The following is a 254,981-nucleotide window of genomic DNA, read 5'->3' as shown; positions in this document are numbered from 1 at the left end:
AAGAACCTTTATAATTTCGTGTTTAGCCCACTTTTAAAGTCTAAAATTTGGCCAGGACCCCTCTATTCATAACAAGGTTACAGGTATAGATAAAATATCGCTGTATACTGCATGCTGGATATCTTCAACAGAAAATACATCTCAGGCCAACCTTTCTGGAAAATCTGAGAGTAAATTAACATTCACCCTTAAATCCAACCCTGATTTTGTTTCCTATCCTCTGCTATGGACCAGTCCCAGGAACCACTGTGAGCAGGGACCATTGCCCTTTAGGATGCAAGTCACAGTTTACCCAAGACACCTGCTTATCTTAAATTGTTACGATTATTTATTTGCTTATCTTAAATTGTAACAAAAGTATATAAGTGCACCTGTCACATATTCTGGGCTTTCTGCCAAAAGCCAATAAAGTTAGAAACGTTGTATCATTTTCTGGCTGTTCAGTGCAGAAGATCGAGAAAGTCAGGATGTTTCACTTACAATTTGGAACTGCGAGTTGCGCTGTCAAAATCGGGACTGTCCCGCGAAAAACGGGACAGTTGGGAAGTATGAGTGCAATCTATGGTCCCATTCAGCAGGCCAGAGCTCTGAGGATGGCTTTGCCCCTGGATTGATGATCCATGCACATTTTTGGTCTCTTGTCATAGGCCTATAACACAGTAGGGGATGTATTGGAGGTGACAAGGAAACTACAGGTAGAACTACATTGACATTTTCGGTGCGATCCGACGCGTTGCACGCTGCATCTGCATCCAACAGTCGTGACGTGTCGGATCAACGATGCGGCTATATCCAACATTTCTATCTCTTACCGTATTTCTGTTGCAGGTGTTTTGTCGCAGCTCGTCCAATCGTGCCGAAAACATCCATGTAGTCCTACCCTTAAATACTAAAATGCAGACTGAATCAGTAATAATGACACCAAAAGTAAAACAAATATTTTGGTCATTAACATTTACATAAAATAAATCCATAAGGCATCTGTTTTTATAGGAATAGACATTATTAGAGATGCTTATGGTAAAGCTGGCCATAGACACAAAAATACTATCGTATAAAACGAAGGTTTGTATGATTTTCGGACCATGTGTGGTGGCCCGCCATTTTTCGTGCCATAGTGACCGGTTGTTTCGTCGATCGAAGAGTTTAAAAGATTTATATCGGCTAACGATAAGATCTCTGCATGTATTATCTATCTGACATTATCAATGAGAGACCGTCACTACTATTTGTTAGACTTAACCTTTGTACGATTGCTGTCTGTCAATTCATGGCCTGAGCATCATGTGATTTGTTCTCTTTACTACTTTATATTAATCTGAATGGTTAGTTGCAGGTCAGAAGATTGTTCAGATTGCACGTACGAGATAGGCTACAATCTGTACGTCTATGGCAATCTTAAGAATACAATATCCTAAAATTAAGGAGCATGTTAAATAATTACAATCTATTGGGCAACATGCATTGCAGATTGATTTTGTTTAAATTAATTAGAATTAACTGATTAAGTGAAGCCTTTCAGGCTGGATTTCCCCAGATTTGTCCCATATTTTTTCATATAATCAGGTACCCTGGCCGCTGCAAATTTCCTAGCCATTAATTTAAAAAGAAAGGGGAAATGTTGAATCGAAATCACTGTCACTGACATTTGTTAAGCCAGCAATACAGACCCTATATTGCTGCCAAGGGCTAGTGGTATGCACACACAGATGACTGCTGGGTAATATTTACAATGAAAGTCAGAATTACACAGCATCAAAATCAAACATGAGTAGCTATGTCAGACACACCAGGAACTATTTTTGCGTCTTATTCCAGAACTATTTCTTTCTGTTTTACTGTTTTCTGCAATGTCCTCTATGTTTGCAGTTTTATATGAAACCAGCTGAGACTGAGACTTGATTTTACATAGTTCAAGTATTTCCTCAGTTCTCTATAGCTATGGAATGGGGCAATCTCATTGGTCAGGTTATGAATTTGGGGTAAACAAATGGCTGCTTGAGTTTAGCTTTGTCCTTTGCCACAGTTTCCTGCTGTAACTCTCTGTGATACTATGGTAGACAGAGTCGTATTGTGGAAATAAGCAGGCATGCAATGAAAATTGAAGCTTAGCACCCTTGTCGGGTTATTTATTAAAGGATAACTATCGCCAAAATGAAAATTTCATATAATATATTCATATATTCCTCATAATGTAGTAAGAAACTTTCCAAATACAATTAAATAAAAATTCTGCATTGTTTCTGAAATCATCAAGTTTATGGTTACTATTTCTCTCTCAGCATCTTTTTCTCTTCATTCTTTCTTAATTTTTGGGTGCCGGATGAATGATCCAATATATCTTATAGGGGGGGGGCTTCCTTTCCTAGTATATATATATATATATATATATATATATATATATATATATATATATATATATATATATATATATATATATATTATTTTCATTCAAAAAACTGATTCCAGTACAAACAAATTCTAACAAAATAACTTTTTGCACAAATCCTGCATGTAGAGAGACAGGAATTCTGGTGATTTTAATAGAGTGAGCTCTAATACATAGGCAAAAGAGGCCCCACTATAAGATATATTGGACCATTCAGCTGACACCCAACTCCCGAATGAAAACTGAATGAAGAGAAACAGAAGCTCAGAGAGGAATAGTGAAGATAAACATGATTATTTCAGAAATGGTACATAATTTTTAATTGATTGTATTTAGAAAGTTTCTTATTTCAGTATGCTGAAGCTAATATTAAATTTTAGTTTTCACAGTAGTTCCCCTTTAAGGTTTGAGTTGTGTTTTCCAAGAAAATTCGAGTTTTTAAAAAAAAACAAGGTTTTAAAAAAACTAGAATTTTTCAAGATTTATTACACCCCTACCCTGGAAATAGCTAGAATACAAAAATACACCATCTAAAACCTGTCCCTTGAACCATTTGAGTTTTTTTCAGAGGGTTTTGCCTGAAAACTCTAATAATTCTAAATAATGCTAGTTTTTTCTTACGTAAGATACCAATCGAGTTACGAGTTAATTCGAGGCAAAAAAGCCTCTAACATTCAGACTTAGATAAATAACCCCCTAGATGTATGGTTTTGTTGCATTTGGTCATACTCTATGGAATGTCGAAATCTGATTTTTCAAATATACTTGGTGGGCTGTTGTAGTTAAGGGGACTGAAGAGTGAAGTCTTCATCTTGGGTGAGTGGATAGTCCCTGAAAAGGTTTGCTGCATTCCTTGTCCTAATGATTGCTATGTTGTAACATAAAAAAAACTGCAGGCATCCTATTGCATTAGGAACCCAATATGTACTGCTTGTTGAGCTAATCCTTGATAAATGGCCCATTCCTGTTCACCAGTTGTGTTTTGTAACTTCATATTGCATTTGCATAAATAACAAACAAAGGTACAAATAGACACCTTCGTCTTATACGTATATGCGTATATGATACTGAATAGAAAATAGTCCCCAAATCTACCACCAGATGGCGCACTGACACTAGGAATAGCCTTGGTCCCTGTTAGCATCCTGCCGCTGCTATTTCCTTGTTTTTTCATTTTCAGCTATATTTCCTCAATTTATAGAAAATGAAGCAACAACTTTTTTTTACCCTACTATAATGCTGATAGCTTTTAAATTCAACTTTTACTTTCCATCCTCCCAAATCTGCATATCTGTTTAAATCCCAGCATCAGATATCAAGGGAGTACTAGTAGAAATATAACATTTTTTCTTAATATTTATGATATAAATAAAATATATATGGTGTATTAACTTATATAGCATTTCCTCGAATGCATTGCTCAGTAGATGCTTAATAATGCAAGATGCATAGAGTACATTAATGATAACAGGAATAATTGCATTTGGGACATTAGACACATTTGCACAGATACTGCTTTCATTAGCAAGTATCATTACAACTAACATTAAAACGATTCTTTTGCAACTTTATGTTGTACAGTTTAAGTGTCAGTTGTTCCAGGGTTCTCCAGTGTCATTAGTGGAGAATTATGTATAATTTGCAAAAATTAACAGGCACTAATGATCCCTAAAAAGACCAATTGCAAACTGTATCAGAATAGCACTCTCTACATCTTACTAAAAGTTAATGTAAAGGTCAACTACCAATTATAAATGCTGTTTTTACCACCACAATGTCACAGCAGCTGTGAAAACACCCAAAATAGCTTGTCACCCTTTCCCATAGGAAATACTTTGCTTATGGTTGACAGGTGGGCACTAGGGATGAGCAAATTTTTCCGCCTTGTTTCGCCGCGAAAATGACGCCGCGTTGTGTGTCAATAAGAAAGATTTGCGTCAAAAAAATCTCGCCGCGCATCAGAAAATTTTGGACGCCCATAGCCTTTAATGGGCGTCTGTAACATTTTGCCGGCTGCAAATGTTTGCCAAAACAAAACGGGTCAAATTTGCCCATCCCTAGTGTACCATAGGGGAAGTTTCTCATAATGTGGTTAGAGAAGCAGTGACAGTAGTGTAAAATTATCAATGCACCCCCCCCCCCCTCAGAGCCCAGGAAGGGGAGATAAGGGAGGTAGCATCAGGACAGCTGTCTCATTTGGCATTGACCCCCAAAAAAGTCCCTGGGTGAAAAGCTATTTAAGAAAACACTCTTTTCTACAACTCACAGCAGTGTTCCAAATGCCCCATGTGCCAGATCACAGTGTGAAAACAGGACCCACTCTGTAGTGGCACAGACGGAGTAGCACATAAATCAGTGGTTGATACAGACTAACAGTCCATTTAAAGAAAATAATTCCATTCCAAATTTTTTTCTGTAATAAAACAGTAGCTTGTACTTGATGGTAACTAAGCTGCATGAATCCATATTGGTGGTAAAACAATTCTATTGGGTTTAGATGATGTTTAGAAGACTTAAAGGGCAACTGTTGGGCAAAAAAATTATCCAACACCAAAGGTATGGGCTAATAGAGCCTGCACTCCATTAGGTGATAACAGTAGTTTTTGTTTTTTTAATTGTCCCTGGCAGTGCTAGGACACATGTACCGGGAGGGATCTCCCCGTGAGAGCAGCCATGTTGTATATAGTGCATGTGTATAATGCGCTTCTGATGTCACGCACAGGCCCATAATAAACAAATTACGGCATTCGCTCAATATGCTGGTGTGTGCCCCATCATGGTTGCTTATACTAGGAGCTCCCTCCCGGTGCGAGTATCCTAGCACAGGCGGGGGGAAATTTAAAAAAAAACAAAACTACAGTTACCCCCAACCGGAGAGCGGGCTCTATTATATTATATTTTGTATTTGAGTAGTTCATTTTTTGCTAGCAGAATTAGCACAAATTTATTTTATTTTTGTAATCGAATTTCTCTTTGCTTTTGCAGGGAAAAAAGTTATTTAATGATTGTAAAACATTATTTTATATTTAAAAAATACAATGCCTTTGTGTACCAAAATATACAGTGTTCTATGCATATAATTTTATGGGGTTTTTTGTGACCAGTGAGCCATATTTTGCATACCTGTTCCATTGAATGCACATATATTTGCAGAGCAGATAATTTATTTTGGTTTTCTGTTCCACACCTGTCCTCATCCCCTATTAACAGGTGGATTGCTGAACCTCTCAAGCCCTCTGCCCTCATGTGTAGCAACAGCTTTTCCTGTTCATTCCGATTGACATCAACAGCTGCACGGATTAAAATAAACTCAGGCAAGCATTTTATGAATAGGAGAAGCTTAAGGGTTCACCCTGCCATCCTCTGCAGTTAGTTTTCCTGCTTTCCACCGAAAACCAGCCTGTATTTCCCTATAGTGTCGTACTCATACAGGCGCTTCCAAGTGCCGAACACAAGGTGGAGCGTTTGGATGAGCCTGTGTCTGTACTGCCTGATAGGAAAGAATAGGATGCATTTCATCTTGTGGTGGAACACAAGGAACTTAAAGGAACAGTAACATCAAAAAATTATATTGTTTTAAAGTAATACAAATATAATGCAGTGTTGCCCTGCACTGGTAAATCTGCTGTGCTTGCTTCAAAAACACTACTGTTTATATAAATAAGTTGTTTTGTATTAATGGGGGCAGCCAAGGCTCTGGTTACACAGTAGATAGCAGATAAGCTCTGTAGAACATAATGGTGTTATCAGTTACCCACTATGTAACCTGTGCCATATACTGTAGCCTTCTTTCAATTTCTGCCATTGCTACAGAGCAGCTTGTTTATATGATCTATAGTAGTGTTTCTGAAGCAAACACATCAGTTTTACCAGTGCAGGGCAACACTACATTTTATTTTCATTACTGTAAAACACTTTTTTGGTGCTACTGTTTCTTTATAAGACTCTTGGCAGTGGCATAATGTGCTCACTGTTACACCACCTGAATTGCACACAACTGAAGGGAAGGGTGTGTACAGGGCACCATCGAGGAGAGTAAGGGATACTCCAGTCATACAAAGGTGTCATTCACATATTACAAACTGGGCAGGGCTTGTGGTGAGTCAGGCTTGGGTAAATCCTGGACAGGCTTATGGTGCAATGGGCATGGCTGGGCATATTAGGGGCATGCCAATGCATGCACTTGTTTATATTTTCCATTAGCAGGGTCCACTGGGGCTAACCAAATTTAGGAAGGGATGCTTGAAAGAAGAGGTACATTGTGGAATTATAAAAATTGTGTGCAGCACTATTACCTAACCACTTAGGTCTCATACCTGCCAAGGTTTCTGAACTATTTGCCTTTCTAGACTGCTTCTCTAAAACCTAAAATGTGAAGTGCAGCAACCAGAGGCTAGTTATTCATTACTATTTTTAGCACTCATCTTTCTATAACTCTCTGGGGCAAATTTACTAAAGGGTGAATTGACTAACGCTGGGGAAAATTCACAGATTTACTAACGGGCGCTGGCGTAAATTCGCTAACAAAGGAGATAGACTGTAGCGCTACTTCGCACTCTAACGCCAGGCGAATTTTCGCTCTGGCGAATGGACGTAACTACACAAATTCACTAAGATGCGGATTTTAATGAGCGTTACCTCTTGCACCAGACTTGCCTTCGCTACCTCAGACCAGGCGAAGTGCAATAGAGTAGATAGGAGTTCCTCAAAAAAAATATGAACATTTTTCCCAAAAAACACTGGCGACTTTTTCAGGGTGATAGGCTGCAAAAGATCATAAATTTTTTTTAGGGTACGTGGCTTCCACCCTACATTTCCTTACATATGGCACATAAAGTATACAGTGGGCTCATGTGTAGGGCATTATAACAATTTTATTTTATTAAGGTTCCTTGGGCTTGTGTAGTGTAATGTATTTGCTGCAAAATATATGTCCCGCCGTATGTATATTAGCCAACGCTAGCGCAACTTTGCTTTGCTTGCCAAATTAACGCTAGCGCAACTTCGCCTTGGACACAACTTCGCATTTTAGTGAACTAGCGTTGTCCTGGCAAATTTTCGCTTGACGATGTGAGCGAAGCCGTCGTGGCGAATTTCCAGAGGTTAGTGAATTTGCCCCTCTGCGTTTATCTTCTAGCCTGCCAGTCAGCCTCTGTCTGGTTTCTGAGGTCTAGCAAGCAGATAATAGATGAAATTCCAAATGAAAGAGCTGTATATCAAGCAATTTTGTGCATCATTTTAAAAGTGAATTTCAAAGTAAACTCTTTTATATTTTGTAAATAAAGTCATATTGTGCTGCAGTCTGTGCATGTCATAAACTCATTTAAAAGTGAATTTCAAAGTAAACAATCTCAACTTTTATATTTATAAATTAAGTCAAATTGTGCTGCAGTCTATGCATGTCATAAGCTCTTTGGCACTACACGTCTCTATAAACACACATTAGAGAGCATGCAGCTGTCTCACTCTCACTTACAAATCACACAACCACCCTCAATAAACTGTAAGCTATTCTGCCAAGAGAAATGAGAAAATAGCAACTTGGCAGCAGAAAGGGTTGGAGACAATTACCCTACATATATCATGGCCATTTCTGCTTCAAATAGGCTTCAATTATCTGTTAAGGCATATAAAACAATCACCTTTGATTCTCCTCCAAGGTAAAATCTTCTAAAACCAAATCAGAAAAAATACTAGACTAGCCTAGCTATATTTTTATCCTTCTTTCCTCTTAAATAACATTGTCATCAAGCATCACTTTTAATGGCCAGGGTGGTAAAGCCAGCTAAATGAATAGTGGTCTATAAAATTACTAGCTGCATTGACTTCACTGGCATATTACAAGTAGCATCCAGGGGGTTTGTATTTGTTAAACATTAGCATGCAAAAATAATCCTACCAGGTAATGAAATTGCGCTATGTAACTCCGTCCATAATGGAATTAAAAAGAAAAATGTGAAATAAAAAATCCAACCGAGGCTTGTTCACCTTCCAAACACTTTTTTCAATTAGATTGTTCCCCAGAAATAAAGACTTTTTACAATTACTTTCCATTATTTATTTTTTACTGTTTGAATGTTGAATGTTCGTGTCTCTGGTGTTTGAGTCTGGCAGCTCGGTAATTCTAAACTGTTACAATTTTGCAACATTTAGTTCATACATTTCTCAACAGCATCTCTGGGGTATTAGCGACTATTGTATCAATTATAACAGCTGCCTGTAATGAAACCCAGAGATTCTGCAGCGTGATCTCTGGTGAGCCCAAGGGTGAGCGGACCCTGGTGCAATTACACCCCTGCTCCCCCGGTACTTATGCCATTGGAAACTAGACAGTTCATATAAGAACAAGCTAATGCCTAACCTATCTAAGGACCTTCTCTAACAGTACAAGAACCATCTGTAATGGGAAATTACCTGACAGGTCCAGTAAAGGGATAGAAACTAGTCAGTTCATATAAGAACAAGCTTATTCTAATTCCTATCCTGTCTAAGGACCTTCTCTAACAGTACAGAAACCATCTGTATTAGGCAAATACCTGACAGGTCCAGTAAAGGGATAGAAACTAGTCAGTTCATATAAGAACAAGCTAATTCCTATCCTGTCTAAGGACCTTCTCTAACAGTACAGGAACCATTTGTATTAGGCAAATAACTGACAGGTCCAGTAAAGCCATAGAAAGTATGGTAATTCTAGGTAATTCCTATCCTGTCTAAGGACCTTCTCTAACAGAGCCATTGACATACACCATAGGACTGCTCCTAGGTACCAGGGTTTAGCATTCTACTAAAATATCCAATTCCAGGTTCCCTCTGCCCAGTTATGACCTAAATCCTTGAAATTCTAAGTCTGTCAAGGTTTGTTTAGAGCTGCCAATGGATGAATACTGTGATTCACATTTCTTTAAGTTGCTCCAAGACACCAACCATAGGGTCCAGAGGCAGCCCTTTGGGGGTAACATAACATCCTGCCTATGATCTGGTGTTTTTATGTTGTTTCCATAAACGCTACTCTAAATGAGAAGATAGCTATGGTACTGGTTCACTTATATTGCTATTCCTGAATTTGCAAGTAGGTATGGCCTGTTTCCCCTGTACCTTACCTGGACAAAGGTGATCAGTGGAAGCCATTAGTCTGGCTATTTAATTTTTACATGCTTTTCTAGTAAACTTAAGGTATAAAGATCCAAATTACAGAAAGATCCATTATCCAGAAAATCGCAGGTCTCGAGCATTCTGGATATCAGGTCCCATACCTGTACTATCAACTAAGGCTGACCTTGACAAGTGTAACATTTTGCAGGGTCTATTTCAAGCCAAGTAGGTAAAGTTACCTTTAAACTTCTAAAAATTAACTGAAAAAGGTAATTTTATTTATAATTTTATTGAAAAATAAACATGTAGCAGGATCAGACAACAAATCTTTGACACAGTAGCATGGTATAATATAATATAGTAAGTTAGGCTGAAAAAAGACACACGTCCATCAAGTTCAACTTTTTAAGTCTATATATAACCTGCCTAACTGCCAGTTGATCCAGAGGAAGGCGAACCTTTTTGATCGAAGCCTATCAATTTGCCTCAGAGGGGAAAAAAATTCCTTCCTGACTCCAAAATGGCAATCGGACTAGTCCCTGGATCAACTTGTACTATGAGCTATTTCCCACACCCCTGTATTCCCTCACTTGCTAAAAAGCCATCCAACCCCTTCTTAAAGCTATCTAATCTATCAGCCTGTATAGCTGATTCAGGGAGAGAATTCCACATATTCACAGCTCTCACTGTAAAAACCCCTTCCGAATATTTAGCTGGAACCTCTTTCTTCTGTCAGCTGGAAAGACCTACTTATAAATCAAGCATTACAGAGACTATTATATGATCCCCTTATATATTTATACAGTACATAGTATCATATCACCCCTTAAAGCGATAGTGACAAGTTCCTATAAAAATCATAGGAACGTGTCAGTATCAAGTAGTTGCTGCACCTGGAATGTTCCCCTCATAGCAGACGACCCTCTGACACTACTTATGGATCTTCTGCCTTGCTTCCGTGATGCTGTGCTGGGGGCGGAGCGATCCTTCCATAGGCTGAAGTTCTGTTTTCATTTGTAATTAGCCTATGGAAGGATTGTGCTGCCCCCAGACCAGTGTCACTGAAACAGCTCAGAAGATCTTTTAGCAGTGTCATAGTCGGGTCAACGTAGGTTCGCGGGGCTGGCGGTGTCTTTGAGGGGAACTATTGCCGGTGCAGCACCTGATACTGACACGTTCCTATGATTTTGAAAGGATTGTTTCAGTATCGATTTAAGCGCCTCTTCTCCAGTGTGAACATCCCCAACTTGGCCAGTCTTTCCTCATAGCTAAGATTTTCCATACCTTTTACCAGCTTAGTTGACCTTCTCTGTACCCTCTCTAATGCAATAATGTTCTGTTTGTGTGCTGGAGACCAAAACTGTACGGCATATTCTAGATGGGGCCTTACAAGTGCTCTATACAGTGGAAGAATGACCCCCTCCTCCAGTGAATCTATGCCCCTTTTAATACAGCTCAAGACCTTAATTGCCCTTGATGCTGCAGATTTGCATTGTTTGCTACAGCCAAGTTTATTATATAAAAAGACGCCAAGCTCCGTCTCCATTATGGATTTGCCTAATGCAGTACCATTAAGGGTATAAGTGGATATTTTTACATCCCAGGTGCATGACTTTACATTTATCAACATTGAATCTCATTTGCCACTTAGCTGCCCAGATTGCCAGTTTGTCAAGATCATGTGGGCTGGATAGTTTGTGTCATCTGCAAACACTGATACATTACTTACAATACCCTCCCCTAAGTCATTAATGAACAAGTTAAATAAAAGTGGACCCAATACCGAGCCCTGATGGACCCCACTAAGAACCTTACTCCAAGTAGAGAATGTCCCATTAACAACCACCCTCTGTACCCTATCCTGTAGCCAGTTTCCTATCCATGTGGAAACAACTCCATTAAGCCCAACAGACCTTAGTTTAGAAATCATTAGTTTGTGGGGCACGGTATCAAATGCTTTGGCAAAATCCAAATAGTTGACATCTACTGCCCCCCCCACTGTCACGCATCTTACTAACCTCATCATAAAAAGCAATTAAATTTATCTGACATGACCTTTCCTTCATAAAGCCATGCTGATTGCTGCTAATAATGCCATTCACTAGGACATTTTGAACATGATCCCTTAACAAGCCTTCAAATAACCTGCATCTTTTTACTATTAATATACTTTTTGGGGTTAGTCTTAGCCTCAGCTGCAATGCTCTCTTCATTTCCTTTCTTTGCCTTCTGGATTTCTGTTTTATAACATTTATTATGGGACCTGTTATCCAGAATGCTTGGGACCTATTAACCAGAACAGGTATGGGAACTGTTATGCAAACTGCTCAGGACCTGGGGTTTACTGGATAATACATATTTCCGTAATTTGGATCTGCATATCTTAAGTCTACTAGAAAATCATGTAAACATTAAATAAAGCCAGTAGGCTGGTTTTGCTTCCAATAAGGATTAATTATATCTTAGTTTGGATAAAGTACAAGGTACTGTTTTATTACTACAGAGGAAAAGCAAATTATTTTTTAAAATTTGCATTATTTAAATAAAATGGAGTCTATTGGAGGTGTCCTTGCCGTAATTCAGAGCTTTCTGGATAACGGATTTCACGATAATGGATCCCACACCTGAATACATTTCTCTATGCATAATGGAAATTTAAAGATATCTTAAGGTTTGCTTGAAGGCACTTTCTCTGCTGTCTTATTTCGAGATTATCTCTGATGCCAACTAATGGGCTAGCAAGGGGTTATTCTCTTGTTACTATATTTTTCAGTATTTTTATTGGTTTTGCAACATATTAAGTTACAATCTTTTTGATGAAAGTGCATTAACATAAGAATTATCAGTGTAAGATGTTGCAGTCAGTTCAGTGTTGGCTAAAATAAATGGTTGTAATCTAAACAAAATAAAATGTAAGAAAATGAGTAAATCAAAATACCATAATAATGCTAACAGTAGGAAACTACAGGTATGGGAACTGTTATCCAGAATGCTCGGGGCCGGGGTTTTCTGGATAACTGATCTTTCCGTAATTTGGATCTTCAAACCTTAAAGGAGAAGGAAAGGCTGGAGACACTTGGGGGTGCCAAACGTTGGGCACCCCCAAGTGATTGTAGCGACTTACCAAAAACCCAGGGCCGGTGCTCCTATCGGGAGAAATCTGCACTGGCCCCGGGTTATAGGAGCGAGCACCATGGAGAGATCTACTTCCATCTTCGCGCAGCTGCACATGCGCATTAGAACTAAAAGCCGAACGTTCAAATTACCCCCCGATATAGCCATGCTGTTTAGTGGGAAAGATCCGCTCGTTTGGCGATGTCGCCAAACGAGCGGATCTTTGAGTCTATGGCCACCTTAAGGCCAGTCTTTGTTTGTGTGACTGCAGGGCTGTGATTGGCTAACTACTAATTGGATGTAAATATACTGGATGATGGGAAACAACCTATAGCAGAAACTTGTACAGGTATTGGATCCGTTATCCGGGAACCCATTATTCTGAAAGTTCCAAATTTCGGAATGACTTTCTCCCATAGGCTCCATTTTATCCAAATAATCCACATTTTTAAATATAATTTCCTTTTTCTCTGTAATAATAAAAATTACCTTGTACTTGATCCAAACAAAGATATAATGAATCCTTATTTGAACCAAAACCAGCCTAGGGTTTATTCAATGTTTACATGATTTTCTAGTAGACTTAAGGTATGTAGATCCAAATTACGGAAAGATCAATTATCAGGAAAACCCTAGGTCCCGGAGAGAAGAGACTGGAATATGCATAGGAGAGACCTGAATAGAAATAACTATAAATGTGTAGTCTTGCAGAGCATTTGTTTTTACGTGGGGTCAGTAAATCCATTTGAAAGTTGTAAAGGGTCAGAAGGCAAATAATTCAAAAACTATAAAAAAAATAAAGGCCTGTTGAAAAGTTGCTTAGAATAAGCAATTCTATAATATACTAAAAGTTAACTTAAAGGTTAACAACCCCTTTAAGGCAAACAAACCCAAATGGGATTCACAATCACTAGACTTACAAGACTTTGAAATACAAGGGCATACTTTGTTGCACAAAAAATTTCTCCATATCTGTGGCAGTTGTAGTTGGGTTTTATGGTGGGAACATTGCAAGAAGAGTATGACACACAGCTCTGACATGCATAGGGCAGGCAGAGTATGGCACACACAGGAGGCATAGAGCAGGCAGAGTATGGCACACACAGGGAGCATAGGGCATCCAGAGTATGGCACATACAGGAAGCATATGGAAGGCAGACTACAGCTGGAGACAGGAAGATTCTAATATGAGCATTTCACAGGCCCGGATTTGTGGAAAGGCCAGAAAGGCCTGGGCCTAGGGCAGCAGAATTTTAGAGGGGCGGCATGCCGTCCAACCACGCCCGCATTGGTTTGGAAGCACTGGGAATTTGCAGGAGATACAATAGTTTTTAAAATGCCATGTGCACCAATCACAAGTACTCCATACCCGATGCTGAAAATTTCCGCATGTACACAAAGGAAGAGGAGGGGATGGGGGTGATGAGCGGCAGTAGGCCCAGGGGCACCTGCACTATAAATCCAGCTCTGGCAGTTCATACTGTGCTACATACAGTGACACAATGCTGGTGCCCCTCCAGCAGTTTGCATTAGGTGTGAACAGTGTGGGCACTTTCAGTCTGAGATGTGAACAGTAAAGGGCTTTAGGGGTGTGAACAATAGAGGGGTTATAGGTGTGAACAGTGCAGGGGGATTAGAGGTGTGAACTATGCAGGATTTAACAACCTGTATTTGAAGTGTAATCTGTGCAGTGGCCAATTAATCTCAGTATTGATACATTTTAAAGCTTGCACCTGGTAAGCAGGTTTTAAATGATATATTATGGATAAAAAAGTGTTGGAATAGAAATAATGTTTCTCATGCTAGGGGTGATGTTACCAGTTCAGATACACAGCAGCCCTAATGCAGTAAAGGCCCATGTTTCCTTGTGAAGCTCCATATGTCTTATCTTGACCAGCCTTTTCCTTGGTTCCTTGGTGCCACCCGAGCTTCACATTCTCCACTTGTACAGGGCCGCTGGTGCTTTCTGGGAAACGTGTCAATCATGTGCATGAAGGCTTATGTCTTGAGTTGGGAGAGGGTCAGAGACTACTTTCTTGTCTTAAAATATAATAACATGTATTGAATATGTTTACTGAAACTCCGTTTCTGCATTTCAGAGCTTGGAGGACCATCACCTGGAGGTAGTATCCTTCTTTCATGAGAATAGTTTTCATGGACTAATTTCTCATGACTCTGAGTAAACCCTCTGTAACATCCCTTCATACTACAGCTCCCATGCCCTCAAACTCAGTTGGAATGGGAAGAATTTGACCACCAATCAGTTTCTAATGCAGGAAGTTGCCAAGCAGTTTGGCCTAAAAGATGAGCCACTTTCCAATTTTTGCAGCTCTCTTAGGTAAGTAGATGAAGTAGCAGCAGTGTGAAGAACACGTCTGGTAGTGCCCTAGACCACAAGCTTCCAAATTAAGTCAATGGGAAATTGCAACAAATTCTTCAGCCTTTCGATTAGCCTAAATAATGAAATATATCCTATACACATACTAAAGTATTCATCGATCGGGAGTCCACGTCTGATTACTGCCTTAGTTAAGCCAAAGGGACTCACCCCAGTTCACAGGCAATCATATACAAAAAATATATATCAAAAGATATCTGTCCCAAGGCTTTTTTCTTCAGTAAAAAAAAATATTTTATTTCAATTCACATAAAATACAGATACATACTGACCCACACATGGCCCACCTTATGCGTTTCGCACCCTCCAGCGCTTAGTCATAGGTGTCACCTATGACTAAGCGCCGGAGGGTGCGAAACGCGTAAAGACACTGGGATGACAGAACTTATCTTTAAAGGAACAGTAACACCAACATTTTTTAACACTCAATTCATCCTCAAATAGCTATAGTACTAGGTCAGGTTTACTCAATTTTTTTTTTTTTTTAAATCTTGAGCTTGAATCTGACTTCCAAAGTGCTCCATAGCAGAAAGGTGACGGCAGCTTGAATTCCTCTGCTATGCTGATCTTAAAGGAATTGTTCAGTATAAAAATAAAAACTGGGTAAATAGGCTGTGCAAAAAAACATGTTTCTAATATGTTAGCCAAAAATGTAACGTATAAAGACATTACATGCATATTTAACAGAACAGAAAACTACTTCCTGCTTTGAAGCTCACTTGGTTTCCACTGATTGGGTTGGGACAATCTGCTTACTAGAGGGGAAAATTCCTTCCTGACCCCTTAACGGCGATCGGATTTGTTCCCAGGATCAATGCGCCAAATTAAATCAAGGGAAGTAGGGTGAGGGAAACAGAAGGGAATATGGCAGCATACACATGAGCGCCTTTAAGCTACAAGGTGAACACTACTTTCCATTCTATTGCACCCCAGGCAGCCTGTAGATCCGGCTTCTGCAGACTGAGGGATGGAGTGGACAGGAATGCATGGTCTACCGAGTGACTTAAAGGTGCTCCTGTCTATGGAACCATATTTAGGGGGAAAGAAGGGACACTGTGGTTGGAATTGCTGTACCCCCTCAGTATTAGCAGCTGTCAGTGAGCTTTTGAGAGACACATAGGTACAGGGGTTTTTCTGCTCACAGTGAAAGCTGCAGGGGTCTGTTCTGAAGCACTCACTGAAGCACTTAGTTACTCATGTCCAGAGAGAGTCGCTGACTAAAGGTGGCCGTACACTATTAGAGGTCACCAAATGAGTGGATCTTAACCCGATATGCCCACTAACGGCTGGGCGATATCAGGTTAATCCGAACATTCGGCCCTGGGGCCAAATGATCAGATTACAATGCTGTCAATGGGTGCTGACGGGTCACAGGACCGCATCAACTATCTGATGTGGTCCTGGATCAAAGAAAAAATCAAACTTGCTCGATCTATATTTGCCTGATTTTTGGCCTGATATAGATTGGGGGGACCCGTTGGGAGCCCCCACACACGGGCAGATAAGCTGCTGAATCGGTCTAAAGGACCCATATCAGCATCTTTAATCTGGCCGTGTTTGGCCACCTTAACTCAGAGTTAGAGAGCTGAAAAGCAGGAAGTTGGGTTCTGTTCTATTCTGTTCGACATCCAATCACTCCAGCCTTTATACGTTACATTTTTGGCTAACTATATTGATTTTTTTTTTTTTATTTACCCAGTGTTTTAATTTTACACTAAACTGTTCCTTTAATATATATGCTCACAATATTACCCCCAAAGCTGTCTGAAGGAAAAGAAACAGACATTTGAACTGCAGATGCTTAAAAAAAAAAAAGCTTAGGTGCTTTAGGTCATCCACGTGAAGCTGACTTCTGGTTCAGCACACAGAGCAATTCAAGCAGCCGTCACCTTTTCACATTCTGTTATGAAGCACTTTGGAAGTCAGATTGAAGCTCAAGATTTAAAAAGAAAACCAAAGGGGAGAGTAAGCCTGATTTATATAGAAGTTTGGGGGGAATTAAGTGTAAGCTAACTTGGTGTTACTGGTCCTTTAAAAATGTTTAGGGGCAATGATCCTCTCCTTAAATAGAAGTCCCTCTCATGACCGTGTTCTATTACTTGACTGGGCGCTCACATTTTCCATCAGCTCATGAAGCACCAAGGCAACAGTTTCTATACAATTTATTGTTCCCAAGTTGTCCATTACATTATTCTCCATTAAGGGAGACTTTCAGTGCATATGGCAGAAAAAGAAAAGCTGTTTATGGTTAATGAATATAATATTATTATAGCTGGGTCAGTATGTCTTGCCTTTCATTTTTATCTTGCCATTGTTGCACCATAATTGTGCGAGAGTAATGGTAAAAAAAAAAGCCCAGCTCCAACAACAATCTGGTAGCTGCATTTGAGTGTCTATATATTGAATAGAGTCTAGCTGACATTAATTCACTGTGATCCCCCCTCACCCCATAGAAATTCAGAGGCAGTGATCCCTTCAATCATCCAGCGACACAATGAACTGCCCCAAAACCTAAGGTAGAGGTTGCAACCTGTACTAAACCTACAAATTGGCAAACCCAGGGATTAAGTTGCAGGTCCTCTCAAGAGTCGGCAGTCACCCACTAGAACCCATTACCACTTTCCCATTTTTAAATTTGCCCCTCACGAATAGGTAACCGCAGTGGAGCGGTCACATGGTAGGATCACATGACCGTGACGTCAGGTCCTTTCCTAGGATAGGAACTAGCCGCTACCCAGCAACAACACAAACTCCACAACCCAGGCTCATTCCAACAGGAGATGTTTTGATCACATGTTAATCTAGTGGAATCTGATTGGTTCCAAGTCTTATCAGTGACCGGAAGTCGGAAGCGCAGAAACAGCTGATGAGGTGGCGGAGAGTGCATCATGATCGGAGATTTACTTCTATTCGGGTGAGAATTGTTGGGTTTGCCTCAGACTGTTAGTAGTAAGGTTGTACGGATCTGTATTCTCTATAGCACGCGCCTATTTTTTTGTTTACGTCACGTCGCCTTGTGGAACCGCGCGTCATACGTACGCATTTTGCTCGGACATTCTGACGGTGAGGTGTGACAAGTTGGGCACGGTGGTGCTAGTAATGTTCTGTGGTGCTTGTATTAAAGTGGTACTTCACCTAAATGGCCTGTTTCTAGCAAATGTTTGGGTTTCATTTTTTAATAGTCTTATTTGCTTTCTTATTTTTTTCAATCAAGTGGGGGTCACTTACCGTCAAAATGACTTGCTCACTCTTGTTGCTGTTTATGACTTCTCTTTCTATTCAGGCCATGTCTTATTCGTCTTTCAGTCAAACCACTGACAGGTTGCTAGGCTAAATCGAACCCTAGCAACCAGATAGGTGATGCATTCCTACACTGGAGAGCTGCTGAACAAACTGCCAAAAAATTAAGAAGCAACAAAAAAAAAAAACAATAAAAATTTAAAAACCTATTGCAAATATTATCTGTGGTGTACACTGTGGAGCAAAAAGGTTTGCAGGCCATGTTTGTCCCTCACATTACTAAAATTCCTTCTTGGTGGACTGGATTTTTCCCCAACAACACCATAATAGAACTACTTAAATTTTCTAGCATAGTTAAGCTTGGTGCTTGGCAGTGAGTACTCCTGTAAGAAATGGAGACATTTTGGATTGGGATGCACCGAATCCACTATTTTGGATTTGACCGAACCCTCGAATCTTTCACGAAAGATTCAGATGAATGCCGATCCCAAATCCTAATTTACATATGGAAATTAAGGGTGGGAAAGTTTTTTACTGCCTTGTTTTGTGACAAAAAGTCACTCAATTTCCCTCCCAACCCCTAATTTGCATATGCAAATTCAGATTCGGTTTGGCCGGGCAAAAGGATTCTGGCGAATCCTGCTGAAAAAGGCTGAATCCTGGATTTGGTGCGTCCCTAATTTTGAATGCAACCTAAATCTTCTTTGCTTGAATATCTTGTGCTTAATGCGCTAGTGTTGTATATAGTTTGGGACAACAGTTTGTTCTTTTGATTCCAACTACATATAGTAACTACTGCAGATGCAAGTCTGCATTATGTGTATTTAAAGGGATCCTGTCATCAAAAAACATATTTTTTTCAAAGCGCACCAGTTAATAGTGCTACTCTGCAATGAAATCCATTTCTCAAAAGACCAAACAGATTTTTTTTATATTCAATTTTGAAATCTGACATGGGGCTAGACATTTTGTCAATATCCCAGCTGCCCCCAGTCATGTGACTTGTGCCTGCACTTAAGAAGAGAAATGCTTTCTGGCAGGCTGCTGTTTTTCCTTCTAAATGTAACTGAAGGAGTCTCAGTGGGACATGGCTTTTTCCTATTGAGTGTTGTTCTTAGATCTACCAGGCAGCTGTTATCTTGTGTTAGGGAGCTGTTATCTGGTTACCTTCCCATTGTTCTTTTGTTTGGCTGCTGGGGGGGGGGGGGAAGGGAGGGGGGTGATATCACTCTAACTTGCAGTACAGAAGTAAAGAGTGATTGAAGTTTATCAGAGCACAAGTCACATAACTTGGGGCAGCTGGGAAATTGACAATATGTCTAGCCCCATGTCAGATTTCAAAATTGAATATAAAAAATCTGTTTGCTCTTTTGAGAAATGGATTTCAGTGCAGAATTCTGCTGGCTCAGCACTATTAACTGATTCATTTTTTCAGTATCCCTTGTCACAAAACAAGGAAGTAAAAATAATGTTTTCCCCTTTCCACGCCTAATTTGCATATGCAAATTAGGCATGGAAAGGGGAAAACATTATTTTTACTTCCTTGTTTTGTGACAGTCACACAATTTCCCCACCCCTAATTTGCATATGCAAATTTGGTTTTCGGGCGAATCTGAATCCTGCTGAAAAAGGCCAAATCCTGGCTGAATCCCAAACTGAATCCTGGATTCGGTGCATCCCTAATTTAAAATAGTCATTTTGATGGCAATGAGGTGTTTTGTTGTAGGAAACCCAGAGTATGTGATGTAACTGGAGCATTGTTGGGTGTGTTGTTCTTAAAAGGAAATTGACAAACTTTTTTCTATTGTTTACCAATTTGTGTGCCCAAAAAAATAGACTTTTTTTTTTTTGTATATCTATGTCAAAAACGCTGAAGTTGTTTTATATGGCCAAGAGCTGTCAAACTGTAATAAGATATACAAGATACTCTATAATATACTCTAAGAGAGGAATGTAATATGAGGTTCAACATGTCACTGGGTTACTAACTGGGTTACTAACTGGGTTACAAATAATCTGCAGGTAGCATTTACTGGTCAGCAGTTTGAAAGCAAAAACATTGTTGCTATGGGGTTACTAGACTAATACTAGGTACTTTGTACTTGTTATTACATAATGCATAAGTCTCTTTGCTATGAATTCCAGCATGCATCCCTTCAATTATTGTGCTACAGATCACAACCATCATGTGACAGGCTGTCAAGAATTGTACTTCAGTAATAGCTGAAAAGCCATAAAGTGGGAAATCCCTGCTTGAAACTGTAACATGGAATCCTGCACTGACAGTCACAGGCTGTTTACGTTCTTAAGTTCCTATTGGTGATGTGAACAGCAAGGGCAGTTTCTTTGCTTGTGATCCATAAAATATAAAGAGGAAAGCATGCATACCTTGTAAAAATGCGAAGCTTTATTTGTGTAATAAAAGAGGGAACTCATACCTTGTAAACAAATCAAGCATTGCTGCCTCAATAAAATATTACATAACTGACTATAGTATAGGACTTCTCTAGCTGCATAAGGGTAATCCTATATTAGAGAAGCCTGTTTTTCTGCATTGGGTAGTGCCTTATTTGATCTGTTCTTAGGTTGTATGTACTATAAATTAACTTAGTGGAATAATTTGGTGTCCTCCCAAACCCACAGATAATTCTGTGACCTCTGCTCTACAATTGTAGTTTATTTGAATACAGCCATAACTGTATACTCCAATGACACATGGACATCAAAGCAGCTAATATATATTATCTCTCTCTTACTTTTGCACTGCCATGTGACAGTGATAGAGAGAAAACCGTTTTGTCCAACTGGTGCTGTGCTGGCCCTGTGAGGCCCTACCTACTATTGCATTTTCACTTTCAGGCTACAAACAGCTCTGTATGGCATTTTATAATTGGGCACAATAAAGGCTTTTACATACTGTGAAAAAGTTGTACAGCTCTGACATTTAGTACAATACTCCTTCTCAGATGATCTTTTATACCATAAAGGGGTGGTCACATTTACGTTATGTTAAAGAATGTCCTAATCATAGCAACTGAATTAAAATAGGTCAATTGCAGAAAACTAAAACCAATTGACATTTTAAATAAAATTCGAAGACACAGTGAAATGAGGGAGTCGTAGAATGCTAAGGCTCCCCCCCCCTAAAAAAAAATAACAAAACAAAATCTCCATAAAATTTATAATCAGTTTACACCCACAAGTAATTTTAATGATTTGCACACTTGAACTGAGGTATTGGTAAATTATATTTATACTGACGGATCATGTGACACTCATACCTCCCAACTGTTCAGTTTTTAGAGGGACAGTCCCTATTTTGACAGCTCAACCTGCAGTCCCTCATTTGTACTGGAAAGTGCCGTTTTTCTCTGCACTGAACAGCCAGAAAAAGAAACAAAGTTTCTAACTTAATTGGCTTTTGGCAGAGAGCCCAGAACAGCCACAGCTGAATATAAGATACTTTTGTAACAATTCCAAGATAAGCAAATAAGTAATTGTAACAATATAAGATAACAGGTCTATTGGGGAAACTGTGACTTACAGCTCAAAGGGCAATTCATTAGCAAAACTGTAATAACTGAAAAAAAAAACACAGAAATAGGTTCAAATTTTCACCTGCCAAATTTTGTAAAATGAAATTGGTAATTAGGGGGTGTGGTCACAGATATGGGAGTGGTCAAAACAAATTAACGCGGCAACTTTTTATTTCCAAAATGTTGGGAGGCATGGACACTTAGATTGCACACAGGTGGACTTTATGTCATTAATTATGTGACTTTTAAAGGTAATTGGTTGCACCAGGATTTTTTAGGGGCTTCATGGCAAATGGGGTGAATACATATGCACATGCCAATTTTCAGTTTTTTTTTATTTTTTTAAAATTTTTATATATAGTTGCCTCACCGAGGCAACTTTGGGCGACTATTGAAAACGCATCGCCGCGTGTGCATTAGCGCAGGCGATTTTGCGCTGTAGCCTATGGGGAAAAAACGCTGAGGCAGTTCGGGGAGATAGTCGCGCAAAAGACGTGGCGATAAGTCGCCAGGCAACAAAACCTCCCCGAATCTCCTCGTCTGGCCTTACCCTTAGAGCTTACAAGTTTATTATTATATTTTTTTTTATTCAGTCCCTCTCCTATTCATATTCCAGTCTTTCATTCAAACCACTGCCTGTCTGCTACGGTAAGGCCCTAGCAACCAGATAGCCGCTGAAATGCCAAACTGGAGACTTTTCAGCTGGTCTTCATTATTTATTTTGTGTTTTTTTTTTTTAATTATTAGTTTCTATTTCTGACTTTTTCCATTCTGAAGCTAGACTGGTTGTCTGGATCACTGAAGGTGGTACAGACCTGGTTTACAGTTTTAATAGTGCTTAGGTTCCATAAATAAATGTCGGCCTGACCATGTTTCCTATCTTCTACCATAGCCCCACTATACAATATCTGTTACAAGACTTAGCAAGGGTTGTGGCTTAGTTAGACATAGCTCATTGGGGGTTGTGGCCAACCTAAAATGGCTGGTTCTTGCCTATAGCCTACCTGTATTGTGTGGCAATGTTTCCTGTTCCTTAGCCCCCAATATATATCAACAATTAGGGATGCACCGAATCCAGGATTCGGTTCGGGATTTAGCCTTTTTTCAGCAGGATTCGGATTCGGCCGAATCCTTCTGTCCGACCTAACCGAACCCGAATCATAATTTGCATATGCAAATTAGGGGCAGAGAGGGAAATCGCGTGACTTTTTGTCACAAAACATGGAAGTAAAATATGTTTTCCCATCCCTAATTTGCATATGCAAATTAGGATTCGGTTCGGTATTCAGCCGAATCCTTCGTGAAGGATTCAGAGGTTCGGCCGAATACAAAATAGTAGATCCGTGCATACCTAGCAACAATTTAGACAATAATCCTAAGCAGCTTTACAGGATACATTCATTAAAATGTTTTGCAGATTTTAAATAGATTTTTAAATGTCATGGCATGTATGCAGCCTCTGTGAGGCAAATTAACTTACCTCCGAAATTGCGCCAGCGACTGCTTTGCTGATATCGCAACACTTCGCCAGGTGTAGATTCGCCAGGACAACGCTAATTCACGAAAATCAGAAGTTGCATCCAGGGCGATAATATGATAAGCAGTTTGAAGTTACGTTAGAGATGCCTAATTAGCATACGGCGTGAAGTTAAAGTACAATGGACGTATATGTTGCAGCAAATACATTACACTACACAAGGCCAGGGAACCTTAATAAAAGAAAATAGAGGTATAATATTGCCATACACATGTGCCCACTGTATATTTTAGGTGCCATATGTTAAGAAATGGGGGGGGGGGGAGGCAACCCAAAAAAACATTTACGATCTTTTTCAGCCTATCACCCTGTAAAAAGTAAAAGACGCCAGCGTTTTTTCTTTGTTTTTTTGAGGAAGTCCTATCTACTCTTGCACTTTGCCTGGTGGCGAAGGCAAGTCTGGTGCAAGAGGTAACATTCATTAAAATCCGCATCTTAGTGAATTTGCGTAGTTACGTCCATTCGCCAAATCTAAAATTCGCCTGGTGTTAGCGTGCGAAGTATCGCTATAGTCTTATGTCCTTCGCTAGCGAATTTACGCCAGCACCCGTTAGTAAATCGGCGAAGTTCTGAATTTTCGCCAGCGTTGCTCACTTCACCCTTTAGTAAATTTGCCCCTGTGTCTCTTAACATTCTTTCCTCTCCCTGACTACTTATACAGTTGTAACATTTTATCAGTAGACCATTAATAACAGTGCTACAAATTAAAATTATAGAAAACCCCAGATCCCAAGCATTTTTGATAATTTATCCTCTACCTGTATTATGTGTTGTAATTGTAACCCTACAATAAGGCAACATAATCCTATTTTGTTTTTTTAAATGTTTAAATGGTTTTTTTTTAGCAGACTTAAAGGAATAGTTCAGTGTGAAAATAAAAATTGTGTAAATAGATAGGCTGTGCAAAATAAAAAATGTTTCTAATATAATTAGTTAGCCAAAAATGTAATATATAAAGGCTGGAGTGAACAGATGTCTAATAAAATCCAATCCAACTTCCTGCTTTTCAGCTCTATAACTCTGAGTTAGTCAGTGACTTGAATGGGGGCCACATGGTACATTTCTGTTCAGTGAGTTTGCAATTGATCCTCAGTATTCAGCTCCGATTCAAAAGCAACAGATATGACCCATGTGGCCCCCCCCCTCAAGTCTCTGATTGGTTACTGCCTGGTAACCAGGACAACCAGTCAGTGTAAACCAAGAGAGCTGAAAAGTAGTGTTCTGACTGACATGTTATACATCAAATCACTCCAGCCTTTATACATTACATTTTTGGCTAACTAACTATATTAGAATTTTTATTTTATTTTGCACAGCCTATCTATTTACACAGTTTTTATTTTTACACTGAACAATTCCTTTAATGTATGGTAATAAAATTACTATACATTTATCATACACTCATCTGAAAACCCCCAGGTCCCAAGCATATACCTGTACAGGTACTAATGGACAGAATTATTTTGTAAGCATGACAGTGTAGCTTTGAGACTGTATCTTCCCTTCATCCTGAAGCTGTACCTCGAGACAATTTACCAGGCAGCAGTTTTAGCTTATTTTTGTTTGTTTTAAGATACCTCTGCTTTCACTGTTCCTTGAGCCTTTATGAATAATTCTAACTTTGTTTTGTTCCTTGATGTTTTGGGTGGAAGGCAGGGGGGTACTTGGCAATGCCATACAAACCATTGGCTATCCTATGTCATGAGCCAAAACAAACAGTATTCCTGAAAGGCTGTGGTGTTGCAAATAGGTTAAACTTGTCAAATGTATTATAAGCATGCACTGTTAACCTACATACTCATCCTCTTACTCTGCTTATTTTATGGTTTTGTGGCATTTGTATGTGTCATAGAATTAGGGTTGGCTTTATGTTGTGAATATAAAAATACATTTTAAACATTGTTCTGTTTATTTGCCTTAGGTTTTGTTTATTGAATCGCATTTCTTTCTTTGTTTACAGGACATTGCTTGTGAATGCTGGTGCAGTATTAAATTTCAAACTGTAAGTATATGGCTTAAAATGACCATAGAAGATACATTATCTCGTTACCTCCTTTATCTTGTTACCTCCATTAACAGCTGGCTGTACAGGGCAAACAACAAGAGTAACAAGAGTGAGTTTGTCATTTCATCCATACACGTTTGTATAGTACACAGTGAAACGAAACAACGTTCCTCTAGGACCATGGTGCTACACAACACAACATAGATGTGCGGACAACAGACAAAAAGTGCAAGTGCAAAAATATGCAACTCCTGCAAGACAAGACAGCATAGTGCAGGGACATGACAATACAGTGCACACTCAGCAGATGTAATATTTTAAAGGGATCCTGTCATCGGAAAACATGTTTTTTTTAAAAACACATCAGTTAATAGTGCTACTCCAGCAGAATTCTGCACTGAAGCCCACATGAGTTGGGGCAGCTGGGAAATTGACAATATGTCTAGCCCCATGTCAGATTTCAAAATTGAATATAAAAAAATCAGATTTCAGCGCAAAATTCTGCTGGAGCATGACATGACAGTAGCAAGAACATGATAAAGAACATGACAAAGTGCAGATAGTGCTCATAGGGAACAACTGTATCCAATGGCTATTCATCCATACAATGGCGTACAGCGGCTGTGTAACATTGTGGTATATAGTAAGATGGAGTGTGTGTGAGAGAGATCTGTCCGGTCCCTGAGTATTCAGGAGCCGTATGGCTTGGGGGAAGAAACTGTTACACAGTCTGGTAGTGAGGGCCCTAATGCTTTGGTACCTTTTTCCAGATAGCAGGAGTGTGAACAGTGAGTGTGAGGGGTGTGTTGGATCAGCCACAATGCTCGTGGCTTTACGGATGCAGCGAGTGGTGTAAATGTCCATGATGGAAGGTAGACAGACACCTATGATCTTCTCTGCTGTCTTCACTATCCTCTTTAGGGTCTTACGCTCCATGACAGTGCAGTTCCCAGCCCAGACAGTGATACAGCTGCTCAGGATGCTCTCGATAGTCCCTCTGTAGACGGTTTTGAGTATAGGATGGTGGGAGATGGGATTTCCTCAGCTTGTGCAGGAAGTAGAGGCGCTGTTGGGCTTTCTTGGCTAAGTAGCTGGTGTTGTGGGGCCAGGTGAGGTTCTCCGCCAGGTAGACACAAAGGAATTTGGTGCTTTTGACGATCTCCAGATTAGAGCCGTCGATGTACAGTGGCAGGTGGTCACATGGATGCTCTTTTCAGTGTCATATTAATAACTTATATGTATTGAGTCAAACATTAAGTCCATTTTATCTTATAACTAGTATAAGCTTCTGTCCTTTTAATGTATTACATCTCACACATCTCCATTCTTCCATGCATTCTTCCCTGTTACTTTCCCCCCTTTAGCAACTTTCTTTTAGCTCACTCACTCTTAATCTGTTCCTTTTCTTGCCTGTCTTGCCATCTTCCATTTCCTTCACCCCTTTTGAGTGACACTCCTTTTGCATCCCATTTCTGTTCCTCTCTTTCTTCTGCGCTAGTCTTTATACTTGGCCTTGTGCACATCCCTGGCTGCTTTATAGCAGTTCTGCTACTGGGCTGGAAACTTTTCTTCTGCTTGTTGTTTCCTTACATGAAAATAACATTTTATCTGCACCACTCTTCTCCTAACCCTAAGTGCCCCACCTGGAGAACCTTTGTCTTTTCTTGGGGATTTTCTTCAGTGACACGACTTCTTGCTTCTGTTGGGTACATTCATTCTTCAGTATGCTACACATGCTGTACCCTCCTATCATTTTGAAACCCCACCAGTTATATTTCTCAGATATTGTGTGCTTTCACCTTTTAAATACTAATGCATGTTTACATAGTTTCACACATAATGTTCCCCTTGTTACTTAAAGGGGTTGTTTAAATTTAAATTAACTTAATTATTTGTATTATGTAGAGGGTGATATTCTGAGACAATTTGTAATTGGCTTTCATTTATTAATTGTGATTTTTTAGTTATTTAATTTTTTATTCAGAAGCTCTCCAGTTTGGATACTTGCAACCAGATTGCTAAAATTGCAAAATACCCTAGCAACCATGGACTGATTTGAATAGTAGACTGAAATTTTTATAGGAGAGGGCCTTAATAGGAAGATGAGTAATAAAAAGTAGTAATAACAATATGTAGCCTCACAGTGATTTTTTTAGATGGAGTCAGTGACCCCCATTTGAAATCTGGAAAGAGTCAGCAGAAGAAGGCAAATAATTCAAAAACTACAAAAAAAGAAAAAAATCTATAACATACTAAAAGTTAACTTAAAGGTGAACCAACCCATTAATGATAAATAAATTATTTTTCTTTGCAATTTTAAAGCTTTTATGAAGCAATTTACTGCCCCAGCCTTTGTTCACTGTATGGAAACAGCCTGTTAGCGATACTTGTCTTATCTTTTGCACCTTGAAACATTTATCTTAACAGGAAGAAAAAGGAATCCCAGGGTTTTGGAGATGATTTGACAGAGGCCACTACAGGTAATCCCCACTTTCCCACTTCCAATTAATGTAAAAAGATGAGAAAATGAGAGAACAAGAGGTTATGCAGCTGGGATCATGCTTGTAAAGACAACCTCAGAAATGTGTATGCAACGTGTTGGCATTATAGCAATACCATATGGAAACAAATCAGCCTTTCTAATAGGGTTTAATGTCTTTTTTTCTGCTGACACATGCTCCCAGCAATGAGTCAGACAGCGATTTAAAGGTGCTTAGATTAATCCTACTGTTGAAATATCCCATATCGTCTTGACTGATAAAATACGCTCAAGAATGGTATTTGTGCTTTGTTTTTCTTTTTTCCATTCAAAGGGAATGTATTTATTTGTCTTAGATAATAAAATAAATAAATAAAAAAATAAAAAATATATATATATATCTATATCTATATCTATATCTATATATATATCTATATATATATATATATATATATATATATATATATATATATATATATATATATAAATATGAGATCATTGTAAAAATTGGTCCACCTGCAAATACATGAAGAGTAAGTCTCCTAGATAGCACTTCTGATGTCTTGGCTTCTTTTGATTGGCTGATTGCAAGACGATTTACTAACTGCTGAATTAATTTGACACAAGCTGTAAGGTAGGCCAATTTTGACTTTATTATCTGCATATATATTGCCATCATGGGGACAGTTATGACCCCATCCTATAATCCCATGAGAGACCAGCTGGTCTTTCCAGACAAAAAAAATCACAGATTTTAGTACATCACCTGAGCATATGGGTAGAGCATCATCATACCTGGAAGTGAGTGGGTATACAGCTGTATCTCTTATTTTTCAAGATTTGCTCTCTTTTTTTTTTTTTTTCCCCCATCAATCTGAACTATAAGGGTCACAATTTGGCTGACCTAATCTGCTATTATCTGGCCATTTGAATTACAAGTTCATCATTCAGGAAATGTAACAATGACTCTGTGTACAGCATAAAACATCTAGTCTTTAGCCACCCGAGGTAGATGACCCAATGTCACCGACACGTTCATAACACCTTGCACATACCATTCTTATAGCTGAAATAGCACCGCTTGTGAATTTTACAATTTGTGTATGGTAAAGACCTATGTATTCAAACATGAATACAGAGGTTGACCTGCTTCAGAAGCACAGCACAGAAAATATTTTGCATCGTGGAATTGCAGAAATTAGTGCCAGTTAGTATATGGTGTGTATGGTTGATTTGCATCAAAAGAGGTGCAACTAGCAAACTGGTGCACAGTACTAATATATATGACAAATATATGCAGTTGCATTCTGTATGGAATGTTTGTGTGCATTGGTGTGGGATTTTATTTTTACAAACAAATGCTTTCTCTTTTCTGCTTCTTAGGTGACAACATCAGGGAATTTTTACTCAGCCTGCGGTACTTTCGAATTTTCATAGCACTGTGGAACATTTTCATGATGTTTTGTATGGTTGTGTAAGTATAAATTATATCCCACAGATTTAAAAATATTAAGGAATATCAACTCTTGAGAAATATTTTCGTATGTGTTTATATTTTTTCCTATGTTCCTCCTGAATCACATAGTAAATACTTCACTCCTTTCCCCAAGGCCCCCTACACTATTCATTAGAAGACAGACACATAGGTGCTTAGCATTTTTTTTATACTTAAATACTGTTGCATATTACTGTGCTTTGTCAATCTTTAAACTGTGTAAGAAAAAAAATCCCTTTAAAAATGTTTACCTTTCTGCAGAAAGAAATGGCCAAGTTTATCAGTATTAAAATGCTATACAATGTCAATTAAAGGAATTGTTCAGTGTGAAAATAAAAACTGGCTAGGCAAGTCAGGCTGTGCAAAATAAAAAATGTATCTAATATAGTTAGTTAGCCAAAAATGTAATGTATAAAGGCTGGAGTGATTTGATGTATAACATGTCAGTCAGAACACTACTTTTCAGCTCTCTTGGTTTACACTGACTGGTTACCCTGGCTACCAGGCAGTAACCAATCAGAGACTTGAGGGGGGGCCACATGGGTCATATCTGTTGCTTTTGAATCTGAGCTGAATACTGAGGATCAATTGCAAACTCACTGAACAGAAATGTACCATGTGGCCCCCCTTCAAGTCGCTGACTAACTCAGAGTTATAGAGCTGAAAAGCAGGAAGTTGGATTCTGGCTGTTTTATTAGACATCCAGTCCCTCCAGCCTTTATATATTACATTTTTGGCTAACTAACTATATTAGAAATATTATTTTGCACAGCCTATCTATTTACCCAGTTTTTATTTTCACACTGAACTGTTCCTTTAATGTAAAGGAGGTGCATTTTACAAGGTGTAAAATGCTTTCTATCTCTGTGTGTATTACATGTGCACACACATGTAAATAAAGGTTATCAGATTTTTAAAGGGAAATCTGGGGAAACCTACTGAAGTGCAGGGCAGCTAGTCCTTTGCACATATTTTTATGTAGGCCACACTTGCAGAAAGTTCTATTAAATGAGCATGTCATACATTGTGACTGCTGTCAACAAAAACACAGTTTTCCAACAGGTGAATCATAGGGAAGGAAAGCCAAAAAGAGAGAACATTCTTAAGCCAGTAGCTGAAGACTGGGACACTTTTCCCTGGGGACCAAGGTCCAGAAGCAGGGACTGATGAGTGCCTAAATATAAATAGATCCCAATTTCGCAAACTTTTTTTTTTTTTTGCAGGCAAAATGCAAAATTATTTTTACAGTTAATAGTGAATTCTATGGAAACTGTTTTCATTATGAGAGAAAATGGCGACGTATACCCCCCTTTTTTTAGCATTTTTATTGATTAGTAAATTTTACCTAATATCTTTAGTTTGTGAATGATTGGACTCTCTCTGTCTCTTTCTCTGTCTCTCTCTCTGTCTTTCTCTCTCAAACCCCTTGTTTGTCAATACTATTTTATTGTTTTGCTGTACAGTGCTTTGCCCTCAAGGAGCGCTATACAAATAAAAATATACATGCATACATACATATCCTAATATGAAATGCTTTATGACCATAGCAAGCTTTTTTACTTGCCTGCAGATTATTTGGATCATGAATGTGGTTTACCGGATATCTTTGACTGTTTGAAAATTGAAAATGCTGGCTCTACACACCAGAAGAATTTTTCTCCCCCCCCCCTATTCTTTCAGAAGCCCTTCGTTCGAGGCAGAGCATCATCTCAGTTCATACATCATTCATACAGAACCAGTTTTCTGTTTGTAATTAATGAAAATTGCACACAAGCAAATATGCCAACATGACTGGACTAACATTATAGTTCATTAACTGAGGAATAAACTAAAATGCCTGGTTTCTAAAAGAATGTAGTAAACATTTTCTTTTAATTAAAAAGCTAGTGTCCAACTAGTAGCCTGCAACTTATCATAAAGATACTTTATGAATTGATCATAAGAAGTATCTAGAGATGAGAAATATACATTTAAAAATACATTTGGTTAATTTATATTTGGAAAAATCGGGTTTGGTGAAATACAAGACAGGCACTTACTATTGAATGTTACAAATGAAAAGAGGTGCTGTTTGTTATCCATCATGTTTTATGAGGCTCTATGATGCATTTGAAAACTGACAGGCAACAAAATACAAGAGGTTTGTAAGCAAAATGTTTTTTTTTAAGGTGAATGATCTGTTTTTTCACTTAGCTTCTTCTAGTGTTATGGAGAAATGCATCTGTTCTACCAAGAGAGAGAGAGAAAAACAACAGACATTCTTGAGCAAATGGTGTTGTGTTTAGGACTAAGGAGTTAAAGGGGCAATATGTCCAATATGTACCAAATACTGTATATATAGCCTGCATGGAAAATGTGCTCTGCCTATTTGTAATTTAAACAATAGAAAGTGAATAATGTACATCCTGTTGTAAAATATATGGTGATTGAAATACCCCTATTGTAAAATATAAGGATATTATAAGGTACCAAGGAGTTCCATGACCACATAAAAGCACAAGGCCAAAGGCCGAGTGTTTGTACACAGGTCATGGAACTCCAAGGTGACTTCTAATATCCTCATGTTTTGCAACAGGTGGTACTTTATTTATTATAATGCACAATGTGACATAAATGACATCACTAAGCACCACTTTATAAGGATAAAATTCTCAGCATATTCATGGCTTTTGTGCAAATTCTGGATTTGCTTTTGCTTTTACTCTTACTTCCCCCCCCCACGCTATTTAAGAGAAACTTGTGATAAACAAACTCTACCCTTTTTCTAACCTCATGTAGTCCAGCATCAACGGGGGCCCAAAGTTAAGAGAGAGAACTCCTTCCTTGCCTTTTTCCTTGATATGATTTTGGATTTTTTAGCCCAGCAACATCAGGGGAGAGAGGTTAAGAGAGAGGGCTCTTAACTGCCTCCTTTTTCTCTCTGGTTACATTATATACAGGTTTATTGGGGGGGGGGGAGGTTTGATTATATTCTCCTCCTTCCAAAATTGCTCCGAAAAATCAAGTATGTGGGATTAAATAAAATGAAAGTTTAGCACAAAAAAATGTATTTAGGCACATTGTATTTTAACATTCAAAGACAAATGTATACAAATGTATACTGCACCTTTAATATTCCAATTTACAGGCTTATTACCTGAACCGTAAGATGCGCATATCCTCGCCATCCTTGCCTACCTTTTGGCATAATGTGTTTACCTATCTCTGTTTAATAAATGTTTTCATAAACTTGTGTTTCCATTGATACTGTACCTTGCCTTTTTGCGTAATGCTGCTTTATTCAAATTGGAAGTTAAAAAAGTAAGAGTGTTCAGCCTTCAGGAAGATCTATATATGACATGGAATGCTAAATGCATCTTCCCTCAGCTATTAAAAGGAATGATCACTGTCACTTTTAGTATGTTGTCTATTCCAAACCTCTTTTTGTTTGTTCTTAGTTTTTTTGTTTTAATTAGCATTGCTATTTTGCCTGCAATTGAAAATTCTATTTGGTTGTCCATGAGTGTTCAGTTTTCTTCCCTCACCAATCTTTCATTCTGACTTCTAAGATTTCTGGTTGTTGAGGTATTTACAATTTGCCAATTTGCATTTTTTTCGAATACAGGTATGGGACCAGAAGGGCAGGGAGTTATGTCACACCAAGCTGATATCCTAAATAAACAGATAAAGCTTCTAGAGCAGTTTACTCAGGGTATGGTAAAGCATTCTGCAGAATAAATATAGTCTTATAGCTCGCACTATTGTGGCAAATCCATTAGCAATAAACTGCTGTGGTAGCTTTCATTTTACTTTAATGTTGTTCTGAAAGGTTTGCTTTACGGCAACAAGGGAATTGAGATGAAATGGACAAGAAAATTCCAACTACAGTAAAAATAAACCATTCCCCTCATGGTTGACTGTGTGTAATTCTATGCGATGTCACCTTTCCAGTTACCTATTATCTTACCTGACATGCTCCCATTTACAGAGGCTGCTGTATGCTTGATAAGGGTCTGTGTGCACTAGTTGGACAACACATTAAAATGAGTGGTATAGATATCATAGGGCTCAAAGATAATGAAGCCACTACTGTGATTTAGTTAACTGTATCTGTCAGATCAAGAAACTGCACCCCTCCTGCTGTAGCTTGAGCGTTGCAGGTTTGTGGTGACAATATAAAAGCAAAATTATGTAGCTGAGACATTGATGTCTACACTTGCTATAAATTACATTAAAAATCATGTATGAGTCTAAACTGCAAATGTTAAATGTGTAATACAGTAGAACCCCCCCCCATTTTATGTTTTGCATTTGCACAAATATTGCTACTACATGAATTTTTTTCACTGACTAGTTTTGTATTGGGTTTGATGAATTGGGGAGGTACAATAAGTTCTCCAATATGAATTGATGTAATTATGAGTTGTGATTTGGTGATTAATTGGTTTTTAAAATAATTTAGGAGACATTCAGTAATAGTCTATTTTAAAACATACATTTATGATTTATGTACTTTTTTTCAGGGGACCAGAAAATAATTATGTAAAATCCAGGCAAATGTAAAATCAGGGAAATGCATTATATATTCGCGGGACTACAAAAAATTGTGTAAAATAAGGGGAAACTTAAAATCAGGTTATGTAAAATTAAGGTTTCATTGTAACCGTTTTTCAGGTCCAAATGAAGAAGTCAGTGTGGACATCCTTATAGTTCACGTCACACATCTATATTTTTCATGACTCACTGTGCTGCAACCAGTTGGATTGAAGTCAAAATCAGTTCTATTTAGAACACTTATGTATTCCTGTGACAGTCCCATGAACCATGCAATCCAGCTGTCAGATGCAGGTGTAACATACAGCAAGATTGCTTGTATCCAACCAGTTGAACCAAATTTGCAGCCTTGTTCATTTATATTTGACTAGGCAAATCTGTTTTTTACATTGTAAATTATGTTTTATTTTAATAATTGGATGCAAACCACCACATGGTAATACATGAGTTAACAAAGCACATTTTTATATTCCAGTTGTGCCCAGGGTTGGACTGTCCCACGTGTATACCAGGGAAGGCAGAATAAACACCTTCTGTAAGGACTCCCACCATAGAAAACTAATGCTCTGTAAACTTTGCTTTTTGCACTCAACCCCCTCCACCAAATTTCAGTAAGCATTAGGCAGGAAAGACTTTCCCAGGCATCCACCAAATCCTAGACTGTCAATTGTGAAGATGATTCATCTCAGAAAACCCCATTTCCAGAGCTCTGGGGTCCAATGGTATAGAACATTGTATTGTGCATGGTGTTATCAGGCTTGTATGCAGCTACTCAGCAATGCTTCAAATAAATATTTTTTTATACAGAGGCAAAATGAAACTCGGTAGAGTATAGAAACTGTTGTGATGAGCTACTTTTGGCAATATGGTATGCATAAATCTCATTATATGAGGGTGTCATTTTATCCTCACATATTTATATAGGGTTTGGTGTACAAATTCCATTTCAGCTGATCTTCCAAGGACTTTTTCGACACTGGAATAGGATACGTTTATAACCTAAATGGGATTATGTGTGGAACAGCCACATAACAAATAACATATCTGTTTGACTAAGTTCTAGAGGGCTACATGAAATGTATGGATTGCATTGCATGGATTCAATCTTTGTCTCTGGTATAAGGTTACAAGACAAACTATAGGGAAAAAAAAGAACAATTCTAACATATGCATGTTACATGCTGGAATAATTGCAAATGGATGTAAACTAATCAATCAGTGGCGTAACTAGAGGAAGCAGACCTGCGGCTGCAGGGTGGCCCATGGGGAATAGGGGCCCCATGAGGTCCAAATTCATATACAATTTACATAAATATTGGTAAAACTGGTCAACCTGGGGGCCTGAAAAATAATCTGCTGTGGGGCCCAGTAATACCTAGTTAAGCCACTGAAATAAATTTAGCCCTTTTTTCTATAAATTATGAACTACAATTCTCCACAAAAAGTTGCTTAGCAGCAGTTCATAACGAGCTACAGGACAGGTCACTCAGTGTCCGTGTGGCAATGTATTTGCAGAAGCCCCTCCTCCCCAGCAGGGCTCGTGGTCTCCTGCACAAACGTTGAGGGCCAGATACCTGTATTTATTTAAAATGATGCATTTTGCCTAGTAACAGCTCTAGGGCCTAAAGACTATTAGGAGCACAAACTGCCAGCCTCTCCATGGATACTGAACGCGTATGACAGCTTTACGTCGTGTCTGACACTTCCTGCTGAGGGGAAAAATGAGAGACGTCCGTGCGTGACGTACGTGCTGTCTAGAGGGATAGTGACGCCAGGACGCCGCTACCGTCACGTCACAAAGCGTGCAGCGGCGGACTTCCCGGCGTGCTTCGGGACTCCCGGTCGCTCGACTCCATCGGGAGAGACGCGTCTGGGAGTCTCCGGCTTTCTCGGTTCTTCGCCGCTCTCCCTGCGCCTGGAAACTCGTGTTCCTTCCTCCCAGGGAACATGCCGCGCCGCCCTCCGCAGTGATCCCCGGACTGAGGCCATGACAGCGGCTCCGGTATCCCCGCGGGAGATCAGGGAGAGGCTGCTGCAGGCCATCGATAAGCAAAGCAACGTGAGTCATGGGGGACTGGGAGTGGAAAGAGCGCAACACTGGTTTTGGGTACTTGAAGCAACACTCTGAACCAGCAGTGGGACGCCAGACTAGGGGAACCCGGGAGAAGGCTGACTATGAGTGACTGGAGGCTACTGTGACCCTCTCCCGTGATTGTGGGGTGGTCGGTGAATAAGGTGTGAGGAAGTCAGAGGCGTCGCTAGTGTGGAAAGCACTTTTAGGATGCAGAGTTGGGTTATTAGAGGGTCACATGCGCCTGGGGAAGACCGTGTGAGTCCCCTAGAGCCAGAACGTGCAAGTGACTTGGGTTGCTGGAGTGAGTCGGTGGCACTGAGCATGCTGGCAGTTGAGGAGTGCTTAGTGGTGTTCCATGGCTAAGACACACACTATAAAGAAATACTTGTTCAGTTGCGTGATCCTTCTCTATAGGAAGGCGAGAGACGGGTATGGAGCCCGAGAGCTGAGCAGGAAGTGGGTAACAGGGGAAGGGAGGATTATGGGTCCCCGGCGTTTATCTGGCCTTACACTCTCTTTGCAGCGACAACCTGTGGCTCTTGTTTCATTGTTGTTTTCTGCCCTTTCGCTTTCCTGACCCGACTCTTGTGTATCTTCAAAGCAGTTTCCTGCACGTTCGTACTTACTTTCTAGGCGAGGCCGGGGATCGGGCCTAGTTGAGGCCTTAAATTAGCAGGCTGTCCTTGGAGACTGGCCACCGGCACATGTCACACTGATAAATGGGCTTGTGATGCCCCACACTGTGGCCTAGCAAAACGCTCTCATATGGCATATACACAAATGGTACTGGCAGTGCACGTGTGTGTGTATTTGTGGGGTCAGGGTACATTTGTCATGTTTTCAGGATTGCCATGGTGTGGCTACAATGGTTAAACTGGCAGATCTGTGCTAAAAAGAAACATGGTACGAAAAACCTCAGAATTGTATTTATTAAACATTGCCTTTAATTTAGTATTAGATATTTGTCACAGGTGCATTTGTGACTGATTTCTCTTCCACTGAAGTGTATGGCATTCTTAAATACTTTTTATACACCTGTTATATCTCAATTAGAAACATTCAAAGCTTCTAACTTAAAACACTTATTTGTGCAATTTATTCACAGCAGAAATTCATATTGGTACATTCAAAAACACGCCACAGTGCAGTGTCCGTCCACACCCCCCCCCCCTGTCTGCCTTCCTTGTGTTAGCCACTCCCTCCTGACGCATTTTACACTATTGGGTGTTTCATCAGAGCACCCAATTCCTCCTCTGATAAGTCACGCAATCGTGCGAAACGCGTTAGGAGGCAGTGACCAACATAAGGAAGGCAGACGGGGGGGGGGAGACACTGCACTGTGGTGTGTTTTTGAATGTACTAACACAAATTTCTGCTGTGCATAAAACTGCACAAAAAAAATGTTTTAAGTAATAAGCTGTGCATGTTTCTAATTCATATGTAGTATTCAGAAGTGGACCTGTGCTCAATTCTTGCTATAAAGATAGCTTATATCCCAGAACTCATTATTTACCTTCTGTTATATCCACTGTTCTTCTTGAGGACTAGTAAATCATTGGGATTAGATGCTAAATTATTTATGTCCAGAAATACCATTTATTGGCATTTCTCAACTTTCTGAAAGCTTTCACCACTACTGCTAGTATGGAATTAATGATTTTTCTTTATCTTCTCCCATGGCTTATTTCTGCACTGGCAGAGTATGCCTAGTTTTTTTAAGGATTGCACTTATGTTTATGTCAAGCAAAGTTAGGCATAACCATTATATGAAGTTTGTTTGAACCTTTTTTGGAAGTATTTAATACAACAGCAGTTCATTTCATAAAGTATGATCTCATAATCTGTTGCTGAAAACCTACTTTCAGTTGTTACAGCTTTTAATACATGTGCATTTCCTGTTTCACTGGTAGATATCCAGCTTGTAGATTCAGAAAGGGCTTGGGCCTGTTTGGGCTGCTTCTGGTGTTGAAGTTATTGGGGGGGTTGAAGTTATTGGGACGGAAGCATATGTACATACATTTGTGTCTTGAATGCTGACACATATGCTCTGAAAATGTATATTTGGTAGCTGCACTTCCCAAAGGCCTGTGCCTGCATGGGAATTTTGAGCAGTAGGTAAACAGTACCACATGTAAAAATAGAACATTGTGACATCTGTGATAAAAAGGATCATCGTTCCCTGAAAAAAGCAGAGCCTGATTGCTTTTCAGAGAGGTTGTGTGCACTTTGCTTTATAAAAATCAATTTTTTAAATATTTGACATGTATATTTATTACACTATAAAACACCTAGAGTACTGCTTGAAGATGCTGAGTAGTACAGAAGAAGCTACTACTTCTTGATAAATGCATTCATTGAAGGTACTTGCAAAGGGTTTTTTTTTTGCAGATTTAGGTTCTTTCAGTAACCACTTCTGGGAGTGTTGGTGGGATAAATAAAACGGTAGACCTTTGACTTTATGTATTGCAGTAGTCCTATTTGAGTCACACCACTTGCTAGCGTGGTGTGTGTTCAATGTTTGATCTTGGTGACCGATATAATCCTTTAATGTTTTTACAAATTCAAAACACAATTCACTCTGGAATCGGTTAAGATCTCATGTTTATTGTGTAGTGCGCAACATCTTTTCGATCAGCAGAGCAACATCAAGTAATAAATGAAAAATGTGTTGATACAGAAAAACTTTGTACACAAGAAAGTTTACAATGTCATTTAAATTGTACCCCCTAGAATAACAGATACAGTTGTGAGATTTCATGACAGACTTACTTGGCCATAGTCTCTGCACAGGTCACAGAAATCATTGCACAGTGATGCTATTACAGTAGAACCCAAATTTTATGTTTCCCAGGGGATCACGGTATAAATTCTGGGAAACCATGAAATCTGGTGTGTGTGGGGAGGGGGGGGGAATACACCACTTACATTTTTACATTTAAATTGGCTTACATTTTTTTCTTTATAGTTCATGAGGCTCCTGGGTGACTTGAGTACAGGTAATGCCGAGTAGTGTCACAAGGGGTTGTTCACCTTCCAAACACCTTTTTTTCAATTCAGATGTTTTTAGATGTTTCCCCAGATATACAGACCCTTTTCAGTTACTTTCCATTGTTTATTTTTTACTGGATTTCCAAAATCTAAGCTTAAAGTTGAATGTTCGTGTGTCTTGTATTTGTCTGGCAGCTCAGTAATTCAGGTGCAGATTCTGAACTGTTACAATTTTGCAACATTTAGTTGATACTTTTCTCAACCGCATCTCTGCAGTATTAACAACTATTGTATCAATTCTTAACAGCTGCCTTTAATGAAACCCAGAGATTCTGCTCAGCAGGGACAAAGATAAGAAATGTATCAACTAAATGTATCAATTTAGAACAGTTTACAGGGTCGGCGACCCCCCCCCTTCCCAGAGCTGCTTCAGAAGGTGAAAATGACACTTTATACTTCAGTATTAGAAATAGTCACACATAGAAAGTCATTGGGAAAAGTCGTTATTTCTGGTGATCTATCTGAAACCAACTAGTTGTTTGAAGTTGAACCACCCCTTTAAGAGAGTGCGTGTGTGTGTGTAGGACATTATCCTATTAGTGGCATATCAAACTATTTTAGAAATGCCAGTGGCTTGATAGAAAAATATATAGAATAAACTATAAGAAATCAGCAAAGAATAAACTACATGAGCAACTTTTTTGAATTGACAAGCTGGAAAATAGTCTCCTTAAACTGTTGCAAGCAAGGTGCAATTTAAAGTAATTTCAAAATAACATATAACATTGCTATTAAAAGTGTATGAATATTCCCATACTAAGTAATATCTTTATTCTATTGTCATTTTTTTACAAATAAAAAAAAAAACACAAGCTTCTGTAATGTACAACATTTTAAAGAGGATACTCACCTGTGTGAATGTGTCTCTGTGCTTTCCCTGTTGCCATAATAAGCTATTTGGCGACATATAAAATTGCTCCTTTTTCTTTTTATTGTCTTATAAAGCATTTGCTTACTTGATCCTCATGTTGACTTCTGTCAGTGCACTACTGTACTAAGGGTAAGCAAAGGACAGGGTATGCACAGTAGCACAATAATCTTGTGCTGGACTGATCTAGGTATTGGTCAGGCAAGGAAGAACTCCTAGACTGTTTACTTTCAAAGGAAATATAAAAACATGAGTTTAACTCTCAACAAATCCCTATGGCAAACATGTTTATTTTGGCTATTAAAGACTTTACAAACATTTGATTTATTCTTTTATTGCTGTTAAGAACAGTTGTCAAATCTCTGGTATGCAACTTAATTTTTTGCTTAAAATGTTATCTGTTATCTTGCATGTGCTTATGTTTATCTTTATAAGATGTTGTAACCAGTTTTGGTTCTGCTTATTGGAAAAAGCACTGTTTTTTTTTTTTTTTCTGAAGCAAAATAGACCACCGGTTATTATCAGTGTGCTAAACTGTGCTTCATAGTGATCTCCATCAAGCTGTCCTCAAGCACATTAGAACACTAAAAAAGTGGAGATTAGAGAACTGTTGATTGAGAATGGGGGCACTAACAAACAAATCAGAAAAATCATTGCCAGCTCTGCCGCCGCATTTAAGCAGCAAGTTTGCAGACAGTGAGTAGTTACTTGGACCAGTAAGCACCTGATCAAGCTGTGGTTGAAAGTTTTTTCTTTTTAAAGGAGAAGGAAAGGTTAAAACTAAGTAAGCCTTATCAGAAAGGTCCATCTAAATATACCAGTAAACCCCCAAAATAATGCTGCTCTGAGTCCCCTGTGAAAAGAAACACTGCATTTCTTTCCTTCTATTGTGTACACATGGGCTTCTGTATCAGACTTCCTGCCTTCATCTTAAACCTCATTGCCCTGGGCAAGAACATGCTCAGTTTGCTCCTCTCCCCCCACCCCTCCCTTCTCTACTGTAATCTGAGCCCAGAGCAGGGAGAGACTCATGCAGGAAGTGATGTCACACCATGTTAATACTGCAGCTCCTATCCTAAACAAACAGAGAGTTTCTAGAGCTTTTTACTCAGGTATGGTAAAACATTCTACAGAATAAATATAGCATTCTATCTTGCACTATTGCAGCTAATCTATTGGCGATAAAATGCCTCTGTAGCTTTCCTTCTCCTTTAACCATGGATGGCCAACTAGCAGAATTCAGTTTGTTTGGCTGTTGACCCAGAAAATCAGATAGATGAGGAGCTGTGGCTTCTCAGTTTGCTATTGCCTTAATCCATCTGCCAAGAAAGGGCTACATGATTGTTGAAGACATCATACCTATGCAGATATGTCAAAGTAAGGCTAAAATTATCTAGATTGCTTGACCAAATCTTGTATGGCTGTCTTAATCTTTAAGCCTCCTGTGCATTGAGAACTGCTTGTCTAATAGCACAGGGAAACCATTAAATGTATAGTATGCAGCCATGCATAGTAAAACTGACTGGATAGCTGTATCTGTACTGAAAGGTATATGAATACCCTGTGTATATAATGAGTCTTTCGCTATACATTTTATAAAGGGAGTGGACTACTGCAGTTATGAATGTAGTCTGGCAAAGATAGTTAACATTGTCAGAGTTGTTTAAAAGGGAAGGCATAATCATGGGGTAGGTAATTATTTTAGGCATTCCGCTGTTATAATCCCTTCGAGACCCTGACTGATGTTTGCAGAAAAATCGACAAGTTGGGTACTAATGTAGGAATGTCGTCCTCATCTCCCTCTTTGTGGATCCTCTGTATGGCTCTGATCTGGGTATGTGTGTGCAGCAGACGCTAAAGGCCAACATTATACTTTTGCTCTACTGGACACATACTACATTGGTTGCAAGGGATCTCCAAGAGACAGAAGAATATGGTTGCTTTGTCCCCCTTCACTAGTACCCTGGGCCAGTGTAGTTTTTAGCGGAGAGAAGAAATTTCCGTTTCTCCTTTAACTAGTTAGATACAATGAATTAACGTTTTTTCTTTCTTTTTGAGCCTTCCTGTATGCCCTTTTTGGGAAACAGGAGAGCTATGGATTATATGAACTGTGGTACATTGTGCAAAAAAGTGTCTGCTGCTGTGACTGTACAGTGATACATAAGGGATGCTATAGAAGTTAATTGTGTGCCTGCTAGTTCATTTTGATTATTATTCATGGTGTTAGGTCAATTGTACATGGAATATCTGCTTAACTGCTCCCAGAGAAAAGCAGATCCCTTCTCTTCCACATCTCTGTATTTGCACTGAAAAGTACAGCTGTGCAGAGCAAAAATCAGCCAGACAATGCCTGCTTTTTTTTTTTGTTTTTTGGGCTGATCTCTGCAGTATTTCTTTGTAAACACACAATGTATGGCAAAAAGTATTCTGACACCTGCCTGTGCAACATCTTAAACGTAATATAATTTTTTTGCGGCTGCTGTTATCATCCCACAACCGTTCAGTTGTGTTGAAGTCAGGGCACTGCAGAATAGTCTGTTCTTCCGGTCCCTTCTATGCAAACTCATTCAGTACAGATCTCGCTTTATGCATGGGGGCATTAGTGTGCTGAAATAGGGAGCAGTCCATGAAGCAAACCCTAAATTTTTGCCACAAAGTAGGAAACCGTCAAGAATGTCACTACGCCTCTACGCTATAGGCATAATTTTTGATTTCAATGGAACCAGAGATCCTAGCCGAAACATGGAAAACAAATTTTTTTTTCTCTCCTACACCAAATTTGCTGTCAGAATTCTGAATGAAGGTACTGTTCTCTTGGCATCTGCCAAAACAATTTTCACTCTTTTCAATCTCCTGAAGTTTTACACAGCCTCTGTATGGGGCTTGGTGGACCATATCTGACCATATCGGCACACTGAGATCCTAGAGGGAAAAAAATTAAATTTAAAAAAAAATAAAATTGGGCTCATAGGTGAAGATGCTGAGCAGGCCCAGGTGCCAGACTGTGGCTGCTTTGTCTTGAGGAAAATACATGACATTGTTCATATTTTACTTTTTGCAGCCCCTTACAGTCCCCAAACATGCATTGGTTTTTTTTTTGTTTTTTTTTAGATTATATTACAATAAAAAGTTGTCATGCACTAATTTACTGTTCTCTTGTCGTATGAAAAATGCTAGAGATCTGTAGTTTTGTGATTGACCACCACTAGACAGCAGTACAACACTTGTGTTCTCACCAGTGGCTGTGTGGGCCACCAATAATGATGTTTTAAATTTGTTTTATAGAACTTTAATTTCATTTTGTGACTTGCATTCAACATGCTGTACTTTCCATTTTCTGATTTGCTCTCTGGGGCCATCTGTTGGACTGTAATGTTGGATTATAGAAAATATAATACAATTAATATGTAAAATGTACATTTTTCTGAGAAGGCAAATGATTTAAAAATAACAATTAAAAAAAAAAAAAAACTATTAAAATGTAGCCATTCTATTACATACTAAAAGTTAACTTAAAGGTGAACCACCCCTTTAAAAACCACAAACAAAAATGAAAACCGATTGCAAATGGTCTCAGAATACTCTCTACATCATACTAAAATTTATTTCAAAGGTGAACAACCCCTTTAAAGTGTGTTTGTGCATAGCCCACCGTTAAATAGCACTTTTTGCATAAGCCATTGGGACTGTTCAGATGCGTAGTAAATAGGTTATTTATTAAAGGTCAAGTTGATTTTTACCCTAAAAATGCGAGTTTCCTGGGTATTTTTTAGTCAAAACTAAAAATTTTCTGGTAATTTTTTGTTAAGCCTTCATGATATTCGAGTTTTTTTCCGGTGGGCTTCGCTCAAGCTGGATCAATTAGATTTTTATTTATTTTTTTTTAAAATCAGAAACCAGTCGTGTTGAGTTTATTCGAGGTACAATAAACCTCTAAAAACTCTACCTTTGATAAATAATCACTTTAGTGTGTGGTCCTAAACTCCTTGTCTTAATAGGATTTATGATGTGCACCAAATGGCAATTTAAGTTTTTCTTTGTTACTATGTTAAATTACTCTGGTTACAAGGAACAAGTGGAAAATGTTCTAGTGGCAACATGGCAGAATATGTAAGATTAAAGATGTATTGCAGTGTTCATAATAGTATATTTTGATATAGAATGTTCATACGGTTTATTTCAAGTGGAACTTCTCTCAAATAAACTGGCCACTTCTCCTGCAGTCTATTTGCCTGCCATTTGAGTGGACTGTCTTGTGTTGACTAATGGGAGAATCCAGGTTCATGGCTGTCCAGATAGCTTTTGTAATGTATTGTAAAATTGTTTAGCTTCTGTCGAAAACATTTTGCATAAATAAAAACAAAAGTAAAAGTGGTTGGCAGGTTTTTTGTGTGTGTGATTGCAAACATTTTGTTTCCAGTTTTATTTACTGCATAGTAAGGAGTGCCCTCCATTGCCTTAAGGGCAATCAGACACATGGCGTTGCATGATGACAAAACGCCAGTAATTTGATGCTGTGAATGCTGAGAATCTGTGCAGGTAAAGCACTCCACTCGTGTTATTGCATGTAAACAAGTAAAGTATGGTTACATGATTTGAATGTTTTACCTGCACTGATTCTCAGTTCTTGCCTTCTGTCACTGCAAATAAACACCCTGACAATGTCATCAGAAACGCACTTCCTATGAGGGTCCACACAAAGAAACATGCAATCTTAGGGTAAGGCCACACGAGGGGATTCAGGGAGATTTTGTCGCCTGGTTGCAGCCTATGGGGAAAAACGCCGAGGCAGTTCGGGGAGATAGTCACGCAAAAGACGAGGCGATTAGTCGCCAGGCGACAATCTCCCTGAATTTCCTTGTGTGGACTAGCCCTTAAGGTGGTTCACCTTCAAACAACTAGTTGTTTTCAGATAGATAAGCAGAAATAATGACACTTTCGAATGAAAAATTGTGTTACCGTTTTTTCCTAACATTGAAGTGTCATTTTTCACCTTCTAAAGCTGCCCTTTTTAGGGGTTCGCCGACCCTGTAAGCTGTTGTAAATGGATACATTTCTTATCTTTGTCCCTGCTGAGCAGAATCTCTGGGTTTCAGACAGCTGTTAGAATTGATACAATAGTTGCTAATACTCCAGAGATGCTGCTGAGAAATGTATCGACTAAATGTTGCAAAATTTAACCATTTTGATGCTGCAATCCCCAACCAGTAGCTCGTGAGCATTGCTCTCCAACCCCTTGGATGTTGCTCCCAGTGGCCTCAAAAGCAGCAGTTTATTTTTGAATTTCTGGCTTGGGAGCAAGTTTTGGCTGCATAAAAACCAGGAGCATTGCCAAACAGAGCCTTAATGTATGTTGGCAATCCACATAGGGGCTACTAAATGGCCAATCACAGCCCTTATTTGGCACCCCCGGGGACAGTGTTGCTCCCCAACTGTTTTTTTCTTCTAAATGTTGCTCACGGGTTCTAAAGGTTGGGGATCCCTGTTAGAGTCAGCACCTGAATTACTGAGCTGCCAGACTCAAACACCAGAGACACAAACATTCAACTTGTCTATTTCTGAAGAACAATCTAAAAAATAAAAAATGGAATGTGAACAACCCCTTTAATAAATAGAATTTGTAACTGGTGGGGACTACTGCAGTTGTACCCCTCTGATGGCTTCTTTGGTTATCAGCAATGTTTGATTTTGTCGACCAGCTGTTTCTCTTTCCAAAGGACACCATTACTGGACAGTTATGCCCTTGTGCTCCAACTGGGCATCACAAGCTCTGATGCCGTGTCACTTGTCTGTGCTAATCAGTTATAACCTGATCACTTTCCTGACAAGCAGCCTATGAATAGAGCTGTGCTCACTATTTATAGTAGACTGATCAGGGACATGACAAGTCCGCAGACCTGAACTGTAAACACGGCACTCTGAAAGCTTAACCCACTTCTGCCATTGCAAATGTTTAATGCAGCCCCTTGCTAATAATTGCTCTTGTTGGATGCTTTCACTGAGGGTGTCCCTGAAATGATCACTAGTCCATGTTATGTATCCATATCTACATGTTACTTTATTAGGTCTGAGAAATTTAAGTAATATTGATGTTCCCCCCCCCCCCATCATTTTTTTTAATTAATTGTACTTAAAAAATAGCATATATTCTATTTATAATGTATGGGTATCTCTGTAACTGTTTTACTAAATATTTAGTTGGCCACATTTACTACTGGCATAGGATCGATTATGTTTAAAAATCATTTAAACCTTAAAAAATTCCAATGTGACCAATATGGATTGATGCAGCTTAGTTGCCGTCAAGTAACAAGGCATTGTTTTATTAATGCAGAGCAAAAGGAAATAATAATAAAAAAGAAATTAGCTTAAAATGGATTCTATGGGAGGTGGCCTTCCTGGAATTCAGAACTTTTCTTGATAACTGTTTCTAGATAAGGGAACCCCATACAAAAAAAATCCTCAGTCTGAGATTTTGCTGTGAAGGTATGATTCAATTAAAAAATGTAGCTTATACAGATTCCAGAATTTAGTTACCATATTAACTTAGATGTCTGACATTAATTATATATAATATAATTTTTTTTTTTTTTGCCAGAAACTACAGGTATGGGACCTGTTATCCAGAATGCTCGGGACCTGGGGTTTTCCAGATAATGGATCTTACTGTAATTTGGGTCTTCATGCCTTAAGTCTAATAGAAATTCATTTAAACATTAAATAAACCCAATAGGCTGGTTTTGCTTCCAATAAGGATTAATTATATCTTAGTTGGGATCAAGTACAAGCTGCTGTTTTATTATTACAGAGAAAAAGGAAATCATTTTTAAAAATTTGGATTATTTGGACAAAATGGAGTCTATGGGAGGCAGCCATTGCGTAATTCGGAGCTTTCTGGATATCGGGTTTCCAGATAAGGGCTCCTATACCTGTACTAGGAGAAAATAATGCAGTTAAGGCTGTTTTGCTAAATTTGTCAATTTTTAGGAAACATTTGCAATCAAAAATATATTATTATTTCTTTATGATCTCTTATTTCTATATATGATATTGGGGTGTTAAACCTAGTGTTTGAGTATCTAAAAATGTTTTCATATTTTTTTGCTTTTAGAATCTGAATTTAAAAAAAAAATCTATCTTTTTACTAGTGTTTGAATGTGGTACAGGTATGGGATCCGTTATCTGGAAAGCTCCGAATTACTGAAATTCTGTCTCCCGTAGACTCCATTTTATCCAAATTATCCAAATATTTTAAAATTATTTCCTGTTCCTGTGTAATAATAAAACTGTAGCCTGTACTTGATCCAAACCAATATATAATTCATCCTTAATGGAAGCAAAACCAGCTGCTTGTGGGGTTTTTTTTTTTTTAATGTTTAAATGATTTTCTAATAGACCTAAGATATGAAGATCAAAATTATGGAAAGCTCCATTAACTGGAAACCCTCCGCTCCCGAGCATTCTGGATAACCAGTACCATACCTGTACAAATTTACTCCTTTGCTCTTATACTGTTGAATTTTGTCTGTGTTCCCAAGAGTGTAGACGGGAGGAAGTGCTGTAAACACAACTTTTGTATAGGAATGTGAGTTTCTGTTTCCCACTTATTAACTAGCTTGTATTTAATTGAATTTAGTGTGGTGGAATGTAGGAACAGATTTTGTAATTTACTTATGTCAATGCAATCTTCTTGTCTGTTTGGAAATTCTTAATTGTAGAATCGGTTGGAATATATTGAGGGAATTCACTTTGCAGTCTTATAGCAGGGGATTTTACATGAGAAGCCATTAAATAGATTGTTCGCTTTTTCTTAAATTATTATTTTATACATATCTTTTTAGATTCAGAACATGGTTGCTGTGCTAGAAGTAATCTCCAGTCTGGAGAAGTATCCCATTACCAAAGAGGCATTGGAGGTGAGTGCTGAAATAGGGTTATATATGTTGTCATGCTAAACAAGGTAGTTACTGATAATGTGAAAAGTGATTATTATCTCAGAATCTATCAAAGTTGCACAAAAAGGAAGTTGCAAGAGCTTACAAAACAGGTGCCCAATTATTTATTCATCTTGTTGAATGTATCAATTTAAAAAAAAGTTTGGCTCTAGTCAGATTGTAGGATAGTCTGTGCTGTAATTTTATTTATTGAAGGAATAGTTAATTAAGCATAAACTGTCATTCAGATTAAAGAAATCACAAACTCCTACAAATAAATTTCATTAGATTGATATAAGGAGTTTTGTTTAGCTGCAGTTGTCAAGTCTTTCTAGCTGACAATACAGGTATGGGATCTGTTATCCAGAAAACTGTTAAACAAAAATCTCCAAATTACGGACAGGCTTGCCCCCCATAGACTCCATTTTAAATAAATAAAACTTTTTTTAAAATGATTCCCCTTTTCTCTGTACCAATAAAATACCTTGTATTTGCTCTAAACTAAGATATATAATTAATCCTTATTGGAAGCAAAACCGGCCTATTGGGTTTATTTAATGTTTACACAATTTTCAAGTAGACTTAATGTATGAAGATCCAAATTACTGAAAGATCCATTATCCGGAAAGCCCCAGGTCCCAAACATTTCCGGAAAGCCCCAGGTCCCAAACATTCTGGATAACAGGATATGGTTAATACCTGTATTAACTTGCTGAAGCTGTGTTTTTGCAAGTATTGTGTTTCATGTCCATTTAAAAGGACAGTAGCACTGAAGTATGAAATGCCTTATTTGGTTAAACATACATTCATATGTAAAAATGTATATGCTGTAGTAGCAATTATACCATGATTGGAGAAGGATTTACACAAGTCCAGTACAGTTCTTTATACAAATATTCACTATACATGCTCACTGACCCTGGGGCAACATGTACAAGAGCAGAGAAGATTGGTCTGGCAAAGTGAAATGTTAATAGAGATTTGGCCCCATTGTCTGCCCACTTAGCACCTAATACTCTATTTACGTGTACGTTTTCTTCCCTTCATCTTGCAAAGCTGGGCGCTTCACAGAGCAGACGGGGTTTTCTCTACATCTCTAACAAAAGGATGTGCCAACCATGCCTCTGACATCACAGATAGCAGGGAAAGGGAGCTCCTAGGGATGTTAATTAAAGCAACAACTGCAAGCATGATTATGACAGTAAAACAATCCCTTGAATTGATAGCAGCTTTAGGTTCTTGATATAAAAGGTATCTTTATTTAAAGAAGAAAAAGTTTCTTGCAGGTATTTACTGTACTGTATATTTGTTTTCCACCCACAGGAAACTCGACTTGGAAAACTGATTAATGATGTTCGGAAAAAGACCAGCAATGAGGATCTTGCCAAGCGTGCAAAGAAACTGCTGAGAAACTGGCAAAAGCTCATTGAGCCAGTGACCCAGAATGAACAGTTGGTCAGGGGCATCCCTAACTTACCAGGTTCTGCCAATGGGGGTGGCTCCCACAACTGCAAGGCAGATCCTGCACCAACTAATCTGCTTGCTGGGAAGCCCATACAAGAGCTGAAAGGCAGAAATGATATTCAAAAGGCACATTCTCCAAAAGCAGATAAGACACCAAAGAGGAAAAGAAAAGAACATCGGGATGGTGGCCAGGGTACCCCAGGACATCTATCCAAGCCCAACCATGAGCTTTTTCAAAACTCCTCACCCCCGCCCACCAATGGCATTGGGGGCAGCCCCCCTGATAACCTCCCTAGCCCGCTGGATGGAGGTTTGCAATCTAACAACAGACTGGAACCTGCTGAAAATGACAAGCATGGCAAAATACCAATAAATGCGGTCAGGCCTCATACCAACTCTCCTGGACTTGTAAAACACCCAAGCACTTCCTCTCTTCTAAAAGTAGTCGTCCTTCAACAGCACAGTGGGGGGCTGGATGATGCCCTCTCCCACCAGCCCAGAAGTCCCCGCTGTTCCTCCTTTAGTCCCCGTGGCACTCGTGCAGAATTGGCTACACGACAACACACCACATATGCACCAAAGGGTTCTGCTCCTAGTCCTTCCCAAAGGCTACCAGGTGTAGACTCTGCCCATCAGTCCCCTTTGCACCCTTCTACGCCCCCTGCTACAGCAAAAAGACTCGAGTCCCCTCGACAGGACAGGGTCTCCTCCCCACACAAACCAGTAGAACAGTTACCCTCCACTGATTGCCACCAGGTCTTACCTAGGACATCACAACAGCACATCCCTCGCAGTAGCCTTGTAGACTCACAAACGCCTCGTACTGGCTTTTCACCAGAGTCTTCAAAATTAGATAGTGACGATGCAGCATCTGGCTCAGACAACCTCAAGAGGAAAAAATCTAGACTTCGAATAGAGTGTGAGGGGCAATCTGCAGATGGGACTGGTAAACCAGCAAGGGTAAAAAAGGAACGCAGACTAACATTTGATGTTATAACAGGGCAGATTAAACCCTTAACACTGAAGGATCCGGCGCAAGTAGAGAGTTCAGCTCCTACCGAACAACACAGGACTGAGACTGACAAACAGGATCTAACGTTAAGCTTGCCAAGTCCCTTTCAACTGACGAACTGGAAAGAGCTGTCTGGAAATGAAATCATCCAGTCCTATCTCCACCGGCAGAGCAGCTTATTGTCTTCCTCTGGTATACAGACACAGAGTGCACATTATTACATGTCTGAATATTTAAAACAGGAGGAATGCACTAAGAGGGAATCAAGGAAAACTCATGTTTTAGTTCCAATTGTTCTTCCAAGTGATCTGCCTGGAAGAACCAGGGAAATCACTAGCAGTGACACAGACAGAATACAAAACCAACATTGGCCTGGTGTCAATGGCTGTCATGATACACAGGGCAACTGGTATGATTGGACGCAGTGCATCTCATTGGACCCTCATGGGGATGATGGTAGATTAAACATCTTGCCTTATGTCTGCTTAGACTGAGTGCGGGCCCCTGTTCCGCTTTCTTATATCCACGGTTTTCATTGCAAAACCCTGGGTCGCTCAGCGACCACCGCTCATCAAAGGAGATTTGTCGAGTGAGGAGCCCCCTTTCAGTGTTGGGGATGGTAGGTGAAGGGGCTGATGGAGCCAGAAGCAGAAAAGAGAAGTTTAGAGGGTAACTACTACATTCTGGTAATTAACAGCAGGCGTCTCAATTTCTGCTGCACCCATCCCTATGTGTAAAATGCTGCTACCAGTTTAATACTACAAATGAGAAAAAGAAATTCAGTGGAAGGATATATAGCAAGTAAGCTATAGTAAAAAGAAATTTAAAAGTGTTAAATCGAAGCCAACCCTAAAATCACAGGAGAGAGTTTTTGCTGGTACCTGCAGAAGGGCTGGAATAAAAATAAATATATATAAATATATGACAGGTACCAAAAGCTTATGTGAGATGATTTAAATAAGTTGAAGATGTTACCTTACCATAACAAAGTATGCATTTATTTATTTGAATTAATGTCCCCCCCCCCCCAGATTTTGTCTGTTGCCATTTAATTTGACAGAAATGTGTCTTAAATTGACGCGCTCAAAGTTTTTTGTGTTCCTAGCATCACAGCTGGTCCTTTAAATTTGTGAAGAGAGAGCAGAAAGTCTTTAAATCCATTACCTTGTCTTTCCTTTTTTCAATAAGAATTGTTTCTATTTGTTCAGTCTCTCAAACCGTTTTATCGACAGGCTTGAACATTCCAACCCCTCCTCCCTTGCCATCCTTATTTTCATTTGACACTTCAATTACCACCAAACTATTAAAAATGACTGGCTTCAGTAGATAAGTGAAATGCCACAATGTTTTCAAAATTTCTTTGTAGTAATCTCATTTCTAAAATGTGCTATACCCTGCCCATACCAAATGAAGTTTAGATCTTCACAGTTTACCTTTCTTAAATGTGATGGTTGGTGCTACCAGCATGTCAAGTGTTCAGCTACAGAAATATGAGAAGGGCCTGTTTGTATGCCGGGTAAAAAAAAAATAATAAAAATACTTGCTACCATTCCTTTAGACGTTATCTGCCTTATGGAATCTCCATCATTAAACGCGATTTTGTTTATTTTTTTTTTTTATTTTTTCTTGCTAAAAAAAACCAAGCCTTAGTTGAATGTACAGTAAGTCTTCTGTATTTCTGAGATGCAGAAGAGAGCAACTTTGCTAACTTTGGTCCAATCAATGGACAACTTGTGATATAAATGTGGAAACCATAATAAAAAAAAAAAAAATACAATTTGCATCACTTTGTCATGGTATTTCTAACACGTTCACTACCAGATCCTTGCAGTTTCCCCCCTCCTAATTTTCACACTGTTTTAGAACCGTGATAAAGTTGCAACCATGCCACTGGTCATTTAAAGAGTTTTGTGTTGCATTTTGACTAGTAGTTTAAGACTTAGCCGGGTGCCTCAAAAGATCTTATAAAGTCACTGGGGGAGGGGGGAACCCAACTGCAGCAGCATCCTGTCAAAGCCTGGGCATATAGTCTACTTGCTGGCTGCTATCAGGATGGCCCAGCATTTGTTCTCTGTGCTGCGGAGAGATGTGCCACTACGTAGAATAAGTGACTGAGTGAATATATTTGTATAGTTTCTAGTAAAATTGAATGTCATTTGTTCACTTGTCACTAGTGTGTGTTTGGTTCAGAAGCTTGCTGATGCAGGAGGGATGTCCAAACCTCATTCCACTAAATTGAAGGATAACCTACAGCCAGGAGCAGTAAAGGAAGAGCTGGCTTTGAGTGCTCCTTACTTTGTATGCCCTGACATAACATAATTAGTATTTGCTTCCAAGAGATGGGACATGAGGAAAGACGTCACGGGGCATACACAGTAGCATTTGTTCAACCTTGCCAATACTCTTCCTGGCTTTAGGCTGCCCAACTTTGCTTACCCAGTCACTGGGTTCATAAGTGAAACAATTGCTTTCAGTTAAGATATAATGAATAGGCAAACATTTTACCAAGTACGATGAAGTACTTTGGTTAGTTTGAAACTTGATTTATAATAAGCCTCCTGCCTTATAAAATATAACTCCTGAGGCAAAAATTAACTGCCGCTCCATTTTCCCCTTATGTACCCACTGAAATGATTATTGCCATGTTTTCGAACACCATGTCAGGAACTGTTTCTCACTTGTTATTTAAAAGCATGATGCAGAAAATTGTACATTGCGAACTCAGGGCCTTAAAGGAATTGTTCAGTGTAAAAACAAAAACTGGGTAAATAGGCTGTGCCAAATAAAACATGTTTCTAATAAAGTTAGTTAGCCATAAAATGTAATGTATAAAGGCTGGAGTGACTAGATGCGTAATGTAATAGTCAGAACACTACTTCCTGCTTTTCAGCTCTCTTGGTTTACACCGACTGGTTACCAGGCAGTAACCATTCAGAGACTTGAGGGGGGGGCACATGGGTCATATCTGTTGCTTTTGAATCTAAGCTGAATGCTAAGGATCAATTGCAAACTCGCTAAACAGATATGTCCCATGTGGCTCCCCTTCAAGTCGCTGACTAACTCAGAGTTATAGAGCTGAAAAGCAGGAAGTAGTGTTCTGGCTATTATGTTACACATCCAGTCACTCCAGCCTTTATACATTACATTTTTGGCTAACTAACTATATTAGAAACATTTTTAATTTTGCACAGCATGTCTATTTACACAGTTTTTTTATTTTCACACTGAACTGTTCCTTTAACTAGAGCTTGAGCAGAGGGGTAATGTGACATTGTCCCATGTTCTATGTATGCACCAGGAGGCTCGGGCAGAATGGAAGGAGCGACTGACTATGTAAACATAAGAAAATGGCTTGGTAAAAATTGATGTATGGCTCAATTTCAATATGTAATGATACAAGGTGGAGTGGGTTTGTACCTATCAAGGTTGCTGAATAGTGACGGGCGAATTTGACACGTTGAGCTTCACCAAAAATTTGAGAAACTGTGAAAATTTGCTGCAATGCATTCATCTCTATGGGCGACAATTCTTCTTTTTTTTTGATTAACATTTTTTCACCCATTAGTCTATGGGTGTCATTCCAAACTTGGCACAGCGCAATATCAAAGCCTGTTATAGGACTTGTAAGTAACATGCAAGCTGATTGGCTGCGGGTGTTGAATGAGGTTTTATTTCCAAAGGCTTTTAGCAGAATTTCTATTACTGTTCATGTCTATAGCTTGATTTAAGAATGTAAAATCACTTAAAATTATGGTTTCCCTTTAAGTCATCAGTACAGCTCATATATACCTATGTGCTGACATTTATTTTATTGGATTGAAACACTGTGCATAAATCGCCATGGTTTACATTTTGGCAATGAAATAGTACTTTAGACGGTTTAACTCCCGTCCGTCATTTCCTTTTAAGTTCTACACCATGAACTGATCATCAGCATTAAACAATAAGCCATATGACTGTTAATGTTCTAATGTCTAGATTAAGAATTGCTGCTATAAGCAGTAAATCTTTAAAGGGGAACTCCACAATAACCTAACATAAAGGAAAACTATACCCCCCCAAACAATGTAGGTCTAGGTATAAAAAGCTATTGCATAAAACAGCTCATTTGTAAAACCCTGCTTCATGTAAATAAACCATTTTCATAATATACTTTTCTAGTAGTATGTGCCTTTGGTTAATCATAAATAGAGAATTTCCATTTAAAAAAAAATATGGGCCGCCCCTGTACGATTCACTGTGCACACAAACATACCAACAAACCATACTTGTTTGGTCACATAAGACAATTAACAGACAGAGTTCTGTCTTTAGCTTCCACACTTCTTCCTGTTACAGTTAGAGCTGTAGTATTTCTGGTCAGGTGATCTCTGAGGCAGCACACAGACCATCACAAAATGGTGGCTCAAGGCAAGAGATGTAAAAGGGCAATATTTAATTAAATATATAGACCAGTTTGGTAAGATTCTTTAATATGCCACTTAATATGATCTAAACTATCTGTTGCTTAAGTATTTATTTTGGGGGTATGGTTTTCCTTTAAGCTTTTTGAAAAGTAAATGTAATTTCAGTCAACCTTGCAATATACATTATATTACATTAAAAGATATGCATGATTTTTAATGGTTTGGGACAGTTCCCTAAGCCTTGACCCCCTGCTCTCTTGCTGAGCTGGCTGACTACTGTTACTTTGTATCAGAAGCCATCTGTCCTTAGCCTGCATCCTCCAAACCCCACAATTTCCTGCACAAGTGATTTCAAGAAGGAAAGGAACATTGCAGTGCATTGTGGGTTATGTAGTTCCTGCATGCTGACTGTAACTGTGGAGTAGTTGTTACAATTTGTAACATCAGTGCTTAATACCTCCTTTCCTGCCAGGGTTTCAAATGATGCAGAAAGAACTGTTAAACAGCTGGATTTCAGCATAGAAAATGGCATTTATTCATACTTTTTGAAGAAACTGGTAACTGTGATAAGTATATTAGGGGTTTCTGTTTTATGTGGGCCTCTATCAAATTTTAGTTTGGAAGCCGGAGTCCCCCTTTAATTACATGATAAAGGTATTTAAATTGAGTTAAATTACCTTCCAACGGTGGTCTCGCACAAGTATGCAATTTCAACAATTCTCTTGGCTTGACTTAAATTGTGGGACGTGTCCTGAAATTTTGGACATTTTGTTAGGGGCAGGAAAACTGCCTGATGGCTAAAGAAAAAAAACCACTACGTTATGGCTTATGTATTTAGTGTTTCTGCATTATTAGTCATTTACATACCACCCTAATTACCATTCCTAGCAGGATTAGGTGGGCGGTATGCAATTCCTTTTCAACATAACTATAAGATGAAATCTGTTCTAAAACCTAGGGACTGCCAATTTATAAGATACCCTCCCCCATGATCCCAGTTATCAACAGGGATAAGCCCTGCCTTACACATTGGCACACCCAAGGTTTAAGATCAGACTTCACTTTTCAATGGATATCATTTATAAAATTAACATGAAACCGTGTTTTTTCAATAGATTTTGCTTATTACTCCTGTAGCAGACCTGATTTATTGTTAAAGGGCACGTATCATAGTAAGATCAAGCAATTTGCTATTTTAGGCAGAAAATGGTCCAAGTAAGCAATTAGAATAGGTAAAACATGCGCACACCCTTATGCAGATCAGCCTGGTGCACAGTCTTAGAGGCTCCAGCAGCCTCACATATGCTATGGAACAGAAAAAGATTGGCACAAAGGCATTCAAGTTGCAGGATATACCTGCTCGTTTATTGTGCGGAATGCAACATTTCGGGTTTAAGCCCCTTTGTCAAGCATGCTTGCCTAGTAAGCAATTAACCACCAGCACTTCGAAGGAGCTCCAGGTTCGGGCAGACATGTTGGGACGCTATGGGGCAGATTTATGATAATGTGAGGTTAGAACTCACCACAGAAAAACTCACTCACTTTCTATTCATTTCTATGGGATTTTTAGAATCATATTTATCAATGGAATTCACCATTTGATAAATATGCTTTTAAAAATCCATAGGAATGAATATAAAGTGAGTGAGTTTTATTCTGGTGAGTTCTAATCTCACATTTTGATAAATATGCAAATAACATGTGCCTCCGCTCACTCAGTATGCATTTTGCCACCAAACATGGCTCTGAGGCATGCCACCTAGCCCTCACTAGGAGCATTTTCTGGCCAAAATAGTATTGTATAGCCCTACTGCAGTGCCAGAAGCCCTGGAATTAGAGATACTGACACCAAAAAAAGAAAAAAAAAAATCTAATTTCAGGAAGACTATTCAAATGGCTCAACGGACCTCTGCCACTGACTTCTAAACTAACTCTGCATGTTTTAGGTCGAATTAGGACTGTTTCCACCATCGAGATGTGATAAATCTCGCATTCAAATTTACATTCGAATAGGGAGATTAAAATTCAAATGTGTTAAATTTGACACTCCGAATCTCCCCCTTTGTCTTTTAAAGTAGTAATCGTATAAAATGGGGATTGGTGCAATTTATCTACATGTCAGAAGCTGTATAATTCTTCGACATACCAAAATCTAATTTTGCTCATTGACTGCAGCGAAATACAACCCCATGTTGCCAAATACCCTCGTTTTACTGGACAGTAGGAATTTTTTTTTTTTTTCTTATTTAAAAATCCTTGCATTTAGGAGTGCAACAGGAGAGCTGTTTTCTGCGTAAACAAGGCTACACAGCCGAAATACACTTTTTGTAGTCAGCACTCACCCACTTATCCACCTCTTAGTTATTTAGGCGGTGCACGTGTCCAGTGGCCCACAGTCCAGCCGGTTTCACAAGTATTCCCATATGACACAGCTCCACTCAAGATGATAATTTAAAAAGCTTTTATTAGCACATGGCTTTTAGATCTGCAACAAACATAACGTTTCGGGCTCACCTGCAGCCCTTTTTCAAATTGAATTGAAAAAGGACTGCAGGTGAGCCCGAAACGTTATGTTTGTTGCAGATCTAAAAGATCTAAAAGCCATGTGCTAATAAAGGCTTTTTAAATTATCATCTTGAGTGGAGCTGTGTCATATATATAAGGCTACACAGCCATCATAGTATAGGCTGTGCAGTTTGAATTCAATCTAAAGCAGGAAAGTAACAAGAGGGAAAGACTTCCAGAGTTGTATAAATTTCCTGCATTCCACCTCCCCCGATGCAGGTGCTGCTCTGTTCAAGGCTAAACCAAACAATTTGCAAGTGTATTTGCTGCCTAGAAAAGCTATTTTAGGTTTCAAGGTCCCTTTCTCTGCTACATTTTCTTTTGAAATCCTACCTCAAGCTTTCAGCCATAACATTTTGTACTTTTTTTTTTTTATATAAATATATATTTACCAGTTAACACCTTTCTTTTGCAATACTTTCCTATTTTCTGTTTATTTTTTTGCTACACAGGTACTAAAGCACAAACACTATGAGCAAAGATAAAATTAGGTGTATGCATCAGATACCTTACACCTCTCAAGTTTACAAACGGTCTGCATACTTTCGGTGACTTCTTTAGTGGGACTGGAGCTCGGCATATTTCAAAACCTTTTATCACCATACACTCTTGTGTGCACATATGTTTAAACTGGTGTTACATTACCCTAGATTCAAGTGGAGGCTTTTGCAAAACAGCAGTGATTTCTTTAGCTACCCTTGGGCTCTGACCAGGTTACTATGAAAACAGTACTGATGGCAAATATCAGTCAATAGGACCATGCATAACTGCTTAAAACTGTGAAATGTTAAACTGGCCATACATGTACTAATAATATATTGTGTCTGGTGTCCTGCTGATTTTAACCATTATCCCTGCACTTTGGATATCATTTTCCAGTGAAGCACTGACCCCATACAGAAACCATATTATTTATACATGGTTATCTGTAAAAGGCTAAACACTCACTATTAAAGGACAAGTCAAATAAAATTCACTAGTCCGGCACCCACTTCTATTAAACACAAGTGTGGTACTCCTGTCCACACGAGCGTTTTTACCTGCGCTCCCCTGCATTCTGTTTTTCTGCGTTCAGCCGCAGGGGAGCGCAGGAATAGACGCATTATTTTTCCAATGGGGCTGTACTCAACCAGGCGCGTGTAGGCGCCGAACGCAGGTTGAGACGCAACATGCTGCATTTTTCCTGCGTTCGGCGCCTACACGCGCCTGTGTGAGTACAGCCCCAATGGAAAAAATGTAATGCGTCTATTCCTGCGCTCCCCTGCGGCTGAACGCATAAAAACAGAACTCAGGGGAGCGCAGGTAAAAACACTCGTCTGTAAGAGCCCTAAAAGGTGAACTATCTCAAAAAATAAAATTTAATATAAGCTTCAGCATACTGAAATAAGAAACATTCTAAATACAATCAATTAAATTCTGCACTGTTTCTGAAGTTTATCTTCACCATCCCTCTCTCAGTATCTGTTTTCTTCTCTGTCTTTATTTAGGAGTTGGATGTCATATTCATTGACCGTTATAATCAATATATCTTATAGGGGTGCTCCTTTTGCCTAGAAGATGTATTAGAGCTCACTATTTGTACAAAAGGGAGTTATTTTGTTTGTAAAATCAGTGATTTTCGTGAGCTCTAACTTATCTGTTAGGAAAGGAAGCCCCTTATAAGATATATTGAATCTAACTGTCAATGTATATCTGACACCCAACTGCTAATTGAAGACAGAATGAAAAGAAACAGGTGCAGAGGGGGGGGGTAGTGAACATAAGCTTAATTATTTCAGAAACGATGCAGAATATTTAATAGATTGTATTTATGAAGTTACTTATTTCAGTGTGCTGAAGCTTGTATGCACCGTAGTGTAGAGTAACCGGTAGAAGACACCCACCCCTCATTTCAACTTTGACATTGATTGTAGCAGATCTATATGTAGCTCCAATAAAGGGGCTATTTGTAAAGATTTTTTTAGCCCAAAGTAAAACTAGCTCCTTATATTATTAATTATTGACTACAATATTGGGGGTGGGTTCACTTATCCTATATGTCTCCTTTAAACTTAATTAACTTTAAACATGGATTCCGATTAGTAGTAATATGTTCGCTTTATTCACTATCTGTCAGGAGGAGAACATTCCCCTGAGAGCAAAACTCACATCACCATACAATTCTATGCTCATTATTCATTTAAAGATATAGCTTATTGGCCATGGACCTTGAGTTCTATCAAAATAATAGTGAGCAATGGACTGAAAGACTTTCATCTATGGAAAACAATATGTTGAAGACAACTGGGGAGATGATTGACACTGCTTGAACCTAAAATTAGTGAATTGTATTTTAAATACTGCACAAATGCACACTGCTGCCTAAACCTAAACTAGTTCCTATGCAGCCATACAACCTGAATGAATGGTGAAAAAGCGGGTGTCATCTGTACAATTCCCCCAGTGGCATGTTATACATAACTTATGCGATTTCTCTTTGAAATTCTGGCAACAGGGCAATATTTTCTATATAGCCATCTGAAGGCTTGTCTCTAGGGTGGCAGTTTAGGGAGCGGGATGGTATTGCCTTAATTGGTGTATATGCAGCAGAACCACCAGACCCAAATTCATGTGTCTGATACCCATATCATAGCCTCTGCATCATGCACACACATAATCAGCAATTGCTTTTCGGTCCACTGCTAGGTACACCCAGTGCAAAGTGTATAGGATATTGTTCAAATATTGCATGTGGGTAACACAAAAATTTAATAAATACGTCTCTCAAGAAAGGAAGCATTGGTTCCATCCATATGTGTTTTTTTAAAACATCATGGGATGCCAGGCCTCAGTGAAACACTAGGGGGCAGATTTATCAAGGGTCGAATTTCGAAGTGTAAAAAATTTCAAAATTCGACCATCAAATTACATCGATATTCGAAGTCGAAGTTTTTTTTGCCATATTCGGTCGAAGTAAAATCGTTCGATCGTACGATGAAATCCTTCGGATCGAACTATTTAACCGATTGAACGATTTTACTTTGACTTCTAAAAACTTAGCCAAATGTTGGCTATGGGTTCTAGGAGGTCACCATAGGCTAACATAGCAATTCGGCAGGTTGACGTGTCGAAGTCTAACTTTTTTAAAAAGACAGTACTTCGATTTTCGAAGTCGAACTTTTTTACTTCTAATCGAAGTCGAATTTAGGCCTATTCGATGGTCGAAGTACCCAAAAATTAGTTTGAAATTCTATGTTTTTGAATTCGAAAATTCACTTCGACCCTTAGAAAACTAATTTTTTAGTAAATGTGCCCCTAGGAGTAACTACGGTACTTGGTATAATTATCAGGTATGAAACTTCATTGTCAGTAGATGGTCTGTATAAATGTCTCTTCAGCTCTATAGAAGAGATTCATCATCATAATGGCATCTCTGCTTTAAAGAGGTGGTTCACCTTTAAGTTAACTTTTAGTATGTTATGGAATGGCCAATTCTAAGCAGTTTTTCAATTGGACTTAATGGTTTATCTTTTATAGTTTTTGAATTAATTGCCTTTTTTTCTGACGCTTTTTAACTTTGAAATGTAAGCACTGACCACATCTAAAAAAAACAGTCGCTATAAAGCTACAAATTTTTTTGCTACTTTTTAGTACTCCGATTTCTATCCAGGCCTCTCCTACTCATATTCCAGTCTCTTCTTCAAATCAATGCATGGTTGCTAGGGTAATTTGGACCCTGGCAACCAGATGGCTAACATGACAAATTGGAGAGCTGCTGAATAAGAAGCGAAATAACTCAAAAACCACAAATAATAAAACATGGAAACCAATTGCAAATTGTCTCAGAATATCACTCCAGTCTATATCATACTAAAAGTTAACTCAAAGGTGAGCAATCCCTTTAAGACGCCTACAGCGTTATTTCTTCATAGGTTGCCAGCGAAACCGGACGTCACGTGGTGAAATATGAAACTCTCCTATTTTTCTCCAGCGTAGATAAGAACACCTGAGCTTAGTTTGCGTCATTACATTGATTCCAAGTCACAGTCAATAATGCCCCACCTGGAGCGGATCCCATAGAAAGTACTGATTAACTTATGTCACTGCTCTCCTGATCGTTTTATTACGATCAATAATCACATATTGAATAAAAGGGGTAAAGTACTGTGAAACAATTTAAGGGTTATATTTAATTCCATGGGTAATTATTTTCGCTTTAATAAAAACCTGGCGGCAGCGGCCCTTGTTGTTGCAATGGGCCAGGCGCTATATTTTGTGCGAACTTCAGCTCCCCAGTCTTTTCATACCGTTTTGCAGGATTCCTATAACAACCAAGCGCAAGAAAGGCTCAGATTTCAATGGCTAACACTAAGCGGAAGTGACGCGTATATGAAAACACTTTAACCCTCCCTCCCATTCTCTTGACGTCCGCACTTCCACGTCTCTCTTGTGTGTCCCTGTCCGGTACTAGGCTTCCCCCCTAGAGGGGGAGTGGAGGTACCAGGGGGACAATGGCTGCAGTGTCAGGAGCAGGAGGTGGGGGATCCGGCCAGGGACCCGGTGTCCGTGATGGGGTACGCGTGGCCATGCTCTGCGTTCTCTGGTACTCGGTGAGCTCAGGAGGCAACGTGGTGAACAAGATCATTCTCAATGGGTTCCCTTATCCGGTCACCGTGTCACTGTTTCACATTCTTGCCATTTGCTGCTTCCTTCCCCCGCTGCTCCGAGCCTGGGGAGTCCCACACACTCAGTTGCCAGCCCGCTATTACCGCTGGTACATCATCCCTCTGGCCTTCGGCAAGTACTTCGCCTCGGTGTCTGCACATTTCAGCATTTGGAAGGTGCCCGTCTCCTACGCACATACAGGTGAGTCTGCAGGCCCTGGGATATGGGCTGGGACATTTGAGAAGCAATTGCGGCGGCAGGGGAATTGGAGACTATTATGCCGTTTTCTTTATGGCCGGTATGAAAGGGTTTGTTTAGTCGTGTGTCCTGGACTGCTCATTGTGTTAATACATAATCACGTGAGTCAGTGCTATATATATATATATATATATATATATATATATATATATATATTATATATTATATATATATATATATATATATATATATTATATATATATATATATATATTATATATATATATATATATATATTATATATTATATATTATATATTGAATTGAAAATGAAGTGGTAATGAATATAAGATTTCCGCATTAGCACACATGGTAATACCCAGCCATGGATGTCAGTGGGTTGTTAGTAGATGCCAGTAGTCTATACATATATTTATGATGTTATGGTCAGGTTGGAACAAGAGGCGCACCAGAGAGGGACTTGAAAATGTCTCCTGTTTGTTAACGGTTTGACTTAAAGTCAGACAGCGGCACTATGGGGCAGATTTATTTTAAGTGAGATTAGAACTCACCACAGAAATACTCACCCCACGCTCTGTTCATTCCTATGGGATTTTTAGAATCGTATTTATCAATGGAGGTCACCGTCTAATAAAAATATGGTTTTAAAAATCCCACAGGAATTAATAGGAAGTGGGTGAGTTTTTCTGTGGTGAGTTCTAATCTCACACTTTGATAAATCTGCCCCAAAGACTCAAAGTTATGACGCTTTACTGGATCGTTTAGCGGAAGGTGCAACTAGGACATAATAAAGTATTGCTGCGTAAAGTGCTGAGCGTACCTGTTGTGGATCGGGACTCCGAATATGCCCTGGCATTTCAAGTACACAGAGGCCCAAACAGCCCCCACCATCCCACTAAACATTAACTGTCTATGGCATCTTACAGCAGCCTCTCTGGTATTTGCCAGAACTCACAGATTTCCAGTCCGGGCCTGAAGCGGATACATGTTTTTGGGTATCACCAGTGTAGGGCTCCCCTGATCAGGTGCCCCCTTAAAAATACATGCAGCTGCGCCTACGTGCAGGCACGTGGTACAACATCGTTCACACAGGCACGCACCAGATCGGTGTTCACTAAGGTGCTCACAGGGAAACTGGGAGGGGGCCCCCGGTGACTGCCTGGAGGGGCCTTCATTTGGCAGTCCCGGTGAGCCCACATTATTCCATTCCGACCCTGGGTATCAAAGGCCTTTTCCCATCCTAATGAGGTTTTTGGCTGTTGGAGACAGACAGGGCTGCCATCAGAAATCTTGGGACCCCATACGAGTTATTTGTCTTTAAATACAATTGTGAAGTACCAACATTTTTGGCCATTACCCTTGTACGCGCTATGTAAATTAGGCAGGTTTTTCTTGGACATAAGGGTGAACTTGATGGATGTGGGTTATTTTTCAACCACAGCTATTATGCTACAAACTCCCAAATTATTTTATTAATGTGGGGGGTGTAAGTACGGAGTAAACCGATCGTTCAACTGTAGGAGGGGCCAAGGAACTATGGCGGCTGTAACTGATAAGCAGCTGCAATATTTATTCATGGAACATGTCTAGTGCTTGTCGTGCCGTGGGATGAATAACTAATCATACCAGTGCTTAAAGGTGATTGTTCATATAATTCAGTAAATAGGTTACAATATATACACCCTATAATAAGTAGTTCATATAAATAGTTCAATGAATTCATACGCTAATAGGTTAGATCATTTGGTGGTCAAAGTTTAAAGCCTGAGCTTGTTAAACTGCTTTGCATTGTCATTGCTTCATATGGAAGTTTCCACATAAGTTATGTAAGTTTTAACGTAAGTATTATCTAAGTATTCAATATCCAGCTCTCCTCCCCTTGGGTCAGCATTTACCAGGCCCAGAACAATTGTCCCCTCTGATGACAGCTCTACAGACAGGACAATGTGGTAACTATTAGATGGATATACCTGCTACTGTTTTAGTGTGTTCTACTTGCCTGTTGCATCAATCACATGTGTACTAGTCAAAAGAAGAGATGAAGACCATAAGGGGGGGGTGTTACACACATTGTATGAATGTATTCATTTATATAATCGTTGATATATACATGCTTTATATTTGTTAGGGGTGCATTGAATCCATAATAAAATTGGCCAAATACTGAATATGAACCCACATCTGAATATTGTAATTATAGGTAAAATCAGTTGTCACTGCTTTAAAGTAACATACATTATGGGGTTGGATTCAGTTTGGCTGAGCACTTATTCAGTCTCATTCAGTTATTGCAAAACTGTTAGGATTCCAAACATTCCAAACTGAATCATGAGTGTATCCCTAAAATATAAATAGATTTTTATATTAGTATGTGTGTGTATAGGTAGATGGGTCAGGTCCAGGTCATAGGTATTAGAAGAGGACTTTGGGGCTGGGTTGGTTGTGAGTTGGGAAGTAATGGTTTGGGTTTGAGTTGAAAAGTGTCTAATCTTCTCATCACAAAACTACACAGCTATTTGCGGTGGAGCCCTACAGTAGGTGTGTGTGCTTCCCCCTGAGATATTGTGTTATTCCTCTGAATAAACCCAGACAAGCAGCCTTTTATCCTCATTAGTAGTGAAAAAGGCCATAGTTTTCACTCTACTGCGTATGTGTCGGCCCAGATCCATTGAAGAATGGAGAAGTGCAAGAAGATCATCTTAATCTCATTCAGTTATTGCAAAACTGTTAGGATTCCAAACATTCCAAACTGAATCATGAGTGTATCCCTAAAATATAAATAGATTTTTATATTAGTATGTGTGTGTATAGGTAGATGGGTCAGGTCCTGGTCATAGGTATTAGAAGAGGACTTTGGGGCTGGGTTGGTTGTGAGTTGGGAAGTAATGGTTTGGGTTTGAGTTGAAAAGTGTCTAATCTTCTCATCACAAAACTACACAGCTATTTGCGGTGGAGCCCTACAGTAGGTGTGTGTGCTTCCCCCTGAGATATTGTGTTATTCCTCTGAATAAACCCAGACAAGCAGCCTTTTATCCTCATTAGTAGTGAAAAAGGCCATAGTTTTCACTCTACTGCGTATGTGTCGGCCCAGATCCATTGAAGAATGGAGAAGTGCAAGAAGATCATCTTACAGATCCCATACAGAAGTGCCCAGGGCTAGTACAGTGGAACCATAAAAGCATAACTTTTGAAAAGTAAACATAATTTCAAGCAACTTTGCAATATACATCATTTAAAAAATATGCAGACTTTTCATGATTTTTAATGGTTTCTGACAGTTCCCCAAGCCTAGCCCCCTGTTCTCCTGCTGATCTCTCTGACTACTTTGCTGAGCTGGCTGACTACTGTTACTTTGTATCATCAGCCATCTGTCCTCAGCCTGTATCCTCCAAGCCCCACAATTGCCTGCAAACATGATTTCAATAAGGAATGGAACATCTCAGTGCAATGCATTGTATATTATGTAGTTCCTGCATGTTGTTTGTAAGCTGTGGAGTAGTTGTTACAATTTGTAACATCAGTGTTTTAGTCCCTCCTTCCCTGCCAGGATTTCAAATGATGCAGAAAGAGAAGAACTGTTATACAGCTGGATTTCAGCATAGAAAATTGCATTTTTTCATACTTTTAGAAGAAACCGGTAACTGTGATGGGTATATTAGGGGCTTCTGTGTTATGTGGGCCTCTTTATCAAATTCTGGTTTGGAAGCCAGAGTTCCCCTTTAATCTCTTGGATGGTGACTAACATTTAGCAACCCTCTGTTATATTAATTTTACTTAATTCTCCTTTAAAAAGAAATCATACCTCCCAACATTTTCGATATAGAATGAGGCATAAAAAGAATTGGCGCTGGCGTGCGATGAACATTTTTGCTTGTGCCTGTTTTTGTGGTCACACCCTCTAATTATCATGTACATTTTACAAAATTTGGCAGGTTATGAAAGTTTTTACACATTTCTGTGGTTTTTATGTGTTATTACAGTTTTGCTAACTTTAAGCTGCAAGTCATAGTTTTCTTTAGAGACCTGTGACAATTGTTTCTTTGCTTATCTTAAATTGTTACAAAAAAGTGCATAAACAGTATCTGAATTACCAGATAAATATGAAGATATCATAAATGTAAAATGCAACCCACTGCTTCACTTTGTTTCAACGTAAAGGGTTAATTTCTGGGGCTTGAACTCCCTTTGCTTAGGTGGTGCACAAATTCTCAGGAAAGCGGTGGGACTTCAAGGGGCAGATTTATTATGTGGTGTAAAAAAACAGCCGGAAAATCCACCACACCTCACCAGGCTTCGCTGTGTTAAAAACAGAGTGAATTTTTATTTTCTTAGAGTGACTTCTGCCAGAACTTTCTTACAAAGGTCTAAAGCGATGCAAAATAATGGCGGCAAATCTGGCGTTCACATGGCGTAAAATCAAACACACCTTGATAAACTCGCCATTTATTTTACACAGCCTTTTACAATGTTTTTTTCAGCAAATATCATTTTACACAGCATAATAAATGTGCCCCTAGTCTCAGGATACACCACTTGTCTACCAGGGCTACCATTCCTGTGAGATTTAAGGGGGGTGGAGAACTGGCAAATGCACAGAAAGCTGACACAATAGCAATGGTTCCTTACAGTTGGTGGAATTGGGTATGTCTTCATAAAACATATATTTATTTCTGGACGTTCATGCAGTGGTAATGCAATGTAAGCCCAACTGAATACATTCATGTCCTTTAAAAGTGAAGCTGTTGTTTACAGTGAACCAGGACTTGTGCAATGGAAATAGCACCTGCACAAAGGAAGATGTTTGTGGAAAATTATGTGTGTGTATTTGCTATTGTGTGAGGTACACCTGCATCCAGGCAATCTGTGAGCTGATGACATTGCAGTATGCAATAAAAGAATAATGGGGGTAATATGTTGTTGCTGTTTAGGTGCCCTCCACCTTGATTTTCTGCTTTGTGACAAACTTGTTTCTTTTTATATTACAGTAAAGGCTACAATGCCAATATGGGTAGTGCTACTGTCCCGGATAATAATGAAGGAAAAGCAAACCACCAAGGTGAGAAGGAGCCATTTTTGTCTACAGGGTTTGGCAACATCAGCCATGAGTGGTCTTGGAAACCCATCACTACCAGCATTGAAATAGGTTGCTATCTGCTACAGGCCAGCAACTGCACACCTATATTAAATCAGCACTAGTGATGGGCAAATCTGATCCGTTTAGTTTCGCCAGAAATTCATGAAACAGTGAAGATTCGCTGAATTGCATGGTCGACAATTTTTTTGACCCATGACAAATTGAGCAATAATACTTTCACGCACAACAATTTTTTTTCACCGATTGGAGTCTATGGGTGTCATTTTCGTGGTGAAACTTGGCGAAAAAATTTTGCTCATTACTAAGTAGCACAATAGTCAGTACATCCACTAAAACCTTTGCATATGCTGCTTTCTCCCTTATGTCCCTTGTTATGTAACTAAATTAGCTGTGATGTGTAAAAGTTGAATTAAAGGGGACCCCTCACCCAAAAAAAAAACATTCCAAATCCTATTTTATCACATTAGTCAAGCAAAATGAACTTTAATTACACTATATAAATGATTTGAATCTTGTTTCCTTCAGTCTGGGAATTCATAATTATAGCAAGCAGGAAGCAGCCATTTTGTGGACAGTTTAATTAAGGCAAGTCTTGCATCATCTCAGAATCTTGTTTGTGCACCAGAATGGGGGACCTGATGTCCATTTCCTTGCCCTGGCTACACAATTAAGCGGTAAAGAGAACGGGGGAATGTGTGGAGAGCAGTGACATCTAGGAAGTGCTGAATGGAAAGTGAAAGTTATTGTCTGCCCCGCCTCTATGCCACAGGCATAGAGGAGGGGCAGACAATATTTGATTGACAGCTGAGAATTTTAAATGAGCTTACAAAAGCTATGAATGCTTTCATAAAAAATTGAAATTGTATTTCATGTTTAATTTGAAAAGGACTTTAATTATACAGATTTTTGTGTTTGGATGACAGGTCCACTTTAATACATCATTGTTTTTTTTATTCACATTTAAGTTGTCATTTCATTTTCCCTGTACAGTGTAACATGGGAAATATTAGACTACTTATTGTTTTACTTTACTCAAACTAGGATGCATGAACAGGTTTATCTTTGCAACCCTTATGAAATGGCTGCAAAGATATCTGACACATCAGCACTGTTGCAAGGCGGGGCCAAAGTGTAGATTTAGTTTTGTGGTCAGTGGAGAGATAACACGATCTAATCACAATCATTGCAATGCTAAAGGTTCCAAGCTGTATGTTTTGTTATAGACAGTCGGTTTTACCTGCATTTTCCTAAGATGGATCTTTCATGCATTCCAAAACAGGCCTGTTTTTCATATTGGCCTATGCTCATGGCACAGGCAGTTGTCGATTGCAGTTGACATGCAACTTTATATTTGCTATAATATCCTTTATTATCAACAATATTTGCTTACTTTAAATACACTTTTTAGATTTCATTTTGAAAACTGCTTCTCCGTAAGCATTATATATCGGTGCTTTTCAGACCGTTGTCCTTTGGATCAAATGTAAGTGCTCTGTTTCCATACAGCAGCAAAAAGTTTGGTTGGCTGCTGCTGATAGATCCATACAGTTTGTGCTACCAACTAAAGGTGGCCATACACGGGCCGATAAAAGCTGCCGTCAGACCGAGTCGGCAGCTTATTGGCCCGTGTATGGGGGCCCCCGACGGGCTTCCCCGATCGAGATCTGGCCGAAAGTCGGCCAGATCTCGATCGGATGGGGTTAAAAATCCCGTCGGATCGCGGCCGCATCTGTTCGTTGATGAGGTCCCGCGATCCGACCGCCCGTTTGCGAACGTGAAGGATCCGATCGTTGGGCCCTAGGGCCCACGATCGGATCAGCCCGATATTGCCCACCTCAAGGTGGGCATATCGGAGGGAGATCCGCTCGTTTGGCGACATCGCCAAACGAGCGGATCTATCCGTGTATGGCCACCTTAAGTGAGTTGTACTACTATGTCTGTATCTGGAAACCTGCACTGTTGGAGGATTTCAAGCAGAGGCCTGAATAACAGTGCTTTATACCAAGAGAGAGGTTGACTATTTAGGTGGAGGGAAAAGGTACAGGATATCTAAGGCTGACAATTTATATGGTGGGAATGAGGCAGTCATACTATTAGAGTGACAAGATTTTATACAGACTGTATTTACCAAGTATAAACACAGAGGAAGTATTCCAAAATATAAATGTGTTTGTGGTGGCTTGTGGTATGTTTAATGCTCTGGGTTGTGTCGGTATAATAATTCTCACATTATTAAATGTATATATTTTTTTGTCTCCGTTTTCCAGGTTTATATGTCTCTCATGCCTATTATTGGAGGTGTTCTGCTGGCAACAGTAACTGAGATCTCCTTTGACATGTGGGGTCTGATCAGTGCTTTGGCTGCCACCCTCTGCTTTTCTCTACAAAACATTTTCTCCAAAAAGGTTAGAATAGATGGTATTTAGAGCACTTAAATACTAAAAGGATATAGGTCTGTTTTTACAAGTAAGCTTTTTGCATTTTATTTGCATGTTTTAAAACATAGGTTGGAGCTGCCCTACTGTTATCCAAGCAAGCAGGTAAAATGCCTCTACTGACTCCAGTAAAGAAGTTTATAGGAAATAACATGTCTAATGCTCAAACAGTTCATGTTTAAAAGTAATTATATCTATGCCACATTTTATTTGTGCACCCATTGTTAGTCCCAAATTTTTCTATAATTCTCTGCATATTGGTGAGTTAAGTTGGGTTGAACAAATACCAAATCCTGTCAAGTTCATCCCGTCCAAACTATCCCCCCCCCTCTAGTTCACATATATATAGATAGATAGATAGATAGATAATTAGTAGTCAATACTGATCTTTTATCCATTTTAATCTAGGTCTTGCGGGACTCTAGGATTCACCATTTACGATTACTGAACCTACTGGGCTGTCATGCTATTTTCTTCATGATACCCACCTGGGTGCTACTAGACCTCTCATCCTTCTTGGTAGAAAGTGACTTGGTAAGAGTGCTTTCCAGCTCTGTAACATTTTGTGCAGTGTTTTTGCTTTTCTGCCTTGGAATCTGTAGATATCCTTGATTGTTATCCACTAATTTGGTCTCGGATCTATTATTTTCATTTGAGCTTTAGATAATGTTTTATTTCATTGCAATAACCAAAGAGTCGTAGCAAGTAAAATAAATAAACATATAAGTTTTAAACTATTTTCAGAATGTTGCAAACATTGTATACAAATGAATGCAGCATTTACCCTCTTGAGTTGCGATTTCCTTAATTATATCACACTCTAAGGGGCCGATTCACTAAGGGTCGAATTTCGAAGTTAAAAATACTTCGAAATTCGACCCTCGGATTGAAATCCTTCGACTTCGAATATCGAAGTCGAAGGATTTAGCGCTAATCCTGCGATCGATCGATCGAAGGATTTTCCGTTCGATTGAACGATTAAATCCTTCGAATCGAACGATTCGAAGGATTTTAATCCAACGATCGAAGGAAAATCCTTCGATCAAAAAATCACAGGCAAGCCTATGGGGACCTTCCCCATAGGCTAACATTGACTTCGGTAGCTTTTAGCTGCCGAAGTAGGGGGTCGAAGTTTTTTTTAAAGGGGAAGTACTTCGACTATCGAATGGTCGAATAGTCGAACGATTTTTCGTTCGATTTCGTTCGAATTCGAACGAATTTAACCAATTCGATGGTCGAAGTACCCAAAAAATACTTCGAAATTCGAAGTATTTTTCATTCGAATCCTTCACTCGAGCTTAGTGAATCAGCCCCTAAATGTTTTCAGTGATCCAGTTTAATTTATGTGAATTTTTTTAAAACTTGTTTTCCTCCTCCCTGCCTTCCCTGGGTGATATGTAACAAAACACTGCAAGTATATGGGACCTGTTATCCAGAATGCTTGGGACCTGGGGTTTTCTGGATAGCGCATCTTTCTGTAATTTGTATCTTCATACCTTAAGTCTAATAGAAAATCATGTAAACCTTAAATAAACCCACTAGGCTGGTTTTGCTTCCAATAAGGAGTTATTATATCTTAGTGTGGATCAAGTACAAGGTACAGTTTTATTATTGCAGAGAAAAAGGAAATCATTTTTAACATTTGGATTGTTTGGATAAAATGGAAATCTATGGGAGACGGGTTTTCTGAAATTCTAAACTTTGATAACAGATCACATACCTGTATATATAATAATGCCATTGGCTTTTTAGCAATTGCTGATTGCTGTAATTTGCTGCACAATGGCTGTTCATTTCAAGTGAAATAAACTCATCAGGTTTTAGTTGGTGATCTTTTAAGTTTTGTCAAAAACCCGCTTCTGGAAAAATAAAACTAGATGAAAATGTTATTATGCAGCAAAGCAATTGATTGCTGATGACTTTATTGGGGATCTCTCTAATGCACAACAAATGATTAAAATGTACAAGTTTGGGATCGATTATCCAGAAACCCATTACCTACAAAGTACGAAAGGCCGTCTCCAATAGACTCCATTATAATCAATTAATCAAATTTTTTTAAAATAATTTCCTTTTTCTCTGTAATAATTAAACCATGCTAGATCCCAACTAAGAAGTAATTAATCCTTACTGGAAGCAAAACCAGATTATTGGGTTTATTTAATGTTTACATTATTTTCTAGTAGACTTAAGGTATGAAGATCCAAATTACGTAAAGATCCATTATCTGGAAAACGCCAGTTCCCACGCATTCTGGCTAACAGGTCCCATATCTGTACACTCATGCAGTATGTCACTTGTGATATTCATTAACTTGTAGAGCTACAGCTTTGATGTGTCCACTGTTTAAAAATGACAATTGCTATCTAAACTGCTGGATAGTGCGCTATTAGTGTAGCTGTTCTCATAAGAATCTATAAAATATATTTTGAAATTGTGTTGCCTTTAAAATGCTATGCTACCAATGGCCAACATGGCTAAGGAAATTGCTATGTGTTTCTGTAATTACTATTATGAATACCAAGAAAAAAGGTTTTGTTATTATGTCTCTTTATCCTTAAAGACATGGCAAACAGGTCTAAACGGTCATGTAGATACATTTTAGCAGCACTTGAGGACAGGCTTTATGCTCCCGCTTTAAATTCCTGATATTACAAATAAGGAGTACAGTATGTTCTCTCATTATTCCTTCTATGCTTTTTCAGTGCTCTCAAAGGGCTCCATGTACTACTTATTTCTTTAGAATTTAGTCCTGGAATGGCTGTCTCTAGCTTTACTTTATCATTACCTAATTATTGTTATAATTTTTTGAGATCATTCTGACTTAATTTATGCATCCAAAAGGCAAGTGCTGTAGGAGGACTTGGTATATCTACTATAAGAAAACTAAACACATTTTTTATTCTATTTCTTAATCCTTTCATTTGTCACCTTTTTAAACTTTGTTTTCCCATAGAGTTCTGCTTCACAGTGGCCATGGACACTACTCCTTCTTGTGATCAGTGGCACTTGCAACTTTGCTCAAAACCTCATTGCCTTTAGCATCTTGAATTTGATTAGCCCTCTCAGTTACTCTGTAGCCAACGCCACTAAGAGGATAATGGTCATCACTGTTTCACTAATTATGCTTCGTAATCCAGTTACTGGCACCAACATCCTGGGCATGATGACTGCCATACTTGGTGTCTTCCTCTATAATAAGGTGAGTATCTGTCAGACTGAGATGGTCTCTTTCTTGTTACATCATTCTTGTGTGCATATAGAGGAATGAATCATTTTTTGAGTTTGAGTCATGTGATTACTTTAACTGCTGCATCACAGCAAGCATTAAGGGAAATTTGAATAGCTTCTTTAAAGCAACAATTTGGTCTTCCCCCAGGCAAAATACGACGCAAACCAAGAGGCAAAGAAACAGCTTCTTCCACTTACGTCTGGGGAGCTCCAGGACCATCACCGTGGACCTCCGGAGAAGCTGCAGAATGGCATGGCCAACTTCTCACCTGGAAGAGACTACCAATATGGTCGGACCAATGTACTTACTGACCACTTTCAGTACACTAGGCAGAGTCACCCAACAGCACACAACCGCTATGATATCTAAAGCCCACACCCACTTTTTACAAATCATTGTCTTTATCTCTCTTCACCCATTCCAGCTGATCCAAATAATGCCCATGGTCTAATTGGTCATGCCTCTGATCTCTGGCTAAGTTATAGCATGCTGGGAATTTCTACAATTTTAAGGAGCAAAGACAGCTAGGGAAGTAAAGCTCAAAAATGCACTCTTCTCGTTTACAAAATATGGCCCAACTATCTATTTGGAGACCAGTTCATATCTGCTCCTGGAATACCATATTTTGAACTGACTGATAACAGCAGGATGTGTGTTAATCACATCAGATTCATTCTCAGTACAGCTGTTTTCTCCTGGCTTTGCCTAGTTACCCTGGAATCATCGCTGTCTGCCAATGTCGCATGTGTTTTTAATGATGCCTACTCAGCCCTACTCTGCTTTCTCTTCTTAATCCTCTTATGGCCACCTCGCTGTTTTAGACTAACAAAATGATGGCCAAAAAGTGTCTTTTAATTTAAACCTGTACATACAAGGCCTCCGTATCCCTGTATAGTTGTGTTTGAAACAGCTATTAAATGGCTGCTAGGCCGTAATCACTGTTTTAGGACTACATAGAGCATTATCTTAGGAGCATTAGAATTTTTTTTTAATGAGAAATGTGTGGCATTATAGATCCATGCTGCGTGGTGGTTCTGCAAGTTGAGCAGAAATTGCTGTGGAAATTCTAGTGCAGTATTTGCGCCATGTCAAAGGGGGGGAAACATATTGTTATGATGTCTAAATCGGCCAACCTGACACTTAAGTCTTCAAAACAAATTATATATTATTTATACTGAAGAAAACTTGTATGAGGAACAAGAGCAAAAAAAGTACATGGATCCACTTGCGATCAAGAAAGTGTATTTTGGTGAAATTTTGGTGTCCTGCAGAATGACTTTAAATAAACAGATTTTTTTTTTTTTTTTTTTTTTTGATATACCGGTTGGTAAGTACCAGACTTTTCACATGTGCCCCATTTTTCTGTTTTTTTTTTTTTTTTAGTAGGCTTTTAGTGAGTTCAAAGAAGTCCTGCTCATAAGGTAAATCAAATAAAAGGAACCTCACAGACTCCCTTAAATGATTGAGGATTTCAGACCTGACCCCCACAAAGTGAGTCATGTCGCACAGTCTTGGCTCTTAGACCCCTGAACTAAGATATTTGTGCTCCCATTACCCATAGAGCTTGCACCAGGGTGTGTAACAATTGGGACAGCAGACCCAGTTATTCTTTGGAGGACAGAAGTTTAGACAGTACGACTCTATCCTGACTGATGAATAAAACTGATGGTTTGGTTTGGGGTAAATTGTAGGCCCACTAAGTTCCTGTTATACCACTTCCTCCTCCTAATAAAGCTCTGTTGAATTATATTGGCTGTTACACTGTGGTGCTCTCTGGCGGCAGGAGTGCATGTGTGTCATTTTAATGGAAACCGTCTAACTGGTTACAGTAGTTTCCATTAAAACAGATGCCAGGCACATCAGGCATGTTTGAGCACTGCTTAGTCACCTTACAAATGTCCATTAGCCTTAGTGCTGAGAGACCGTATTTATCATTTGCATTTTCTCCCATGATTTGCTGGGGGATAAGGGGGAAGGCAAATCTTTTCTGTAGACTGCAACGGGGTAAGGGCAGGCGACAAAGCGCTTCTTCGGACGACTAATCTCCCTGAAAAGATTAGTCGCTCTAAGAGTGATTTGTTTTCCGAAGTCGCCCATAGATGCCTCACGAGGCAACTTCGGAAAACAAAGTGCTCCGAGTGCCATCCCGCCAGAGATTGATTCTAGCCGACAGGAAGGCTTTTATCGGGGAGATTAGTCACCCGAAGTAGAGGCGATTTGTCACCGGGCGACTAAATCTCCCCGAATCTTAGTGTGTGCTCTTACCCTTACAGTGTTTGTGCTACAGAAAAAAATGGCAAAACCATATTTTAATCGGATGCAATTTTTTTTAACATCTAAAAGGATTCAATTGTATTTTGAAGCTAGCTGTGCTCATTTAGAAACTCACACTAGTGTTAACTTGTTTAATTTAGCTTGAGGGCAGACACTTCAAATTCCTGATCTAGGAGTGAAGAAGTAGTCAACAGTACACCGTTGCTATAGGGCAGAAAACCTAATGGCCTGCCTTTAAGAGACTCTGGTCTTTAATTTACCCTTTCTTTTCCCTTTCAAGTATGGCAGACTTCTACCATTTTTATTGTTATCTCCATACATCATTTTGTTATCCAAGAACTGTGCAAAGGTAGTGAGATCCTGTTCTGTGTTATATGGGGGGTAGCATACAGGGTATAGTAAACAAGGATGTGTTCTTATGCTGCTAGTGCCACCCGCCTTCCCTAGAATGTGGTGCAGGTATGTGACCTGTTATACAGAATGCTGGGGACCTGGAGTTTTCCGGATCTTTCTGTAATTAGGATCGTCATGCCTTAAGTCTACTAGAAAATCATGTAAACATTAAATAAACCCATTAGGCTGGTTTTGTTTCTAATAAGGATTAATTATATCTTAGTGTGGCTCAAGTATAATCTACTGTTTTATTATTACAGAGAACAAATAAATAATTTTTAATTTTTTTTTGGATTATTTGGATAAAATGGAGTCAATGGGAGATGACCTTTCTGTAATTTGGGGCTTTCTGGATAATGGGTTTCCAGATAACTGATCCCATACTAGTATCTTATACTTCTGAAGGATGTTCCTTTTTTAAATAAAGAAAGTTAAAACAGAGAAGAAAAGAAATATGCTATTTAAATTTTTTCTCATGTATCCACCCAAGGCACACTGGGAGTTGTAGTTTGGCAGCTAACAATTTCTAAGACATCTTTTTTGGTTGACTCGTAGTTGCAGAGCAGGATAAAAATGCTAATGTTATTTAGCTACTGTATATAATGATTTATATAATTTCCAACTTTATTATGGTGATGGCAAAATCACAACTCATTTCATATTGGTTACTTTGACATCTATGTGTAGCCCTGGGTTTGAAGGTGGGCTGTAATATTATCCCACTCTACCTTAAGTAATCTATTGGTTATGTTTGCCAGGCTTTCCCTCCCAGTATTTTAATATGCAAATAGATGAAAGCAATGCAGATTTTGCAACACAGATTTAAATGGCATTGAATGTCTCTTACTGGTACTGCAAGTTGTAGGCTTAAAAATAAATATTTCCTTTACCTTTAAATGTGGAAGAAGTAAACATTTGGAAACAGGTGCTGCAGAATATGTTGGTACTGTAATAATGGAGTTAATGTATGCTATTTTACAACCAAAAAATCACTGCTAATAATAATCAACTTTCTTTTTAGAAAATGAGCAAATTCTTCCAAGATTGGAGGATGTTTTGTTTATATAAGACATCACTGTTTGGCAGCTGAAGGCTTCCTTGTACAAGCGTGTGTCTGCATGTGCTTGGGTGTATATTTATTATCATCATTCTCCTTGCGATATATTTTCTAAAACACATATGGGGATGTTCACCTTGGGACAAATGTTCAAAAGTGTATAACCTGTGCCATTTAAAATCATTTTATAACACATCCTGCTTTTTAAAAGTGAAGCATTGACACTATATCTACTTTTGCAGATGGTTTTTGTCATTTCTGAAGTTTTCTCTTATTCCCTGCTTGGGACAGTGGACCATGCTCATCCAATTGGCTGAATTGTGCCATTCACTTGTATTCCAGACATACAAATAAATGAGAATGATTGGGCATGCACAAGTAGCCCTTTAGCTTTTTTGTCACTCAGCAGGGGTCAAGCAGAGAGGACTAAGCAAGACTGAAAATCTATCTTGTAAAGGCTTAACTTTTACAAACCAGGATCAATAAGAAAGTGTATTTAATGTCAGAGGCATTTCATAAGGCATTTTGTTAGCCAGAAGGAAAATATATGAAGGATAATAATCATATCCATAAAATAAAATTGATTTTTCTACCCAAACATAGAAAGCGATTACATATATTTCAGATATGGAAATCATTTATTTACACAATATTATGCTGTTTCCAGGCAAAACATCTGAAATGGCCCATTAATCGGCTGAAGATCTTTAGGCTGCTGCCACATGGTGCAGATTCTCATCCTGTCTTCATAAGCAGGCCAATCATCACTCCATTGTGGCAGTAGCCTTGCGTCATATTGATTTGATAAAAAAATACACTAGCCATAACACAGATTGCTTATGGTTGCACAGTTTGCACAGAACTATATTTATGATGTAATATAACTGTGAGTGATATACATCTGCTGTATTGTGTACTAGAATAGGGTGCCTTGGTCTTCCAGATGGAGAGGAGTCGTTCTTTTTCTTAACACTGTTTTTTCAGGAGGCTGGGTGTGAAAGGCAGTTTTGCAAATCTCTTTTGTCCTCTAGCCAATATGACGTGCTGGCGTATGCCCAGAAATTGATTTTGGCACCTTAGATTTTCCCTAGTGAAGTTTTGCCACTGGAGAATCCCTGCAGCTTTTAAAGGCAAATGGATACTGTGTGTGAATGGATACTGTGTGTGACCGCAAGCTTTATACACTCTAATTCATGAGATGTCGTTTCTACAACATAAAAGCTCAACAGTAGTCATCCATCTGTGGCTGCAATTAGCTTTTGCATAAAAGTTGTGTTCGGTTTTGTTTTACTTCATGCCTGCGTCTCTTTTATCTCACAATTCTTTGCTATGGGTAATATTTACAGCAATGAATATAATTATGTAATGATAAAGTAGTGCCTACCACATGATTATCCAGTTTGGTTAAACAATCAGATTGGGCATGGTTTGGCCAATTTGATGACCACGTTTCGTTGGTCCTTTAAGCCACGTGATCGCTTGAGAAACATGATCAATGTATGGCTGTTTTTTTCTCTGTTATGGCTGGTGGCTTTCTAAATGTTCTGTAACATTTAGAATCCTGGGAATGAATTTCAAACAAGCTCCAAGAAAATCACATTTACATTGGTTTATCCTATAGGCTAAAGCTCACCCACTGGGTTTTAAAGCAGAAGCCAGGATAATAGCTGATCAGATTCCCAACTACAGACCGGTTTCGCCTTTTGTAAATGGGATTTTTTTGGAGCTTGTTTGGAATTCATTCCCAGGTTTCCTTTTGTTTATTTAAATCTGTATGAGGCTTCTCAACCCTAATGACTTGTATGTAAATGTTCTGTAGTAACAGTCCATAGACAATGGTCTATTAGAATGGCCCAAATGTAATAGACAGGTTGTTTTTCTAAAGTGGTGACAGACTGGAGGCTGTCCCTGTTGCCTAATCCTACAGAGAATGCTCTCTTTTTCTGCAAATTCTTTTGAATTATAGGAAAGGAGCTGTGGATGGAAGGTGGTAGAAAATCAGCCAATCTTTTCATTTGGGTAGGCACTGCCCTGTTGCATAGCATATTTGTTGGGAGAATGGTTTATATACTCATCTGTTCATTCTCTGTGGTGCATGAGACTTGTATCGACTTGTTTGTCCAACTAATTACATAACTATGGGATTGGTAGTGACCCACAAAAGGGACAACATTATTCTCGCTACCTTTCAAGCCATACATCAGTGACCACCATTTGTTTTGCCTTAATGATTTATGCTTTTAGCAAATTTAAATAAATGTTATTGATATTTTTCAGTCAAGATTTTGTAGTGTATGCTAATCGGATTCAGGGTATGATGCACAGTTGTTACAGTAAACCATTATTTCACATTTATCCAGATGTGTAAATGTAAACTTTAAATTTGTGGTGCTCAGCTGCATTAAATGCAGCTCACATCTACCATCATTTAGCTGAGGATGCTGAGCGGTTTAGTTAATGACACCTAGAGCTAGGATGGGTTGCCTTCAGCCCTAATAAACTTTCAGGTCCAATTGCTAGGAAATGTTAGTATTCTATTAAGGGATGTCAAACTCCCTGGCACCAGTGGCTTATGTGTGAGTTTTTTCAACTTCCGTTATGTTTCTGGGCTTCCCACATTGCTCCCTCTTCTCAACCCACCAGCTAGAAATCCACATACTGTAGAGATGTGCTCTTCTTTATTTCTTCCCCTTAAAAACCTCAACTGTATATGTTAAAATTCTTAGCAGAAGATTGTTTTCTCGCACTTGTTACAGCAACAAATTAACCTATTTTGTATGAAGTTTTCTGGGGATTCTTTATAATTTATTTAAAAACTTTCTTTTAGTATATGGCAGGACAAAGATGAACATCTTGAATGAGGTCAAATTGTTGTAAACACTAGCACTTTGCTGCTAGCATACTTGAATAAAGATCTGTGTCTTTCACGTCAATGAAATAGGTCAAAGTAAACTTGAATTACCTCTGAAATAGGTAGAAATGAAGTTTTTATTTTTCTCTCTTTCGAAGTTGAGAAGTGGACATTTAATCAGTGGTTTCTTCCAGTAAGCTATTTAGTGGCATATATTCATATCTACAAACCATTGTTGGAGATGGAGGAATAAACAGAGGACTGTGCAATAAATAATACCAATAGAAGTATGGGACTCATTTGGGGTAATTTGTCATATTTTGTCTACTTAAATGTAATATTTTAATGTTTTTATGTTTTCAATTGTTTTAGCTGTATAATAGGAAAAATGTCTAAAACACAAAATATAAAAAGCAAGAGAGAAACTGTTTTAGTGATGGCGTAGGTGCAAAACTTGGGCTTCAATTATATCTTTAGTCTAAAAATTGTCTCCAAATCCCGTCTTTTTTTTTTTTTTTCTTTCAGTCTAGGTGCAATGCAAATAACCTTTTAGTGAACGAAATAAAATAATTTAATGTTACCTTTAAAAAACATTGTTAAATACTTCTTCTGTAGGGTGTCTTTGAGTTGGAAGTGCCCTAGATGTCTATTGGAACTTTCCTCATGCCCAGCTGTTTGAGAATGCTGGGAACAACACAGAGGTTGATGTGCTATCACAATATAAACCAGGATATCGGATCTTTTGAACAATTTCACATATTTAGAAAATTCAACAAGATGGGGACTGCACTTGATTGCATGTAATTGATTGCAATCAACGGTAATCGAGAGATATATATATATATATTTCCAAATCTTGTGATGTTAATATAGCTTTTATAATAGAAAACAGTCATCTTTTCATTATACAAATTAATTAATTCTAGAAGTGCTTGGAGTCAAAGGTATTCTCTTTACATTTTAATCTGTTTGCACATTAAAAATGTGATATATCAGTCCCAATTTTGCCTCAAAATGTTTCCCTTTCACAATAATAGGCTATATACAGAAAAGTATGGTGCGGTCAAAGTACTCATAGGAGTAAAGAATATGTGATGTTTGAATGTTCTCCTGGTGTTTGTGGGGGTTTTTCTGAGTGCTCTGGTTTCCTCCCCCAGCCATAAAGCAAAATGTAGGTTCCGTTGCCTCTTGGGTATATATGTATGTATGTATGTGTCGGTGAGATAAGATTGTTAGCTCCACTGGCGCAGGGACTGGTGTGAACATCTAAACATCCTCTGTACAGAGCTGAGTAATATGATGGCACATCATAAATAAGGGATAATATTCTAGTACACATGCTTGCTACCTTTCCTCTACATCTTTTTTTTTTTTCCTCTCCTGAATCCCTTGGTTTGATAAGACACTGGCTTTATATGTGGAATGGTTTTGTTTATTATAAGAGTGTATATAAATATTCACTGTACAATGTGTATGTATATATGGGCCTTAATCATGTCACAAAAGAAAATGTAGCTGTTTGGAGAATATTTTAGGGTTTTTGCAAGCAGATTCTTCTGTGTACTGTATAAAGGACTTTTTTTTTTTTCTCCCACAAAGGGGGGGTAGGTGTAAGAAAACTGTGAAATGTGTCTTTTAAATTGCTTGTGTTTGGGCTGTGTCCAGAAAGAATCAGAATAATAAAATAAGTTGCTTTATTTAATGCCTGCTGTGAATTCTGCACAAAAACATTGATTACTCTGAACAAGGAAACTCTGTTGTATGCATAATATCATGCTGATTTGCTGTTTTCCACATGTGAAAAACATATCTGTGTATAATGAAATAAATTCTTATTGGACCTGTATTGATGGGACCAAGTTGAAGAGCTAAACACGCTAGATGCTTGTGTGTTTTCTTTACTTCATAGTGGTCCCATTAGTACAGGCACAAAAGATAATAAGAATGGGCTATAGCAAGTCATGCACTCCCACAGAGGATCACAGAACAAAACTCCATGGAAAAGTCCTTAGGCTAGGGCCAGACAATCCTTACAAAAGCAGAGATGGAGAATCAGCTGCCCTGCTGTTCCCTTTGTCTTTCTAACTGCAGGGGGATATCGTTGAGAAATGCTACATGTAACGTTTCAGCGCCGAAATCTGCCTGCGCCCAAGCAGAAGCAATGCTTCCGGGAGCAAGAGTAGTGGGGCAATGGATTCTCGGCATGTAGAGAAACACAGACCAAGATCTGACAGTCTGGCCCTAGCCTTAGGATGAAAAAACTGGTATGGTGGGCAAATGCCCATGTTAAAGATTACAAGAGTATCAATTTAGTAGTTGTGGTGTACACAATTATAATCTATTGTAATCTATGACGAATGAGTAGCATGTTTTCAGTATTCTAAAATCAATACACACACCCCCCCCCCCCACACCATGTAAAGCAGTACCTGGGTGCAGGTGAAAGGGTTGTCTCTAAAAAGTGAAATTTTCTGGATATGGATTATGCAGCCTGGAAACCTTCTTGATATTGAAGGTCCCCTGAGCATGGACAGTATAATGTAAGTTGCATTCTGGGGTGATATGGGGACAGTGAAATATTAGATAATAGAATACAATTTTAGAAGAAAAACTTATATAATTTAGTAGAAAATGAGTAGAATAAATTATACAGAGGAAAAATATAAATTAGATTTTCAACAATAGGATATAATAAACTCATAAAATAAGATGGTAGAAACTGAAGATGCTTTTATAATAAAATAGGGATTTTATTAAAACATGTAAATAGAAAAAATAAGGTGGTAGAACATAATGGAAGAAGGAATAAATAATACAGTAGGAGATAAATTAATAGAATATAAATTACATTTTAAACAAGGATAGAATAATTAGGCAGTAGATAAGAGTAGAACATGGACAGGATGAATAAAATAATCTTTGCTCATGAAAAGATGATTCTACAATTTTACATTTAATTATTTAAATAGAATAGGGACCTGCTCGCAGAGTCTATCTTGACGTGGTGGCAGGCTTCATATCCTAATATGGCCAAATTATAAGTCATTAGATGTCTCATGGTTGCTTATAGATGTTCAAGCTGTGCTGGTAATGGCTGTGACCTACCCCCTGTAAATCCAACAGTTGATTTTCCTTTTGTTTCCTGTATCTGTTATTTGTGGCCAAATTATATAACCAAAGGACTTTTTAATCTAAATTATCAGACAGGTCAACATTATTATACAGAAGATCAGTTTGGTTAATTATCAAAAAATGCATTAAAATGTGAATAAAGATTTTAACTTTTATTTTTTTGAAAATAAACATTCCTCGCAGTTAAGTTACCCTGTGATTAGAATATTTTTGTGTGTGAAAGGTTGCTTTATGCCCAAAATGTATTTTACAGTTACTAATATTTTTGGCTATGGTTGCATACCTCAATAAGCTGGTGACTGCACAGAGAGTGTGGGGACCGCTAAGCAAGTGTTGCATGCGAATTAAGTGTTTAGCAGCAAAAAATACACTGGGACAACAAAAACCATGAATTTCAGAAAAGCTAATTTTAGTGCCTTGAGGGCTGCCCTGCAGAGCATAGATTGGGCAGTATGTTTTCTGCTAAAAACAGAACAGAAATGGTTGTCATTTAAAATTATATTAAATCATTACTGTTCTCAATTTATTCCCTTAAGAAGTAAATGTAGAAGCACCAAGAAACACCCTATGTGGCTTAATATAGAGGTAAAGAAGTTAATATGGAATGCATGTGCGAAATTTGTGGTTACAATCAAGACAGATTCCAAAAGTGTGTTGCTGGAAACTCAAAAAGTGGAGAATGTGGAAAAAAACAAGAAAAATATACAGTGTAGTATTTATTGTAGGTCCTTCCAGCTGACAAGAGGCCAACCATTCCGATGAGAGAAAAAAGGAGGTTACACCTAAATATTCTGAAGGGTTTTTTTTACAGTGAGAGCTGTGAAGATGTGGAATTCTCTCCCTGAATCAGTAGTACAGGCTGATACGTTAGATAGCTTTAAGAAGAGGTTGGATTGCTTTTTAGGAGTTAGTAAGGATTTTTTCCCCCTCTGAGGCAAATTGGATTGGCTTCTATGTTTTTTTTTTTCCTTCCTCTGAATCAATTAGCATTAAGGCAGATTATATATAGATTTAAGATGGCCATAGATGTTGAGATTTTTAAAAGATCCGATCGTCATTGTGAGACCACGATTTTCTCAGAACGATCGTACGAATTGTCCATCAACTAAAAAGACCAATTTGCCAGGAAAACAAAGGGGAGCTGCCTGCTTGGCCCTGCAAACAGATAGATTGCACTGGGACCGACAAAGATTTTTTGACCTGGCCGATCAATTGCCGGACAGATGTCGGCCGAAAAATCATAAGATGTATGATCGTTCGAATCCCACTAACCGCACGATAATTTCGAAGGATTGGTCGGACTTCCCTAAAATCGGTCGTTCTGCAAGAAGAATCATTGCGTCTATGGGGAGCTTTAAGGTTGAACTTGCCAACCTTTCAGGGGCATCCAGCCTATAAGAATACCTCCCAACTGTCCCTTTTTCGGAGGGACAGTCCCTCTTTTGACAGCTCAACCCGCAGTCCCTCATTTGTACTGGAAAGTCCCTCTTTTCTCTGCACTGAACAGCCAGAAAAAGAAACAAACTTTCTAACTTAATTGGCTTTTAGCAGAGAGCCCAGAACAGCTAATAGGTGCAAATAAGATACTTTGTAAAATTTTGAGACACAAAAACACAGTTTAGATAAGGAGAAATATTTTCAAACTTTCATAACCTGCCAAATTTTGTAAAACAAACATGGTAATTAGGGGTTGTGGCCACAGAAAGGGGTGTGGTCAAAAAATTGCTGCGCTACGTGCGGAAAAAAAAATTGTCCTTTTTACTTCCAAAATGTTGGGAGATATGCTATAAGTAACATAGCCACATACACATATGCCAGGCTGTGAATGAGCAAAAGAGAGAACGGTCACACAAAACAACTTTATTCATACACTTTATGTAAACGAATCTATTTACATATACATCTTCCCGAATTTCCACACTACAAAATACTGGATGTGAATCATTAGATGCCCATAGAAACTGAGGAACTGTTCCACTGGCCCGGTGTTTGGAGGCCACCCAAATGATAGGGATAGGGAACAATTATTCCTCCTGTCCCAGGCTGCAAGATTACAGTTGCCAATGGTTACTGATACCGATATCACATTCACAATACAGCCTTACGAGCTTCTAGAACTACCAAAATGGCCGCTTGGCCTTTTCCGGTGACGTCGCAGTAGATGGAGTCAGTGTGCGCCATTCACAGTGCACGCAGCATACCCTTCCCCGCTGCCCCGGTAGTGACTTTTGCGGTATTTTCATGGTGTTTTACGACACTTCCGTTACTGCTGTGTGTGGCGGTATCTAGGGAGAAGGCGCCCGGGTTTGATTCAAGCAGCGGTACTAAACATGGAGGTGCCTCTGCCTCCGGAAGGTAACACGAATCCACTATAATTGTCTGTTTCACGTAGGGAACAATAGATAAAGCCGAGCTCCTCCAGGTTCATTACAGGCTTCATCCTTGGATGTATCCTTCCTGTATTCCTACTCATTCCTTCCTTTCCCCTGGATCGCTTATTTATTCAGTAATGTCTCATTTTTCATTGGATGTTAGGTGCTGTATTTTGGTTTGTCTGATGCATGATTGTGTATTTTAAGTTGCCTCAAAAAGACAAGCTAATGTGTAAATGGATTGTTCATCTTTAAATTCACTTTTAGTATGACATAGATGTTTTGAGACTTTGCAGTTGGTTTACATTTTTTATTTTCAGTGATTTTTTTATTAATTATTTTGTTTTGTGTTCAGCAGCACTCTGGCTTGGAATTTAAGCTGCTGTCTGGTTGCTAGGGTCTGGTATTCCTTAGCAAAAACAAGGGTAAACAGCTGCCAAAAAAACAGTGTTGGCACAACCCCATTAAATGGAGTTTCAATAAGGCAAAAATAAATAAGAAAGGGAGGATATACTCGTAGTTCACCCCAGTCCATAGGTGCACATTCATGAGAAAAACCAAAACAATTGCGAGTCCCTTCAGTCAGGGACTGAATAGAAAGTTAAGGAATAAAAAGTAACCATAACAATAAAATGGTAAGGTTACAGAGCAATAATATTTCTGCTGCCAGCGACCCCCATTTGAAAGATGTAGAAGAGGAAAGCAAATAATTCAAAAACGATAAAAGAAAATTAAGACCAGTTGCAATGAATAGGCAATTGTATAAAATAATAAAAGTTAACAAATTTGAACTAGTACTAAAGGGATCTGAGACTGGTGCAGTGGGAGCTGTGTTTAACCTGGGGCTCTGTAGGGGTTGTTGAAATTTCGGAAACAGTGAAAATACATTAACATTGTATTAATTACTGTAACATAATAATTGATAGATACCAGTAAGTAACCTCTGTGCCACTAAGCATCCATTATATAAGCTGGTTCCTTGCTGCATATGTAAGCATTAAGCTTATTGACACTAAAAGCTGAGTATATACAGCTATGGTCTAGGCTCCCTTTTTTTGGTGGGGGACGAATCATCAAGCTTTACAGTATAAAGCAAATCCATATGTATGTTTCTAAGGGGGAATAAAGTAACTTTCAGTTATCTGAATCTAGAAATGAATGGGATAATTCTGACTACGATATAGTTGGTTTTAATTCTCTGGCCTGAGCACTTAACAAATGTGATCATTTAATGGATATATTTTCTCTGCTTAACAGACCAGGAGCTCCGAAATGTCATTGACAAATTGGCGCAGTTTGTGGCTAGAAATGGACCGGAATTTGAGAAGATGACCATGGAAAAGCAAAAAGACAACCATAAATTCTCCTTTCTCTTTGGAGGAGAGTTCTACAACTACTACAAATGTAAACTTGCAATGGAACAGCAGCAGTGTAAGTGCCTAATCATTTAACAGCTATTCATGTCGGCTGCCAGAGACGCATATATTAGCCCTCACTGCGTATTAATGGAACTGTAACACCAAAAAAATTAAGTGTTTTAAAGTAATGAAAATATCATGTACTGTTGCCCCTGTCCCAAAATAATAATGTAGCTGATGAAAAAATGAAAATATTGTTTTTTTTATGTGTTGCAATGGGGTTTGAATGAACCACAATAGGTTGTTTAATCTTTTGATACTATTTCCTTGCTGTATGAATTAACACTTTCACTTTCCTCAGTAGCTGTTGTTGTGCTATGGTAACTTGGCAAATATGGGCTGCAGCCTTTTGTATTTTTGTTTGTCAAATCATGCAACTTTTTATAATGGTCTGTTATTGATGCACTATGCTTTTAGAACAGTGAGTTGTATCTTGTGTCTGGCTAGATTAAATACACTTTGGTAGCACTTTTACTGACTAAAGTACTGGCTGCACAGAGCTGGTGTATATGCTTTTCATTTTTCACCAGATTTATAAAGTGTCAGTACTGCATCTTCCGTGTATGTCCTTCCACTGCTTTTGTGTTTCTCCACCTCTTTTTCTTGGTCTTCTTTGGAAAGTAGCTATTATTAGCACTCTATCTTCATTGTACAGTGAGATATTAAAGGAACAGTAACACCAAAAAAATTGAAGTGTTTTAAAGTAATGAAAATATCATGAACAGTTGCCCTCCACTGGTAAAACTGTTTGCTTCAGAAACACTACTATTGTTTATATAAACAAGCTGCTGTGTAGCAATGGTGAACATTGAAAAAAAAGGCTATATGGCACGGGAAATAGTGGATAACAGCACCATTATGTTCAATGGGGCTTATCTGCTGTGTAACCTGCTGGCTGCCCCATTGCTACACAGCAGCTTATTTATATAAACAATAGTATTGTTTCTGAAGCAAACACAGCAGTTTTACCAGAGCAGGGCAACACTGCATTATATTTTTATATTATTAAAACATTTTCAATTTTGGATATTCCTGTTCCTTTAAATATGAAAGTAGAATGGCCAATTCTAAGAAACTTTGCAATTAATCTTCATTATTTATTTTTTGTATAGTTTTATTTATTTGTTTTTTATTTGCTGACTTCTTTTGACTCTCTTTAGCTTTGAAATGGGGGTCAATGACCCTATCTAAAAAGCAAATGCTGTGTAAAGCTATACATTTATTGTTATTGCTACTTTTTATAACTAATCTTTCTATTCAGACCCTCTCCTATTCATATTACAATCTCTTATTCAAACTAATGCATGGTTGCTTGGGAAATTTGGACCCTAGCAGCCAGACTGCTGAAATTGCAAACTGTAGAGCTGCTTAATAAAAAAAACCAAAAAAAAAAACCCCACAAATAATTAAAGAAAATGAAAACCAGAATACCACACTGTATGTCATACTAAAAGTTAACTTAAAGGTGAACAATCCCTTTAAATAATGTTATTTCTTTTTGTGTCTCTTAGACATGTGTTTCTCTGACACAGTGCTTTGTAACCAAGCTCAAGACTTGGAACCCAAGGCTCAAATTCCCACAATCCCACCGCCTACTCTCCCTCTGCCTCCTACACTTGTACAACCACCTCAAGGCGCCCCACCAATTGAGGATCTGATTCAGCAAAGTCAGTGGAACTTTCAACAGCAGGAACAGCAGCTACTTTCACTGAGACAGGTATGGAAAATCTGATTGGCTGAACTGGTAACTGGATGTTCTATGACCAGCAAAATCAACAAATATGATAAATACAATGAAGGCACTAGTGTCACTGAACACTCTCTAACTTCATTTCTAGGAGCAGATAACTGCTGCTGTAGCACATGCTGTAGAGCAACAGATGCAGAAACTGCAGGAGGAGACCCAGCTGGATATGACTGAATTTGACAACTTACTGCAGCCAATAATTGACACCTGTACAAAGGATGCCATTTCTGTATGTAAACATTGCTTAGGCAGTCTGTTGCTCTTTATCAACTGATCTAACGTGTGTGTCCATTTTCCAAGCTTCTTGTACTTTCCTTTTCCACTTTGTAAATTGATTTGTGCATCATACTTTGGTAGAAATACAACACACATTATGCCTGCACTCCCTCCTAAAGTTTTCCTTGCTGTATTCTTGCTGTTAGTCTCTACCAGTCAGTCCAATTACAAAGCCAGTAATTAAAGAAGTTAAGTTCACTGGTGGAGGGGTGGTGCTGAATGTTCGGCACCCCCCAAGTGTTTTTAATAGCTTATTTGATTCCAGGGTCATGGCTCCTTATAGAAGAAAACTGCTGTTTTCTGCTAACGAGCACTGGCCCAGAATATCAGGTAAGTGATTATAATCACTGGGGTGCCTTTGGTTTAGCATATCCCTCCAGTAATTAGAACTTCTTCTTTAACTTTACTACTACTCCACATCAACTAGTTTGTACTGTTTTTTGCTTTAAAGAAACTGTTCATGGTAAAAATAAAAACTGGGTAAATAGGCTGTGCAAAATAAAAACAATCTAATATAGTTATTTAGACAAAAATGTAAACTATAAATGCTGGAGTGACTGGATGTCGAACAGAACACAACTTCCTGCTTTTCAGCACTCTAACTAGTCAACCACTTGAAGGGTGGCCACATGGGACATAACTGTTCAGTGAGTTTGCAATTGATCCTCCGCATTCAGCTCAGATTCAAAAGCAACAGTTATAACCCATGTGCCCCCCTCAAGTCACTGATAATCAGACAGTAACCAATCAGTCAAACCAAGTGCTATTATATTAGACATCCAGTCACTCCAGCCTTTATATATTACATTTTTGGCTAACTATATTAGAAATATTTTTTATTTTGCACAGCCTGTGTATTTTACCCAGTTTTTTTTATTTTTATACTGAACAATTCCTTTAATTAGTATTTTCTCTTTCCAGGCTGGCAAAAACTGGATGTTCAGTAATGCAAAATCTTCTCAACATTGCGAGCTAATGGCAGGACACCTACGCAACTGTATTACAGCTGAAGGGGCACACTTTGAATTGAGACTTCACCTCATATATTTAATCAATGATGTTTTACACCATTGGTAGGTAGTGGGGTACCCATGTATTATTCTGCCTTTAGAAGGTCAAATATTGGTTTGTTTTAAATGTTTGTTTGCAGAAGCCCATTTACCAAGATTTACTACTTAATATCTAGAGCTATTTACTCCCCATTGGTCACTATAAAAAAAAAACCTCTGGTAGCCACAGGTATTTTGAATATCAGTGGAAGTTAACCCCTGTTTTACCTCCTGTCTGTCTGGGCATAGCATAGATTGTTATATAGGAAAGGAGGCACTCTGTAACCAGAAATGTTTTTGAAAGATCAAGCAGCCAAAAGTGCTATAATTCTAACAGAAAAGAATGAAAGTCATTCCTGACTAGGGAATTGGTGGGGAAAATGCTGGAACAATAAAGCCCTTGGTGAAAGGGGAACTCTTAATATGTTTCCTCTAACCTTAAAGGAGAAGGAAAGCTACCAAGGCAGTTTATTGGCAACAGATTAGCCATAACAGTTCAAGCTAGAACACCATTTTTATTCTTTAAAATGCTTTTCCATACCCAAGTAATCGGCTCTAGACACTGTCTCTGTTTGTTTAGGATAGCAACTGCTATATTAGCTTGCTGTGACAACACTTCCTGCCTGAGTCTCTCCCTGCTAGCTCATAGCTCAGATTACAACAGGAAAGTTGAAAACAGGAAGTCTGATAAAGAAGCCTATGTGTACACAATAGAATGAAAGAAATGCTGTGTTTCTTTTGACAGAGAGCAGCACTACTTTGAGGGTTTACTAGTGTATTCATGTAGACCTTTCAGATAAAGCTTACTTAGTTTTAACCTTTCCTTCTCCTTTAAAGAAACTGTTTCAGTGTAAAAATAAAATTGGGTAAATAGACCAAAGTGCAAAATTCTGTAACGATCAATGCACAATTAGCTATTGCTTTTCCTCACAGCCAGCGCAAGCAAGCACGTGACCTGTTGGCTGCTCTTCAAAAAGTAGTTGTGCCGATCTACTGTACCAGCTTCCTAGCTGTTGAAGAGGACAAGCAGCAGAAAATTGCACGAGTGAGTATTTACTATGGTGTTTTTTTTTTTTTTTATTGCATAGTTCAGAAACCTGCAGACCATATTTTAGATTTTGTCTCATTGTGTCTTACCTCTCCTTTTTATGTAGCTGCTGCAGCTCTGGGAAAAGAATGGTTACTTTGATGAGGCTTCAATTCAGCAGCTACAGAGCCCAGCCCTGGGCTTAGGACAGCACCAGGTAACGTTGGAACTTTTGGGCAAATGTCATTTTTTGAAAGTTCTGGTTAGTTTTGCCAAAAAATAAATGCAATTTTAATTGTAATAAAAATGTGTAGCAAGAACTCTAGAAATCTGTTTTGTACATATTTTGTCACCGGAACTCAAGTGTTAAGCTGCTTGAACCAGCATTTTACAGCTCGGACCTTATTTTTGTTCTATTTTTTAAAATTCCTGATGCAGCAGGTGTTACAATCTGTTCAGTGCTCTCTTATGAGTTATTGAAGCACAACATATAGGTATTATGCCTTAAACATTAGGATACAACATCAGGTGTAATTAAGAAAATCTTCCTTCAAAAAGTCTCATCCCACAAATACATTGCAAAGAACAGACCTTAAGCTGACCATAGATGCAAAGATACAGTCGTACAAATCCTCAATTGTTTGGATTGTGTGTGGAGTGTCCTGACATTTTTTGTGCCATGACGATCGATCGTTTAGTCGATTTGGACAGGTTAGAAAATTTTTGTTGGCTAACAATCAGATCTCTGCATATGTATTGTCTGCCTGATGATAGTGGGTGATTGTCACTTTCCTACAATTGCTGCCAGTGACAGAACATCACCTGATTTGTTCTTTTATTACTTTATTTGATCTGGATGGTTTATGGTAGGTTGCACTGCACGATCGTTCGTTCAGTATTAAGTATACATCTGCACATCTATGGCCAGCTTTAGATATGTGTTCAGTTGCTTCCTTTGCTGCAGCGGCTGTGTTTGGTGTCTTCTTGCTTGTTCACTGTCCAAAAGTCCAACTGTAGTTAATTTGGTTTATTGGTGTGTTGTCCTTTCTTCTTTGTGATTCAAATTTTTTGTTCATACAAGAAATCTCCATAGTTAAGCCATCTTTATTTTGTCATCATTTTGCATTTGCAAGACCAGCTACTTGCAGGGGTTAATGATTCTTCAGTGGAAAGGTGTTGAAGGCCTAGGTTCTTGGCTGAATAGCTTCATTTTGCCCATATCGTTTTCTTTTGGATGGTAGGCACAACTCATTATTAAAGTAAAGATGCCTGGGTGCAAATGAATAGATAACTGTCCCAAAAAAGGCCATGCACTCACAGGTCTTATTGAAAAAAGAAAGTGGTGTTTATTCAGCAAATAAGTGACTGAATTTTTTTTTTTTTTATTAAAATGATGCCTAAACTGTTGAACTATTTATGAACATTTATGTAAAGCAACATTGGAAACCAAATATATATTGGAAGTTGCATATGCATACTTGTTTCACATTGTTTACATTTAATATTTGAAATATCTCAGGCCTGTACATTGTTCTTTCTAACTGTTTCACTTGGGCTCTCTGTAGGCCGCACTACTTACAGAATATTCCAGTATGGTGCAGCCTGTGCTTGTGGCATTCCAACAGCAACTACAGACACTGAAAACGCAACATGAAGAGTTTGTGACTGGTTTGAAACAGCAACAACAGCAAATTCAAATCCCAGTGATGGAACCCATCCCAGAAACGCCAGCTCCTGCACCAGCCCCAGTGCCAGTACCAGTGCCCCCGCCACCAGGTTGAGTGCACCTCATTCATTTTGCTTATTTAAGTTACAGAATCTTTTTTTACTATTGATATATACCTTTCAGATTAGCTGGAAATGTGAAAACTTGTTCTTGTATAGTTAGGGGAGGAGATTTGGTAAATGAAATGAAATCGGCATATGTTTAAACAAAAACTATACCCTCCAAATTAATATTAAAGCAACAGATATTGTATATTTATATCAAATGAAGTGTCATATTAAAGAATCTTACCAAACTGGTTTATATATTTAAAGGGGTTGTTCACCTTCCAAACACCTTTTTCAATTCAGTTGTTTTTAGGTTGTTCCCCAGAAATAAAGACTTTTTCCAATTACTTTCCATTATTTATTTTTTATGTTTTTTCCAAAATCTGAGTTTAAAGTTGAATGTTGGTGTCTCTGGTGTTTGAGTCTGGCAGCTCAGTAATTCAGGTGCAGACTCTGAACTGTTACAATTTTGCAACATTTAGTTGATACATTTCTCAGCAGCATCTCTGGAGTATTAGCAACTATTGTATCAATACTAACAGCTGCCTGTAATGAAACCCAGAGATTCTGTTCAGCAGGGACAAAGCTAAGAAATGTATCAACTAAATGTATCCATTTAGAACAGTTTACAGGATCGGCGACCCCCCCCCCTCCCAGAGCTGCTTCAGAAGGAGAGAAATGACAATTTACACTTCAATATTAGAAAAACCATCACACATAGAATAGAAAGTCATTGGAAAAAGTCGTTCTTTCTGGTGATCTATCTGAAACCAACTAGTTGTTTGAAGGTGAACAACCCCTTTAAGTAAATATTTCCCTTTTACTTCTCTTACCTTGGACCACCATTTCCTGATGGTCTGCGTGTTTCCTCAGAGATCACCTGACCAGACAACTCTAACTGTAACAGGAAGAAGTGTGGAAGCAAAAGACAGAACTCTGTTAATTGGCTCATGTGACCTAACATGTATGGTTTACTTGGTTTGTTTGTGTGCACCGTGAATCCTACGATCCCAGGGGGGTGACCCTTATTTTTTTAAAACGACAATTTTCTATGATTACCCATTGGCACATAATGCTAAAAAAGTATGTTATTATGAAAATGGTTTGTTTACATGAAACAGGGTTTAACATTTGAGCTGTTTTATGCAATATATTTTTATACAGACCTACATTGTTCGGGGTGTTATATTTTTCCTTAAATCTCTGTTAGGGGCACACTTTAAATGTAAAATTATTCATCAGTTCAAAAGTGTTTGAAGTATTGGGAAATCTAAGGTTGGTTTTCTCAACCTAATGTCTACATGCTCCAAGCTGATAGAATATTGGATTCAAGGTGGGTAGGTATGTTTGCGGAACTTATTGACTTGCCAATAATATGTTTCTATATAAATATTACTATTACTTATTATTCAGTTATGTTAATTGGGGAAAATTATCATGATGCCAATTTATGTCATCACTTTAAAAAAAAAAAAAAAAAACGAAAGCCTACATGTTGCAAAAAGTTACACATTGTTCTCACACACTGTTTCCCTACTGTACAGAGGAAGTAAAACCTGCAATGGCTATCCCCACCCCAGCAGAATTTGAGCCTCCTCCGGCCCCTGTCCCAGATCCGACTGCTGGGGGAGGCAGAGGGCCACCACCACACGAGCAGATTCCACATAACAAACCACCATGGTTTGATCAGCCACAGCCCATTGCACCATGGGGTCAACAGCAGGTAAAGACAAGAAAAATCTACTTCTCAATTCACTTATTTCATATTTTACAATGCTGTAACTGTATGCTGTTAAAAAATGTATATTAGCTGAAGGTTAAGAGTTAATAGTAAATAATTATCATATGAAATACAGTGTGTTCTGTATGTTTTAATACTTTGCATTCTGTTCTCCCATTACTTTGTGTTGACTTGCCTTAGACTAGTTGTCTGAGAAATGTGCTCTCTTCTATAATGTGCTTATATAACCAGAAACTAAAATGCTGCTGCTGAGTTACTTTTGACTCTGTTCTTTTACTCACTTCCCACATTCAAATACTTAATAAATCATGCTGCCTTTGTCTCAGGAACATTTCTCATATTCGACACTTCTTACAAGAAAAAGGGCCAAAATTCTCACCCATACCCTTGTAATATCCTTTATAGACTACAGTAACTCACTGTTCTGTGGACTCCACCTGTCTAAATTGACCACATTTCAATCCATCACAAACAATGCTGCCAGACTCCCCTCTCCTCCCTCTCCACAAGAGCTAGCCTTTTCTGCTAGCCCCTATACCCTGGCTACAAGTCATACACAAAATGCACTCAACACACTCAAGAAAGCACTTAATGTTGCATCACAATACATTACCTCTCTTATTACCAAGTACACCACAGGCGCATAACCTTTGGTTTGCACGTGACTTCCCTATCTCCTTTACACCTTTTACACATTATTCATCCCACATCCATGTGTTGCACCTATCCTCTGGAACTTCCATCCCCATCACATTAGAAGAGCTTCCACACTTTCAAGCATGCAATCTAAACCCTCACCAACTCCACCACCTTTATAACCCCCATTCTCTTTGCACACACTAACTACTGTTTTTCCATTCTTCACTATGCACTTATTACTATCTTAACCAATTCCTTCAGCCAACCTCTACAATCACACTGGTTATGCTAGGCTCACTTAGCCAATGTTGCAAGTTCTTACAGGTAGGGCCTTTACCCTATTGTTTCCTATAAATATGCACTTGCAACTATGCATCTGTTCTGGTAAAAAGCTTGCCTATATATGTAAACTGTTATGTCTTTTATATGTATTTTATATTCTAGTGTTATACAAATAATTATAATATTGGGAGTGCAAATGTTATGGTATAGAGTAGAGTAAAGTGTGATTTAATATTGAGCTGTGTGGTTGTCAAGGATGGGAGCCAAAATCCAACTTTCCACTGTTAATTAATTACTAATTTCTCCAGGTCTTTAGGGGGACACAGGGAACGATGTGGTTAAGCTCCATCCTCCAGGAGACAGGACACTTGAATAATTAATAAAGGGGGTGTGCCAGGTTAGGCTTAACCCCACACACTGTACACTGAATTCAGTTGTTCAAGCGTCCTACTGCCGGGAGGGGTGAAACCAAAAGCAGGACTACCTGTCTTTTATATGGTTAGCCCCCCTACGAGGCGAATCTCACCGGGGTCAAATCACTAGCCTGGGGGCTATAACGACCACCCAGACCTACGTCTAGTACAGAAGGTCTGGCCGGTGTGAGGGGGTAAGTGGAATTTTGCAATATGCCCCTCGTGGCTCAGTAATGCCTCCCCCTTACCCCCCCTCGCATCTCACCCTGATGGCGCTTTCTAGCCTACCACTGCCTGCTCTAATTGCCTATACCTTCATCTGGCTCTGGCCCCTGACAGCCATGCCGAAAGTGCCCGTTTGGTGGGGGTGGACAAGATGGTAGGGTGCGCACAGCAATTACCTCATGCGTTCCGGTCAGTCAGAATGCGCGGGAGTGCTGCTGGGACATAGATACAGTGTTCTCCGGGCAGCCATTTTGGTGCGCACTTTCGCGCGCGCCGTATGGAACGCATGTGCATTCCAGCGCCCATTTTGCGCACATTACCCCCGAAAGGCAGCAGAGTAAGGCAGGAAAAGCACGGACGGGTTTGGTTACCCCCTCACCGCTCGATTCTGATGGCAGAAGGTAGGCCTGGGGGATTATTCACCAGGGCAGGGCGGGGGAGAGTCCCCACAGGCTGCACAGGGGAAACATTTCGCTTGCACTAAATGCCTGTAAAAATTTCAGGGGACACAGGGCGAGTCGCTCTGCAGAACTTGTGCCATGGGGCAGGGGGCAGCACATGACTCTGGGGTTCAACCAGAGACACAAGATGAGGACTCAGCACAAGACATCCCTTAGGAGCCCACTCCAGGGCCTTCAACAGAACCACCTCCTCCTCTTTGGGCAGTCCAGTTGTCACAGTCACTGGCTTCACTACAAGGTCTTCCAGCCATTGCGAACAACTTGGGGAAGGCGTTAGCTAAGTTTCACCACAAACCCAGTGTCGAGCGCAAGCACTTGACTAAAAAAGGGGACTCTATCCCATACACTATCGGAAGAGTCAGCCCCTGAACAAATTTCGTCCCATTCGGAGGGAGAAATCCCCTCATCTGAAGCGTCATCTGATGATGATGATGAAGATCAGAGTGAGGCAAGGGAGAGGGACAGCCTTCATGATGTGGAAGGTATCATTAAGGGGGTACTGGAAATTCTCAATGTGTCACCAAAAACAATTATTATTTACAATTATTAACAAAATTATCCAAGAGGAGTGAGATTCCCCTGAACGGAAGTTCCAAACAACGTAAACATTTACAAAGTTCCCCAGTGGTGGATGCTCCCGTGTCCAGGCTCTCAAAATCCACTACCCTACCAGTCACAGTCACAGCATTTAAAGACCCATCAGATAGAAGAATAGAAGGCTTCTTAAGAGCAATTTATTCCTCAGCTGGATCAACACTACGACCTTGCCTAGCTTCAGCATGGGTCTCGAGAGCCATTCAGGCTTGGTCTGAATCACTCATCAAGGACATCCAGGAGGGTGTTCCTCAAGCAGATCTGATATCCTCTGCACAGTCTATAGCGGAGGCATCAAGCTTCCTCTGTGACACTTCCCTAGACACATCACAGCTTACCTCACGCACTTCTGCTCCGTCTATAGCAGCGCGGAGAACGCTATGGCTGAAAAATTGGTCGGCAGATCTTGGCTCTAAAAAATCATTATCCTCCCTCTCATTCAAGGGACAACGGTTATTTGGCGAGGAACTTGAAAAGATTATTTCTCAAGTAACAGGTGGTAAAAGCACCTTTCTCCCACAGGCAAAAACTAGAGCGTCTTCAGCCAACAAACGGGGAAGATTTTTTCGTGGCCAGAGTGGTCGGTTCTCACGGAGGGGCAGTACTCCGCAAAGATCCCACTTTCGTTCCAAGGCTAATGACCGACCATTGTAGAAGTCCAATAGGCCCCACAACAAACCATCAGCTGACAAGCCTGCGTCCGCATGACGGGGCACTCCCTCCGGAATTGTTGGAACGGATCGGAGGAAAATTGCTGGGAGGAATGGATCCGTCAATCTTCAGATGCCTGGGTAAAGGAGATAGTTTCAGACGGTTACCATCTCAATCTGGCTGCAAATCCACCCAGGAGGTTCATTATCTCCAGAGTGCCTTCCAATCCCACAAAAGAAAAACCCTTCCTAAAGTGCATAGGAAGGATGGAGAAATCCAGAGTGTTTGCACCAGTTCCACGGCTAGAGAGATTCTCCGGTTTTTATTCAAACTTATTTACAGTCCCAAAGAAGGACGGCACTGTCAGACCTAACTCGATCTGAAACACCTGAACAAGTTTATTCACCCAGTGAGGTTCAGCATGGATACCTTGAGATCAGTAATATGCAGCATGGAACAGGGACAACAAGGACGCATATCTCCATGTTCCAATATGGCCTCCTCACCACCGATACCTACGCTTTGCATTCACAAACAGACATTACCAATTTGTGGCACTACCGTTCGGCCTTTCATCGGCCCCCAGGGTATTTACCAAGCTAATGACATTCCTGGTCTGGAATTCAACACCCTTTTAGAGACTGTAAGCCTGCCTCAGGACAAACAGCTCAGAATCAAAGAACAAGTCCAGTCACTGTTAGCCAACCAAACAATAAAAATCCACAGAGCAATGCAGGTACTGGGAACAATGGTATCAGCCATTGAGGCTGTTCCATTTGCACAAATACATCTCCGTCCCCTTCAGACCAGTATCCTCTCCAAGTGGAAGGGTGGTCCGCTGACCCGCCCTCTCCGTTTGACGACAGCTACAAGGGAGGCCCTCCAGTGGTGGTTGATTCCGGAAAACCTAGCAGCCGGACAGTCATGGGCAACACCGGAATGGAAGGTGATTTCCACGGATGCCAGTCTCCAGGGCTGGGGCGCAACATGGGAAAACCATTCGGCACAAGGTTGTTGGTCTCCTGTTGAATCCAGACTACATTCTTGGACTGAGCGCAGTGAAGTTAGCACTCAACCAGTGGAACCACTTGCTTCACCATCAACCAGTACGCATTCAAAGCGACAATGTCACCACAGTGGCGTACATCAACCGACAAGGAGGAACTCGGAGTCAAGCAGCGCTGGCAGAAGCCAGAGAAATCCTGCATTGGGCAGAGAACAACTCTGTGAAGCTGTCAGCTGTTCACTTCCTCAGTCAAAATCATCTCGACCCAGGGTTGTGGGAACTACATCCAGAGACATTCAACCTGTTAGTGTCAAGCTGGGGACGACCAAGCATAGACCTTATGGCGTCCAGAATCAATTGCAAAGTCCCAACATTTTTTGCAAGATACCGACACCCCTTAGCAGCGGGGGTAGATGCCATGACTCGGCACTGGCAGTTCAAACTGGCATATCTCTTTCCCCATCTTCCAATCCTACCACGGGTGCTCAAAAAGATCAAACAGTCCAGATCCACAGTAATAGTTGTGGCTCCCTTCTGGCCGCGGAGGACTTGGTTCTCCAACCTTCAGGAGATGTCAGTGGCACCGCCAGTCCAGCTGGAATTCAGATCAGATCTTCTGCAGCAAGGACCAATAGTTCATCACAACCCGGTTCTGTACGCTTTGATAGGATGGCTGTTGAAGCATCCATCCATCAAGGACTAGCAGAAGAAGTTATTTCTACAATGCTCAAGGCTCGAAAACCGTCGTCATCCAAATCATATCAGAGTTTGGCATTCAGAGCTCCCATTCTTAGAACTCGACATTCCACGAACTTGTCATTTCTCCAGCGAGGCCTCCAATTAGGCCTTAAGCTCAGTTCTCTCAAGGGTCAAATGTCTGCCCTCTCCATTCTATTGCAAAGTAGGCTGGCGAATGAAGAGATAATACGCACTTTTCTTCAGGGAGTCACTCATATAGCTCCCCCATACCGAACACCTACGGCTGGATGGGATCTCAATATAGTGCTGGAAGCTCTTCTTGACCCCCCTTTCGAACCGCTGGGTTCTATTTCTGATACATGGATGACTTGGAAAGTAGTCTTTTTTTAGTAGAAATCTTCTTTACCAGAAGAGTTTCTCAACTTGGCGCTCTGTCATGCCAGCCCCCATACCTAAATTTTCACAGAGACAAGGCTATACTACGTACAGTTGCGACATTCCTACCCAAAGTCGTGTCTGAATTTCATGTTAATCAGGAAATTATAGTTCCTTCTCTCTGCTCGGTGCCTAAGAACGACAAGGAACGCCGACTCCACAGCCTTAATGTAGTCAGAGTGCTCCGTTGGTACGTAGAACGTTCAAAAGCGTTCAGAACTTCACAGTCATTGTTTGTTATTCCATCTGGATCTCGCAGAGGTCAATCCGCTTCAAAGACTACCATTGCTCACTGGATTAAAGAGACAATCAAGCAAGCATATACTGCAAAGGGGAGAGCGCCACCTGAAGGGATTCGGGCCCATTGCGGTGGGAGCATCCTGGGCATGGCGTAACTCTACCTCCCTGGAGTAAATCTGCAGGGGACTCTACCTGGTCATCCGTTCACACATTTACCAAATTTTACAATGTTGACACCTTTTTCTTCGGCCGAGGCCTCCCTCGGACATAAGATGTTGCAATCTGTCTTAAAACAAATAAGCAGCATCAGTCCAAGTCCAGTCCAACCCTGCTGTTTGGGACTGCTTTGGTAAGTCCCCATCGTTCCCTGTCCCCCCCCCCCCCTAAAAACCGGGTTTTTGTACTCACCATTATATATGTTTCTCTGTAGTTGAAAGGAGGACACATGCATTCCCGCCCAGCGATGAGCTATGGACCGCCTTTTGGTCTTCTGAATAGTTCCTTTGGTTTACCAGTTCTGCCTGTTGTAAGTTTTATATAGTTTCCGTTAGCGGCTTTGGAACAAACTGAATTCAGTGTACAGTGTGTGGGGTTAAGCCTAACCTGGCACGCCCCCTTTATTAATTATTCAAGTGTCCTGCCTCCTGGAGGATGGAGCTTAACCCCATCGTTCCCTGTATCCCCCTTTCGACTACAGAGAAACAGATTTAACGGTGAGTACAAAAATCCGGTTTTCTTTTGCTAAATGTAATTGATGTTGAAAGAGTATCTGTCACTTCTGGTATAGAAATGTATAGGGCATTGTGTAGCTATGCACATTTAATATTCAAATATTTTTTCTATTTATAGCCTTGTGAACAACCACCATTCCCTCACCACCCAGCACCTCCTCACTGTCCTCCATGGAGCAACAGTCATGAAGGCATGTGGAATGAACAACGTGACCCCAACTGGAACAATGAGCCAGAGCCAGCTTGGAACAATCAGAGAGAACCCCCATGGAACAATCAGTTTGATGCTCCTTGGAGCAACCAGCATGAGCAGCCTCCTTGGGGTGGAGGTGGGCAGAGGGACCCCCACTTCCGCATGCAACGGCCGCCACACTTCCGAGGACCCTTTCCACCTCATCAACAGCACCCCCCTCAATTCAACCAGCCTCCACACCCTCATAACTTCAATCGTTTCCCCCCACACTTCATGCAGGAAGAATTTCCACCGCGGCATCCGTTTGAAAGACCACCTTTTCCACATCGATTTGATTTTCCCCAGGGGGATTTCCCTGCAGGTAATTCCCAATGGTGCCATGTTTGAATATTATTTATGTCATATCCATATGCACCATTTAAAGCACATTTATTTTATTTATTGTTGTTCACCTTCCAAACACTTTTTTCTCCTTAGTCTGCTTGGGGGACACAGGAACAATTGGTATAGCATGCACCCCTAGGAGGCAGGACACAACAAAAAAGAAACAAACTGATCCCTCCTGCTATACCCCAGCTCCCAGGCCGAGCCAGCCCAGTTTTCGTTGTGTCCTCAGGAGGTTAGGACATAGAGCTGTTAGGAGTTAGTTTATTATTTATTTATTTAATTATTTATCTCAACTCAGCAGTAAGGTTGGACAGGGCATCCACACTGAGTGCCTTGCCTCACTTTCCACCTCCAGTTCGGACATCTCCAGGGTCTCTATTGTGCCTTACACTGACCACCCAGACTGATTTCCCTTCCCCTTCTGTTACAGGGGAAGGAATTGACTGGCCGGTAGACATGGGGATCACGGCAGCAGCAGCAGTCCCCACTCTCCCCTCTCTACCGGGTAAGAGCAGGGCCTGGCCATAGGGGAACACAGCCTGTTTAGACTGGTGCCATTACACACTCCCACTGCAGTAAGGATGGACTGGGCATCCACATTGAGTGCCTTGCCTCACTGTCCACCTTCCCCTTCTATTACAGAGGAAGGAATTGACTGGCCGGTAGACATGAGAGGATCTGAGCACGGAACAGGTAAGCAGTAGATACCTGTAATCCTATTGCCCTGCCTCTGCTGGTGCCTGGTATACAAGGGTGAGTGTCTTCACTCAGTATTACTCAGCTTGTTTTAGACTCTTTTCCCACTGCTTTTCTGGGGATCACGAAGGCAGCAGCAGCCCCCCCTCTCCCCTCTCTACCGGGTAAGAGCAGGGCCTGGCCATAGGGGAACACAGCCTGTTTAGACTGGCGCCATTACACTCTCCCACTGCAGTAAGTTTGGACTGGGCATCCACACTGAGTGCCTTGCCTCACTGTCCACCTTCCCCTTCTGTTACAGGGGAAGGAATTGACTGGCCAGTAGACACGAGAGGATCTGAGCACGGATCAGGTAAGCAGTAGATACCTGTAATCCTATTGCCCTGCCTCTGCTAGTGCCTGGTATACAAGGGTGAGTGTCTTCACTCAGTATTACTCAGCGCCCTGGATCTCGCGCGTCTCCTATGATGGGCGGAGCGGTCCTTTGCGCCTTTCTCCCTGCACTTCCTTCTCACCGCACGGACCTGATTGTGTTCAAGCTGCCTCCAGCCACTTTTGCAGCGTGGTTCCTTGGCCCTGGTTTATTTGCAACCCAGTGGGGGAATTCCACCAGTCCTATACACATGCGCTATCTCTCCCTTTAGCCACAGACAGTTCTGCTAAGGTGGACCAGGGGCATATTAGACAGTGGGTGTTGCGGCCCACCACTGCAGCAGGATTAGTATCTTAACTACTGAGGGCTATATTTTCCCTGCTATCCCCCTGCTCTCCAGCGGAACCAGATTTCAGTGGGGGAATTTTGTTTCTCTGATCAACATTCTGCTAAAAGATTTTGCTCTTTTTCCATTCTAGTAACCATGTCTGAGAGTTCCAGTGACAACCTTTTTCCAAGGACGGCAACTACTGCTACTGTAAGGTTTTAGCCTGTGCCAAATGCCACAAACATTTACCAATCCATAACAAGGAACCTTTCTGCTCCAAGTGCAAGCCACCTGAGCCTGTTCCGGAAACTCCAGTACCCAGGCCCCAGGTAAGCTTAGATACCCATGGGACTCCAGCATCCCAGGCCACACACCCACCATCCCTGGGTTCTCAATCACCTCCTCAGTGGGCTTCCCAAGCTGGCTGATTCCTTAGACAGACTCGTAGCCCGGCTAGATAATCCCAATCCCAAGCCACCCAAGCGCAGGGCTCCCTCTCCGTCTGCAGCAGACAGTTACGATGAGTCCATTGCTCTGTCTCCCCTCCCCTGGTGTCTGGGGACAAACAGTCTCTCTCTGACAGTGAACTGTCTCATAATTCGGACCAGGAGGAAGAGGATCCCCCTAAATTATCCTCTGAGACAATAGATTTATTTCCTTATTTCCTCTGTCTTAGAGAGCTTACACCTACAGGAACCCGGGACTAGCTCCAGTTCATCTTCGAGTCTCTTCAAGCGTAAGAGTTGTTCCTCCCCTTCCTTGGGGTGGGCTAATGACCACATCAACCAAACAGGCGCTTCCTCAAGCTATATCCTTTTCCATCGGATCTCATTGAGAAGTGGGACTCTCCTCCATTGGTGGATGCCCCAGTGTCACGCCTTTCTAAGAGCACAGGACTACTGGTTCCCAATGCAGCGTCTTTCAAGGATTCCATGGACAAGAAGCTGGAGGGTCTTCTGCGTTCCCTTTTTACTTGGCCTCAGCGTGGGTGAGTAGGGCTTTGCAGTCCTGGTCAGATACCCTATGCCGAGCTATTTCCTCCGGTATTCCCCGCCAGGAACTTTCCGAACTAGCTACCCATTTCAAGGAGGCTAGCGATTATTTATGCAAGGCATCCCTTGATGCAGCTCAGGTGTTTGGCCGATCCCCCGACGCTCGCTTTGGATGAAGCTTTGGACAGGACCTCTCCTTCAAGAAGTCCCTAACTTCAATTCCGTTCAAGGGATATAGCGCCTATTTGGATCCGATCTGGACAAGATCATAAGTCAGGCCACCGGAAGTAAAAGCACTTTTTTGCCCCAGCCCAAGATACGCCCTTCCTTTTGTAGGGGAAGATTTTTTCGTGGCTCTCAGAGCAAAACCTCAGTCATCCCCTCCCCGACATGCTTCTATCAGTAGAGGATGTTTTGGAGGTAAGACCAGACCCTCCTGGCAACCCCGTAAACCCTCATCTAAGCCGGCCAGCAAGCCCACTTCAGCATGACTGACTTCAGTGAAGTGACCGTAGGGGGAAGACTGTGGCACTTTGCGGACGTATGGATCGCCCTAACTCATGACTCTTGGGTACACAAGGTGGTGACTCGGGGCTACCACTTACGAGTTCTCTTCTCCCCCACCTCACCGTTTCTTTGTGTCAGGCTTCCTCAAGAACCGCTCAAGCGCTCCACGGCGCTATCGACAATTTTCTACAGTCAGACGTCATCATTCCGGGTTCCATCCAGAGAGAGATTCAAGAGCTATTACTCCAACCTGTTTGTAGTGCCCAAGAGGACTGGTCTGCCCGCCCAATCTTGGATCTGAAGGAGCTCAATATCTTCGTCCGGCCGAGGAAGTTCAAGATGGAGTCTCTCTGATCTGTCATAGCGGCGATGTCTCCAGGCCAATTTCTCACCTCCCTGGACATCAAGGACTAGTACCTTCATGTTCCCATTTTACCTCCCCATCAGATATTTTTACGCTTTGCTGTCCAAAATCAGCACTTCCAATTTACGGTTCTTCCCTTCGGACTCACCTCGGCCCTCAAAGTCTTCACGAAGATCATGGCATTAGCCACGGCACTGATCCGAACCTCTGGGGTATCCATTACTCCCTACCTAGACGATCTCCTGATCAAGGCCCCAACCTCCCTTGCAGCTCAACAAGCACTCCAGCTGACCATGGACCAGTTGCAGGAGTTGGGTTGGTACATCAACCGCGACAAGTCTTCCCTGACCCCAAGTCAATTTATGATCTTCCTGGGAATGCTCTTCAATACTAAGGCACAAACTGTGTCTCTCCCCCCCAGACAAGGTCCATCATCTACGGACCTTAGTGCGGTCTCTTGAAACCGAAACACACCGCCAAATTCTGCATGAAGGTCCTGGGAGTCATGGTGTCGACCATAGAGGCTGTTCCCTTCACACAATACCACCTCCGGGAGCTGCAATGGAACATTCTCTCAGCCTGGAAGCGCAGATCCCTACTTCAAGAGATTCGTATGTCGTACAGGACCAAAGCATCCCTTCACTGGTGGACCCATTCCATCCACCTGACCAAGGGCAGACCACTCGGGGATCCTCAGTGGCGCCTCCTCTCCACAGATGCCAGCCTATCCGGTTGGGGAGCGGTCCTGGAGGGACCTTCAGCACATGGCCTCTGGTCCCCAGCAGAGCAATGTCTACACATAAACCTTCTGGACATTCGGGCCATTCGTCTAGTCTTAGCCCACTGGCAGCATCTTCTAGCGGATCAGGCGATAAGAATCCAATCCGACAATGTCACAGCAGTAGCCTATGTCAATCACCAAGGCGGCAAAAGAAGCAGGAATGCACTAAACGAGATCGGACTCCTCTTTTGATGGGCAGAGACTTACCAAGCACACCTTTCAGCGATCTACATCCCAGGGCCCAGGAGAGTGGTCTCTAAATGACGACATTTTTCTTCAACTCACTCAAAGATGGGGGACTCCAGAGGTCGACCTCATGGCAACCCGTTACAATCGAAAGGTGCCTCTTTTCTTTGTGCGCTGCAGGGACCCTCTGGCTCTAGCAGCGGACGCCCTCACGGCTCCTTGGGACTTTGAGCTCTCCTACTCCTTCCCTCCTCTGCCTCTTCTTCCAAGAACGGTCAAGAAGTTGCAGAGGGAGCACACCACCCTCATCCTCATCGCCCCCAGCTGGCCTTGTCACACGTGGTTCTCGGACCTGGTAAGTCTATCCGTGGACGAACCATCGCCTCTTCCAGTTACTTCAGACCTTCTTTCTCAAGTACCAATTCGACATCCATGCCCAGCCAACCTCAGATTGACGGCGTGACTATTGAGACCGCGATCTTAAAGAAGAAGGGTTTCTCCAATGATGTGATCCTCACCATGAGGGCGGCTCATAAGCCAGTCTCTGCCAAAACCTACCACCGAGTCTGGTCTACCTATCACCAGTGGTGCCTGAGTCAAGGAGCCAATTTTCTCAGTTTTTCCATTGCCAATATCCCGGCCTTCCTGCAGGAGGGGCTTTCTATGGGGCTATCCTTGGGATCACTAAAATCCCAGATATCGGCCTTGTCTCTTCTGTTCCAGAGGTGCCTAGCCTTACATTCCGATGTCAGGACCTTCATTCAAGGGGTGGCTCATGTTAGGCCCCCTGTCCGGTCCCCCGTACCGACTTGGGATCTCTCCCTTGTACTACGATCCCTATAACAACCTCACTTCGAGCCCTTGTCTGCCATCTCTCTCCAATGGCTCACATGGAAGACCATTTTTCTGATGGCCATCGTGTTGGTTAGCAGGGTTTCGGAGATATCTGCTCTTTCCTGCAGATCTCCTTTCCTCATCTTTCACCAGGACAGGGTCGTTCTTGACACTATTTCATCCTTTCTCCCCAACTTGGTTTCCTCGTTCCACTAGAACCGAAAGATCACCATCCCTACCTTTTGTCCCTCTCCTTCCAACCCTAAGGAGGTGGCCCTTCACTCTCTGGATCCCATGCGACTCTCAAGTACTACCTGCATCGAGTCGGACTCCCTGTTCATCATTCCATCGGGGCTCCGCCAGGGCTCTCCTGCCACCAAGACAACCATTTCTCATTGGATTAAGCAGGCCATCCAAAGGTCTTACACAGCTCAGGGACGAAGCGCCCCAGCTAGACTCAAGGCTCATTCCACCAGGGGAATGAGCGCGTCTTGGGCTTTTCGGAATCAGGCTTCAGCTGAACAGTTATGTAAGGCTGCCACATGGACTTCCATCCATACCTTTGGAAAATTCTATCATTTTGATACCTTTGTGGCATCTGACACCCACTATGGCAGGAAGGTACTACAAGCCGTGGTGGCTAGTTCCACATAGGCCTCTACCTCCCGCCCGTATCTTTTGGGACAGTTTTGGTATGTCCCCATTGTTCCTGTGTCCCCCAAGCAGACTAAGGAGAAAAGGAGATTTTGTTATATTCACCGTTAAATCTCTTTCTCTCCAGTCGTTGGGGGATACAGGACTTCCCTCCCTGGTGAGGCCTTCACGTGGGTGCTAGACATGGGTGCTTTTCTTGTATATAGTTCTTAAGGCTTCATGTCTATTGGTTACCTCCTGTTACGTGCTTTGGTACGAACTAGGCTGGCTCCGCCTGGGAGCTGGGGTATAGCAGGAGGAGGAGGGATCAGTTTGTTTCTTTTTTGTTGTGTCCTGCCTCCTAGTGGTGCATGCTATACTCATTGTTCCTGTGTCCCCCAAGCGACTGGAGAGAAAGAGATTTAACGGTGAGTATCACAAAATCTCCTTTTTTTTTTTATTCAGGTTTCAGATTGTTCACCAGAAATAGATTTTTTTTCAATTGATTTCCATTTTTTATTTTTGACCATTTTTCGAAAATTGAAGATTAAAGTTTTTTGGTTTTTTTTCAAACATGTTTTTATTTATTTATTACACACATGAAATTTGTTTTCATTTTGCAGTTACGTGTATAGAAAGAACAAGCATTACGGTTTTTCCAACAGTTTTCAACAATGATTTTTCAGTGATATATAATTACATTTCAAAACATACAGCTCAAAATATAGTATATGATCCTATGTAGGACTCGATGGGTACATTGCCAATAGTCTGTTTATCTGATGACTCCTGGGGGGTGAGAAAACCAGTCTTTCCTGTACACATTGCCAGTTATTGAGGTATTGGGATGCCTCCACCACAAGTTGGTGTTCTCTAAGGGTTTCTTCGTCGTACCATGTTGTTTATCTTAATGTATAGACCGTAAGATATCTAGTATGGTGTGGGAGTGTATATATGTTATCCATGTATTAAAGAATTTTGTTGTGTTGTGCTCTTTTCTGGTTATTGCTTCCAACCAATACTTATGAAATAGGTGATGTCGTTTTTGTTTCGCTATCAATATAGACGGGGATTCCAGAGTCAACCATTGTTGTAATAACGTTTTTCTAGCTGCTGCAGCTAGTCTGCCAATCATGTTTTTCTCTGGTTTTGATAGTTGGGTATAATTTGTGGTGTAACTGAATAATGCCCATTCAATTTGTGATTGGATAGGTTTCCCAGTCATCTGTTCGCCATATGTGGCTACTTCTTGCCAAAAGGTCTGTAGTTTTGAACATGACCAAAGGTTGTGTATTTAATCGGCTCTTGGTGAGCGGCATCTTAGGCAGTTATCAGAGGAGAGATTTCCCATTTTATAACTTCTAATTGGGGTAAAATAGGAGTTATGCAATATTTGGTGAGACATCTCTTGATATCTACTCGCTGGGAGTAATTTCATTATTTTTGTGTGTTGTTTTAAAATATCTGATTTTGTTACTTCTGGAATATCTTTGATCCATTTAAAGGTTGAGTTTTCTTCATCTTCTAAATTTATTACTGTTCGTATAGTCTGATATAGTTGTGACGTTGTTTGTTTGGTGTCAGTGTTTTTCCATAATTTGTTTAATGGGCCATCTTTGTCTCTATCTGATAATTGGGTAATAGTATGGGCTGCAAAATGAATGAGTTGTAGTCTCAGAAATATATGTGGTGAAGTAAACGGGTATTTTTCTGTTAGTTGTGTTTGAGTGATTATTAAAATGATCATCATTTAGTAAGTCTTTAAGGATATAAAGTCCATTGTTACGCCATTGTAAAATTATTGGGTTTCGTATGCCTATTGGGAATTGTTTATTCCCTATCCAAGTTAAATATGGAGATATGTATGGTGATAGACCCTGTTTTTTCCTAGTTGAGTGCCATGCTTTATATGTGTCTGCAAATGAAGGGTTATCACGTATGTGTGATGGGGTTTCGGTTGGTGACATGTGTAAGAGTTTATTGAGGGAATCATTTTTGCTTAAATATTTTATTTAAATATTTGTAACGAGGGCCAGATTTGGTGAGGTGAAAATGTGTGGGGGCCGACCATTCAGCCCGACATTTTTTGAACCATTAACATTAAATTACAGGAATCGAGTAATCGTAGCAGTAATATTTGGGCACATTAGTTAAATGATCTGCCACTTGGTCTATACTGCTGCTTGTGTGCTGAAGGTATTAACAATAGACACGTACTGGAACGTAGTGACGACATAATTCTTTAGTTGACTGTACTGGCACGTCAGTACGTCTATTGACACCTTCAGCCATAAAGAAGTATGTGAGGTTGGCGCATCTACCTCCTATGTGCCTTAATATTACTGCTATGGGATTCCTGATCGCACTGTGCTGGGGGGCCTCATTATTATTATTAATTTCATGATGGAGGCTGAGGGCCGGTAAATTTGAAAATAGGGCCGCACTTTGGACATGCCTGCTCTGGTGTTTGTGTCTGTAAAAGTTCAGAATCTGCACCTGGAATACTGAGCTGCCAATTTGCAACATTTAGTTGATACATTTCTCCAGAGCTGGGGAGTATTAGCAACTATTGTATCAATTCTAAAAGCTGCCTTTAATGAGAGACAGGGATTCTGCTCAGCTGGGACAAAGATAAGAAATGTATCCACTAAATGTATCCATTTAGAACAGTTTACAGAGTCTGTGACTCAGCAGCTTCAAAAAAAAACATAAGAATGAAATTTTAACATTCAATATTAGAAAAACAGTCACAAATACAAAATATAAAGTAGTTTAAAACAAAATCTTCTGGTGAACAACAGAACTGAAAATAATGGTGCAAGGTGGACAACCCCTCTGAACATATTTAGCATGTAGACGTAACTAAAACCAAGTTTCTAGATAGCGCAAGTGCGCTGTTTAAATAAATGGTTGTAGGATTTTTTTCAGTTCTTGTCCACATTAAAGGTCTAAACTTTGCACAGGACCACAATTACTTTATGTGTTACAGGGACTTTATCACATAGATAAGTGGGTCATGCAAAATAGTCTAATACTTTTTAAACCTTAGATTCACTCACGAGTTCTTTCCTCCTGCCCTGTACCTCTCCTTCCACACCCACCTCAGGTTACCCCCTCCTTTACATTCTGTTTCATTTAATCAATATTTTAACACTTTTCAAAGTCTGTATATATAACCTGCCTAACTGCTAGTTGATCCAGAGGAAGGCAAAGCCTTGAAGCCTCCGAGGGGAAAAATTCCTTCCTGAGTCTAAGATGGCAATCGGACTAGTCCCTGGATCAACTTGTACTATGAGCTATCTTCCATAACCCTGTATTCCCTCATTTGCTTAAAAGCCATCCAACCCCTTTTTAAAGCTATCTAATGCATTAGCCAGCAAAAATGATTCAGTAAGAGAATTCTCTTTCAGCTTTCACTGTAAAAAAATCCCGTCTGAATATTTAGACAGAACCTCCTTTCTTCTAATTGGAATGGCTGACCTTGTGTCAGCTTGCAAGGATCTACTGGTAAATAAAGCATTAGAGAGATTATTATAAGATCCCCTTATATATTTATACATAATTATATCACCCCTTAAAAAAGAACTAAACCCTAAAATTGAGTGGCTAAAAATGCCATATTTTATATACTGAACTTATTTACCAGCCTAAAGTTTCAGCTTCTCAATAGCAGCAATGATCCAAGACTTCAAACTTGTTAAAGGGGGTCACCATCTTGGAAAGTGACACTCACATGCTCAGTGGGCTCTGAGCAGCTGTCAAGAAGCTAAGATTAGGGGTTGTCGCAAATTTGCAAGCAGAAAATGAGGGCCTGTAATATAAGGTGATGCTACAAGGCTGATTATTAAATTCTGATGCTAGTTGCACTGGTTTCTGTGCTGCCATGTAGTAATTATCTGTATTAATTACAGCCTTATATCGTGACATTTCTATTCTATGTGTACTGTATGGTCCCTATGCTCAGTAAGTGACAGCAGCACAGAGCATGTGCAGAGAATCAGCAGAAAAGAAGATGGGGAGCTACTGGGGCATCTTTGGAGGCACAGATCTTTACTGCTAAAGGGCTGTGGTTGCCTTGAGCTGGTACAGAAGCACAAAACATAATGTAAAACATTTCTACCTACTTCTTTAGTTAAGCTTTAGTTCTCCATTAAGCACCTCTTCTCCAGCGTGAACAACCCCAGCTTGGCCAGTCTTTCCTCATAGCTATGATTTTTCATACCTTTTACCAGCTTAGTTGTCCTCCAGTACAGTACACAGAATAAAATATATAAGCTTCCCCACAACACTAAGATTTATGTGTCGGTGTTCACCAAGGAGCTCCTTCTTCGATTATGTTCTAATATCCTCATGTAAGATCTGTCATGTTAAACCACCATTATATTATATTCATATCTGCTTCACATTATAGATAGACAATAAATATGAATGCACAACTGTCTGTTGCTGCTAAAGGGACCTTATATATAGTATTATTTTATCTTCTAGATATGGGCCCACCTCATCATCACCAAGGTCACAGAATGCCACATCCCAATATGAATGAACATCCTCCGTGGGGTGGACCACAACACCCAGACTTTGGCCCTCCACCTCATGGTTTTAATGGACAGCCTCCTCACATGCGGAGACAGGGCCCTCCCCACATTAACCACGATGACCCCAGTCTGGTCCCCAATGTACCATACTTTGACTTACCGGCTGGTCTGATGGCTCCTCTAGTTAAGGTGAGTGTTTCTCCTATCTGTATTGGCTTTGTAGCAGAATGGAAATTGGTTGCTGTGTTTGTGTTTTTTGATTTGTCCGTGGCACAGGAATATCTTCCTCCATTCATTGTGAATGGGTATTGCAATGTGCCTTAACCTGATGGGCATATTACTGAAAAATATGGGGCTGTGAGTTCTACACAGTTTGAGTGTTACACCATTGTCACCAGGCAGGACTTGTACATTATGGCGATTTCCATTTGCTTTGAATGTGGCAGACATCTAGAGTCTTGGTCCATTCCCATGTAGCAACAGCACACTACAAATCTTTTTTTGTGCCATTACCATGGACTGTTATGCATTGAGTTAATGCAGTAAAGGGCTGCAGCTCTTTGGGGAAAAGATATACTGAATAGCTGTAGCGGTACAAATAAGTGGAATGTCAATTGTTTTCTCTGAATGTTCCCTGTGCAACTCTGATGACTCTTGTTTTACAGTTGGAAGATCATGAATACAAACCCCTGGACCCTAAGGATATTAGGCTTCCTCCTCCAATGCCTCCAAGTGAGAGGCTTTTGGCTGCTGTTGAGGCATTTTACAGTCCTCCTTCACATGACAGACCCCGTAACAGGTGTGGAGTCAATTCTAGCAGTACTTGTTGGATGTTATATTATGCAATACAATCGCTACTGTCCATCGTAGTGACACTGTCGAGTGTTTGATTTGTTTATATTTTTGATTATCCACTAAATTCCTAAAAGATCACTAACAAGTGCTTAGAATATCCTGTCTATTTAATGAAGGAAGCTAAAATCACTGGGATGCCAAGTTGCTAGGCACCCGGGGATTGTAATTGTATATACCTTCTATCCAGGGCTGGTTTGCCTCTTCCTCAAAAAAAATAAATAAATCCATAATGAACTTGTGGGCTGTTTGCCGAACTCTGTGCCAACATATTGTTTATCTTCCCTCGAGGGCTTGGGTGAGTACATACCCTCCTTGCTCTGCTCAGAGAAAAACCCCAATATGATGAGACTGCATAAAATGTATTCCTTTTATGAGGATTTCTCCTAATATAAGTGTCTGAATGATTCTGCACAAACCCAAGTACAGATTTCACATGCTGCACCAGGGTGGCAAAAGTAAAGCATTCACATCCCAAGTGAAAATAAAAGCGTCCCAGACAAAGTATGATAACTTGGAATTGCTATAAGGTCAGGTCAAAAGATATTGTGTTCACTTATTTTCCTGCAATTGTCATGTAACAGTGACTTGTTAATTAAATGGAAAAAAATATTCATTAACAAATCCTATTCTTTTCCATTCTGAATTTATCAGTGATGTTTTAATGTGCTTTCCTTATTTAGTGAGGGTTGGGAGCAAAATGGCCTTTATGAATTTTTCCGAGCCAAGATGAGAGCTCGACGTAGGAAAGGACAAGACAAACGTAACAGGTATGTAACAGGGAAGGAGTTCATCTTAAAGCTAAAGAGAGATTTTGTAAATCTAAGAAGTGCATGCAAATGGAAACTAAACCTCTAATAGACATATGTTGCATAATATTTTATGGTTTTGACTGTAAATGTGTTCACATTGCTAGTAAACTCATTATGTGATAAACTTTTTCATCCTCCCACAATTGCTCTAAAGTACCAGCAAGTTGCAAAATGTCACTGACACTGATATTTCACAAGTCAGAGAGTATTTTAATTGAAATTCTGTTGACCAATATGGTATACAGCAATGTTTATATACAGTGCTATGTTTCTTAGCAGGCCCTCAAGATCTCAGAGCCGCTCAAAGAGTCCAGAACAATCATCTCCACGTTCCAACTCCAGATCTTCCTCCCGCTCTTATTCTAGATCTCGCTCTAGATCACGCTCCCGTTCCAGATCTTACTCCAGGTCAAGATCCAGGTGAAATATGACTCTCTGCTTCCCAAAAATGCTTTAACAAGTAGAACAAAAGCAGTGGTTGTTGCAGTCAAGTCATAATGTATAAGGACAAAACACTGATGATGTGATTCATTTTTATGCTTCTAATTTATAGCAAACTTTTATGGTATTTTAAATTAGCATAACAATGATTAAAATGTTAGTATTTTTGTGCCTTTCCTCTACTCTTGTTTTGCTTCTTGACTAAAATTATTCATTGTTTTGTTGGTCTTCCTGCTTTAGGAGCAGAAGCAGGTCTCAATCATCCAGAAGTCGCTCAAGGTCCCGTTCTCGGTCGAAATCTTTTTCACCGGAGAGAAGGCGGCGATCAAGATCTCGTAGTGCAACCCCACCGTACGTATGCTGTGCTTGCCTTAAATATTTAGTTACTGTTTTCTGCCCCCTGAATGCATAGCTTAGTAGTTGGTAGAATACAGATGATGCAGGTTTGCCTCCTTAGTTTGATCATTATTAATGAAATTGTTCATTCTTTGTCCAGTCACTGCATGGTATTAAGGTATTATCTTTTGGGAACACAAAAATCAGCCAGAATGGAAATTGTCTGCTGGTGTGGAGGGTGTTTATTTTTGTGTGTTCATGTGTATTTTGAAATACAGTTGATATATATCACTCTTATATCTGCAGTATCTTTTTTTTTTTTTCCACTGTATACTGTGGATTGTATTGCTGTTTAATAACTTGTGATCTGTTCCTATTTAGTTCCTCTTCAGGTTTAGGTTCTGGACCAGCAGGGCCTGTGCCCAATGTCCGTTTGGGAGAGGAAAACAAGGGTCATCAAATGTTAGTAAAAATGGGTAAGAAGTGATCAACACTTATATTTCTTATAACCAGCAATTAAAAAAAGTATGATATCCTATATAATAAAGTTGAAGTGTCTCTGCGTCCAGTCCCTGTGTCCGTGGGATTGCGCTACTGCGCATGTGCTCCATGGACCGTCTCTAGCGAATTTTTTTTAGACTAGAACAATTCTTTTTTTTTATAAATGTTTGACTACATATGTTCTAGCTCCCGTTTTAACGGGTTTAATGTCTTATAATAATAATATATATATATATATATATATAACGTTAAATTAACGTGTTTAATTATAGTGAGTGGGTGCTGGATGTTTGTTTGTTTTTGCTCCTGACGAAGATCCCTGTGGGGGATCGAAACGTTGAGGCTTTATAATAAAACATTTTTTGTTTTTTCACTAAAACCCTGTGAGTGCCGCAATCCTTTTTCACTGCTTATTTCCCATGCTGGCACCCAGGTATTAATTTTGTCTACGGAGTGCACCATTCCTTTGGATATATATATATTTGCCAGAGACGGTCCATGGGGCACATGCGCAGTAGCGCAATCCCACGGACACAGGGACTGGACGCATATCCCCTTTTGAACCATCTTTAGTTTGATTGGTTGTTTTTTCTCAGAAGTACACATAGGCCTTTGTAATAACACAGGTCCCACAAAGAGGAAGGCATCAGTCATGGTTTTGCTGCCTAATTTTGGTTCTTATCCAGCAGAATCACCATGTAGGCAGCTTGGATCCCTTTTTCAGTGCCTGCTAATGCAGACATAGTTTGCATACATATAGCCCCATGTGGTACTACTCTAATTGTATTTTTTCATCTGCTTAAACTGAATTTTTTTCATCTACTTTTCTGTCATAAAGTTAGACCAGTTAAGACTTCCCAGTGGCGGTGATTAGTGGCATTTCAGTAGCTCCATATGGTAGCTTGTCCATGTAGTGTCAGATATGTTATCCAAATGTTTTCAGTCCAACAATGGACCCACTACATTATCAGTGTTGAACAACTTAATTGAAAACATTCATGCTCCAAATATGCTAGAATAGATACCATTCTATGTAAGGAAAAACATAGCCATGCGCTGGATGGGGCCCCCAACCTCCAACAATCAAGACTTGGAAACGATTAGTTCACAAGGCGATCTTAAACTGACCTATGAAGCTAGAGGGACGCAGTCCAGATATGAAGAAATCTGGACCTATGTTGTGAGGCGTATCTAAACTAAAAATTCACTCTCTAGCTCTGTCAATTGCTCCTTATTGTACCGAAATACTGTCACTGTACATCTGTTACTGATGTATCGCTCACTATTTGCTTCCACTTGCTACACCCCCTAAACTGTAATAGTCTTGGCTGAATGCATGTTATTAATTATCACTAAAAAAGTTACCTTTAAAAAAAAAAAAAGCATGCATTCTGAGTATGATGTGAAAGTACATGTGTTAAAGAAGACTCTCACTGTGTGATTCAGTACTTAATGCATTGGTGCAATATGGCATAGGAAGTGACACTTTTAAAAGGAGTATCTTCATGAACATTCTTCTCTTCCTTATACCAGGATGGAGTGGGGCAGGTGGGCTTGGTGCCAATGAGCAGGGGATCCAGGACCCCATTAAAGGAGGAGACATTCGGGACAAATGGGACCAGTACAAGGGCGTTGGCGTCTCACTCGATGACCCATATGAAAATTACCGCAGGAACAAAAGCTACTCCTTCATTGCCCGTATGAAAGCCAGGGATGAAAGTGAGTGCTGCTATTGTGTAACATATACTATGAACACCGTATAACTCCGTTGTGCTCCCTGTGTTCTCTACTTATAACCGGCATCCAAGTATTAATATTGGCAAGTCCGTTTATTAGCCGATTAGTAGCCATTACCTGACCATGTGGCTATATGGGACTTACTTTACTGTTACACAATAGTGCAAGAGCTAATCGGGGCCTTTGGAGTGTTATCTATATTCATTCATTATTCATTTATCAACAGATTTTAAAGCAGGAGGACCCTTTCCCCCTGGTTCTGCACCTCAAGGTAAACTGTTTAAATGTATTTTGTATATTTAATATCTTTAACTGGGAAAGTATGAAATAAAAACATTATTTAAGCCTGCTTTAACTGAGCCCTTCCACTGCAGCCAAAAAGACTGTGCCACATGTTGCTGGAAAAAACAGGCTGCATTAAAGGCCAGTAAATGAAGGCTTTGTAGCTATTAATTGATGATAGGGCAACTTGCCAACCTTTTTTTGCCCCCTCTTCCTAGTTGGCATCTGTAAATTTCACCTTTGCTAATGTTACACACATTCATTTTATTAGTCTCCTAAATGAATCTGAAGAAAATAGCGCGCTCTGCATCTTGGGCAAAATTATCGTCAAAAGTAATTTTAATCTTTTTTTTTTTTTTCCTTTAGCGAAACGAGAGGGGCCCGATCCCCCAGAACAGGAATGAAGCCGAATACTCATTGTAGCCTGATTAAGTACCTGATACTTATGGGGGATAATGGGTACTTGGGAAATGCTACTGAACACCCCAATCCCACAGGACACAGAAAGATCATTTGATGAACTGTTGAACATTTAAATTTTGTAATTGTTGCTCTCTTTGAAAACATCAGTATTGTAAAACACCAGAGAAGATTTCCCATATCACATCATGCTAATTTAATAACCCTACAAGGTATTTAAAGTGTGGTAGTACTGTATAATCTCACAGTCTTGGCATTTTTGAAATGGTGTGGGGCAAGCACAAGATATCTACTGTGCCTCAGAACCCCTTCAATCCGAGTTGAGGAATATTGCATCTTGGGATTGCATTATGGGATTCGACTGAGAGAACAGGACAGACTGACTTCTCATGCTTAACCTTTTTTTGTGGCTGCAGTTTACCAGCAATTTCATCTCCTCTCTCTTTCCCAGCAGACTTTTTAAATCCACTTTTAGATTTTCTTTTCTTATTGGCCTTACTTAATCGTATGAGAAAGCAATACTGGCCCAAATCCGTTTAGAGAGGGTAAACAACTGCTTTATGAACTAGTTTTAAGAGACACTGCTGTTAATGATTCTGCCATTGTATCCCTTAATACTGATTTAGTATCACAGTTGAGCCTGGGTTTTCCGTGTTTTAGTAAAATTTGATATTGCACCTTCTGTTTATACAGTGTGTGCGTCTCATCATCTTTTGTAAAATAAAAAATTGTAGACTTGATTTTGCAATTTATTTAATGGCATTTATATCACAAAGCTTCTGTAGGGGTTTTCCATTAGCACACAGGAAAAAAGGTTATTGCACCTTTGAAGCTGTATTTCTGGCTGCTTCTGATTTAGAATCAGGGAAAAAGAGGCACTGTATCTGTCTTCTCTCCGTCCATTTTGTACAAGTAGTTATCCTTTGGGGCTGATCATATAATACCTCAGTAGGCCTATTTCATTGTTCAAAGACCAGTTCTGCTTAAATGTTTCCATACAAGTGCCGTCTCTCTCTAAGCACTGGCTTTTGTTCTTTCCTTCTCTCATACTTAAGGGGGACTCTTTAAACCCTACAGACTTAAGTAGAACCACATATACCCCTACGTCAAGCACTCAAGGTCCCAGGACTAGTGGGTGTTATTGCTACTTTTTATTACTCATTTTTCTATTCAGGTTCTCCTCCATTCATATGCCAGTCACTTATTCAAATCAATGGATGGTTGCTAGGGTCATTTGGACTCTAGCAAACGAGAGCTGCTGAATAAAAAGCTAAATAACTCAAAAGCCAAAAATAATAGAACATGAAAACCAATTCCAAATTATCTCAAATATCACTCTCTATATGAACAACACCTTTAAAATCATATTGCTAATGATTTTTGGACACTCATTCTGCTGTAAGAATGTGATGCAGTTAATTGATACCTATATTTTGTGTTCTTAGAGTGGCAGATGGATTGGAGTTTGCTGCAGGATGGAGTTTTTCTTGGGTAGGAGACAGTGGCTCAGTTTCGAGTTGTCCCACTGTTATAAATTTGTATTATGTGGGAATTGATAAACCACCAGGCAGTTTGACCAGTGTTGGCTGTACTGTATGTGTGACACCAACTGAGGCCAGTTTAGACACACAATCCTACAGATTGCAGGCAGTCTATCTAATCAGAGAATTCTACCTGCCAATGTTTTTATGTTGCCTGGGTTGGCAGATGTGGAAGTGGAGCTGTGACTGTAAAGGTGGCCATACACAGGGCAGATTGAAGCTGCCGATATCTGTCCATTTGACCAGGGGTGTCCAAACTTTTTGAAACGAGGGCCAGATTCGCTGAGGTGAAAATGTGTGGGGGGCCGACCATTCAGTTTAACATTAAATGCAAATTAACTATTTTATGAGATTAAACAAATAACTTGCCTCAGCCTGCACTAATGTGAAGGGTGATGCTGAGCTCTTGCTATAAACCTGTGTATGATTTAATCTGCCTTTAAAGGCACGTAGTATTACTTATGAATGATGGCAAGGGTACTAGCAAAGTACCTTGAGATTATATAAACACCAAAGAAAATCTGTCTTATGATACCTTCTGTTAGCAGCAGCTCTTTCATTCAAGGTTCTTTTATAAGCTATTTATATTTTGGTATCATTCACTTAAAATTGTTCCAGCACCAATATATTTTGTGATATAAGCTATCATTTTTGGAATAAGTTGTAATACGTGCAATTGTATTACAGACCTAGTTTAGTATATATTGTTTTTCTAAAGCAGAGGTAAACAGTATCTTAGCTGCATAGATCCCACATTGTAAATACAGTCACCCATCCATCAGACACTCACTGTAACTCTCGGATACACAGTAATACACTGCTAGATATAACCATATCTATATTAAAGCATACACTTTCTATCAGCTTTTAAAGAAAACCTGCAGACCACCACTGACTTCAAGCCTCCCCAGAGACAGGAAAATGTTTGTCATATGTATAAACTTTAGGCTCTTCATTACCACTGTAGACTCTACTACTGACTGGCAGTTCTGCGCCGATCTCACATACGCAGCTATACGTCTTGAGCACTGAAGGTGAATAGACGCAACTGACGTATTATTATTGAAGACTGTACTACTGGCACGTGACGCGCCGCTCTCTCGCTTACTTCTTTACTGAACTACTGGCACATCAGTTTGTCTATTCACCTCCAGCACTAAAGACGTGAAAGCGGCGCGTCAATGCCAAACCGTAGTACACTCTATTTGCTTGCACATTCAGCACCGCTGAGGCCTGTACAATACTACTGTTTTTGGACTCCAAAAGTCTAGATTCCTATATTTCGTATTCAGCACCGCGGGGGAATACTTCTACCTTAGACAGGCCGCATAAGTGTTAATTTCCTGAGAGATACTGCAGGCCGCAATGGCCCGCGCACCACACGTTGGACATGCCTGCTTTAGACTGATTCAGCAGCTTATCTGCCAGTGTATGGGGGCTTCCCTGATCGATATCAGGCCAAAAATTGGCTAGATATCGAACGCGCATATTAGATTTTTCCTGCAATCGAGGACCTCATCGGCTAGTTGATGCAGTCCTACGACCCGTCAGCGCCCATTCCCTTTGTATAATACGATCATTTGGGCCTAGGGCTAAATGTTTGGATTAACCTGAAATCGCCCTGTCAATGGTGGATATATCAGGGAAAGATACACCCGTTTGGGGAAACAAGGTTTCAAAACAAGTCTGGGAAAATCAGAGGCCCTTTGATTATTGCAGCCAAAGAATTAATCTTTTCCTGTCCTATAACAATCACATTGTCATAGGACAGGAAGTATCTCTCTTGTGAAGCCCTGTTCAATGTTTTTAAATGTAACCTGGAATAAAGCTTGTTGATTTAAAGGAACCGCTGCTTGGACACACTACTTAACTTTTCTTTGGCTGCATGAATATAATTGGCTGTATGGGAGACCAGCGTGTGGAGGAGTTAACAGCGGGAGGTGCGCCCTAAGTGAGGAATAGCGGATACGGACATGAGTTGTACTGGAATTAACCCTTTGATTATTGGATACCAACCCCACAGATTGGAATGTACCATTCCCCTTTAATAAAAACACAATCAGATATCAAATTTCAAGGAATCATATTGCCTCGGAACCATAAAGACTTATACAAGTTGAACATCAGACAGCACGCCATTGACCAAATAGCACAAGAAATAAATAAATGGCTAAAATTATACTTTTTCCCAAACTCCTCTACAAAAACTCAAATGTTACCATCCCGAATCTCACCACATCACTGCAAATGACTAATGAAAACAATAAGAACTTTTCACCTTCAACAAATCAAATCAAATGGGTCAATCTCCCAAATGTACCTGAATACAATGCAACAGCATTATTGCAATATGCAGGCGACTGGCTCCAACTGACGAACTACAATTGCCCCAAGAGGAGGCCTATCAATGAATTATCACCTACATGCCCCTAATAGGAACATCCCACAAGCTGTTCAAAATAACCCTCTATTTATTCACACTTATAAAGCATGGCAAATCACTGGTTGGGGATCACTTTCTAGAACCAGGGCACACTTGAGACGTTTACCTGCTGGCTTCCTGGTAGAATGGTCTCATTGTAATTGTAATCCTGGGCACAGATGAATTGTACTGCTCCTATCCTGGGAATTACTGGTCTACATGTAGACATCCAGAACTCCAGTGACAGAGCAAAATATGTGAGTTATAGACAAGATTTTTAATCACCAATTCTATGCAAATTTTATGCTATTTATTATACTGAATTTCACAAATTTTTACACTGGATGGCCAAAAATTTTTATTGCAGAATTATTTTTTTTTACACTGGATGGACTATTTCTATTACACTGGATTTTTATCACAATAGATGAACTATTTATTATTATAAAGAGCTTTTGAGGGATGAGTTTTGCACAAATTTTCATTGACCTTTTACTGAGACTACTGGGAATTGAGTCTCGTATTTGGGAGGTGGTGACTAATTGGTAAACCCTTCCCTGGATGTCTGCATAAACCTGGTGGCATAAACTTACTTTTTTTTTTGTAATTTACAAATTAATTTTGATTTGGTTTCATCCTCTTTAACAACCTTATCTTTATCAGAGAAATAAGCTTTTAATTTAAGCGATCTCATAAACTTGAAAAAATCAATAGTTAATTCAGAAGGGGGGTTAGTGTGAGTGGGTACAAAATTCAATGTGCACCCATCTATTAAGTTCACCTTAGAGTGTCATTTAAATAATATCCACTTTTTGGATGTAAATATACAATATGAGAACATGGGTTTTATCACTTCACTTTACACCAAACCCACTGATCGAAATAATTTACTAAAGCCTAATAGTTTTCGTCCGCCCAGTTTATTTAGAGGGTTACCGAGAAGTCAATTGCTCCGAGTCAGGACAATCACTTCCACTGACGAGCTATAGTCCCAGGAATCTGTTAAAATGATTGAAAAATTTCACACCAAAGGATATAATTATGAGAATCTACTCAAAACTAAAGATGAGGTTGGAAAAATTCCCATGGAGAAATTACTAACAAAAAATACAAATCTCAAAGAAAAATCGGAACGGGTACCATTTGTGTCTACTTACGATACTAATTCCACAGCTATTAAAAAAATCATACTAAAAAACTGGATGATACTGAAAAATGACCCTAAATTGGGGAATTTGTTTTCTGTCCCTCCTATTTTTTCGTATAAAAGGGGTAGAAATAAAGGGGATATGATCAGAAATACACACAAGAAACCCCTCTATACTAAGGCAACCCCAGGCACTTACCCTTGCCATAATTGTGGGCATTGTAATGTCATCACTAAGGGGGATACTGTCACACATCCCTGTAAAGGAACAAAACATCACACAAAAGGATTTCATACTTGTAACTCCTTTAATGTAATTTATTGCATTAAATGTCCATGCGGATTAGCCTACATAGGGCAAACAAGTAGACAGATCAAAACACGCTTAAACAAACATAAATCCATGATTCGCAACTTCCAGCCGGCAGAGGAGGATAAAAATTCTTCCAGCAAATCTAAAAAATATGAAACCACATTAGCCAAACATTTTAATGAAAATAAACACAAGACATCACAATTACGTTGGCAAATTTTAGAGAAAGTGGACAGAATGTAAAACAAAAATTGTTACAGGGTGAAAGCTACTGGATTTGTCTACTTCAAACACAAGTACCAAAGGGACTTAATGAAGACTTCAATTTAACTTGCTATTTATAATATAGTACTTTGTTGCCATGTACCTGAGCTGACAACAAGTATAGATACATTGTTTTTAGCAGTCCAGATATTTAACTTTATATCTCTCTACTTTGCAGATAACAGCTGAATTGAATTTTCTGCAGTAGGTAATAGCCTATAATTTTGTACCCTGTATGAATTGGTAATATTCTATACTATTGATAAAATTCCAAATGTAAGATATCAATTTTCATTCACCTTATTGGACTGTTTTTGTTGGTGAATTTGGGACTTGCGCAATTATCTAATTTTTGTATTTTCTGCCATTTTGTTTACACGGTGGGAGGGCCTAGCAGGCTATTTAAGGGTTGTATAGACTGTCTGCAACATCAACTGACGAAGGGGCGTGCCCCCGAAACGTTGTGCATCATTTGACGTAATAAACAAGTAAGGGGATTTCCCCAATTTGCTGTTCCTGGGTGCCGATTCCTCCTTTCGTTTCGTTCCATTGGATTTCGGGGAGCAGTGTCGGACTGGCCCGGCGGGACACCGGGAAAAAACCCGGTGGGCCCCGACCCTCGTGGGCCCCCGCCGGGCCAGACCCCCTCTACATATAAAAATTTTGGGGAAAAAAAGTTTTCGCCGATGCGCATCGCCACTCGCGCATGCGCATGAGAAGCACCGCATGCGCATGGCGGCGGTTGAGCGGCCGAACTCGGTGCGGCGCAGTGGGGGCGGGGGGCCCTGGACCAGCAGTCCCAGTGGGCCCCGGGCCCCCCAGTCCGACCCTGTCGGGGAGTGCCGTCTCCCTAGAGGACAGTGTACCAGGCTAACAAATAAAGGAAGGCTAGTGTGTGCGCTCACACTTTCTACGAATATGTACTACAGAAGAACCATGGAAGCAAATCACTAGTCTGGCCTGTTGGCTGAATTTAAAACCTTGACCCTTTTGCTTATATTTTGACATGTTTTTGGATATAACCCCCCCTCCTCATATATGTGGTTATATGTTTTTTATAGAACAAACCATAACTAATACCATTATTTGCATTCCCACTGTATACAGTGCACAAAAAAGTGAGCATAGCCCCAGGTGTTTTTCACAAAAGGTTTGGTTGAACGCCAGAAGCACTTTCACATGGTTTTTTTTGAGTAATGGCTGCTTTTGTGCAATGTCCCATAAAGGTCAGTCTTATGCAGAGCTGCTTTTATATTTGCCTTGTATTACAAGTCTCCTTATTGTTAACCAAGAGTTTTGATGACCTTTTCTGGGCATCATCCTGTTGGTTTGAAGTAATTTAGACTTTCTGACAACTGAACGATTTGAGCCCAATTGACTGTTGTTTTGTACCCTTTCCTCATTTATGCCATTTTACAACATTAGCTCTAACATCGTATGTATTTGGTAGCATTCATTTTTACAGCTGACCTTCAGATTGTAATCCTAAAAAATGATCCATTAATGGCAGCATTTTTATCCAGAAAATGTGGCGTTGTTTGTGATTTGACAGTGGAGGCCAGTAGAAAGTCAGTGTTTCTCATCTGTTCCAATGTAGAACTTCCATTGCATGGAATTCATTTTTATTATAATATTTTCTAACTCAAAACAGTCAAATTAGAAATGAAAGCATTACAGTCACAGTAAGATGTTATTCAGTAAAAGTATTCAGGGTCTAAATACTTTTGCAAGGCACTATCTACTATCCACTGTGCTCACCTTTAACTTCTCTCCTTATCGGCTATGGTCGGGGGAGATCAGGGGGGAGCACAGCAAGTGCACACAGTTTTTGGAGGGGTGCTGGTCTGGGTCGATGGGGCCTATGAGGGTTGGAGCCAATGTTCCTTCTAAGCTGTGCGCACAAATTTTTTCTTTTTGCGCACATAGCTGAGAAGGAATTAAAGGAAACATTTTTCAGAGCCCATTAGGTTTTTCCCAGTATCTCTCCAGCCCAGTCTGACCCTGGTAGGCCCTGATACTGGTTGATTGCAGCCCTAAAATAATTCTTGCTGGTAAGGGGTGTCTATATGCCCCTGACCTATGCATGTTCCATAGGTCATAATGTAGCAACGGTTAAAGTATAGCAGAGTTAAAGATTCCATTCTCTGCAGCTCCATACTGGGATTCAAAATAGGCCCTAGCATTTTAAGCACACAGAGGTCCAAACAGCCCCCCACCAGCCCACTGAACAGTGACTGTCTATGGCATCTTATAGCAGCCACATATGGCCAGTCCAGGTGGTAAATCCCCTGATCCTGCCCAGCTAAAGCAGCTTGTCCGTAATTGAAGTTGTCCCTGATCCTGTACATTCCGATTTGCATTCACAAATGCTACTATTGTGAATACTACCCCATCCAACTGAAAAAAGCATTAAAGCTGGCCCTATTCATTAAACCCCACATGTCTGGATGGGTCACCTAACAAACAGATCTGTCAAGTTGAACCGATCAGCTGATTAGCCCAGGGGCCAATAATATCATCATACTGAGCCCAGGGAGACTTTTCTGTATTTTCCTTTTTTTTCAACGTGCTTAACCATTTTTCTAAATTTGAGGTTTAAATGTTAATTTCCCTTTCTCTGACGCTTCACAACTCAGTTTAGGAATCCAGGTACAGACTGTGAACAGTTAAAATTTGCTACATTAGGGGGCAGATTTATCAAAGGTTGAGATGAATTTTTCGAATTGATAAATTTGAATTTCAAGCTATTTCTTTTGTACTTCGAAGAGGGAATAGTCCAAATTCGATTTGAATTTGAAAAAAATTAGAAAATTCGTATCTCAAATTTATCATGTACTGTCTCTTTAAAAATTCAACCATTCGCCATCTAAAACTTGCCGAATTGCTGTTTTAGCCTATGGGGGACCTCCTAGAACCTATTTGAAAACCTTCAAATCGAATGCGCTATGACTTCGATTCATACGATTAGAATTTTGCCAAATACAGACCTATTTGATCGAAAACAGATCTATTCGGCCAAAAAAACTTCAACTTCATTTTGAATTTCTCAGTTTTTCATATCTCCTGAGATATGTAAGTTTGTATAGAGGTATGGCCATGATGACTATCTCCCATTCTCTTAACACCAGCCCCCTGTATCTTTGCCAGAGAAACCGCTACTTTTGGCAGCCATGTTGTTTAGCTACACCTCACTTTCCCCTGTGTCTTTAACTGAATGTTCATGCACCACTCAAAGTGCTCAGAATAAGGACAAGCAGGGAACTTTGTTGAGCTGTCAAGTAATATACCTCAATTATCTGTACTGGGTCCTCTCATTTTCTCTTTTATAAACCAAAGATCCTGTATAAAATGTGTCAACAACTTGTCAGTATCTCCCCTGAATGGCAAGCAAATGTCTTAAAGGCATAGGAAAGGCTCAGCGGGGGTGCAAACATTTTACACACACACCCCCTCCAGTGAAATGAAGTTGAAAAAAAATTGCACCCACTATAGTATTACCACCACTGGGTGTGGGTATGTATATAGATTGTATATGATCACTGTTTTTGTGACTACAATGATTGTTTTATTAAAGTGGTCTGCAAACTCTGGGGCTGGCACCCCTACAGGGCTTAGAGCAATGGCAGAGGGGCTCAGTCTAAAGGCCAGTAAGGGTGATATTTGCTCTCCTAGATACATCTGAAAGCCCAACTTGAAGGTCAGTCACTGTAATATTTGGGGTGAAAACATATTTGCTGTCTTAGGTATTGACTGCTGCTGATATTTCAGTAATATTTTCCTATATCTGTGATTTTGTTATAATAACACGTTGCACCTCAGAAGGAGGCTTGTGCTATAGGGTGGGCTTAAATCAAGGTTGGCTCTCTGGGGGGATTAACTGAAAAAGTCTGACCAGACTTTGTTACTATTGTATCCTGAAGGAACTGGTGGTGCAAGTGTATGTCATTAAAATGATGATGCAAGGTGAAGAGGAGAGCAGTGTCAGGGTATAAGTGAACCCTCAACTGAATGCCTACTATACGGCAGGAATTACAGGGCACCTTGAAGCCTCACCACTCTCTAGCGACATGTCTGAATGACTTGCAACTACTACTTGCAATTGCTACAGTGTATTACAGGTTAAACCCATGTGCCACCTGCCTGCTGTTATACCTCTGCATTCCGAGTGAAGAGCAACCAGTGTAGAAAGGTGAATAAAAGCAAAAGGACAGGGCACTTTGTATTCATTTTTATCACTCTGCATTTTGCTTGCAGTTTAGTAAACAAGGCTTAACATTAAAACATTACCACCTTTCCTTTAAGGAATATAATAATAACAATATGCTTCTATACAATGTTTCCTTCTCATACACAGGGAAACAATAGGAGTCCAACATATTTATAATGCATATAAATGTGTAGCTTTCTTGAGGGAAAGTAAAGCAACTTACTGGTACTGATTTTAGAATGAACGGAACAGAAAGCACAAATATGTTCCATGTTTTTGTCACAGATGATTTTTATTCCATTCACTTTTGTTCTTGCAGTGAGAGTTCAGTAAATTCTACCTTGTTTCTCAGTTTTCCCGCGCTTATTAAGGCATAGTCGCACTTCAGTAGTAGCTAATAATTTCTAAGCAATTGCCCAACAATATAAATAAGGTTACCAGATCATGTGACAAACCAGACATTCAGATCTCTGCTTACACATTACAGATTTTGATAAAACCTTATTTTACCAGGAAATAAGCTTCTCATTCACAATGACGGGCTACATACAGAAATATATGGTGGAGTTTAGTGAAAGTAGCACATATGATCATAGTAACATTGGATTGCTCCTACAAAAACTAAACGTGCTAGACCCAAACCACTTCAACCTTGGCATACTGCTCATACAAAAGCACCCCAAAGACATGCACGTGCACTTGAGCGTCGCTGGCACAAATCCCACTCAGAATCAGACTTTTGGAGCTACAAATCTGCCCTGCGCTCCTATAACTCCAGCCTCTTCCAAGCCAAACAAACAAAAATACTTTACTTCACACATTAACTCCCTTTCTAAAAAACCAGCACAACTTTTCTCCACCTTTAACACTCTCCATTCCCCTTCTCCACCCCCTCCATGCACATCTGTCTCTGCTCAAGATATTGCTGAGCACTTCAAAAACAAAATTGACACTATCAGAAGGGACATTACACTACTCAACCCCCCTAGACTTCCACCACCCTCCCTCCACACTCCCCAGTCCCTCCTGTGCTCCTTCACCCCTGTCACTGATGAGGAAGTCTCAAAGCTTCTGGCCTCTTCTCACCTTACCACCTGCCCGCTTGATCCAATTTCCTCAAAACTTCTCCGCAATACCAATCCTTGTCTAATCAAAGCCTTAACTCACCTATTTAATCTCTTGCTCTCAACTGGACTGTTCCCTTCTCAAATAAAACATGCTCTTGTCACCCCCATTCTGAAAAAACCCTCTCTTGATCCCTGCAATCTTGACAACCTCCGACCTATCTCTCTGCTACCTTTCATCTCTAAACTACTTGAGCACCTAGTCTATAACCGACTAACCACATTCCTCTCTGACAATAACCTGCTGGACCCCCTACAGTCTGGCCACAACACTCCCTTGAAACTGCCCTGACTCAACTAACTAATGACCTTTTAACCACTAAAGCCAACAATCATTTCTAACTACTAATACTGCTTGATCTCTCAGCTGCATTTGACACTGTAGATCACCCTCTCCTCCTCCAGTCCTTCCATTTGCTTGACCTTCGTGACACAGCCCTGTCCTGGTTCTCTTCTTACATCACCAATCGTTCCTTCAGTGTCTCCTACAACGGAGTAGCATCTTCTCCCCAACCTCTTTCTATTGGGGTTCCTCAAGGCTCTGTCCTGGGACCATTACTATTCTCCCTCTATACTTCCTCCCTCTGCAAATTAATCAACTTGTATGGTTTCCACTACCACCTCTATGCTGACGATACTCAGATCTATCTCTCATCTCCTGATCTCAACCCAGAACTCCTAACTCGCTTCTCCTCCTGCCTGTCCGCTATCTCTACCTGGATGTCGCAAAGCTACTTTAAATTAAACCTCTCTAAAACTGAAATGGTTCTCTTTCCTCCAACTAACACCAGTAACATCCCGGAAGTATCCATCATAGCTGACAATTCCACTATCACCCCTCCCGGTGCCTTGGGGTTATCCTAGATTTTGTCCAAAATGATAGATAGACAGGAGCCGTAATAACCACGGGTAGTGTTAAGATAAAAAAATGTCTTTATTTCCAAGCATCTTTAAAAACACAAACAGGCATGCTCCTGGAACTGTTTAGCTAAACCATGATGTGTCTAGTCACCTGACGCGTTTCGTGCCTCTCTTTGGCACTTCATCATCAGTGCCAAAGAGAGGCACGAAACGTCAGGTGACTAGACACGTCATGGTTTAGCTAAACAGTTCCAGGAGCATGCCTGTTTGTGTTTTTAAAGATGCTTGGAAATAAAGACATTATATTTATCTTAACACTACCCATGGTTATTACGGCTCCTGTCTATCTATCATTTTGGACGTTGTCAGTGTGCCAGGAGCGGAGTCCGGCTGACAGAGGGCCACCACGAGGGTAGACGCGGACCGGTCGCATGTGAGTAATCTGTATGCGTATATTATCCTAGATTCTGCCCTGTCATTCACTCCTCATATCCAGTCACTTATTAAATCATGTCACTTCCACCTAAGGAACATATCCAAAATACGATCATTCAACACCCAAGATGCTGCCAAAATTCTTATTCACTCTCTCATCATATCACGGCAAGACTACTGTAACTCTCTTTTAATTGGCCTTCCCCTCCAGAGACTGTCACCTTTCCAGTCCATAATGAACACTGCTACGAGATCTGAAAACAAAGATTGTTCAATATCATGGTTTAAGGGAAGGCTACAAAAAACTCTCAATGTAATCAGGAAATGGAAGGCCACAGGCACAGTTGCTGTAAAACCCAGGTCTGGCAGGCCAAGAAAAATACAGGAGCGGCATATGCGGAGGATTGTGAGAACCATTACAGACAACCCAAAGATCACCTCCAAAGACCTGCAAGAATATATTGCTGCAGATGGTGTATCTGTACATCGTTCACTCACACTTCTCTTTGATATTTTTAATACTAGTTTCACAAGTATTATTTGCAATAACTTGAAAACAACAACCCTTGAATCATTTTGAATGTAAAAATAATACTTGTGAAGAAAAAGGGAAGTAAAGAGACTCAAAAGTGAAAGAAGAAACCCCTTCCTGGTATAAATAGTGTGATAGTGTATAAATAAACAGCAGTCCAGAGATACACAGGCAACCATTTATCTAATGCAGTTAAGGAAATATTTTTCAGTATCAGTAATGTGAAGCAAGTTCAACGTCCAAATAAAGTAGCAAAGCTTACTTTGTCAATTAATTAATTGTAGCAAAATAGACGGTAAAACTGCAACATAAAGTGTAACATTTATCTTTTATCTTACCCTACACGGAGGGGAGGGAGAATGGAAATATTGTCTATCCCTGTAGAAAATTCATGTAGCCTGGTTATCTGAAAAGAGTGGATAAAAGCGTTAGTTAAATATGTTCACAAATAGCATGACATATTAAAACCCTCATTTAACCCTCTCTGGTGCCTGGATTGTAGCAACCAAATCCAGTAGCATTCACGTTGCAATAATGATTTTTATATCATAATCTAGCTTGTGTGTGACTTTTTCAAGTATTCGCCATCTTAATTGTGATACTCAATATCCTTGATTAAAAAAAATGTTTTACCAACAATGTCACCTTTTGAGTTTTTTCATTTTTAGTTTTTTCCCAGTACCTTCACAGTGCCCTTTTGGTCTATTTGTATATGAGAAGCTGCTGGATGGTAGTTATGTATAGTAGATTTGTGCTTATTTAGTCTCACTTTCATAAACATTGCACTAATCTGCAAATAAACACACATGGTTTCGTCCCTGCTAGCACCAGCCTTTGAATGCCAGTGAATCTTTTTGCATTGACTTATCTATAACAGCTGAGGTGGTTGAAATGGCTATTCAGACTCTCCCATCTAATAAAAGCTTGAGCTAGATGGGCTCCCCCTGGACAGGTACAAGTCACAGGCCCAAACAGTAGTCCCCCGCCTTCTAGAAACCTTCCAAGCAGCCCGGGACTCCCAAACACTGCCTCCATCCTTTGCTGAAGACTTCATAGTGGGCACCCTAAAGGCAGGCTGAGAGCCAACTCTCTGTAGCTCATACTGCCCTAAATTCCTTATAAATACAGACGCTAAAATATTAGCTAAAATCCTGTCTACAAGGCTCACAGGGCCATAGAAGACCAAATTGACCCAGACTAATCCAGCTTCATGCCTTACAGGGCGATGAACTTCAACTTCGTCGTCTCTTCACTAATCTCCAACTCCCACAAAAGAGCCAAGGCTCCAGAATAGTGGCCTCACTGGACTCCGAGACTTGGTAGAGTGGGACTACCTCTGGGAAGTACTACATAGATTTGGCCTGGGCAACAAATGTATCTAGTGGGTCAAACTACTGTACAAGTCCCCCAGTTGCCAAGGTCAGGGTTAATAACTTCATCTCCCCTCCATCCAACTTTGTATGGGGACCAGGCAGGGACATTACAGGGAAAGTGTCCCTCTTTGCAGCTGATATCTTAATATACCTAGTCGACCCCTTAGAATCTCTCTCCACTTTATTAACCATGGTCCAGGACGTATAGGGAAAATACTTGGACTCAGTATCAATTGGGAGAAATCACAGCTATTTAGCATTGACACTCCCCCACCTCTTCCCCCACAGACACAGTTAAAATGGGTTGCATCATTTAAGTACCTAGGTTCACCCAGACCGCTAGCTCTTCATACAACTCAGTCTAGACCCTACAACTGAATCTTTGTCTCAAACACTTAAAAACTGGGCCGAACTACCACTTACACTATGGGGAAGTGTGAACATGGTCACAACGTTATCTATGTATTTCACAACTCTCCGTTCACTATCCCTCTATCCTTCTTTAAAAATCTAAATACAATCATAACTCCCTTCATCAAGGCTAACAGTACCCCTCACATTTCCTGGGAAAGACTAACAGCGGCCACGGGAAAAGGGGGCTTGGCAACCCCTACATTTCTACTTTAACTACCTAGCCTCCCTACATACACTGGTGCTTCTCTCCCAACCCCTATAAACCCAATACTGCACTCCAAGCTTCCATTCTCCATTCCATAGAGGGCCTAGGTGCCTATCCCTAAAGGCACCATTCAGCTATGTCCAACCTGCCAGACACCCTACAGACTCCACACAAAGCCTAGACTACAGCCCTGAAAGTCCCGAAGCACCCATGGTCGCTTCTATCAACCCACCTTCCACTTTGGGCTAATTCTCTGCTTCTCCATCTATACAAACTACAAGACTTCACCTATTGGCCAAGGCTGGGTCTTAAAAAAAAACTCTCTGACCTAATGCCTGGAGAGTCCCAGTTCCTGACACACCAAGATTTGCAAGGGAAAGCTCCCAGCCAGCAGATACAGCTTTATAGATACCTCCAACTCAGGCACGCCTTTCAAGCACAATTCCACACCCTTTCTCCTAAAATGACCACAATAGCCCTAGACTAGAAGATACCCTCTACTCCCCTCCCCAGCCAAACTTTTATCTTAACTATATAGAGATATCCTGGGAACAATCAAACCAACCTTTGACCGAGCTTACCACCTTTGGGTACAGGCCATTCCAGGACTCGCTATGCACAATGGGAGGAAACTACAGATAACACATACAATTTCTTAATCTCTGTAAAAGACTCTTACAATACAAGCTTCTTCACCAAACCTACACAACACATCTAAATAAATTTGGTAGGAGGCAGGATGACTTTTGCCCGCGATGCAAATCTCCTGGTGACAACTTTATTCATTTGGCCTGGTCCAGTCAACCCCTATACAAAAATTCTGGGCTAAAATAGTGGAGACCTTGGTGAACGAACTGGGTATGCCATGGTCAGTGGACCCAGTAGTTTGTTTGCTAGGGGTAATAGATGGGGTACTACTACCAATGCAGCAAGAGTCCGGTACATAGGCTCATGTTCTTTGCTGAGAAAGCAGATTAGGCACTGGATTAAGGGAACCCTCCGTTCCCTAACCCGGAGAGAGTTGGTAGACAAAGCCCTTCCCCTCATAAAACTAACCTATGAAACAAGGGGAGCACATCATAAGCTTGACAAGATTTGAGGAGACTGGTGTGATCAGGCTAGCTAACTTATCTACTTAAACCTGATGCAACCTGTTCTACGCCACTAACTATAATCACATACATACATACCAACAACTGTAATGTTGAGCTCTTGTATTCTCCTGTTTGTGTTGCCTGCACATAACCTGCCACTAATCCACTGACACCCATCAGACACTGTATTGTATTTGTTTGTGTGTCATCAAAATAAATCAAATTTACCTATAAAAATGGTCTTATTTAGATACTTAATAAGATTGTTACAGTTTATTTGTAAATATATTTTTAGAACATTGTATTTGAATAGTTACCATGTATCTCCTTACTTTTCAGATAATCTACTGATAAGAATTATACTGAATAACTTCAAAGGGAAAGGTAAATGTTTCTTCTTTAAATAGGGAAAGAATAATACAATAAATGTTCCTCTAGAATGTCTGCATCTTTTAATTTTGTTACAGATGGATCGAGTTAGAATTGCACATGATTGGAGCTTCACTTTAACCTACATATCGACTTTCTATAATGGACTTGAATTTTTAAGTATTTTTTTTACTCACCTTGATGGGAGGGGCTTAACGGTATTTAAGGGATGTTACGTGGTTGTAATGTATCACCTGACGAAGGGGCACGCCCCCGAAACGTTGTGCATTGTTTGACTGAATAAACACGTAGGGGTTTACCCCTTTGTAATCGCTATTGAGTGCCAGGACTCTCTATTTTGTCTATCACTTGAGAAGGAAACATATTGCAGAAGTGGCAAATGATTAGGTGCTGGGTTACGTGAGTAACTAAGTGCTTCAGTGAGTGCTTCACAACAGACCCTGCAGCTTTCACAGTAAGCAGAAAAACCTCTGTATCTATGGTTCACTCAAAAGCTCACTAACACAGCTGCTAACACTGGGGGATGTTATAGCAGTGGCTGGGCCCTAAAACAGTAATCCTGGGGGCCTGGACCCCCAGCCTGACACTGACAACCTATGTAAGGGCACAGCCTACCGCTAGTCACGTAAAGTCAAATGTGGTAATAACTAAGCTGGCATGCAAAAAATATGATAGAAAATGTTATTTCAGATCCCAGCATCCTCCCTGCTAGTGCCAAATCAGGATCAAACGTTTTGTTCTATATGTGACATTTGGTACTAAAGTTACACTTCCTACGCTGAATGCAGAACCCCCTGTACCCCCTCAGTGGTTGCCCCCATCACGGTCTCACAGACCTGTGTATGTCTCTAGCCATTGCTAAACTACCCAGCAGTCCCTGTGATAACTAGTAGCTGAGCTGTAGTTCAGTGACAGACAGAGAGCTAAATGGGGACAGGGGGAGTCCAGTCAGGGGTCCCAGGAGATCTGATGGGGGCGCTGGTTCTAAAGCTGCTTATGTTTGGAGTTTATTAGTGTTGTTTTAGACTGTGCAAGTTTGATCTGTACCAGAGCATGTGATTGGCTGTCAGTTACTGGGATATCATGCCTTATCTCCGTGACATCACTCCCAGCTCAGCTCTGATTGGCTGAAAGCTGCAAGGAAGGTGATGTAACGGCTCAGGTACAGATGACCGTTATTTCATTTCTGGATACAGAGGTAAGTGCAGCAGATCCATTTACGGGGAGCAGGGGGGGCATATTTAGATGATACAAAGGGCAATTTCGGGTGTTTTGTCACCCATCATTTATAGTAGCTTGGGTAGTGGGGCCATTGCTGCCAAAATTGTCCCATTGCCCAGCACTCTAATTGCTTGGGGAGCTGCTTGTCATGGAACTGTTCCAAATGACATGTGTGTGACAAGCAGGAAAGGAGGGAGTCATTTAAGGCAACTTGGCATGACTTTCCTGCAATAAATACACTATGATGGTATAAGATCCATTGTGCTCTCTGGCTATTACTTTATTTACATGTGACATGTCTGTAATTGTACACGGGGACTGCAGCCTGTTGAGAGGCACTGAACATATTCAATTAATACTGACTTGTCTTTTTATTTGGATACAGACACCTAGATATTACACTTATACAGGGAATCACCTGAAAATGGGGTTCTGATGGCAGCCCTGCCCCCCAATCTACTAACACATGTGGGTGCCAAAGTGCCTAAAATCTCCCCATATGCCCCTCTAATGGGAGTGAGAGCATAAAAACTTATAGTTCTAAGGCAATGGGTGTTTGGTTTACTTGTTTTTGTTGTTTTTTCTGAACCATTAGACAATTTTCTCTGCCTCTGCTGTAAATGCTAACAGTCATTTTCCAACTGTCATTTGCCAACTGTCATTTGCCAACGGTCACACTCATCCTAGCAACAGTCAGTGGCCTCAGCACTAGAGTGGGGGACGGTTCAGAGAGGCTTAAGTAGAAAGACATTTAATCAGAAGAATAAATGTCTGCCCTTAGGATTCCTGGCATTATGGGTGCAGGGGGCACTTATCAGAACAGAGCTGGTTATGGGAAGCATGCACACTGGGTACATGCAAGGGGAAATGGATTCAATAGGAATATGGAGATGACCCCTGTATTACTATATCCAAGGAATCATAGAGCATGATGGAATCTGTAGTCCTGTTACAAGCCAGCCCTCATCATGACATTATAAGCAATACAAATGCTACCTACCTCTTATGATCAACCCTTATAGTGCATCATGGGGGATGAAGGCCCTTTCCACATGCCAGTGATAAAAGTCTACAGCCTGGTTGCCCAACATTTTTGTCAGCTAAATGGCACACACACAACAGCAGTCAGGCTAGTAATAGCCTTATAGTGGGTAAAGACCTCACAGTGCATTATGGGATCTGTAGTTTATGCATTGCCATTAATTTGCTGCTTCTAACAGTCTCTTATTTCTCCCCAAAAAGTGAGATATCCTGAGAGATTTGAGAGAGATAGCGATTTGAGAGAGAGACGGCGATTTGAGAGAGAGATAGCGATTTTAGAGACAACGATTTGAGAGAGAGACAGTGAAAGAAGAGAGACGCAAAGAGAAGAGAAGAAGACAAAGAAGAAAGAAGACTTCAGTGACCCCCTGCCAGAGATAACATCTTCCCATTTGGGATCCTCTGGACAAAGGTACTGCTCCTGTATTTCCCCCTCTATAATATGTGCTTACAACAGTAAGATTAGCTTATCCCTTGGCTGTAGGAGTTGCCATGCTGCTCATTGTAGATGTAGCTATAGCTGTTCTTCTTTATTCTCACCTGTAGATTTGTGAGTCGGGGGATTCATCTTTTATCTGTCCCTGTACGTGGCAGTCCGCCCAAGTTGGTCCCAACCCACTATTGTCCCTGAAATTGACTGTACAGCCCCACCCCAGCAATGCGCTTTATCCAACTACTAAAAACTGCACTGTATGTTTTCCAATTCCAGGGCACCCCTAACATTGGGCTCCGCTGGAGGTGGGGCAAATGATGTATTATGCAATTTAGAGCAGATGGGGAGCCAATCAGAGCATTAGAAAAGTTCTAGTTCAACAGGTTCATTAAAAGCACAATAAAATAGGGCTCATTTACTATTGCGCTGGGCATAATTTCATGGCAAATAAATCCTATTAGTAAACGTGCTTGTTCCTATGTGCTGTCCCTATACATATGGCACCTCTCCACATTAACTCTAACCTTCCCAAATCTCTATTTTATTTTACAGGGGCGTCAGAGATGGGCCTGCGTTCCATCAAGGACCGCCTTTCAATAAAAGGCAATCAGAAGGTAAGTCTTGCTCTCTAAAGTGGCTGACAACAAAGGTACCCGAGGGGTTAAAGGGGATACTAACTGAATGATAAACATTGTGTATCTTCCATGTAAATGTGATTAAATAGAAATATAACAGGGTTTAGCTTAGTGTTTGCCCTGGGTGTTACAATTCCCATATTTAGTATTAGAACTTACTAGTGAGAGTTTCCATGTTATTTGCTCTGTCTATAGAGATCAATGTAACAGCTCCCCTAGTGGTAATAAATACATATTGCTTTGCTTATTGTGCCTAAGCGAAGAAATTTTTACTCTCATTATTACTGGGGATTAAACACAAACTGCTGGAAACCTTAATGTCTTCTTGTTTCTTACATTTCTCTAGGGCTTAGAGTGGATCTACATGGAGGAGGAGGGGATCTGTGAGATCATCGAGTTTGAGGGTCCACTGGCAGCCCTTTATTTGAAGTGCATGAGGCAGGACATCATATGCCAAATGAAATGGGCACTCCATGATTACTGGATGGCCAAAGAAAGCATGCGAAACACCAGGTGGTGGAAGATGAGATTGATGTCCGAGTTCCAGCAGGACAAGAGGAAGGCCAAAGCCCAACTGAGATACCTCTATAAAACACTAGAGGCGATGAACCAGGCCATTCTCAGAAGAACATGGAGAGATATCCAGGTACAGTTTCTAATGAATATATTTCTTAAACTATTACTATTTTGCAATGGAAAGTATAAAGGGCTGATGTATTGAAATCCATTACAATGCTGCGATTTTGTAAAAAACAACCACAAAAAGAACATAACTCCTGTGCAACTGAAACCTATTGGGATGCCATAGAAACCAATGGGAAGTGTATCTTCATCATTTTGGCAAGGAATTGGGATGGATCAAAAGGCTTGAAAATGCAGAGAACCCTGCGATTTGCAACTTGTCCCATAATCACAGAAAGTCGAGGGAAATGGTGAAAACTCGTTTAGTACTTTTAATTTGCTTAACAGCCATATTTCTGATTAAAATGCCCCAAAATATAATAGAATTTCTACAGAGATATCACTTGCTAATGTAAAAACCTGTGGCATGAGTTTAACGTTATTTTGTTTGGTTTGCAGACAGCCCTCGCAACCACCAAGCGGCCACCAACACCACCGGCAGTTTCCTTGGTACCAAGTACCGATGCACCTCTGTGTAGGTTATCTTCATGACACAGAGGTGAGTGAGCCATTCGCAATTCCACCAGCGCTGACTCCACTCTAATCCACCATAATTCCACACGTGGTGCTCCCCCTTATAACTAAGATATGGTTCCATAGACAGGAGCACCCTTAAGCCACTTGATAGACCCTGCATTCCTTTCCACTCCATCCCTCGGGCTGTAGAAGCTGGGGTCCAATGGGTTGGAATGGAATGCAGTGTTCACCTAGCAGTTTAATGGTGCTCATGTGTATGCTGCCATATTCCCCTCTGTTTCCATTTCCTCCACCGTAATTCCAACAGCGGTGCCCCCACTTACACCTAAAATATGGTTCATAGAGAGGAGCACCCTTAAGCTGCTCGGTAGACCCTGCATTACTTTCACTCCATCCCACAGTCTGCAAAGCCGGGTCTGCAGGCTGCCTGGGGTCCAATAGAATGAAAGGAATGCAGTGTTCACCTAGCAGCTTAATGGCGCTCATGTGTATGCTGCCATATTACATTCTATTTCCATTCCCTCCACCTCAATTCGACCAGCGGTGCCCCTTCTTTTACCTAAAATATGGTTCCATAGACAGGAGCACCTTTAAGCTACTTGGTAGACCCTGCATTCCTTTTCACTCCATCCCTCAAGACTTCAGAAGCCGGGTCTGTAGGCTACTTGGGGTCCAATTGAATAGAGAGGAATGCAGTGTTCACCTGGCAGCTTAATGGCGCTAATGTATATGCTGCCATATTCCCTTCTGTTTCCCTCACCCTGCTTCCCTTGCTTTAATTTGGCGCACTGATCCTGGGAGCAAATCCGATCGCCGTTAAGGGGTCAGGAAGGAATTTTTCCCTCTAGTGAAGCTTGCTAGAGTTTTTTTGCCTTCCTCAGGATCAAATAGCGCAGGTTTTCTAATTATTGTCAATAAAACTGTGACTTACACAGATTTAACACCAAGCTGCTGTGTGTGTGTCTCTATTCTGGGTACTGGTCACATTAGTGAGGGGTAACATATAGATGGGGTGGGGGATCTGAGAATGGAATGAATAAGCAGAGAAAAAAACAAAGAAAAGTTAAAGAAGAATGAAAGTGAAATTTACCCATGTTCTTGTTTTATAAGAAACCCTGCTTTCCATGGTATATGTCAGTGTGATTCCTTACACCCCACCCAGCAGTTCAGTACCTGTCAGTGACACATGCCAGTCCTCCTGTGGGTACAGCTGCTCCACCAAGAATTCTCACACTGGGCTAACGCGTTGGAGGTTCAGTTTCTAATGGTCATTACTCGGAATCTCCAACCATTCCCCATCATGGAATGTAGCCTGTATGCTCATGTACCCACTGGCACATACAGACATAAAAAAGCTGGAGGGAAAGATAAAAACAGATATACTTTAATTTAACGTGATACTGACACTCAAATGTATCATAGTAAGAACAAATCCTTCTAAAAGGGAAGTAAAAACACAAGACAGATTTTAAAAAAAATGAATAGTGATATAATAAAAGGCAGTGTCCAATAATGGTGGCTTGCACTTGTTCTTTGCATGCTGCCTTCCACTTAATAAATGAACCCTAGGTCTTACTGACACATGTATGTACTATATAGGCCAGACCATATGTAATCAAAAGGTGAAAGAGACAACCACATCTGTATACATACATTGGTGAACAGGACCCCTACTGAAAGGTGAAGACATTGGTGACCAAGGAAAAAAGAAACATTGGGTTTCAGTGGAACTTACCTCTAAAGTTCAGCAGCAAGTCTTCTTCACCCCCCTCCAGTGGCTTCTTATCTGGCGGCTCCTTCCTCCTTCTCCAGCAGCAGCAGAGTCAGCATCAGCAGCAGATTCTTCTTCCCCGGGCCCCCTTGTAAGTTGAAATCCACTAGGCCTAGGACGGCTGTGCCCCAATGGTGGTGGACCTGTGCAGTGAGAGAGAGAAAGGGAGAGTGATAGAGACCCCTCTGCCTCTTGCTGAACAACAACTCCAAGAAGGAAGTGAAGATCAGGTGGGAGGCACTGGGAAATCAGAATTAAGGACATTACACTGCATTCAGCCCGACAGTGGCAATCCGGTGGGTTAACTCGGTGCAGCAGCCACAGGTAGCCATCTGCACACTTACTGCACTGTAATGCTCACTCACTCACACTCTCTCATACGCGCAGACAAACAAGTAGAATTAAGGTTTCACCCACATAGCAGCAGCAGCACAATTTTGTTTGGCGGGTAGTTGCTTCCATACATACCAACATATTACTTGGGTATAATCTCCCATAACCCCTCTGCTCTGATCAGACCGTGCGGGATGTAGTAGATCCTTCTCCGCTGGTGCAGTAGGTAGAAAATCAGTAAACACACACTCTCTGTCATCGCTGTATAGCGCTGTTCAAAGCATTATCGGAGTCTGGCTTGTTAGTATCAAATATATGGCTTTATTGAGCGCTTTAACATAGCTGAGGAGGGGGATTCACATCTAACGCGTTTCGTGTCAGTAAACCTGACACTTCATCAGATGAAGTGTCAGGTTTACTGACACGAAACGCGTTAGATGTGAATCCCCCTCCTCAGCTATGTTAAAGCGCTCAATAAAGCCATATATTTGATACTAACAAGCCAGACTCCGATAATGCTTTGAACAGCGCTATACATCGATGACAGAGAGTGTGTGAGTAGAAGCCGGCTGGAAGGAGCCAATTCATCGCGAGAGCAGCAGTTCAGCAGGAGCTGGCGTGCAAGGGCAGAGCTCAGCCATTAATCACATCGTATTTCTTCGTTAGAAAATCAGTAAAGCAGAGTAAGTCAGGGCACTGAGGTTGGCAGAATATCATATCACTGGGTTGTCCAAGCGCTGAATCTGAGTCTGGTGGAGACCAGGCTTTGGTGGTAACTGTTCAAAGCTTTGGTGGTAACTGTTCAAAGCTTTCTCTGCAACCACTTCCAGCTTGTGTAAATTTAATCAGATTCTCCTTCTTGAGTTAAACTGCAAGGAATGAAATACAGTCCCACTTTCACTTTACCGTCCTTCTTAATCCTCCAGTTATTGACATCATTGTATGGGTAGCAGGTGACCTGTTGCTGTTGGGAGCTCCCATGCCCCATTCATATCTGCACAAAGAGAAGATCTATGTAAGCTTGCAGTCCAGTCACATTTAAAAAGGGAAAGTATTACCAACATTACAGTGGTTTAACAGATCTGGGTCATTTATAACACCCTGCAAGTGAGAACAGGGGGATACAATGAGGTTTCTCACTGAGTTTAGTTGCAAGGACACCTCAAACGGATGGCAGAATAGATTTTCAATGTGCTCCCAAATGAGGCTGCCTGGGTAAATACCTCACCTCGTGTGTTTGTGTGTGAGCGAAGCCAACAGGGGACAGGTTTGCCAAGAGTGTTCCTAAGAGTGATCTGAGAGCTATAATAAACCTTGAATGAAGGTCTCACAACAAGTGGCCCATGTTCACCACCCTGAGCCCTCGGCAGAGGGAGGGGACAAACCAAAAAATACAACGGAACAGGCACTAAAATAAAGGCAATCTTCCACCAGGTTGTTTAAGCAAAGTAAAAAAAAAATGTATTGCGTCCTCAGCCTTAATCATTTCGTGTTACAAACACGTCATAGGCTATAGCCTATGACTAAGTGTTTGTAACACGAATCCTGCTGATTGCCTCCTATGGGTTATTGCTCCTGGGAAAGCTTAGTATTATTACATAACCCCTTTTATCGTTCATATTAAGGTCCCTCTATTCTGAAATGATATCTTTCAGTTTAAGGTCCCTCTATCCGGACACGATACTTTTACTCTCCAATTCATTCCCTTCTTATGCTTTGCTCACACAGGGGGTTGGAGAGTAGCCATCTGGGTGCCTAGGAAACATTGTTGACTTGGTCCTACCCTGGTTCTAGGTCCCTCTACTATGAAACGAATGTCAGAATAAAAAAAGTCTAGAACAGAAAGATAACACACCATGAGAGAGACATGCCTAAAAAAAATAAAAATAGAAAATCCTGCAAGCATATAAATAAGCTGGTTCAACCAAGCATTGGAGTACGTATGTTGGACAAAGTCTGATCACCAATAAACTGCCAGTAATGCACAGCAGCAACCCCCAAAATAAACAAGTAGGAGATAAGGCCCAAATACTTCACTCTAGAAGAAACAGGAACAATTGAGAGATAAAGAACGGGGAGAGAGAATAATAAGCAGAGGTACAGGTGCATGAGACCCCAGTAAGGGCTCTTACCTGCGTTCTGGTTTCATGTGTTCAGCTGCAGGGGAGCACAGAAGTAGACGCACTGAATTATTTTCAATATGGCTGTGCTCACACAAACGCATGTAAATGCCAAACGCAGGTTGGGATGCAGCATGTTGCATTTTACCTGCATTCGGCGCTTACATGCGTCTGTGTGAGCACAGCCACATTGAAAAGAATTCCTGCTAAAATGCTCATCTGTAAGAGCCCTAAGGAACAGCCAGAACCAGCAGGATAGTGTAGGTGAGAAGATAGAACAAGTCATTAACTAGATGGTCTCTTCCCTCCTACTGCTTCTACTTTCTCCCTCCTGCCTGCACTTCTGTCCAGCTGCCAATCACCTGTTCTGCTGGCACCCATGAACTTGAGGTAGGACAGGAAAGCCAGGAGGATGAAGAAGATGAGCACCAACTCCAGCAGCATCAAGTGGAGTGATCAGAGCATTCTCTGGCAACAAAATGGCTTTATCACTTTGCTATAATGCCCACTGTCCTACACACAGGGCTCAACTACTAATTAGCTGGGTTTTATATACTGCACTGACCTTGTACAGAACAGGACAAGGGATCAATAGGTGTGGCCCTAATAAGGGACCAGAGACATGCAGCCCCTCAGTATATTCCTATATACACCTATATACGGTGTATTTGTTACTGGATCACTGGCAAAAATAATATAAATGCAAGTTATATACTAAATGGCAGTGTGTTGGGAGTTTCCTTAAATGAGAAGGATCTTGGGGTTTTTGTAGATAACAAGTTGTCTAATTCTGGGCAGTGTCATTCTGTGGCCACTAAAGCTAATAAAGTTATGTCTTGTATAAAAAAGGGCATTAACTCAAGGGATGAAAACATAATTATGCCTCTTTATAGGTCCCTAGTGAGGCCTCATCTGGAGTATGCAGTGCAGTTTGGGACTCTAGTCCATAAGAGGGATATAAATGAGCTGGAGAGAGTGCAGAGACTAAGTGCAACTAAACTGGTTAGAGGTATGGAAGACTTAAATTATGAGGGGAGACAATGTTGGGGTTGTTTCACTGCAAAAAAGGTGCTTGCGAGGGGACATGATTACACTTTACAAGTACATTAGAGGACATTATAGACAAATAGCAGGGGACCTTTTTTATCCTACAGCACATGATTAAACACCTTAGGGGTCCCTAACAATAATTTATTTTCAAATGCTAACAAACCCCCAGAACAAATACCAGACTTATGTTCCACAGGCAGAGTATGGCACACACAGGCAGAGTATGTCACACACAGGGAGCATAGGGCAGAACAGAGCAGGAGACAAGGAAACCTATCAGGACCACTCTAAGATGTACTACATACAGTGACATAGCACTGGTGCCCCATTAGGTGAACAGGTGGGTAGTTTCAGTCTGGGTCTCAGGTGTGAACAGTACAGGTGATTACAGTGTGAATTTGAGGTTTAAACAATGCAGGGCCAGTTAATCTCTGTAGTGATATCATTTAAAGTTTACACATGGTAAACAGACACACCAGGTAGGTGGAGGCCACACAAGCCCTGTTTATCACATGGTGCTACCTTACATTTAAAATCGGTATCACTAATAGGCTACTATTTTCACTAGGAGGCACTTTGGAAAACAGTCAAATAGAGTTGTGATGTTAAATCCTTCAGGAGGCTGAATAAAATAATGTTGATGATACTAATCATGTGAAACGTGCAGAATCTGCCAGCATGCGATATCTAGTGTGTAAGAAAACAGATATCCCACTGAACTCAGGATAATCACCTTTTTTATTGCCATTATATAGGTTCAACATGCTTGGCAAGGAAAGGATTAAATAAATAGTGTCAAATGTTTCATTTATAAATACACTCTATTATAAAAAGTACAAAAATAGCACAAATAGTTTACAAAAAATCCTTTACAATTAATCACGGTCGTATGTGCCAAAATGATGATCTTCCAGTATTTTTGTAGCGTAGCATTGCCATGCCAGTCACAAACAGGGAGTGCCCTCTCAATCTGATCTTTGCTTATGTCTCTTGCTTCATCTTGTGAGACTTCTGATGTCTGATGTACTGAAAATAAATGTCAAACAGCTTGTCAGGAATTCATGAAGAATTTTATATCAGAAACATGTACAGTGTAGACAAACTAATATAAGCTTGGATTCAGATAACATTTTACTTTAAATGCTTTGGGCCTGAATTTTACTGATTTTTTTCCTATAATATAGGACTTTTAAACATTAAACCCCCACTAGGATTGTTGTGCCATAAACATGCATCTATGTAGATTTGTTTTTGTTTAATTCAAGAAAAAGCAAATCTGTTGAACAGAATATATGTTGAATATAACTTGTCCTGCTGAACCACAGATTGGAAATAAGGATCTGGTTTTCCTAGAAACAGTCACTATGGGGTAGAAGTAAACTGAAGGCTATAAAACAGACACCAATAATCAAACTGTAATATAAGTTAGCAAAATCTGAGTCCAAGTTTGCCTTTTACTAAGGTAAAATTCAAATTGGTGCCATGCAATTACCTCCTTAGTATCCTCCAATGTTGTGTAGTGATACACCTCAGCTTCAAGGGACCTCACTGTGGAAAGATGCAGTTGGCGGGCCATATACACAAAATTCTGGGTTAGGAGAAGCTGCTGCTTTAACATGTCATTGAGGGCCAATGCCATTGGGCTGTATGTGGTTAGAGCTAGGGAATGCAGAAAATGGCATTTATTAAACTTGGGGGAAAAAATAAAGCATGATTAAATCTCACATTTATAAGAAAACAAGGAAAACAGGATTTCTTCCTGTCCAGCCACCTAAAACTATGACCCGTGCAAGGTAGAAAGCTGCAATCTCAATCTGTGTTCAGGCGCTTTTTGATAAATGAGCTAAGATTTTGCCTTTTCCATGGCTTTTAAATTCTGAAAGGAGCATTAGTTTATTCCTTTCTGTTCTCAGATTCTGATCCTTGATATATTATACAGCAGAAATCAGTTCTCCTCTGGGTCTGTTAATCAAGCCGACTTATGTTACACTGTTTTCAGCAGTTACAACCAGCAGAGAATATGAACAGCCAGTCAGAAACTGCTTTTAATTTCAATTATTACTCAAAGAACTTAAAAATGAAGGAAATTGTTAAATAAATTTATATTGTAAAGTTCTTTCAAATAACTTCCTATTCTGTCATTATGAAACAGAGTTTTTTTTTTTGGGTGGAGATAAAAAAAAATAGTACTTCTCTAATTACAAAGAGACTTAAGGAATATGCAACAGACTAAAACCAACAATAAAATAAATGCCCTGTAGTGTAGTTCACATTTTGTGCAGTTTTTTTTCTCTCTTACCTTCAATGACCTCAGGACTGACTGCGTGCCTAGCTATTGAGGCTGGTTCTAGAAAAGCTGGTGCTGATGAGAACCTGAGGTCACTTGTTCCTGTGTAGAATATGAGACAAAAAAAAAATAAAAACACCAAATCAGCTTAATCAAAATGTTAACTTGTGGCAGACTGAACAACCAGTTGAAGTTAATTATAGTTGAACCTCTTACCAAGTGGCCAATAATAACCAAGTTCAGGTTCACTAGTTTGCACTGATGACTCTTTTATGGTTATTGTCTGTGCTTTTTCAGCCCTTCTTTTGGATCGATGGTGTTTGCTGGGGTTGCTGTTGGATTCACGTGGAGAGCTCTTCTCTCTTCTGGATGACAATACGAGGGAAGAACTCGAGTCTGACTTTGAGAGTATACTTTTAGAGGTCTCAGTGCGCACGGACTCTTCAAAATCATCAGAGTAATCAGAATGAACTGTGTATTTATGTCCTGGCTTTGAATGGTGCTCACGGGATACAGTTGGATCACTGAGCAGGCATTCAGAGATTTCCGAATTCTCATTTGCGTCTGTCTCTACTTCAAAAGCAGAACTCTCACTGCTAGATTGTGGCTGTACTACGGGCTGCACCTTCTTTGGTTGCACAGGTTCTTTCCCCATGGCAGCGGTATGCAAATTACCATCAACTGGGTGCATTTCATTACCCCTATCCTAATAGAAAAAGCAAGTAAGTTCAGTTTATGAGTACTCCACAGATAATACTTTAATAAAAAAAAGTTCCATCATTTTTGAACAATCAGTAGTCCTTATCTCTAGACCAAAAGCTGACTTACCAGTGCAGTTCCTACCAAACATCTTTGCTTTACCCCAGGCAGCTTAAAGGAAAACTAAACCTCGACTAGTAACAACAGCCCCCCTTAACAGCCTTCTATCAGCCCCCCGCACATTGTATTACACAGAAAGATGCCCTTATTTGAACCTGAGCCTAAAATGCAGAGCAGTGGAGCCAATTTCTGACTAGCCTTAAAAGAGAAGGAAACCCTGTAGAAAAAAAACCCTGTACCCCTACCCCACATAGACCCCCCCTCCCTCCTCCCCCCAGGCTAACTGTCCCCCCGCGAGAAATGCACCATACTTTACATTTACTCCTTGTTGCAGATTCTGGCAGCGGACTTCACGGTATCCATCTTCCGGGTCCTCCGTAAGCTGACTGGGAGATCGGTAAGTCGGCACATACGCAGTTGGAGCAATTTGCTGGTTTTCGACAACTAGAGATGCACCGAATCCACTATTTTGGATTCGGCCAAACCCCCAAATCCATTGCGAAAGATTTGGCAAGTATAAAGCATGGGGCATTTCTCCCAGGGGAGGGCAGTTACCCTGAAAGGAGGAGGGTCTACGTGGGGTGGGGGGTACAGGTTTTTTTCTACAGGGTTTCCTTCTCCTTTAACTGTGCATGCCGAGGAGACCCAAAGAGGATGCAAATGGGCAGAAGATCCTGCCAGATAACTCTGCTGTGCTGCTCTGGTTTTCAAATAGGGGTACCTTTGTGTGGTGAGGGAGAGGGGAGGGGGCCAGATGAAAGGTAGTTAAGGGAGGGTGCTGTTCCTAGGGGGGTTTAGTTCTCCTTAACTAAACTTTTTTTCCAAATACAGAATACATAAACCAAAATATACAACATGAAAACCTTGAAGCGGAGTTCACTGTATTGCTTCATCAGGTACAAAAAGGCCCACACAGCCCAATAAATAGTGACTGTCTATGGCATCTCATAGCAGCCCCATCTACAGATTGCCAGTCAGGGCCTGCTCAGGACAATGCACCACCACCAAAAGTAACTAGTAGCTACAGTTGCAAGATATAAAAGCAAGTTAGTATGAAAGCAAATTAAATTAGTACTGGGAAAAGTACTCCATAGAATTCTGGTCTCAGACTTTAATTTTTTTTTTTTTTAACAATTCTTTATTATCATGAAACCATAAGAATTGCAAAGAAAGTTACAGACATATCCATGTGTACAAAGATATACCATAAGCATTGAACAAATGTAAAAGAAGGATACAATGTCAGCAAGTAATAAAGAAAAAATGAAATAAAAACAAGTAAAAAAAGAAAAACCTGGCTTGGTGTTGTCATTTCCAATAGATTAAATCTAAATGTCCTGTATTGACCAGAATCAGATAGAGGTATAGATATGTACTTAGTTTCTGTTCGTACCCCAAAACCTTGTGCACGCAAACTCCAAAAACATAGCTAGGGGAGATGAGTTAAGCCTTCAGGAGGGAGTTACCACTGGTACTGCGTCCACCCACAAATCCCAGATTTTGTTAAATTTACCCGGGCATCCCCGTCTCATATAAGTAAGCTTGTAGAGAGTTACGGATTTATCAATTAATTGTTCCCACTCTTTATGTGTCGGGCCTACCCGCGATTTCCACCTCATTGCAACAGCCTTTTTAGCATACATACAAAGTATGGACACCAGAGTCCGCTGAGCCCGTACAGGGAGCACATCCTCTAGTTGGTTGAGCAATAAAACCTTAGGGTCGTTCGGCAAAGGAATATCAGTTCTCTCGTGAATCGTATGTATAATCGCTTCCCAGAACTTCCGTATGGAAGGGCAATCCCACACCATGTGGAAGAAGCCTGCAGGCGAAAAAGCGCACCTAGGGCACACCGGACTAACATTGGAGTGCATTTTGTGTAATCTCTGGGGCGTAAGGTATGTCCGGTGTAGGTAGTTTAATTGTGTCATTTTATCTTTAGCACTTACTATCCCCTCATAAAGCAGATCCAAGGTCTCATCCCAGTTTTCAGATGTTAAGGTCGGGATGTCCTGTTGCCATTTGCTGAGCACCCTATCTAAAGTGGAATTGCACTGATGAGTCAGACTCAGACTTTAATTTAAAGTAACATAGCTACCATGAATGTATTTGCAAGTCAGACTGCAAGATGAATATTAGAGGGACAATAATTCAATAGCTATAAAAACAGACGGATTCAAAAGGTAACATAATAAACATCACTTTTAAAATCATGCCATCTGTTCCAAAAACGCAAAAACTTACCTCTTGTTCTACTTCTTGGGCATCTACAGCAGGGGCCAAATCGTCAAGGCTTAAAATATTTAATTTAAAATCTAGGAAAAAAATCATGCAATAAGATAGTATTTGTAAAAATCAGTTAATTTTATACTAAGAAATACTCAATGTGTCCCCAGGGTCCTAGGTTTTTTTTTTTATTGACAGCAGCACAGAGCATGTGCAGTGAATCAGCAGAAAAGAAGATGGGGAGCTACTGGGGCATCTTTGGGTTGATTGCCTTAGGCTGGTACAGAAGTCAAAAATGATGTACAGCATTTCTAGCCTACTTTTTTAGTTAAGCTTTAGTTTTCTTTAAATGAGGCCCCGAAGGTTTAACATAGGGAACAGTTGGAAGAAAAAAAAAAACAATACAAACCAACTGAGCTGGCACTGCTCACATCCTCTGTTCTGGAGAAAAGTTCATCAAGGGATCGGAGATCACTTCTTTGGGACATGGGAGTTCGACTGCGTCTGCTCAGCCTGGCCCGTGGGGAAAAGGAGTGATTGGTGACAGAGCTCCGAATTGATGGAGACGGAGATCTGGAACCAAGTCGAGAAAGGGATCGTGCGCTGTGTAGAGGCATACGCGTTCTGTGGCTTGGAGGAGATGGGGTCCTGGAAAGGTATCTAGAAGGGGTCTGACGTGGAGAGGTAAATCCCAAAGCGGAGGGGCTGCGATGTAGGTTTCGGCGTGGTGTTCCTTTGCTGGGTGGAGATGGTGTTCTTGGTGGTTTCTTTTTTTTTTTTTTTAAAGAGAAATTAAAAAATATATTATCAAAATCCAAGTTATTAGGACTTAAAGTTTCATAATTTGGTTAAAAAAAAAAAAAAATGGTCTTGCTGCTTTGGGTTGCAAGTCTGTGGATGCCTTCCTCCATCCTTACATTCATTTAGCAGAGTTCAACTTGTGTGACTATTTGCTAAAACTGTGGTTCAACTCAATATAATCAACTGCCTGAATTGTCAAATATGTGAGCATTCAACCCATTGCTTGTTTTGCTCAATAAAAGCACCATACACTAAAGAAAACTAGGCAGGTTTGGGACAGATCTCGATGATAGTTAAATGGAATCCAAACACTTAATGACATGTAACTGAAGCACTGGACAAATGCATTCAGATGCAGAAATTTGAATATACTATACTAGAGTTCAGATTTGGCTTTGTATTCTGTCACATCTTTTCTGGGGTATTCTCTAATTGGCCATTAGCTATGGACTGCTATTTAGAACTATTTGGCCTCCATTGTTACTAAAAGAAAATCTCCTGTGTCCTGCAATGGTAGACAATGAAAACACAAATACTGTTAACTATTTGCTCACCGGGACTTTCCATAACCTTTCAGTACTTTCTGTCATCTCCACAGAACTCCCAACGAGTTGAAGAATTTCTTCTTCCTCACTCTCCAGGGCCACCCTTCTGCCCTCTCCTGGTCTGCTCCAGCTGGGAGGTTCCCTCTTGTTAGGTTCTGGGTCTAACGTATCAGATTTTTTCTTCAGGAACCTGAACCCTCTGGCACTGACTTCACTGCTGGACCTGGCCGAAAAAGGCCTCTCGTCGGAGATCCTAAGGTCTGAATCATTCTCAGAATTATCTAACTCCTGTCTCCTGTGTAGGTACAAAGTGGCAGAAGCAGATGCAAGTTAACCCTGTATTCATGAAAAATGTTTATTGGTTTGACCCCAAACTAAAAAATAATGGTAAACTGTACCATTACATGAAAAAGATTTAATGAAAAACCCAGAAATTCCACATCTTTAGAATAATAATCTTTGGCCAGTCAGTACCTCAGTTTGTGCCTTTCCTCAAATTCTGCCAGTCTTTTGAGTGCAGCACTGGTTGGCACTTTAGACTTAACAGGAGCTAAATGGGAAGCCAAAGCAGACCCATTTGTTGCAATTGGAGTGCTTTTTGTTACTTTTGGTTTGTCTTCATTGGGTGACAACTTCTTCTTCAAAAATCTGCTCTGTGTGCCAGACAATTGATGAGGGCTCTCGGTGCCTTTAATCTGTTCTGTTTCCAGAACAGAATCCTCATATGAAAATTCATTAACATCTGCAATTGTCGGCTGAGAGAATTTTAAAACACTTGCCTTCTTATTCAGGGCGTTCATATACTCCTACAAAGAAAGAGACTTGGGTAAATGCACTAAGCTGGGCATCAATTGACTTGTAAAAAGTACAGGAAGCGTTAACTATTTACTTGATCATGGTACAGAATTAGAGAAAAACAGAGTTCACTGTGAGATTGACTGTTTACTGTTGTTTTTCTAGTCAGGAAATAGTAAGAGCTGCTGGTATTCCCTCAGGAGTGTACATTGGTATTTTAAACAAAGTTCATTGCCGTTTAGCTAGCTGCCATTCTGATAAATACGACCAAGAGTTTTCCAAATGGCAACAGCTATAGCATGCTTCATTCATTGAAATTGTGCAGGCAAGTTACACAGCACGTTTGTATCTTATAGAATGGCAATTTTCATTTGGCTGTAATTTTTTCTATAGTTTTTTTTTTAATTATTTGCCTTTTTCTTCTAACTTTTTCCAGCTTTTCAAAAAAAAACAGGAAAATAAAATAAATGCTCTGTAAGGCTACAAATGTATTATTGTTACTTTTTATTTATATTCAAACCCTTTCCTATTCATCCTCCAGTCTCTTTTTCAAACCAATGCATGGTTGCTATGGTAGTTTGGACCCTAGCAACCAGATTGCTGAAATTGCAAACTAGAGGCGTTGACTAAAAAAAGCTAAATAACTATATACCCGCAAATAATAAACCCCGGATGCAAATTGTCACCGAATTTCCCTCTCTACATCACATTTAAAATAAGTTGTCAGTGATAGATGTGCTTGTCTTGTAGAGCTTTACCTTGAGCTCATCTGTAGAATCCTTCCGTTTCACAGGAACTCTCTTTCCAGAGAGCTGAGCCTGAGCCCTGGCTAAAGCAGAACTCCTCATTCCGTCTAATGGGATGTTTGCCTTCAAAAAAAGAACAAAACACAAATAAGACAGAGGACTATAGACAAACATTTGCAACAAATCACTGGTTCCACCTGATCAAAGAACCACAGTTACTTAACTAAGCAGGGAATGAAAGACTAATACATACTGCTGAACACTCCCGCTTTTCACTCTCGGTTTTTCTAACACAGTCCGCAGTCCCGGGTCACTACTGTCCCGCAAAGCTGTTAATTGCAAGCTCTTTGCCGCCTGTCTAGCAGGAAATCCCGCCGCCATTGGTATAATCACGCGAGACTTTGGCGTCACGACTACACGTAACAGCGCTAGGGCTGCTAGTGGCAACCGTAACTCTGACTGTGGAACTGGTGTGATACTTTCTGTCCGATGCCTCCCACACGCCACTCCTCCCTGCATCTGAGGCTGGATGATGATTGGATCCCCTGGTCTGGGGGCGGGGTTGCCTTTGAGATGGGGAAAACGCCCCCCCCTGGAGTTGATCGCAAGAGCCAAGGAGAAGGTAATGCAGCCGAGGAGAGTCAGACGGTCTCCACCAGCAGCCCTAGGCTAAACACTAGTGATGTGCTTGAATGCTTCTGCTCCATGTGTGTCCCTCCGTCACTAGCGGATCCACCTCTATGACACCTGTCCCTGGCACAGGCTTGCTATGAGTGGCCATGGCCAGTTGGGGTTCTACTTGCACCTTCAGTGCAGCATGATGATGAGCATAATGACACTACGGGCAGATTTATCAAAGGTCGAGGTGAATTTTCGAATGAAAAAATTCGACCCTTGATAAATATGACCCTATTTGTACTTCTGCGTGTGGTTCAGGTTCCCTTCTATTGCATGACTCACACCCTGATTCTGAACTGACTGACAACAAATTATCTGAATAACTACATTAAATAATAAACATGTTTTTAATTGTGTATCATTTTATTGATAGTTGGGACTGGTGTGAGTTTTGGTTGCTATGGGCACTGACTGTGAGATGCCTCAGGCTTGCTCTGCCCTGTCACTGTGTCCATTAAAACACTTCCAGCAGGTATGGGAAGTAAAATGGGAGCTGCTGTTAGGTTCGGAGCTCCTACAGCGCAAGGAAAAGCGAGAGAAAAAATGAAGTATAAAAAAAAAACCATCAAGAAAGGAAGAAAATAGACTAGCAGAAAAGGAAAGTTGTGGGTGGAGGAAGAAGACAGAGAGAACAGAAAGAGAATGAAAAATATGTTCATAAAGAAAATAAAAAAGTTAGCACGACAAAGGAACTGTTGACGTCTGTGATCTTGGGCAAATTTGTCAATAACTTCTTGTATGAACTGTGGCTATTGTATTTTTTACATACAGACACACATATATATTTGTTGCGGGCGGGATGCTACCCTTTTTGATACTAGCTTACTTGCCCCCCCCCTTGGAAAATTTTCAGTGGACACCCATGCTAGTGGACGCTAATAATAAGTCGTAGTACCTCCATGCCCAGTCAGTTTTGCCTCTGCTCGTATATCCTACTCTTGTCAGTGAACAAAAATAAAAAAATATATATCACGTTGGTTGCGCGGCCATGTACTTATTTAGATAAGCTGCTAATGTTTTCTCAGCAGTACTTTATATTTTCAGCTTAGATCCTTGACTTTTGCCCATGAATCAAAAAAATTTATTTGTATAGGTTTCCAGAAGTACCTGCTACCATCAGAGTTTCTTCTCCCATTTTGAGGAGAACGTTTTTTTTTTGCAAACTAGGGCCAGGTGAAATAAAGGAATCTTTTCTACTATAAAGGTCCCAGTGTTTTATATTTGTAAGCAAGGTGGCGTCACAGGTTTCCAATATTTTTTAACTTGTGCAATTCAGGGACAAAGCACGTGCTAATTTAGGAGAAGGCAATGAGTGACATTTATTAAAAGTAATATTAATTCATTGTTTTCTGTGGTCCTAATTCTGATGTGTATAGCTTCCCTGCAGTTTTGCAGAAAAAGTAGTTCTGGGGCCCCAAAAAGGCATAGATGAAGACTGGTGATGGCAGGCGTTTCCCTATTTTAACAGTGGTGTTACACCACACCGCGTGTCATCCACAGTCAGGCCGGATTTTGAGAAGCAGTGCCCCAAGGCCGCATAGTCCCCGTGCCGGGCACTTCTTGCGTGCATAGGGTTCCATCTGGCCGGTAAAAATGATGGTTGATCCCAATGTTATTAATAGGGAAAAAGATAAATACAAAGGAAGGCTGGTATTTTTTTCCAGAAAAGGTGGCAACCCTATGCGTGCACTCCCCCCGCACTTTCAAACACAGGAGCAATGGGTAGCTTTGAGTCCCCAGTGCTCCTTAGGGATGCGGCTGGGTGGCACCAAACTAAAACAGAAAACAGAAGCAAGTTCTGATAGTTTAGATGGGTACTTACATGCCCCCCCCATTTAGTATTAGCATACAAGAATCTGGCACGCTAAGGTTGTGGGCAGAGAAAGCAGAAGAAGGAGCTCAAACAAGCTCACCCACAATTAAGAAATCTTGCACAGAAGTCAACCCGAACCCGCCCAACCAGTGGGTCCAATGGGTTTGGACCGACCCTCACATCACTAGTGGCCACAGTGTGTCTGTTGTTCCAGTTATGTAAAAAGATTGTGTTTTGTTAACTGGGCATGGTATTTTCAAGGTGTAACTACAAAGTGGTAGTGGCTAAAATTTGCAATGCCACAGTACGCACAGCAGTTAGTTATGTCCCTTTTTCAGTTTTTCAAATGTTGGGAGGTATGCTAATTAAAAAACATAATTATTTTGCAGGAATAACATACCGACCAACAGCTCTTTCTATGCTACACATACACTAAGGGGCCGATTCATGAAGCTCGAGTGAAGGATTCGAAGTAAAAAAACTTCGAATTTCGAAGTGTTTTTTGGGCTACTTCAACCATCGAATGGGCTACTTCGACCTTCGACTACGACTACGAATCGAAGGCTTCGAACTAAAAATCGTTCGACTATTCGACCATTCGATAGTCGAAGTGCTGTCTCTTTAAAAAAAACTTCGACCCCCTACTTCGGCAGCTAAAAGCTACCGAAGTCAATGTTAGCCTATGGGGAAGGTCCCCATAGGCTTGCCTAAGTTTTTTTGATCGAAGGATATTCCTTCGATCGTTGTATTAAAATCCTTCGAATCGATATTCGACCCTTAATACATCTGCCCCTTAGCTTGCAAGAGGCATAGATACCGAAAAATATGGAGCACCGGATGGAATGCTGGATACATAAAATTTTATACTTAAAGCTGGACATAGATGCAAAGATAAAGTCTTACAAATCTTTGTTTCGTATGATTTTTGGACTGGGTGGGGATTGTCCTGACATTTTTCATGCCTTGGCAAATGATCATTTAGTAAATCCGACAGGTTAGAAGGTTTCTGTTGGCTAACGATAATATCTCTCTGCATGTATTGCCTATGTGACAATATCAATGGGAAATTGTCACTACTATTTGTCGGTCATAACTTTTGTACGATTGCTGTCTGTGAATTAATGGCCAGAACATCATCTGATTTTTTTTTTTACTACTTTATTTAATCTGAATGGTTAGTGGTAGGTCAGGAGATTGAAACAAACAAATGTTCGTCGGACATAAAACTATATCTACACTTCTATGGCCAGCTTTAGCCTCCATCAAAAAACAATATTGTGCACATTGAAATTGGCCCTACGATCAGCATTTTGTGGCATCCCACCACTTCTTCAGAAACTATAATATAACCCACCCTCTCCCACCGTGTCACCTGCCTGCCACATAAATGTATACTGACCAGTAATCATTGGTGGTAGGAAAGGTTACAAATATTTATACACATAGGGGGTTATCTACTAAAATCTGAATTTATCTCATATTTTATTAGAAAAAAAACAGGACCAAACTTCCATGCCTAATTTTAGCTTATTTATTAGTAAAAAAAATGGAATTGCTCAAATTTGAATGATTTTTTCCCGAATTGCTCACATTTTTTGCATTTTTTTATCTAAAATCATAAAAAAGCCAGATTTTTAGGTTAAACCTAGTGCAGACCACAATAACTTCAAATTGAGATAGGTACCTCTTCCATTGACTTATACAGGACCTTGACAGGTCTGAGATAGCAGATTTTCAGATTCCGGCTTTTTGTAGCATCGGGATATAATAAAGCTCGAAAAATTGGAGTTTTCTAGTGAAAAAAACTTTTTCGAGTTTTTAACATTTGGATTTTAATAAATAACCCCTATAATATCTATCTCCAGAATCTTTTACAATGTTATCAATTATCAGTATAAAAAGAGGAACTGTAACAAAGTACCAAAACAAAAGATGACAATTGAAAGACTTAAAGGAGAAAGTTAACTAAACTAGCTTAACTAAATAAGTAGGCTAAAAATTGTACATTGTGTTTTGGGTTTCTGTACCAGCCTAAGGCAACCAAAGCCCTTTAGCAGGGAAGATCTGTGCCACCAAAATGCCCCAGTAGCTCCCCATCTTCTTTTCTGCTGATTCACTGCACATGCTCTGTGCTGCTGTCACTTACTGAGCTTAGGGACCGACTCAAAATATATAGTACACATAGAATATTAATTTGTCACAGTATAAGGATGATTAGTACCTTATATAGATAATTATTACATAGCAGCACAATTAGCATCAGAATGTAATAATCAGCCCTGTAGCATCAGTTTATATTACAGGCAAACCTCATTTTCGGCTTGTAAATTGGCGATGACTCCTAAGCTTAGCTTCTCAACAGCTACTCAGAGCCCACTGAGCATATGAGTGTCACAGACACTTTCCAAGCTGGTGACCCCCTGTGACAAGTTTGAAGTCCTGGATCATTGCTGCCATTGAGAAGCTAAAACCTTAGCCTGGTACAATACGACAAATACATTTTTAGGGTTGAGCTCACCTTTAATAGAAGCATGACAGCAGCGATTCTCTATTCATACCACCTAGGGACTGGATTTGATAAAACCAAAAGGCTTCTTTCATTAGTAGTCTCCTGTCATAATCACCTCTTCTAATCCAAAAGTTTGGTTTGAAATGGCATTTTGTCAATATTGATGATGATGCAATGGTAACTGCGATGGAAAATGTAATAAAGAGGACCAATACTCGAAAGAACGTTTAACTAGTGAGCAAATACCCCCAGATCATGACTGGTACTGAAAGGGATTTCAAGGATTTATGTACAGATTTATCAAGGGCAGATTTATCAAGGTTCGAATTTCGAAGTAAAAAATACTTCAAATTCGACCATCGAATTGAAATACTTCGAATTCGAATATCGAATATGGGTTTTCTGCAGTTGAAGTAAAATCGTTCGATCGAACGATTAAATCATTGGAATCGAACGATTCGAACTATTTTATCGTACGATCATACGATTTTACTTCGACTTCAAAAAACTTAGAAAAATGCTGTAGAAGGTCCCCATAATTTTTTTAGTTCGAAAATTCCCTCGAATTCACTTCGACCCTTGATAAATTTGCCCCTAGATTTACATGATTTGGAGAAACAAAATGTGACAGAGGATGTGGCTCCAGTGCGTGTTATACATTCAATATATTAAGCAAGAAAGCATTCATCAGCTAGTACCAATATTGAAAATAAGGTTACATAAACAAAAGGTGTAATTTTGTGGCTTACCCCTGGAGAATATAGAGCATTGCAAAATCTGAGTAGGGACAGGAGTTTGGTGATTTAAAACGCTGATAAAGGTAGTTTAGTGGTAGTTTTAAGCTGGCCATAGACGCAAAGATCTGATCGTACAAATCAACATACGATCGGACTTTCCCATCTCCCGACCCGCCACTAACCATTCAGATCAAAGTCTTACCATTCCGATCAAATAAAGTAGTAAAAGAACAGATATGGGGGGGGGGGCATGGCCTAGCGATGAACCAAGTAGCACGCATGTAGCAGGAGCTCCATGTAAAGGGGTCTTATTAATCTTAATTCTGGGTACCTGAGCTGCGATGACTAGGCAGAGGAGACATAAAATGAAGCAGAAACCTGAAGGGAACTCTCCCAGGGGTAATATCGGATCCTTCTTTTGCGCAAAAGACAACTGCACAGATTTTTCATCAAACTCATGGCAGACATCTTGGACCAGCAGTCTTGATGACGAAGCAGCCAGAGAGGGGCAAATAAACGAGAAGGACATTGTAACCACACTTGTACCTTCCCCGTCACCCGAAAGCAGAAAGCGACAGATGACTATCCAAGCACAAATACATGGTGCACAGACGGACGCTCCGCGTAACACACCAGAAAGCAGTTCATCGGTGTGGAGCTCAGGAGACGGAGCAGACTGGCAAGCCGGGGACAGCCGTGACGGAACACCCAAAGCTCTTAAGGGAGATTCAGCCACTGACGCCACTAAAGGTACCGTAACTGGCAGCCCACTAATTTGCACTCCCTGCGTTACTGTTAATGGGGTGATACCCAGCCCCGCATTTACAATTCCACCATGGCCGGATAGCCGATGTAAAGCACAGGATAATGGGGCTACAACTCCCATAAACATGCTTACGGTTGACTTAAAAGCGATTAGGCAGTCACTAACCGGTCTACCTACCAAGACAGACCTGACGCAGGTGGTGTACAAACTTGAGAGTGCCCTGCGATCGGAATTAGCCGACCTCAATAAGAACTTTCAACAAGTGAATAATAGGGTCACGGCACTAGAGGAAACCCAATCTGCACAGTCGGATCATATTGGGGCCCTCAAAAAACAGTGACTATGCAAGCCACACAGATATATTTCCTGCAACAACACCTAGATGATCAGGAAAACAGGGGAAGGCGTAATAACATCCGTATTAAGGGGTTATCAGAGGCCACTGGTCCGGAGGATCTGCGGCCCTCAGTGCAAGGCATTTTCAATCTACTGGGTAGGCCTCCTACAACGCATATAGAGTTCAACAGAGTACACCGAGAACTGCCGCCATTCAGGCCAGAGGCTCCCACACCACGAGATGTCATATGTCTTTTATGCTGAGAAGGAACAAATAATGACAAAGGCTAATTTATCCAGAGACTTTGACGGAGCTAAGCTTAGATTTTTTCCAGATTTATCAAGAACTACAATGGCCGCTGAAGGGCGCTGCAGCCTTTGTTGCAAGTTCTTCAAACAAAGGTGATCAAATAAAAGTGGGGATTCCTTTTTGCCTTATCAGCTTAGCTTTCCACCAGGGCAAACCCTCCACTCTGAGGAACCCAGCGGATCTAGAGGGCTTTCTGAAAAGGCTCTCTTTACCCCCGATGACGCTACCTGCATGGAATGGTCCAGACTCCTGGAGATTCACTGCATCTGGAGCAACACGGCTGGCATTGCTGTGATATGGCAGCTGTAGATCCGAGATGGACGCCTCAACTGAGAATCAAGTGAGACATGGAAGTGATACAGAGACGTCACGGTTTAAGTTTGGTTTGACCAGCTACACCTATACAGTTACATGTTTATGAACATTGCTATACCCAATTCCCATTGATCTTGTAATGTATGGACATACTATAACAGAGCAGACCTGCTCAACTGGTTGATGGGACTAGAGGTTTCATACACCCTTTATATTAATGTAAGGTACTTACTCAAGGGTTAAAGTCTAAAGTGATATGGCACCGTATTTTTTGATAGGTTTCCAAGGGGTAAATTTTATCTCTAGATAACATAAGGGAGATGTCAGACTAACTGAGCTTAACCAGGGCATGTGAAAATGATAATGTGACAATGTGACAGGAAGGTGTTAATATGGATCGAACCCAGAAATGCAGAGAGTGATAAAGGTCCACTGTAATTATTACAACCTATAATAGTCTTATCCATATGAAGTGATTCTAGAACTGTACTTACAAAGTCATGGGCCTTTCTGGGTAAGCGTGAAGTGTAGCACCTTAAGAGTAATGTGCTGTTGATTGTAATTTAGAAATATATTCACATACCTGGTTACAGCTAACATTGGCTGACCTACGTGCCTGATGAAGGCCTTTTACATACCCCATGGAACACACATACCACTGTTCTCTATGTTTTCCAACCCACGTTCTTTTTAGGCACCCGTTCAACTAAGTCTTAGAAACAATAGACCCCCCTATGATACCAGAGCTTTCAATGTGGCCTTTTGGTCAGGTGAAGGACCACCCCCCCGCCTAGGATACATGTGGGACAGGTACCCACAATTACGAGAATAATGTTACAGTTAGATTTGTTTGTCTTTTTGATATGTGTTTTCTTGAACTGTGTCCCCCCTTTCTTTTCCCTTTCCGCAGGACTGCGGATAACATTTGTAAATTGTAGAGGCCTCAATACACCTGAGAAGCGATCTCAAATACTTTATGAGATGCATAAAGATATGACAGATATACTTCTAATGCAGGAAACTCATTTTAAGGTAGGACATAGGCCCAAGATAGCCAACAAATATTTCCCGAATTGGTTTTGCAATGATAACCCAGTTGCTAAATCTAAGGGTACAGCTATAGCGATACATAAAAACTGTCACTGCACTGTGAAAGATACAAAAACAGATGGCACTGGGTGCATACAAGCCATCAAAATAGAAATTCAGAGAACTGTTTTAACAGTCATCAATTGTTAGGCTCCGAACTCGGGGCAGACGCAGTTCCTGGAACAAATGTTATTGCTCTTAGAGGGATTCATAGAAGGTCAACTCAAACTCCAAAGAGCCAGGCAGGAGCTTAAGGACATGACCCAGCTTCAATACGACAAATATATAGAGAGAGGCAAGGGGAAATTTTATGCTTGGGGCAATAAGTACGGTAAGCTATTGGCGAAATTGTATAAACAGCAGCAAAACATAAATTATATCCAGAACATTCAAACAGCTGAGGGACAAACCACCCACCATACCAATAAGATTGCCCTGACTTTTAAACAATATTACTCTAAATTATATAACCTGCAAGCGGACCCACCCCCTGATGAGCAACAGTTAAAGGACTACATAGCAGAAACTACCCATACACGTTTAATAGACCCACACATACATGAAGCATTGAATCGGCCCTTCCTCCAGGAGGAAATTAAATTTGCCATCTTCACTACCCCACAGGGGAAATGCCCTGGGCCGGATGGCTTCTCCATAGGGCTGTATAAACATTTAGGGGACCCCCTGGCATCAGTTATCATCCCAGCATTCAATGCAATTTCTGACATGGAGACACCCTCCCAGTCCTTCCTGGAATCGACCATAACAGCAATGCCTAAGCTGGGTAAAGACCCGACAAACTGTGCAAGCTACCACCCCATTTCCCTATAGAATGTTGACACGAAATTGTATGCCAAGATGTTGGCCAACAGACTGAAACCCCTATTAAGCATGCTTATACACACTGATCAGGTGGGGTTTGTCCCAGGGCGGGAAGCGAGAGACAACACGAGCAAGACCTTCTCTGTTCTCGAATATGCCCAAAGGCATAAAATCCCACTTATACTGCTATCAACAGATGCGGAGAAGGCCTTTGATTGGGTAAACTGGAAATTCCTCAGGGAATCTCTCCTACAGGCTGGACTGGGGCAATTATTTATATCTAAAATTATGGCTGTTCCAACAGCCAGGATTAGGATAAAGGAACTCTGTCAGAAGCCTTCTCTCTTACGAATGGAACGCGCCAGGGGTACCACTTATCCCCCCCTGCTTTATATATTGACAATGGAAAAATTAATAACTGCAATCAGGAATAATAACTTAATACAAGGTGTGAAAATAGGCGAACGAGAGGTTAAAGCAGCTGCATTTGCAGATGACTTATTAGTCTATGTGAAATCCCCATTTCTATCAATCGCTCCACTCATGCAAGAACTAGAGAGATTCGGCCTTTATAGTAATTTCAAAATTAATATGACCAAATCTGAGGCGTTAAATGTATCTCTGTCCAAGACTGATGTACTCAGATTGCAGCAAAATTTTCCGTTTACATGGCAGTCTACCTCCCTTAAATACCTAGGGATTTTGGTTCCACAAGACAGCTCCATTGCCGCAACACTCAATTACTCCAAATTGCTATGCCAAATTAAAGCAGACCTGCAAAGGATTGATCATTCAAAAATCACTTGGTTTGGGAGGATTAACTTTATAAAAATGATAGTCCTCCCAAAATTCCTATACCTCTTCCAGACTCTCCCCATGCCACCTAAAATGAATATCTTGCAGAAAGCTAACAGGCTCCTCACGCAATTCATTTGGGCTAATAAGTCACCTCGAATCAAAATGTCAACCTTACACAGACGCAAACAGAATGGGGGTGCAGGATTACCTGACTTATACACTTATTGGCAAGCGGCAACCTGCACTAGATTGATAGACTGTTTCCATCATCAGGATCAAAAAGAATGGATTCAGATAGAGCAGTTTCAGGTGAAGCAGCCTTTGGATGCACTACCTTGGATAAGTCCCAAAGATAAACAAGACACTTCGACGTTACCCATAACTATACATAATATATTATTGACATGGGATAAGCTTCTACGACAAGTACCTTTATCAATTAGTGCAGGGCCAATGACACCACCGATTGGGAATCCAGCATTTCCGCCGGGTATGCTTAGTAAGGGCTTTTTGGCTAAACGACAGAGGGAGAATTACCCCTTTATAAGGGTGAGAAGTTTAACAGGAGTGGCCCCTCTAGAAAATATCTTAGAGACTTCCACGCATTCCTTTGCTCAGAAGTTTATGTACCATCAATTAACCCATTGGTTTCGAGCAAACCAAGAGAAAAACTTGTTATTGGCAGAAAGCACAGCTTTTGATGAACTCTGTTTAGCTAAACTAAAACCTACTCATACTTTAGCGCAGGTGTATTCCCTACTCTTGGACCTGAAAGGTACACAAGAACTTAAATTTAAAGCACAATGGGAGAAGGACCTTAATATTTCTTTTAGTGTCAAAGACTGGGAGCAGTCCTTTGTCCTTACCCACAAATTGGCGACTGCATGCAAAGCACAAGAGACTAACTACAAGATTCTCACCAGATAGTACAGGTGCCCCACCACCCTGCATACTATTTACCCTGGGTTGTCATATATATGCTGGCGCTGTAACATGGAGAAAGGTGATATGAAACATATTTGGTGGGATTGTCAGTTATTACAACCCTTTTGGGTTTCAGTCTTTCAGTTAATCTCCAAAATCATGGGGATAGATATTCCACCTGACCCCTCTTTAGCATTGCTAACGATACCATTCCCTAATGCACCGTTGAAAATTGTACCTAAGGGCTTTATAGCATTTGCAATTGCAGCAGCCAGAACTGTAATTCCCAGATTATGGAAATGTACTAGGCCTGCTACAGTGGCTGAATGGGTGACAGAAATTAACCAGATACAACGTATGGAAGAGCTACTCTCATACACAAATAAATCCCCCAATCACTATATAAAAACCTGGACGTCCTGGGCCTTATTCAAATCATCCCCGGATTATACCTGTGCTTTAGCTGCTATATCATGTTTCTTGGTGGGAAGGGTAGTATCAAACTATGTGAATTCCTTGCACTGCGAGCTGGAAGATAGATCGTGATGTTATTATGTTATTATGAGATGATAGATTGTGATGTGCTGATCCACCTTAATCTTTTTATTGGTTTGAAAACCCTTGACGCAACTGATTAAAGGAAAGTTAATGTGTAATACTTTAATTGTTCAAGAGAAGATATCAAGTATTATGTACAACTGAGTGCATTAATTGTATAATTGTCATGTGAACGCAGTCAAGGGTTACACCCTACTTACACCCCTTTTATTATTATTTTGTTTTTTTCATTCTTCTTTCTGTATACTGTCTTTGCCTTATCTTTCTGAAAAAAAGAAAACCAAATAAAGAATATGTAAAAAAAAAATCAGCCAATGTACTACCTCTGACAGCAATCATACGATAGTTATGTCCGACCAAAGCTAGTGACAGTCTCCCACTGAAAATCGTACAATCGGCAATACATGCAGAGATATTATTGGCAGGTGACAGAAATGTTCTAACCTGTCCCATTGACCAAACGACCGATCTCCGCCGGGACGAAAAATGTCGGGACTCTCCACACACAGTCGTATCCACGATTCGTACGACCGGATTGTTGCGTCTATGGCCAGCTTTAGATGCATCTACTTATGTCACGGAGGTTATGAGACAACAGATAGATAAGTAATGTATATTCCTTTAGAAGCTGATCAGACTGATAGATTTCTTAACAAGCTTAGGATTTTACTTCAGAATCGCTATGAAAATGGCATTCTAATGGTCATAGAAATAGAAGTTTGGCAATGTAAGAACCCAGTGATCCCAGTGTTTCATGTGTTGCCAAAGGTTCAAAGTCAGTTGAACTTGTGAGGGGGTGGCTGATTGTGGCTGGCATTGGTTCACTATTAAAGGAATTATCTGGTTATGTGGATAAGGTATTAAGGCCCTTGGTAGAATTACTCCTTACTTATCTGAGGGATACCACAGTTCCTCATTTTATACTTTTTAAACTGTTAATTGATGACATTGTAAAATATTCTGGAGATTGATATTATGTGTATATATTTGTCACCTTTCCTAACACCGATGATTACTGGCCAGTTGTGGCATGTTATGGGTTAATGGTTTTATGGGTGGAGTAAAATGGTGTTTATTATTTATATACAGTGGGAAAAGTAGTGGTCAGTGGTCTTCTGAGTTTCTGGATTCGTATTCAAACATTTTGGCCTCTTTAGCTTATTTTTAAGCCATTATTAAGGTTCCAGCAATTATGCTTTTCCTCAAATCTCACATATGCTTTGGGCTACTGATTGGGAGCCAATGCCACAATTTAGGAACCAATCGTGTAGTTTTCAAGTACACAGCTTCATAAATTACACTTTTGGAACATATAAACATTATATTATGCATAGGCTTTGTCTAATAAGAAATGAGATTCTAACAAACTGAATATTGAGATGGAAACCATACAGTCATTAACACAGGAAAGCAGTGAAGAAAGGGTCAGGAGTGAGGAGGTAAATTTAAACAAGTCAGCAAAAATGATGACACCTAAATACGAAAGCTGTCACAAGGGGAAGTGTAAATCAAGAACAGGAAAAGATCCATCAGTAAGTATGTTATTTCAGCTGAGCAATTGTAAGCATTTCTTTAACTGCAAGTCTGTACTATATTGATACAATATAAGCACTGCACACCTTCAATTTACTATCAGAATATATATACATGTTCTCTATACTGTTCTTATCAGCAGTTAGATTACACATATGAGGGTTGTCAATTTTAAACAGACTTTCACTTGCTCTCCTACTTCAGCCTCTTTTCCATAGCATTTAAAATGAAACTATGAGTAAAGATATTGAGTAAAGTTTGTCTCTTGATGCACTGGGTCATTTGTCAACAAACCAGTATAAGTTTATATTTGATTTAAGTCAAAATCATAGTCAGCATACTTGGAAATTAAAAAGTGGGTGACCATGAATATCATATCTTGAATAAACAAGTAAAAGTATATGGGCTTTCAAGCAGGTGCAATATTGTTTTCCATTTAGTGACACCTTGAAGCACATCAAAAAAGTAACTCTACCTTAAGGGGAGATAGGTACAAAGGATGTTTATTCATTTCTATTTCTACTTAAACTTTAATGTATGATCTCAAAAAAGCAACAAGGGCTTTAGTTTACTACTTAGCATGAAGTTTAATGTAGGTATCCTTGAAGAAACGATATATAAGACAATTCCTGGAATTTGTTTTGTACTTTACATAACACTCACTAAAAAGACCTGTGATATTTCTCAGTATGTTAATACAAAATAAGGAAAATAATTTAAAATTAGCCTAATTATTAATTGATTATTTTCCTTAAATCTGTACAGAATCCCTTAGAATGAACATAGTATTGCTCAAATATTGAAGGTGGCCATACCTGGGTTGCAGAACAATATTAGCATCCATTGTTTTGTGGAAACAAGAATGTACAAAATTCTATACTAGATTATTCCATAGATAATCATACAGAAATATGGTCACCTTGTTTTCATTATTTTATTTCATTTATCTGTGTCCTTTTATCTTTTGTCCCTTTGTTCTAGTTCACATAATTCCCCTCCCCAAAATGTGTTAATATTTGCTGCCATCTGAACATGATAAGGATTTTAGATATTTACAACTAAACAACTTTATAATGATCCTTATATTTTTTGCTATAAAAACATGAAAAATTATTATTTTTAATTTATCCTTAAAGAGGTTATTCACATTCCAACATTTTTTTCATTTCAGTTGTTTTCAGATAGAAATAAATACTTTTTCCAATTATTTCTATTAGATGTTTGTGACTGTTTTTCTAATATTGAGGTTTAAAATAAAAATTGTCACCTTATGATGCAGTTCTTGGAAGGGGGGGTTATAACTGTTCTAAGGGCTCTTACTCACTGGCGTTCTGACCTGCGCTCCCCTGCGTTCAGTTTTTTGGCGTTCAGCCGCAGGGGAGCGCAGGAATAGACGCATGTCATTATTTCAAATGGAGCTGTACTCACTCAGGCGCGTGTAGGCGCCGAACGCAGGAAAAATGCAGCATGTTGCGTCTCAACCTCCGTTCGGCGCCTACACGCGCCTGAGTGTGAACAGCCCCATTTGAAATAATGACATGCGTCTATTCCTGCGCTCCCCTGCGGCTGAACGCCAAAAAACTGAACGCAGGGGAGCGCAGGTCAGAACGCCAGTGAGTAAGAGCCCTAAAGGATACATTAGTTGATACTTTTCTTTGGCCCTGCTGATGAGAATCGCTGAGTTGCATTAAAGGCAGCTGTTAGAATTGATACATTACATGTGGCCCAGGATGGATATGAATGCGGCCCAGCTTGAATTTCCGCCAATCCAGGAAACGGCATGTTGCAATGTCACGCACAGAGAGCGTATGTATGCGGTCGCTAATTGTGTACATGTGTGATTTAAATTTTACATGGGGTGTGCGGTGTGTGAGCAGGAAAAGCAGTTAACAATTGAGCGTTTGGTTACTACAAAGGCAGGTAAGCATTCTTCAGCGGCATTGCCCGCTATGCTAGGGATATATGCAGCGCCTACATTTGTGAGCAACTTTTTTCAAGAATGAACACACTAAGAGTAAAATTAGAATCAAATTATCTGATGAGCACCATGAGAATTCACTGAGAATTGCAACTACTTCCATTCAACCAAATATTGATACATTCGTTTCTCAAACACAATGTCAAAAATCCCACTAGGTTTATGATACCCTCTTTTCTTTTACAATAAAATAAATCAAAAGTTACCATTAGTGTTTGTGTGTGTTTCGAGCGGGGCCCCAGAACATTTTTCTTCTTCCAATGTGGACCAGGGAAGCCAAAAGGTTGGACAACCCTACATTAATTGCTAATCAAGTAAGCTTGAAATGCACCCAGGGAACCATCACCCCCCCCCTTGGTAAAAATTGTCTTGCTTGAAACTGGTCCATGGTGCAAAAAAGGTTGGGGACCACTGCTGTAAACTGTATTTAGTTTTTTAATGATATGGAAAATTATTTCTTTCAGCTCTTTTTCAAAACTCCATTTTGTGCACATTAAGAATCATCATACGATGATGCCACTAACCATTCAGATCAAAGTCTTACCAGTCAGATCAAATAAAGTAGTTAAAGAACATATCAGCCAATGTTCTGCCCCTGACAGCAATCGTACGATATCTATGTCCGACAAAGCTAGTGACAGTCTCCCACTGAAAATCGTACGATCGGCAATACACGCAGAGATATTACCCGCAGCCGACAGAAATTTTCTAACCTGTCCGATCGACCAAACGACCGATCTCCGCCGGACAAAAAATGCTGGGACTCTCTACACACAGTCCGGAAATCGTACGAATCCACGGTTCGTACGATCGGATCGTTGCGTCTTTGGCCAGCTTTACCCTCAGGGGCGATTCCGGGGCTGCCGCCACCTGAGACAGCAGACCAGATGCTGCCCCCCCTTCCTCCTTAAAAATCAGCATCGGAGCAGGTCAAAGGGGGGCAGCATCGCTAGTGAAATGAGCACAATAGCGCTCTCTGCATTAACGGAGCCAATTATTCTGGTTAAACCCAGAAATTAGCTCTTTAAGTTACAAGAGGCGGCTTTTTGCCTTCCCTTGTAACTGGCCGCTCACTGCCGCCTGAAGCAAGGTTCCCACCTTGCCTTATGACAGGAGCGGCCATGATTGCCCTAGAGAGGCCAAATACGATAAATATGGTTAAAAGCACAAAACCCATCCCAGAAATTTAAAAAAAAAAAACAGCAACAGCACCTTTTTCCAGACACCGTGTTAATGCAGGAAACTCAGTTTTATTAGCGCTGGTGATTCTTAGGGGCAGATTTATCAAGGGTCGAATTTCTAACTGATAAATACTTCGAAATTCGACCCTCGATTTGAAATACTTCAACTTCGAATATCGAAGTCGAAGGATTTTTCACCGAATTTGGCCATCGAACGATTCGAACAATTTGAGAGTACGATCTAACGATTTTACTTCGATGTGTAAAGACTTAGAAAAATGGTCTTGAAGGTCCCCATAGGCTAACATAGCACTTCGGCAGGTTTAATTTGGCGAAGGATTGAAGTCGAAGTTTTTTTTAAAGAGACAGTACTTCGATTATCGAATGGTCGAATATTCGAACGATTTTCACTTCGAATTGAAGTCGAAGTAAATTTGAAGTCGTAGTATTCTATTCGATGGTTGACGTATCCAAAAAATTACTTCGAATTTCGAATTTTTTTACCTCGAAAATTCCCTCGAATTCACTTCGACCCTTGATAAATCTGCCCCATAATGTCATTGTTATTAAGAGGAAAGAAACATAAGTGGCAACCCTTTTCGGGGGGCTGGAGCCTTCAGGGTGACGCAACAAAGCCATGTTTAAGTTGGCAACTGACAAAATCCAAAAATAGCAGATTTAACTGCAGTGAATTTATTCTGGGAGTTGTTGCATGACTTGTTTCTCTGGTCAAAGCCCTTTATAAAGCCTTGTAAGACATATTAGTCTGTGGTGCCACATTTATTAACCTCCACTCTGCTCAAGGTCATAACTACTCGCTGTAAACTTTGCAGGAGTGGAGAAGTTTTAGGGGTCCCACCGCGTATGCAGTTTCAACAACTACTATTAAAACTACATAAACACAGCCCTTGTATTTCACGCCAGGCTCCGCCCCTGTGGCTGCGATTGAGCGCGCCTTCGGGCCTGGAGTGACGCTGTGCGCGCTCCCGCGGACGGCAGGAAAGATGGCGGCGCTCATCCCTCTCACACAGGTAACCATCGTATTCAGAGTGACATTGTGGGTTTGGGAGGCTGCTGATGGCATGGGATAGTGGCAAAAGAAAGAGAATCGTAGCAGTGGCAAAATGGCATCCAGCGGCACGGTCTTTGCTCACCGTTTGCTATCTGTAGTATGAGATGAGGTTAGGGCCTGGGAGGGGTCCAGCTAATAAATCTGAAATAAAGAGAATCATTTACAGGTGTCTGGCTCACCCGACTCGTGTCCTAATGCTATGTGTTTGTACGTATTGTATCCTATATGTATACCTGTCATTTGTCACAGCCTAAACTCATGCTATACTGCTGGGCTGCCATCCTGCCACTACATACGGTGCCTCATACACATAACATTCACAATCAGTTCTTCTGTCAGCGTCCTGGAGTGAGGTTTATTCACATCCCTCCTTCTTCCTGTCACTGCCTGAGTTTTATCCTTAACACCCTGTGTAATGTTTAGCTTTGGATTCTCAGCTTGTCTTCTCTACTTAATGCCTATTGCCTTCATATATGTATTATCCCTCTGGTTTGGAACCTTTTGAATGTCCAAGAGTTCTGCAGGAAAAACATTGTAATATCAGACAGTCCTACTCACAGACTTGATATAATACATTCAGCTGATGGAGCACACGTGTGTATCTACAGAATGGAATCCACATGGTATAGAATTCTGTTCTGTATTTTGAATTATTGTCTGTCCTAAATGTCAGTGTCTCTGGCTTTTACGTCTTTCGCTTACCGGGGGCCCAGATCAAAATCATTTTAGGACTCTCCAACCTAAATATAAAACATTTATCTATAAGAGATCCTCCACCCTAAAACTGTTTTTTTTTTCAACATAATGAAGTGTCTTTTCCAAAATACTTTTATTTAAATGCGCAGAGCAAAATCATTGACCTTGGTTATATCTTTTGCCTATAGTTATTGAAAAGCATTGTTATTAATGTGCCTTGCATTGTAGGTGTAGTCTATTATACATCTAATTAACACAATTTTGTCTGCAGCCCAATAATATAGGGGCCCTTTAAGTGGAACTATTTTCAGTTTTTGTCCTCTGTCTACTATGCTTATACCTATTTGCTGTATTTTAATATTAATGTTTCCTTTTCTGCATAGCTGTGTACCCTTTTAGAGTACACAAAGTAGCAATATTCAGGGTACAGCGCTCCAGCTCCCCTGGAACTTCAAGCTTAATAACTGCACTTTGCATCTCTTCTAATACTGCACTTTGCCTCTTTATGCTTTATTATTAATAATAACACTTTTGGACAGGCGGTTAGGTTGCTTCAGAGCTGTAATGGAACATATTTAGAATATTGGATTGTGGTATGCATGTTCAAGCTCTCTGTGTCAATTACGACTGCGGAATACTTCAACTTCATAAGTGCATTTTGGATCCCATGTGCATATTTGCCATTGTTCATATGGGATTCATTAGATTAATCTGAATTTAGCGTGTGTTGCATTAATTTGTATATGACAAATAATATGGGGAAATGAGGCATCTACTAAATTAGGAAAAAGGAGAAAAGGCACAGGATACACAGTAGATAACAGATACAATGGGATTCTTCATAACATATCTGTTATCTATGCTATTTCCTGTGCTTGAATGGCTACCCCCATGGCTAAACAGCAGCTTGTTTATATAAACTACAGTTGTATTTCTATAGTAAGCACACTAGTTTTACAAGTGGAGAGCAACAGTACACTATAATGTCATTCCTTTAAAACACTTTTTTGGTTTTACTGTTCCTTTAAAGTGTATTAAAGTATATGCTCCATCTCTAAATAGTCACGTGAAACAGCAAATAAAGTGGTGCAAACAATGGGCCACTGCTGTAATGTTCAACAGAAATGGATGAAAGGGTACTTTGCGGATAACTATAGGCGAAGCCAGTTAATCCATCAACCTGTATGTGGACTACTTCAGCCTCCAGCTCTGGTGTGGGCAATGTGGGACTTAGCTTTATGACTATATGGTGGTCCTAGGTAGTGGATCTTTTTATTTCTATAGAAAATGTCACAACCAAGTAAACATTCAAAAATGTTTTATGCAAACAATAAGCTTAAGTGCGCCTAAGGAATAATAAGAAGTCAATCCCTATAATAACTCGGATGTTCACTGCAAAGGACGTGTTGTTATATGGGATATTGGAAATTTGTTATCCAGGAAACTCCAAATTATGTGAAGGCCATCTCTCATAGAATACAATTTAAGAAAATAATTCTTGTTTTTTTTTAGATTTTTATTTTAAATGACCTTATACTTGATCTTGACCTAACTAAGCTGCATTAATCCACATTGGTGGCAAAACAATTGTACCGTGGGTGTATTTAATGTTTAATTTCTTTTCTTTAGTAAATTTAATTTAAGATATCATCTCTCACACATTCACTCTCTTTTTTTTTTTGTAAAGCAACACATAATCCAATATCACTTCATTGGGTTTCATATGATATTTTGCTACCAACCACTTTGTGAAATCTAGATGTGAGTGTACATTGAAGTGGTTGGTAAGATCCATTTAGATGTGCAGGATAATTGAATTATAGCATTTTGTTATCTAAAGTAGAACGAACTATAAATGCAATAAATAGAACAAGATGAATTATATTTTCTGTTTTCTTAAGAACTAGAGATTTGTTGAACTGTTAATACTTTTTATGCATTGATATGCTGGTTAAAACAGGTCTGTAACTGAATATCTTAACAGAACCATTGATCATGTAACATAATTATTTTCTCATTATATTTTCAGCAGAAGGTGAAAAAATAAAATGAATTACTTTTACCACAAAAAGTACACAACAAAGAAAATATTTGTTTACACACACAAACATACATTCTGTACATACATACTAGAAATTCTCATAGATATAGGAGTAGTTTTTCTTAATTAATTTGGTGCATTGGTGTTTTCATATTCTATTGGTTCTACAAATGCTAAGTACTTAATATGGCCATTTGGCATTTAAAAGGAAATCAATTTTTATTTTTACTGCATATTACGTAACGTGTGCATTGCTCAGTAATGATAGCATACAGTCAGAATTAGACTCATTTCTTTTGCGTACCCATGGTTTTTATTGGATTCACTTCCTTGCGAAATCCCTTGGCTGTGATTTGTTTAAAGAGTGGAGATGAGGAATGCGTTTGGGTAGGCAGTGAGAGGTCCCTTCCTTCCTGTACAGAGATGTCAAGATTGACTTAACAGCACAATTATATGCCTTAATAAAAATTAATGGATAAGCAGCTGTGCTCTAATGAACTAGCAGGAATTGCTACTATGTTTTGTACTTGTGGCTCCTTTCAGTAGATGTTGAACAGATATCCACATTGTATGTACACCTATGGGATCTGATACCCAGAAACCCACTGTCGGAAATCTCTGAAATGTGGGAATGCTGCTTTTCACTATTTAAGTGAGCAAAATTTTCTTTGTAATAATAAAACTGTTCTGTACAATGAATGATGCCTAAACCCATGCTGGGCCTGGTGGCAAAGCAAACATGTTGGATATTTTTAAATGTTTTTCGGTAGCTTTTTGGAATGGTGCTCCAACTTATGAACAGACTTCTCATCTGGAAAATCCAAGCTCCCAAGTATTATGGCTCTTACTCATGAGCGTTTTTACCTGCGTTCCTCTGCGTTCCGTTTTTCGGCGTTCAGCCGCAGGGGAGCGCAGGAATAGACGCATTTCATTATTTCAAATGGGGCTGTACTCACACAGGCGCATGTAGGCGCCGAACGCAGGTTGAGACGCAACATGCTGCATTTTTCCTGCGTTCGGCGCCTACACGCGCCTGTGTGAGTACAGCCCCATTTGAAATAATGAAATGTGTCTATTCCTGCGCTTCCCTGCGTCTGAACGCTGAAAAACGGAATGCAGGGGAGCGCAGGTAAAAACGCTCATGAGTAAGAGCCCTTATAGAGAATAGGTCTCATACCTGTACTACAACAAGAGGCTTTCAATTAAGGTAATTAATCTTTTAATATTCTAGATGCTTAGCATGGAATCTCTCATTTTCTCCACCCCAGCAAACTAGCCTCACCTGTCTCGTTGCTTATTAGGCTTGTGCCAGTATCAGTCACCTGAAAGCAGTCAGGGAAGTGAAACCTGTTTTTAGTTCTACTGCTATGCTGTAAGATAATGAGTTTAAATGTGCAATTAGTATAACACTAGGAAAGAAGGCCTTCAAAACTGACCTATGGCACTAGCATTACACATACAAGGGATGCTGTATAGTTTGGGGATGGATAGACAGAGACAGACATAGAAACAAGCAGGCTTTGGAATTTCACTTTAGCTTTACTATAATTGCTGGCATCACTCCATCTTTCAAGGCAAAGCAGGGATGCTGGTAGTTGTAATTCTGGGATACATTGAGCATTGAGGTTGACTCACTCTTGCACAAGACCAGAGATTACAATCTGTAGGTAATTATTGTATGGAGGTTATGCCTTGTAGTTGTTTCCTAATGCTTTGTTAGATATCTCTAGCAGAATTTCATACAGGTATTTGAAATGCTTTCCCAAACATAAGGAGGACAATGTAAATTTCAGTTTAAGCTTCATTGAGTATTGCAGAGTAGTGGTTACAGAGGGTTTTTTGGGATAGTAAAGCTTCATCATTCTATCTGACCCCTGTGCCTCTGATTTAAGGTGCTCTTAACCTAAGCTTCAGGGGTCCACTGGTGAACAAGATCCTTTTTAAATGAGAAGGAAAGCTACGGAGGCATTTTATTGCCAATAGTGCAAGCTAGTTATTCTGTAGAATATTTTACCATACCTGAGTAAAAAGCTCTAGAAACTCTCTGCTTGTTTAGGATCGAAGCTGCAGTATTAGCTTGGTCTGACATCATTTCCTGTCTGAGTGTCTCCCTGCTCACTTATAGCTCTGGGCTCAGATTACAGCAGAGAAGGGGGGGGGGGAAGAGGAGCAAACTGAGCATGCTCACGTCCGGGGCGAGGAGGTTTAAGATGAAATAAGGAAGTCTGATACAGAAGCCCATGTGTACACAATAGAAGGAAAGAAATGCAGTGTTTCTTTTGACAGAGAACTCAGAGCAGCACTACTGGAATATTTAGGCGGACCTTTCTGATAAGGCTAACTTAGTTTTAACCTTTCTTATTCCTTTAATGCTGTAAATTGTATACCATAGAATAGACAATAGTGATTAAAAAGAGAAACCTAATAATTGTTTAGATGAAATGATGTGACTCTAATGTGTAAAATAGATTCATCAGTAAAAGGTTAAGTAATTATTTCTTAAAGGGGTTGTTCACCTTTCAAAATTTTTTTTCAAAATGTATTGAATATTCTGCCAAAACAGAATATACAGGTATACGATCCCTTATCCAGAAACCCATTATTGAGAGCCCCTTGGGAAAACTATGGCCATCAAAACAGTCTTATAGTCTTTCCAGTGTAATAAATGGGAAACATGTTGGTGCTATTATGTGGGGGATCACGCAGAAACCGTTGTTTTATTGTTCCTACAATTGGCAGCAAATTTTTGTTCTCAGCGCATGTGTAATTTGTAACTGCATGTATACTTTTTTTTTTATATAATTAAGGGAGCTAGCACACGGGCAGATTCAGAGAGATTTAGTTGCCTGGCGACTAATCGCCTCTTCTGCGGGGCAACAATCTCCCCGAACTGCCTTCCCCCTGCCTTCTGGCTGTTATAATGAGAAAACGCCAGCACCAATGCACTCGTGGCGATTCGATTTCCGTAGTTGCCTCACGAGATTGTCACCCCGCAGAATAGGCGATTAGTCGCCAGGCGACTAAATCTCCCCGAATCTGCCCGTGTGATAGCTCCCTAAAGGAAAAGGAAAGTGTGCCATCAACAATACTTATATCTGTTTGTCACTCTGTAAATCTCAACATATGCCCCAGCGCTGCTCTGTTTGCCTGCAATACTTCAAAGTAATAAAATGGAATCAGGTACCTGTACTGGGGCAGCGCCGCTTCCTTTTCTACTGTGAAAGTGATAGCTTGGGGCTACTACATGTTAACTGGAGTCTTGAGCGTTCTTAGTTTTTTCTCTCATCTGCATACTAATGTGTGTGAAAATCAGCATGTCAGTATTTACATTGAATGATCTTTTGTCAGATCATTGGTATTCAGTGTTTTATCTGGCAAAAAATCAAATGCGCTCAGTCTCAAACCACTGTGCTGCTGTACTACAGGTATGGGATCAGTTATCTGAAAACACGTTAACCAGAAAGCTCCGAATTATGGAATGGCCATCTCCCATAGACTCCATTTTATAGAAATAATCCAAATTTTAAAGAAATATTTCTTTTTTTCTCTGTAATAATAAAACAGTACCTTGTACTTGATCCAAACCAAGATATCATTAATCCTTATTTGAAGCAAAACCAGCCATTGGGTTTATTTAATGTTTAAGTATTTTCTAGTAGACTTAAAGGGATACTGTCATGGGAAAAAAAAATTCAAAAAGCATCAGTTAATAGTGCTGCTCCAGCATACTTCTGCACTGGAGTCCATTTCTCAAGAGAGCAAACTTTTTTTTATATTTAATTTTGAAATCTGACATGGGGCTAGACATATTGTCAGTTTCCCAGCTGCCCCAGTCATGTGACTTGTGCTCTGATAAACTTCAGTCACTCTTTACTACTGTACTGCAAGTTACAGTGATATCACCCCCCCCCCCCCCAGCAGCCTAACAACAGAACAATGGGAAGGTAACCAGATAGCAGCTCCCTAACACAAGATAACAGCTCCCTGGTAGATCTAAGAACAACACTCAATAGTAAAAATCCATCTCCCACATGCGACACATTGAGTTACATTGAGTTGGAGAAACAACAGCCTGCCAGAAAGCAGTTCTATCCTAAAGTGCTGGCTCTTTCTGAAAGCACATGACCAGACAAAATGACCTGAGATGGTGCCTACACACCAATATTACAACAAAAAAAATACACTTGCTGGTTCAGGAATGAAATTTTAGATTGTAGAGTAAATTATTTGCAGTGTAAACAGTGTAATTCAGAAATAAAAACAACATCATAAAAATCATTACAAAATCCCTTTAAGGTATAAACATTCAAATTATAGAAAGATCCATTAGGAAGTGATGCAAACAAACGCGATGAATGCAAGGGCTAATGAACAGACGTGCTTGTGACATCAGTGACTAAAGTAAAGTGGTGAATTAAATCCCCATACCTTAAATCTATTAAAAACAATCATTGTAACATTTTTGTCATAAATATGGATTCATGCAGCTTAGTTTGAATCAAGTTCAAGTGCCTGCTTTATTACAGAATAAAAAGAAATTATATGAATTATTTGATTAAAGTTGGGTCTGTGGGAGATGGCCTTCCTGTAATTTGGAGCATTCTGGTTAGTGTTTCTGAATAATGGATCCCTTGACTGTACTATGATTAACAATTGGCTTTACTTTTGTATGACTGCCTTTCCTTCTCCTTTAATTCTGTCAGTGTTTAAACATATCCAGTTTACAGTTTCTTTATTTGAGAAGCATTTTTTCAAGTTGATCAATAATATATTGTGGCTACTTACAAATGCATTATATCCATGTCCATATGGTCTATAAATTATTCTTCTCATTAGCCAGACTGTAAATAGCACTTAAATACATGGTACTCTCCAGTGAACTATTTCTGTGATTACGTCACCCAAGAGTATCTTTTTTTTGGTATTAATAATCAAGTGTTTTCTGCCAGTTCTAAAGGACAGTGACAGTGTGTGTATGTGTATATATATATATATATATATATATATATATATATATATATATATATATATATATATATATATATATATATATATATATATATATATATATATATACAAGTGCCATATCATGTGCACTGCCATTGCAAAGGAAAATTTGCATATCACCTCAAAAACACCATACCAACAGTGAAGTTTGGAGTTGGGAACATTATGGTGGGGGGGATGTTTTTCAGCATATGGTGCTGGCAGACATCATATAATTGAAGGAAGGATGAATGGAGAAATGTACCGGGACATTCTTGATAAGAATTTGCTGCCATCTACCAGGATGCTAAAGATTAAACCGAGGGTGGAGATTTTAGCAAGACAATGATCCCAAACACACAGCCAAGGAAACTCTCAATTGGTTTCAGAGAAAGAAAATAAAGCTGCTAGAATGGCCCAGTCAATTACCCGACTTGAATCCAATTGAAAATCTATGGAAAGAACTGAAGATCAGAGTTCATAGATCAGAGTTCATAGAAGAGGCCCTCGGTACATTCAAGATTTGAGTGGAAGAATGGGCCAAAATCACACCTGAGCAATGTATGTGACTAGTTTCTCCATACAGGAGGCGTCTTGAAGCTGTCATTACCAACAAAGGCTTTTCTAAGTACTAAATGCATTCCAGCAAGCGTTTTCTATACGTATTCCCTCTGTCATGCCACTTTATTACACATAATTTCTTTGTATGTGTGGATTACTTGGGCTGTTACCGACATCTGGTGTAAATCATGTCAAGTTGATGTGTTCAGTACTTATTTACCCTGCTGTGTATATATAGTGAATAAAGTACCCCCTTTATATATATATATATATATATATATATATATATATATATATATATATATATATATATATATATATATATATATATATTGTCCCACGTATTTATCCATTCCAAATTCAATAAGGCACAATATAGGCCAGAGAGAACGGGAAGTCCATGATTAATTACATCCTCATAAAGTTACATAGTAGTAACATCGAAATTGTTGCAATTTTTGTTACAATAATTTTAGTAGTAAATACTGCTAGACTGTGGTTTGAGTTTCACTTAGCGGTTTTTAATTGTTTTTTAGAAGTAGATAAATTATGTTTATAATGAGTTTAGACAGATTAACTATTTATGTGATACCGATTTGTACATATGGAAGTAGGTTTGATTGGCAGTCGCTAAAGTTTGACAATCATACCATGTCAGCTAGACTGTTGTTTTCCCGCCAGATCATGCATATAAAATGCAGGTTTAACATGAAATGGTTACTTTGAGAAAAGCCTGGGACCAGGCCGAAACGTCAGTCTGTAACTTCTACAATAAAACATTTTTTTCTGTTTTAAAAAAGTCCTGAGAGTGCAGACCTTATTGAATTTGGAATGGATAAATACGTGGGACACTGCACCCAGGCATCTGAGCCTTTGTCGTGAGTGCCGGCAATCTGGAGGTTGTGTGTATATATATATATATATATATATATATATATATATATATATATATATATATATATATATATATATATATATATATATATATATATATATATATATATATATATATATATATATATATATATATATATATATATATATATATATATATATATATAATTTATTTATCTATAATACTTCGTGTGGGGCCCTAAAAGTTGGTTCACAATTTTTTTTTCCTTTTTCAAAAGACCAGTGTGAGATGCCATTATCTGAACTCAATGTGTTGCACATATTTGCATCCTGATACAGCTGTTCAATGTAACTGCAGCTACTTGATAATCACACTCTGTTTTTATGATACATTTTCTATGTAATTTTGTTTGTAATCTTAAACTGCATGTTCTCAGGAACAGACCTGCTTGTATACTAGTATTGTTGCTGATAATAGTGGAAAACGCAAGTACAGACAGAATAAGCTTGTTTATAAATGTGTGCTTAAAGGGGTTGGTCACATTTAATTTAACATTTAGTATGATATAGAGAGTAATATTCTGAAATAATCTGCAGTTGGTTTTCATTTTTTATTATTTAAGGTTTTGAACTATTTAGCTTTTTATTCAGCAGCTCTTCAATTTGCATTTAAGCAATCTGGTAGCTAGGGTTGAAATTACCCTAGCAACCATGCATTGATTTGAACAAGAGACTGGAATATGAATAGGAGAGGCCTGAATAGCAATACATGTGTAGCCTTACAGAGCATTTGCTTTTTAGAAGGGGTCAGCGACGCCCATTTGAAAGATGGAAAGAGTTTGAAGAAAAAGGTAAATAATTATAAAACTATAAAAAAAGAAATGATAAAAACCAATTGAAAAGTTGCTTAGAATTGGACATTCTATATAATACGAAAACTTAACTTCAAGTTGAACCACCCCTTTAAGTGGTAATAGCAAATCAATGAGTAACAAATGGGAAAAGTTGGAAAGATAAAACTCTGAAAATTGTCCCTGATAAGTGTATGTATGGTCACAGTAGCATAGGCACAATTGCTGGTGGAGGCCTTGCACCCTACAACAAAGGGTTTGCCATGGATTCATTTAGACACAGTCATGCTATGGTGGCTTACATTCCTCAGAGTTGTGCACACTCCATCATATGATCCAGTAATCCTGCATTTATGCAATTCTGGTAGAGGCAGTGTTTGAGAGGCTATAGAGCTTATGTATTCATCATCTGCTCAGCGATGACTTGGAGTATCAAGCAGGGAAAGCTCTAGTGCTGTATTATGTCTGCAGCTGTCATCACAAAGGCTGCTTTTGAGAAGTGCCTATGACTGGTTACATGTGAGTTTCCCAGCACAACACCTGTGTTTAATCCTTTCAATACTTTCACAACTGTGCAAAGTATGCTTTTTTTCTATAAACAGAGCTTATATTCAGTTTCATTTCTTCATACAATATGCATGCATTTACATTTAGAGATGCATATTTCTACATTTAAGTTCAGTTTGTGTATGTATGGGCTGATACATGGGTCTAATATATTTTTCCAATTGGATGAGGCATTTCCAGGAATGCTTATGCGAAGACTTTGAGATTGGTTGCTCCTAGTTATATGTATACATTCTTTGTTGTATGCCTCTGCATATTTATATGTGTCATTGCCATGTTTATATATATATATATATATATATATATATATACGCATATATACACACTAGAAATTCTGTGCACTTCATAAAGGCTGGTTTTTCTTTCTTGTTTATTGTAGTGTTTCCCATCAGCTCTGCTATGTTTTCAGCCATCTTTTATCTTTTCTTTGCACAATGCACAGCCCAACCTATTGTGTTCTAAGGAACCCTAGCTAATACATATTCATAAACTGCCCCCAAGAATCCTACCAGAACTGCTACTGGTATTTTCAAACTGAAATATCATTCTTTCTAGAAATGTTGCTAAAGATTTTAAAAGTGCAGACCAAAATACTTTTAGACAATTTTCATTTTTTTGGTGTTTCTGGTCCTCCCTTTTAAATCCGCCATGATTTGGCAATGAACCCCCGTGTTTATTTTTGTCCTAAAGTCAAGAGTTAAGGGTATGTTGTTACAACCTTTTTTATAGCCTATTTTTTAACACCAGCTTCAGTAGAGTTGCATGAAAAATTTTGTCAATTTTGACTTATGGCACTTGGGTCATTTTCTCCACCGATGGGGATAAATTGTGGTATAACTGTAACTGGGGGTATATGAATTACTATTTTTTTTAAGCTATATGCATCTGTCAGTTGAAGCAAATTGTCCAGCCTGCCTATATGTTTATAGTTATGTACTTCCAGTTTTACTCTCTGTAGTCTGTTTAGTATTCCTAATAACCGATAACAACGCTTGTATGAATTAGTTATTTAGCTGTCTGTGGTCAGCAACACTACTGACTTTTCTTTGCACTTGTAGAACCCAAACTAAATTTAAATTAGTTTTCCAATACAGACATTAACTTTATTGGAATATAATTTTTTGTCTGGAAAAAGTGAAACATTTTAGTCACTTTTGCAAAAAAGGTTTTTGTAATATTGTTTATTTTAATTATCGTTGTTTGTCTTCTTTTAGCTCTCCGGTGGCAACCCATTGTATGAAACATATTACAAGCAGGTAAGTGCAATCTTTAAATAGATTGCCATTGCAACTCTCCTTTTAAATACGATATCTCGTTTGTTCTCATAAGTAATTATTTGTCCACCCAAATAATGAGATTTGTTTGCATAATAGAAAAAAATGTCATTCTAAGCAACAGTTCTATATATGTTGATTTGCAAAGTTTTAATTATTTCAAAGTTTTTTTTAAAATTAAATTGCAATTGAAAGTAGTTTCTGTCATTCGCTGTTACCGTATCAGTGTTCCAGTGATAACCATGTATCCTTGACTCGAGGGGGGGGGGCACATAGGCCATAACTGTTGCTTTTGAATCTGAGCTAAATGCTGAGGATCGATTGCAAACTCACTGAACAGTTATGTCCAATGTGGCCCCCTTCAAGTCTCTGACTAAGGGAGGAACTCCACGGGCGGTTTCAGTGCGTTCCGATGCGCTGCACAAAAACACAGGCGTCAAGTCGGATGTAACGGAAATAAGGTAAGCAACAGCAAAGTCGGGTGGTGTTGCAGCATTCGTCCAACGTGACACGACTGTCATATGCAGACGCTGCTTTTGCATCCGTCAGTCGTGTCGCGTCAAATGAATGCTGTGACTTCATCCGACATTTCCATCTCTTACCTTATTTCCGTCGCATCCAACTTGATGCCTGCAATTTTGAGCAGCGCGTCAGATCGATATGAAATCGCCCGTGGAGTTCCTCCCTAACTCAGAGTTGGTCTCACTGGATGTGGCCAAAGCTTTTGGTTCTGTGGAATGGCCCTCTCTTCAGACAGTGCTAGAGGAATGTGGCCTATGGTAACTATTTACCTCACAAATATGATAAGGTGTGGAGAGACTGGATTTAAGCTACAACTAAAGGTGGCCATAGTTGCAAAGATCCGCTCGTTTGGCGACATCGCTAAACGAGCCGATATTTCCCCGATATGCCAATGGGCATGGCAATATTGGGGGTAATCTGAAAGTTCGGCCCTATGGCTGAACTATCGGATTACGATGAGAGCGCAATGGGCACCGGTGGGACGGTCGGGACAAAATCAAACCTGTCCGATCGACCAAGCGACCGATCTCCGTCGGACGAAAAATGTTGGGACTCTCCACACACGGTCCTAAAATAGTACGAATCCTCGATTCGTATGATAGGATCTTTGCATCTATGGCCACCTTAAGAGTGTAGCACTTACATCAATGTGAAACCTTCCCTCCCCCAACCTAAGGACACCTGGGACCATTACCTCCGGTCCCTGGAACTATAGTAGAGTGAGACACAATGGAGAAATGAACTGTATTGTTATGTTTTTTTCTGAAATGAAGACATTGCACCAAGATCTGTTGAACCAATGTTTTATTTGTTTTGTATTGTTATATGTTATATAAAACAACAAAGATGACAACCTTTAAGACAAATGTATGTTTTGTTGCAGGTGGATCCATCATACACTGGGAGGGTAGGACCAGCAGAAGCTGCTCTCTTCCTCAAAAAATCTGCTCTTTCAGACATTATCCTTGGGAAGGTAAGCTAGCAACTATGTGTTCTGTATTGAGCACATTTTATAAGTGCCTTATGCCTTTTGTACATACATTAATATATTAATACTATTAAGATCACTGCAAACAACATTATGAGTTGTGGGACATGCTCCCCTAAAGGGTTGATATAAGTCCTCTTTGGCATATTTTTGTTGAATGGCTTCTGCTAAAAATACTTGTTTTGCCTATTGTTTTTATTATAATTTGGTTTTTAATTTTTTTGCACTAAACAGAGTATGAAAATGCACATACTTTATGTTTGTGAAGATTCTCATTCATCCAGGTCATGTTATATCTGTAGAATTAAATCAAATCAACTGGCTTTCTCAATTCAGAATATGCAATGTTATTCTGAATTGGGAAAGCCAGTTGGATGACTGGTGGAAAGTCTTTAAGGAAAAAACACAGCAAGTCCAGTTTATCTGACTTAATTTGACAGATGCACATACTTTAATTTTGCTTCTTTGGAAAAATATGGGACATTGAAAAGGCAGTACATGAAATCACCCTTCAGTTCAATCATCTTCATAAGCAACTCCTTATCTGTATGCCCAAAAAACCAGAAGCAGCTATTTTAAGATATGGGTTTATTTATACTGATCTTATTACGTCAAATTAAACAAACTCTAGTGATTACATGGGAGAGGTAGTAAGCGTAAAAACAAAACAATTGTCCTTCAGTTCTTTATTTTATTAGAATTTAAAGGAAATAGGATTTCATTAAAGAAATAAGTAGAATGCGATTTCAACATAAGCAGTATTTATTGTATTTATGTTAATAAAGGTGTGTTATGTGTTTTCTGCAACTGTATAAAGAATACCTATAAATCGGCAACATCCCATAAAGAATGAGCACAATACTTTTCATCAAATCTTTGAGATGTAAACCTTGAAATGCCAAAACATATCAAAGTGACTATAGCTTCCTAAAGTACACCACATGTTAAATGTAAGTCCCTTACATTTATAATAAAGCCTGTTCTTCCCCCCCCCCCACTCATCTGCCATATTGGAAGTTCTATAGTAGAGCTGCTTTTGTCTCTGCCCCTCAGTTATGTCAAAACTATTGGCTAATATAGGATTGTGTCTTTCCATTGGCTTGTTGTTCCTTTGGTGTCAGCCAGGCACGTGCACAGCATCAGAAAGTATTTTACATTACTTTCTTGACCTCAGAAAGTACTTTATCTATAGTTTTACTCAGTGCAGTAGCTGAGTATTTGGTCTTGGTGAACAATCCTCCTTTTAGGAGAAGCAGACCTAAGTGAGCTAAAGCTTCACATTGAAAGTGGAAATTGCTACTCTGAGCTGCAGGTTTTAGACTCTTTGTTAATGGCTAATGGTGTCCGTCTGTCCCAGATAATAAATACTTGTGGACTGTAAGAATGACTCAGTTGGTCACCACCAGATATTATTATTAGGATTATCTAAGACAGTGCTGTCCAACTTCTGTGGTACTGAGGGCCACAGAAGTTGGCCTACATGGTGGAGGGCCAATAATGGAAACCAGTGTTGACAACACACTTTTTTAAAACCACACCCACTTTAAACCACACCCACTTTAAACCACACCCATGGTACCACAATAACTTTTAAGACTATGTCCACATTAATGGTTTTAGCACACCAAAAAAACAAATGGTTGGTGCTCACTGCAGGGATATCACTCATACATGAAAAATTTAAATCATATAATAACATACCCATAAATCCATATGCTGCTTCCTCCCCTGTGAACACAGCACCCCCAGCACAGTTAAATACATTTTCCAAATACTAACAAACCTTACTACGATAACATCCCACAGGCAGCGTAGGGCAGGCTGAGTATGGCACACACAGGGAGCATAGGGCAGGCAGAGTATCACACAAATTACGAAGAAGCACGCACTCCAGGAGCCAACCGATATCGTTAAAAGCCTTTATTCGGAAACAGCTAAAACAAACAATCCTTACGCGTTTCGTATCCGAAGATACTTACTCGTATGTTTTAGCTGTTTCTGAATAAAGGCTTTTAACGACATCGGTTGGCTCCTGGAGTGCGTGCTTCTTAGCAATTTGTTGATATTACTCCCCCAGCTACGGGTTCGGGGAGCTGCACCCGGACCAACTAACATCATCGGTGAGTTTGGAATCTATTTCATGTGATTGCTGTGAATATCTATTGTATGCCATACACTGGTTAAGGTTACACCCGAACACGATAGACCCGGGGTTTGTACACCTGGGTCCCACTCTGTACCGGGTGAGCCAAAATTTGTGCAGTATTGACTTTTGGGGATTGAGCCGCCTTTTATTTCTTTTGTACAGAGTATCACACACACATACACCCACCCCACCCATCATAGGGAAGGCAGAATAAAGCAGGAGACAGGGTGAACTAAGGACCACTCTAAGATGAACAGTTCACCAGAACTATTTACAGTGACACAATGCTGGTGCCCCTCCTGCAGTTTGTATGAGGTGTGGACATTTTCCTGTCTGGATCTGAGGTGTGAACAGTACAGGGCTTTACATGTGTTAACAGTTCGGGGCTTTAGGCATATGAACAATGCTGGGGGGATTACAGTCAGAATTTGAACCTTTTAAAGCTTACACAAGGTAAGCGAGTTGGACAGAACTGATCTAAGATACCTCTACAGGATTTGACAGATGCTTCCCAAATAATGTTGGATATGAATTCATTATGAAAAAAAAATATATACGTTTCTTCAATCCGGATATCCCCCTGGCCTTTCTAGAGGTTGCAGTAATAAAAAGCTTAACTACATGAGGGGACAAGCAAGCTTAACCAAAACAGGGCAGCACTTCTGTATCAGAGAAAGTTTAATAAAAGTTCTTCATGGAACATACTAAGTGCCTGGTAGATTGCATAACATATATCTGTAATGTAAACCTTAATGATTCAGGGGCTGTGAAGATGAAGGAATTGTTCTTTCCCTGTAGTGAGAATGTTTGGTTGTACTGAACTTTTGGAAATTGATGTAACCCTTCTCTCAAGGGTAGTACATACAAAATTCCCTAAAGACCCATTTGTTTTTTTTATTGGTGGAAAAAAACAACTCTGCACACAGATTGACCTAGCATAATTTTATGGCTGCAGAACTAATTATAGCTAGTAACTGGAAATAATCTGCAATTCCAAATCCAAAAAAAATCCAAAATAATAAACTATATGCTCAAAAATGGTTTGCAGACGTGTGATAAAATATGGCTCCCATGGTTACCTCATAAAATGTATCCTTAATGTTTTTCAGCAATACGTGTGATTGTACCAAATAACTCGTGGGGTAATTTATTTTTGCTAACTTTAAACACCGTATTTTTTAATTGTGAGCTAAAGAACAAGACTCACCCACCAAACATTCAATTTTTTCATTCATTTGTTGATTTTTGTTGTCATTCAATTGTATTTTATTATATTATTTCTCAGTTTAAACTCTTTGAATACTCCAATAAAAATTTCAGTTAAGAAATCAAAATGCATTATTGTACTGCAGTAGGCATCCAAGCCTGTTTTGTATTTTTAACTGGCAACGGCATATTGTCTTTCAGATATGGGACCTGGCTGACCCAGAGGGGAAAGGTTACTTGGATAAGCAGGTAAGTACTTAAACTCATTTCCACTAAGGTAGAGCTTCTAACAGGGAATTATGTTGTGTACGTTTATGTATGGCTCCTAGACTTTCACCTAAGGGGAGATCAAGACGTAAGGGAAATGTACATTATAACGGAATTCTAAATTTGAGCACCTCAAGATTTACAGCCTGGAGTGTCAACAGTAGATCCAGCACAGGCTGTAGCAGGGTAGGGTAATATATAAATGAAAAATAAAACAGTTGTAATATTTGTAGATACATTCTAGATTTAACAAATCGTTGCAAAGAGAGGTATATAGACTTAACTATTCAAATGTATTTATCTGTTAAGCACTGCATATTTCTTCTGTGAATAAACATTGATATACATATTCATAAGCTCTTTCTGATCATTCATCATTCTTTTTCAGGGATTTTATGTAGCACTGCGGCTGGTAGCTTGCGCTCAATGTGGGCATGAAGTCAGTCTGGCAAGTTTACATTTTCCAGTACCAGCTCCCAAATTTGTAAGTGACTGCTTTTACTAATGGCAGTGTGTTCTATGGAAGGACCTGTAAAGGACCAATGTCTTGCCTTTACAGGGGGTTGCCCTTACTCTTCCCTGTAGTCTATACCATAGTGATGCGCGGTTCAGAATTTTTCCAACCCACCTATACTTGCCCTTTCTCTGTCTAAAGGTGGCCATAGATGCTACAGGAAAGATTGTTCAATTCAATACACACTTGTAGAGCTGAATCATCGGATATACAGGTAGAAACAATAGAATTCTACCTGTATCTAATGATTCAGCATTAACAATGGCCAATGTTCCGGTGCCTTCAAAGGCACCTGATCAAAATTTTTCGGCCCGATCGATGAGCTGACTGATATTCAAGTCTTCTGCCAATATTGGTCGACTCATCTCCCACCATACATGCACCGAATATCGTATGAAATTTACTTTCATACGATATTATCGGTGCGTCTTTGGCCACCTTAAGACAGGCCAGGCCTGAAGCTGACGAGGCACTTAAACACCTAAGCTGACTGTGTTTATCAGCACTGTATTAATTAAGGCCAGGCTGGAGGATGCTCTTATATACCTTAGTTCTCTTGCACTCGAGCCCAGGAGCTTCCTAAATTACTTTTTTTTTTAAAGTGTCCTTTCCTCCAAGAAGTTGGAGTTAATGTCTGTGCCCCCCCCTGCAATGAAAGTAGAAAACAAATTTATAGGTAAGACAAAAAGCTGTTTCTGACTCGCAGGTCTCAGTGTAAGGCACGTGGATGTAATCAAGTTCACTGCTGGGGAATCTGACATTCCTTTAACGTTGTTCAAGACACAGGCAGATGCTTTGTGTTTACTGTCTACAAATTCTTTTTAAACTTATCATTTTTTTTATTTTCTTAAAATATTTCACCAGCTCACGTTACTTTATGATATATGTTGTTGCATACTTTTTTTCCCTTTTGTTTCAGCACGACACTAGTAGCCCTCTGTTAATCACTCCACCACCTGTGGAGGCACATTGGGGGGTTCGGGTAAGTTTTCTGTTCTGTATTGTTCAGTAGTTAAAGTCAGCTTACTTTCTGTGTATTTAAACAATGTTATATATTTTTTAAGACCCAGAAAATTATTATACTGTATATAGCCATGACTTTATCTACTTTATGAAATTTTCTTTGTTTACTAAGTTGCAGAGTAATATGCAGCTTGCTTTAGGCTGTGCATGCAAGTTCTTGTGCAGGGAATTGTTTTGAAGGTTGATAATAATTTTGATGATGTGTTTTCAAGCCTCTTTTGAGATGTAACATTTGGGCCAGACTTCGCTTATAACACAGTTGCAGATATATAAAGCCTGCTGTATCAGCCAGTCAGACATAGTTGTAAATTATCTAGGGTGAATGAATAAGTGTTTACCGGAAATCTCCCACTTACTGACCTGGGCATCCAGGAGTGTCCAAGGGAGCAATCCCTCCCACCTCAGCCACTGCTTTATGCTTCCCTGGGGGGCTTCCTCACAGTTTGGCTATTAATTAATGAACAAGGTATGAGGTATACTTTACCTTAAATTGTAGTACACTATACTTACTTGCTGGGCTGTCTAGGGGGCTGATATCGATCTCTGGCGGGAATACAGCATAAGGGCTGGAATTCTTTTTTTCAGATTTAAGCCGATTTCTAACTGAGTAACTAATAAGCACAAATTAAACTTTGATACACACAGAATATGTCAGGTGGGCCCTATAGGAGAAGGCACACTAGAAAGTGTTGCCAAAGCCTTGAGATTCCTGATGGTAATACATTCTCAGTGGCATTCTTATGTCATCTGGAAAAAAAATCACCATAGTGGGCTTTTGAAAGCTATCCACATGTCAGAACATAATTAGTTAACAATGTTGCACACACACTTAGAATCTAGAAAGGTCAGTGCTAATAAAATTCTAATGCTATATATATTTTACCCACTAGATAGAAGAGAAATCCAAATTTGATGGTATTTTTGACAGTCTGCTGCCAGTGAATGGCTTGCTTTCTGGAGACAAGGTCAAACCTGTTCTTATGAACTCCAAGCTACCTCTGGATGTCTTAGGGAGGGTAAGTGCTCACATTTGTACAGTAGGTGATTGTTAGGAAGCCTTACAATTAAAGGGTCAGTATACCCCTTTGATCAACATGAGCTAAATGAATAGGGCCTGTCATGATTATGGTACTTCCATCTGCATGTGACTTTGTGGGGGTCACTCAGCCTCTCATACACCTTTCATCCAGGTTCAACTAGCACCACAGCACCCCAAACACCAACCTACACCCACAAAACCCAAAAGCAAAATTTGCTACCACCACTTTCATACTCCACAATGGCGATGACAGAAACCAGGTACTCTAGTAGTGAAAGGGTTAATGTAATTGAAAAACACCCTTCCTACCAGCACTCATATTATAAAAGGTATAACAGTGCAAATTAACAAAAAGATGTTACAAAAAGACATATAATACATATAATACAAGCTAATACATATAATACAAGCAGTTTATAAAATAAAAGGGAAAAACATGGAAAACCTATACTTGGCTTCAAATATAGAATTTCCCGGTCCTGAAGGCAAGGAAAAACAAAACTGTATAAACCCCCATGGAAATATGTGCTCCTAGTAAAATATAGAAGAAGAATATCGGCACACGAGGCAACTAGCGTTGCAGGGAACAACCTGCTCGTTTATTATGCGGTGATGCAACGTTTCGGGGACACTCCCCTTTGTCAAGCATGCATCACCGCATAATAAACGAGCAGGTTGTTCCCTGCAATGCTAGTTGCCTCGTGTGCCGATATTCTTCTTCTATATCCAGTTGTGAGGTTGCTGACCCTCTAATATTGTGCACCTGGCTGATCTCTTTGAGGGTGTGCGATTTTTCTACATTGTTCGTTTAAGACTCTTTATGACCCTAAGTAAAATCCCATTCTTAGTCAGAAGAGCTGACTATTTATCAGTGATTCAGGGGCATCAGGTAACTAGACACTTCCCCTCCCTCAGGAATGCAAGGGGGTGTGGCCTAGCAGGACACAGATTGAGTTTTTTATGACCTCCTGTCAGTAGGAACTGGGGCAAGAATGTAATGGCCATAACTCCTTATAGGAACATAGGAGAGACATAGTATTATATTCTTCATTTTTAATTCTCTAATGGATTCCAAAGATGCTAAACATCAATACTATGTCACCTGCCCCTGCCCAGATATTCAAATCTGATAAAAAGTGTACCAAAACTAGTCGTGGTTGGACTCGTTTGACAGCTGATATTACATTGAACCCATCCATGTTTAGTCCAGGCAATCTAATTCTCTACCTTGCAAGAATCAAACATGGAGTAGCTTCAGTTTCATTTTGAAAAAGAGGATATAGTGTCCCTTTAATGTGACTTCTGTATTGTACATCATTGTTGTGAGTGACAGATAACAGTTGTGACACAAAGTCATCCTAATTGCCCTAAAACAACATAACCACCTGTCTATACTGGCTTGTTGGACGATTCCGGCTAACCGTTACATTTTAAAGCATTCAATAAGAATATTTACTTTGGGTTACCAATTTGTTAGGCACATCCAGCCACTAAAAGCTTTCATTCTACCTGATGCTCCTCTTCTTTAAAAAAAACATACAAAAAAAAACGGAAAAAAAACCCCCCACAGCATTCTGTGCCTTAATTTTCTTTTATTCTCCCTGGAATACCTTGCTGAATAAAAGCACAGAAAATACATGCAATATATGAAAAATTGCTATGCTACACATTCACCTGCCCAAGGATAAGCAGTGGGCCACTGGAGAACGATAGTAGATGTTGGTGTTGCACTCTTTTGGATCAGGCTACCTGATACAACTATGGGCACCAGCAGGCTCTATCTGATGGTTGCAAATATCACAGATTTGCTTATCTGCATTATTGTAATATACATTATAATAATGCAGATTATAATAGAAACTTCTCAAGTTGGTTAGAATACTGAGCACTTCAGTTTTAGTAGTGTTTAAAAATTTAGTTAGACTTGTGACCACTACCTTTGGAACTTTTGAACTGTGTTTTTAAGCAATAAAAATGTACATGTGATGCAAACAGTAAGTAATTCTTCATGGACGAAGCCTTAAAAACCTTACATTTGCTATTTCGCCTCAGGTGTGGGAGTTGAGTGACATTGATAAGGATGGACACTTGGATAGAGATGAGTTTGCTGTGGTGAGTTAAGCTTTTTAGTTTCATTCATGTGCTGTAGAATGAATAGCTTCATAAAACCTACTGCATTAAAGGACCAGTAACATCAAAAAAAGGTTTTTGCAATAATAAAGCTGCCAGCAGCCCCACACTGATACGCTCCTGCACCTGGAACCCAGCTGTCGGATTCCATGGGAATAAACTTACAGTAAGGCGCGGTACGAGGTGAATGTGTTTGAGTGTATCAGTGTGGGCTGCTGGCAGCTTTATTATTGCAGGACTTGCACACGGCGTGTCAGATCAGAGTACAGCTCTCACACAGAAAAGAGAACCAAAAGAAAGGGAGCACTCACTGTTCCAGATGCTGTTACGCTGTGCTGCAACGTGTAACCGCTTCTCGTAGCGTCAAATCCAAATGAAAATCTTCAAAGACACGGAGCACTTGCGGGGCTAAAAACACTCATTTATTATTCAAACATAGTTTAAAATCATGCAGCGCACAAATTTGACACGCTTGACCAGCTCTCACACAGACAGTTCTGCTGCTGGGAAGGATCGGGCGCAAGCTGCCACTAATACGGATATAGGTTTGCCACTCTCCTAGCGCCAGCCACCAATATCTGCAGGTCGGTCCCTGCACACAACAAGGGAAGAGGCGCAAGTGGCAGTCCTACATGTCAGCTGTGGGTCAGATGCCAAGCACTACCGAGGGGAGCACAAACTCACTGTGCATGCTGGTACCACAGCAACTCCAGGACAACCTGCTGACTATACTGCTGGCAGTGCACGTACAGCGCTCCGGAGAATTCGAATCAAACAGAGGGATCTGTACAGAACCAGTTAGTCCCTGAACTCCATGCTGCCCATTCTGCTCCCAGTTTCCAGCCCAGTCAATAAGTATGACGCAGAGGTTTCCAGCTGCTGTTGTACCCGAGTGCTTGTTCCTCCTGCAGCCGACATCGCCTTCCACAAGCTGTCAGTAGAATATGGGAGAAGAAATCGAGCCGTGCACGATGGATTGTCGTTGCCTTTTCTGTAGAGGACAGGAAGTGAAGTTTCTGTAAGTTATTTCTTAATAAAGGCTTTGCTATTTTAAAGTTTAATTTGTCTTGGTGTTTTTATTTCGTTCTATACTAACAAATTTTTAAAAAAATGTTTTTGATGTTACCGGTCCTTTAAGAGCATTGGCATAGAAGGCAAATCTCTGGAGTTTCATCCCTACCCATCACACAATGACTTCATGGATTCAGACATTCAGTTTTTACAACAAAACTAACCTTATCAGAGTAGCAGTTCTTCCTTGTATTTGTCTCTCTGGAAAACTCATAGGGGAGTTACCTAATCTTACTTAACCTTAAAGGGAATCTGTCGTCATTTTCAACTTTTTTTTTTTTTGACATTTTCTAAAGAGTACACCTCAAAAAACACTGTCTGGCAAATAAAATGTTAATTCACAATTCAATGCATAAGTTATTATTTTGCCATGGGGGATTCCATATCTGCTCATTATATATTCCTCACGTGCTGCACTAACAGCAGGCACAGCATTACCTGTCTGCTTGGAGGCAGCTGCTCACTGATAAAAAGCCAAGTCGTAGTGCGACATGAGGAGCTTGCTGTGTATTGCCCCTCCCCTCTCTGCTGTGTACTGCCCCTTCCCTATCTGTGACTTCAGGAGGAGAGTGGTCACATGGTCTACCGAGAAGCTTCTGCTTTCACTTCCTACTTACTGCCTGGCCAGCACTCCAGCGTCCAGGAGCAGTCCTCCTTGCACAGACTAATATCAAGCCTCCTGCTCCTCAGTAAATTCACTTTGATATTGAGCATTCCTTTGAACTAACATTTACAGAGTTGGGAGGGGGGAAATGTTACTAATTGCTGCTATGGTTTGTTTGTTTGAGGCTGGTTACTTGCAAGATAAGGTGATAGAGCTGTGACAGTGTTCCCTCAGCTATCCCATCCCCACACAGACCTTGCTCAGTGCCTGCAATGTTTATTTTTGATGGACTGTCTCTCTCTCTCTGTCTCTGTCTCTGTCTCTCTCTCTCTCTCTCTCTCTCTCTCTCTCTCTCTCTCTCTCTCTCTCTCTCCTTTCCTGAACTATAGAAACCAACATTGAACTATTTAACCCTTCATACACTTCATCGTTCTCAGTTTTCCTGCTTCCACAGTATGTTCTTTTTTTCTGTTCCCTATCACCAGTCTTGGCAGTGCACTCCTATTATTTGAGGTATAAATAAACCATAAGCCAGTACTATTTGTAGGACCTGCACTAACTCAATGATTCCCATTGGCACTCTGCACTGCCACAGCTCTGCTAACATTTCCTAGCCCACCACTGCCTTTCTCCTCCCTGCCCATTAACCGGCCTTCAGACTGGGCCCCTTAGCTCATAACAAGGTTACAGATATATAGAAACATTGGGGTAACAGTCACCCTGCTATAGTTCCAGGGGTACCCAGGGTACAAATAAGCACTCACCCCAAATCTCCCCCTAACTGACCTTCAGGCTGTGCTCCCTTAGCTCATAACAAGGTTATAGATATATAGAAACATTGGGGTGTCACCCTGCTATAGTTTCAAGGGTACCCAGGGTACAAATAAGCACTCACCCCAAATCTCCCCCTAACTGATCTTCAGGCTGGGCCCCCTTAGCTCATAACAAGATTACAGATATATGAAACATTGGGGTAACAGTCACCCTGCGTTAATTCCAGGGGTACACAGGGCACAGATAAGCACTCACCCCCAAATCTCCCCCTAACTGGCCTTCAGACTGGACCCCCTTAGTGTTAGACAGAGAAAGTTACGACAGTGCATATTGCATGTTATTATTACACACTGAAAATACAGTGTTTCAGTGCCCCATAGCAAGTACAGTAAGGTACTGTATAAGTCAATTCAGTCCAAGGCTGTGGGGCAAAGCACTGGTAACAGCAGACAGACACAGAGCTCCTCCCAGTCCAGTCAGCAGAATCCTTCTGAAGAGTTAGCTGTTATCTTGATACCTGCCTATTGTTCAACTGACGGGCTGACCAGACAAGGCTCTGTTTACATTACAGCAGCTGGTAGGAGGGAGGGGGTGATATCACTCCAACTTGCAGTGCAGCAGTAAAGTGTGCCTGAAGTCACATGACCTGAGGGCACATGGGAAATGTCAAAATGTCTAGCCCCACAGCAAATTTCATAATTAAAAAAACATTTGCTCTTTTGAAAAACGGATTTCAATGCAGGATTATGCTGGAGCAGCACTATTAACTGATGCATTTTGTAAAAAGCACGTTTTCCCGCGACAGTTTCCCTTTAAGGGCTGTGACACATTATGGCATTTTGGTCACTGTAGTTCTTTCAGAGAAACAACTTTCACCAATATCAGCTGGTTTTTGTTCTAGTGAATGTAAAAGTTGTGTCCAATGGATGATTGCAATTTAGTAGAGAACTAGGGGCTGTGGAAATCGGCACATTTCATGACAAACATCAGAATTTAGGGTTTTTTTCCATTGTTGAAGCTGTTTCTAGCTGAATAAAGTGTGTTTATAAAACAGAATCTATTAATCTAACATCTGTGTGTCATGCAGGCAATGCATCTTGTATACAGAGCCTTGGAGAAAGAACCTGTTCCTTCAGTGTTACCTCCATCCCTTATCCCACCGAACAAAAGGAAGAAGACTCCAACATTCCCAGGGGCCGTTTCAGTTCTTCCCTCCAGCCCACCACCTAAAGATAGTCTACGATCCACTCCATCTCACGGCAGTATGAGCAGCTTGAACAGTGCCGGCAGCATTTCACCAAAGCACTCTTCCAAACCAGCCCAGGTGCAGAACAGTCACTAGGAAGTGTAACTCATTTCACTGCTCAGGGTTCTGTTATAATGACACAGACATGGATACAGCCATTTCCTTCTTAAAATAAAAATAAACCCCCATTTTGACATGTTTATATATTCTATGACTATTCTAGTCATGTCAATCAGTTCAGTTCGCTGGTAGAACAGGAGGTAGTAGGAGGGGAGAAGAGGAGGATACACACAAATAGTTTGACCCGCACAGACAAGCCAATTTAGTGCACCAATTTTTGTCAATCTCCTACCAAACAGTATGATCATCAGTGTGTATGAAATACCATGAGTCTCTGATCTAGTCAAATACCGACGCTATTATATCAAAGTTAATACAGAAGAATAGGAAACTTGGTGAACCAATGACTCTGTATAGGGTCATCATTTCACCTGGAGTTCCATGGACTATTCTCTATAGTGATCATCAACTCAGAGATTGCAATTTGACCATCAACTTTTGTCCACAATCTGTACAGTTCGGTACAATCAGTGAATAGTATTTTTTTTCCTTTATTTCAAAGCCTGCTGTGAACTGGGTGGTCCCGCCGACAGACAAAATGCGTTTTGATGACATCTTTTTGCAGATAGACCTGGACATGGATGGATTTGTGAGTGGGCTGGAAGTGAAGGATATATTTATGCAGTCTGGCCTGTCTCAGAATATCTTAGCACACATATGGTGAGAGGGATATATATTCCCATATACAATTGCTCTGTGTTAGTTTCCTAAACGTCAGTAGTATAATAGTTAGCCTGTTGCCTCTAGTAAGTGAACATTACAGTTAGAAGGGAATTAAAGGGTTATAAAATTTAAATTTTCTCTGACGGCTCAAGGATCGCTCAGAGGCCAGCTAACCAGAATTTAATTAGCTTTGCAAGATAGTTCTCCAGTCAGAAACCTCTTGTATACTGAGTCCATCCTACTTTCATTCTCTGGTCATTGTGGATTTTGAGGGTTCACGAGCCCACATTGTACCTAACAACTGCGGACCAACATTTTGCAAATCACTGCAGAACCTGAAAAAAAGTTCTTAAATGTATTCCTTTAAACTCTGCCTCTTGCTTTATAATAGACATCTTTGCTTAAAGACACTGGTTTCCAAACTGATGGGCTGATCTCCTGTGGGGGTTCAGAATAGTAGACAGGGCTTAGCATTAATGTCATTTATGGTAAGATTTGTCCATACCTCTGAATGGCCACCCTTCATTTAGGGTGAGATACTGGGCAAAAACATATGTGCTTATCCAGATGTTCTTTAAATTATGATGGAATGACTGATACCACAGCCGTTTCCTATTCCTATTTCTTTGTTATGAGCTAAGGGCTTTGACCGAAGGACCTCCAAGGGGAGCTTGAACTGCAAAAGTCAAACAACCACTGCCGTAGGATGTTTGGAACATATGTAGCTTGAACTGGTTTTTTATTCTGTAGGGCTCTTGCAGACATAAGGCAAACTGGGAAACTGAATAAGGACCAATTTGCTCTAGCAATGTATCTTATACAACAGAAAGTCAGCAAAGGGATTGATCCCCCACAGGTGTTATCACCTGACATGATTCCACCAAGTGAAAGGAGCACCCCTATACAGGTATGAAAACAAATGTTAAAGCAAGCTCTACTAACACAGTAGTAGTAAACTAGCAGGGATGTTGTTATTGTGTTGATTTTCAACTTCTTTATTGCTGAAATGTTTATTAGCTTTATGTGTGTGTTTGTGTGTGTACATAAAACAACTGTACAACCTATACAGTATTCAGTGAAACTTGCTGTACACTGTGACCCAACTATGGCTTCTCTCTTGCCCCAAACTTTTTCATCCTCTCCAGACCCTGTCTGGTTACATGACCCCCATAGGAAACGAGATGGCAAGCTTAACAGACATGCGCCGAGTGAGTAAAGGCCTCTGAGAAGTGTCCTGTATCCTTGGCATGCAAACTTCTGAAGCACTGATCACATTTTATCCCATTTACTCTGTTGCTAGCGCTATGGGAGCCATTGAAGCACCTTCCTAAACAAAATGAGTTTTTCAGAATTCGCATCCTTGTCTGACACAACAATTTGCTACATCGGTTTTGTTATAAAATTTTTTGAGGCAGTGAAATTCTTTAATCCTGGAATGATCCAGCTTGCACTATACAAATTTTGCCAATTTTAGCAGTGATGTGTCAAAAATAAAGCATGCAATACTTCATGTTAAAGCAAGAGCATGATACTAGCCTGTTGTACGCAAAAGCATTAAATTGCATGCTGTGTTTTTCCCACTGATACGGGTTTTAATGTTATTGTTGAAGCATACAATATACAACATATACATAGATATATCTTTGTTGCCCACCTTACTCATTTTTAACTTACACCATGTACCTTTCTCAGGACAGTTCCAGCTCTGTAGGCTCTGGTGAATTTACTGGTGTGAAAGAACTAGATGAGATCAGCCAGGAAATAGCCCAGTTGCAGAGGTGAGTGGAAGTTGAATACACAACAAAGTCATAAGGTCGATGATTCTTCTTTGTTTTCCTTAATTGGAAACTAGTTATCCAGAAAGCACCCAATACAGGAAGACCATCTCCTTTAGAGTCCACTATAAAAACAAATACCTCAACATTCTTTTTTGTCTGTAATATTAAATAGCACTTGATCTTACAAAGCAATTCTGTTTGATTTATTTAATATTTAAATGATTTTTATCAGACTTGAGATCCTTATTACAGAATGATTCCATACCCAGAGCACCCCAGGTTCTTATCATGCGTAATGGATCTTATATTTTAAGCCCAGCACGCTATGTAAAAAGTGATCATATTTGCACACATAAATCCCACTGTCATGTGTGGACAGTGCTGCATTGGTTATAATCAAAATGGCTAAAAATTAATAAAATAAAAAATGGTTTGAGTGCTTCTTTTAAGATGGTCGTTGTTTTCTTCTCTTTTGAGTCATATAATACTAAAAGGTGTGCAACCTGCTGTGCTGACTGTGGTCCAGGATGGCTTCCCATCATTGAACTAATAATGGAACTCTGATCTGCGATTTTGAGAACCATGACTTGATTTAAACTTAATCATGTTGCCAATTTTGTAATTTACATCCGTTTTTTAATTTTGGCATTTTCTGCATTTGCCAGTTCCCGACTTTTGTCTCAGCTGGGAGTCCGCAACCCAAGGGTTAACTGAATACCAGATGTGCATAGAAAGTAAAGGTCACTCTGGGCCTTCAAAAATTGCTGTTGAGCCAAGCCTACCTAGCAGTATAGTACTGTCTAAAATTGTTCATGTCTCAGAAACCACTTAAAGGAGAAGGAAAGGTGAAATCATTCAAGGGTTCCATATGAGGGCACCCTCTCAGTGATTATAATCAATTACATGATAACTCAGGCCAGTGCTGAAAACTGCACTGGCACAGGTACTTATGAGGGAGCTCTATAGAGTGATTGTCTTCTACCGCTTCTTCATTCTTCAATGGCCCTGCCTGGTAAAGTAAAAAAAAAAAAAAAATCGGCATTGTCCTTTAAGTTCAGCTTCCCATTCTACTGCATATGGGCACCTGAGCACAGAAGGAAGAAGATCGCTTTATTGTGCTCGCTCAGAAGTACCCCGGGCCAGTGCAGTTTTCTTCTGACAGGAGCACCAGCCTGGGGTATCAGGTAAGTGATTACAATCAATGGGGGATGCTTAATATTTGACACCCCAGAGTGATTTCACCTTTCTATTAAATAGAAAATTAATATAACTGTTCAAAAATGCTCAGTGGACCACCCTCAAGTTTTTTTTAATAAAGGCAATTTGATGGCTCCAATAGACTAATTTCACTGCATTTGTTTTGTAGAGAAAAATATGCTCTGGAGCAAGACATTCGAGAAAAGGAAGAAGCCATTCGACATAAGAGCACAGAAGTTCAGGTAGGTGTTAACCCATCTCTAAGTTGATGACTCTAGGTTGTTTACTGGTGAACATTTACAAGTGCATGTAAAATTGATGAGAGTGCTATTCTAAGCACTTTTTATTATTTTTTTTATTCCAACATATTAACGGATATATGTTGTGTTTACTGTAAAGATGAAAACATCAGCTTAGCCATCTTTCTTTTTTCTGACAAGTTCCTTGACTGGATCAACTGACCAGCAGGTGGTGCTGTTTTAACAAGATTTATTCATATTAACAGTAAATGTTTCCCTTGATATCTTGGAATCTAAAAAATGTAATTGCAAAAGTGCTTAGACTAGTACTCTAATCAGTTTTACATTTACTAATTCTGAAGATGTATTGATCCTTTAAGTTTTAACTGAATCCTATCACTTTTTTCAGAATTGCAAAACTCCTCTCAAACTAAGGCAGAATGTTTTAGCTGAACCAAGTCTGAACCCATGTGGCTATAAAGTTCTTAGCAACTGAACTGTAATTTTACAAAAAAAAATGATGCATTTTAAAATATTTTCTTAAAAATGAAATAATAAATGTGGGTTTGGATTTGGTTTGGTATTGAGAGAAAATTTTGACAGCGTATACAATATGAACATTTTTTTTTAAAGTAGCTTTTAATTTTTGACTTTTTTCAAGATTGATGTTTAAAGCTTCCCCCATGTGAGCACTGAAAAAAGGAATGCCATGCTTGTCAGTGCTGGAACACGTGGCAGAGGTAGTGGAGACTGCACCTTGTGTGCCATTAACCTAAAGGATGTCTCATACTCCGTAAACTGTTAAAGTTTAAGGCTTGTGCTGCACATATTATTTACATACTGCTTATTTGCAAAATGTGTATGATTTCTGTGATAACTTGCATTAAGCAGGGCAAAATCTGAAATTGAAAGTAAAAAAAAGTTATTTTTCCTGGATTGTGGGAACACAGTCAAAGCAAATCACCAGTGCACTTACAGTGCTCTGTAAATGAGCTGCTCTTTATTTTAAAGTCTAGCAAAGGTTTTCAGCTGAGGTAAGGGAAGGGTTTGTTTATACAGTAGGCTTTTCAGCGGATATTTTGATTATTCTTGTTTGTACTGATAATAGAATGTGAGTTTCAATTTTAGATTTTGAAGCACTGTGTTTGGGCTACATTTATTTGCAATGGCACATGGGACATTTGTTGCCCATGTCTTCTATTGTGATAAAATGTCAGATGTTTCCTTCCCACTGGCATTAATGTAAATTGCTGGTTGGAAATTGTATACGTCGCCTGTGCTTTCCTAAATAGAGGCAACTTCCGGCTACGATATGACAGATGTTTTTCCCCTCCATGAACTCTTTCATTGCAATCTATGCCTTGAATATTGTTCTTATTGTCTCTGATCCTTTAATATAATTTAGTCAAAGCTATTTTTGGATTATTGATTCATTTATATAGTTAATATGAATTGTCTAAAAATCTTTAGTAACAAACAAGATATTTTTCTTTCATTATTCTGACTGTAAGATAGAACTTCTGATTGGTTTCCATAAGCAAATTTTGCCTTACTTGAAGTCCCTGATTTGCATTCAGTGGCACCCACACAAGAACACACATGTTGTTTATTGGTGGTATAATTTTAGGAGATGCAAAACGATTTAGACCGGGAGACCTCCACCCTTCAAGAACTGGAAACACAAAAGCAAGACGCTCAGGACAGGCTTGATGAAATGGACCAACAGAAAGCAAAGTTAAAAGACATGTTAAATGACGTCCGACAAAAGTGCCAAGAGGAAGGGCAAATGGTGAGCAGGAAAACTCTTGTACAAAGTACAGAAAAATCATTTCTCACTTAGCAGGCCATAGTTCCATAAAAACAATATATAGCTTACAGATGTAGCCAATTAAAAAATGTCAGTCTCTTAGATTATTTCTTGCCGACCCCTTCACAGTCTCTCAACTGTATATAAGTCCAAAATCAAGCATATATATACTCCCAAAGAGTTCATAGTTCCATACAATGGGCAAACAAAAATAATATATAAAAAAAAAAAAATCATGCCTTGTATTATTTTAATCTTTTCATATAACCTCTGACTGGCTGCCCAATTTGAAGTTTCCTTGTATGTGTGAGAATACCACTCTCCTTCCTGTAAATGTTTTTATTTTTGTGTGTACGGTTAGCTGTGTGTGCATATCTATGAATGAATTCTCCCTCAGGATCTGCATTGTTTATAAAACTGTTTAATTTATAACCCTGCCTCTAATGCTATGAGCAAGTGTTTTTAGTCTTTGGGTCTGATTACAAGATGCCTTGTTTTTCTTTTCTGTAAAACTTTGCAGTTTCAAACCCAACATATTTTAGTCATTACCTACGTAGAACATTTTTCCCCATTTCTATTGAATTCAGATCTCCTCATTGAAGATCCAGATCCAATCTCAAGAGTCAGATGTTAAAGCACAGGAAGAAGAACTCAACAGAGCAAAATCGGAACTAAACCGACTCCAGCAGGAGGAGACTCAGCTGGAGCAAAGTATCCAGGCAGGCAGGGTTCAGTTAGAAACAATAATAAAGTCATTGAAATCCACACAAGAAGAAATAAATCAGGTACCAGAATTTTCCATTTTTGCTGAGTGTGAATCTATATTTGCTCATAGAATGCAATTTACTCTGTAATGCACTATCCTCATATTCTTCAGCTTATATTAGAAAGCATAGCATTTAATGATGATTGCCACTTCAATTCTTGTATACACTTGCAAATTAACTTACAGACTGCCAGGGCATATTTATACAGGTATGGGATGCTTTATTTGGAAACCCATTATCCAGAAAGTATAAATTACAAGATGGCCAGCTCCAATACACTTAATTTTATCGAATAATCCTAATTTTTAATTTTTTTTAAAAAAAAAATAGGGGGTTACTTGTCATAGGTCGAGTTTGCGAGGTTTTTTTCTACCTCAAATAAACTCTCAACTCAAATGTTTGCTATTTATGTAAAGCATGATTAAAAAAAAAACGAATATTCAAATTGATCAAGTAATCTGCAAAAAATAACCTAGAATAACTCAAATTGATCGAGTTTTCAAGCGAAATCCACTTTATAAAACCCGAAAATCATGAATGCAAAAAACATCTTCGAATGGTTCAATTGACCTCTGCCATTAACTTCAACATGACCTTCACAGGTTTTAGCTGGAGTATTTTCTAGGGATGCATCGAATCCACTAATTTGGATTCGGCCGAACCCCTGAATCTTTTGCAGAAGATTCGGCCAAATACCAAACCGAATTTGGATTCAGGCTTTTATTAGCTTGGGGCATAATAAATCTCAAAAAACTCGAATTTCTTGGGAAAAACACAACCCCACCTTTAAAAATTAACCCCTTTAATGTTTAAACAAGTTTGTAGTAGACTTAAAGGAGAAGGAAAGGTTAAAACTAAGTAAGCTTTATCAGAAAGGTCTATATAAATACACCAGTAACCATTCAGAGTCCTCTGTCAAAAGAAGTGATGTCACAGCAAGCTAATATGGCTGCTGCTATCCTTAATAAACAGGGACAGTGTCTGGAGCATTCTAAAGAATTAAAAATGGCAATCTAGCTTTCACTGTTGTGGCTAATCTATTGGCAATAAGGTATGAATATCTAAATTACAGAAAGATCCATGAAAAACCCCACGTCCCGAGCATTCTGGATCACAGGTCCCATATCTGTATTTAAAATAGGGTGCATTGATATAGTTTGAGATTTCAGTCCAGTTTAAATATGTAAAAATGTATAATGTACAGGGTAAAAATAGTTTTGCCATCAAGCACAGACTCACATGCAAGTAATTTGTTTTCTTTGTATACATAACTTGTATATGTGGGGAAGTCATCCACAGTCTGCAGTTGTAGTACAATGTAATTGAAGATAAGGTTGAGATTGGACCTTTAATTTTTGTTTCCTTTGTACTTTTTTAGGCTCGAAGTAGATTATCGCAACTCCAGGAAAGCCAGCAAGAAGTAAATAAAAATAGTGATGAATATAATGATGCTTTAAATGGAGACCATGGAAACAGCATGAACAACTTGTCTGACACAGAGTCGATTTCCTCAAGAAAGAGAGCTGACCATTCTACAACAACTGTGAGTAACAGCGGTCCTAAAATCATTATCTAGAATGACTAGAACAGTAAAGAGAACTCAGATTATGAATGCCTTACTGTATGTGTCTCTCAAGTGTGTTTCAGCTGACCTCTCACCCTTCTACGTAAACGGTTATACCAGAAATCATTTCTAAAATCATAAAAAATCAATTCTGATGATTATTTTTTCAGCACTGTTGTGTCTAATGCTTATTATACCTCTTGTGTAAATTACAAAAAGGATTTCCTTATAGAATTCATCTTAAAAGGAATAAAATGGCAAGGGCAACCTTAAAGATGAGCATCTTGTTGAAAATTTGGAGCAGTAGTAAAATTGTTCTGCTTTATTTAATTTAGGAGAACATAACTGTTGTACAGTTTTTCTGCTCAAGAAAAGCATGAGAAAGCTCACCATAGGCATTTACTCTAAGACTGTACAGCGGAAGAACTGCTCAGCAGGTGAAGCTGTTATTAAAAAAAGAATTGTTTATAAACCGCTTAATAGCTTTGTAACAAAGGAGAAATATATTATAAATGGCAAATGCTTAGAAGATCAATTTTACATTAATTCAGGTTTACATATCCTTTAAATTGGAAATTTCTTAAATGCGATAGTATGAATTATTTCTCAGCTGAAGCCTTTGAAGGGAAAGACAATCCCAAAATAGAAATTTGGCTAATGAAAGAAAACAAAATTCTATGCAATTTTTCAATATGCATTTATTAAAAATGTCAGTTCTTTTAAAGTTGTTTGTAAAAACAGTTGCTATTGAAAGCAACATTTGCCTAACTCCTCATTTTTGCTTTTTAAATAATGTTTCAATGTTGCAAAAGTCTTAGTTCACCTGCAAATACAGGTCTGTAAATCAGCTTTGTCTTACATTATTTCAAAAGTCTGACCATAAAAGTGGACAGACTGATTTTAATAGCAACATATGCAGATAACTATAGAAAGTTTGTAATGAATGGATATTGCAAAGTTGCTTAGAATTATATTTTAATTTTAATAACTATATTAAAATTATATTTTAATATAATTTATTATATAAAATAATTTATTATTTTTTGGGTTGACATTCCCTTTATATACAGGCAAAACTAAAAGGAGCATATCATATGCAGAATTCTTTTCTAAGCTGTAGCTTTCTTTGCCATCCTACAGTTTCAGTAGTATCAGCATGCTATCTACTATTCCAGGAAACATACCTAGCTGGTTAAATAAATTTGTTTATTTTTTTTTTTTAATTTGTTTTTATTAACATTTTCAAAAGAGACGTACAAAAGTACAGAAAGAAACATAAGATTGTCTTACAATTGTCTACCTAGAGTAATCAGAGGGTTACGAACAAAGCAATATATCTGCATTTACATTGCCAGGAACATTTCAATCAGACCTAGGTCATTGCTTGTACCGTGTGAACGGCGGTTTCAGGCAGCTCAAGCCAAGGACCCCATATCTTTTGTAATTTTTCAGGGCACCCTCTAGCTAAATACACCGCCTTTTGCAGGGGGAGTATTTCGTTTATCAATCTCTTCCATCGGCTCATAGTGGGGGGGGGGGCTAGTATCCTTCCAAGTCAGCAAAATGGCTTTCTTAGCATAATATAGCAATTGCAAATAAAATAATCTCTGACATTGGGGGAAGGTAAGTGGTTCAGTGTGGCCCATTAAACATAGCTCTGGGGAGCGGATATTCAGTAAATCAAACCTAGTTTGAATAAAATCTAGTATCTTACCACAGTAGCATTGCACAAAAGGGCATTCCCAGAATAAGTTTGTTTATTAATTAAAGGCATATTAGTACCACTTCATTTTGGGCAAAGTTGTTTAGGCACAATTTAAACCATTGAAGAAGTGTTTTTTTCTTTTCCTTCACACAGGAGGACCCATTCAAAAACAAAGCCCATATGTTCAGCAATAACAATCAGGACATTTATTCTGACCCATTCCAGACAGAAGACCCCTTCACAGCTGATCCCTTTAAAGGAGCTGACCCTTTTAAAAGCAGTAAGTGGAAAGCAAGGATTATAAAGCTTTTGACGGTGTAAAATTCAATTAATTTATACCAGTGGCTTTTGTTCTTCAGATCCCTTTGGAGATGACCCATTTAAGGAGAATGATCCTTTTCATGCACCCACATCAGAGGACCCATTCCAGAAGCCAGCCAAAGGTGACCCATTTTCTGCTGACCCCTTTACTAAGAACAACATCCATTCAATGACTCTTCCCCTAAAGGTGAGATATGGTTAACATGCTCACATGGCAAATATGTTGTAAAAAACATGGTTTTACTCATATTTAATGTCTTGTAAGCTTTAATGCTGTGTTGCTGACCTTTTTTTATTTATTCAATGTCCAAAAGCATTATTATTGTTAACCCTTATATAGCTTTAAATTTTTTGAGATTATATCACAGGAGAAGAAGTAAAAGTTTAAAAGATGTGTACATGGCCGACAAAAGGTGTTAATCTTCCATTAAATTAGTGACACCAAGTAGATGTTGGTAAATGATATCCCCATTATGTATGGGTACCACTGCTTAGAAAATATGGCACTCCAGGCAAGGTGAACGTCAGAAAGATCCTTTTATTTAGCAGAGTTGTCTAACCCAACTAGGGATGCACTGAATCCAGGATTCGGTCAGGGGTTCGGCCTTTTTCAGCAGGATTCGGATTCGGCCGAATCCTTCTTCCCAGCCGAACCGAATCTGACTTTTTGTGACAAAACAAGGAACGGTTTTCCCCTTCTCATGCAAATTAGGATTCGGATTCGGTTTGGTATTTGGCTGAATCTTTTGCAAAGGATTCGGGGGTTCAGCCGAATCCAAAAAAGTGGATTCGGTGCATCCCTAAACCCAACATGCACCCTTAATTATTTATGGGTGTGTCTCATAGATGTGTGCCTCAAAAAAAAAATTATGGGAGGAGTTAAGTAGTGATGGGGCAGGTTATAAACGTAGCTGCCCCTCTGGATAAATTAAGCATTTGTTGCATTTACTAACATATTTATTCTATAAATAGTATCCTTTATATAATTGTGCAACATGCTGAAATGTACATATAGCATTTTACCCCTTAATCCCAGTACAGTAAATGAGAAGTTGCTTGACCTTCATGTGCTTCCATTAGTTATTCACTAACTTTGATTAAAAACCGTTATGCTTTAGAAGCAGAGCAGTACAAGATTTCAGTTTTATTTAGAAATGTTCACCCCAATTCCTTTATATTGACTTTAAAAACCCAAAGTGGGAATAAAAATAAACCTTTATAAATGCTTTCTCCAGTGCCATTTTTAAGGGGATTGTAGTTGTGTTTACCTAACTAATGTTTTTGGGATTGCCTCACCTTGACTTTAGACTAAGGCCTGAATGTTTAAGCAGTTGTGTTTTTTTTTGCACTCTAGATGTAGCATACTCCCTAGAGATTGCTATAGACATTCTTGTAGTTTTTAATAGAAAGTCAAGTAAGTTATTTATTTCCATACCACTAGATGTCACTGTGACTTGATGCATAAAAGCTATATTTGTGCACTGTAATACAGTAGTTCAAAATGTTAAAAAGGAACAGTAACACCAAAAAATTTGTGTTTTAAAGTAATTAAGCTTTTATGTACTGTTGCCCTGCACTGTTAAAACTGATCTGTTTGCTTCAGAAACACTACAATAGTTCATAAAAACAAGCTGCTAAGTAGCAATGGCGGAAATTGAAAAAAGGCTATATGGCACAGGATAAATAGTAGGTAACAGATAATTCCATTATGTTCTACAGAGCCTATCGGCTGTTTAACTTGAGCCTTTTCTCATTTGAATGGCTGCCCCCATGGCTACACAGCAGCCTATTTATATAAACAATAGTAGTGTTTCTGAAGCAAACAAACACGTCGGTTTTAATGCAATTTTTATTACTTTAAAACAATTACATTTTTTGATGTTACTGTTCCTTTAACATTTGTAATAATACATATATACAGCATATATAAGCATCTTTATCATGCTTAAACTCCTAAAAGGCTGTTCTGATGTTCAGGAACCTGTTGATATCCCAGGCAGTAGCCAGTGTGAGAGAGGTTTAGGTCTCTTAAAAGGGAAAGTTCTTCTTAGAGTGAACCCAATTGTTGCCATGCTTGATGGTTTAGGTCAAAGCATTCTCTTGCTTCTCTAAGACAACCATTTCTTAATTTTTTTGTATCCTGCAAGGCTAGTGCCCCACCAGGCTGTGTTTAAATGCTGGCTGAGAATCAGTTAATCTGCTGGCATTTGTTTACGGTTGTGTCTGCATGCAAAGACACTGCATTGGTCTGGGTGCAGACACACACCCACACACCCCCTGGATTTCAGTGGTAAAATGCATACTCTCGTATTTTGACACCATAATGCACTCCATGTATCTGTGCCAACACAGTGTCTGTGAGTGCAGACTCACAAGAGAGTGGTTTTAATTGAGGGTGGTAACTTAAGTTGTGCCATATGATAATTTTACCACTATAATATTGGAATAAATCTTGCATTTTACATGGATTTTGCAGACTGTGACTTCTGATTATTAGAAATAACTTATTATTTTCCAGGCTATAATCTGGGAAGTCTGTATAACACATCTCTAATATAGGATATGTATTTTGCTATGTTATAGTACATTATCAGAAAGGACATATTTTAAAGTGTGTTCCTGGTATTTATATAGCTTGACACACGTCCACATTTCTTTATAGAAATTATCCATAAATCCCTACACAGGAGCTTACAAACTAAGGTCATTACCACATTCACACACAAGGTCCAATTTTATCAGGAGCCAACTGACCTGCTGGTATGTTTCTTGAGTGTGTATATATAGATTTACACTCAGGTTAAATGTGTACTTCTTTATGGAACACTGAACAAGTGCTTTAGATACTATTTAGATATTGTTCACTACAAATGTTATCACCTTTTTTTTTTTTAACCAGGTTTGGCTGATTTTTTCCATGGTGGGCTTGCTCTATAAAACCTATTTTTCAGTTATAATAATTACAAAATAAAGGAAAAAAAAGGTTACAAACCATAAACACAAATAATGTTGCAGAAACACACACATCCTGCCACTAAGGGTGTATACAGTATAAACCACAAGAATTGATGCCTCTTGTTAACAGTGCGGTTTCACTTCTAGCAGTTTGGCCAGATGATTTGAAAAAGTTGTCAAAGTGATGAATACATAACTTCGACATGGCTTGGTTAATAAATGATGTGCTGTTCCTGTAAATAAGAGCGGCATGCCTAATCTTGAGGCAGTGTAGATTAGGTAGATACAGGTAGATTAGATGTCAGCTCAGGCACTTAATTGTTTGTCTAGATGAGGATGTTCATTTGTTTTTGTGCTATGTGCTGATTGCAAGGTTATTGTCTAACACTAGAATATGGAGACACTCAAAGTTAAAGGTTATCCCCTGTTTACAGGATATTATTAGCATCAGATGCTTTGCTGCCTGAGCTAAATTACCTCCAGCACAGGCAACAAAATGTCTGAAAGTAGCTTTGTATTGAAGTTAATCTGAATTGTCACCAGTAAAACTTTTTGATCATGTAATTGAGTCAAAATGCAGGAGAAGGTAATTTTTGGCAATTAGTAATTCAAATGTAAAATAATAGCAAAAGTAAGCATGTATAAAGCATTTGAAAAGGCAGTTGAGACATCATTGTTTGGGGTGGACATACAAGGGCATAGACTGCCTAATGATATCTTATGGGGCTCGTGCATGTATAGCTCAAACAGGCTACAAAATGCCATTGATTGAGAAATTGCTGTCGTCAGCAATTGAATCTGCACAAACCTCCCATATCTCACATATGTTGGCCATGGGCTTGTTCCATGCCAAAACGCTTGTCCTGTTAAAAACGTAATTCAAATATGTTTGTGGGAATAACATTCTTTAGGAATAAAATACCTTAAATTCAAAATGTATTTGGGCAAATTGAACTAAACATTTTCTAGCTCATTTTTTGTATATCATTTTTTTCTTTTTCTCTTTTCCTAGTCTGATCCATTTGAGAGCAGCGATCCTTTCATCTCTTCCACATTGCCAAAGAAAAAGACAGGTTAGCATTTAAAGGGATTCTGTCATGATTTTTATGATGTATTTTTTATTTCTAAGTTTCACTGTTTACACTGCAAATAATTCACTCTACGATATAAAATTTCATTCCTGAAACAGTAAGTATATTTTTTTTTATTTATTTATAATATTGGTGTGTAGGCAGCAATCTCATTTTGCCTGGTCATGTGCTTTCAGAAAGAGCCAGGATGGAACTGCTTTCTGGCAGGATGTTGTTTCTCCTACTCAATGTAACTTAGGGTAAGGTCACACTGGAATATTCTGGGAGATTTAGTCGCACGGCGACTAATCGCTTCTTCTTTGGGTAGACTAATCTCCCCGAACTGCTTCCCCCTGTCTTTTCGGAAAACGAAGCGCCGCGAGTGCCATGCTGTATGCAATTTTTCATTCTATCAGGCGGAAGACAGGGGGAAGCAGTTAGGGGAGATTATTCACCCCAAAGAAGAGACAATTAGTCGCCGGGCGACTAAATCTCCCCGAATTTCCCCGAATCGCCCAGTGTGACCTTACCCTTAATGTGTGCAGTGGGTGCTGGATTTTTACCAGGGAGCTGTTATCTTATGTTAGGGAGCTGTTATCTGGTTATCTTCCCATTGTTCTGTTGTTAGGCTGCTGGGGGGAAAGGGAAGGGTTATATCACTCCAACTTGCAGTACAGCAGTTATGGTTAGTCCACACGAGGAGATTCAGGGAGATTTAGTCGCCTGGCGACTAATCGCCTCTTCTTCTGGGCGACAATCTCCCCGAACTGCCTTCGCGTGTCTTTCCCTCTGCTATAATGAAAAAAGCATACGAGGAAACTTCGGGTGACTTCGGAAAATGAAGCACCGCGTGTGCTTTAGCGCAGGCGGCTTTTCATTATAGCGGATGGCAAGACACACAAAGGCAGTTCAGAGAGATTGTCGCCCAGAAGAAGAGGCGATTAGTCGCCAGGAGAATAAATCTCCCTGAATTTCCTCATGTGGACTAACCCTAAAGAGTGGCTGAAGTTTATCAGAGCATAAGTCACTTGACTTGGGGCAGCTGGGAAACTGACAATATGTCTAGTCCCATATCAGATTTTAAAATGAAATCTGTTTGCTCTTTTAAGAAATTAATTTCAGTCCAGAATGTGTCCAGGCTGTAATGTCAGTTTAGCAGTCTAATATAAGGAGGGATGCTTTTAACCATTGAAACACCTTTTTTAACAGTTGCAACAACAACTTCTTACAAAGAATGCTAATGTAGATAGCTAGCACTATCACTAGTAGTAAGTTCTTTGGTTTTAGGCTGCTTTTCTGGCATCTGGTCAGTCTTAACTGGCTGAGCTTTTCTTTGTGCTTTTCTTAATGTAAAGTCAGCTAAAAGCTGTTGTCGCTTCTGCATATTCACTTAAGCCAAAACTTGCAGCAGTGACTGAAAGTCACTTGGAATTTTATGGTAGAAAGGATGTTACTACGTGTTGTGTAACTTGTTGGCACTATATAAATACAGTAAATGTTGAAATGGAACCAAGCATATTAATAGATACTATAACTGTTTTAGATATATATATAACAAATCCATTTTGATATTTTAATTTCAGATCCATTTGGCACTCTGGATCCGTTTGGGAGCAGCGCATTCAGCAGCAATGAAAGTTTTGCAGATTTTAGTCACATGTCCAAGGTAATATTAAGGTTGTTCTTGTATTTAGAGAATTTGACACAGGTGTGCGTAAAACATCTTTGTGTTCCTTGACACTAGCAGGCAGATTTAGCATTTTTCAAGTTTGGGATTAAAAAAAACTAGGGATGTACCGAATCCAGGATTTGATTCGGGATTCTGCCTTTTTGAGCAGGATTCGGATTCGGCCGAATCCTTGTGCCGGGCTGAACCGAAACCGAATATTAATTTGCATATGCAAATTAGGGTTCAGTATTCGGCCGAATCTTTCACCAAGGATTCGGGTGAATCAAAATAGTGGATTCGGTGCATCCCTAAAAAAATCACACCGGAAAAAGATTGTGACAAAACTCCATACAACTAGCATATCTGAGGGAATATTTGGACAGCTTTTACTTGATTAATTTTTTCATTGAAATGTTTGGTTTTTTTTTCACCCAATAAATCAAGATCAAGCTTTCCAAATACATTCTTGAGCATATTTACAACTGCATTTTCCCCTCAAATTGTGGAAAAACTCAGTCTCGACTATTGATAAATATACCCATAGATGTCAGTGTAAGCAAGGTGAGTTTTATGACACCCACACAAACTGAAACCCCCAGCTTGCTATTATCTTTTCCACCACTTCAAAGCCACATGTGAATGTTGAGATAAACAGACGTGTGGTTTATCCTGTGTTGACTTTCTACACATATTTCAAAAAAATGTATTTTCCTACTGCATATAATTTAGAAAGGTTTAAATGTGCATTATGCCTTGAAATAAAGACTTAACTACAGACTTATGCAACTTATAGTGTAAATAACTTCCTTTAATTTGTTGGATAGCAGACAGAATAGCTTCTACTAGGATTCCATTTAATTAATCTATTGTTGTTTTGACTGTAATGTACAGTGTCTTCTATTTTATGTTTTTAACAGAACACTCCTTTGTTTTTGTACATATCATGCACTTTAAAATAAATATTTCAGTCCATACGTTCTATTTCTATAGGCATGCCAATCTCAAGGCTTTGTAACAAATAGGTATTCCTAGTTAGTTTTTGCTTTGTTTAGTACCCTTGGTAGTATGCATATTTCTGCTACAAAGCATGCATCTTTATTACATGTGGTTATGAAAACCAGAAATAAATGCATTAAAAAGCAATACTCAAAAGCAGTGCACATGTAGTCATTGTCTCTGCGTGCAAAACATGATTCTTAGATGAAATCTTGTTGTGAAGGAAACAACAGCTCTCCATCATAATTTCTCTTGCACATCAAAGGGAATTTTACACTAGCTGCACAACTACAAAGAATTACCTTGAAAAATATCACTTTGCTTGCAAAACTAGCTATACACTATAACAGTAGCAAAAGTACTCGGTTTAATTTAAAAACATAACTTTCAGGACTTTTCAGGCATGTTTTTTTGTTAGAAAATGACATTTATTGAATTTTTAAAAGCACATTTATGAAATGGTTTTCTTTGTTGATAAATACGATTCTAAAAATCCCATAGGAATGAATAGAAAGTGAGTGAGTTTTTCTGTGGTGAGTTCTAATCTCACATCTTGATAAATCTACCCCTTAGTGTGTGCATACATATATGTACGCTTAGTACATGTATATGTATTATTGCTCCACCCTGCTTGATACATTTTCAAAACAAACATTAAAGGAGAAGGAAACCCTCTTGCAAAAAAAACCCGTACCCACCACCCCAGGTAGACCCTCCTCCCCCCAGGCTAACTACCCCCCAGGGAAATGCCCCATACTTACCCCTTGGTGCAGATTCTTCTAGCAGAGTTCCACACATCCATCTTCAGTGTCCTCTGTAAGGGAGATCATCAATTTCCGTGTAATTCCGCGCAGCTGTCGCAAAACGGCAAACTGCTCCAACTGCGTATGCGCATAAAAAACGTTCTCCCAGTCAGTTTACCAAAAACACGGAAGATGGATGCATTGAACTCCGCTGGAAGAATCTGCACCCAGGGGTATGTAATATTGGGCATTTCCCCGGGGAGGGTAATTAGCCTGGGGGGAGGAGGGAGGGGGGTCTACCTGGGGTGGGGGGTACGGGCTTTTTTGCATAAGGGTTTCCTTCTCCTTTAAATGACATAAATGAAATCATGTTATGTTTATAATGCCATAACTTCAACAGATTCTCTGGCACCTGCTGCAAATGCATCAGTATTTATTTCACATATCATTAGATCACAAAATTCTGCTATTGGAACACATTCATCATTTAACCACCTTAAGCAGAATAGAATAAACATTAGACTTAAGGTGCCATGGACATTTTTAGTAGGGCAAATACACTCACCATTCCAAACTGTTGAGTTTTTTTTTTATATCTTAATTAGGACATCCACTAGTCTGCTTCATGTGGCTTTAATTTATGACACATTCTCTCTGATCAATTGTACTGTGGTTAACCTGCTAAGAGGTTTTTGAAATGCTGCTGTGGGGCTTCAAAGCAAATATGACATAAGGACTTGCATCAGGTAGCCAAATAGCCTTTTCTATAAGCAATCTAACTAACAAACAAACAAAAAAATACCCAACCACCTAATATTTGCTAGATCTTTCATCATAGAAAAGTCTTAAAGGGGGTTTTTACCTTTGAGTTAATGTTTAGTATGATGTAGAGTGATGATGAGTGCTAGTCTGAGACAATTTGCAATTGGTATTATTTTTTATGGTTTTTAAATTATTTAGCTTTTCATTCAGCAGTTCTCCAGTTTGCAATTTCATCTGGTTTCATCTGGTTGCTAGGGTCCAAATGATCCTAGCAACTTTGCCTTGATTTGACAGTAAGACTCAAATATGAATAGAAAGCTCGGTAAGAAAAAGTAGCAATAACAATACATTTGTAGCCTTAAAGAGCATTTAGATGGGGCCAGTGACCTCCATTTGAAAGCTGGAAAGAGTCTGTAGGCAACAATATAAAAAAAACTATATGCAGATCTCATTAATAATTGATATACTGTTTAGATATGACATTTCAGTACAGAAACATGTCAGACTTTGCAAATGTCATAGCTCTTATATACACACACACACACACACACACACACACACACACACACACACACACACACACACGCACTAAATAACAGGCTACTGCAAAAGAAGAAAGTATTTTACAAAGAGAAATACATTGTAAATACTCTTCCTGTTTAGTGTTAACATCCACAACTATCTTTAAATTCAGCATTTGCAGATGTGCTTTATTTCCTTGAGAACTGTTGAAAACTCAGCCCAAAATAGGTATAGTAAAACTTGTACACAGCTTAGTAACTTTTTCTTGTGAGAACTTTCCCATCGCTGGTGGCATAACCACACTTATATTGCATTGCTGATTGCAGCGATAAATGTAATAGGACATTTTCTGAGTGCCTTAAAATGTGATGTGAAGACTTTCTGTAAACTGGGTTGATTTTCAGAAAATGATAGCCACAGAGTACTGGCTTTCTTTCATAGTCACATTTTCTGTCTGCTAGCACAATTGGAACTTGTTTAGAATTATAGCTTATAGAAAAATAAATCTGTAGTACATAACCTAAATTTTAGGATAAAGCTGGGTAGGAAGGCCTGATGGCTACAATCGAGGAAAGAACCAGCCAGAGACGAGTTTCTTATGGGTTTTGCTATGGATTGCAGATTTGCAAGTACCCCCAAGGGACTGATCACTAAACTGTTACCCAGTGCACAGCTGTCATCTGCTTCCATTTTCCCAGGCATGGATATATACCCAGTACAGCACTTCTTTGCTAGTTTTTTTACTGTGCAGGTAATCTCATTCAGTAGGCGCATGGGTTGTCAGGGAACAGAGTTGAACGTTGTGTCTGTGTGCTCTGCTGTAAAGTACCCTGGGCCAGTGCATTCATTAAAGGAGAGAAGCATTTGCTTTGGGAATCAGGTGTATATATATATATATATATATATATATATATATATATATATCTATGTATCTGCACTTACAAGATTTGTATAGCAAAAACAAAAAGGCTATTTATTCAGCTCGACGTTTCAAACCCGCACAGGGCTCTTCGTCAGGTGTATATAACTCCTGACAAAGAGCCCTGTGCGGGCTCAAAACGTTGAGCTGAATAAAGAAACTTTTTGTTTTTGCTAAACAAATCCTGTGAGTGCTGTAATTTCTCACACACACACACACACTCACTCACACACTCACACACTCACACACTCACACACTCACACACACTCTCACACACACTCACACACACTCACACACACTCTCACACACACTCACACACTCTCACACACACTCTCACACACTCTCACACACACACTCTCACACACTCACTTTGGAGGGGCTGCACCCCTCCTCTGGAATTCTCTCCCACAGTCTGTCCGACTTTTTTCCAACATTTCTGCTTTCAAAAGGTCTCAAAAAACACACTTATTTAGAGAAGCCTACCCTCGTTCTGTTTAGCTACCAAATGCTATACCATATGCTACATCTCTCACCTACTTATTTCTGATCTTGCCCACTCCCACACCTTGTGTCTCATTCCCTTCCTCTTTTAGATTGTAAGCTCTTTTGGGTCTTCCTCACCTGTATCAGTACTGTTTGTTATGTATGTAACTCTGTATGTTCTATGCACGCAATTCATGTGATTTCTTTGTATAAGCACATTTATTTTACAGCTCTGCACAATATGTTGGTGCTCTAAAAATACATGTTAATAATAATAATAATAATAATAATAATAAAAGGTGCCTAGCAGGTTGGCACCCCACTGACTGTATTTCTCTTTTAACACCAGCTTTCCCATTGATTTAGCATGAAGAATACTGTATCTCTTTTGTAACTAATATAAAAACACACTAGACTACTAAAGGAGAAATGAGGCAAGGTACAAATAAACTGTGCTATGTTTTGTGGCCACAATGTATACCTATCACAAATCTATTCTTGTGAGAACAGCCTGTGCCACATGTGGGTGCCACACTGGTGTGTGTCCTGGTGCATGCCACTTGCTTTCACATTATTAAGGTGCCACAAGAAACAGCACTCCTAGGTACAAAGCACAATGATAGTCCTGTGCAGGAGTTTCCCATGAATTCCTGAGATCTGCAATTTGCGCCATGCAGCAGATGTGCCAATAAACTAACTGATGATTGATGAGCTACTCTTCTATGGGTGGTCCAATTCCACAAATCCATCAAACCAACAGATTGCAGGGAAAGCAAGGTACCACTGACCAGGGGCTTCAGAATACAGAGAGATTCCTAATAGGTCTTGGTTAGGGATCACATTTTAATAATGGCTGATTCACATTATACAATTTGTCTGCATGCGTCTAGCTAAACAGTGACCACAAGACACTTCTGGACTGTGCTAGGTGCAAGTCTAGTCAGTGACAATCTTTTGACTAGGGCTTGATAAAACAGGTTCTGTCTATTTTAGGCCATTTGCCTACAAATAATCAGAACAGGGTTAAATAGTGTTGTTTAGGTTTTTTTTGTATCCTATGAAAGAATAGAATGTTAACATTTAAGTTCTAATACTTTCAATATTCGTACTGTAGCTTCTAATTTGGAGTTTTAAAGGGCTATTCCACACGGGGAGATAGCGACGCGTTTGCGGTCGCGGCGACAAAGCGCCGCGACAGTCGCCGCGACCGGCGCAGGCGACAGTTTTGTATGGGCGCCTATGTAAAAACGCCTGTGCTAACCACACGAGGCGATGCGCTTTTCAACAGTCGCCTGAAAATGCCTCGCCAGGCTTTTTCAGGCGACTGTTGAAAAGCGCATCGCCTCGTGTGGTTAGCACAGGCGTTTTTACATAGGCGCCCATACAAAACTGTCGCCTGCGCCGGTCGCGGCGACTGTCGCGGCGCTTTGTCGCCGCGACCGCAAACGCGTCGCTATCTCCCCGTGTGGACTAGCCCAAAAGTGCTTGTAGTTTCATGGAATGTAGTTTAGCAATCAAAATCCCTGACTATAATGATGTGAAATTGAACAAACACTGATGTGTTGTTGGTTAATATGAAAAGGAATATTTATTATGTATATTCTCTTTAGACTGCAAGTTTTAAGGCCAAAATCCACATGCTTGTTTTCTGCTAAATTAACTGCAAACGTATGCTGGTGTTTTATAACAGAAGGAAATTGAATGAACATAGTACCGGCGGTTTAAAAGTTATAGTAATAAAACATTGTCCGTTTGTTCAAGGGATGCATAAAAAGCATGTGTTGCCACCCCTTCGTTTCTCCTATGAGTTCTTCTCTGCTTTCCAACGTTCAGGTGCTTGAAAAAAGTCTTACACAGAGGAAACCGCTTCACTTTCAGAACCCTCTCTGATGTAAGAACAGGTACCAACGGTTACAGGATGCTTAGTAAAGACAGTTAAAGCAGTTTCAATGTACTACATTTACAATAACATCCCCATACAGAAACTAGGGTCAATAAGGCCCATAAAGTATATGTTCAAATGTTGCACATAAGCATGGTTATGTCCTGTTTTTTGAAGCACTAAAGTCACCCCTGTTGACAGAACCAGAAATTGCATTTTTAGCCTGACGCTGCTCACTACAAGACCTTTGGGCTGTTACAAGTGTTTCAGAGCTTGCTGTGAAGATGTTCAATTTAATTCCCTACACATTTTTTAAACCTTTCAACACCATAAGAACATATCTAGAACTAGCCTTTTGTCTTGGCTGAGAAACTTTGCACACGATGTACGAAGAATTGATGTCCATTATGGGCCCACTGTACTATATCTACCAGAGTTCCTTAAAGGCATAATATCATAGGAAAACATGTTTTTTTTCTAAATTTATCAGTTAATAGTGCTGCTCCAGCAGAATTCTGCACTGAAATCCGTTTCTCAAAAGAGCAAACAGATTTTTTTATATTTAATTTTGAAATCTGATAAGGGCTAGATATATTGTCAATTTCCCAGCTTCCCCTAGTCATGTGACTTGTGCTCTGTTAAACTTCAGTCACTTTTTACTGCTGTACTGCAAGTTGGAGTGGTATCCTCCCTCCCCCCCCCCCTCATCAGTCTAACAACAGAACAATGGGAAGGTAACCAGATAACAGCTTCCTAACACAAGTTAACAGCTCCCTGGTAGATCTAAGAACAACACTCAATTGTAAAATCCCACTGAGACACTTTCAGTTACATTGAGCAGGAGAAACAACAGCCTGCCAGAAAGCAGTTTCATCCTAAAGTGTTGGCTCTTTCTGAAAACACATGACCAGGCAAAATGACATGGCTGCCTACCAATATTACAACTAAAAAATACAGTTGCTGGTTCAGGAATTAATAATGTAAAGGGAATTATTTGCAGTGTAAACAGTGTAATTCAGAAACAAAAACTACACCATAAAAATCATGACAGAATCACTTTAAAAGGGACTGAAAATCCATAGGAATGTGTCATTACTAAAGAGTTGTCTCATGAAAATTTAGCTGGCCAAAAGTCCCCCAGCTGAGCACTACTTACCTGAGCTACATGGAGAAAGGATCTTTTGTAGGTGTATCCATTGTGCTGGGCAAGAGGCAGCACAATCCTTCCATAGGCTGGGCTACTGTTTTCATTTGTAATCAGCCTATGAAAGGATCATCTCCACACCCAGCCCAGTGTCACACAAAAACAATGCAGCACCCTCCACTTTCTGTCCCCTTCTAGAACAGTAGGTATCTCAGGAACATGTCAGTGTCCTTTTAGGGAAAAGCCATGTGTTCTCTAGACCTAATTGTCTTGTGTGCAATGTGTATGCATGACATATGTCTCTGCTTTCAAGGATTTAGCATTATTCGGTCTAATTGAGTTGATGCTGCAAGAGATTTTTGTGGGGTGAATGACATGGAAGTGCCATCTGATCTCTTTTAATACCTACATACATATACTGTATATGGAGTGTATATATGTCATCTGAAATATCATTTATTAAAGGAACTTTATTGTGGATGTTTTATGTAGTTTTGCCAGCATGTGGCAATGAGACACTGGGGCTCATTTGAAAACACTAGGCAAATTTGCACCTGGGCAGTAATCATTAGCAACAAATCAGTGATTAGCTTTTTTACAGCCAGCTGAAGGTTGAGCAGTGAAAGCAATGATCTGATTGGTTGCCATGGGTTTTTGCCCAGGTACAAATTTGCCCAGTGATTATAAATGTTACAACTGTAACACCACTCTGGGAACTGATTATAATGCAATTCTGATTCACTGTATTTGTCTGTCTGTTTAGGCATATGGGCCCAATATTGACGAGGCAGCATCCATTGTAGCAAAAGGCTACTTACATAGTATATGAAATTAATAAACAACTCTTGTTTCTTAAGTTCAGTCTATTTTGCTACTGAAACTAGCCTAACTTCTAAATGATCTAAAAACAAGAAAACAACCATTTCAGGGAGGGTAATGGTGATATTCACTATAATTGCATTTGGTCTTTATATGGTTATGATTTTGAACTATATTGCTTGTTATCCATAGCTTTGCAGTTTGGCATTTCAGCAGCTCTTTTTACTTACCAGGAACTGCTTTTTTCTGCCCATGGTAACTTGCCGGGTGCTGCAACCGGAAAAAATGGCAGCAGCACCCCTGCAGCTAAATTTGGTTCCCTTAAAGGGATCTAAACCCGAAAAATGAATAGGTCCTCTTAGCTCATTTGTCATACGCACGGACGTAGTGGAAGTGCGTATGACGAAAGCTCTTTCACCAGATCCGTGGAAGAGGTTTGGCGATTTTTTTAAAAATTTAATAAATCAATTTATAGTCACCCCAGGGCCGCTCCCCAAAACCTGTTGCCCTAGGCAAAGGCCCTCGGGTGCCTTAATATAAATATGCTCCTGCTCCTAGCTGCCCAGTTAATAAAGAATAATTTCCAAAATTAAAATGATTTGTTTAGAATGGACATGCAAGATCACCTTCCTGTAGTGAGAGCTTTCTAGATATTGGGTTTCCAGATAAAAGATTCCGTTCTTATATAGTAAAAGGTACACACTACGTTACAGTTTTACGCTATGTGCTCTTTCTGCAGTTTTTTGTAGTCTAAATCTAAGAATGTCTGTTAAACTTTTTTTAACATTTTAGTAACTAGTATCCATCTTGTTTTTAGCAGCACCAAGCACCAGATCCTTTTGCTGCTACCTTCCCTGGTACTGGATTTTCTGAAGACCCCTTCAAAAGCAAGCATGACACCCCAGCACTGCCTCCTAAGAGGAGTGTACCCCCCAGACCAAAACCCCCAAGTGGTAAGTTCCCAGAATGCCTATCCTTTATTGGCTGATCTTGATGATCAAGGGGCCTATTTATTGTACTGTGTAAAAAGTCCAGTGAAGCATTACTGATGATGCTGCCCAGAGCAACCAATTATCAATTAGATTTCAACAATTTGAAAACAAATATCTGATTGGCTGTTATGAGCATCATCACTGCTAATGCTTCACTTAATTTTTAATACAGCATGATTAATAGACCTCTTCAAATGTAACTTTTACTGTAACCTGTAAACCTGTTTGTTTGAAAGTCGTACAGCCTTTCAGTTAATTCACAATACAATGATTTGGCTTAGAATAGAGCAGGCTTTTATTAAGCATCTCTTACACATGACCACACTATTTTTTTCAGAATACCCATGTTTGTTAGTAATGCCAGATACATGAAGGCTGCTACCATATCTAGTTTTCTGTAAGTTTCAAAGACTTACATGTGGTCTTAGAGCAGGGCTGGAACTAGTGGTAGGCAGAAGAGGTATGTGCCTAGGGCACAGAGGTATCTGGGGGGGGCTCTAGCATGTACCTTACCCCTAGTCTTTACCCTTGTCCTCACCAGCAATGCTTGTATGCACATGTAGTCGCATATGCACGTGCATGCCCATGGTGGCTGGCTTGGGTCCAGCTTGATGTGGCCCTGTCTCGGAGTCTTGGCTAGATCATTTTTTCCATCACAGGTTAAACATCTTAAAGGACATGTAAAGCCTACATTTTCCGACCATGTATATAAGTTGGGCATATCTTCCCCAACCAAGCAACATAATTTGTACTGCATAAACCCCCCCCCCATTGGCCGACGCCATCACATTTTCCTAAAACGAATAGCAGCTTTCACTCAGCGGCCAATTTCACTCTCACACATCATCACAAACATTGACATCTGCAAACAGGACATGTATTCTGTAATGTCCAATGCAGAATGCAGGCTTACACAGGCACAACATACTTTGTTAAAAAGTTCTGCTGGGGTTGAGCACTGTAATGGTTAAGCTGAGCTCAGGAGAGGTGGTTAGGAGAAAAAAATAGGATGAGACAGCTAGAGTTTCTATAGGAACCAGCAATGCTATCTCATCATTGGTTGTAGACTGGAGGGCGTTTAGTAATCTGAGCTGAGAAGAACTGAGCATGCTCATAAGTCAACAGCCAAAGCAAATTCCCGAGGGATGGAACAGAATGGGTTAAAGAAGGAGAAGGAATTCTAAGTGATTAAGGGGATGCTGCAGCCTTACCGTTAACCTTTTAACAACCAGAGTGGCAGGTATCTAAAGATTTTAAAGAGGCTGTTCACTGATTCAATTTGTGTGTGTGTGTGGGGGGGGGTTACATGTCCTTTTCAGTATTCTTTTTTGACCTAATCTATTTTCTTGCCCTCTCACCACCTGAAGTGTACCTGCTTGTGTCCAACTGCTACAGCCATCATGCTGAACTTTGGGCTGGAGAGATTGTTTGCATGGCAAATCACTTCAAGAAAAACATAGAATAGGGCTAGATCCAATACTTAGGAGAATCCACTGTCCTGCTGTTCCCCTTTGCATTCCAACTGCAGGCGGATTTTGGGGCAAAATGCAAAATGTTGCATTTCGGTGCCAAAATACGACAAGTCTGCCTGCAAACAAGCAGAATGATTCTTCCGGGTGCAGGCAGACAGCACCTGAGGAGAAACGCAGGAGGAGACCCTCCATCGTCTGGCCCTGGTCTTACTATTATGTTATCCCACCATACCTTGAGAAATAGCCTGATATGGACCGATTTTAGATGCTACCTGAGACCGAGTCAGCATCTTATCTACAGTGTATCTTTGGGTCAGGTTTATAAATCCCAACATGGTGAGGACTGCATCACCTGTCCTTGTTGATGCTGATCTCTCATAACAGCCTGCATTGGCACCCATTTTGTTTTGAGGGCCTAACATCCACATTAACCTAGTATGGCCCAGCATGCTCGTTTGTCAACCTCGCCAAACAAGTGTTAATGTGTATCACTGCTTTTATACTAGACTCTACAGGCAAGTGTTGCTGCACTTTAGAAAAAGAGCTAGTGGGGGTCATTTATCATTACTGAGCAAATTTTCTGGTTACCAATCAAATTGCTGAATTCATTGTTCTACTTGCAGCTAGCTTTAAAAAGCTAATCACTGATTGGTTGCTATAGGTAACTGCCCAAGGGCAAGTTTGCCCAGTGTTGATACATGAGCCCCAGTGTGTTTTATGCGTTGTCTTTTGCATCTCTGGTTTCCTATATATGTAATATATTAAACCTGCCCATCACCCCTACCTTTCAATATAAGTCTCACATGTCTGTGTATATTTTTTTTATTAGAACAATACGTTGCAGAGGAAACCACTTCATTTCAGAGCTCTCTGATCTGTGAAATGGTGGCAGCCAGTTTTGGGTAATGCAGAGGCACCGCCTGTGATTTCTTAGACTCTCTCGTCTTTTTCCAGATAGCATGAAACCCTTTATGTATGCAGTCAGTACATTAGAAAACTTAATTTAATAACCCTATTTAAATATATATATATCTATCTATTACTGGCCACACGCATTACATACTTTACAGCTTTATTTCCAGTTTGTATGTGTTATTAACTGGAATATAATATTTACAGGTGTTACAGTTTATAAAATTATGTTTTGTATGATTTGAAGTATTTAATCAGGGAGATATGTACACAGACTAGTGCCAAATTAAACATACCAATTCAAAAGGAAAATAGAGGCCTTGTTTGAAAGTTTGCTTTCTGGGATAATAGGTTTAACTTCTTTCCTCTATTGCAGAAATGCATATCTTCATAGTGGTTATTACTGCTGTGTAGTTCTGTGAGTTGAAGCCACACAATTGACATTGTTTGTGGGAGGAGATTGCTGTCCGTGGCTTGTGGTGTGGGACAAAAGCAGAAGTGGGAGAATCTGAGAAGGGATTGTTAATCCTTAAATTAAAAAAAAAAAGATGTAGGTAGGGTTTTTGTTCCTTGATTTCTTGTGTTTCTTCTAGTAGCTCAATAAATGCTCAGGTACAAATTATAACAAAACTATTCATAACAAAGTGAAAATAGACCTAGAAAGAAAACATGGTCACCAGCAGGGATCACAGAGAATCATGTTTAAGTAGTGAGTAACAAACAAAAAAACTTTAGTAACCAAAGTCTTCATCCCAATAACGTTTTTATATCAGAGAACCTAAGGATAGAATGTCATTTAAATCACAAGGTGTTCAAAGTGTTTTGTAATAATACCAAAAGTCCATAGTATCTCTTCGGATTTGGAGGAAATTGGTGGTCACTATGAGTGTCCAAATGTAAAACAAAAATGCCACATGAAGGTCAACTTTGTCTTACTTCATTGATTTGCTTATAGATGCTTTATGGTTTTTAAGCCCACATTGGATGATCTACATGTGCAAGTAGTTATATCAATCACATAGAAACTGCATCAGTATACCAGTATACTCTGATGGGCTTGGGGGAATTCTCTTTCATGTGCTTTTATTTATTTACCATATAGTTATATGTGTGCTGCCCTCTAGGCACAAACACTTGTTGCCTATCTGGTAAATACTACCCTGCTGATTGTATCTTAAATTTGTTAACATAATGGAGCAAAGCAGAAGTGAGAAAAAGTCATGTAAGTATAGCACTGGCATGTAAATTAAGCTTTATCTAGAATGTCAGAATGCAAATATGCATTTGTTTTTCAGAAAGGAAAGTCTCTTGTGCGATAGACCCAGAAGTTTTTTGCAGAGCACAATAATTTTCATAGAGGGTCCTCATCTTAAAGGGATACTGTCATGGGAAATTTTTTTTTCAAAATTAATCAGTTAATAGTGCTGCTCCAGCAGACTTCTGCACTGAAATCCATTTCTCAAAAGAGCAAACAGATTTTTTTATATTCAATTTTGAAATCTGACTTGGGGCTAGACATATTGTAAATTTCCCAGCTGCCCCAAGTCATGTGACATCTGCTCTGATAAACTTCAATCACTCTTTACTGCTGTACTGCAAGTTAGAGTGATATCACCCCCTCCCCTTTTCTCCCCAGCAGCCAAACAAAAGAACAATGGCAAGGTAACCAGATAGCAGCTCCCTTACACAAGATAAGAACAGCACTCAATAGTAAAAACCCATGTCCCACTGAGACACATTCAGTTACATTGAGAAGGAAAAACAGCAGCCTGCCAGAAAGCATTTCTCTCCTAAAGTGCAGGCACAAGTCACATGACTGGGGGCAGCTGGGAAATTGACAAAATGTCTAGCCCCATGTCAGATTTCAAAATTGAATATAAAAAAATCTGTTTGCTCTTTTGAGAAATGGATTTCAGTGCAGAATTCTGCTGGAGTAGCACTATTAACTGATGCGTTTTGAAAAAAACATGTTTTCCCATGACAGGATCCCTTTAAGTAACATGGGCACATTCCTATAGTGTGGGGGGGAGTGAGCGGATGGGCCATCCTTAGAGCAGCCATAGGGAAGATCCCTAGATTGGTTTTTAGTGTGTGTGAAGTATCCCGGTTTGGTTTGCTTCTTATACAAATACAAAACCATCTTTCCTGCCATTGAGTTAAAGCCACAAGCACAACAAGAGTGGTATGATAGCATACTTTATACTTCAGGCTGAACTGTAAGTTCACAGTACAATGTTTGTGATCACTTATATAAGGGGTACATTTAGTGCAGGTCATAAATAAACAAGACTTGTCAGTGTTTTCATAAAAAAACCTCCTTCCTACTTACAAAGGTGGACTGAAGTCAGTGTGATTCAGGATTTGTTTTAAATGGATATTTCACCTTTACATGAACTTTTAGTATGATATAAGCAATCATATTCTGAGATCATTTGCAACTGGTTTTCAGCAACTTTCCTCTTTTAACTTTTAGCTGTTACCTGGTTGCAAGCATTCAATTTGTCAAAGTAGGTTTGAACGAAAGAGAATAAGAGAGCGCCTGAATACAAACTTGTAATACAAGGTAAAAATAACAGTGACATTGTACTCTCACAGAGCTGTAGGTTTTTGGCTACAGGGGTCAGTGACCTCCATATCAATCTCCGTAAGGGGCAGAAGGCAGAATATTATAAAAAACTATAAAAAATTAAATCTAGTTGAAGAGTTTCTAAGAATAGGACTTTCTATAACATACTGTTAACTTAAAGGTGATCATAAGATCATTTTTCCCAATATGTTAGTGTTATTTGTCTGCAGGGTCAGACTGGGAGGCCCGGGCCCCCCTACTGCAACGCTGTGCACACCGCCTACCAGGTTACAAACCCTGGGGCCCCGCGCGCATGTGCTGAAACTGTGCGGTGCACAAGTGCGAACAACGCTGTGCGGCGCCACCAATTTTTTTTTTTTGTAGGGCCAGCATCTTGGGAGAGGGGGTCTGGTCCGACCCTGTTTTTCTGTCAATATTAACAGGTTCTCTCAGATACTTCCATTCTGTACAGATAAAATTATACCTTATAATTAACATCTTCTTTAGGTGATTCATTTTGATATTATGCTTAAATTGCATCAAGCACTTTAATTATGTGTTTCTGTATGATGTTTACCTGCTATAGTAAGGCTGTTGCCAGAGCTCAACTCTATAACTGACAAACAAGTCCTGTTATCTAGAGATTATATGCGCGTTAAACAGAAATCTGCAGGTAATCTGTGGTTTCCCTCAAAAAGATGGGAAATGAGTAGAATCGAAAGTTCAGTTGCAAAGTGTTGTGCTAGTGGGGTAAAGCAGTTGGAGAATGTTATTAGTCAATGTTATTTCAATATAATCTACTTTCATGTTATTTTACAGGTGCTATGTATTCTAGGCTCTGACAGTATTTATAATATTAAAGAGATACTGACACCAGAAATTAAACTCCTTTTTACATCTATCAAAATATTGCCTTTGAAAGCAACTTATAACTTTGCCATAAAGTATTTGCACAATGCTTTTACATCACCTGTCTGATGCCCCATATGTTACTGTATGAGGGGGCTGCCATATTTGTGCAGCAGGAGTCCGTTAGTATTAGAAACTTTAACTGACAGGCTGAGATGGGACAGTCAGGTTGGCAAAACAAGTTTAGAAACTTCAAATAAAAATTGCTTAAAAAAACAAACCTCTCAGCGATCAAAGTGACCTATGTGCAACTTTTAATGTACATTCATATTTTAAAAAGTAGTTTTGTAGTGCCCGTTTCACTTGAAGATAGTTAAAGGTTAGACCTATCTGGGGTATATTGTTTTAAAGAGGGAACGGTCCAAACATTTTCCTGTTACTGTAGCAGTGTGATTAACTACTGATCATAGTGTTGAGATAAAGCATTATGGGCAATTCATTGATTTGAAAGCTTCCAGTACACTTTCATTAATGGAAATTTTCAGGGAACTGTCCACCCTAACTGAATTGTCATTGCAAATAATTAATGCATTGCAATTTACTGACTCATCTTAGAATCGGCTAACATGAAATTGGCCAACAGCTCACCACCTCAGTGTGTGGGTTGCAGCTGAAACTCAGAGCAATCATTTCTTATGTAAATCAATACGAAAAAAAATCGAATTGGCTCTTTATGAAATAGTTTAACGGGGTTGTTCACCTTTCCATTAACTTTTAGCATGATGTAGAGAGTGATATTCTGTGACAATTTGCAGTTGGTTTCTATATTTTATTATTTGTGGTTTTTGAGTTATTTAATTTTTTTTTTTTTTTACTTTTTATTGTTAATAAACATATCAGATCATATGACTATTATTTGGAGTTACTTAGCTTTTTATTCAGCTGCTCTCCAATTTGCAATTTCTGCAGTCTGGTTGCCAAGCTCAAAATTACCTTAGCAACCATGCATTGATTTGAATTAGAGACTGGAATATGAATAGGAGAGGCTTGAATAGAATGATGAGTAATAGAAAGTAGAATTAACAATATATTTGTAGCTTTACTGAGCATTTGCTATTAGATGGGGTCAGTGACCCGCATTTGAAAGCTGGAAAGAGTCAGAAGAAAGCCTATACTTAAAAAAAATCTTTGAGGAAAAAAAATAAATAATCAAGACCAATTGAAACATTGCTTAGAATAGACCGTTCTATAACATAATAAAAATTTACTTAAAGGTGAACCACCCCTTTAAAGGAAAAGGAATAGCATTTTACACTTGGGGGTGCCAAATGCTAGGCACCCCCAAGTGACTACTTTTACTTACCTGACAACCCTGGGCTGGCGCTCCTATCAGCAGAAAACTGCACCGGCCTGGGGTTTTTCCAGCGAGCAGCATGGAGAGATCCTCTTCCTGCAACTTCGGGTCTGCCCGCAGTTGCACATGCGCATTACAGTGAAAAGCCAAACTAAAAGCCAGCTATTTCGCTCTACTGCACATGCGTCTCCCTGGGAAATTTGAAAACCAATGAAGCAGAAATAGGATCGACTACTCTCATAGTGAAAGAAAATGTAATTTAAAAAGGTCACTTGGTTAAGGTTCTTTGTAAATGTAATTGTATTTTAAAGCAGCATTTCTTTATCCCTTCTTGTTTTGTAGTTCTGATTCTGGAAACAATGTGGCAGTAGTCCAAGTCTCCTAAAGGTCTGTCAAAGGAACAGTGACACCAAAAAATGAAAGTGTTTTAAAGTAATGAAAATAAAATGTACTGTTGTGCTGTACTGGTACATCGATTGTGTTTGCTTCAGAAACTCTACTATAGTTTATATAAAAAAAGCTGCTGTGTAGCCATGGGGGCAGCCATTTAAGCTGAAAAAGGAGAAGAGCTACAGTTTACACAACAGATGGCAGATAGGTTGCAATGTGATTCTTCAGATCTTATCTATAATCTACTGTGTATCCTGTGTTTGAATGGCTGCCCCCATGGCTACACAGCAGCTTTTTTATATAAACTATAGTTGCGTTTCTGAAGCAAACACGCCAGATTTACCAGCGTAGAGCAACAGTACATTACTTTGTCATTCCTTTTCATTTTTTGATGTTCCTGTTCCTTTAAGCAGCTTAGAACTTGCAGGGCAGGAAATAGCCAGGAACTGACAAATCCTGCATTCAGTTACATTTATAAATCACTTTATTTAAAAAAAATAAAATAAATAAATCAATCATGTATATTGGAAATCTGCTTAAAGGAGAAGAAAAGGCATTTTTACTTGTGGGTGCCAAAAGTTAGGCACCCCAAGTGATTGTATCTCCTTACCTCACACCTGAGCCGTGCCTAACTTTTGGCAACCCCAAGTAAAAATGCCCTTTCTTCTCCTTTAAGCAGAGAGAAAACTGCACCGGCAAGCACGGCAGAACGATAGTCTTCCTACTACTTTCTTCTAATTTCCTGGCCAGATGCATGCGCAGTAGAACGAAATAGCCAGCTTTAGTTCGGCTTTTCGCTCTACTGCACACACGCAGCTGCAAGAAGAAGCTGGAAGCCAATCGCTCAGTGATGCTTGCCGGAAGAACCCAGGTAAGTAAATATAATCACATGGGGGTGTCTAACTTTTGGCACCCCTAAGTATAACAAGCCTTTCCTTCTCCTTTAAAATTACATTTTCTTTCATTAACAAAAAACTGTTTTGAGCGTAGGACCCCTTTATAATACCCTGTGTCTCTTAAAGTCCCCATACACATGCAGATACAGAGATAAATTTAGTCGGCAGCTTATTGGGCAGTGTATGGGGCCCTCAGACGCGCTTCCCCGATCGATACCTGGCCGAAAGTCAGCCAGATGTAAATCGGGCGGTTTAAAAAAAAGTTGGATCGTGGACTGCATCGGTTTGTTGATGCAGTCCTTGATCCGACCTCTCGTTTTCTCCTCCTCGTGATCCGATTGTTGGGTCCTAGTGCCCATAATCGGATCAGCCAATACCACCAACCTCAAGTTGGGCATATTGGGGAGAGGTTGCCAAATAAGTGGATCTCTTTATGTATGGCCAGCTTTAGGGGACCTAACCTAATTTCATCATTTTTGTGACAAATGCCTTGAGCACTCCACTGGATGGGTGGGGTGGCACTGTATCTGCATACCTCCCAATGGTCTTGTTTTCTGCGGGACAGTCCCGATTTTGACAGCTCATTCTGCAGTGCCAGAATTCTTATTGAAATATCCCAACTTTCTCTTTGATCTCCTTCACTGATGCCAGAAAAAGATACAACGTTTCTGAAACTTAATTAAAATCACAGTTTTTTTTGGCAGAGCCAAGAACAGCAGCTGTACTTGGATACTTTTGTAACAATCTCAGATAAGCAAAGATACAATTGAGACTAGCATCTTAAAGGGCAATTCACTTTCTTTAGCAAAACAGCTTTGACATACAACATTGCACTAAAAATCTCAGAAATGTGTTCAAACTTTAATATCCTATAAAATTTTGTAAAATGGACATGGTATTTAGGGGGTGTGACCATAAAATGGTCAAAAAATTTTGCAACACATTGAGACCCTCTTTCCATTTTTTTAATGTTGGGAGGTATGTATCTGTAATTTTTGCTTATGGAGATAGTACAGTTTATTTTTACTTGTTGGAGATGTCCGTGTATTTCAGAAGGATTCAACTTCAGAATACCTATAATGTGTGAGATTTAAGGTGGCCATACACGGACAGATAAAGCTGCCTATATCTGTCCATTAGACCAATTCAGCGATTTATCTGCCCGTGTATGGGGGCTTCCGACGGTTCTTCCCGGTCGATATCTGGCCACTATATGGATCAGGAAGGTTTTATTTTTCCGGCGAATGACCCGTCGGAGCCCATTGCTCCTCGTTGTAATCCGATCGTTTGGCCCTAGGGCCGAATGTTCTGATTACCCCAATATAGCCCTACCATCGGTGGGCATATCGGTGAAAGATCTGCTCGTTTGGTGATTTTGAAATCACCAAACGAGCGGATCTCTTCATGTATGGCCATCTTAAAGGGATCCTGTCATCGGAAAACATGTTTTTTTCAAAACGCATCAGTTAATAGTGCTACTCCAGCAGAATTCTGCACTGAAATTCATTTCTCAAAAGAGCAACAGATTTTTTTATATTCAATTTTGAAATCTGACATGGGGCTAGACATTTTGTCAATTTCCCAGCTGCCCCTGGTCATGTGACTTGCGCCTGCACTTTAGGAGAAATATGCTTTCTGGCAGGCTGCTGTTTTTCCTTCTCAATGTAACAATGTGTCTCAGTGAGACAGTTTTTACTATTGTGTGTTTTTCTTAGATCTACCAGGCAGCTGTTATTTCGTGTTAGGGAGCTGTTATCTGGTTACCTTCCCATTGTTCTTTTGTTTGCCTGCTTGGGGGGAAAAGGGAGTGGGTGATATCACTCCAACTTGCAGTACAGCAGTAAAGAGTGATTGAAGTTTATCAGAGCACAAGTCACATGACTTGGGGCAGCTGGGAAATTGACAATATGTCTAGCCCCATGTCAGATTTCAAAATTGAATATAAAAAAAAATCTGTTTGCTCTTTTGAGAAATGGATTTCAGCGCAGAATTTTGCTGGAGCAGCACTATTAACTGATGCGTTTTGAAAAAAATGTTTTCCCCATGACAGTATCCCTTAGGATGTTGGGATTTAAAATATAATTTTCAGTTGTAGGATAGCAAGTGGTTGAGTCAGTGAGGTAGAGATATAATTATTAGAGCTATCCATTACTTTGGGGGTGATGACCAAAACATATGTGTGTTTTATTTATGCATTTAGAATCCAGTTATGAGTAGTGTGGTTTCACTGTTTCTAGTCCAGAAACCTGATTTATTAAGGCATCCTGGCTATATGTGTTTCAGGAGTAGCTTGCAACTCCTGGGGTTGCACCTGTTTCCTATTTCTGCGGTAGTATTTTATAAAATAGCTATTTCATTAAACAATTGTTGTGCGTGCATTATGCTAAGAAAACAAACTGCATGAAGCACAGATCATATTTCCAAGACAATAGGAAAATATATAGAACCTGTTGGATGAGTTTGTTTTGTGTTTTTGTCTTAAAGGGGTTGTTTACCTTTGAGTTAACTTTTAGTATGATGTAGAGAGTGAGAATTTGAAACAATATACAGTTAGTTTTCATTTTTTATTACCGGTATTTGTGGTTTTTGAGTTATTTAGCTATTTATTCAGCAGCTTTTCTGTTTGCAGTTTCAGCAATCTGGTTGCTAAGGTCCCTAACAAGCCTAACAACCATGCACTGATTTGAATAAGAGACTGGAATATGTATAGCAGCCTTACAGAGCATTTGGTTTTAAAATGGCGTTTTAGATCACACAAGCTGCGTGCGTCCCTGCAGGCAAGATGGCGGACTTTGCCACTTCACCCAAGTTAGGGGAACTGTATCAGCTGTACATTTAGATTGTAAACTCTTCAGGACAGGGCCCTCTCCGAATCTTTTAAAGTTATTGGTTGTTTTTTGTATGTAATCTCTATGTTTAACGTATGCGCCCATTTATAAATACGTATTAAAGGGGTGGTTTACCTTTAAGTTAACTTTTAGCATGTAATAGAATTCCAAGCACATTTTCAATTAATTTTTAGGGATGGGCGAATTTTTTCGGCTTGTTTTTTAGACTTGTATGGCGTCGTGCTACAAAAAAAAAAAAGTTGTGTCAAAAAAATTTCGCTATGCAACAAAGATTTTTTGACGCACATAGACTTTCATGGGCATCGGTGACATTTCACCTGCGGCGAATTAAAATATTTTTTTAATTATTTGCCCTTTTCTTCTGACTCTTTCCAGCTTTCAAATGGAGGTCACCGTCATGATCTATAAAGCGAAGGCTCTGTAAGGCTACGAATGTATTATTATTGCTATTATTACTCATCTGTCTATTCAGGACCTCTCCTATTCATATTCCAGTCTCTTATTCAAATCAATGCATTGTTGCTAGAGCTATTTGGACCCTTGCTGAAATTGCAAACTGGAGAGCCGCTGAACAAAACGCTAAATAACTCAAAAACCACAAATAATACAAAATGAAAACCAATTGCAGATTGTGTCATAATATCACTCTCTACATCATACTAAAAGTTATCTTGAAGGTGAACAACCCCCTATAATAGTAGTACTAATGGCCATTTCCAACGATATAGCAAGTAATCACATAACTGCTTATAATTTCTTCCAGGAACTTACTTTATTGACAACTTTTATCCAGAACTGACCTTTCATAGCATTGCCTGGATTTCATGTTGTATATAGATTTGAAGACTACTTCTTTTTAAATGTAGTGTTTGCCTACATGACGCAGTTTTGCTGAAGTGATATGGTAAGTGATATGGAGGTAATCTCTTGTACCTGAGAGCGTTCCATGTGCATAAAAAGCAGAGCCCTGCCAACACTTAACACTATTTATTTTATTTAGCTTAATTAACAGCTATTCACCAGCTGAAAGAGATATCTGTTTTGAATTGCGTCCGTTTTTTTTTTACAGTGGTCAGCCTTTTCTGTAGCTTGTTTGTTTCGATATTCGTGCTGTACAAATGCGGCCTCGTTTCTAGGTAAAAGTTGTTGATTACGAAAAGAAAGGAACAGATTTTTTTTTTTTTTTTTTTTTTTTTTTTTTTTTTAAGTGCGCTCCGGAAACCTGCATGTGGGTGTCAGTGATTAGTGTGAGCATCTCGTGGTCTCCCGGCTTTGGTTGCAGATGGGAGTTTGCAGTGCCCCACCCGTGACCACTTCCTATTTTTTTTTTTTTCTTTTAGTATTCCATTTCTGCAGCGCTTATGCAGCCGTGCATACTGGCAATTGTGTGTAAGAAACCAAACAGCACCCATTTTGACCAGCTCATAACCTTTTCATCTCGTTCCTTTCTGCATGTAATGTTCATAAACTTTTAACCCTGGTTTAGCAACAATACTGTTGGTATTTATGTTTGGGCTAACGCAAGCTCCTCTCGGGCAAAGTTCATATTTCAAGCATGCATTTTACACATGAACTTGGCAAATGCAAGGGTAATAATTACAGGGGTTTAGTGCACAGTCTGCAATACACCTGTAAAGAAGAAAGTGTTGCTTAAACACATACTTTTTTCAGGGTAGCAATTTAACTATGATTAGCCTTTTTTTTTGTTGCAGAAATTAAAAAAAATAAATAAAAAGCAAATATAATACATTGAGGCAGAGGATTTTCTTTGCTGTCCTGCAATTTTTGAGTGAGGTACACAATTTCTTCCTGGTTTTAAGAATGTGTTGCAACACTGTGTTTCGGTGCCATAGACATTTTAAAAAGTATATTGTGTTTGGCTGATTTCTGACAGATTTGCTGGATTGAAGGAGACATACTATGTAGAAAAACTAGAATGTACCAATGCATTTTACTCTTTTAGATATAGAAGGAATGTGCTTGAAAAAGTAGTGTTTGTGGCTACTTTATTCAAAATATATGCAAAAATCCTACTAGTCCCGCCCATCTGTTCCACCTCTTGCTGCCTCCTTGCCCAGGCTGTGCAGGGAGCCAGCGGCACTCAATACACTGCACTGTAGGATAGGAACCAATCAGCACCTACACTGACCTGATAGGGAACTGAATCCTGTCATTGCTTGTGTGACTGCAGGGCTGTGATTGGCTGCACCCCTCCTACTGTGCTTTTGGCAGGGACTGTTAGGACACGCCCATCCCTCATCTGAAACACAGACAGGGACCAGTGAACATCTATAGGGAGCTCCAGTAAACGGTACATTTTGGAAGACAGCATTAATTTACAGCCAAATGTAAAACCAGCACCATATAGTATACATTATTGCCTACAACATTATGGTTTTTTATTTATCCTATAGATCTCCTTTAAAGAGGACTAGTGGCCTAGATTTAATGTTGTGAGGCTGGATAATAGGACAAGCTTAGGGGGTTTTGTAATTGAATTGGGTTGCAGTGAACGAAAATAGAACAGAGTTGCATTTTGGAACACTGTTGCAGACTCATTTTGTAGGGTAGTATACACAGTGTGTTACTAGGTTAGATAGTGAAATTATGTTTTAAATTTGAATAGTGGGGAAAGGCTTCATGACTAAATAGTGGATATGGTTGACAGTGCCATATTACAAAGATACTGTTCAGATTTGGAAGATAGTCAGACTATATGCACTGAAAGAATCTTGCATGGTTGTGTAATAGAAAAGGCTTGCAGATTTCTTTATCAGAAGACAAAAGATTTTCAGGTTACAGGGCAGTTTAGTTGAAGAGAACTCTGGTGCTCCATTGTAGTTCTGGAAGAGGCTTGCATGGCTTGATACTGGAAGAGCCTGGATACTGGAATGAGGTTGCCCCGCTGGATACAGAACAGGAAAGTGCAATAGGGTTGCAGGGCCGGGTGGATCAACAGGGATGAAGGGCCGTGTAATGCAACAGGGATGAAGGGCCGAGTAATGCAACAGGGATGAAGGGCCGAGTAATGCAACAGGGATGAAGGGCCGTGTAATGCAACAGGGATGAAGGGCCGTGTAATACAACAGGGATGAAGGGCCGAGTAATGCAACAGGGATGAAGGGCCGTGTAATGCAACAGGGATGAAGGGCCGTGTAATGCAACAGGGTTGTGGGGACAGATAAAGGATAGATGTATTGCATACTGCAGGCTTGGTTTTGTGCAAAAGGGTTATATACAAAGGATTGCAGGATGAATAAAGTTTTTTTTTTAACTTGATAGTTAATGGGGATTTCAGGTTTGCACATTTGAAGATATTTGAGGGCTAGAAAGTGGAAAATTTTTCCAGACTGTTTTTGAAAAGGTTTAGATTGCTTAATGTTGTAAGAATCTTTTATGTCTGGAGGCTGAAATGTGTTGCTGGGCTATGTACAAATAGATTAATGGATGGTTTGGTTGAATGACTGGATATGGGAATGAGGTTGCAGGGTTGAAAAATGGGAGAAGTTTGCAAATGCCAGATAGTCGGACCCTGATGCCATAACACTGTTGCGGGGCTGTATATTAGAAGAGGAAAATGGAAACTTCCTTTATTTGAAGAGAGATACATGGCTGGAGAGTTGAAGAGGGTTTGCAAAGCTGAATTACTGAACAATTACTGAATTACTGGGCTAATGCATATATAGTTGTAAGCTTGTCGGAATGGTTTACTAGACCATTGCTAGAAGTTAACGGAAGTTGATGTTGTGTTCCGATATGCCCCGATACATTTATCAACCTTAAATCTGCTTTAAGACATGTGATTGTAAGTTAAAACTTCAGCACAGTAACCAGTCATTTAAGACATTCCTGGAGTGCTCTAGAGATAACAGATTGGTTATGGGGCTGCTCGTAAACTAGCTGTGCACCCACTGTAATACATGACTGAATGCAGTTTTTTCCCCAATACTTAGTTAAATTTAAGTGGCCTCATATGCATATTCTTTCATAGAAGAGAGACGGGTTATTTGGCTACGCAAAAGCAAAATATACCTGTTATTAAAGCAGGCACTTATACCATCAATGTGACTCTGTACCATCATGATAGTTATGTGGTTAGCACCTCTCCCTTCGAATTGAGCCTTTCAGTTCCGTTCCCACGTTTTTTTCTCATTCTAAGTTACATCTGATTAGTGTTAACAATGTGCTACTATCACCCTCCCTTTGAGGTCTAGTATTTATCTATGGTCAAAAGCAGATCATTTCCAGGCAGATGAACAAGTTCTTATTTTTAGAGTAGATAATCCTGTTTGCAAATGTTATTGATAAAATATTAGAGATGCAGTCAGAAAAAAAGCAGAAATGAATCTTCAAATAATGGATTCATGATCAAGAATTATTGTTCCCCTTAAAATGTACATGTTTATAAGAATATTTTAAGTTTGTGTTTTAATTATTTAGCTCTCTGTTCTCCAGCATGGAGGTCTAAAAGTTCTCTGTATGCTTCAGTCAATTGCCCAAGAAGTCATATGCTTTAAAACATTTATGAAAAAAATACAGTATTTGTTTTTTTCACAGTTAATCTTTTTGGTTGCCAAAGTGGTAACTAGGTAGCAACTACCTCAAGACTGCTCTGTCTATTAAAGGAAAACTATACCCCCCAAATAATGTAGGTCTCAATAAAAAGATATTGCATAAAACAGCTCATATGTAAAACCCTGCTTCGTTTAAATAAACCATTTTCATAATAATATACTTTTCTAGTAGTATGTGCCATTGGGTAATCATAAATAGAAAATTGCCATTTTAAAAAATAAGGGCCGCCCCCTGAGATCGTAAGATTCACTGTACACACATACAAACCAAACAAACGTTACTTCTTAGGTCACATGAGCCAATTAACAGACAGTTCTGTCTTTTGCTTCAACACTTCTTCCTGTTACAGTTAGAGTTGTAGTATTTCTGGTCAGGTGATCTCTGAGGCAACACACAGACCATCACGAAATGGAGGTTCAAAGCAAGAGATGTAAAAGGGCAAGATTTACTTAAATATATATTCCAGTTTGATAAGATTTTTTAATATGTCACTTAATGTGATATAAACTATCTGTTGCTCAAGTATTTATTTTGAGGGTATAGTTTTCCTTTAACTGGGTGGTAATGCCAAAACTGTCCAAATTTCTTTACTTGGCCTGATAAAAGCTGCTGTCTTGATGATCAAATTAACAGCTTATTGGCCTGTGTACTAGACCTGTCTGACTATTATTTGGCCAAAAATAGGCAGGATGAATATTTCAGTTCAACTAGGACAATATTAGCATGCTTATGCAGTCCCCTCAAGCCACTGATTTGGCTGAACACGAGTGGCCAAATCTGCCCAGATTCATTCATCTGACAGCCTCCCGAAATGAGCAAATCTAACCATGTATGGCCAGCTTTAGGCTCATTATTTTCACTGTATAACAAGATCTTTAGTAAATGTTATCTTTGGGCTTTTTGTGATTCTAAGGGTGTAGAAGGCAACTTCTAATTTCAGTATTAACATGAAAGAGAAGAGTTGTCCACACCTGACTTTTACAGGATGCTCTGGGGGCATAGAATAAGTCATATTTTTTATTTAAGTCTGCACTTTGCCTGTTGCATTAGGTGAATTAGGACATCATGTAAATAAGAACTGATCTTCTATCATGGTAAAGTGTGGTTTCTACAGAACCACTTAGGGAGATGCTGAAACTGCTGTGGTTTTCTAGCAGAATTAAACACTGAAAAACAAGACTCTTCGTTCTGTATTGCAGTGCCAGGAATTCAAATGTTATTTTGCAAAATGTGTGATTTTTTCTCTTTTTAACTTTGACACAGTGGTACAATATTTGTCCACCAGCTAGGCACTTACCAGTAACTAAATTCAATTATTTAACATAGTCAACACAATCCAAAAACCTCTTTAGAGGGACCTTATACCCCCCTGTTTCAACATGAGGTAAAAATTAGTACATGTCCTAAGCATATTTTAACCTTCCATTTGAGAAATATATGTTTTTGGTATATCTTGAACCAAATTGAAAAATTGAAACTCAAAATTGCTTTAATTTTGCAACATCCCGGTCCTTCAGAGCAGTTTTGGGAGGAGGAAAAGGTAAAGAAGACCTATCACCCAGACATAAAAAGCTTTATACTAAAAGCCCTTTTCAAATTAAACATGAACCATCCATACCTGTTATAAAAGGTATTTAGGAGGTGGGGGAAAGGCAATTACTTTCACTTTCCATTCTGCATTTCCTATATGTCACTGTTCTTCTCTCATTCCCACTCCCTTCTCATCGTCCAACCTTGTAGCCAATACAAGGAGCATTTATGGAGCATAAATCACATTATGGCATGATGTAATACTTTAATAACAGTGTCCACAAAATGGCAGCTGCCTGCTTGCTGCAATTTTGTAATTCCAAGGCTGAAGGAAACACAATTTAAATAATTATATAGTGCGAGTAAAGATTATTTTGCTTGACAAGCACAATAGAAATTAATTTAGAATTATTTTTGAAGGTAATGGGTCGCCTTTAATAATTATACACCATACCCCTGTTTTTTTAAAGGGGACATATAGCATACATTTTTACAATGCATCAAACCATGTAAAATAATGTAAAATAGAAGAAATAGTTTTTATTACAATACCTTTTGGGTCAAAAACATCTGTGTTAGCTTGAAAACTGTGCTCAGCCCTCCCCCTTTGCAACTTCCTGTCCAAGAATTTCCACTATATGACTCTGCAGCCCCCCGGCTCTTTCTGCCTAAACTAGAACAGCGAGTGAGGAAGGAGTGGGCGTGTTTGTGATGTCACACTCAGGCTTTCCCTTGCAGACTTCGATTAACCCTTACTGCTTGTTTTCCCTTCCCTGAACTGCTGCTTTTTCTTTCCCCCTCCCTTCCCTGCACTGTTCATTTAACCCCCTCTCTTCCCTGTTAATTTTCCTCCCCTCCCCCTCCCTTCACTGCTTGTTCCTTTCCCTTGCCCTGCAATAATTGGGGGAAAAAAAGAAAAGCAAACTTCTGTATAAATAAAACATAATCTGCTACTAAAAGTATTTTATTATTTTCTGGGGGTAATGTGTATCAGCAGTTAGTGTAAATACCATAGTCATTTTCTACACAGTATTATGTTGTATACAAAAAGCAATCAACATCTTTTTTAGTTTTCCTTTGTAGCTCCCCACATCTGTTATTATATGATATACAATTCCAGAACATCAGCTGCATTTATTCCCTTTCTAACTCCCTGCACCTATACATAAATTGTTCCACAACAGCTGCATTTTCCATTGCAACTTCCTGTACCTGGTCATAAATTGTTCCAGAACAGCTGCATTTATTCCCTTGCAACTCCCTGTACATGACCATAAACTGTTCCACAACAGCTGCATTTTCCATTGCAACTCCCTGCACCTGATCATAAATTGTTCCAGAACAGCTGCATTTTACCTTACTACTCCCTGAACCTGATCACAAATTGTTACAGAACAGCTGCATGTATTCCCTTGCAACTTCCTATGCCTGACCATAAACTGTCCCACAACAGTTGCATTTTCCCTTGCAACTCCCAGCACCTGGTCATAAATCGTCCCAGAACAGCTGCATTTATTCCCTTGCAACTCCCTGTACATGACCATAAACTGTTCCACAACAGCTGCATTTTCCATTGCAACTCCCTGCACCTGATCATAAATTGTTCCAGAACAGCTGCATTTTACCTTACTACTCCCTGAACCTGATCACAAATTGTTACAGAACAGCTGCATGTATTCCCTTGCAACTTCCTATGCCTGACCAAAAACTGTCCTACAACAGTTGCATTTTCCCTTGCAACTCCCAGCACCTGGTCATAAATTGTCCCAGAACAGCTGCATTTATTCCCTTGCAACTCCCTGCAATTAAACATGTATTATCCCAGAACTGCTGCATTTATTCCTTTGCAACTCCCTGCACCTGATCATTTATCAATATGCAGGAAATCCAACCTACTTCTGCTATTATGGATTATCATAACAGTAAATACTAATGTACGCTGTTTGTATAACTTTTATAATGTAATAGAGGCAGAGAGTTGCATAGTGTATAACAATGTATTATGGACTATAGATTATGTCCAGCTGGACAGGTACATGTGTGACTGATGCCTATTTGCTGTGGAACAGCAGGAGCATACAGTTGTATTTTAAATATAAGAAAATATTATTATTACATTACTATTACAGTTTGTATTAAACTTCACATCTATTGCCTTATGTTGAACATTTAAAGGATGTTGTTATAAGTGAATGATCAGGCAGCAGCATAAGACAGATATATTCAGGCTGGACACAGAGTGGGAGGGAAGATGTTTGGCTGCTACAGCTACAGATTTCAGCCTGTCAGTCAGTGCTGTGACCATTTCCTGTGGGTGATTGAAGAGACACTCCCACTAGTGATGTGCGGGTCGGGATTTACCCGACCCTAACCCGCCCTCCTTTGGCCCGCTCCCGCCCACATCCGCACTTCCGGGTTGCTTTTATAGACCTGTGCCAACCTGCCCCGCTGATTACGTCACAAAAGGGGCAGGGTGGGCAGGCGCAGCTTCTATAAAAGATGAAGTTGGAAGCCGGCATTTGAAGAGAGGAAGCGTGCAAGGTCAGCCCAAACCGGGTCCCGCAGGTATTGGGTCGGCCTGCACATCACTCCCACTCTTCATTTCAGCCTAGCTTCTGACCTGTAAACATCTCTCTGCAGCTCTAATATAATGACAATGATATTACGACCAATAAAGTAACACAAAACAAGACCTAACACAATTTGCATTACAGACGCAAGAGCGGTCATTCTCAAGCAATGGACATCTATAGAGGACTAGCCATTTGTGCTGCATGGACAATTTATTTAGGATCAGATGTATAAAGAAACTTTTGCATCTTAATTCTCTATAAGACCACAAAGAAGCATTATCTTTATACAGGAATGGGATCCGTTATCCGGAAACCCATTATCCAAATTACGGAAAGGCCATCTTCCATAGACTCCATTATATCCAAATAATCCAAATTTTTTAAAATTATTTCCCTTTTCTCTGTAATAATAAAACAGTCAGTACCATGTACTTGATCCAAACTAAGATATAATTAATCCTTATTGGAAGCAAAACCAGCCTATTCCGTTTATTTAATGTTTACATGATTTTCTAGTAGACTTAAGGTATGAAGGTTCAAATTACGGAAAGGTCCATTATCCGGAAAATCCCAGGTCCCAAGCATACTGGATAACAGGTCCTATACATGTATCTCAATGCACCAAGGACATATAATGTTTATAACTGTTACAAAAATTGAACATATGATGGCCTTGTTTCTTGATTGATTTTTCCCCCCCTTCCTTTGTTCCTTTTAGTATCTGGGGTTCTTTCCTTTTCTGCTAAATTATATAATTTCATACCTGCCTTAAATAAAAAAAAAAAAAGAACACACACATACACACACTCACTCACTTATACAAGCATTATAAAATTAGAAGCGGTATATTACCATCCATAGATTTTTGGTTGAACTACGTCTAGTATTCAGGTTAATTGCACTTAACATGCAGTGTGGGTGGGTGTGGCATGAAGACGGCTACCTCAGGTAGGAACACATCTGCTTACAGTGTTGTATAGCTTAAAGGAGAAGGAAAGGCATCCTGCCAGTGAGCATCACAGATCAATCTTCTTCCGTCTTCCACTTTCTTTGCGCGGCTGCGCATGCGCAGTAGAACGAAAAGCAAAACTTTAACTAAAAAGTTGGCTATTTCACTCAACTGCACATGTGTTTGCCCCGGGAAATTTGAAGAAGAAGAAGAGGATCGATCTGTGGTGCTCACTGCAATAACCCTAGGCCGGTGCAATTTTCTGCTAATAGTAGCACTGGCCCCGAGGTTTCAGGTAAGTCAATACAATCACTTAGGAGTGCCTAACATTTGGCATCCCCAAGTGCAGGATGCTTTCCTTCTCCTTTAACCGGGGTAATTGCTTTTGCCTGCATTATGTTTTACTGTGTGTATCATTCTTTCCATAATGCATTCATGTCAGCTAGAGTATATTCTTATCACTTTCTTACAAGAAACTTGTAGCTCAGTGCAGATGCAAGCACTATTAATATCCCTGTCATATAAATGTAAGAATGTTGCAGGATACTGCACCTCTTGTTATGTAAGCAAAGAAAGAGAATTGTATATGTATATCTGTATATTTATCATTACATGAAGGCTTAACAATGTATACAAGCAGAATCTCTCATGGTGTACAGTAAATGTAAAATGGCCCTCGCACAAAATAAATAATATATTCATGTAATTTCCTTTGTAAGGTAAACAGTCGATTTATGTAGAATTTCACACATGACATGCAGTGCATGTAAAGAGAAAATCCCATATGGGGTTAACAGAGCATGTAAGGAGTTCTGAACTCAAATTTAACCGTGCATGTAAAACGTATCTTTGCAGGGTAAGCAGTGCATATGATTACAACCCGATAAGGGTAAACTGTGCATCTGTAGAATGTACTGCCACAGGTAATTAGTGCATTTGAGTCATTCTGGGTAATCCCTTCTTACAAGGTGCTCTGGTGTAACAAGTTTTAAAGAGGACAATTGTGCTCTCTGCTTCAAAACACAATTTGCAAAACAAAAAAATCTTACTAGGAAACCATGAACATTGTCCGAGTTCCTCCATGTATTCTTCTTTTATTCATCTGGAGGGAATGAGTGGCGTCTTCCTAAACAATATTAAAGTAGGTATCAGAGGAAAGGTTACTCACCCTTACCTAAAATGGTTGGTAGATGAACTTATAAAGTCTGCAATGTATTTATATTTCCAGTTATATTTTGTCATCATCATATAATTACTAGTTGAGATGGAACCAGTTTTAAGCAGAAAGCACTCCTAATTGGATATGCTGTGGTAATGGTGAGGGATCCTGATCAATAATTCAACGGAGGTTCTGGGAGCAGTCCTAGGCCGGTTAAAGTAAAAATAAAGTATCATGTGCAACAGATAGGGCCCAATTTACTTAAAATTAGGTTTGATCAGTGCAAATTCCTGGTCACATGCTTTCTGAGTAATTTATTCTGGGCAAGTGCATTAATTGTGAAAAATTGCCAAGCCACTATATCATGTCATGGTAAATCCCATGTGATGGTTCTTTTGTTTTACATCTGGTCTTATTTTTCATAGACTAGCACCCTCCCTGTCTGTTTGCATTTCTTGGGAAAAGTGTCTCCTGGCAAAATCTTGGTCACAGGCTTAACCTGCCCAGTTATACCTTATAAAGGAGAAATATTCAAGACCTATTTTTAAAGGCCATACTTATGCATTGTGCATTTTTTTTACACAGATTTGTTATACCACCTTATAAGAGCATTCACACATAATGGGGGCCTTTGCATTACTTTCATCTTCTTCTCCTTTAGGCAAAAGCACTCCAGTGAGTCAACTCAGCACATCCCACTTGCAGAAGTCCCATGATCCATTTCAGCCATTTGGAACAGAACCTGGGGATCCGTTCCAGAGCAGAAAGTCCTTCACAGACCCTTTTAGTGGCAAAGACCCATTCGCCACATCACAGTCGGGAAAGCACTCTAAGGGAACATCTTCTGGGTTTGCAAACTTTGGCTCTGTAAGTTGAAAATTCCAACTCCTGTAAAAGTGCTCTTCTCCTCTCGCGATACAAATTCCTTTTGTTTGATTTTCCTAGCCCTAGAACCTGTTATTCTAGCAGCAATGTAGCTTGAAACTGGATGACAGACTGATTTCCAGCAATATGCACAGTGTTAAACCTAAATACATATCCCAACATAACTGCTAGACAACATTGCAGGAGGTTGCTGGCATATTAAAACTTTATATTACTGCAAAAAGTGGCATGAATGTTTCTCAGAAAGGGTTCATATTCCCAGTGATAGCAGTTACTTGCCAAGTGCTGAGAATATATTGCTGCTAACATATTGCTGCTTTACTCCTTGTTAGGTTTGAATATGTACCAGTCATTATAATCACATTTTACATTTTTGATGGCATTTCCTTTTTCATTATACTGGTTTGGCATTATAAGCCTAACATCTGCTTTTGTTTATTCTTTGTAGAAAAAAAATTGGAAAAAGTAATGTGCTGTAGATACTCAGATTGTCTATTTTTTGTACTTTGCCAAAATTTAGGTCCATCCTTGTAGGGCCACCCTAAATTTGGCCACTCAGCATGCTTTTATCAGTATATTAAAGTTATTGTCAGTGCAGAGGTTACTGGGATATAAGCCAATAGCAATGGTTTACATGTTACATATCGGTGGTAAAAAAAAAGCCTAATAAGAAAAAAAGAAATAAGATGATAAAGTAATATAGTGTCGTAGGTAAATTCATCCTAATTGCAATTACATCTATAAATTACACCTCGTGTTGCCACTACCTTTTTGGGAATAAATGTTTTGCAGTCAATCTGCTGGAGTTCCTTTTCCTTTCAATTTTTGATGGTTTGTGATACACCTATAAATTAGATGGTGCCACAACAGACTTATTAAAGAGGTTGTTCACCTTTAAGGTAACTTTTAGTATACTATACAATGACCAATTCTAAACAACTTTTCAATTGGCCTTTATTTTTTTATCGTTTTTAAATGATTTGCCTTTTACTTATAACTCTTTCCAGCTTTCAAATGGGGGTCCCTGACCCTATCTAGAAAACTAATGTGATGTGAGGCTACACATGTATTGTTATTGCTACTTTTTATTACTCCTCTTTCTATTCAGGCCCTCTTCTATTTATATTCCAGTCTCTTATTTAAATCAGTGCATGGTTGCTAGGGTACTTTGTACCCTAGCAACCAGATTGCTGAAATTGCAAACTGAAGAGCTGCTGAACACAAAGATATATAACTCAAAAATGACAAATAATAACAAATGAAAACTAACTGCAAATTGCCTCAGAATATTAGTCTCTACATTATACTGATAGTTAACTCAAAGGTGGACAACCCCATCAAATATATAAAGTGCATTATAACAGAAGTAACTGGATAACCAATAAAGTGTTTCTCTAAGGCTAAAAAGTAAAGGACAGTATAAACACATTTCTTGTTCAACTTTATGTTCAATAAGAATCTAGAAAAGTATATAATCAAGCATAAATTAATATCAGAAAAGATAATTCATAGAGCATAAAGTCTTCTTAAGGTCAAGGGCACTGTAAGATTAGTTCTAAGGATTGTTATTCTTTCTTGAAAATAATCTTTTTTTTTTTTTTTTTTTAAAGACAGCGTACAGGTACAAAGAAGGGATATGCAATTGTTCCTTACATTTTAGCTTTAATCTCTCTGTACTCTAGTGCATGGACATATTTGCAAACTACCTCATACAAAAAATGCTATCCAATCTATTGCGAGTGCCCAGTCAGCCAGTGACTTTGTATGCCTCCATCCTTTCCAAACAATCAAGAAAAATAGACTTCTCAAAACGCATATCTACAACTACTTCGTACAGGTATGGGACCTGTTATCCAGAATGCTTGGGACCTGTGGTTTTCCGGATAAAAGATCTTTCCTTAATTTGGATCTTCATACCTTAAGGGGCAGATTTTCATAGGGTCGAATATCGAGGGTTAATAAACCCTCAATATTCGACTGCCGAATGTAAATCCTTCGACTTCGAATATCGAAGTCGAAGGATTTACCGCAAAAAGTTTGATTGTTCGATTCGAAGGATTTTAATCCATAGATCGAACGATTTTTCTTCAACCTAAAAATACTTAGAAAGCCTATGGGGACCTTCCCCATAGGCTAACATGGCACCTCGGTAGGTTTTAGGTGGCGAAGTAGGGGGTCGAAGGTTTTTTTAAAGAGACAGTACTTCGACTATCGAATGGTCGAATAGTCAAACGATTTTTAGTTCGAGTCGAAGTCGTAGTCTGAAGTAGCCAAAAAAAACATTCGAAATTCGAAGTTTTTTTTCTTCTATTCCTTCACTCAAGCTAAGTAAATGGGCCCCTAAGTCTAATAGAATTATACCGTAGTTTGGATAAAGTACAGGGTACTGATTTATTATTACAGAGAAAAATGAATCATTTTTTTAAAGTTTGGATTATTTAGATATAATGGAGTCTATGGGAGACACGCTTTCTGAATAACAGATTTCCGGATAACGGATCCTATACCTTTACAAAATTCTGCTAGCAGCTTATACATTTCTCTGCTGCTTCTTCATATTTAGTTCCAGGTATTTGTATTGGCAGTTTGGATGCAATGACTTACTACACTTTAATAGTCTTCTTTTCTTCTTTAAGCTTATGTAACATAGATATGTAATATGTATATGTGCATGTTGTTGGAACTGTTCTACAGTTGCATCAGGCAGGTACCTACAACGGATGCTCAGTAGTTGTGCAAGCTTTGTCTTTCATCTATGTTGGTTGGATGAGCCCCACTTGCACTTCGTCACCTTTGCAGATTTTAATAACGGCTTGTTAGTCCTCTGGTAATGTCGAATTGAGTAGCCAAATAGTAGACTGGCTCACAGATCTCATAGTTAAAAGAACCCACATAGACAAACATCTAAGTGTACTTTACTACCAGGTAATTTCCTTCCATTCTATAGCTTAGTTACTGGTTTTGTAGCAATCTGTGCAAATAGGATTACATTATACAGAAAAGAACGTTAATGTTAAAATTAGACTACTTTCGGGTGTGCTCACATAGTGCCAGGATTAAAGGATGGTTGCATTCACTTTTAACTCTAAACCAAATTCCAGTTCTTTGGGGGTTAACTTTAGCTTAAAGGAGTATGATACACCACTTGAACATGAGCTTAATGAATAGGACTTGTGCTGAATATATTTTTTGCCTGTTATTTTTCCAACCATCAGCATACTGAAATAAGAAACTTTCTAAATACAATCATTTAAAAATTCTGTCCTGTTTCTGAAATAATCAAGTTTATCTTCACTATTCCTCTCTTAGCATCTGTTTCTCTTCATTCTGTCTTCATGCAGCAATTGGGTGTCAGATGGGGGACCTCCTTTAAGTTTTGGCTAAGTTTTGAGTAGTCAAAAAACTATTTAATCGATCGATCAAACGATTTTTACTTCGACTTAGTCTAAAATGGCTTCGACTATCGAAGTATAAAATTCGATGGTCGAATTTCGAAGTTTTTTAACTTCAAAATTCGACCCTTAGTAAATGTGCCCCCATGTGCCTCTACATGTAGGATTTGTGCAAAAGGCAGTTATTTTGTTAGATTTTGTTTGTACTGGAATCAGTGATTTAAGTGAGCTCTAAAGGTGGCCATACACGGAGAGATCTGCTCGTTTGGCGATGTTGCCAATCGAGCTGATCGCTCCCCAATATTGCCCAATGATCGGATCCTAACGAATAGTAATGGGCGGTCGGATCACAGGACCGCATCAACAAACAGATGCGGCCGCGATCCAACAGGATTTTTGTCCCATCCGATCGAGATCTGGCTGATTTTCGGCCAGATCTCGATCGGTGAAGCCCGTCGGGGGGGCCCCCCATACACGGGCCAATAATCTGCCGACGCGGTCTGTCGGCAGCTTTTATCGGCCTGTGTATGGCCACCTTTATTCATATGCTAGGAAAGTAAGGCCCCTATAAGATATATTGGATCTTACTGTCAATGAATATCTGACACCCAACTGCTGCATGAAGACAAAATCAAGAGAAACAGATGTTGAGAGAGGGATAGTGAAGATAAACTTGATTGTTTCAGAAATGATGCCGAAAATGTAATTAATGGTATTTAGAAAGTTTCTTATTTCAGTAAGATGAAGCTTTAACTTTCATTTTCACGATAGTTACACTATAAGGAGAAGGAAAGTCCTGTTATACTTGGGGGTGCCAAAAGTTAGGCACCCCCAAGTGATCACATTTACTTACCTGACACCTCGGGCCGGTGCTCCTATCAGCAGGAAACTGCACCGGCCCAGAGTTTTTCCAGCGAGCACCATGAAACTCTAGACTCTATGGAACATGAAACCATTTTCACGTTTCCTGAAGCCACAGAGCACAGAAAAAGCTGATCAGGGTCGGACTGGGGGGCCCGGGGCCCACCAGGACAGCTGTCCAGGGCCCCCCTCTGGCCCCCGCTACCTACTTTGAGCCGAATCGCCGATCACCATACTCGCTCAGGCGGCGCATCGCGCATGCGCAAAAATCACTAAGCACACATGCGCAAACGAGGCTAGGCGCGCATGCGCAAATAGCGCTGCGATGCGCCGAAATTGTTTTTTTTAGAAAAACTGTTTGGGAGAGCGGGTCTGGCCCCACGGGGGCCCACTAGGGTCGGGCCCACCAGGTATTTTCCCGGTGTCCCGCCGGGCCAGTCCGACACTGAAGCTGATAAAACGAATTACTACTCCAATAAGAAGCTCCCGATAATAAGCTGCTCAAAGGCTGCTGTTTAGAGATATAAGGATTTGTTTGTTCAAAGGTATACATATGAATTTTTTTCATATTTTTTTTTTTCATATTTATTGTGCCCATTTAAAGCAAAGGTGTATCCCGTCCCTTTAATGTCCAGCCGTCCTTAAAGGCAAAGGGAGATCTTGCCATTATAGTGCTGTGTGCACTTGTGCATTTGTAAATAGAGTACAATGCAAAATGCAGCTCTAGTGTTGTGCCCAGTAGTACTACTTTCCACCATTCCAAAATGTTTGGGGCTTGATGTGTTGGATTGGGTTATACAAAAAATTTATTTGGATCATCACAGGTTTTATAATCATCATCATCATTTATATAGTGCTGTCAAGAATTGTGCTTTATAATACAAAAATATTCGCTCTCATGGGAGACAGATGTATTAAAAATTCCCTTGAGAAAATGAAGTTATTTAAAAGCTAAAATGATGTAGCATGGAACTCAGTGAGTCATCCAGTGATATTATTAGGGTGTGAATTCTAGTAACTACCATCTAGCCATCTGGAACCCCCACAGAGCTGTGTGGTGCAAAGTGAAGGAGAAGCACCAAAAGGCTTTTCTAAATATGGCACAAAGAGCACTTTATTAAAAGCTTTTGAAATTTGGTAAAAAGCTGCTAAGAACATGCTGGGGTGCTGTTAAAGTAGGCAATCAAATGTTTCCTCCATACACTCAACAATGCAGCCTTGGGCTATCAAAGAAAATGTCAGTATTGTTTTTATTTATAAGCCATTGTTATTATGCGTATGTGCTTTGTTGTTATGTGTTAAGATGATTACAAATTGAGACTTGACTATTTAAGCAAACTTATTATGGGCTTTGATGTAAGTTTGCTTCAATAAAGCTGTCACAATGAAAAGAAGTATATGTGAATGTTCTTTTGAATTGCTTTTGTGTCCATCCCCTCGCTCTGTCCCTCTATGGTAAACATCCATCAGTTTCCTAACGTCCCAAAACAAATCCAGTTTAACATCTTTCCTGCAGTCCCCTATGTTCCTTTGTATTTGCCATTCCCTCTCTATTCCAGTCTCCCTATCACTGTTTGTATAAGGCAGTGCTATGTGCAAGGGCTTTGCTATTATTGGTATAAGTCAAGTATACACAGGGCTATTGGCCCATATTTTGACTGCAGCAACATTTTTGGGGGAAGCAATGTTGACAAAATGTGGGTAACCACCTTCTGCAAAAGTCTTGTTAATCACGGCGATGGGGAAATCCCTTTGTCCAAGACTAATAATTACCAGACTTGGTAAACCAAAATCAAACCATTTTTTCCCAGTATTTGAACCATGTTTTAGCATTAGATAATTACAGTTGTAATCTTGGTTCAACAGTGGAAAATCTTCATTGACGTTATTTATACTCTTCAGTAGAATTCATCCTGATGCCTTTGAGTATTCTGTTAGGGCTTAAAACTGGCTCGCAGGAAGCTTAAAATGTGCACTGTCCCATGATATAGAATTTAGCGTAGAATTGTCACTGTTAATTGAATGCTCATTGCTGTTTTAACCCCTTTCATATTTGTACAGATGACACACAAACCTTGGGAAATATACTTCTTTTTACTGTTTCCAATTTCACTGTTAATATGCACTGTCTGCTTTGCTATGATGTATTCTGCTTATGTGTACAGCAAGAATAACGATATGTCTGTTTTTCCAATAAATGAAGTACCGTGTCCAGAAATCCCCTACCTTTGTTTATTCCTCTCTTTTTCTGTTCTTTATGTCTGAACTATCAAATCACACACTTAGCAGAAGGGGTGGGGGATTTGTGAAACAGTTTCCCAACATAAATGGTACATACTAATACAGCACTAGGTTCATGGAATTGATATGTATTTTAACTGTTTAACAGCTAAAATTTAAAAAAAATTGAGGGGAAATATTGTTTGAATTCATGTTTCTTTCGAACATGGAATATTTAATCGACATACCAGATTCTAGCAGTTAAAGGTTCTTTCCCTCTCTCTCTCTCTCGCTCTCTTTCTCTATATATATGTGTATATATGATATGTATTACAATCATTCAGCTACCTGGGTTGCTAGGAAAAACATGCCATATAGCCAACACTGCTGGAAATTTTTTTTAACTTTTAGTATGTTACAGAATGACCTATTCTTAGCAACTTTTAATTTAAACTTAATTTTTCATTTTTATAGTTTTTAAAGAATTTGCCTTCCTTTTCTGACAGTTTCAAGCTTTCAAATAAAGGACACTGACCGCAGCAGCCAAAAAATTGATAGATCTGTGAAGCTACAATTGTATTGTTACTTTTTATTATGTATCTCTCTATTTAGGCTCTCTCCTAATTATATTCTTGTCTTTCTTTTAAACCACTGTAGAAGTGACCCTAGCGAATAGAGAGCTGCTGAAATTGCAAACTGGAGAGCTGCTGCACAAGAAGCTGAATAATTAAAAACCCTCAAATAATAAATCTTTTTTTAATGAATTGCAAATTGTCTCAGAATAGCACTCTCTGCATCATACTAAAAGTTAATTTCAGGCGAACAACCCAATTAAGTTCTGTACATGAGATAGGTTGCCATTTTTTAAAGAAATCTCTCCTGAAGATTATAAACTGATGTGATCATGTTAAACAACAGCAAACTTAAGTTTACTAGGTTTAGGAGAACAGTGCTCCTATATGACAGGGATGGCAACCTTTTTTTTTTTTTTTTTAGTAAGGCAGAATCAACAGGAGAAGAAGTTGGGGTTAATGCTTGGACTCTTTAAGTAAAGAGTACATGTGGAGGTCAAGTAACCAGGTCTGGACTGGGATTCAAAAAAGGCCCTGGCATTTCAAGTACACAGAGACCCAGATATCCCACCCCCAGCTCAATAAATAGTGACTGTGTATGGTATCTTATAGCAGCCACTGAGGCATTTCCTAGAACCCACAGATCAGTCCAGGCCTGAATGTAACTATGATGTTTTGGAAAATAACACAAAGTAGTTGTTTAAGATTTAAGGGTTAAAAGAACAGCAAGATATCTTTAAAACCTACATTTTGAATACCTAATAGCATGGCAAGTACAATGTTCTGAACAGTCAGAGGTAACTGTTTCACATGTCTACAATGTACAATGCAATGGTGCTGTACGTTCTCCTACTTTGCAGAGAAATCTCCGCAATTCAGAGGCAGTGGAGACTTTTCCCGCAGATTTACAATATACAGGAGTCATCCCTTCCAAAACAGATTGTGCTTCACATGTGCTGACACTGCAGAGGGAACTAAGGGGCGGCACGCAATATATATTTCATACAGTATTACATGTTGTGCAACAAGCACTAATGCAACTGGGTTGGTTCTTGCTGATCTATTTGGTAAAACATGTTTGAATGTTAACAGTTATTTTATAAAAAGTTTACATTAGTGGATGTGAAAAAAACCACGGATAATAGAATCAGTGGTGCTTCCTCTAATAGACAATAATACCTGTCCCATAGTGTCTCAGTTTTAGTTTGCTTTTTGATCAATGCAGATCAAGAACTAGAAATATTAAACTGCTCCATCAAAGGGGCCCTACACATGGGAGTTTTTAGCTGCAGGAATTAACTGATCCCATCTTCTTCTTTGAGGATTGTATCCACAGGAAGACCCTACCCTAGTCTAAATTCTTTAAGGGTATATGATAAGGAGATGGCTTGTAAAGAGCCTTCTCAATTTATGGGGAAGGGGTGAAGAAAAAATTGAACAATCAGATATAGGTACGTATGACCTCTAGGTATGTATTACGTTTGAAACTACCAGAATCCACTGACACTCTACCGTCTCTTCAATATGGTCTTTTGCCATTGATTTGATTTTTTTTTTCATTCAGTGAACATAGTCTGCTTTTCCATGACAGATTGTGAGTAAGGTTTGTTCAGAACACTAGCTTGCAATGTATGTACAAGAAACACGTGACACTACCAACAACCCACAAAACCACTGTGTTACGCTTCTTTTTAATTCAGCTTGCTTCCCTTAGCCGGCTGACTGTTCCTTTACTGTCTCTCTCTAACATCCACATATTCAACTCCTCTGAAAAACATGTTTGTTTATGAAGGTTAATGTCAGAGACATAAGAGAAGAAAATCCAACAGGAGAAATATGAAGAATAAGTGAACCGCTTATGAAACAGGAGGCTGAAAGTCATATAAACTTAATTTGCAAGCCTTTACATAATTCTGTGTGTAATATATAATATAAAATGTCAGCAGTCCTTCCACTTATGGTGTTGAACTGCACTTAGTCTTAGTAAAGCAGTCCTATTGCATCTGAATAAACAGTTCATAGGAAACTTTACTGTTTTCAGAAATAAAGAGTAATGTATGAGGCTATAGCTTTTGGTGTGCATAGTATAGTCCCTTCCCTCAGTGCATTTATAAGTGTGAAAATTACCATATTGGTGGCGGAGGCAATTGTATACTCACCTCAACAGAAAAGTACAATCTCTGAAGGAACAATGGGGGTGCTGCCACTTTTTTTTCCTTAAAAAGATAAGCATGAATGGGCCATGTTTTTCCTTCCTTAGACACAAGGAGCTTCAAATGTTGTTTTGGAAAATGAATTAAATCCTATAAATAAAATTAAAGTGTAAAATAAGATCTGGGATTTTCAGGTAAGGAAAAAGCATTTTATTTGGCAGGCCAACAACAAAAGTATGACAGTTGTGCATTTGTTGATCGACCACAAGGGTGAAGTTACTGATTCCGCCTCCATTTTTCTGTCCCACAGTTTGGGAACGAGGAGCAACAGCTAGCTTGGGCAAAACGCGAGAGCCAGCGGGCTGAGAAGGAAAGACTAGACCGTTTAAAACGTCAGGAGCAGGAAGACCTTGAGCTAGCGATCGCCCTCAGCAAAGCGGAGATGCCCAGTTCCTGATAGTCACACTCTCCTGGTCTTCTCCATCCTGTGCCCACAGGATTATATGCCAACGCTATCGCAAACTACAGCAACTCTGCGTTCAGGCCAGAGGTGGACGGGAAGCTGAATGACTTCATCTTTAACTAGCGGTCTTTATTTCTGAACTACTAGCCAGTCACAGGGAAGCTGTGCCCATGACATGACTCTAAAATGATCCCAATGGAACCACTTGATGGGAATATTCGCCTGCAGATATATACGAAGCAAAGAAACTGCTTTCAGTCATCTCTTGTTTTATTTTATTTTTCTATATCAGGGAAATATTTTTTTTATCATCCTTGCTTTTACCCCTACACATTTCATCAGATACCCTGTTTGAAATGTACACCAAGTAAGCATTTGCTTTTATTAGTATGCTAAGCTGTAAAGGCCTGCATGGAACGACTGGTCTGTTTGGAGTGAATGTATGATGTTCAGTTAATCCAAAACCCTATCCTACATTAAAGACAATTTTAACAGGTACCATCCCGCTGCAGAAATTGTCTTGTGCAAATTGTTTCATTCATTTTAGGATTTCCTTTTTTAATTTAAATTATTAATTTGCATTTCTTTTAAGAAATTCTTATTATAATTCTGATTTTACTCACTGCAAAAGGCAGCAGTGGGAAAAAAAATCACTATCACTTTCCACTGTTTTGGTTTCAGAAGACATGAAACTTCACTTAACTGCAGAAGAAGAGGGTTATTGGAATGTTTGTATTCATTCTTGAATGGTGAAGTGTGGATAACATGCTTCATAGAGTATAGAATAGTTAACCAACACCATGATATTATGAGGTTATCAGGTTTTTCAATCCAAAATCTGATTTGCATGATCATTTTGTAGATAGACTTGTATAAGTCAACAACAAGGTCATGTGATACAAATAATGAAGGTCTGAAACCCCAAACTTGCAGGAATTAAATGTGTCTTGTTCCAGTGCACTCAGAATATTTCAGGAAGTACCAGCTTTTAAAGTGGGAGTCCACCCCCCCTATTTTGTAAATGTAGTAGTGATTGAAAGCAACAGTCTATCCCTTTCTATACTCTCCACTGCTGGAGTGACTACGTGTTGCAATGAAATAATGTAACGCAATTTCAGTCTTGCAAAGTTCTATACCAGAGACAAACATAAATATCTTGCTCCACATATAACCTAAGCAAACGGTTTACTTGACCTCACCAAAACAAGTGTGGGTGACATTTTCCAAAGCATTCTAAATGCTCTAAATGTAGATATGCTGCTTGTTCATTCGATCATCCGGTGGCAGATTTGAGAAATCTGAGCAGTAAATTGTCATTTGTTGGCAGCTTGGTTACCACAACAGCAAGGATGAGCTTTAGACAAATGGGACCATAAAGACTTAATGAATGCTTTAAGGGGTAGTTCACCATAAATTTAATTAATCATTGACAAAAAGTAAGATTCTAATGCAATGTGCACTTTGTCTTCATTTATTGTTTTTGTTCAGCAGCTCTCGGAATTTCAGAAGATTATCTGGTTGTTAGGGTCCACTTTAACCTGGCCACAAGGCAATGGTTTGAGTGACATCCTGAACTGAATAGTATGACATCTAGTAAAAGCAAACAATTTCTGTGTCACTGAGACAAAAGGTATTTGATTGCTTGGGTCAGTGACCCCAGAACCAGATAGCTGAAAGAAGGCAGAACTGGTAAGCAAAAATTGATAATGCAAGATTAATGAAAACGTAGGCTATTCTTTAATGTGTTTAAAGTAGGGATGTACTGAAATCCACAATTTGGGATTTGGCTAAATCCCAGAATCCTTTGTGAAAGATTCGGCCAGATACCAAACTAAATCTAAAACTCTAATTTGCATATCAAAATTAGGGACAGGAAAACGATATCCAAATTAGGGGCGGGAAAGGAAAAAGTGGGAAAAATGTTTTTGCTTCCTTGTTTTGTGATGAAAAGTCACGTGGTTTCCCTTCCTGCCCCTAATCTCCATATGCAAATTAGGATTTGAATTTCGGATTATATTAGGCTGAATCCTGCTGAAAAAAAAGACGAATCCCAAACCAAATCCTGGATTTGGTGCATCCTTAGTTTAAACATAAATTAATGATGAATTATGACTTTAATGGATAAATATAGGTATAGGATCTTTTATCTGGAAGTCGGTTATCCTCAAACCTCTGAATTACGGGAAGTCCATCTCCCATTGACTCCATTTTAAGCAAATAAGTCACATTTTTAAAAATGTAATTTTTCCTTTGTAATAATAAAATATAAACTTGTACTTGATGGTAATTAAGCTGCATGAATCCATATTGGTGGCAAAACAATCCTTTGAGGTTTATATAATGTTTAAAATATTTTTAGTAGCCATAAGGTATGGAGATCCAAACTACAGAAAGGTCCCTTATCTGGAAAGCACCAGGTCCCCAGCATAACAGGTCCCCTATACCCTGTATAAACCATCATTCAAACAATGAATAGAACTTGCAACCAAGAGTTTTACATTCCAAGTGACTCGGCAAGTAAATCTGTACTGCTGCTGTACACATGGGAGGGCCCCCAATGAAACACATGGGAGTAACCTCCAAACCTGATGTAGAATAATATGTAGAATGGTTGTAACTTCGATTTCCTGTATACCCTCTAACATGACTTATAAACCAGTCCCTTCACAAACAACTGCCAAGTATAGTCTGCGGAATAAATACTGCAGAATTGTCAGTGAGGACTTCTCGGGTTATCTGTGAGTAAACTGTGGTCTGGCTATGTAATATTTCTTAGAAGTCACACAGCTTGTGTCGGATATGTGGTTTATGTTTTTCCCCTTTTTTGCCTTTACCATTCTTTCTGAAGAATTGCCCTGGTTAATGGTTAGATATTTCATTCCACTTGTGTTCCCACTAAGAAGAACTTCACAGATCATTTCTTCTTGGCAAATTTGCATTTCTACAAGTATCCCTAGGGGTCATAAATAGATAATACCGTAGATCTGATATTGTAGATTACCATTGCTGAAGCAAGCAAGATGAAGTTTTCCAGTGATGTGTATACATGTAACTATCCAGAGAAGGCTTGTTCTGTGAACACGAAACAATGCTCTTATGCTATTCCTTTTTGTATTAAGACACTATTTCTTGCCATATTTTGGTTGATTTATACTTAGTACAATGAATATGCTGCCATAGGTATGTGGTATCAGGCTGAATTGCCATACTAACAGAGATGCCATTTCACACTCGCTGCTTGCTGCTTTTTGTAGGTAATTATAACTAAATAGGAAGGCTGTGGAAAATTATAAGGATGGGTGCAGCCTAGGACAGTGGCAGCTACAGCAAGCTTAAAACAGAAGTCAGTAAAACCTTCATAGGGGGCAGGGATGAAACACATTAAAAGAATAAATGGCAATATATACTACGGTAACTAATAATTATAAGATAAAGGTATACTGGCTCTTTATATCTGTTCCTTGTTAAGGAACAGATATTGTATGGCTTCTATGTATCAGTAACTTATACTCTTCCCATTATTTAATTGAGGTTATAGTTATATGTCTAATTCCCTTGCTATATGCCAAATTTGTGAGCCAATGCTTGTTAACTGATGTTTTAATCTCTAGTGATAATGAAACCACTAATATTTCTGTTAATCAGTGCTGAGTTTGCTGCTACCGTTTCA

At 39.6% G+C, this 254,981-nt stretch overlaps 6 protein-coding genes and 2 long non-coding RNA genes across 12 annotated transcripts; 6 read left to right on the top strand and 2 right to left on the bottom strand.

Moving 5' to 3' along the window:
* The first annotated feature begins 17,733 nt into the window (after window positions 1-17,733).
* Window positions 17,734-32,513, top strand: smim7.L (small integral membrane protein 7 L homeolog). Its single transcript, XM_018247694.2, has 5 exons — window positions 17,734-17,907; window positions 25,267-25,308; window positions 27,739-27,791; window positions 29,174-29,264; window positions 30,856-32,513. The coding sequence occupies exons 1-5, from the start codon at window positions 17,882-17,884 to the stop codon at window positions 30,869-30,871; spliced, it is 228 nt and encodes a 75-aa protein (XP_018103183.1). The 5' UTR covers window positions 17,734-17,881; the 3' UTR covers window positions 30,872-32,513.
* Window positions 32,514-35,650: 3,137 nt separating this feature from the next.
* Window positions 35,651-51,999, top strand: med26.L (mediator complex subunit 26 L homeolog). Its single transcript, NM_001090429.1, is given in 3 exon segments — window positions 35,651-35,877; window positions 47,650-47,724; window positions 49,066-51,999. Coding segments are annotated over 3 exon segments (1,794 nt in total). The 5' UTR covers window positions 35,651-35,805; the 3' UTR covers window positions 50,713-51,999.
* Window positions 52,000-61,596: 9,597 nt separating this feature from the next.
* Window positions 61,597-75,831, top strand: slc35e1.L (solute carrier family 35 member E1 L homeolog). The gene is given in 6 exon segments (NM_001093272.1): window positions 61,597-62,034; window positions 67,036-67,106; window positions 69,413-69,550; window positions 69,989-70,114; window positions 72,537-72,782; window positions 72,960-75,831. Coding segments are annotated over 6 exon segments (1,158 nt in total). The 5' UTR covers window positions 61,597-61,679; the 3' UTR covers window positions 73,182-75,831.
* Window positions 75,832-84,765: 8,934 nt separating this feature from the next.
* On the top strand, window positions 84,766-117,224 carry cherp.L (calcium homeostasis endoplasmic reticulum protein L homeolog; the record flags this gene model as incomplete). The annotated part of the gene is given in 19 exon segments (NM_001094045.1): window positions 84,766-84,874; window positions 86,149-86,322; window positions 87,821-88,026; window positions 88,148-88,285; window positions 89,254-89,405; window positions 90,315-90,426; window positions 90,536-90,625; window positions 91,974-92,184; window positions 93,726-93,904; window positions 100,417-100,852; window positions 111,061-111,299; window positions 111,776-111,909; window positions 112,646-112,732; window positions 113,051-113,194; window positions 113,456-113,566; window positions 113,933-114,027; window positions 115,586-115,771; window positions 116,016-116,060; window positions 116,438-117,224. Coding segments are annotated over 19 exon segments (2,802 nt in total). The 3' UTR covers window positions 116,476-117,224.
* A 3,962-nt stretch (window positions 117,225-121,186) lies between these two features.
* On the bottom strand, window positions 121,187-139,804 carry LOC108713575. 2 transcript variants are annotated; one of them, XR_005961381.1, is made up of 5 exons: window positions 139,541-139,804; window positions 139,037-139,215; window positions 138,475-138,656; window positions 129,676-129,743; window positions 121,187-122,056 (listed from the first exon to the last, which is right to left on the bottom strand). It is a non-coding gene; the product is annotated as an uncharacterized LOC108713575 (long non-coding RNA). The 2 variants fall into 2 exon arrangements; XR_005961379.1 differs by having other exon boundaries at window positions 139,037-139,804.
* On the top strand, window positions 125,709-140,124 carry LOC121393814. The gene is made up of 3 exons (XR_005961383.1): window positions 125,709-125,719; window positions 134,860-134,862; window positions 139,807-140,124. It is a non-coding gene; the product is annotated as an uncharacterized LOC121393814 (long non-coding RNA).
* Window positions 140,125-143,306: 3,182 nt separating this feature from the next.
* On the bottom strand, window positions 143,307-151,144 carry c19orf44.L (chromosome 19 open reading frame 44 L homeolog). The gene is given in 10 exon segments (NM_001095575.1): window positions 143,307-143,601; window positions 144,068-144,234; window positions 144,875-144,964; window positions 145,079-145,568; window positions 147,926-147,996; window positions 148,317-148,674; window positions 149,263-149,548; window positions 149,728-150,059; window positions 150,807-150,917; window positions 151,048-151,144. Coding segments are annotated over 9 exon segments (1,929 nt in total). The 5' UTR covers window positions 150,897-150,917; window positions 151,048-151,144; the 3' UTR covers window positions 143,307-143,556.
* A 16,907-nt stretch (window positions 151,145-168,051) lies between these two features.
* eps15l1.L (epidermal growth factor receptor pathway substrate 15-like 1 L homeolog) lies at window positions 168,052-251,809 on the top strand. Of its 4 annotated transcripts, none has more exons than XM_018257103.2 (24): window positions 168,052-168,172; window positions 179,985-180,026; window positions 181,450-181,539; window positions 185,108-185,155; window positions 185,562-185,657; window positions 186,607-186,669; window positions 187,601-187,726; window positions 189,802-189,861; window positions 193,416-193,652; window positions 194,197-194,354; window positions 195,108-195,264; window positions 195,503-195,565; window positions 196,050-196,135; window positions 197,502-197,574; window positions 199,199-199,360; window positions 199,966-200,163; window positions 201,524-201,688; window positions 203,568-203,694; window positions 203,774-203,922; window positions 207,703-207,763; window positions 209,344-209,426; window positions 218,520-218,652; window positions 241,427-241,632; window positions 251,159-251,809. In XM_018257103.2, the coding sequence occupies exons 1-24, from the start codon at window positions 168,146-168,148 to the stop codon at window positions 251,303-251,305; spliced, it is 2,757 nt and encodes a 918-aa protein (XP_018112592.1). In that variant the 5' UTR covers window positions 168,052-168,145; the 3' UTR covers window positions 251,306-251,809. The 4 variants fall into 4 exon arrangements, with proteins under 4 accessions (XP_018112592.1, XP_018112587.1, XP_018112605.1 ...); XM_018257098.2 differs by having other exon boundaries at window positions 218,517-218,652; XM_018257116.2 differs by lacking the exon at window positions 195,503-195,565 and having other exon boundaries at window positions 168,053-168,172.
* The last annotated feature ends 3,172 nt before the right edge of the window (window positions 251,810-254,981 follow it).

The sequence above is a fragment of the Xenopus laevis genome, chromosome 1L (assembly GCF_017654675.1).
Source record: "Xenopus laevis strain J_2021 chromosome 1L, Xenopus_laevis_v10.1, whole genome shotgun sequence".
In the NCBI taxonomy this organism is placed as follows: domain Eukaryota; kingdom Metazoa; phylum Chordata; class Amphibia; order Anura; family Pipidae; genus Xenopus; species Xenopus laevis.
Note: the sequence above shows the minus strand (reverse complement) of the source record. Positions and strands in the feature narration are given on the sequence as shown.

What these genes read in the sequence shown, in the direction of transcription:
- smim7.L (XM_018247694.2), top strand. Translation starts at nt 17,882, where the DNA reads ATGATCGGAGATTTACTTCTATTCGG. An exon ending in GCAGTATTAAATTTCAAACT is followed by an intron (nt 25,309 to 27,738) that starts GTAAGTATATGG and finishes TTATCTTAACAG; the next exon opens with GAAGAAAAAGGAATCCCAGG. An exon ending in TTTGACAGAGGCCACTACAG is followed by an intron (nt 27,792 to 29,173) that starts GTAATCCCCACT and finishes TCTGCTTCTTAG; the next exon opens with GTGACAACATCAGGGAATTT.
- eps15l1.L (XM_018257098.2), top strand. Translation starts at nt 168,146, where the DNA reads ATGGCGGCGCTCATCCCTCTCACACAG. An exon ending in CTGACCATTCTACAACAACT is followed by an intron (nt 201,689 to 203,567) that starts GTGAGTAACAGC and finishes TCCTTCACACAG; the next exon opens with GAGGACCCATTCAAAAACAA. An exon ending in ATTTTAGTCACATGTCCAAG is followed by an intron (nt 209,427 to 218,516) that starts GTAATATTAAGG and finishes TCTTGTTTTTAG; the next exon opens with CAGCACCAAGCACCAGATCC.